Here is a 254,495-nt window from a genome sequence, read left to right as displayed (position 1 = left end):
AACGTAAAACGGAATTCTATTATACTAGTTCTTCAAACTATGAGATGAAACATTTATAAAAAAATGTTGTAGGATATAGAATATGACATTAAACATTTATTATTTCATTACAATTTCAGTCTTTTTGAGCTTTTCAATGTTAAAAAATAAAAAAAAAATTTATTTTTGGAGCATATATTTTAAATTTTAAGAGCATATTTTGAGTTTTTTACGGCATATTTAAAGCGCTTAAAACACTTTTTTTAGAGCATGTTTTCGGTTTCCCTGCTTATTATGTATGTGGGCTCCTGGCCTACTTGAATTTCCAAAACAAAAGGTAGTCTAAAGTTTCTTCCAGACATACCAGAAGCCCCTTTAAAAATTTCTAGAAAATTGGTTTTGCCGTTAAGCCGTCTATAAAGTCCAAACAAACATACATATAAACGCACACATCCCCACTGAAGTGGTGTAGGGCACAAAAAGAAATAAATTAAAGTTGTCAGAATGGCCTTTCAGATGGTATAAAATATTTTCTAAATAAAGTTGTTTTTTTTTTTCGCTGTTATAACGTCTCAAAAATGGCAAAAATGTTGTCTTTTCAATTTTTTAATACGTTAGCAAAGTACATATTGGTCGCTGGCTAATGTCGGCCTGTGTTATCTTAATAATTGAAACCCAGCTGAAGTATTTCCTTCTTTCAGCATATAAATATTCAGTAAAGTCGTAATATTTATGCCTGAATTTTATAAAATTTTCCTTTCCTAGAAATGGAGAATGATAAGTTGTTGTTTGATATGATTGTCTTTTGATGGAAATATTTTTTTTTCGATCTATATACATACATATGTATGTAGATGAATTTATATGCATTTACGAAGAAAATTGCAATTTATTTTTTTACTAGTGTTTTTATACATATTTTATATATTTACTACATAAAAAATACATAATGCATGCGTTTGCAGAAAATTACGAGGATAGTTATGAAAGAATAACATATATTAAAACCATGTCAGAATAACCTTAATTATGAATTTAATATTAAACGTTTTACAGTAATTTAAAACTATTTTCAATATTGAACAAGTAAGATTGTTTGGCTTATATAGTACCTTATGTGGGTAGTAGAGTCAATTGTGAACCGGTCCTCATAATATTTGGTAGAAAGATTTTTGATCGTGGGAAACTTACTTATATCAAATTTCAGCGCTAGACTCGTATTTTAAACACAGTAACGGGAATTAAAGTAATTTTTGAGGGGAAAATATATGAGGGTCGGCTCATTTACGTAGCGATCTTCATAAAATTTGGAACAGAGAATTAGCTTTTTTAAAACATATCCGAAGATATCCGAAAACTTGGACCAATATTGTCTTTTTTCAATACCAAACAAACCTTTCCTATAAGAAATATTTAAACGTCTGAGAATTTCATAAGGACCCAGAATATATACTTTTGTTGGTCAGTGGTCAAAATTTCGATTGGTTACAATTGGGATGACAAATTCAATATACTTCCCATCTTTTTTCGTGGTGGATATGAAACTAATGTCGATTTAATTATAACTTTCCTAGTAAAGCTTCACATTAAATATTAAACAAAAATGTTATTCAAATTTTTGCGAGAAAAACCTTAATTATAAAGTTTATTATAAACGTTTTACAAAAAATTTTTTCTTTATTTTTTAATGTTGAAGTCTTATGTCGATTATAGCTTTCCTAGCTACTCTGTTGGAAATTTTACATGAAATTATAAAAAAAAAATTATAACGAAATTTTCATCCAATAATATTGTTGAAGTAGTATTCTTCTGTTTGTATTATTGAAATGCGTGTAAAATGTTTCTAACACAATTTCTAACAACATTTTTTCAATTTTATAAAATAATATAGTTCACGTGAAATTTTAAATAAAAGTTTATTAAAATGTTTTTAATTATTAGACCGTGTGATATATCATAATTTAGATACATTTTAATTTGTCATACAGAATATAAACCTTTAGTTTACTTTCCATATACGCAGAGAAAATATATGGTTCGACTTCGTTTCTACAACTATTGTATGTTCACTGTAACAATATATTGTTAACAAAAACATATAATTGTCATTTTAATTAGATTTAAACAATATTTTTTTTTTTTTTGCTGTAAACATATTCATATTCATGGCAATTATAAATTTAACTACGATTCACTGAAATATAATTATTTGTTCAACAACTAAACTTACAAACAACCATTATATAATATGTTGTTATATGACTTTGTATGTATTTTGTTTAACGCGACAATAAAATTAGTTCAAATAATTCACATTTGGTTTATAGAATTACATATACATATGTATAAGTACATATGTAATTATGTAGTTTTTATTTTTGATACAATACATTTTTCACAAATTATATTGAGGTCAGGATTTTCAATCGCAGGGAGGGAACTGAGGACCGTTCGCAAAAAAATATTTTTTGTTCTTCTTATTTTCAGTACATTAATACAAATAGATTGAAAAGTATTTATACATGAATTTCCTTAACTTTCCTCGGGACACTCTAATGTACAAAACTATTTCATTATAATGAATTCTATAATTGTAATAATTTGTAAATAATTTAATAAATATAAAAAACTTTTTTAACTAATACCTTTGAACAAGTTATTTTCAGTGTATATTTTAAATAAATGTTTGGAATTTTTATGGAAGTTAAACAAAATTACAACAAAAACAACAACCAAAAACCTTATTTTGCCGATAATGTCAATATTGACAACAACTGCCTTTAAAACAAAAGTAACTTCGAAATGCCTCCTGGTAGGGTTTTAAACAAAAATTAAAAATATAACATTGTATAAACATACATACAACAAAGACCAAAAATCCACCATATTGTGTGGGTGTAATTCATATGTATTTGACAGTTTGATAATTCCAAAGGAAAGTCGATTTATGCAAAATTAATATATATTTTTGGTCTAAAGGGGAAAATTTCAAATAAAGTAGAAAATATATGATTTCTAAAGGCGACAAAACTTTTTTAAAAAAATATGAAAGTTAAATGAGAGAAAGGTTATATTTTTAACCCTGATTAATTAAAACTATTTTTAAATGTAAAAGTTTTTATCCTTAATTCTAAAGGAGATTCTAAATTTATTTAAATTAACTTATGTTTCAAAAGGAATGAAAAGAAAAGTTGTTTTTAACATGTAATATATCTTTAAATATTATCCCAACAATAACTTGTATTGAAAATATAATTTAACTTTCTAAACTTGTTTCGTTTTTAATGTTAATTTTAGCAAATAAAAGAAATATGAAAAATGATTCCATCCTCATGAAAAACAATGTCTTTTGTTCATTGCTATAATAAATTTGTTCAATTATTTGCATTTCTATAGAATACATTTGTATTTACACATTTTATTTATGTGTTTGCTTTTTAGTTATCACTTTTATTTATTTAAAAAAAAAATAAAAATTTCTTAATATAAAAACATTCTTCCTACACACCATGAAATTGTAGCTAATTCTAACTTCTTGACGCAATTTGATTTTTTAACAAAATAGTAAATTAAGCTATTTTAAAAAGTAATCGTCGTTTTTCACAAATAGTAGGGTTGTTATTCAAATAAAAAATTTTCGATTAATCGAGAATTTTTTTTTTTTTTTGTTTTTCTTCAAACGAATTAAAAATTTCCAATTTAGAATAAAAAATTACTCGAATAATTTTTGTCGAATAATCGAATAAAATTTCAAGTTACTTTTTAATTTATTATAATATTGAACAAAGAAATACACCAATACTTAATCATTAGATCTGTTATAATTGAAACAAATCTTCTACTACTTTTTGCAATTTATAAATATTTAAAATGTTAAAAGTAAAATGCTTTCTGTTTTAAAAGTGATTCTTTGGATCTTTTAAATGCTTGCAATAAGTGAAACAAATAGTTCCTTGAAAACCTGTTTATGTAGAATTTAGTTGGTATACTTGTCATTTTTGAAGTTGTTTGGCAAGTTTTATTTATATTTTATTAAATTATTCGAATGAAAAATTGTATTCGTTATTCGTTCGAATAATCGAATAATTTTTAAAAATTTATTGGTCTACTCGAATAAAAAAATATTGTAAGTTTTTATTCGAATACCTAAAACCCTAATAAATTGTAAATATAAGTATAATTTTATAGAATATATTTTCTAGAATTTAATGGGAAATAATTTATTAGAAATAAAATAATTAAAATATTAAAATCATATATATTTTGTTTTTACTAAATATTTCATTTGCAAAACTATTTCGTTGTTAATTGTTCCATTATCAAACATTTAAATCGATTACAGTTAATCCACTCTTTGTTGTCATGTAGCGAAGAACAACATTTGGCAAATCTTAAAGATTTAGATAAAGTCTTTTGTTTCTAAAGATATAATCTGCATTATAAGACAAACTGTCACTTTAATGCAAAATAAGTAGAGATAGAGAGATTTTCCAAACTAAATTGAAACAAAAATAAAGATATAAAAATACAATGAAACAAAGAAAACTAAATTTGTTTAATAAAGTACTTGATTCCAAAGCGTTGACAAAAAAATAAAACAATAACAACACCAAAGGTTAAAAGAATATATGGTAGCATAAGGGACAAAAACTTTTTTTGATTTTTCGACTTGATGTCAATTTAGCTTAACTTTCTATCTACATGTTGTTATATATATATATTTTTTTAGTAATATTACAAAACTACTGTCAAAAAGAATTGTATAAACTTATGTTTATTTCAACAGTGTGACCAAAAATTAAAAATACAAAAATAAAAATTTTATTTCTGCCTTAGAAAAAATGTTTTTTACTTCAAATTGAAAAATTGTATTCGTTCTTTATGTAATAAAAAAACAGTAAGAATAATAATTTGTCACACTGTTCGTATAGTACAATGATCCATATAGCTTTTGTGCGCTTATTAAACAAACAGGCAACTAACAAATCCCTAGAATTAATCTACATAACGGACTAAAATCTAAAGAGGCGTAAGTTTCTTTTAACGACAACCAAACAATTTTATTGCCGCCATAGCAAAAAATATACACAAATAAATGTCAACAATTTATTAAAAAATTATGTTTTTGTGATTTCCTTAAAATTTACCCAAAACATAATAATTAACAAATGTCTTTAATTGGTGGGTTTTGCTTAAATTTGTTTGCCAAAATGTTGTCTCCTGGAAGTGTTTAAAAATTACAGCCTTAGAGATTAGGTGGTTATTTTATTACACAAATCATATAAGTTTCCATAGAAATGTATATCTTTTACAATACGAGCTTGTTCAAAATTGTTGACTGTGGTCTTTGTACAACCTTCTGATTGAGCGTTTCGTTTTAAAATAAACGCTTATCTTTTGTTGACAAAAACTAATCAATTCTCTTCTAACACCTACATGTTTATGAACATAGCTCTGAATCCAGACGTATTACACTAAGGGCATAATGGAATCAAATGAATTGTTATTTTTGCAACCACCATTAATAGAAATATATTAGTTTATACATTCACTTAGTAACACTTCAAAATAATGGTCAAAGATCCAACACACTATACATGTATGTAGGTCTATTCTGGGTTCTTCTAAGACTTAAATAAATTCTAGACATGTCCGTCTGCTGAAAATCTTAAAGAAAGTTGACTTTTTCTGAAAATATTTGCTATTGGTCTATATTTCAATCTGCTTGTTCTAAAAGTGGGTAGTCCTTAAACTCAGCAATGCAAGGTTCTTGCAGAATGTACATTAGAGTGTCCCGAGGAACAGCTTTTTAAGAATTTCATGTAGGAATACACTTACTTCGGGCTTTACATGGTTAATTTCTGAATCTTCTCGTGATTTGAGTAACTTTTTACAAAGGAAGAAGTACCATAATGTTTCTTTTTATGGGTTCTTACCTAATTCCAACTCTACATACTTAATATCTTTAGGTTCAATATTAAAAAAAAATTCAAAGAGTACTTTCAAAATTTGATGTCCCCTTTTTAATACAATAAAAGTAGTTTTGTGGACCAGAAATTTTCCCGCAATAAACTTAAAATTACCGAATTTTTGACACCCAATTCGAAAAGATTACTGAAAAAATTTTTGGATCATATTATACTGAGGTCAAGATTTTCATTTGCTGGTAGGGAACTGAGGATCTTTTCAAAAACAAATATTTTTTAATTTTTTCGTGATTAGTACATTAAAACGCATTGTTTTAGAGGTATTCCTCCTAAAAGTGGTCCACAGAACACCCTAATATGCATACATATATGTATGTGTTTAGTGTTTAGTATATGTAAATTTATTTGTGCATTCAAATTTTATTTATGAAGCGAGCAAATATTTGTTTTTGTCAAGCGTGTATAATTTATGCACATAGAAAACAGCTGAGAATTATTTCTAGTTTTAATGAAAAATTTTTATGTCAAATTATATGACATTTATTACAATATGTGTTTGAGCTCAGAATTACTTTCCATAAACAAATGACTTGATTCAACATAAACGTTTAATTGTAAAAATACTCATAAATGGTACCATTTGAAGTTATTAAAATACCTTTCACAGCAAAAACTTTCTTCTTATTGAAAACTACATGCCTTTGCATTACTATAATTACATTTCTAAATCTTTATTTGACGCTCAACAAAATAGCTTAACAGTGGCGTTTTTATTTTTGATACTTATACAGATTTTTTCAAATATTAGCTAAAGTTACTTAACTCTCTGAATCAGGACTCAATCTCCTTCATAGGTCATAATTTGAAATGAAATTTGGAACAAATACTTGACATAATTCACAAGATTAGGAAATTATCATATAATTATATAAATATTTGACGTATTAATAAAATAAACTACCTTATAAGATTCGTCATAGCCGAATATAACACTATAACTTGTTTTTGATTTAATTTTGTATAAACATAATTAAAAAGTTTTGGAAACACTTGTTTATAAATGTAGTTGTGATATTGATTTATATAATTGAAAGTTAAAAAAAAGGAGTTGATTGAAAAACAATATGCATATAAACTTAATTGTTGTTACATCTTTAGTTGAAATACTTTTTCGTTTAAAATGTATTTAAGTTCGGTGTAATAATATTTTTATTATAAAAATACTTTGATTTAAAAATCAATATTTTTAAAATAAAATCCACTTTTTAATATGTATTAATCAATATGTATTTGTTATAATTTCCTTTTACTTATACAAAAATATATAATAATATGTAAATCAAAAGTCACCTCTAAGTTGTCAAGTCAAATATAATTTAGACTTTTTAAATGAAAACTTGTTTGTTGCTTGACATGAATGTAAATAAGATTTGTTTTATGAATTGTGTAATCACACCACAAAAACAATAGAAATTGTTTAGCTTCATGTCCTTGTGTTTAAATTAAATTCCTCATGGATTTTTTGAAACAATACTTATTGTTCTTGTTATCATTTCTCTTTCAAATAAATAAAAATTTTCTTCTAAATACAAAATATTAAATGAAGTCAAATAAACGTGTCCAAATAATATTTTCTCGTTAGAAACAAAGTTTTGCTTAAAATATAAACCGCAAATCTTTAACAATCAACAACAATAATCGGAAGACGAAAACAAATAAATGAATAAATATTTGTTTATAAAGTCCTTTATTAAAATCATTTTACATTTTATTTTGAACTATTTGGGTAAAAGTTAAAACAATTTTTTATTTTATTGCGCATGATATGCGAATACTACATACATACATATTGTTATGAATTAATACTTACATATTTCCTTTTCAACACTTTCTTTCAGTGCATCAAGGTAGCAAGGAAATTTATTCCACTACTACAAATTTGTATTTAACTGGTAAGTAATTTATGCAAATCTTATATATCTTGCGAAAGAAGCCAAAAAAACTTCTGTATGCTGTTAAAATTATTGTTCTAAATTCTGTGCTTTTTGAAGTACTTTTGGACATAAAATAACCAATAGAATAAATAGTCTAGTCTATAGTCTAGTCTATAGTCTAGTCTACAGTCTAGTCTATAGTCTAGTCTATAGTCTAGTCTACAGTCTAGTCTATAGTCTAGTCTATAGTCTAGTCTACAGTCTAGTCTATAGTTTAGTCTATAGTCTAGTCTATAGTCTAGTCTACAGTCTAGTCTATAGTCTAGTCTATAGTCTAGTCTATAGACTAGTCTGTAGTCTAGTCTTGTCCTATCTCGCGTGATAGGAAATCGACATTTTGAGCAACATTGGACTAGACTATAGACTAGACTATAGTCTAGTCTAAATTGTGATGTGTGATTAATATACATATGTATTTATATAGAAATCGCATTTTTTATGGTTCTATTTTAGATTTTGCTATAGTTTATAAAATAAATATTACAATATTTTTAGAATAATGTTTTATAATTTGTTCTAGTTTCCAGAATGTATTTTATATTTAAAAAGAGACAAAACTACATAAATATTTATTCAGAATTTCTAAGATTATTACTAAGAATAACACCACAATTGTTTGCTTTGATAGAAAAAGTCTTCATTTTAAACGAAAAACGGTTGTTTCGGGTAAAATAAACATTTTAAGTAATGAACTGAAATAAAGTAAATGGTAATAACATTTTACAAACTGTAAATAAAAATATTGACTGAATGTGATGTGGATAGAAAAAGCTTTTAAAATTAAATTTGTTTAAATTGAAGTATTCTCTTTTTAATATTTTGAATTTTGCTATTTCATGTTGAGGGATGTATTTTACTTTGCAAACCTTAAAGCGGAATGGATGAATGAATGACCGACCGTACGATACCCTACACCAGTGAGCTTGTTCAAAATGTAGAGTATTTATTAGTTAACAAAGCATTTAAATTGCTATTTTTACCTTAATTCCGAAATATTTTAACAATTTGTTGATAAAAAGATTGATGAATACTAGGGTGACCCCAGAATAGAAGTTGTTTACGTTTTCTTCAGAAATAAAACCTAAGAAAACTTTTCTTAAAATATGTCTGCTGATGTCAATATTTGGTAATAAAAGAATACTTTTTTCTTTGGACATAGCTCACCAAATATTTACCATTATGGGACACCCTATTTAAAAAAAGAAACAAGTGTGAAATGAAGAGAAGTAAGTGAAACTACTAACGAAACAAAATTCTTAAAATATAAAAAGAAGCATGTACAAAAGGTCATACCACAAAATAAAAATACAATTTATCTTGCTTTCGAAATATCAGTATTAATGAATTTTTAAATTCTATTTAGCTGCGTTACAAAAGTTTAGCGTATGTATGTACGTATCAACGATTTTTGTTTCTGAATTATAGCATTGTGTCAAATGGTTTCTAATATACATCACCCTTAAGGGTATGATTTAAAACGAATTTCTGCTAAAACTTATTACTGTTCTGTAACAATTCACTTAATAATAATGAGGAACGTTTAGCGTTATTATGATTAGAAAAATTCTCGAACGGCCAAAGGAAGGTTGAGAATGCCTTAATTTATGCAGTGTAGGGCAAGCAACTGACAACAATGTCATTGACAATTTTCCGCGTAAAAAATTATAAACATCAAAAATAAAATATAAATTAATTGTTTTGCTACATATGTAGTAAATAAAATGTTGAGTGATTTAAAGTTTAAAGTATTGCTGAAAAGCAAATCGGTTTTAATTTCATTTACAAATGCTAAACAACTTTTTTGGCAAGAACCTACAAATCTTTTTAATGTATTAATGTTTCTGAATTTTGTTTGCAAGAAAATAATTGTTTAAAATACTTATCTAAAGACATTAAAATATTTATGAATATTAGAATGCACCGAATAACAGCCTTTTTAAAAATTTCATGTAGGAATACTACTCAAACGATACTTTTGAATGTACTAAACACGAGAAAAATAATATAAATAAATATTTTTTTGAAATGATCTTCAGTTCCTTACCAGCGATTGAAAATCCTCACCCCAGTGTAATTTTTGAAAAGTAAAATATTTTAGATTTTTTCGAAATGGGTCTTAAAATCTCCGTAATTTTCTGCTGATAACGGTAAAAGTATTTTTAAATTCTTTGTAGAATATTTTTGGTCCACAATATGATTTTTACAGGGTTGAAGAATATTATTTTCGCTTTTTATCAAAATATGTTTTAAAATTGTGGTATTTTTTTATTTTATCGTATTTAGTACATTGAAACTCATCAATTTAGAGGTATTCCTCCTAAAAAGAAGTCCGCAGGAAACCCTAATGTATATCCAGAGACTGTATATAATAGTCTCTATGTTAAATTAGTTGTTCAGGAGAATTTATTTCATCATGATTTTTTTTTCTAATATAATTTTCTAGGAATATATTTTAAATGCTTTTATAATTAGAATTTAAAACTTAGTTTAATTTGCAAATTTATAACAAATATAGTATATTTTTTCTACAAGAGTTTTTCATAGAAATATAAAAAATTTATTTTGATTTAATAAGTATAATATAATTTTTCATCTATGTCATTTACACCCATTATCTCAGTATCTGGTTATATTTTATCATAAGGTTAAATTGACAGTTTTTATACAAAAATTAGTTTAAACGGCACAGTATCTACCGGTTAAATTTAAATAAACCAAATAAATTTAAAAAGACGAGAGTATTATGTTTTGATCTAAAATCAATGAAATTAAACTATTAGATCCGTAGTGGTCAATGTATATTTCAGATCAGATTTAAAAGTATATTTTTTTATTTTTTTAATAGTGATGCATACACATATTTAAATAAACTTATAATGTATAAAAGCAAACTATAACACTTTGATGTTGATGTTTTGATAGGTATTACATATTACATAACAACATTCGTTGCGAAATGTTGCTTATATCTCTGTTGTTTATGAACATAGCATAATCGTGATAGCTATATACACATAATGATTCAAAATATCTTAAAACCGAATGGAAATATTGTACCCTTTTATATTATTATCTTTGATCTAAAAATGTTTTTAGTTTTAACAATTAAACATTCTTAGTCTTCTTAAATCATTATTTTTCGCTTAAAAGACGTGCATATTTTATCTAATAATAATTTTCTTCTATGCATCAATTTTTTGTTGCACACAAATTTTACCTTTGCTGCATACTTTACCTCATCATAAAGGTCTTTTAAAATTCTTTCATCAAAATCACTTACTACAATTGTGAAAAGTCAAAGTTTTAAAGAACACATACACACACGAAAGGGTATTCTTATCAGTGATGACATTTTCATACAAAGGCATTTTTATAGTCAGTAAAGGATTTGCAATGGAATGACATCAACTTGTTGTTGTAGAGTTGCGAAAATAACTAGGAACAAAAGCATAATATTCCCTACGGCTATCATATTTTCTTAACATTATTTCTTACACAAAATGGTCGTTCATTTTGTGATAAATTTATCAAGATGTATATTGATATTTAAGGCCTTTAGTTGGCAATAAGTAAAGGTAGGATTTTATAATGCATATAACTCGTTAAGCAATTATAACCGTACTTTAGTTAAAGGATATTGTTAAAGCATAAGGATACATATAATAAGGAGAAACAATGTATCAGCATTATGAAATCTATTAGCCCTAATAGAACTTTGATCTTAAGACTATTATTATACTTAATGAAACAATATTGATAAAAACTGCTACAATAAAAACGATATTCCGTACTATATGATTATATATAAGTTATTATTTTCTTAAATTATTAGCAATTTATTTTATACAAATATAAAGGTCATTTATGCAGAATTTCATCGTGGTCTTAGTGTTTGTAAGTGAATTGTGTTCATCATGTTATTTTCTTACTACAACATTGAACATATTTCAGACTTTAAGGCCCAATTTGGTGTATGTGATGTAGGTTGTTGTATGTTGGCTAGGAGAAATAATAGACCGATTATAAGTATTTTCAATACATGAGTATTTGCAAATTTTCAGTAAATTATTTTGAAACGTGTGCTTAAATCGACTAAGAAAGTAATTGAGATCCGATTGGTATATAGGACCAATATATTTGGGTCTTATTATTATCAACACCAACTCATAACCAGTGGTGTCAATGTAAATATGTATATAGATTTGTAACAAAAACTGTAATAGATTTGTAACAAAAACTGTAATTGCTGTAATTCATTTGCCAAAGAGGTTTTTGCACCAACTAAAACTTAGTTATAATGAATAATCTTTGTTATTACCCTAATGTACATATGTATTTCAATTAAGCAAAACTTTCAAAGTACAACATTTTTAAAAAATTTTTATTAATTTTTAAAAACGGTCTTATTTTATCAAACTAATTTACTATTTCGTGTACCATGCACACATGAGTATCCATTACAAACATCAGCGTATAAGTTTGATGATATATAGCTGATTACACATACATGTAATCCACAGACATGTTTGTTTTAAACGTATTGTATTGCAGCGAACATGTTCGATAATGCCAATTACATATGTTCCACATTTGTATTGGAACAACAAGTTGCTTTGAGGGTTTGTATTTATATTTTTCTACAACTTTTATAAAAATTACGATAAGGAAGAATACAAACAATAAGAACAGGTGGATTTGTAAATAAACTTATACTTTAAATTAAATTTACTTCAAAATATTCACCTCTCTATTTATTAATGTAAATTATGTTTATAAATTTTTAAAGCATATATTTAAGAAATTTAATTAAAAAAAAACAAATAAAAGTTTTTATATTCTTTTAAATCGATTCTAATAAACATTCATAAAAATATATTTCGAAATTAATTTTCAAGGGAAAATTTTATTTTTTAAATTTATCCCGATGAATGTAATTTTTATTATAGTTAAGAAAAAAAGTTTTCCAGATTAATATGTTGCGTTCGCTTGTTAACGACAGGTATCACAAAGGGACCAATAGGAATCAAAGTGCAGCCTTTGTTAACGACTGAAAACAAAAACAATGTTTGTCAAATATTAAATTAATGTATATTATTATTAAGGGCTTGTTTAATGTAAATTTCACGCTTACATTTTCAAGTATAACAACTTTGTAAAATTTATACAATACGTATGAGTACTTTATAAATATTTTACACAAATATTGCTCATACGACTTGTGCAAAAATATTTTAAAATTATGGAGAATTGTATAAAAGTAAATTCATATACAATCCACCTATATATTTTTAATCAATTGTTTTAAATGGAATTGTTAAATATTTAAATTTCATTGTTTTCTTAAAACAATAGTTTTATGCATATGTTTTCCCTGCCATAGAAACTAAATAGTTATATAATATTATTAACGCTGTTGTAAAAATATACTATTTCGTATTAAATAGTTTTTCTATGTGCATAATTAAGTAGTTTGTTATATTTTTTAATTACCAATTTTCGCCACTATTATTAGATAAAAATAGGGTCGCTTTAAAATTTTTAAAACCTTAACCGATCCTACTTCTTTGAATTGACAAAATTATAAGTTCAGATTTTAAAGGCAAATAAAAACTATGTTCTTTAAGTTTTTTTTTAATAAAATAAATAATTTGATTCAAAAATAGTGGGATGCAGTTTGCCAGTTTTAAAGAATAATTTATAATAAACTAAATTAGTTTGCAGTGTCCTTTACAACATACAAAAACATCATCAAACAATGAAAATGCGAGGGGATTTAAATTAAAATAATCTACTCATATTCATATAAATTTCAAAATTTTTTCGAAGTGGGTTATGTTTAAAAATTGGAATTAAAATGCAAATTTTGGATTTATTATTTTAAAACAAAACAAACTTTTTCAAATTCGAAACTAAATAAATTTTCTTTTCAATAAAAACATTATTTTATAAAACAAAATGTTCAAATACTTCAAGCATCATTTAAAAGTACTTTATATACTGTTCTCTTATTACATTTGTAATAACAATTTATATTTCCTTTACAGGTTTCAATTCAATTTTAAATTGTATACTGTTTGTTTTCTCATTACCATTTTTCCAAATGTTAAAATTAGTTATTTAATTATGAAAATTATTTAGAATATGAATTTTCTGCGAAAATTGAATCGAATGAATGTTAATGTGCATAACATTATTTTTTAATTAATACTGAACAATTTGTGTGCAATAGTTTCTTTTTCTATAAAATACACATTCAATTGTATCTATGTATGTATAAGTCAAGTCACATACATATGTACATATTTTTATATTATATTAATATCAATATTTTCTCACTACTTGATGCCGCAAGGCCCATAACTTCATCCATAAGTATTATTATCTAAGTGAACGTGTAGGAACAACTGTTTAAGTTCATGACAATTTTATATGTTGATCACACAATATACTTATGAAGTTATATTTCTTTGCCATAATGGATTACATGCATATATTTAGAAAATTGCAAAAAAAAAATATTTTATCTTTTCATTTTCTGTGATGCTATTTGTATTTTGTAGTAATTCTTTAATTATTTGTTTAATAAAACTTAGTGCATCCTGAATAAAACTATGTATTTTTCTCTTTCACCATTGATACTGATAAAATATTAAATAAAAATGTATTTACTCAGTTATGTATTTGAGTAATAAAATTACAGTACAAATACATTCTAATCACAATAAGTTTATTAACACATACACGTTTATTATTACTAGTTTTTATACACTCGCATAGACAATTAAAAAACCGCCACAACAGTTATTTCTCGTTATGAAAATGTGCGGAAACAGCATGTCATCAACGCTCCTTCCATACCAACAAAAAATATATGTATATATAAAATTTACATATAAATAACTATGTACTCGTTTATTGTGTAAAAGTAATGGTATTCAATAATTTGAGTTTTTGTATTATTCGGCAAATAATTACTTGAGCTTAGGTTAGGTTGATTTTAAACAAAACCCTTATGTTTTATTTACTGGATGTATTTTCGGCCGATATTCAGATACTCAATTTCCTAGTCTTCATTCCTTAGTATTTTGCTATTAGTGTATGTGAGAGCTGTTATATTCGGAATAATGCCACTCTCAATATATTTGGAAATAATTTTGGTGAAATGGTAAAGAAAGTCCTCCAAAGTTTTATCGTTCTGTCTACTTAAGGGATGTTATATTTATAATAATATCACTCCCAAGATAATAATTTCGGTGAAATTGCAAAGAAAGTGGTCCAGAATTTCACCTCTGAATCCGAACGTCAAGTTTTTCATGGTTTTCTCTCCAATATTTTTAATTCTGTATAAAAATACTTATATTATATATACCTTTGTGAATTAGTAAAAAGTTTCTAGATCTTCAAAATAGAATCAGAGACCCGCTTACCCCAACACATTATATGTAGTAATGGTGGTATCATTATTTCTAAGACTGCTGTTCAAAAAGTTTTTCCGAATAAACAATTGTAAAATGTTATAAAAATCGTCAACTGCAACATATGATATACTACATCAATTTTACTTTTAAATATTTTGTTCGCATAATTAATAGAAATTATAAATTTATTTATAGCTTGAATACTCTAGTAAATATTCATTTGTTTCACACACATACATATATACATATTTTTAAATGTAAATTACCCATTATACATACATATGAACATTCGTGTTAAATTGCTATTTATTTTATGTTTCTGTTAACATGCTTTATGAGATTTACAAAAATACATAAATATGCTTACGAACTGCTACACCTATTCGAGAATTTAATCTGATTTAGTTTTCAGACGTAAAAAACATAATGGCAATATTGACGGCATAATTGAGAATTGATATGAAAGATTCATGATTTAACTTCGATATGGCTTCTACTTCAATGTAATACATGTTTAAAACTAATATAACAAAGGTTTTCAATTTTTTTCTTTAAAATTTGTTTGTCATGTTCACACATAAATAGAAAGCAATATTTAAATTAAATAAAACATGTTATAAACTTCGTCATTATTAAATCTTGTTCTTAAAGTATTTAAATGACTACAAAAAAATATTAACAATAACGACTTTTTAACACTTTTGGCACTTGGATTAAAAACGGATTGATACAAATTGTTCAGTGATTTGACAGCGAACGGAGAGAATATTATATGTAATTTGACAATATTTTTTTGGAGTCGATTAAACTAACTGTGTACATTTTCATTTCTGTATATCTTTCCCATTGCAATCCCGGGGAAAAGAAGTGATATTAATGAATAATGATATTTTGATATTTATTATGAAACATTTTCTGTTTTTGACATGGAAATTTCCCTTTACGCCTATTGAAACAAGTAAGGTATGAGGCGACACTAAAAGCCGAACAGGTCATAATTTTTCTCGAACTGACCAAAAGCGGTTATAGGATACGTCATCAATATATATATACTGGACACTTTAAAATTCTAAAAAATCAACGCATACCAGATAAAAAAATTGTGGGAACTTTTATGCAGTGACTCCAAATAAGAGGACAAAGTTGGATTCAGAAATTTCAAACTTAAAGACTAGTTATATAATGGAGAGTATACATGTATATTTTGAAAAATTGCAATCGTTTTCACTTTTTCGAAGAAATTTTTATAAATTAATAAGTTAAAAAAATATTGCAAAATTATTATGTAGCAAATTTTAATTTAAACTTACAATAGTTCTATTCTAAGAACTATGTATGTATTAGATGATGGTGGTTTAGAAAACATATTTTATAAAATGTTTTATTTTAACATGTTGTACGTGTTTTTCCTAATTTAATTAGTCTTAGGGGATTCCACATGCTTTCATAATAATATAAAAACATATTTTTTTGTAATCTTTAACTATAAAAATTTTGTACTTAAGCTCGTAATTATGTGTATAATGTTATTAGTTTTTTATTACTAACATTCATCAACGTTCTACATAATTTTGTTGTACGCAAAAAGTTTTTATCTCCTACATTACAAAGTTTATTTTACACATATTATTGTTATATTCTAAGATTATCTACAGTTCTCCTTCTTCTTAAGTATGAGCGAAATAAAACTGAAAGCGATGAATGTCACACATTTTTAATTTAATCAGATTAACAGGAAGTTTTTAAGAATTAAAAAAGTAAAACAAATTATGAGTAATTGAAAGCCAGACACAAATTTTTTAATCTATCGGTCAAAAACTGCCGCAGTTAGGGAGGGAGTCAAAGTGGGACATTTTAGGCATACAGAGTTTTTTTTAATGAGTGAGTGTTACTTTTACCTAAATATTAAATAACTTTAAAAATAGGAAACAATGTAAAAAGTCAATGTAAAATTTAAATAGTTTATTACTTTTAAATATTTTATTTTTTAGTGCATAACACAGAGTTCTACTTTAATAACATTCACTGAAAAATTTCATAAAAAATGAAATTTGATATCTAATATTTCTTATTATTTATAAAAATCATAAAAATTTCGTATATTTATTAAAGTAAATGTAATAAAAATCCCAGTTTAATTTTAGAAAACTATAAAAATTTTATGTACACATTTATGTTTGTATATCTATAATTTTTATCCGCACTATTTACTCGTACAATCTACAATAATGCAAGAAGAAAAATTTTTGTATTTAAGCAATAAAATATTTGAAATTTTCAATAAACAGTGAAGTAACGTAATGTCATAGATCGTTCACTGAAATCCATTCAGATCGAAATTAAAATTAGTTTTGTACCTTTCTATGTACAACTTAAACAACACAGCTAAACATCGATTGCAGACCAAAAATACTCTTGCATAAATTTTAACTATTTTTTCTGCGATAAGCTCAAAATTAAGAAATCACCCATATATATACTGAGATCAAAATTTTCAATCTATGTTAGGGAACTGAGGACGTAACATAGTTTTACATGTCACTGTAAATATATGTTTTCTTATTTCCTCATCATTTTTATTTAGTCTAGTGTTTAATCAAACTATTACTTACTGGCCCCAGAAAAAGTGTAAAACATTTTCAAACAACAACTAAAACAATAAAAAAAAACTTCGAAAGAAACGTGTTATTTATATCACACCCAATACTGCCACATTCCGCAGATATCACTAGTTGGCGCTCGTACAACTAAGGAATGTCTACAGTCATTAAAAAGACATAATTTAAATCCATAAGTTCGACAAATTTTGGTAACGAGTATTGAAGGTAATGTAGTTATTTCACACATTACTTGGTAATGATAAACCATCTCAGATAGAGAATAGTCTAGTAAACATAAACAATAACTAAGGCCAGCGATTTATGTTCGCTGTTCTGTTTAAAGACCGTCCTTATCTGAATGTGAATTTATCTGTCGTTCTGAAATGTATTAGTATTTAATAATATTTATTGTCTTTATGGTTTCTCTTTTATGATGGCCCTTTTAGTATTTGTTTAAAGGATCCCCGCAGTTCGGCGCGAGTGTCACAAAATAGTGGTTTTCCACAATATTTAGGTCTAAAAACTTCCATAATATTTAGGTCTAAAAACTTTACAATAGAATCATAAAGTATGTTAAATAACATATCTTTAGCGAACAGCAAAAAGTATTTCCGATATATAATGATTGTTTTGTTTAATGATTTTTTTTAAACTTTTGAAATAATCGAAAAATACATAGAAGTTAACTAAGTAGTTGATATTTTGTAAAATATTATCTAGATGGCATGGATTTTCAGACTCCTTATAAAACTTCTGGGATGTGTATAAATGCTTTTAAGTGTATATGTAATCGTAGCTATGAACAGGATAATAAAACTTGTTTATTGTTAATATATCAACAGCAGCAACAACAACAATGTAAATAAGTATATTTTTTAATAATGATTGTAGACAAAAATTTTTTTTTTTGTTTTCATTTTCCTCTTGTCCTTTTTTTAAGATTCATTATTAACTTTTATTGTTTATATGTATGTGTGCATGTATGTACACTAGGGTAACCCGTCGCCCAATTTTTTGTAGGCCTCTCGAACAATACGTATTGTTGTACTAAATACGAAAAATCTTTTCGAAATGTGTCTGAAAAATAATATTAAAAAATCTTAAATGGATGAAACCAATTGTAAAATAAATGTTTGTATATAAGCCACAAATTACTACAATACGACACCTATTCCTATAAAATGCAAAAATATAAAGTCTTTCCAACTCAAAAAAATTTTAAAAATATTTTTTTCATATTCAGCTCTAAATTACATAATTTTTAAGACCCATTTCGAAAAGATTGCAGATTTTTTTCAATATTATACCGAGATTAAGATTTTCAATCAGTCGGGAGTATTTTTTTATTTTTCTACATAAATATGGATCCATTAAGTGGTAAATCTACATGAGATTCTTAAAAAAGACGGTTGCTCAGGACACTCTAATGCACATATGTATGTATTTATGCTTATAAGTATGTATAGCATGTTTATGTAAGATTGTGTATTTTTTTAATTTCAAACTAGTCTCATTTTTATTATGACTGCGTCATAGATTTTGATCGTTTCCTTTTCATTTTCTTTATACGATTATTCTTCATCATTGCTTTGGAGAAAATACAAAATATATTTCATAATAAATCATAAAAATAAGGAACATTGTTTTTTAATAAACATGAAATGAATTTATATCTGAGAATCAAAGCAAAATATACAGATTTATTTAAAATTTTCATTGAATTATGGGTTGTCCTCCGATAGGTTAGTGCTCTAGTTTGGTATACCGGCAGTTTGGTATACCGATATATAAAAAATTGGATTAAAAACTAAAAACTATGACTCAAACTCAAAATTATTTACGATTCGGTGTAGCAGAATGTAACATTCTTACTTATTTGTATTAATTTCAGTTTTTTAGACGTGAAGATGTTCACTCTTTGAATATTTTAGAAAAATTATAATCAATAACTCTACACAATTGGTACTTCAAACGAAGGGTATTTTAAGGAAATCTTCATTAGAAAGATCAGCACATTTCTACATTTGCTGTACCACAGAATAAGTGTATCAATCCGAATCATTTTCTGAGTGGATTTATCCAAGTCCGTCTGACATTGTTGAACCTTGTAATCAAACTACAGGTGAGAATGTTGAAGATAATTTGGTACATATGTATATCACTTTTGACCCAATGACGAAATATCTGTTATTATTATGAAAAGTATACCAAAATCTCTAAAAACTTTATGCACTAACTAACAAAAATACTTTCACCAAAATTTTTGTTTTAAAACTTTTAAAACTATTTTAGTTTTTGGTATTATCAATAATTTTATTACAAGTCTTTATTTTTATAAAATAATATATGTGTTTTAATGTTAATCTCAAGATTAATATCGTAAAAAAACCGAAACTATTCCAAAACTAGCAGAAATATTTTTTTTCTTTTACTGATAATAAAGTAAATACCGGCAATTTACTTAATTCCATTAATTTCCTTTCTTACATTTTATATCCTATTCAAAGGATAATAGTATTTGTGAAAGTATGTAGAGTATTGTTTGTATCCGGTCAATCTCCGACTGATGACTTTTAAAAACAATACTCTGTGTAAATATTTATTTATTTATCCTTTTCTCAATCTCTGCGTATAATTTGTTATTTTTTTTCAGTGAGTGTTTGTCCTTTCTTTTAGTGACACTGGTCATTGAGCAACTAAATAACAATGACTGAAATGTTTTCATCATATAAAATAAACGGCAAAGCAAAGATGTTGCTGTTATGTAATTGAGTGCGTGTGTTGCTGTTTGTATAAAAAACATAGAGGATGGACAACACGTAATGTTATATAATAAATCCATTGATCTTTCTGAAGAACAAAACAACTATAAGAAAATCATAAAAACAAAAACAAAAAAAGCTCTTAATTTATTTAATTTTACGGATGTGACTGGATAATGTCATAAACATTGAATATTTTTTTTTCTAAACTTGTAGGCAATTCCTAGAAGAGAAAGTGAGAATAATTTATCGAAATCTGTTGTGAAAAATCAAATTCATGCGAATAAATTATTTGTAAAATTTCTAATACTTATAGTATGGTTTCTTACCTTCGCTTCGTTTAGTTTCTTCTGTTAAAACTTACCAACGTGACCCATTTTGTTAATGTTGTGAGTAAAACAAGGTTTTATTTGCGTCCAACATGCACATTATTTCTATGTATAGATATATTTGTGTCTGTTAAGGATACTTAAACAATAATGTAAGTAAATACACGGAAAGAAAATAATAGATTGATACTCATAAATCTATGTCATATAGAATTAAACGTTATATACATAAAGTGAATTTTATCGTGATTTTATGGTTAATGGGTTCCGACCGGTTAGAATCTATTCCTATTCGAGGCAAACGATTGTATGTCGGCTAGGTGAAATGGACATGGACATTTTCTCTGCGTGTAAGTGCTATATGGCAGTGGTAAAACGTAATATATATTTGACATGGTAGATTTTCACGTTCTAATTTAAAAAGATTTTGGTATAAATAGTTCTATTTGTTTATTGTGTATCCATGTCGAGTTTAAGTTTGTAAATAAGTTTATTAAGTTCAAACACAATAGTGCTAAATACTAAAACAAACATTTTTAAGAAGGTTACCTAAGAAAACGCTTAATACAGTTTTTTAAGAGTTACATATTTTTACTTTTTTATTATATCTTCTTATTATGTAATAGATAATTGTGAATTGGTTTTAATTGAATATTTTTAACATAATTTATCTCAACTACAATATCGTAAACCACTAGATTTCTCCATACAAAATGTATAAAAATTCAGTGTCGACAGCGGTTGTGGTTCCAATTGTAGTCAAGCTCTTATTAGTGAACCTAAATCGTTTAGACAACGTTTATTCATGTCATTTAAGGAAATGTTAAAAAATAAATAATATAAAAAGTATTTCATATATTAGGAACAAGTTTGGATCCATTCCCCAAGACTATTTACATATGTATATGTATGTATGTATGTATGTATGTATGTATGTATGTATGTATGTATGTATGTATGTATGTATGTATGTATGTATGTATGTATTTATTTTATTGTAGTATGTATTAATACTAATTCCAACAATAAGTATTGTATTTTTGTATTGTATTTTTAGTAAACATTAAAGCACGTTCAAGTGTATGTGTTTTGAGAGTTTCCAATTAAATAATTTCCTATATATTGAATTTCGAACTCTTTCAACAGTTATGATATCAGCTTTAAAAAGTAAATGCTTTCTGATAGTTTTATGAAGAAATTCGATTTAAAAAGGATACCCTAATGTTAATATTAATTTGTGCTGACAAGTAATTGTATCCTTTTGTCATATATATAAAATTATATAAAGCTACTATGGAATTGAAGAAATTTCATAATAAATAAAATTACATTAAAGCCATAAAACACAATAACAATGAAACCTTATATTTAAAATTTATAAACCCTTAGCTCTTTAAAAGAAAAAGAAAATAGTTTGATAACGTTGTTTATAAAACGTTTCCATTCAACGTATATATTAAGATAGTAATCTGAGAAAATGTAACAGCTAAAGTCCTCAAATTTTGTCACTTTAGTATCAATATGAATATAAACAACAAAAATAGCTGAACAAACAATAGAGGCTACACGCAGAGAAAAAATATAGTTGTGGTATAATATTGTAACAAAAAACATATGATAGTTGCCCTAACCATGCCGAACCATGTTTTTTCTCTGCGTGTAGTTATTTACCCTTAAAAATTAAATATGAACAATTATTTAGCTAGTTTATACATATTGTGCAAATCACAAACGAAATGACAACCTTTACATATGGGGAATTACGTGCCAAGTGACCTAACTTGAAAAATCAATGCTTTTCGATTTGGATGAAATTTGCAAAAAGGTTAGTACTAGGGGATAGTTGTCAGAGCTGGTCAAGTTGGACATTTTGGTCATACAAGGTTTTATTCAAATGATTGTAACTTTCACCAATTAGTCCTAACAAAAATTGTTCATGAGTTCAGATAGCTATTTCTTCATTCCCTCTAAGAAAAATGTTTTTATTAAAAAAAATATTTTTTTTCAAAATAGGCTCTTTTTTTGCTTAAAAGAAAACTTTTACGATTTCGTTGAAGGGCTTTATAGTGCCATAATGGAAAGCGAGTGAGATATCTATCAAAAAATATATTTTTTAACTGAAGAACATTTTTTTTCAATTGTGTCTGACCAAGTATCTAATAGTACTAACCTTAGTACAAATTTTGCAAAAATTGATTTTTGAGTTGGGTCACTTAACATGAAATTGTATGTATATACCAATCCATTGAAAGTGAAGGGTATAATACTAGAATGTGATAATTAATGATATATTTTTTATTTTATTGATTTCTAAAAGAGGATTTTTTGGTATGTATATATAACACATACATATGTACATATCGTCACCTAAAATAACAAAGGGTATAACATTGGAAATCGATATATGTTGTAGCTGATTCTTAGAACTCTATTGTCAAAATCACCGCCTTTCTATTAACAAAAAGTTCAAAAGGACTAAACATAAATTAGCCATATTAATTAGTCTTCTTCTTTAATTCGACATTGAATATTATTTTATTCTAAACGGTTCTTTAGTAAGGTTTCAAATATTGTCCTCTTAGTTTTAGACTTACTCCGAAACTGTATCAGCTTAGTTTGTTGGTAGCCATAGTATGTTGAATCTTATGTACCGAATTTATCGCATTATATTACCTAAGTTCAATGGTCATTAGTATTAAAGAAATTCATGAGACCATTTGCTGTTTGTGTATCCTTGTCGAGGCTAGCATTCCCAATTTTGGTAAAGCAGGTGACCTTTTTCTGGCAAGATTGCTGGTCAATGACGCTGTGTGCATCTTCAGGTATCACAGCTTTCGAGTCGAAATAAGACCGTCCTTTGTTCTTGACAAGATTAGCCATGGAGTTCTGATGAATACCTATTTAAGGTAAATACTTCTTTCTCTAAGAGATATGTCTTTTTTCTAAAGAGATACTCTTCTTAAGAAATGTTACGACCTTTTTTATTTCAAGTGAAATGATACGTTTTTATAATAAAAATTTTTAAATTGTTTCTAAATTATCATATAAGTGTCGGTGTACAATGCGGGGAGAATGAGACTAAATATCATGATTGATTATTTTGTTTTCTTTTTCTCATACACCAAATCAAAAGTTTATCAAAAAAAGTTTCGACTTAGTAATCAGACTTAGAAAAGTGGTTATTGGTAATGCATTTGTAAATCCGATTAAAATGTGTGTTTCTTGAATTATTATTTTAAATAACTCTTAAATTGCAAATGAGCGGTCAAATTTCGATACATTGTTTATGTAACACATACATACATACTATATGTACATATAAAACATAACTCAACAATTTGTTTAATTTGACACAAATCTTCTTAGAATTTTTGCAAAGCACACAAACATCTTTAAAATATTTGTACATATATTTTACATAAATATGAAACAATTTCTATTTATTTTGTCAAAGTATGACGTATGAGAAATAAATAAATATTTTTATGGTAGACATATTATTTAAGCATTTTATTTATGTTCAACATGTCCAACTCATCCGACACCATGACGTATGAGTTATAAATAAATAAATATTTACAACAATCATATTACTAAAATATAACTAGATTTTGTGTTCTTTTAAATTTGTTAGATTATATCTTGAGCCTATATTTTCTACAAGTAATAGAATTTGCCAAAAAAAAAACTTTGTTTACAAAAGTTGTTAATATTTTATTTCCTTTTGTTTTATTGTTTCTTGTTATTCTTCACAATAAAATTCACACCTATTTTTGGTTTTATTACATTTATTTGCTTATGTGTATTTTTTTTATTTCTTTGTATTTGCAAATAATCTACAGTGGGTTGTTTGTGTAAAAATGCATATTATTTATAAAAATAAATCATTTTATAATTATTTTGAAATGCAACAATATTTTATTAACTGTAATATTGTTGCTGTAATTAGGTACATTTCTTTTCTGCATGTAGTTTAAAATGTAAGTCAGTTGCACTTACCAACTGTGTTACATTTTAAATGTTGCGATGTTTGCCGATGTAGACAAAAACAAAAAAATTTAAGAACTATATTATTAACATATTCTGAAATTATTATGTTATTCTAATTCTGATATCAAGGAATTAAGCCAACGGTTATTTATATCATTTATTTATCATTCCATAAATAACGTACTTAAACTTCTTAAACTTCTTTATATAAAAATTATATTAGAATGAAAGAACGCAGACATAGTATTAACAAAAATTGATTTGACTAAAGTGTTTATCTTTCCTGTTAATAAAAAGAAATTGAAACAAATGAGGTCAAAATTTTTAAGTTTTTTGTGTTCTTTCTGGAATTTCTGAAAATTATTTATATTAATAGTTAAAACACGTTAAAAAAAACTTTCTAGTCCAATACTAGGCAACTTTGTTTTTTTTTGTCTATATGAATTTTAAAATATTATTAATTTTTCATTTTTAATTTGATTATGTTTATTGGGTAAACTTCTTCGTAAATTGTATTAACAACTAACATGCTTCCATAACTTGATAATAAGTAAATAACATACTAGTGGAATAGTCGTCTATTGAAAACACCAACATAACGAAGACATATATATGTATATCTAAGAATGTGGAATAAAAAAATAACAACAAAATATTATTATACTTTCATATTCAGGTTTTGGAAAATATTTTATTCAATGTAACTACCCAACAAAAAATAACTTTCCAGCAAAAACTCGGTAAGTCCCTGGTTCGTATTCTCACTGGCTCTTTTTTATTATTAAAAACAAAACAACTTACTCAACAACTTTTTTGTAAGCCAAATTACAAATACTTTTTTAACTCCCTATATGTAAGAGAGCATAGAAGTTTTTGCCTACAATGACATTACCGTGGTAAAATAATAAGTTGAAATGCTAATGAAGAAGTGGTAATAAAAGGTTTTATTAGTATTTTAACTCATTACTATTCACTGTTTGTGTTTCCTGAGTTACAAGCGAAATGAAGTAGAATTTATTCCATGGTAGTACTGAAAACACCTGAAGAAGTGATTTAAACACATAAGAGGGATATCCTTTTTATTTAATTCCACAGAAGATTAAAAATTCACTAAGTTTTACTTTCTTTTAAAAGTACTTCGATTTTTTGCTGGGTAGCAGTATAAAGAAATCATGAAGTTTTTTTATCAATATAAAATACGATTAAAGAAATGTACATGAAAAAAAGTTACAAGTATCAAGGGCATTGTATTTCTATCTAGAGAAATGTATATTTATGAATGAAGTATATATGAAATATTTATGAATTTACAAAAAAAAGGTATAAATGTTTTTTTACTACTTTAAGTTACGTAATATGTTTGCGTTTATTTACCCAACCATTTAAAATATAAGGTAGACCTGACCTTTTTTTTATTATTGGATAGTTAAAAGTAACAGGTGCAAAATTTTTTACCACTTGGTAAAGGAAACATAATATTGATTTCATGATTTTAAATGATGTGGTTTTGTTTGCTAATTTTTGCAACTACGCAACAACATTTTAAAAATAAATATATGATTCGCCTACGATTTTACGGAATTTATTAATTTTACAAAACATATACATTAATCTAAAAAACGTCAATGAAATAACACGAAATTTATTCAGGAATATCCTTATCTACATATATATATGTATATAAAATTCTTACGTCATTGACTGATTAATCCGCCTAAACGGTGGAAATTTAAAAATGACCCCATAAGGGAGTAAGCAAGTAAATAACTTATCGAATAATAAGAATTTGAATTGAGTACTTTTTGGATATTTGTACCTCTATGAATTGAAAATTGTTCTCTATTAACTTTACATATGAATACTTAACGGTAAATTTTATTTTATCCAAACTTATAGAAAAAAAATTCTAATAAAATTTAAGAATTTAGTTAATTTAGCATCACTAAATATGCTAGTTGAGTGCTAGTACAAAAAAATGTTTCGTTTCTTATACTCTTTATACCCTTAACCTTCGTTAGTTTTCCGAACCTGTGAAGTATATATATTCTGGATACTTATGTATTTATAGCTGAGTCGATTAAGCTATTTCCGTCTGTCCGTTTATCTATCCGTCTGCCTGTTGAAATTCCCCAGGGAGCCTGTTACCTTTGTGAAATCTCCACCTTGCAATCCCGGCGTAAAGAGGTGCTACGAATACCTTTAGTCTGCCGGGACTATAAACTGATGATGTAAAATGTTTTCTCGACTTCACCTTAGAATGATTTGGCAAGGGGTCTAACCAAAGCACCAGGAAATCTGATACTACGGGTGGCCAGTTGTCCGCAGGATTTGTCCTGGCTAGTCAGTTGGTTGAGGTTCTTTGGGATCCACGTAGTGGCTGTGGTTTAATACCGAAATCGCGGGGAGGGAATGTTAGTTTAATACCTGAAATATATGGAGCCCGGAGTTAATGCGAATCTATATAAAGACAATTTTTGATACTTTTTCTTCCTTCAAAATAGTTATCCGTTAGAGAAATTTTTGAATCTAATTGAAGTGTAGAATAAGCGTCATTATTAATAATGATAAAATCAGCATATTTTAAATTTCAATGATGTGAAAATAAGATTCAAAGTAGCCGTACATAACTCTAGTATTGAATCATAAAATAAAAACACTTAAATATTTCATTTCCATATAAAAATTGTGTCTGTAAATAGCTTGGAGAACTTGATGTACCAGTCTAACAATCCTTATCAACATTAGAGTCAAATGAAAATACTAATAAATCAAAAAATGTTGCAACCGTTTTGTTGAAGCACAATTTTGTATTAGTACTTAGTGAACAGTAGTAGAAACTCTGCCTAATACATTGTTAATGTTTGTAGGCGTGTATAGAATTACCCGGCGGTTTTAAGTGCCTTTATTATTTTATTGGATGTTTATGTTTTCTCTCGTGTAAATTAATGTATTTTCGATGAATTACTTTTGCCAAACTTAAAAAAAAGTTTATAGAAGCATAGTCTTTAACCATTTAATGCATTTGTTTAAGCGTATTTTTAGTTTCTAAAAATGCAGGGCAGCTTGTATAATTTTACTGATATCATATATTTATTCCTTTTTTATGCACTCATTATTATAAACTTTGTTTTTTAATGTTTTTACTTACCAGCAACATTTTTGGAGAGGTGTTTATTAATGTTTTCTTTCCACTTTCTGAACTATAAACTTCCTACTCAATAACATACATACATCAATATATATACCAATACTTATATATAGTATATATGAATACATAAATATATTTATTATGTAGTATTTATGATTTATAGATCGATAGATGGTTTGTAAGTGTAAATTGTTATTTTCATTTTATTATTTATTTCTTTGAACCACTTATCAAAGTGAAACACAATAAATAGGGGGAAAAAGTAACCATGAAAGGCTTTTATTTTTTAATGGCAATTGCATTTTGTTAATAGCCTAGAATACAAAAATAACAAGAATAAATAAAATATATTTTATACAAACAAAAAGACAAAATAATGTAAAATAAAAGAGAAAAAACTCTTTACTCGTAAATAAGAAAAGTAAAAACATATATTTTTACGCATCATTTGTTTTGTTGTTCTTTTAAAATAATGACACATTATTAAGCTTTAATTTTCTAAAAATGGGCTAAAATTTATTTACCTTTTTTGTTGTTTTCTTTCCTCCTCGTTTCTCAAGAAAACAAATTTCATTAAATTGAATTGGTATTTATTTATTATATTCTGCGATGAAAAGTATATTCTTGTGGTGGAAACTCACACAAGCATAGTTAGATATACATACATATATTTTTTAAGGTATTACGATCATTAAGCTTTATTTATTATATTTTTATGTTGAAAGTCTTGAAGTAATATTTTTAAAAATATACTTTATACATTAGATTTATGTTAGTATAAATCCTTTAACAAATCTTTTTATTTTTCATATGAAGTTATAAATAATTTGTTCAATCATATGGTTAATTTATTTAAAATTAAACCAGATGGGTGGGAATTGAGAAAGAACCTGCCACTGGGTTTTTGAAGAATGTTACAATATTTAATATAACAAATAATTAGACCATGCCAAATCTTATATACCCACCATCAAACTGTATGTAGTAATTGAAATGCTCTCTTATAAATATTAATTTTATATTATTATAAGATTTTGGCTTGTAGGAAACAGAATTTTGTCTCTTTATATCGAATTTCAGTTCTAAACTCGTATGGGGCTATACGAAAACGTGGACTGATGTTGCCCATTTTCAATACCAAATAAACCTAACATATAAGGACCCAGAATACTATAATATTAAAATCTAATCAGAAAAACAAAGAGGTTGTATAATTTTTATTTGGGCAATAGGTGCACGTTTTCTCACGTTTTTTCTTCTTATCAAATTGCTTTTTATTATAAATTAATTTTATAATAAATTAATTTTTTATAAATTAATTTTTAATTTATAAAACATGTTTCTGGTTTGAATTGTAAAATTTAAATTAATAAGTTTTTTAGTAGCATCAACTAGAAAAGGCTTAAGAATGTAAAACACGATGTTGGTGTTGAAAAATTGTTTATTATTTGCAAATATTAAAATTTCTGAATAAAAGGAAGTCATACGAAGTAATTATATATGCTTGCAAATTTTTTGGAAATCCATTAAAAATTCAAAAGGTAATACTATTTTAGTTACCATACACATACCATATTCATATACCAATCGGTTCAGAATAGCTTTCAAAGTCGATTGAGCTATGTCCGTCTGTCTGTGTGTCCATGTAAACATTTTATAGTTTTATAAAATTTTGATTATAGTATTCATTTGACCAAAGGATGTTTCAATAACTAGTAAAATATATTACTACGTGACAGCAAACTAAATGGAATAGATAAATACAAGGATGAAACTTGATAGTATTTTTAATTACAAATTTTCAACACTTTTGAATTTGACAAATTAAATTAAATATATTTTATTAAACACATACATACACATGTACATATTTAACCCTTCAATACTTACTAATCAATTTCAATGTCGTCAGCTATTTTGCAAAATACTATTTGTTTTTATTGAAATTTAATATGAAATTTGACATTAAACAATAACGTAATGAAAGGCAATATGTAATCAATCGTTTTAAAAGGTGTAATATTTATTTGCGTCTAATTTTAGAATACATATGAAAACAGAAAATGAAATGGATTAAAAATAATTTATAAAAGTTTTGACACATGATATTATTTCACGAAAAAAATACATGCAGATTACAACCTTATTAATAAGAGAGGAACAGTTTATTTAATTTATTTATCCTTTACAATACAAATTGTAATGTAACTTTATTTAGGGATGACGATAACCCGTTGTATAAAAGCATATACATATACATGTTCTGTTCAAAATATGCAACAATATGTGTTTAAATGTAAAGTATCATTTCCCGACTATACATTCTTACATTTATTTATTGAAATCATTTTAAGATAATGAGCTCATGTCTATCAACATCGAACGATAATAGTTCTAATTTATGTTGGTTGGTCTACTGAACATAAATTATATTTAATGTGAATAAATACATACTTATTGATTACGAAAACATTATTAGTCTTGTAGACTATTTTAAACAAAACAAGTATGAAAGTCGGACATGGCCGACCATATGATACCCTACACCAGTCAGTATGTTAAAAATGTGTAGTATTTTGTTTTTTCTTAATTCCGTTTAATTTATTTTTTTTTCGCAATTTCGTCACACTTTTACTTCTTTTTGGCCGAAAAACATATCTTCTACAGGATATGGGAGTGAGATTATATATGGACCTATCCTTGTAAATTTTGGTTAAGAAATTTACGTCCACTTCAAGGTTATTTATGTACAATTTAATCGTGTTATTAGTGTTTATAAGTGAATTTTTACCTTCAAAAGATTTTCTTAATGCGAGTTTTTATGAATCAAATGAGACCCGATCATTACAAAAATCGGCAGTCATTTAAACTTCTTTAAAACTAAGTTTTACCGATTTTTTACAAAATAGAACATATTAAATTATGAGCCTAAAAACCCTATTCAGAGGGTACGGTTGTATGGGGGCTAGACAGGGGGCAGTTGGACAGTTTTCAATATATTCCGAGCCGATTTCTTTTCTTCAGGGTGGGTGTAGGATCAATATCAGCACAAACACATAATACCCTTCCCATTATAGTGGTGTAGGGTATAATTATCTAAGAAGTAAGAAATTATTGTCGGTAGACCGAATCTGATTTACATTCTATAATAAAGCACTTAAATTAATTTGTATATTAATTCTGACAAATTTAAGCAATTTTTTTATTGTAAAGCTAAATAAAACAACAAGTATATATCTGTACGTGTCACCCAAATATTATAAACACGATTATGAGGTTAAATACTCTATCGGGTTGTATGGGGATATGGGAAATAATAGACCGATGTTAAACTTTTTCAATAGAATTCGTCCTTGATTATATAGAACTTCATGTACCAAATTTCATTATCTTCAAAATTGCGACCTGTAGTTTGTTTACAGAGTTAGGCGAAAGAACAAAAGGACATTTTGTATAAATTGTTTACATTGTCAACAATCTAATAAGATTCGTTTGATATTGAAAGTGAGAAAAATCGATCCAAATTTGACACAAGTCCCCACTTACTTTAGTGTTAATAATTTGATTAAAGATTCCATAATTGTGATGAAATTTGCCATAATCAAAATCTCTCTATCAAAATTCAAAAGGATGAGGCCATAATTAAAACTACCCCCTAAGTAAATTGTACAAAAATGATTTGCTGTAATAATTTAAGAACTAACGAAATTTCTATAGAGTTTGTTAACCCATAGAAAGTTATTGTCAAAAAACTCCCTATTAATCATTTGACAATGTTTTGATGGTGTATGTGTTAGATTTTTCATTCACTTTTACTTTTCTGCAATATTTTTTTACTAGCTTTTTTTCTAGTATTTAAAACTAATAACTGTTCAAGAGAAAATATTTTTCACTTTAAAAAAATTACCGGTAATTTGTAAGTACATATTAAAAGTGTAATGGATAAATAAGGGAAAAACTATCACATGCTTTTAACTGGAAATGTAGTAAAGGAAAAATAAAGGATAAAATATTTTCATAGAAAAAAAAGTTAACTTTAATTTGCTTTAATTCTTTATTCCTGGAAAAAGTAACCCATTCTGTAAGAATTATGAAGATGAATCAAACGATTTATTCATAATATTTATATCTTTAACGAATTCTATTTCATTTACTTTTGCAAAGTATGTTGTTCTTTAAACAAATAATATTCCAAAGTAAAACTCAATTTTAAAGTGTGTGTGTGTGTGTGTTGTTGTTGTTGTATCTGTGTACATTTATTGATTCTTAAAACAAATTTAATTTATATTCTAAAATATTTGTTATTGTTATATGTTTATTTATTATTTAATATCATTTAAATAAAAACTATTTTAAAGTAATTAAAATAAATACAAATTCGTATTATAAAATAATGTTAAGTTAGTAAAACATTCTATTTTGTTTGTTTTAGCTGAAATAATAATTATGTATAGTTTAAAACTTAATAATGTTTACATTAAATGTCATATGAATATTTATGGTTTATTAACACCATTTGTCTGAATGTCATTTATTTTTGTTATTATTTATTTTTAATATTGGCTTTAAATAAAAAAAATTAAGTTAATTTATTGGTTTGTGTAAAACAAAACAAAAAAATGCAAAATACTATGAAAACAATAAAGTCAAGCTAACTGTGTTTTATAAAATTTAACAAAAATTATAGTAAAAATATTAAAACTTAATTTGCTTCTAAAAAAAACATTTACGTTTGCCAAACATATTGAAAACAATTACATAGAAAGAAAACACTTTAAAAAATATAAAACTTTATCATTTCTACAAAATAAAATTAAAAAAATAAACAAATACAAAAATGGAAAATATAAATATAAAATAACAGTTACAATAACAACTGTGTATCGGTCTATGTGTATATGAATATATGTATTATGTATGTTCTTCATTACATACATATGTATTACTAAGATACAACTTAATGAAATAAACTCAACTAAAATTCTAATCATAAAAAATAAAAAATATTCTTTATATTAAACAAAATAAAAATAGTAATAAAATAAAATAAAAATATATATGTGTCTCTTTATGCTCATGTGTACAAAATAAAATTGCTGTCCGGTGCGAAAGGCAGAAAGGGACAAGAAAATTAACATTTCTCTTCCAAACCCCTACACTTTTTTCTCATCTGTATTCTAAAAGTTGTTTTTCTATTATTATTTTTTTTTTTTTTGCTTATTTGATGGTGACGACGATGATGATGAGAATAGTCGTTTCTATGGAGTCTTGTTTATGAATAGAAAGTCAAGACACTGGTCTGGTTACCACGCACAAATAAAAAGGGAGGCATATCACGACTTAAACTTTCCAACCAGGCCATGTACAAAGGTGCCGTCACAATATTCTTGCGTGGCATGGGCAAAGTCATTACAACCAAATCCGATTTAGTAGATTGCTCTCGCAAATATTCACGTAAACGTAAATAACGATTTGTTTTGTCCTGTACAGCCATCAGGTCATCTTCACTTATAAGAACTTTAGACAGGAATATTAGAAAGAAAGAAAGTTAAAACCAAATCTAATGTATTTTTTAGCTTTCTCTTACCCTCGTCTTCCTGTAATTGTGTTGTATTAGCAGTTGTGCTGGTTTCCTTCTCATTAACCACAAAATCTTTAATTAATTCATTAAAGAACTGTGTTGACGTTTCCTGTGGTTTCTTCGTTATGTCCGGTATCAACTGCAAATCGGAATAATCAATACGGAATTTCGATAATAAACTTGCCATGGAACGCTGTTCAAATTCCAATTCGGCTTTTTTATTAGCCAACGCATAAACTCTAAAAAAAATCAAAGAAATCGCACAAACGAAAAGATGCCACTAATATTTATTTTAATAAAATTTAATAAAGATAAAAAAGAAGAATGTTGAACTAATTAAAACTAATTAAATAATAATATAAACTTAAATGACTTTGAAACAACCGAAAATGCAGGCAGTTATAACATTTCACGTAACACGTCAACACCTTAACTTATCTTTGTGATACATTACTCTTAAATATTTTTAAATATTTTATTTAAGATTTAAACTTCTCTACAATTTGATTCAATACTTCAAAAATAACAAAAAATCTTTTACTGTATTTTCAGGTTAACTAAAACATCTGGATAAATTTGGAAATCTATCATGACTTCAAATTATTATTAATAATTACATTAAGATTTCGATTTCTAATAATAATGCAACAGTTCGCTGATAACAAATCATAACATTCGTCATTTTAATGTTTTAAAAAAGAAATCCATACTTTACCTAAGTTTACATGATTGCCATGTACGTCTAGTGCTGATAATGTAAGGCAAAAGCAGTGTTAAGCCACCATCATCATACAACCACCAAACGTCGATAACGGCATGACTGCGTTTGCGAGTAAATTGTGTCAATTGATTTAAAACGTCCTTAGATAATTCCACACCACCAGGTCCTTTATATAAAGCAGCTGGGTCATCATGTTTATTTTTAGATTTCCGCAATGAATTTGTCTGAAAGAAATAAGATATTTATGTTATTACACACAAGAAATACTTAATGCTTTAGATAAGGGATAACTTATAACAAAAATAACACATTTTAGGTGTTAGAATACTAAACATATTTTCCTTATCTCTATAGATCTGACAATGGACTGGACTAATAAATAGACTAGAATATACTATAGACATATATAGATATAGTGCATAGACCAATAGACTAGACTACAAAATTTTGTATAAACCAAAAGACTAGACTTTAGACTAGAATATAGACTAGACTATAGACTAGAATATAGACTATACTATAGACTAGACTATAGACTAGACTATAGACTATAGACTAGACTATAGACTAGACTATAGACTATAGACTAGACTATAGACTAGACTATAGACTAGACTATAGACTAGACTATAGACTAGACTATAGACTAGACTATAGACTAGACTATAGACTAGACTATAGACTAGACTATAGACTAGACTATAGACTAGACTATATAGTGATTTTGATTATGATAATTATATTGAAATTTAAGTTATATAACAAATCTAAATTACCAATAATTGTGGTGATTTGGGATCAGCTGGATCTGGTAATCCGGATACTTCCTTGGTTTGAGTGCCAGTCATAAAGGATAAGTCGCTAGTACTAGAAGCTAAAATGTAGAAAAATTACACAAAATACATTTTAATTGATATAAAAATTAAGTAATTCAAATATTAATACATATAACAAATTAATTTTTATTTAATTTGTTTAAAGATACATGCAAATTCCACATCATTATTAAGTCACCTAGACGCATAAGTAGTTTTACACACCACTTTTAGATAAATATTAATCATACGCAGTGCTACACATCAATTAATAATTGTTCACTTTTAAGAACTTTTTACGACAAACTTTTACATGAAGAGATTTTCTTTTATAATAATTTATATTTATGAATATTAAGATCTAAATATGTTTTTGTAAACAAACCAAAATATATCTGTTTTACATGTCAGTTTTAAGATGATAAATTATTATTAAAACATTATTGCAAACATTCATGTTGATATAAATTAAATGTTTTAAATTCTAGCCAACAAAATACAATACACAGCCATACATACACACATGCGTATGAATGTATGTATAATATAGAACAAAGTATCAATTTACATTTCAATCATCAACATCATTAGTAATCATCCATCCAGAAACCATCCAATCGATGGGTGGATACATCAATTCATGAATTTATTCGCTAACGTTTATTATCAATTCGTTTGTTAAAAACGGTTTGTAAGAAAACATTTTTTCTTGGCTAAACCAAAATTCTTCTATGACTTTAAATATCTTAGGGTTTCTATGTAGTAAATGCCAATTTGTGTTAAACATCTTATAAAGGTTTTGAAATCGTTTTATTTGCAGACAATGTTTTCATTTAAATAAACACATTTAACTCGTTCACATACATTTATACAGTAATGTGTAAAAGTTTTCGCATTTATGAAAACTGTAGCAGAATATTACGAACTTTTCTTCTTGCATTTAAAGGCAAAAGTACATAAGTTGCTTTTTGTACTTTCTAGGAAATCTTTTTAATACAAAACTATAGTGAAATACTTTTAAAAATTTCGATATAGAGTTTGGTACAGAGATTTCAAAAATGATATTTACATATCTTGAGATATGTACAAATTTTTTTCTACAGATTTCAACATATACACTATCATTTTCTTTTTTTACCCTCACCTTCTTGAGAATAGTTCCTGGTTTCCGATAATTAAATATCGAGATTATTGAACTACAATAAAACTAAATTAAATAAATTTTGAGTTTTGGTCTGCTTATAGAAAAACCTTGATTTCATCTTCATCTTAAATTGTATCGATTAAATTCGTATCCTGGGAGATACATTTACAATAAAAGAGATGAGTTTATGTGTTATACATATTATTGTCCATAACTTTATACAGTTATATTTTTTACTTTTTTTTGCAATAAGAAGGTTATAAATCAAAAAATACGTTTTTTCTATTTACATTAATTTGTATGTAAAACTGCACATTTTGAAGATATTACACTTTTTGCACAAATGAATATACTTATGTATTGTGTATACATGTAAATTTGTATGAATGTAAGTATTTCAATTTGTGTCTGTGAATAGAAAATATGTAAATTTATTTATCTAGTATTAGTATCTGATGCCCATACAAAATGTATATATGTGCTTTCAACGTATTATATTCATTTCCCCTAACCCAACCCAACATTTTGGCATCATTAAGTCCCTTCTTTGCTGGTTAATAATAAATGAAAGACCAGGACGTTTTGTATTGTCTGTAAGTAATGATGAAGTAAAAAGGAATAAGATCGTGTCAGAAGTTGGTTGGGTTTGTATGATAAGACCGCATAAGAATCTGATTGTATGTTTAACATACGTTTATACATGTATTTATTTATTTGATTATTTGATTAGTATAAACACATGCATATATACAATGTGTATGTGTGTGGGAGAATGATTTTGAATTAAATTGCTTATGGTGACACATTCTTGGGAATAATCAAATCAATCATTTTATTTGAAAAATTGTTCATATAAGAAATAAAGAGAGAAAAGAAGTGAATGTAGGTTTCGAAATCATCGATTTCATAATATTTAATATATAATTTCATTTTATATTAAGTACACTCTTTAAAGTTTATAGTACCATTCAAAAAAGTTTTATTAAATTCCGTATTTTTTCCATTTGCTTCAAATTGATTGTTAACAAGGGATTTTGATGGGTAACAATATCAGCAACTAATAAACTTTCAAAAAAGAACTGAATAAAAAAGTACGATGTTCTTTTATGTGATTTTTATTCAGTGCCTTTTAAATGACTTCAATAGATATTATTTTAAGGTTGTAGTTAGTTAGTTAATTAGTTTGAAAGGTTGTATATACATCAAATCCGCAGAAATACACCTAGGCCTCTATCGACCCTGTTGTGCACTCCTTAACCATTGAAAATCGAACCCATCATTTCCGGTATAACTGAAGGAAGTTTTTTTAAAGACCCTCAAAAAAACTAACCAAAAAGGTAAGAGGTTAAAATGCTAACATTTATTGGGTGTTAGTAAGTAGTTTTGAGAAAAACTATTGTCTACAAGGATACATCCACAGAGTCTATTTTTAAGTAAAAACATAAAGTATTATTTGTAAGTCAGTACCGGACTCATACTTGGTAAACATCTTAGAATTCGAGAAACTTAAGTAAATCAAAATCTCTTATCAGATATGTATATGTATGTATATAAATATATAATACAATAGAAGGAATGTATGTGATTTTTATTTTAAGTGTAATTTTAGAGTCCCTTAAGAATAAAAGTTACTTTTAAATATAATCCTATTTACTTTATATCCATTTTGTCGTTCTGTACTATACACACATATAATTAGGAAATATTATATTGTATTTAGTAATACATATTTGTATATTTTTATTACGTTATATAAGAATATGTCAGAAATAATTTAAATATAATATTTAAATGTTAACATTTACAATAGGGTGTTATTTTTTTATACAAAGAAAATATGTATACAACTACTTTTTAACTATTAATAATTTTTATTTCTCAAAATAAGTCGAATTATAGTAATTATAGTTTAGAAACCAATATAAATTGTAAAGAAACTTAAATTTTTTGGTATTCATATATTTTTCTTTCAAATCTCCCTAATTTTCATACATTCCTTTTTTTTTTTGATATTTAATAAATTCTATGTTTTTATTTTTGTTTATTCATTTATTTATTTATTTTATTTTCCTTAGTCAGATAAATAAATAATGATTGATTTCCCTTTTTCATTGTTAATGGTCTTATAAGTACTAACAAGGATCAACTTCTTTTGTGCAAAAAATTCAGCTTTTCGTTTATAAAAATAATAATAAAGGTAGCGATATCATTGCCCACACATCCACATGTTAAGCAAATAAATAAACGATTTTTATACTCTTAAATACTTAGGTTTTCTACAGAAATTACTTTAATGTCATTTAATAAACATGATAGATTTCATATAAAAAAGTAAAACAATGTTGACGGATACGTTTATTGGTAAAAAAACATATTTTTACAAAGAGGTTTCATATGAGGACTAACTCGCTTGTGATGATTTTTGTTTTCATAGATAAATGTAACATAATTTCAATTCGGAAGTATTAGGGCTAGGTTAGGCGATTCTGAAGCTATTAGGCATAGTTAACCAACAAAACATTATAATATCACAAAATCTAAAAATATGCTTTTATGAGTTAAATATGCGAAAATATGCGCTAACAAATTGATGGCAGAATACTTTAATTAGACTGACACGTGTAAATATCTTATCCATGAGTCACACGGCGAATCATAAAAAACATGTATTTGCATATTTTGGTTCCCCTGCTTATTTTAAAATTATGTTAGATAGTGCCATAAGTCCTAAAACTTTATCTTAAAATACATGTGTCTACCATATTTTATTTTACATTGATGGACTTATGCCCTTTTTTAAATTAGAGTTTCAATTATCAAGTGATATATTAATCAAATAATAAACTCTATACAATAGGGCTGAAATTTGAATAATATGTATTACAACACGAAAATTTAATTGTAAAAAATATACATATGTTTATATGTTCAATCAGAACTTGTTGAATATTGTATATTACAACATTCACATTCAAATGTTATTTTAAAAGTTTATATTTTAAATAAATTGCATAAAATAGTTTTTGTACACTTTCGATTAACGAATGATCATCCAACATTTTAAATTACGTTTTCTATAGAAAATTGCTTCGATAAAATCAAAATTTTTATACATGAAATAAAAACAGGGTTTGACAAGAAAAACAATAAAATAGTCACTAATCTCAAATATTAAAATAGCATTAGTTGAGCCTGCATTTAAGAGTTGAAGGTATTTATTCGTATGACATTTCAATCAATTATGTATTAATACATGTTACTATGATATGTAGGGTTGAAACAAAACTGAAATACACTTCACCAAATACAAACATTATATTCGTTTTAAAAAGATTCCAGATTTGTTCGTCAAATCGCGAATTCGTTAAACTGGGTAACCACTGTATTATATTCGTGTTTTACAAACGGAATAAAAAACTTATTTATATCCTTATTAAACGTCAATATAAAAAAAGGTAAGCAAAACTTTATCGCATATTTTATAGATGTTTAAAGTTTGTAGACTATTCATTTTAAAATTTACAACTTTTTAAAATATTAGGTCTGTTTCCGAAAAGGTCAAGGTAGCAAACATTTTAATATGACATTTTTTCTATAAGGATTTTTGTTCACGAACTCTACCTTTAATATATAAAATTTTCATATCACTGTTACAAACATATGAAATCAGTGGGTAATAAAAAATAATTAATTGAAATTTCTGGATGCGCTACGGAGCTTAATCCTCTGAATAAACTTTTAATTTATTTATTTACAATTTCCATTTATAGAGAAAACAAAAAATATTAAAAAAAATCATGAAAAACTTACCTTTTGTTAATTTAATATTACTCTCAGTGTTTGTTATTTCAGCAGCATCTTTTGGTTTTTTATATAGATTTCATTACATTTGGTTGGATTTGTTGTATAAAGTACAAATTGATGAAGTGCGGCAGGCAATACACATGGCAAGTGTAATATTAAACATTTTTTTCAACAAAATAATATTGTGCCATTAAATAAAATAATATAAAAAAATATATTTACAGGTGCAGAATCACAATTGTTGTAGTTGTATAAATAAAAGAAACATGCAAAATATAAAATAAAATAAAAAATTAGCAATTAATTAAAAAAATAATGGTTAAACGATATTTTTAATAATTGTAACATAATTTTTTAATCAAACATGCTTTACAAACACTTTAACCTTGGTATTCAAAATGCTAAGAAACGTTTATTTTTGGTTTATTTAACTCTTTTTCATACAGGTAGAATCCATATCAAAAAGGGCAGAAAACATCTAATTTCGGATTTACCATCTACGATTTTAATAAAATTTCTCACACATATTAAGGTTTGAAAGTGTTCCTCAAATCAATAATTTGTTGATCAGAATCACGTTCCAGCGCTTTGAGAATTTAAAAATATCTTAAAATTGTCTGAAAGTATATAAATATAATTGAATTTTTGATTTCGTTTTAAAGTCAAAGATATTGTCTTGAAAATCGTGCAAACAAAATATTTTACTTCCAAAAGGTTAAGGGTCAATTTTCATAGTGTATTGTTCAATTACAAATATATCAGGCAGCCCCGTATTAAAAATTATAATTATACATTTAATTTTTCATACGATTTTATATATAAAAAACTTGCTTTAAATTACGTTTTGGTTAATAACTCCTGAACTATGCAAGTCTCCATCGAAGAGTATCTACTTGAATTTTGAAGAGAGTTTAGGTGTGTATTTATATTGTACCTATTTTACATAACCCAAACACTATTTTATCTTTAACCTTCTAGAAGTAAAGTATTATAGACAATATCTTTGAATTTAAAATGAGTTTATCTCTGAGATATGGGCAATATGTGTACGAACTTTTAGTAAATTTTCACTAATTTTTTTTTTCAATTTTCTCATTGGAGTGAGTTTCCAATGTAATGATATGTGGAACATTTTATAAATATTATATGTGTGGTAAGTTTCATTGAAATCGGAAATAGTAAATCCGACTGCTGCCCGCTTTTACATGGATTCTCCCTACAACATTTTATAAACCATCAATAAATATATCAAACATTTATGATAACAAGGATAATTAAACTAGATATATTTTTGTTTTTAAACGTCTTGTATAAACGAGCAGACTTGTAATTAATAATGTGAAATCACTTCTAGAATTTTGAAACATTAATAATTACAAATCTTTTATAAAGAAATTTTAACTGATTCTTTATTAAATTCAAAAAATTATCCTACAAAAACTTATAAACATATGTACTTAAAATGTTACATAATGTTTTAAATTATTTATAAAAAAAAATACATAAATAAAATTAATTAATCATTAAAATCTTTAAAGTTGTTTTAAGACACTTTAAGTTAATATTTAATAGAAATAAAACTTTATAAATGTCTGTTTGTGTGTAAGTATATGTATTTGTCCTTTCACTTGATATTGACCAACATTTTTAGGTTAAAAAATCCCTTTATAAATTAATTTATATATGAATTTTGTCGACCGAAGTGTATGTTTGTTTTGTAATGTTAGAACAAATGTAATTCAAGTACAAAGTACAATACTTGTACGATATGTCTACAAAAATATTTGAACACCCAGTTTGTTTGTCTGTTAATCTGTCATTGTAGTTGTATGTCTGTTTGTTTTCTTGTACAAATATTTATTGTTATTGCCGCTTAAGGCTTGGATAAGAAATATCATATTTTTTAGAAATATTTGTAGATTTTTACAATTTATTTACCTTGTGATACATTACGACTCAATGAATCCATACTGCCACTTAAACCATTTTGTGCACTACGATCTACAGCATTAAGATCGGCTGAACTTTCGTTAGGTTGCAAGGTGCGTGGCACATCAAAAATGTTTCTTTGTGCACTGCTTTCGTCTCCCAAAATTTGCGAACAATCCAAACCTTCAGGCACACGTAATATGGCAACGGATAAGTACATGTCCAATGCCTGTAAAATTTATTAAGTTTTGTTTCAAATTTCAAACTCATATACAAATTAACAAATTCTTAAAATTTTATTTTATTGATTTTGGTGTAAACATGTTATAAAAGTGAATATATTTCATTTAGCAAAAGAAATATTTTGAAAGAAATGATATATTTTGATAAAAAAACCATTTTATAGTACAAAATCAAATTTTGAATGAAAGATTGATATTTAAGTGAAAAATTAAAGATCTAATCATGATTTAGAAATATATATAAATCTATTACTTATACCATGGTTAGGAAAAAATGGAGTTCAATTTAAATTGAAAATTATATTAACACTAGTTCTATTTAGAAACAATATCTAATTTCTAGGGAAAAAATTGTCAATACATATATTAAAATACCAGTTATAATTCCAGAGAAGTAATTATATTTAAGCAATGATTTTGCAACATTTACTCTTTACATCACCAATTTTCTCTAAGAAAAGTCAAATTCATATAATTTAAGCTAAAAATTTTTCATTATAAGTATTCTACTTTAATTCCACATAAATTCCAACACAAGTAGAATTGTTTGTACTTGGGGAAGTATTTAATAGATCAAACAACAATCAAAACATTTTATAGGTTAAGGAAATTCCAAGTAAATTTAAATCTATCATAAGAGACATAATAATTATATCTAATATTTGTAGTTGCCCCCATCTAAATTTTCATACTCATCTTACTCACCTTGTGCATGATATTGAAATATTGATTTAAATCCTTATGTTCACATGTCTGCCAATCTGCTTTGTAGCCCATTAATAAAATGTTTGGTTTCAGTTTGCCAATGCCAGCAGCCTAAATGTGTAACAAAACCATAAAAGAAAAGTTAAAGGAAAAAAGTCATTAATCAAAACAGAAATTATACAAAGAACAATAAAAAGTTGAAAAATATAAATAAGAAAAATTTAGTGTAATGACCTCTGACAAGGACTTTTTGGGAACTAAAGCCCGTGGCAAAGCGTTGAAATAACACTTCATTTTTCATTTTCACTATATCGCCAGTAACACACACACACACACACTTAAATACTCAAGAGAGTGTTTTTCATTTAAACACTCTATTATTATTTAAATCTTAACTCAAGTCTTATACTTATATACACTAACCTGCATTAGGGCTCTTGAGCCAGATTCGAAATCTTCACCATCCACCAGGGAATAGAAACCTTTAACACGATGGCGACGGAACCAAGTGGTGGCACGTTCTTGCAAATAATTACGATAACGTTGTGAACTTGAACCACGCAAGACGTGACCGCATACCATCAATGATAAATTCTTGGTAAGCATGTAGGCAAAGTCAACAAGTACGGGTCGCGTGTTTGGCAAACCGGATAAGACCAATATTTGCGGACGATAGTTTTTAACATGCTCCTCAACATTATTCAATTGTTGCACAGATAACAAGGCGTTCTTGTACGTTTGTGCCTGTGTAGTGGAGCCCCAATTGACGTCTGGCTTCCGATAGGCAACAATTAAGTACAATGCCAACACAACGGAAAATGTAATCAAAGCTGTTGCCCATGATATCAAGAACATAACAGCTACACATAGTATAGAGCCCAAGAGACTCAGCCACATATTGTAATACTGTACCGAAAACAAAAAACAAAAACAATAAGTAGGAAAAATATTAACAAAACATCCTGAAATGTTGAAAACAAACCATTTCCTAAAAATATTAACATAAGAGATGATTTCAGTTTTGTTCCCACAAAATAACAATTCCATTTAAAAGAATTGAATTGAGTTTTTTTTTGTTAAAATTTTTGTGAAAAAGATCTCAAAATACAAGTTAAATATAAAACTTGTCTCCTTTTCTCATTCTCGAATTAACTGAATTTTAAATTAAGTTTGCAAATCCTATATGTTCGGAAATTGTTAAAATTTATAACTTTCGTTTAAATCTTTTTAAAATAAAACTTTGTAAATGGTGTACGGACTAAATAAACCAATTCAAGTTAGGTAGTATGCATTATATTACAATGATTACCACAATTTCCAGCATATACATACTAAGGTGTTTATATTTGTGTGTAAGTTTACCAAAATACTTACTTTAAATGTTGGACGCCAACCGACGGGTTTAGCTAAACTGGCATGGAATGTACTAAAGTTGATCAACATATAAGCTGCCAAGAAGAAATTTGATATAAGTGGAGCAATGAGATTTAGTTCACCAATTAGGATGAAACTATAAAAGCCAATACAAATTTAACAGTCATCAGAAATCCAACACGAGCCATAATTATACACACATACACATATAAATATGAATATAGAGGAAAGCAAAAACGAAAAATTACAAATTATAATAATTAAATATAAATTAAAGATTAATTATAATAATATACTTTGAAAAGCACTTTTGTCACTTGGGATGTGGATACTTACGCTACAGCAATTATAAATGTCAAAACGTAACCACGAACTGGCTCATTATTTTTGCCAAAACCTTTGGCGAACCATACAATTTTTGGATAAAGTTCATCTTTGCATAAAGCCTACGAGCAAGGAAAATACATTTTTATACAAATGTTTGAGTTGAAAATAAATTGTTTTGTGTTACAATCAAGATAAAGTTGTAATTGAATTATTACAGTTTTGGGAATAATAAATGATTTTTTACCTGGAAAACTTTTGGTGCTGACACTAAACTGGCAAGGGCTGAGGATAAAGTGGCTGCAAAACAACCAGCATAGATTAGAGGACCGAAACCCGATACTAATTCAATTACTTGGAATGAATTTTGTAGACCATACTCGCAAACAACTGAAAAATAAAAAAAGAAAAATTATGAGAAAATACAACGCAATATAATAAATAATTTTTAAAAAGGATATTTTTAGAAAAAAAAATTTAGAAACATGATTGTTAACACAATTTGTTCGTGCTTTGAATTTTAATAAATTCATTAAAGTTGTCAAAATAAAATAAATTAAATTGATTTGAAATTGCCTTGAAAGGCTTTATTGAAGAATTTTGTTATTGCAATAATGTTGTTTTTTATACCCTACACTACTACAAAGAGGAGGGGATTTTGCGTTTGTGCAAAAAATTGGCCATATACGTTTCTTAGAATCACTTTCTGAGTCAAGCTTTTTCGCACGCTACAATTCGCAATTTTTTATATTGTGTGATAAAATTTAGCACATACTCTTCTTTTGGCACAAGGAAGTGAAGTAGATGTAAATTATCCTCTATCAAATATCTATCTATTATCCTCTACCAAAATTTATAAGAATAGGAGCATATTTACCCCTACTCCCCTATTAGCCCCCTTTTAGAAAATCTCTTTTTTTGTCAACAATAAGTAAAAATACTATGAAATTATGTTAAAAAACATATTAAATGCTTTATTATTTAAAAATAATCCACATTCTTAACATACCGACTAGTGTAAGGTATCATATGGTCGACCATGTCCGGCTATACATTCATATTTGTTTTTCATACACATGAATTTTTTAGAAAAATCTATAAATTAACTTCTATGGCTAAAAGTCTTACTTGCAACAATTATTTGCACGTAGACTTTCCTTTGACTTTAAACTTTCATTTGAAAAACTTTTTTTCCTTCAAATCCTGTAATATCCTTTAATCCAACACTTTTAATAGTATCAAATATTAAAAGAAATCAACTTAAGTGAAAACTTTCAAATGTTTAAAGTCCTTTCAGTACAAAATTATTTGTATTAACAACAATCCCTAAATAAATAACACAAAACTTTGCTTTAAATAAACGCTGAAAATCTTATCTTTTTCATTCAATATTTAAAATTCTATGGTACAAAATAATAAAGTAAAAAAACTAAATTAATAAATATTAAGTTAAACAAAACACGTTTATATACTTAAAACATGACTAACAGCAATTTTGCAAAAAAGAAATAAACATAAAAAACAACGAACCTTTATGCCAAACATAAATTTAAAAAATGAACAAAACCTGACAGTAAATCTTTTTTCAAATTTACAAAATTCCTAAGAATCCAATTTTTTGAAAAGGACTACTGGTCATCATCTACCATACACTCACAGAAAAAGTGAAAATATGTGACGGTTGTGTGTATAAAATACTTACTTCCGGTACAATTCAAAAAGGCAAATGAGCCATTAACCATGTCAGCAACATCGCCAGTAGCATCACGAGCTACGGTAGCACCAGCTATTACAACCATAATCAAATATGTGATTGTTGTTATTAAAATGGCCAATAAAGTACCTTTTGGTATGGATTTTTGTGGATCCTTTTGTTAAAGGTATAAAAGTAGAAAAAAATGGTAAACAATAAAAATAAAAAAAAATGTTTCATAAAGAACAAAAAAAAGAGGAATTTTGGGACTAAGAAGAATTAAATAATAATAATGGTAATATGTATTTTATTTACCTTTAGATCACCGGAAATGTTAGCACCAGCTAAAATACCAGTTGCTGCGGGAAAGAATATGGCAAAAACGGAAAAGAAATCATGACGTACACCCTTTTCCATGCGATAATCCGCAAAAAAGTTATCCTTTAATAAGGTCACTACAAGTAATTAAAAGCAAAACAAAAATCATTAAATAAAGTGACAAAATTACAGCGTTAATAGGAAAAAACCTACTATTGTAACCCAGGAAACCTTGGGCACGCTCTTCATCACTTTTAGGACCAATAATACTGCCAATTACAAAATCTGCTATGGCTATTAACAATATAATCAATAGACCAATTTGTGCCTAAAACATATAAAAACATTAACACACAGGTAATCACTAATTGCAAATTAATTTATTCGTTCGTTGTCGTTACCACAACAATGTCAACTGTTACTTACTTTGGCTTCCCATTCCATGCCGACGACAACAATCACCAGCAGAATTAATATTGTAATGCTGCCAATAATACGTACATCCTGTATGCTGCCGTCAATTATGCTGAGACCCATGGAATTTAATAAATCTAACATTGATTCACAAAAACCCACCACATACATCGCACATGCCACGGCATTCGCAAGTGAGAATATTAAACCAATCGATCCACCAAACTCCGGACCCAACGAACGTGATATCATGTAGTATGTGCCACCTAGAGCATAAAAAGAAAATCACATTCAATAAATATTTTTAACATGTGTGGTCCAAAGATTTTATTGTTTGCTTATATTCCTTTTAATTGGGTGTTGAAAGTAAGTAATGTCTGCCAATGTTAGTATTTAATAAACTATTTGCAACATATTCTTTTACATTTTTTTCTTCTTGTGAATTGAATTTGAAATGGTTCACAAGATTTATTACTTTTTTGCCAGCATCATCATTTTCACGTTTACTTTGGCACCGTCATCATTTGCACTGTCGCTTAGATGACGGGGCAAGGATTTTCTTTTGCTTTTCAAAGTTGTTCAAGTATTTGTATTTTATATTTCATTGTGTTTTGTTTGGTCCTTTAGTCTAACAAAATTAAAAGGAAAATCAATCCAAGGTCATTTTTAGATGCTAAACTAAGGTAATTCATTTTAAATTTGGAAAAAAATGTTACATGATTGAGTATTTTGTGTAGAGTTTATGAAAAAATCGAAAAGCCAATAAAGAACTTTACAAAATTTTTAAAAATTATATTTAAAAATAAAACAAACTTAAATTTGAAATTAAACATGAAATAAATGTTGTTTTAAATTTTATGTACCCTAATATTTCAGTGCATTTAACTTTCAATAGTCTTTCATGTATGTATGTATATATATGCATGTATGTATGTATGTGGCACTGTGTTCTAAAAAACTAAAAATTAAAAGTAATTTCAAAGAAGCTGTGATTTTAAGAAGAATCTAAAAACGTATTGTTAAACAATTTATTGTTTTATGATTTTCTTAGAATTGACCTTAAACCTCTGACCTTTTGTGTTATTATATTCCATTAAAAGTTTTTTTTAATGTTGATGCATTAAAACGCCCTTTTATGTTTCAAATTAAATATGTATTTTGACCTTTTAATATTGTCTTGTTATTAAAAAACGGTTCTGTCGCAGTTTTATTATAATGACGCCCAATTTGGTGTGAAAGCTACAAGAATCTGTCATGTAAGTGTGAGAAAATTTTATGAATCAATGGATTTCTCTAAATAATTGGCTGTGGTATTGACCAATAAACATATTTTTTTAAAGATTATGAAATTAATTATCTTATTAAAGACATTATGCAAAATAGATTATTAAAGTTAAACCCGTTATAAGTATGAAAAAACATCAAATTAAGCAAAAAAAAAAGCGAAAAAAAGTAGTATTTTGTGGAAGTACTGAAAAAGAAGTGCAAAAATCATAATTTTAAAAACAGGCTTGTCATAGGTAGGAAGTGCTTGTTATTTGATTTCAAATTCACTACTTCTCAAGTCATTCTGAAGATGTAATTTATTTGAAAGTCAAATCATATTATAATAATTAACATTTTGCTTGTGGTATTAAACAAAGATAAAAATAACGACTTTAAGTTGCAACAAGCATTTTGTTGCATCACTACTTCAAACATCCTTTACAACTTCAAATGTTGTCTTCCAACACAAAGCAAAATAAATTTTTAAAGGCAATTTGTTAATAAGTGTGTAGAAATATGTTCAAGTAATTATCATATAAATACAATAAATTCCCTCAAGAAAAAATAAGTTAAAAAAGAAAGAAATCAAAATATTCAACACCCAACAGTGCTTAAGTAAACTGTAAATATATTCAGAGTAAAAACAAAGAGAATTAGAAATAAAATACATATAATTACCCTCGTCTGATATATAAATTGAAATTAAAAGTTAAAATGTTTTTGTACTTACCGCCCTTGATGACACCGTTAGTACTAATCGCCGACATTGACAATGCTGTAATACTGGTGACAATTGTTGTGGTTAAAATTAAAATGAAACCCTCCATGATGCCAGCCTGTCCGACTACCCAACTCAGACGTAAAAACAACATGACACCCCAAATGTTTAGCAGACATCTCACTAAAACACCTTTGATCCAACCAAACTTTAACATCCCATTCATGGCCCCTCCGCCAGCCTCTGGATCCTGATTACGATTCAAGCTGTGAGTATTCTGCAGGGAAATGAAACAAAACCAAGAAAATATGAAAAAAGGAAAGTTGTAATATGATAAAGAAAAGCAAATCTTATAAATTTTATGGTTTCTACAAAATGAAAAATAAAACATACATACATACAACTTCCGTACTTTTATATTCAAATTGCATTACATTTTTATGATTGTAATGTTACAGATTTACTAATAAAATTGCTAAAATATTACGCACATACTATACATATGTAAACCACACATGTCTACATGAATTGAAAACATTTCAGAAAATCAAGAAAATGTGTATGAATTTCACACAAAAATGTTAAAAATAAAAAAATAGCAAGTAACATTTGTCAAAAGAAAAACAAAGAATTCTTCTTATTCATACAAAAACTGAATTTTAAAAAAAATATTTATGAAAGTTTATGATATACGACTGTATATAGTAATTTTATAGCTGGCAAAAAAAAAATCATAATGAAAATGTTGAAATAAAAATAAACATGTGACTACGCAAGTTTTTCAAGCATTTCTGTATTTTATCTCTAAAAATAGAACTTAAAAGGTAAAAATTAAATAAAAATAAGGAAACAATTGAACAACTAAATTGCCATAATTTATAATATTTTCAAATCAAAGAAACTTTTCTTTGTCTATTAAATGTTTTAAAATATGTATTTTCAGTTTCAGGAAATGAAATTTAAATAATTGTTTTTAAATTCAGCCCTAAGCGAACATATTTCAAAGCAATGAAAATTTAAAAAGTTGTTTAAGAAAATATTTTGTTTATATATTTTTTGAAAATGGTTAAAAGTTTGTTTGAAAATAGCAATATATATTCAGGAATATAATTCATTTAAATAAATTTTAATATAAACTTGATATTTGCATTTCCTTTAGAAATGTTAACAGAAATTCCAAGGTATTTTAAATTAGCATTAATTTTTAATTAATTTTATAAAGGATTTATCGGGAAAAAATGTGTAAAAAATGATATAAATTTTACAATGTACTTGATTATAAATTATAAACATTTTACGTAATAGATTATATCTTCCTCAACCCAATGCAAATCGTAAAACTGTAAAAAATAGAAAATTTTTTAGAATTATAAATTCAAAAGTACATCTTATAAATATATCAAAATAAATAATCGGATTTTAAAACGAAATATTTAAAAGATTTATTGTCAATAATTTGATTTTGTCATAAAAGCTTTGTGAACAATACAGACCAAAAAATGTTTAATCACTTTTTTAATGTTAGTGAATTTGGAATCAAATCAAAAGAACATCCAATCTATGACAAGCCTGTGTTAAAGTTATTACTTCTTCGGGTCTTTTCAGTACTTCTATAAAGTATAGGGTAGAAGGGGGATTATGCGCCATAGGGGCACATCTGCCAAACCCGAATAATTAGAAAATCGAGATATCGATTCCCTGAAATTTAAAAGATTAATTTTACATATGGTAGCGGACAAATCTGCCCCATCTCCTTGACGAATTTTGCTTCAGTGCGGAAAATTTTAAAAATTATGTATATTAAGATGACATAGGAAAATAAACGAATAAAGAAAAGATTTGAAAATATTTTTTTTATTCGAGAACGCTACAAAAAAGTGGCTTATGGTAACTCTTCTACCCTATTCTACTTCTCTCTCGTTTCTTTCTTTTAATTTTTGACATTATAGTAATATTCTATTCTCAATTTTCGACTTTTTTCAAATTTTGTTGAATGTAACAATCGACTAGCAGATTAACAAAAACTGATATGTGCTTTACGAACACAAACGTATTCACTACATTGGCATTAATAATAAAAAGATTTTGTAAATTGAAAAATACTAATTATAAAATATGCTTGAGAAAATAAGAAACCCTAGGCAACTACCACATATTTAAGTAATTTACCTTTTAGTAACATTTTTCTAATTAGTTTTATTTTTTTCCATTATTTAAAAAGAAATTTTCTTTAAAACTATTTTTCCGAAATGAATATTATTTACTCTTATTCGTAAGTGTTTTCTTCTAAGAATCTACATACTAAATGCGTATTCAGGCAAAAAAAGGAGCTTTAAAACCTTAGAAGCATTTTAACAAGTTTTCCTTTATTTTTCTAATAATGTTTGGGTTGCAGTAATATAAAACAATAGAAAACGTACATAGAAACCTGTTTAAAAGTAGAAAATTCACTCGTGTAGAAGAAAAATAATTACAGAACCCACAGGCATTATTTATTATTTACTTATATTTATTCGTACTAAATGAAATTTCTAAACCGAATAAAAGATATCCTACACTCAGTAGGATGTTATAACAGAAGGTTTTAAAAAAGTTTAACAATTTTCAATTGAAACACAAATACTCTAACATTACAAACAAACATACTGTGTACAAAAATAAATGTAAACCGCAGATACTCACTCACGTATCCCTGCAAATATATGTAAGTATGTATATGTAAATATAAAATCACACCTTTTATAAACATTTTCAAATTATACAAAAATCATGCCAAACAAGCCCATGCAACCACAACCGAACAAAACGGAAACGCACAGGATTTAAACCTATAACAATATATAATCTAAAGTGAGAGCAATAAACCGAGCATCTGGTACTTGTATTCTGTAAAAATAAATGTTTCATAAGACAAATATTTATGATTATTTGTCATAAGAAAAATTGAAAAATGTTTATGAAAAAGAAACGACGATTATGAACGGAAACACAATGAAAACCTTGTTATTGTTTTCATTTTAATCAAAAAACTTTTGAAAAAGGAAAATAACGTAGAAATGTTGTTAAAGTAATATTAAAAATTCAACTCAAATGATTTCACTTGATGTCGTTGGTGTTATTTTTATTTGTATTATTATTTCATTTCGCTTAAGTTACGTTTTTTTGTTTTGAAATTCAATTTACAATTGCTATAATCATGTGATAAAAGGGTAAATTTTTATAAATCAAATTATTTTCTAGGTTCTTTTTGATAACATTAAAAACTTTCCTGTGGCTAAAATGAAAAAGGTACATATCTCAAGATATGTTAAAACCTGTTTTCGCGTTTTTAAAATATTATATTATGGTAATTATACCCTACACCACTTTAGTGGAGAGGGTATATTGGGTTTGTGCTGATGTTTGTAACGCACAATAATATTGGTCCTATGCCCACCTTAAAGTATACCAATCGGCTCAGAATCATTTTCTGAGTTGATTTAGCTATGTCCGTCCGTCTGTCCGTCCGTCTGTCCGTCTGTCCGTCCGTCCATGTAAACCTTGTAATCAAACTACAGGTCGCAATTTTGAAGATAATTCAATGAAATTTGGTACATTATCTTATATTGTCCCAGGGACAAAGCCTATTGAAAGTGGTTAAGATCGGTCCATTATTTCACCTAGCCCCCATACAACTGAACCCCCCAATAGGGCTTGTAATCCTTTTAATCAAACTACAGGTCGCAATTTTGGAGATAATTCAATGAAATTTGGCACATGATCTTTTATGGTACCGTAGACGAAGCTTATTGAAAATGGTTACCATCGGTCCATTATTTCACCTAGCCCCCATACAACTGAACCCGCCGAATAGGGCTTTTAAGTTCATAATTATGTTTAATATACTCATATCACGACAAAAAGCTGCAATAACCAAGTTGTATACAAGATTTGATGACCCCCACGAATTCCATAATAATAGGTTCTTATATGACCCTAGCCCCTATGAAAAGCCCCCATCAAAATTTCACTTAAATGTCCACAATTTTATTCAACAATAAACGGCTTAAGTATGTATATCTAAGGCAAGGCACAATACAACTTAAATGCTTTATTATGGCAACTAAATCTCATTATATTTTTGTCAAAGGTGTAGGGTATTATATGGTCGGCCTCGCCCGACTATAATTTCTTACTTGTTTTTCATTTATATTGGATCAGAACATTTTTATGTTGGATTTTAAAATTTTAAAACGTTCTCCAGAAAAGAAAAAGAAAACAACTTAAGTACTTTTACCTTCTCACCACAGGTTTTATTTACAAATGTCCAAATAATCCGAATAGTTGTGACAAGTACACAACATCACATTTATATTTACATGTATACTCATAAAATGAGACTAACTCACTCTGTATGAAAAGCAAAATAATATTTTTGTTGTCCTAATCAAATGGTAAATTTTTATTAGGATTACCAAAACATTTGGAAAATAATATTTTACTTATAATCGTCTACCTTTTTTGGTAAACGGTACAGATGACATAACAAGTTATCATTTCTGAAAAGCACTAATTTTGGTGAAACAGTCTAATGTACATACGTACGTAACCACATTTTGAAATACGCAATCTGCACATATACAAGATTTACTTATAAACACATATACATATGGGGGATTCCATGACTCCATATCGGGACGAAAATGTTAGTAAACCACTTCATTTTATTTCAATAAATTTTATACAAATGCAAATTACTTGCGGATCTCTCAAAAATATTAAAAACACCAAAGTCGGTTGCAAATTTAGTCATTTATGAAAAAGTGAATATTTTTTTTAAATGTATTTTTTCTTGACAATATATATAAAATTTGTAAGTAAAATTCTTTTTCGCATAAACATTATTTTTTTCATAGACCGGATCTTAGCCATTTTTTTTTTTGAGAATTTTGTCTCTATACTAGTACAGTTAGGCTAATTATTTTCTGAACCTTATCTTGTTGAGCTGTATTCCGAGGGCTACTTGTATGAACAGGAGAATACTTGTGCAAAGGTGCAGATCTCTATCTCCTTCCGTCCTTATCGCATTTTGAATAGGTAATATATCTCTCATATTATTTAATGGTAGGTATAAGAAAGTGCAGCTCAATTCTATTTTGTATATTTTCGACATTTAATTTTGTTTTAGCTAAAATGTTAATAACCAAATAATAATTATATTCTGCAATTTAAAAAAAAATCTATTAATAAAAATTAATGTGTGTTTGTATGTTTGTATATTTGAAGTTTATAGAATACTAAACGGATGAAAAAATTTCTTGAAGTGTATTCCTCTATGTCTGGAAGGCGGAATAACAGCAAGGGGCGTGGCACTTCCCATATAAATTATATATAAAAATTAGTTTATCTTAGAAACTGTTACAGCAGTAATCTTAAAATTTTGCTCGAAGAAGTATAACATATATGTAAATATTAACAAAAATTGATAATAAATGGGAGCTCTACCAATGAGGGCAATGAAACATCGTAAATGAATTTAATACAAAAATTCGTTTGCCTGGGAAACATGTAAACATTTTTTAGAATAAAGGGCAGACTTTTATTATGGGGGGTTTCTGAAGCCACTTATGAATAAAGTAGAAAAAAATTCATATATCTGAGAAATTATTGTGAATATATGAAGTCAATACAAAATTTCGTTCATGGCTTTTTATCAATAATGCTTTTAGGTTAGCAAATCATCTGAGTATATCTAGTCAGTAATATTTTGTGAATACATAAATACATGTGTTAGTACATATGTACATATAAAAAAATCTAATAACATACTGTGTCGCAAAAAACTGGAAACATGAAAATTTTTTTAGAGGAAAATCTATTTTCTGTCAAACTTTATAGTAGATCTTTATATATTTTTTTTATATTTATGTTATTAACGATATTTTGAAATTAAGATTTTCGATACAGTTGCGGGGTTCACATATTCCATAAATCACTGGTACAACCAACTTTAGTGGAAAAATTTAATTTAATTTTCAGAAAAACTATTTAAAAATTTTCGAAAGAAATAAAAAGCAACTATTATGTTACATTCCTTATACATTATTCATTATTTCATCCAAAACCTATTTCGGTTAAATTTTAAGAATAGTTTCCCAAGTCAAAAAAACTATAATACCTGAGCAACGAAAAAAAGTATATGTACATAAAAGAGCTTTCATTTTAAGTGTTGTTCCACCACACAGTTTGGCTGAAAATGAAATTTCATATGCAAAGATTTTCTCGTTTTTATTTTTTTGCCAGCTCTACATATAGTTCAATGTGGTAGTCATTAAAAATTGTGTTATTTTTTACATTTTATATATAATACGTACATATGTATACATACTTTTTTAATTTAAAGTACTATTCAATTTACATTTTAACTAGATGTACCCAGTGTGCTTTGCTACTCTAATAGCAATATAAATAAAAAACCTACTTAACATTTTTGAAAATTCTAACTATAATAGATTTTACATATATTCATATAATGTGAAAAATGTGAATAATCTAATAGTTTCCTAGATATACGAAATTCTGTATTTAATTCATATGGTAGATGACAATTTCCCCATTGAAAGTCCGCCCATTTTTCTTTACATGAATGTCAAAATTTTGAGGACTCTCAGATATGTATAGTGATTTAATATTTTCTTAATATGTAAGGTGCTACGCCCACTATAGCTATTCCTCCCATTTTGTCCACAAATATTCTTATATATGTCAAAGTAGTTCGTAAAAAAATTTAGGGCTCTAGCTGTTGAAGTTTCTGAGATATGCAACCTTTAAGACTAACTTTGTAATTTGGCGCGGCATTACAACAGGTAGCCTATAGTTTCTTCCAGACATACAGGAAGACGCTGTAGACATTTTAGGAAAATCGCTCCAGCCGTTTAGCAGGCTATAAAGTCCAAACAAACAAACATACAAACACACATTCATTTTTATATATAGATAAAGTATTGTATTTAATTATGAAATAAAAATAAAAACGTAAACCATATATGTAAACAAATTGAAATGTAATAAAAAATCTATTCTTATTGTAATAAATTTAATTGACGCTGCACTCTTCGGGCGAATAAACTGTGTTCATTCAATTAAGTCAATCAATTGTAAAATGTTATATGTATGTATGTATGTGAATGTTTTTAATTTTATTTATTTATGTTGAAATTCAAGCTTGTATAGGGTATTTCAATAAACTGTTTTATAAGTGTTTTTTAATTCTTCAAGAATTGGAAAATATTAATTTTTAAGATTTTAAATTTTAAGGGTCTAACTGCGTCCTTTTATCACGAACAATCTGTTATAAATCAGAAAAGTATTAAATAAATCAAATTGTTTTTAATTACAATGAACTTTTGGAGTAAGTAGTTATTAGTACCTTTTGAAAATGTGATTTAGAATTGTACATTGCCACCGATATACATATTTAAGCAATTGATTAATGAAAAACTAATTTTCTGAAATAGGTAAAATAAACTTTGTAAGAAGGCTTAGGTTGAACAATACCCGATCAGTGCAAAATTCGGAAGGAGGCTACGGTTGTATTGGTAAATATTAGATCGATTTGATCCTAAATCAATAGGGTTCGTCCTACCAAATATAATTGAATTATCTTGAAAATTTCGACTTGTTTTTTTATTACGGGGTTTACCCGGACGCAAATAACAAATTGTGTATGAAAAATTGTTTAATAAACCTGTGGTAAAGTAAAATTACTTATCATTTTCATTACATAAAAGTAATGATTGGAAATTCTATAAAAAATAATTTTAACATTGAAACAGATAATGAATATAATTATAATTTATTTCATAAAATTATGTAGTTGTATTCACATTAAAATGATTACTAAATCTAAAATACAAAAGGCCGTAACATCACTTTTAAATATTTTACAGGAGAGACAAAAAACTAAATGAACTTAAAACTATTATTGCTATAAAAACGATATTTTTTACAAGATTTATATTCCAACATCAATAAACATTTTTAATTTAATTTTGAATTTCATGTCAATAAAATCGGAGTTTGATATCCACATCATCATTTTCAATCAAAAAGTCAACTTTAACTTTTTTGGCTATTAGTCCTTTTTGCATTAAAGGTGACGAAATATTGGGTTAAAAATGCTGAGTAAAATTAACAAATTTCTTAGTAATAACAGCCGTTACAAGAGAACAGAATTTAAATTTTTTGAACTTCTTATGTTATTATTAAAACAAATATTATGTTTTTTTTTTTCTAAATTTAAAACTTACTGTCTGTTCCTGTAAATGCGAACGAACATTTCTTTTTCATTTTATATTAAAAACAATAACTAACAATTTTTCATTGTTTTCAATATAAAACTAGAAATTACTTGTTCGTTCGCATTTAGAGAAATAGGCCCTTATTATGATATCTATTTATTTTTATTCAACAAAATCATTTGTTTTAATAGCAAAATTTGATTAATTAATGAAAATTACTTTTAGAAGCACAAAATTGTAATAATAAAATTTTTATTTATTACCAAAAGTGACCTTGTGGTTGGATTACATTTTAAAAAGGGAAATAAAATTCCTTCCAAGAAAACAACATGAAAAAAACACACAAACGAAATTTTTCAAGTCAAATGTCAACAAATATTGTCTAATTAAGTTGATGTCTTTTGCCATGAGTTTAAAGGTTGTCAGCTTGCAAATGTTGCCATTTAGCAATCTTTGCAATCTGTCACATTTGTCCCCGGAATTTTGTAATTTTTTACTTAAACGAATGACCTTAAAACTGTGTCCTTTTTTATACCAAAATAATAAAAATATTACAGAAAAAAAGCTGAACAAAGGAAAATAAATTGTGTTTTATTAAATGCAAACCCATTTTTTTAAAGTCACAAATTTATTTCTAGAATTTTATTATTGTTATTTATTGATCGAAATTGTACCTAGTTTGAGTAATTATCCACGATGACATACATTTTTTGTAATTTTTTTCATAACTGTTGTTGCTGTTGAGTTCAATTAGTTTTATGATCAACCAGACCACAAGTGAAGAGTTTACAAATTAAGACTATTAATTAATTGATTAATATTTGTCTTTTTTTCTTTTGAGCGTACTTTTTTTTACAGGCCAACAACCACTTTTAATCATTTAATCATTAAAACAGCAGCATTTAAACGTCGAGTGTTTCTTTTTTATTATTATCGACTGTGGGGCCAGGTCATGAACTAATGAGCCAAACATCATTTGTGGCTAAATGAAAATTTATTAAGGGGCAGACAGATAGACAGATACATTGACAATAGGACAAAAACTTAAACATGATACAACCATTAAGAAAATTAATATCACAAGTAACGATTGTGATTTGAAAATTAGTAAAAATTTGTTTGCACATTTTTTTAAAAATAGAGTAATTTAAAGTCTTGAAAATCGTTAAAAAATAGAGTTTAGAATTTGATTGTAGATACATTTCAAATATAATATTTAAACTGAGTAATATTTTAGCATCTTCTTTAAACAAAAATCAACTAAACTTATTACACCATCCTCGTTAGTATAAGTAAATGAATTAAATATTAATAAATATCGCTTTAAAATCACAAGTTCAACGTTCAATTTATAGTTTTTAATTTATAGTAACACGGTGTAACAAAATTACAAAAAGTGAATATATTTTCTACGTGACCTAGTGCAGTTTGTAGGTTTAGCGAAGTAGTTTACAAGACCATATTTAGAACTTTACAATTTGAAAATCGGGAGGTTTACTCAAAAAATTATTTTTAATTAAAGTTCAAAACAAGTAAGAATGTGGAGTAGTTCATGGCCGACCATACAAACCCTACACAAGTGTGAATGTTAAAATTGTGATTATATTTAAGAATAAAATATTTAATTTAGACTTATATAACACAAAGTCTTGATGATTTTTATAATTAGGGCTCAAAAGCCCTAAATATGGTAGGGTGAACTAATCAAGTAGATCTACAAACCGCAGTTGATAACATGTTTTTCTGTAACACTGTGTAATTCGTTGACTTTAAATTGTATTTTCTCTTACCTTTCCAGTTAAAGTGGCATTATGAAGTTCATCCAAAGTGGGACGGTAGGCAGCTTGTATAGACATTATATTACGATAATTATCCAAACGTGGTAAAGCTTCTCTGGTAAAATGTCTGAAATAACAAGAAAATTAACATAAATTAATTGAAGAAACTACACACTTTTCTGTTTTTAATTGAACACAAACTCACCGAAAACTTTTACCATATTTCGTATCATATTCATTCTCCAACAGTTCACGATCTTCGTTGGAGTCATCAGAGTCTTCTTCATTTTGTGGTTCAACTTGAAAACGTGTTGTCTGCAGGTCTTTGAAACGCGAAGGTTTATCCTTGTCACGAAAACTGCTTTTGATAGATTGCCTACAAAATGGAAACAACAAACAGAATTAAATTATGAAAATATTTCATTTTGTTTAAAGCCTAGAGATAAACAAGAAACAGAAAACAAGAAAGTGTCCTAACATCCTTTCCGAACAAGATTTCAAACTTTGCGTATCAAAAGCAAACGGATGAAACAACATTCCGCCACAAACAAAAAAAGGAAAAAGAAAATGTGCGATTATTAAAAAATATATATATTTTTTTTAAGAGGCAAACAGAGCAACTGTTTTATTTGTTGTATTAATTAGAGAAAATGTGTGAAAAAAACAGGTTTTGTTTTACTTAATATTAAATTTTTTTCTTTTACTTTGTTGCTGTTAAACATAAACACATCCCTTAATTTTTAATCCAAAGTTTATTTTTTTCACCCACTTTCATTTAACATTCTGTAATGCTAAATAAAATTTAATTATATTGAATAAAAACCATCTCAAACTCTTTAGGGAAAAGAAAAGCGAAAACGAAAGCTGATGTATTCTTTGGAGGTATTTCATATTTTAAGACATGTTTTAAAATTTGTATATGAAATTTTCATGATTTCATTGAAAAGCAAAGTGATAAAGATAACTAATAGCAGTATAGCTCTCTTAAGTACATGTCGCCAAATATCGGAATCCATTAAACCAAGAATATAGGTCAAAAACAAGGATTTACATTTTCGGAACAGATAAATTTAAGACAAATAGATACATAAGACCTATTCAACCTAATCGCATATAAAAGGATAAAATAAACTATGAAGTAATCAATCCAGTCCAGACTATAGAATAGTCTGCACTACAGAATAGTCTATACTATAGAATTAGATAGTAGTCAATAGTATCAACTATAAAGTAATCAATAGTCCTATAGATTAGTCTATAGTGTGGACTAAAGAATAGTCCATAGTATGGAGAAGTCATTAGTATCAACTATAGAGTAATCAGTAGTCTGGATATAAAATAGTCTATAATGTGTACTACAGAATAGTCAATAGTCTGGACTACAGTTTTGACGCGTCAAAAGTTGAAATAGTGTATTTTCATTTAACAAGTTACACACTGTAGTTTGTAACGCGTCTGCTGCGAAAAGTTGAGCAACTTTCAACTTTTGACCGATCTGCAGCTGATCAGGGTTGTATTTTGTTTCGTGTAGAATAAAATAATAGGAATATACTAATAGGAAATAAATTTCAGCAACAATAAAGGAAAAATATTTCAAATTTTAAATTTTATTTTTTTCTAACAGTAATAGTGTTAAAAATGATATCAAAATGACGCGTGTTGTGTAAGCGCGAAAAGTTTGAAAAGCGTAAAACGCGTGAAATGAAATACTCCACTTAATTCTCTTTTTATTTCCACATAAAAATGACTTTAAGATTGGCAATCATTTATTACCGAATAAAAAAATTTGTACAAATTAATTTTTACTTTACAAAGGCAGATTAAGAAGTTAAGAATAATACCAAAAAAGGCACGAAAAAAAGGGTTAAATTTAAACAAATTATGACAACAATAAAATAACAAATGAAATATGAAGGTAACTTTTATACACTTAAAATATTATGATGGTCAAGAAAAGTTTTATATATTTTCAATTGAAACAAAAGAAAAACTAATTATAAAAATTACAATTGAAAGTATTCGAAAATTCTTCAAAAAATTTCTGAGTGTATTTAAGAAAAGGAAAAAAATATTTTTTTTAATATTAATATTTAAATGTAAATTTAATGTGCTTAATGATGTTTAAACACAAATAAATTTATAAATTTATTGAAACAAAGAATAATAAACAATAAATTTTAGAAGTAAAGATAAAATGTACAGTTTTGACATTTATATCTTTTTTTTTTTTTTGTTCACTCTTTATACCCGGAAACGCCTACTGCTTTGCTGCTACGACAGGATACATAAAGTGAAATTAAACATTTTGATTTAAAAGCACAAATAAAACGTAGTTACAACAACATAATTTATGGTTGCTGTTCTCTTAAATTAAAGGGAGTAAATACACTTTACTTTTATGGCGAAATTAAATTACCATGTCAAACGTGCCTGCCGCTAATTTCATAATAATTTTGTTTACTATACTTTTTCGAAAATTTAAAATAAATCATCGTCAATAGATAAGTTAATAGGAATTTGAAATTTATCAAGTTTGTTTTTTAATCCGTTCATAATCTTCTCAAGGGAATTTAAAATAAAGTGATGATTAAATTACAATAATAATGCGTGTAATTTATGTAAATAATTGATTTTGACATGTATGCTGTTTAACCCATATCGGGTTGGCAAATATAGAAATATGTTTACAAGTGGGCACATTTCAAATAAGAATCATGTTGCCTTTAGGAATAAATATAAGCCCTGAAACAAATGGAGAGATAATCGTTTAAAGTCCCTTCAAGGGTTAAATAAATACATATATTATTATTATATTAAAGCGTATAAGGTACTCATTATTTATATTTAAATAGATATGTACTATGTCATATTTGTTTAACATAAATATTAATTTATTAATAAATACGCCAATCAGTGTTATTAAAATGGATTTAATTTCAATAATTGTTTCTAATTCAAAGTCAAATTATTTATAATTAGTTAAAATTAAATTTATATAATATATAGGATTTTTTTTAAAGAATTTCAAAATTTTGTTTATGATTATTATTAAAAAATATGTTATACGCATTTAGGGAGTTTTAGGCAAAGATAATATCTCAAAAGTTTTGATAAGCTTGTTAAAATAATAGGTTTATTTTAATAGCAAACTTTTAAACATTAAAGAATATTTTTGAACTGTAATTTTAGTAAATCACGTCATCACGCACCACCCCTCTGCTATTCCACCATTTTATTACTTAAATGTTCACATTGATGTCAAAGTTGTACTTGCAAATTGAGAATTTACAAAACATTTTTGGTTTATTTATAATTTTAGAAGGTTTTTTGCTTGTCGTGAAAAATTTCTTCAATGTAACTTAGGGCTTTTTGGATTTCATATAACGATATGGGTTACTTTTGTCAAGTGACCCAAATTAAAAAAAAAATCGATTTTGATTAAATTTGCATAAATGCTAGTACTATTGGATAGTAGGTTAGACACAAATTTTTTTATCGGTCAAGAACTATCGGACTTAGAGGGGGTCAAATTTGGACATTTTGGTAATTTTTGGTTTCTCGGGTCATTTTGGTTTCTCGGGACATTTTGGTGCAAATAAACATGTTTGGTTACTACAATCTAAAAATGTATTAACCGCAGCACCTATACTGGCTTTTTCACCGTATAAATGTCGTGGATTAAATAATATTAAATTATAGATTTCATTTTTGATATCTTAGTGCTACAAATTTTCATCAAACAAAAGACTTGCATAAACACCATTTAATATTCAAGAATTTTATCTTAAACTTATAAACATTAATTTTCATACCAATTCTAAACTGTTTAAATAGATATATTTAAATTAAATTGAAAAAAGAAATCATAAACAAGCGTGACAATGAACTTAAATTTTTTAAATTAAATTCAATTTCAATGTACTCTTGACAAAGAAAAAAACTTAATAAAAACATTAAAGATTTTTAACACACTTATTAATGCAAATTGACATTTTTAGTCCTTTTTTATTTATTCTTTTAACAGAATTAACTTTTATAATGAAGAAAAGCCACTTGAGCCGAAAAGATGAAACAATGAACTTTGGAAATACAAAATAAGATATAAGTAAATAGATTTTACCAATTAACTGAAACACATGTATGTGTCCTAATGTTTAATAGTATTCAAGTGTGGTACGAATTGAAATCTTAAAGGATTTATTTTCTTCTTTATCTTTGTATTAAAACTTATTTATATTAGATTCGAAAAAAAAACTTTTTGTTTATTTTTAAGAAAAATATTTATTTATATTGCTTGTAGCGATTTATTATAGTATGTATTAATATGTTTATTTAGGTTATTTTATTCTTTGGCAATTTAAATTTTTATTTATGGTGCCTTTTCTTGTAGATTTTATGCATTAAAAGGTCATGAACACATTGCAGAATAATAAAGGGGTACAAATATTTTCGCAGCATGTGAACTAATATTTAAATTACATATTTTACAAAATCAATGTGTCAAAGATTGCCAGCCGTTGATAAAACAAAATATTTTTTTTATTTATAACACATGAAATATATACATATGAAAGAAGCAAATAAAACATTAAATAAATTTCTATAAGCAGGTTTGTGAAGTTGAATACACCAGACATAATATGTTTTTATTAACATAAAACTTATAATACAACAAATTATATTTATATACATACGTATGTATTCTGCACATAGATTTATTTTAACAATGTTCAATTAAGTATTAAGAAAAATGTTAACTTCATTTTAGTTGTATAAGTGCCAACTAACAGAAACGTCATTTAGATGATTGTAATTTTTTTATAAAATATACTTTTTAAGTTTTTTTCATTAACTAACATGTGTTAAACATTGCAGGCTTCATTTTCATGTTTTAATCAAAGTAAAAACAAGTGCTGTACATATCAACAGACATTGTCATTACTGTGACGGCACGTGCAGACAATTGCAAAAAGATTTTCCCCCGAGATATTTTTACAAATTTATTAATATGTAATAAAAATGAAATATCTTTAAGAGATTAATTTAACTGGCCAACTTTTTGGCTTTTTTCGCTATAACAAACAAAAGTAGACTAAAAGATTTTTATTTTATTTACTTAAGGATTTTAAATATTTATGTGTTTGAATTAAAAATAAATAAAACAAATGTGTTACATAACATAGAAATATGTATGTAAAAAATAAATATGAAATTGTTAATAATAAGTACACCTCATTATATTTTCTTTTTTGTACAACGTAACGTATGAATAACAATGAATTGTATATTGTTACTCATACCACCTGTAGTACTATAGATTTCTTTGAATTAAGGTGAATTTGGTTATTTATTTTGATATACCATTATGTTGGGATATTTAAAATCTGTTATGTATCTTTAGAGTTAAAAAAAAAACTCGTGCTACAGGAATTTTAAATAATATGAGATAAATAAAGATAGGATTGGTAATGAACAATGCTAATTTTTGTTATGGAAATACATACTAAAATGAAAAATTAAATTTCTTTGTAAATAATTGTTATTGTATACAACAAAACAATTAAATAATTTCCTTAAAAATCCTATTTTTCTTTGAAAAAATTCCATATTAGATAAACATGACTATTAAAAATTATGTAAAACAGCACCAAATATATGTATATATATTTTGCTCAAGTATTTCGTTTCAACAACATTTTCCGGTAAGTTATAAATAAAAAGCGCAAAATAAATATTAAAAAGTCACAAAAAAAAAAACAAAAAACAGAAGTCATAATTTTAAATACAGATTTGAGGGGTCAATAAAACACAACATCTTATTTACATTTATCTGTTGAATAAGACCCACTTTATGGCTGAATTTCTTCTATTTTTATTGAAATTTTTTTAAATCATTAAAATTAAATATCTCATTTTATGTTTGTTAAATCCAACATTTGCAGTTAAATTGAAGTTGGACAATAATGACAATAACAGTCTGTAAAAAAATCAAATTAAATTGTTTTTTGTTTTCTCTAAGATTAGATTTTGTTGATTTAAAGCACACGACTCGTAGCACAATCATACAATATTATATATTAGGTACTTATTAGGCTTTCAACAATAAATAATTTAACAATCCAAGTTTTTTTATAGACGAATGAACAAAACAACAAATTCAAAGGAATAAAAGTCAAAATTATAATAAAAATCCAAAAAGCAATGATTGGGCAACAACAATAATAATAATAACGAATAAACATAAAAATATTTGTTTCTTTTTGTTTTGTCCTCAAAATATAAAAAGAAATCCCTATGAAATGTACAAAAGTACTTACAGCTTACTAACGTACATAATAAAATTAAATGTATAAAATAGACTAAAATTGTTATATTAAAAGTCATACCCACAAACCAACGTAAAAATTATCCAACACATCTATTTAAACATAAATAATTTTATACGCTAGAGAAATGTTAATAGGAAAAGGAAACCTTTAAAGGTTTCTTAAACATAAATAATAAAATACTCTTCCACATTCATACATTTCTGTGGCAATAAGTAATGAAAGCCTAACTCAACAATTAAAGTGTAAGTTAGATAGATAGATAGATAGATAGATAGATAGATAGATAGATAGATAGATAGATAGATAGATAGATAGATAGATAGATAGATAGATAGATAGATAGATAGATAGATAGATAGATAGATAGATAGATAGATAGATAGATAGATAGATAGATAGATAGATAGATAGATAGATAGATAGATAGATAGATAGATAGATAGATAGACAGATAGAATTACAAGTAATTTTATTTGGTTAATGAAAAACCGTACAATTACAGTTTAAGCAAAATTATTATTGCTTCAATATAATCATCATATCATAATGTTATGGCAATAGTAATAAGAAATCCTGCAATTAAAATTTAAAATAATTGTAAATTTACTTTTAAAGTAATAAAATGTAAATGCCTGTGGCAGAACTGCCTAAGTCAATTCTTATTTAAAAGAACTTATGCGGTTATAGCTTGTAAACAGAGATTTATTTAACGTTATTAATGCGTGACTAAAAATAGTAAATCTTTCCCTTTCCTCCTTTTAACTCTCACTCTTCCTTTCATACACTAACATAGTACCTAATTTAAATGTGTAAAAACAGGGACCTACAGTAAAAAGTATGTGTTAGTCAAATGTTAAGTGAAAACACAACAAAAAGATGTTATAATTACAAAAATTAACTTTTGCCTAAAAACAAAAAAAAAAGAAACAAAATATGTTTCGTAAAGTTTTAAAGATTTTGGAATAAAAACAACGATATCATCATTATTATAATTGTAAGACTTGACTGTAACTAAACCACAAACTTTCACAAATATATTTGTATAACAGTAATGTGCCATTCATTATTATATTTATACTAGGATGTGAAGCAATAAAAATTCTGTCTGTGCAGAAATTGAGGTATTGAGAAATTGAAGTATTTTATTTAAGTCTCATGTAATAGTAAGTAAAATTTGTCGAAGTCAAACTTTGAACTGAAGTTTTACCCATGACTGCATATGTATATTAGTAGAGACTTCCACATAAAAAGATAAATAAATTTATTACACTCAAAAAATTAGACACAGATTTTAACAAGTTAATCCCATTACTTAGGAAAAAAGAACAAATTTTTTAGTGCATTTCAAACTAATTTTAATTATATTTTGCTCTCAACCAAAAATTAATCAAAAAGTATATTTTGTGATCGTGTATTACATTAGTATGTACTATTATTTATTTTTTTGTTAATTTATTTACTTATTTCTTATTTTTATTGTTTAATTTCATTACTTATTAAATTTTGAATAATTTTATTCCAAGAATGCTTTGTTATAAACACACAAATTGTTCCATGACAACAAAATTAAATAAATTTTTTTTTAAGTTTTTAAACAAAATTATTTATTTAATACTAAACTTTTTTCTTTATTAACAACATTATCTGTATCATATAATCTTTTCATTATTAATTAAGTTCAAATTGGAAATAGTATTTAAAAAATGTTATTAAGAATTTTTAAATATTTAGTTGTGCCTTTTATGAAGTAATAAACTCAATTGACTAACAATAAGAAAATATTTGAAATAATTTTTCAAAAATATTTAATAGAAACTTTCGCCATTTTAAAAACATTACCACGGGCTCATGCCGATTAGGCAAAAATACATTAATAGAGGTATATTAGACAGTGAATTTGAAAAGTAGTATTAAAAAGTTTGCAATTGAATTATATAAAGACTTTAACGCTTTGCGTTGCAGGACATTGCAGTATTGTGGCAGTGTTGCCATACAAAAGCTCTAATTGAAAACAAACTTTTGTGAAGGGTTTAAAAGATTCGGTACAAACACTGCTAAAATACTACTTTATGGATTCTGATGTTTCCAAATCAACTTCAATTTTGACCACTTTTGGTGATAATTTTTTTAAATTTTATGTCGTACATAAAATGCAAATAAACAAAACAAAATAAAAGTTTAGTCCTTTATTTATTATTATTTTTTCTTTTTTGTTGATAAATTTTCAAATTATGCAAAATTGACTATTAAAATTATGGACGTTTTTTTATCATTTATTATAGAACTTTTTCGTCCACAAAAGTAAAAACAAAACGAACGTGCACAAAATAATGACAAAACTTTTCTTATTTGCTTAATGTTTAAAAAAAATTCCTAAAATAGACCTGATACAAATGATTTCATTAAAAGAAAACAGATCTACTACTGTCAGGTTACTGCCAACAATAAAATTTTTACTTTGCTTTAAAAGAAACATTAATTTTAAAGCTCTCAACGAGTGTACGTGCACTGTGAGAAAAACATAAATAATAAATGTAAAAAAAAACATTCTAAAAAATAAATTTTCCTTATAACGGTTTATCATCGCATGATTGCAATTGGGTGCACTGACCACTGAGGACAACGAATGTGTGTTGGAGTACAATTGCAGACTAAACTGTAGACAAGACTATAGAATAGACTATTCTATAGACTAGACTATAGACTAGACTATAAACTAGACTATAGACTAGACTATAGACTAGACTATAGACTAGACTATAGACTAGACTATAGACTAGACTATAGACTAGACTATAGACTAGACTATAGACTAGACTATAGACTAGACTATAGACTAGACTATAGACTAGACTATAGACTAGACTATAGACTAGACTATAGACTAGACTATAGACTAGACTATAGACTAGACTATAGACTAGACTATAGTTTAGTCTGCAATACGTTTTTTCGTGTTCATGATGTTCATGAATAAATTTTGCAGCGGATCACTTAAGGTTTCGTTTTTCATTGTAGTTTTATATGTATTTAGAATAAAAACAAAAGAAAAATGTTGTATAATTTTACTTTTAGCATAAAAAACAGCTTAATCAAAGTGAAAACTAAAATGAAATTTTTTCGCGTTTTAAATTCTATACTACATAAATTAAAAAAAGTCCCAAGAATACTGCACCCCCGAGCATTGCTTTCAATAGAAATGAGAAACATAATGAAATTAAATTACTGCAGGTGAAAAAACGAAAAGATACATGGAAATAAATGACCTTGAGGTTCATGGCCTTAAAAAATAAGTCTTTATTATAATAATATTCATAACCATATTTATGTATTTTTAATAAAAAAAAAATTATTTTCAACAAAAATTGCAATAAGTATATTTTAGTTTGGATTTTTTTTTTTACAAATTTCTCTAGGCTTAATTATTTAAGGATGAATTAAATTATTTCCATAAAACCAAATTAATTTCGAATGATTAAGTTTAGATTAATTGAAGCATGCATTTTACTTTACAATTTTATTAAACCTTTTTCACATATAACAAAAACTTCAACGTTATCAGATCATTTATAAAAGTTTTTTTTTTTCATAATTGCTTTTATAAAAACAGATTTATACCCTACAACACTATAAAAATATGTTACGGTTAAGAACGATTTCTTGTGCCGATTTTGCTAATTTATTATATTCATAATATAAAAAAGAAAATTTGGCAATAAACAAACTAATGCTTTCAAAAGGAAAATGTCTAATAGAACATATTTCAACATACAGACGGTCAGATGGACTTGGAGCAGATAAATTGAAGATAAATCGACTCCGCTTTCTATAAGGACTTGGGATATTATATTATAGAAATTACAAACGGAATGACAAACATATACATATTCATATTTATTACATATTTTCATTAAGGTTAAGGATATAAAAATATAACAACATCTGTGTGCTAGAGATTCTAAAACGAATTTCATAATTATGAATGTTTTAGATGCAAAGAAATTTAAATAAAGTTTAACCTTTGACCTCTATACATTTATTATATTTTCTTTCGTTTAAATTGTAGAAGTTTAGGTATTGAAAAGGCAAAATACATGACATAAACTCAAGGTTAACACATGTAAATTTTACTTTAGTACAATTGTAAACAATTTTAGTAGAGTTTAAAGTTTGAACAGAATATTATGTATAATCTCCTCTTCCACAATTATATATTCGTCTAAATGTAACATTTATTAAATGTTGGTACAGACAAGTACACGTCAAGTAAATATTTGCATATTATTATTATTATTATTATTATTATTATTATTATTATTATTATTTTTTTTTGTAAGATTGAGTACAGATTTATAAAAGTCCATTTCATTGGTGGTAAAATGATATGGGCTTGTAAAGAAAACACTTTACAGTAAAATTAAACATTTATGCAGACACAATACAAAATTTAATATTTTAAAAATGTTGAAATATATTTTCACATTTTACCATATTTAAGCGACCTTCAATATGCAAAATACTAAAGATTAACGTTATCGTTTATACGTAGTTTACATTTTTATCAGTCTCCGTTAAAATGTTCGTATTTAAAAAAAATGATAAATAAGCAGCAGACAGTCTAAAAAATAAAGAAAGTTGTATCATAAATACAATAATGTTCGCATCATTTCTTTCAATTTCAATAACGCAATTTAAACCGATGTTTTTGTGTGTAACAAACATCCTTCATTCGATTCGATGACATCGCGAACGTCTAAGTAAAAGTTAATTTATTACAGATTTTATAAAATTTTAAAATTTATATGCAACTCGGTTGTTGGTTAATGTTAAATCATCACATCAAATACATACTGTTAAATTATCAATCAAAATACAAAATATTTAAAGAAAATTTAAAACGAGAAATCAGATCGATTTAATTCATACATATATATAAAATTATACATATATACAAAAAGAGGATAAAAAAAGTGAACCGAGCTTATTGTAATACTCTAATGACCTTTATTTGCCTTTTAAACGGGGGATGGCAAATATTATAAAAACAAATTGTGTCATGGATACAAACAGGATTTAAGTTGTTCCTTTTTTTCTCTTGTTGTACTTTTTGAGTTTTAATGTTTTTTTTTTTACACTGGGGATACACACAAAGAAAAGTTTGTGTTATTTTAAACCGAAAATTGTTAAAAATATTTTTCCAATAAAAAGAAAATATATTCTTTTAAACGATTTTCTATTCTAAAAACTCACAACAAAGCTTTTAGAATCAGATAAATTATTTAAAAGTTCTCAGCAATTTTTTTCTTATTTTCAGTGTACGTTTTCTTCGTAAAATAAGATTCTATCAGGGATACGGAAATCTTTTAACATTAGGTCTATTGTGAAAACAAAAGATTACATACATACATATGTATTTATAAATACATCTAGTAGATAAATCCTTAAGACTTAACTCTTTGGATATTGAGCAAACAGAGGGAAAAACTAAGCGGAAGTTGTTTCTATTTTGTTTTAAAAGTACATAATTTGTGTTACATTTATTACACCCTTTACCTATAGTGGGGAAGATATATGTTTGCGCTGATGTTTGTCTTTGAATTTGAAATGACACTACATCCTAACTTTAACTTTATAACTTCACTAGTGTACCCTGGTTGCTTCGCTAACCAATAAAACTAAATACAAAATTTTTTTATTACATTTATAGTTAAGTACTACAGTAGCAAAGTACTCTCTTAAAAATTTTATTCAGAGTTTTTTCAATAATGTTTTATAGAATATACAAAAAGTACCATTTAATGAAACAAAAGTACTCAAAATATTTTTATTTAGTCATGTTAAATTTTATCATGTTCATTTTAAAGATGAAGTGTCAAAAATTTCCCTGTTTATACCCACCGTAAAAAGAAGATCAAGATATATTTATTCTTCATTTTATCCGTCTGTCCGTCTGTTGAAATCACGATAAGGACCACAAGGAAGGAGCTAGACAGTTGAAATTCACCATTGCTAAGGTTTGTTTGGTATTGAAAATGTGTTCATGTTTTCAGATAGCCCCATACAAGTGAACCTCCAAAAAACAGCTTTAAAATTCGACATAAATAAGTTTCATATGAGTTAAAAATATTCAATAAATTTTTTTGAGGATCGGTCTATATTGATCCTACCCCACATATAAGGTCTCCTTCAGAAAATTAATTTAAAACAATGGTCTAAAAATTCGAGTTTCTTAGAAGCCAAAACCTCTCCACCAATTTTATTGAGGATTGGATCATAAATGACGCTACCTCCCACATAAGTTCCCCCCTCTAAAAAAGACTATAACGCTAATTACTGACTTATTACTTGATAGGTCAATAATTGACTGTTTCCTTATATAGGGAACTCTAAAGAAAAATTTGATGAGGATTCAGGAAATTACTAGTACTAGTACAGTCATTCCGAATTTAATGACTATTGATCTATAACTGATTTCAGCCTCTATAATAGATACCCCTCAGCAAGCTAAGGTTTTCTAAAAATTGGTTTTCTTTATTTTAATCAATATCACCATTGTTACTCAATTTTACACCTTTAAAGTACTACATTACAACAAGTACCAGTCACCCATCTGTTCAATTTAATAGTAGATACAGGTACATCTAAAGTTTTGTTCGCATTCCTGTTTTTTCCCCAAATGTACCAATTTCCAAAAATCCCTCTTTAGTGGATCAATAAAACCAAAAGCACAGCTACTATTAAAATTTCATGATTCTCGGTTTAGCCGTTAGGGATTTGCTATGTCTGGTTTATAAATGTCTTTTGTGGCCAAAAGTTTCGTCATTAATGTTTTCATTTGAAATTTTGTATGGTTTTCAGAAAATTCAAATTATGGTTACAATTAAGTTTGAAACAAATGTTTTAGATCGTTTGTTTTAACATATTAATATTTTTGTACTTTTTGTTTTTTAATTGTAATTTATTAAATCTTTTTTATAATTTATTTTAATTAGTATTAATACACAAATTTTTGTAAACTATTAAATATTTATACTTCTTACTTGAACACTAGAATAGAAAAGTTCAATTCATACTAGATTATTTTCAAGTGTATTTTCGCTGCTACTTAGTATAATTTATTATAAATATTTGAAAATATAAGTACATTACTTTGATTTGATGGTATGTCTGACAAATTATTATGACTACAATGTTTGATAAAGTGAATGGTTTTTCATGTCTTGTCTGCTTTCGTTTAATTAAAGGCTAAAAAATGACGTTTGGACAGATAGAAAGATATATGTATACATATATAAATATTTAATGCAAGACTAGTTTAAAAAATTATTCTGAAAATAATTCTTTATGATGAATAAGCGATACAAATCAATTTCGACAACATGACACTCTTTTTTCAATGTTAAAACAATTAAAAAAAAATACCACATATTGGATTACATAACAGAAAGAAATAAATCTTTAAATTTCTTTTTAAAAAATATTTTTACTTTTAACTTTAGCATAACAAGGCAAAAGGAATGTATGAACAATTAATGAAAACAAAAAATCACTTTAAACTTTAAAGCATATTTGGAACATACATACGAATATGTATCCGACGCGTGTTGGTACATTTAAGGACAATATTTAATTGGTCGTTGCCTTTGAGCAAATACATTAAACTTTTAAAAGTTTTAAACTTAAATTTTTTATTAATTTTCAATTAACATACTGCCATTTACACGAACGGTTTAATTACAACTAAAAGCTGAAACAGTTTTACAAACAGTTTTACAATGTTCATTAGGAACGTTATTTACTCATGTCCAAATTTATGAGGAAAGAGTTACTTAAAAGACCAATTTATTATTAAAACTGTTATTGGCAGGTTTAACTTAAATTATGAACTTGTATTATACTTAATTTTACGTTTACAATACACCTTATTGGGAAGGGTCATATTCTAGTCTATAGTCTAGTCTATAGTCTAGTCTATAGTCTAGTCTATAGTCTAGTCTATAGTCTAGTCTATAGTCTATAGTCTAGTCTATAGTCTAGTCTATAGTCTAGTGTATAGTCTAGTCTATAGTCTAGCCTATAGTCTAGCCTATAGTCTAGTCTATAGTCTAGTCTATAGTCTAGTCTATAGTCTAGTCTATAGTCTAGTCTATAGTCTAGTCTATAGTCTAGTCTATAGTCTAGTCTATAGTCTAGTCTATAGTCTAGTCTATAGTCTAGTCTATAGTCTAGTCTATAGTCTAGTCTATAGTCTAGTCTATAGTCTAGTCTATAGTCTAGTCTATAGTCTAGTCTATAGTCTAGTCTATAGTCTAGTCTATAGTCTAGTCTATAGTCTAGTCTATAGTCTAGTCTATAGTCTAGTCTATAGTCTAGTCTATAGTCTAGTCTATAGTCTAGTCTATAGTCTAGTCTATAGTCTAGTCTATAGTCTAGTCTATAGTCTAGTCTATAGTCTAGTCTATAGTCTAGTCTATAGTCTAGTCTATAGTCTAGTCTATAGTCTAGTCTATAGTCTAGTCTATAGTCTAGTCTATAGTCTAGTCTATAGTCTAGTCTATAGTCTAGTCTATAGTCTAGTCTATAGTCTAGTCTATAGTCTAGTCTATAGTCTAGTCTATAGTCTAGTCTATAGTCTAGTCTATAGTCTAGTCTATAGTCTAGTCTATATTCTAGTCTATAGTCTAGTCTATAGTCTAGTCTATAGTCTAGTCTACAGTCTAGTCTATAGTCTAGTCTATAGTCTAGTCTATAGTCTAGTCTATAGTCTAGTCTATAGTCTAGTCTATAGTCTAGTCTATAGTCTAGTCTATAGTCTAGTCTATAGTCTAGTCTATAGTCTAGTCTATAGTCTAGTCTATAGTCTAGTCTATAGTCTAGTCTATAGTCTAGTCTATAGTCTAGTCTATAGTCTAGTCTATAGTCTAGTCTATAGTCTAGTCTATAGTCTAGTCTATAGTCTAGTCTATAGTCTAGTCTATAGTCTAGTCTATAGTCTAGTCTATAGTCTAGTCTATAGTCTAGTCTATAGTCTAGTCTATAGTCTAGTCTATAGTCTAGTCTATAGTCTAGTCTATAGTCTAGTCTATAGTCTAGTCTATAGTCTAGTCTATAGTCTAGTCTATAGTCTAGTCTATAGTCTAGTCTATAGTCTAGTCTATAGTCTAGTCTATAGTCTAGTCTATAGTCTAGTCTATAGTCTAGTCTATAGTCTAGTCTATAGTCTAGTCTATAGTCTAGTCTATAGTCTAGTCTATAGTCTAGTCTATAGTCTAGTCTATAGTCTAGTCTATAGTCTAGTCTATAGTCTAGTCTATAGTCTAGTCTATAGTCTAGTCTATAGTCTAGTCTATAGTCTAGTCTATAGTCTAGTCTATAGTCTAGTCTATAGTCTAGTCTATAGTCTAGTCTATAGTCTAGTCTATAGTCTAGTCTATAGTCTAGTCTATAGTCTAGTCTATAGTCTAGTCTATAGTCTAGTCTATAGTCTAGTCTATAGTCTAGTCTATAGTCTAGTCTATAGTCTAGTCTATAGTCTAGTCTATAGTCTAGTCTATAGTCTAGTCTATAGTCTAGTCTATAGTCTAGTCTATAGTCTAGTCTATAGTCTAGTCTATAGTCTAGTCTATAGTCTAGTCTATAGTCTAGTCTATAGTCTAGTCTATAGTCTAGTCTATAGTCTAGTCTATAGTCTAGTCTATAGTCTAGTCTATAGTCTAGTCTATAGTCTAGTCTATAGTCTAGTCTATAGTCTAGTCTATAGTCTAGTCTATAGTCTAGTCTATAGTCTAGTCTATAGTCTAGTCTATAGTCTAGTCTATAGTCTAGTCTATAGTCTAGTCTATAGTCTAGTCTATAGTCTAGTCTATAGTCTAGTCTATAGTCTAGTCTATAGTCTAGTCTATAGTCTAGTCTATAGTCTAGTCTATAGTCTAGTCTATAGTCTAGTCTATAGTCTAGTCTATAGTCTAGTCTATAGTCTAGTCTATAGTCTAGTCTATAGTCTAGTCTATAGTCTAGTCTATAGTCTAGTCTATAGTCTAGTCTATAGTCTAGTCTATAGTCTAGTCTATAGTCTAGTCTATAGTCTAGTCTATAGTCTAGTCTATAGTCTAGTCTATAGTCTAGTCTATAGTCTAGTCTATAGTCTAGTCTATAGTCTAGTCTATAGTCTAGTCTATAGTCTAGTCTATAGTCTAGTCTATAGTCTAGTCTATAGTCTAGTCTATAGTCTAGTCTATAGTCTAGTCTATAGTCGTCTATAGAGTCTATAGTCTAGTCTATAGTCTAGTCTATAGTCTAGTCTATAGTCTAGTCTATAGTCTAGTCTATAGTCTAGTCTATAGTCTAGTCTATAGTCTAGTCTATAGTCTAGTCTATAGTCTAGTCTATAGTCTAGTCTATAGTCTAGTCTATAGTCTAGTCTATAGTCTAGTCTATAGTCTAGTCTATAGTCTAGTCTAGTCTATAGTCTAGTCTAGTCTATAGTCTACTAATCTAGTCTATAGTCTAATCTAGTCTATAGTCTAATCTAGTCTATAGTCTAGTCTATAGTCTAGTCTATAGTCTAGTCTATAGTCTAGTCTATAGTCTAGTCTATAGTCTAGTCTATAGTCTAGTCTATAGTCTAGTCTATAGTCTAGTCTATAGTCTAGTCTATAGTCTAGTCTATAGTCTAGTCTATAGTCTAGTCTATAGTCTAGTCTATAGTCTAGTCTATAGTCTAGTCTATAGTCTAGTCTATGTCTAATCTATAGTCTAGTCTATAGTCTAGTCTATAGTCTAACCTATAGTCTAGTCTATAGTCTAGTCTATAGTCTAGTCTATAGTCTAGTCTATAGTCTAGTATATAGTCTAGTCTATAGTCTAGTCTATAGTCTAGTCTATAGTCTAGTCTATAGTCTAGTCTATATAGTCTAGTCTATAGTCTAGTCTATAGTCTAGTCTATAGTCTAGTCTATAGTCTAGTCTATAGTCTAGTCTATAGTCTAGTCTATAGTCTAGTCTATAGTCTGGTCTATAGTCTAGTCTATAGTCTAGTCTATAGTCTAGTCTATAGTCTAGTCTATAGTCTAGTCTATAGTCTAGTCTATAGTCTAGTCTATAGTCTAGTCTATAGTCTAGTCTATAGTCTAGTCTATAGTCTAGTCTATAGTCTAGTCTATAGTCTAGTCTATAGTCTAGTCTATAGTCTAGTCTATAGTCTAGTCTATATAGTCTAGTCTATAGTCTAGTCTATAGTCTAGTCTATAGTCAAGTCTATAGTCTAGTCTATAGTCTAGTCTATAGTCTAGTCTATAGTCAAGTCTATAGTCAAGTCTATAGTCTAGTCTATAGTCTAGTCTATAGTCTAGTCTATAGTCTAGTCTATAGTCTAGTCTATAGTCTAGTCTATAGTCTAGTCTATAGTCTAGTCTATAGTCAAGTCTATAGTCTAGTCTATAGTCTAGTCTATAGTCTAGTCTATAGTCTAGTCTATAGTCTAGTCTACAGTGCAATCATTTCCAACTATTGATTAAATTTTACATTTTCAAACGGGTTCTAGCCAAATCGGTAAATGGTGAAAAAAATTTAAACACTGTATTTGAATTTATTAAACATTAAAGAATCCTCATGACCTTGATATTATTTCAACAACTTCAATAACAATTACGAAAATAATTGCACTTGTTTGTCAAATTTAAACTGCATACCTCATGCCTTACAATAACTCACACACTAACATAGCAATTTAATAGGAAAACTTGAAAGAATAACTAACGGTAATAAATGTGAGTAAATTTGTTTTCATAAACAATATGAATTAGCCCCATAATTGTAATTAGCACTTTTTTCGTTGTTGCTAAAACCAATGTTTGAACATTTACAAACTAGTAGTTTTACTAAACTAAACCTATTTGCAGAATTATTAGTAATAGAAACAAATAATGTAAAGACATTTGGAGAACTTACCTTTGTGTTCGATGCTGTTGTTGTGCTTTTAGCATTTGTGAAGCATCCTCGTTAAATTGATCATCTTCAATGGGTTCACCATCAATTCCCGTTAAACGACGATAGATTTCATGAGGCACATCATCTGTTGTTGCTGCACCTCCGCCACCACCAGCAGTAGCAGCAGCATTTGTTGAGGCTGCTTTGTCATTGTTGTTTTTGTGGTTGACGGGATTTACTTGAAAACGATTTGGTGGTCTATCGACCGACCCCATCTCAAAAGACGAATAATCTGACATAATGTTCTTTGTTGTTCTTGCTCCAAGTCGAAAATTCTGTTTGGATGATGATGTGTGTGTATGTGTGTTATTGGTGTTTTTCTTTTGGTGTAGAGTTCTGTTCAATTTAGTACAAAGGTTGCTTTAGCTGTTGAAGTTTTCTAGCTCCCTTGAGACATTCAATCCAAAATAATAGAAGTAAAAAGTTGAAAATCTTTTAGTGTCTTTTGTTATGGACAAAGTCTGAGCGGTTTTGGTTGGGTGGTTGTTGGGTTAAAATTAAGATGACAATGACAGTGTTTTGTCAACAATGTCAGGTCGTCACACAGATACACAAGAAGACCAATAGCACTATGTTTGTTGTTAAGATGCGTAGGAATCTCTCGTTTTTTGTTGTTGTTGTTTAATTGATACTTATTATTGTAAATGACTTCTCAAAGATTCTTTTTTTGTGTTTTGAGTTTTTCTTTTGGATTTTTTTTTTTTTGTTTGTTTAAATTCGATTCATCTAGTGTGAAGAAGGTTCTTTCTTGGTTAAAAATATTGGTAAATAATACTAAAATAAATAAGCTGTCAATGTTATTATTGTTATTGTTGTTCTTGTTACATTTTGTGACAGCATTGATTTTTGTTGGTTTTTTCTTCTTTCTTTTCTGTATTTTTGCTTTAATTTTTTTACCAGCTTAAATAAACGTTAATGTTTATAAGCACATGTTATGTTGTCATTGTTATTGTTATTATTGTAAATTGTTATTGTTTTTAATATTGACATTCATTTGAATGGGTGGTTGGTTTATTTATTTATTGACCTCTACAAAGGTTGTGGTTCCGCGTACAAAATATTACACACTTTTTTGTTTAGTTCATTTTAAGTCTGCAATGAAAAAATGTATATTAAATATAAAAAATATAATATTTTATTAAAAATTAAATTAATTACTTCAAATAAATACTAATAAATATAAACAATACGTATTATTACTTGCGGCTGATATTGCGTTATCGATTTAATTTATGTTTGTATAATTAAGAATGAATGTATGGAAGTAGATTATTCGTGTTAAAATTAAAGTCTAAAACCTAAGGGGTAAGGATGGAATGTTCATATTATTTATTTAGTTATTGGTATTATATATGAGCAATTTTATTTTAAATAGTATCTAAGCTGTTTGAATAATAAATTCATTTTTGAACAAAGTCAAATGTATTGTAAGGAGATAAGCTGGTTTCTAAGCGTATTTCGCCATTAGCTGAAAGAAGGACATCCGAAAAACATTCTCAAAAATTAAAGCACAAAATATTAACAATACTTCTTTTTTACATTCTAGATATTGTTTCAATATTTAGGTAACAGAAGAAATTTAAAATAAATATTATAAAATTTTGTTTATTTATTAAAATTGATTATCCTGAATAGGACTTATTTATCCTTTATGTTTTATTTTACTTTGAGAAAATAGAAAATACTTTTATGGGATTATAAATTTGTATTAAATTTATGTTTCATTTATTTTTTCCACTTATCAGAACCAAAAACGCAATTGATTGAAAAAAAATTATTAACTCTACACTTAGTTTAAAAAGTGTTTATACAAAATTGAAAATTTATAACCGTCCAATTTTATATTCATTACATAAAGTCTTAGAAAGTAATTATGTGTTTGCGACATGTATGTATGTCAAAAAATATGGACAAAATTGGATACATGTTAAGATTTTAAATAATAATAATAATCCTTGTAAATAATGGTGTATAAACTTTTCGAAGCGACTGTAGCTATTGATTTCTACAGATTGACCCAAAAGTTTTAAATTCTTAAGCACGTTTGGCAATATTTCTTTTTATGTTTTCATTATAAACATCTATTTATAACAAAACGAAGTAAAGTTAACAAAACTACATAAACAAATATACATATTTTCGGATTTTCGCTCAACAAAAAAGTATATAATCGATTTAAAATTTAATAAAATATCAAATATAAAAATACCTAAAAAGTTAAGTACTTACATTTAAAAGATTAAAGATTAGTTTTTAATTAAACATTTAAAGATTTCCACTTAAGAAATGTGTGAAAAATAAATATTATAGATAAATCCAATAAAAGAATAAATACATATGAATGTGCATAAGTATGTATGTAAAGTATCATTGTGTATTTTAAGTAGTTTAATTTATTCAAAGTAGTTTGATTTATTTTATAATATAGTCAATAGTCTAGTCTATAATATAGTTAATAGTCTTGTCTATAATCTAGCTAAAAGTCTAGTCTATAATCTAGTTAATAGTCTAGTCTATAGTCTAGTCTATAGTCTAGTCTATAGTCTAGTCTATAGTCTAGTCTATAGTCTAGTCTATAGTCTAGTCTATAGTCTAGTCTATAGTCTAGTCTATAGTCTAGTCTATAGTCTAGTCTATAGTCTAGTCTATAGTCTAGTCTATAGTCTAGTCTATAGTCTAGTCTATAGTCTAGTCTATAGTCTAGTCTTTAGTCTAGTTCATAGTCTAGTTCATAGTCTAGTCTATAGTCTAGTATATAGTCTAAGTTAAACAAAGTTTTCAAGTTTAAATCTAATTTAAGTTTTCAAACAGTTTTACAAAATTTACATAAATTAAAATTTCCATTTAAAATATATTTTACACCTTTACTTTTAGCTAATTTCCGCTAGGTATTTTTTTGACAAAAAAAATACTTACAATTGATAATCACTATTGTCAATTTTCTACCTTAATTAAAATATTTTTTTATTTTAGGCTCAAATACAAAAACAAGCGCTCATAAATTTTATAAATTTATATTTCCTTTTTTTTTCATTATTTTTTCTTTTGTGATTTTGAGCGGAAACAAATATTATGCAGATGTTTTATATAAAACAACAATTTCAATAGAAACAAAAATGTTTTACATCAATCTTGGTTGCCTTTATGTGTTACTAAAATGTAGGTTAGTCATAATTATAGAAGTATACACCTATAAAAAACTTAACGGCTTTATCAATACTAAGAATTTTAAAAACAAATGAAAAAAGATTTTTTTGTGGAATAAACTAAAATTTTTAAAAATTAATTAATTTAAGATTTAAATTTATGTTTTATATTAATAACCGTTTATAGGGTATGTTGTGTTTTTCTAGTTTTAAGTTAAGCTAAGTAGACATTTAGTGAGAGAGAGATAGAGAGGGGGCGAAAATATATTTCAAAAGCAATTATATGCTAATAAGGCAGATACTTTTTAGCATTTTATAGTCCGTCCTTGTGATTTATAAAATTATTCATTTATTTGTTTGTTTTGTAGACTTATTAAGAGCAACTATTTATGAATTGTAATGAAAAAGTAAGTTTATTAAAAAACAAAAGCTAATAATAAAATTCTAAACAATTGAAAACAGTTTAACATTAAATAGTTTCACTGGTAACAGTGCATAACAAAAGTAGAGGAAAATGATAAAATTCCAGGGTTGGCAGCCAAATAAATACGAAATTGACAATAAATAGTTGTTGTCAATTTTTTTCGGAAAGATGCCGTCATTCACAAAGCTTTTCACTTAATGCCGCTCAGTAAAAAGTTATTACATTATACTAATACATTCCATTTTATTTAATTGCAATAATCTCTAAATATTGATTTTGTTTAAACAAATATTCATTTACATTGAATTTGGGAATTGCAAAAAAAATGTAATAATCCCAGAGCAACTGTTTTTTATTTAAGGTTTAATCTGTTTATTTGTTAAACAACCTTTCGTTTAAAAAATATAATATTATAAGATTATTTATATTTGTGTTACTTTTGTAACAATCCAAGTATACCCAGCAGTTCGATAAAGAGGACATGTATCAGACAATGACAGTCGTTTCTACTAACGTCTAACCAAGTTACCTGGAGTGTAAACGATTAAAGCGATAGTCCCGTAGTTGCCATTTGGTATACTAAACTTTTCGCCTGCGACTACTTTAGACTTTCGTTTAGAAAAAGTACATCTGTACCATCAAATTAATACTTAGCAGGTTAAACGTTAATGGAAATAAATTAAATTTCTGGATGTTGAGACTCTTTGTCGAACTGCTGGGTATATATATATTTTTTTAAATTTCATTCATTGTGAAAAAAAAATATTTCTTTTCCTCATTTTCTCTTTAACATTCGACTGACTTGTCATGTGTTTTTATACTTAATTTCATTCATCCATTTATTTGTTTGCTCGTTCAAACATTTCACTCATTCATATATTTGTACTCTACAAACTCAGCCACACATACACGTAAACACTCATACAATTGTAAATAAAAATCATTCAATAAAATTTCTTTTACTACTCACTCATACATTTTTATTAAATTGCAGAGTTGGGAATGGGAAAGTAATTAACGAATATTTAGTTTAGTTTTACAAAAAATTAAACCTTTAGATTAAACGTTTGAGTCTTAGATTTTTTCTATCACATCTGGGATTTGAAATTTGTTATTTTTTAAGAATTTTTAACAGCGGCTAGACAAATAAAAAATGTTGTTTGCTTTCCCGCAAATTTGTGTTTAAACCACAGCTACTATGTGCACTCAGAAGTGACCTCTCCAATTATCGGTACAAGACAAAGTCCAAAACTCATGCCTGCGGGCTACCGATTACTATGGTAGCAGATTGTGAGGTTCTACAATGTCAAATCATTTCGAAAAAATGACGAGGATTTGATTATTACCAGTTTATAGTCCCTGCAGTCTAGGCACTAGTAACACCTCTTTTCCTAGGGGTCATATGTTAAGCTTTTATTTTTTTAATGCTGGACTCAAGAAGGGCCCAATCTCTTTTGGGATATATAATTTGGTCTGTATATTTTAAAATTGATTGACCTGAGTACACCAACGAATTGGTAAACAAAAGTAGTCTCTATCAAAATTTAAGCTATTGCGACCCAAAGTTCATCAAGCTATTAGGTTATTTATAACCTAAACAACTGTGATAGGATGGGTGTATAAGTTTATGCTAATGTTTGTAAAACATAGAAATGTAGATTCTACTACGACATTAAATTAAACTAATCGGATCAAATTCATTTGGAAAAATATAAAAAAACCTGAAACCTATTCTGATAGTGTCTTTCAATCTATTGCGGGTAGAGTTTAAAACTTTGAGATATTATTGTTACTTTATATTTTTTAACTAAATAATAATTTGTTTATCAATTAACAATATCCATGTCTGAATAAATTCTAAGACATAAAGAAGGAAAGAAAAATAAACGAATAATAAAACGTCACATTATAGTGATTGTGACGTTAGTTGGCGTTTATGCATTCAACATGTGTGCGTGTATAAACACACATACAAAATATTAATTTTCTTTCATATTTCCGTTTCCTAAAAATTTCCTTAATACTGCAAATACTTATATACAAATAACATACATGTAATACAAATACCAACATACTATATTGAACAGTGGGTTCAGTGAGAAGTTAAATTGTAATTAATCCAAAAAAATGCTTATATTTCTTATAAAAATAAAACTTTTTAAGCCTAAATTTTAAGAAAAAAATGTATGCTTTTTTGACTATCTCAGTAACATTTCAGACAATATTTAAGAATTTAGTTTTATATGTTAAAATGCCCAACGTGCATTGTTACCACAAGCTGTGCACCATAGTGGCAACAGAACTTTAAAATTTTCAATTCCAAAATTTCCCAAGAATAATTCACATATAAGTTTTTCTAAGTAAAATATGCAATAAGAATTATTAATATTTACAATGAAAAACATACAATTCACAATAATTGCTTTGCAACTCAAAGCGACATACTTTGACAAGTAATTTCTTTTTCTCTTTTAAAGCAATTAATTAAAAATAAAAAAATAAATGATTCAATTCCTTATCTTTACTTGCCGGTAAGTACATTTTTATTACACTTTACTTTTTTGTTTGCAATAGAAAATTATTTACGCCTTGTAAATTTCAAAAATTTACTTTTTTTCTATTTAATAACAAAAAATTCTGTACAATCTGTTAAAAGGAAATTTTGTTTAAGGCACGTACGTATTTGGTGAAAATGAAAAGAAACTGGTGTTAATTTAAAACAGGTGAAGGAGAAAAATTTTTTCTATTAAAAATATTTCACAAAAATGATTAAAGCAATAAAAACTGATGAAATAACAAAGAAATAGTATTTACATATTTACTTTCTTATTTATCCGTAAATACACAAATATGCCATTTTTAATGCTTTTCAGTTTCAATTTATTGATGCGTATAAAAATAGTTTAATATTTACTGTTTTATTTTTACTGTTATAATATAATTTAATTTAAACAAACTTTTTTTAATTTTATATAGTTAAATTTAACTTATTTTCAAACTTTGGAAAAAGTAAACAAAAAAATTTCTATCGCAACTTTAATTTACTCTTAAGTTCAAAGTTGTTTGAGGCAATAGAAAATTAATTAATTTTTTTATAACATTTACTTATTGCCTTATATATGCATATGTATATGAAATTAGTGTAATAAGTTATTCGTCTTAACTAAATTTGATATGAATTAAAAAATGACTGAAAGAAGGCTTAAATGACATGAAAAATTTTTTCACTATCATGAATTATTTTGTCGGCCCATCGACTGTATACTATTTAAGATGTTTATTTCGGACTAAAACGCAGTAAATAAATGTTTTTTATTTAAAATAGATGTATGTTATATGCGTTTGTAAAATTTTTATTTAAGAAATTCATAGAATTTATCCGAGCGTGATAAATGCTATTGACCAAAGGATTTTAATTGATACTCTGTTAATGGATTCAAAAACATGATTGCTACAAGTGGATTTTTCACACATTGACAATGTGATATTATAAGCGGATTTACAATCGAACAATATCATAAGTTAAAACGTACTAATGTTGTACAATATAGACACATAATAGAAGTGTCTGAGATTACAAAGAATGACTAGAAATGTAGAAAATAAACGTGATTTTCTAAACATAACAATAAAGAAATTTTATTTAATAATAAACTAAGTACTGAATAGATGACCATAAGATAAATCAAGAAGAATACTAAATAAATATCTGTTATATATTCAATAATTTCAAAAGTAAAATTTTATATAAGGTTATTTTTATACCCACCATCAAAAAAGATGTGATTATATTGATTTGTCATTCCGTTTATAACACTTCGACATATTGATTATAGACTCACAAAAGTATATATATTAAGGGTCCTTATTAAATTTAAAAGAAAAGAGCTAGAGGTTTACACAAGAGAGATTTTGCACAAACATACGCTATAGGTAAGGTTTGTTTGGTATTGAATATCGGTTCAAGTTTTCAAATAGCCCCCATACAAGTAGCCCCCCGAAATATAGAATCGGTCCATAATTGAACCTATTCCCATATATGGTCACTTTTAGAAATTTAATTTAACCCTTAAAATTGCAAATATAGTTATGAAATTCGATACACAGAAGTAAGTTTCTAACAAGTCAAAATCTTATAATAATATCAACCTAATGTTTATAGGAGAACATTCCATTTACTGCATACGGTTTGATGGTGGGTATATAACATTCTCCATAGTCGAATATAAAACTCTTACTCGTTTTATTTCTTTATTTAACCCCCATACAACCATACCCCCCAAATAGGGCTTATGAGCCCATATATTCAAAGACAATTTGATGATGATTTCATTATTTCTCATTGCACCATACAAAAATAATCCTAATTTTTAACATACACACTGGTATAGAATACCATATGATCGGCCTTGACCGACTATATATTCTCACATATTTTCCATTAGAAAAGATAAACAAACAAAAAGAGTTTTTTTTTAATAAAACGTGTCATGACAGAAGGTCTTAACGGATTTCAATGTTACAATGAACAGGATTGTTCTTCAAATTCTACGTATTTATTATTACTTATTTTTTTTCTTAAATACAATTCAAAAGATATTAACTTAAATGGTTTTGCGGTTTAATCTAAAAAATCGACTTAAACTTTAAAAATAGCATTTTTTACTTTTTCTCAATATTTTCTGTTAGCACTACCAAATTAACGAAATAAACAAACATAATAAAGAAAAAAAGCATCTGTCGGTGTATTTTTTTAGCACAAAACATCATCATCATCAATTTCGAAGAATTTTTAGCAAAAAAAAAGAAAAAAAAAACTAATAAATAATAAACAATCAAAAAATGTCAAATCATTTTAAACTAAAAAGTCTACTCAAACACAATGGCTTGAAAGTGTTAAAATAAGTGTAAAAAAATCTAATTCCAGCTTAAAATAGATTTTAATGTTTAAACGATTTTTTGATAGTTTATTTATTGGTGAATCATTTTGAAATAATATTTGTGGAGGAAAGTGAATCAGAACTCTCAACCCTTAAATTGATAGAACTCTAGACTCTACCAAATAAGAGCGGTTTTTTTGAGTTGGCAATCAAATGCCAATTAATAATCAGATTAGTTAATCTGAAAATAAATTGATTCTGATGTTAATCCCATTTGATGTTTTTGAGTACAAGATTAAACTCTGCAGTGATGCCATACAAAACTGAAAACGTCACTGTTTGTTATCAAAACAATGCATATTTTATAAAAAAGAAGAAAAACGTAATATGAAAATTAATGAAAACATAAATTAAAAACATATTTTCAAATAATTTATACTAATCGATTAATCAAACATTTTAATGTTTATTTTAATAAAAATTGTATTAACTTTTTTGACATCAGCTGTTTACATTTTTGCACTACTTCCTCAAGTTAAAACTACATTGGGCGCTTTAACCGGCAAACAAAATTAGCTGACAACTTTCGAGGATTAATTTTAATTTAATCCTTCATGAACATTATTTTACTACAAAATCGTATTAAAATATTAAACATTCTCTATGAAAATGGTGGATCTGTGTTAGTGTAATTGGCAATACAGGGCAATTGGTCAAGCTAGTTAAAAAATTTAGTAGTAAATTAGTATTCCTAACCATGCGATTTAAGGGACTGATTTCTTTTTTATGGATCTGAGGAGGAAATAAGTGATATTTTAAATATCATTTATATTTGTCCATTTAGTTAAAAGATATTGGAATTTTTTTATCATAACCAATTTAAACTAAATGAACGATATTTTATCATCGTGTCCCAGCATGATTTCAGTATGAGAACAAAATTTGAAGAGTCACAATTAGTCGTACGACAAATATACGACAAATTTTGAAATTATGGAAATTAATACAAGTTTACTTAATTACATTAAATTCTACACTAAATGACTAGAAAGTATAGCTGTATAAGATGAAATGATGAACCAAACAAAAAATACTACTTATCTTAATTAAATAAATAAATAAATAATTGCCTCAAACTTTAAATCATCATTAGCATTACTAACATCATTATTATCGTCGTCATTGCAATCATCATTAGAAATCAACTTCAACGTTAAACAGAAGAAAAAAATTATAATCAAAATAAATTTGCGTACATTTCATTAATTCACCAACAAAAGAAAATGACAAGAAGCGAAAAAAAATAAATACTAAATACAATAATCACAAGAAAAAAATATATACCATTAATAAAAAACATGTGCACAAACATAAAAACGTAAGTAAGCAGAATGAATAGTTAGTTAGAATAGGTATTAGTAGATACATACATAGGTACAATAATAATTTCTACAAACTAAATTGATTATTGTTGTTATTGTCTGCTAGAAGAACTGACTTTTATAAATAATGATGATGAAAGTATGAAAAAGGAAAAAAAGTCAAGAGAAGAATAAAAACAGAAATATTCCCACCATTATTTAATTAATTATCACAATTATTCAACGTTTAGCACGCTTTTATGCTAAAAAAATAAATAAATGAATACAACAACAATACAATAACAACAAACATCAACAGAAGCGAACTTTAAATTAAAATGTTTCTAATAATAGCAATAAATCTGATTAAGTGCTGCTATTTAAAAGTCACAACTGAACTAAATAATAATACTGCTACAGTAGTAGTCGTATGTATGAATGTATGTACGTAACTGTGAATATATAGGATTTGATTTAATTCATTATCATGTTGTTTTATTTTTAAATCGAGAATAAATCTATAAGTTGTTATCTTTTTAAACAAGTATTTTTAATTGTAACAATGTTTCCTTGTTTTCACTTTAATGTTTAAGTTACATGATTCCATCTGGTCCAAGGGATTTGTATTGGCTATATTTCGAAAACACCAAAGTTCCCTACCTTCTATAAGGATTTTTTCTGCCAAGCTCCTGGGTCTATTGGTACCATGAGTACGCTGTATTTTGCTTGTCGAGATTTCGGAAGGTGGGTGTGGAAAAATATATTTTAAAGATTTCTTCACCAACATTAAAATAAGCAATTTAAAGATATTTAAACTTAAAATAATGAAATTTATCTAATCGCGAAATTAACGGGATTGCAATGTTTTAAAGTCAGTCCCATTTGGCATCTTTAATATGGGCTCTATATTTACTTCAGTCGCCCCTATCCACTGAAACTTAACTAAGTCGACTTGTGTTGAATGTGTATTTGGAAACAGTGTACATTATTTATAAATACACTTGTATTTTTAGTAAAATACAATCAAAGTATTTCTATGGAAATCTTGCGGCATAATTTTCATTCATTAAACTTTTTTTAACTTCTTTTATAATTTCACCCACAAAAAAACTTAATATTGTGTTATTAATTCCAGAAATGTATAAACACTTTTTTATATCTGTCATAAATCTGGAGATTTATGAAAAATATTTAATGTCTCTATAATGGCCAATAATTGAAAAGTTATGTATTCTTTTCAGATGGTATAACATTTCGTTGTTTTTTTTTATTTTATTTTTTCTTGCTGAGAGTTTTTTTATTTCAATTGACTTAATGTGGTTCCTTTGTGACATCGTGCCTTTTTAACCTTCTTAAACAGTGGTTCTTCGATTTTTAATTTATTTTTGTAAAAAATAACAATAAAAATAAACAACAAGAAGAAATGTGTTAGGCAAATTATTCTTTTGTATTTTTGTGGCAATTTTTGGAAATAACAGAATGTTTATTAATTTAAATAAAACAAAACAGAGTTTTAAAGGAACGTATTGCACATAATTTGTACTACATACACATATACATATATGTATATAAATCTAATTTGTATGCTAACTGCTTGATAACATGAAAGAGTTTAAGGGGAATTATTTTGATAAAGTTAAAACTCAAACCTATTTTTAAATAATATGTAAAATGTTTAAGGCATTTCAGGTTACAATTGTGTAAACAATTGTAAATATTATGTAAAATTCTTTGATATTCGATTTTTCTTGGCATTTTTTTGTATTATTAAAAATTTTATATAGGATTTTGTTGTTTAAAATTCTGCTACAACATTTGTCAAACATACTTATAAAATGTATTTGTTGTATTAAACGATTCTGACTGCCAGTACGGCAGTCAGTTAGTCAACCAATAACTTGTTTTATGTTCTTGAAACTCATATTTATTTTTTTATGTATTTTGAGGTCTACACCGAAAAACAACAACAAAAATAATAATAATGAAAAAAAAAACAACACACAAAGCAATAATTTACAAGTAAATCGAAAAATATCAAAATTTTATAAAGTATTTTGTTTAGAGGCAACAGCGTTACAAAAAAATTAAAATAAATTTTATATTTTTTTTATTTTAGTTGAAAATTTACTACCATACGGCGCATTAAGTTAATACTCGCACGATAAAAATGCCAGCAACGGCACAACGGACCCAATAGCAACAGCTTGATGAACTGAACTTATGATCAGAGCGCAGCAGTGTAAAGCAAAAGTGTTGAGTAAAATTAACAAAACCAAAATTCTTGATGTTAGGTTTGAGATGAGGATTGGAGCCTCGAATTAAGTTTCGTGTTTGGATATTACATTTATATCAATCAATAAGAGTGCGAAGTTGTTAACATGAACATTTGTCTTGAAGGCCTTTTTAAGGGTGAACTTCTTTGACGACTCATCGCAGCCCCTTTGTGCTTTTTACACGCAGTTATTTGTGCTGGTCCATATACAGGCACTTTGCTCAATTATATGAGCTATCTAATATATACACATAGTGAGTAATGACTGATAGGCATTCTTATTATCGAAGGACTTACGTCAAGGACCTTGACCTCTTAAGTCGCCAACCACACTACTGATATGGCTTTGTTTGTTTCGGCAATTGTACCTACGGACGTAATTGGTAGTTCGAAAGACAGATCTATATATTTAATTAGCCAGACTTATTTCAGTAGGCACAAGGACCTGCTGTGATAAGATGAGAATTTTTTTGAGTTAACTACAAAACATCTCACTCAGTTTCGCCAAGCATACATCCACCTAATATGCCACTTCTAACCGTCAACCTATCCGATAACACCTCAAATATATTTAAATCAGAATCCTCTCATCCATGGGATATATCGCACACCAACTCATACCCAATCTTTGCATTATCAGCATAAATCCAACACTTCATATCCATCTTGCTTGTGATTTTTAACGGTAACAGAAACTTATCTACAAAATTTAAATTTCACCGTGTAACAATTTTTAAACCAACCGTCCCATTAATTTGGGTTTAATCCACAGCCACTACGTGTATCCCGAAGGAAGATCAACCAACTGACCAACCAAAACAAAGCTTCAAACTCCTGCTTTGTCTTGCCAAGGAAAGGCCGAGAATATATTTGATCATCATCCTTTTATAGTCCAGTAAACTAGAGGTACTGTAGCACTTCTTTACTCCAAGATGGAATCTATCATCATGAAAGCATGCCCCGAAAAACGAGTATTCAAAAATGAAAAAATAATAAAACTTAAAAACCTATCTTTAAGTTTCGTGCAAAACATTTGCTGTTCACTGTCCTAGTACTATACATACAAACAAATCGTCGTATTGTATCACATCGCATTACAACTGCATTTAACCAAAAGTCATAAAGTTGAAAATGAAACCGTCATAAATATTATATACACTTTTTGCGGCAAATTTATGAATGTTAAAAAAAGTCTCCAGTGAACGGAGAAGTAGGTAGAAAGAAACGTTTTATAAGTAAAGTAAAAATATACATACATATGTCTTGTATTTGTAGTAAAAACAAGTAAAAATGGATAGTCGGACATAGCCAGCCATATGATATCCTACATAAGGGTTTTTTATTGCTGTTTTTGCCTTAATTTAATAAATTTCTAAACATGGATCTATCCTCAGAAAACTATGTGCCATATTTCACCAACTTGTCGCATAATACCCCACTATTGTGATGTAGGGTATAAAAACTGTGTATAAGTAATAACAAGTAAAAAAAAATAAACGTTGAAAGTTTGAAATTTCATTCATTCACTTTCATTTATTCCTTTGGTACGGTTCATTCGTTTAAGCAGTTAAAGGTTTTAATGGGTTTACGTTGTCGTTAAAGCCAAATTACACCTTAGAAATTTGATAGGCGACGGTTTAGAATTATGCTGCTGAAGAGAAGAAACATTTGTTAAATGTCGCATTTATTCAATAACTCAAACATGCCAAAAATACTAAATGAATTTTATCGTTCTTCTTGGCAGTATTGCCGGCATAACTTATGTTTGTACGTTATTGAACTTTGCACCTCGGGCTTCTTATTTGGGAGTAAAGACACTCATACGTAATTTATTTATTTACTCGTTTAATACTTATGTATTTTGTTTTGTGTCATTATCAATTCTATTTAAAAATTCGTATTAAGTTTTTACGTTTATTTTTGTTTCACCGAGTTTTTGTTGTGCCACAAAATACCGGTTTAATACAAATTAATTTCAAATAAATGCTTGGGTTTTAATATCTGGAAAGAATCAACATTATACCATATACATATACTTTTCTGTTACCTGTCGAGACTTTAAGATTTTAAAACTTTTATTTCAGCAGCAGGTTTTATATGGCAATTACGTTTTTTTTTCGAGGAATTAACAACAAATTATTCGTTTTGCTGAGTTTTTAACATTTTGTATGTAATTTTTTTTCTTTTGTATTTTATTGTCTCTCATTAAATATTTACATACTTTGTTGACATCATGTAAACATTGTATGTTAACAATTTATTAAAAATTTAGTTTTTTAATCCTAAATAAAGCGAATAAATACTTAGTATTTGTAAGCTTTCCTTGCTTTTCTGGAAACGTACCAGAAAATATAAATGTTTTAAAGAAATATTTATTTTTACATTTGAGTAAAAACCATATTATATAGAATGATAATATATCTTCCTAATGGCACTTTTGTAACCAACAATTTTTCTGGTAATAATTAAGGGCGGGGTTTTCAGATAAATATAATCTTCATTCCTTAGTTAAAACTAGTTTAATATATGTTTCGTGTTTTTCAGTTATAAGTAAACTAAATAACTGAGTGTTATTGGCCAATTAAACTCAAGTTATAGGTGAGAAAATACAATTAACAAAAACAACAAAACAATGACTTCGGAAGAACAAAAACTTAATATTTTATGTAAATTGCAATTTTCTGCTTTGTTTTTGTTTTGTTTCGAGCTTAATCTAACAGCAAGTTAAGCCTAGTTTAACTGAGGAGTAAGAAACCCGCCCTGAATGATTTATTTAGTCTTTATCATATTTTATTGGTTATATGGGAGTAAGGGTAAATATGGGACTATACTTATAAATATTTATAGAGGAATTTAAGTCTATATTAAAGTTATTAATGCTGAATTTAAGAAAGTGATTCTGAGCTGTTTAAGGGCCAATCTTTAGTTGAAGGCTTAGATATTAAATTAAAATTAATCTTCGAAAGTTATTTTGAATACTCAATCAGCTAGTTTTGTTTGCTAGTTTAAGCGCCCAATGAAGGTTATTTAAACTTGAGCAAGAAATGTAAAAATTAATACAATTTTTATTAAAATAAACATCAAATGTTGATCTATCGATTAATATAAATTATGGGGACTTCACAATATATTTTCTTGTTTTAAATTTAAGTTTTCATTAATTTTCATATTACACAATTGTCTTCTTCTTTTTTTATAAAACATGCATTGTTTTGATAACAAAGAGTGACGTTTTCTCCTGTTTTGTATGACATCACTGCAAAGTTTAATCTTGTACTCAAAAACATCAAGGAGGATTAACATAAGAATCAATTTATTTTAAGATTAACTAATCTAATTATTAATTGGCATTTAATTTGCCAACTCAAAAACCCGCTCTTAATGATCTAGAAACAATATTTTTGGGTGTTACAAACACCAGCACGAACGCAGAATGCCCTCTCCACTATAGTGTCGTAGGGTATAAATAGAGCAAATACTAAAAATAGCAAAATCAACTAGTCTAGTTCATGAGTTTTTAAATATTTTTTTGAACGTTTAAATACATATTAATACTTCAATTACTATGTACGTTATAAATGCAAGTCTTACCTTATTAAAGCCAAACATATATTTTTAATAATTGCAATAATCCGATCCGATATTAGAGTTTTAATTTAAATAAAAAAATTTAAAAAAAGTTGTTACAAACCTGAAAAAAAGAAAAAGATACATTACAAAAAGAAATTATTAAAATTAATTAAAAAAAATATAATTGATTGAAATGGAACATAATTATCGTCTAATTTTCATAGATTTTTTGAATTTTCTATCTTTACGAATCAGCTGTTTATCTTGGCATATAAAATATCACAACTTTTAGGCATTAGTTTCAAAATTTTCGAATCGAAATTAAAAGAGTTTTCAATTTTATATTAAAAATTTCGCCGCTATTATAAGTTTTTTTAACAAAAAACCCTGTATACCCAACAAATAAATGAATATTTCAATTTGGTTTTAATTAAAATCTTTATTTATAGTTGCAACACGCAATAAAACGTCTTTGTCTACTAAGACTCTAAGTAACTTTTTTAAGCTAATGAAATAAAATCAAGTAGAAGATTAACAAAAACAAAATGACCATAAAAAATTAAAACTGTGTAGTTAATTAAAATATTTATTAGAAAGGTGTTGCGGTTTTCAACTGCCACAACACAAAAAAAAAGAAGAAAATATTCACTGAATTAATTTGGAAAAAGTAATTGCATGTTTAAGAGAAATGTAAATGAACAAAAATTTTTCTTTAATTTTTTTTTTCCGAAATGAAAATAAACACACGCCTAGTAAATCTTCGTTTAAAGCAATTAAAAAGTACTTAAATATACATACATATATATTATGTAGAGAGAGAATGCCTTACTGGCTGGCTTGCCACTGTCTTGGCAAATGATTATTATTATTATAATTTTCAACACTAATTATGTGTGAGTATAAAATTTTACAATGAATTTAAATTACATTAATTATATATTTGTTTTTTTTTTTTTTCATAAAGAGCGTAGGAGCTCTGGTATAACAGCATACACTATAGGTTGTCAGTAATCAGCTCTGTCAGATTCAGACATTTATGAAACATTTTTATTTTTACCAAGTAATAAGCGGAGAAGACGACATTATGTCTGCAACATTTAACAAGAATATTTCCGTAAACGTTTGTTACAATTATCGGCTTGTATGAATGTAATTATAATAGGGTAGTTCAGAAGAGTTGATATTTAGTTTTTTAAAGATTAATCAAATTATAAAAAATGTCATTGTATTGTTAAATATCCTTGTAAAATGATCTTCAAAAAATTGGAAGGAGGGATACATATTTATATAAAAATTATTATGATAAATTTCATCGCGATACTAATGGTTATAAGTAAATTAAGATATTTTTATAGGGGCGATTGTAGGCTGGCTAGGGTTGGCACTAAGTTGTGTCAATTTTTGGAAAGATAGTAGTATATTTGACGTAGTTAAGAGCTTTAAACCTCAAATCGGAAGGTCTGGTTGTGATTCAAATGGTTCAAATTCCAGAAAATAACGACCTGTAGTTTACTCAAAAGGTATTCGTCCCTCAGTCAGCCATACAGACAGAGGGACGAACATGTCTTAGTCGACTCAGAAAGTGATTATAAACCGATTGGTACATCTTAGAGTATATTACACTTTCCACTATAGTGGTGTGCATAAGTTCCTGTTGCACGGTGTTCGTTTATGTCAGGATTTGTTGGGTTGTTTCGGAAATTTTGTTCGTTATTCCTAATGTTTATTATAAACCACAAAAGTCTGGCCATTAATGTAAGTAGTAATAATTAAATATTTCTAAAAAGTATCCCAGATAAATAAACTTCCCTAATGTAAAACACGAATGGTGATCAAGTGTGTAGTGAAAATTAATGTAAAAATTATGGAAAATGTGTAAAGAAAACGAGTGAAAATAAATTTATAATTTAAATGAAATTGTTACGTTTTGAAATTGTAAAAGGTTGGGAAATATTTTAACAAATATGTTAAAAAAATCTTGACACGAGTACTTTCATTACCTTAATTACCTTAGTGTGGAATTTGATAAGTACTTTTTTGGAGTACCAAATTCCATATAAGATTTTTAGTACTTTAAATTAAAAAAATTGTATGAAATTGCATTAAAAAGTACTGTGAATTAGAACGAATTATTAAAAATTATTTTTTTAGGAATTATCATTTTAAGGAAGTGAAAAGATTAAATATTAAATTAAATAATTAAAATTTCCTTTAACAATACCATTAAAAATTTAATTTACAAAAAAAATCATTTCCGTTTTTACAGTAAAGTACTTTTTAAATTCTTCCTATGTGCACTAGACTCAACGCAAAAAAAAAAGAAACGCCTTAGAAAGAAATAAGAATCCAATTATAATTTAAAAAGCGGGAAAAGAAATTTCAAAACATATACAATAAATCAATATTGTTTGCTCTAAGACTTGTTATAGGTAAAAAATTAATAAAAATAAATTCTTTTTACTTAGTGCGCTTTAGTATCGAATTACAATTCAATTTCCCATATTTTAACAATATCTTCAACTTATCTCCTTTTAATAAGATATTTTCACACTACAAAGTTCGTAAAGAAGAAAACAGGAAAAATATTTAACTAGAGTATTTCAGGAGCCATCAATAATCAATATAAATCTCAATATTTTATGCAAAAAAAAAAAAAATACATTTACATAGTGTTTATAAGCACGAAAATTTAAGTCACTATCTTACTTATGCACATGTATATATGTAAGTGTATGTTCTACAGTTGGTTAAAAAACATATCATACATTCTTTAAGCATACACATAATTTTAAAATATTTAATTGAGGGTCATTCCAAACAGTAAAATGAAAAATTTTAATTCTCTCGATCGATTGAGAAGTTTATCCATCTGGATTGACTTCAAAAATATCAGGCTTTTCCAATACAGTTAAATGAATTGATTTGAAGAGAATTAGTAATTTTATCTATTTAGTATCTAAAATTTTTCCTCACACTGTAAATTTACATTTGCATACACTAAAAATTTCCCTAAATACGATATTTAACGTATAACGCTTATTAAGACAAAAAAAAAACAACAACGTATACGAAAAACACATTTTAAACACGTGCTTACTTCCTGTACGAATGGGCCTCTAAAGGAGAAATGACACAAGACAAGTAGTCGAAAATGATAAACACCACCAACAACAACATCACATCGCATCAATTTTATTAGACGCCTTCTTCTTATCTTTTGCTATATGATGATTTTTCTTTGACTTTATTACATGCACGAGAATCTTGTACGATGATGTTTTCCTTTGTTTTTGTTTTCAGTTGATTTAAATTGACTTGACTTGTCGGGTCGGTCTTACGTTGGCATGGACTGGTTTGATGTCATATTATTTAACTGACTGACTTAATGGCTGCCAAAGCAGACTAAAAAGTAAACGCAAAATAATTTATTTTAAACGCCTACAAACGATTTCTTTTTAAATCATGCAACATTCTGAAGAAATTAGGAAGATGAACAAAATATGCAAACAAACAAACAAAAAGTTTGAAACAGAAAATAAATTTCATATTGGACCATCAGCAACAAAGTTTTGATGTTCCTGATGTATGTACTTAACATTTGCACGATATGCCCTTCATGGGTTAAATTACAACGAAAGAAGTACTTAAATAACAACACACAGAGGGGCTTTATTCAAAGCATTTCCGAGAATTTTTAATAGGCATGGAAAATTTATATAGACTAGACTATAGACCACACTATAGACTGGAATATAGACTAGACTATAGACTGGGCAATAGATTAGAGAATAGACTAGACTATAGACTAGACTATAGACTAGAATATAGACTAGAATATAGACTAGAATAAAGATTAGAATATAGACTAGACTATGGACTAGACTATGGACTAGAATATAGACTAGACTATAGACTATAGATTATACTATAGACTAGACTATAGACTAGACTATAGACTAGACTATATACTAGACTATAGACTAGACTATATACTAGACTATAGACTAGACTATATACTAGACTATAGACAAAACTAAAGATTAGACTATGTACTATAATAGGCTATAGACTGGACTATAGATTAGACTATAGACTAGACTATGGACTGGACTTTGGACTGGACTATAGACTAGACCATAGACTGGGCAATATATTAGAGAATAGACCAGACTATAGACTAGAATATAGAGTAGACTATAGACTGGACTATAGACTAGAATATAGACTAGACAACTCCTCAACTACTCCCTTGCTAAAATTATGATTGTATATGATCCGCAACATGGTCTAATGAAATGCAGACATGGATCATGTTTATTTTTCTGATAATTAAATAATCCATAGCCTCCATTTATAGGACTACTAAACGAATCATGTGCCCATTGTGCAAGTATTTTATTAGCAATTTTTGTTTTTTTTTAAATTTATTCATTTCTCTTGTACGAAAAAGGTGGAGGTGCAAAAAACAACTATGGTTGTAATCAAAATACTCGTAGAAGAAAAATAAAAAGAAATTAAGAAAATTCTTTAGCAGTACGAGTGTAAACTACATTATTAAGTGTAGAAATAAAAACGAAACAACGAAAACAAATGCCTTTTAAATGAGGGTTAGATTTTTTTCTTGTTCTTCTTCGTTAGACGATTCCTTAAATAGCTACTTGTGCAAATGACTTGAATCTATTTATTTTTTGTTACTTTTTCTTTGTTTTTTGTCACTACTTATTTAAAATTCGCGGTAGCAACTAGTCGAAGGCAATTGTCATAAATCTTTATTTAGTTTATGGTGTAAATGATGTTGTATAGAAGCAAAGAACAGAAACAATTTTGTCTAAAAAAATTATATTTTTTATTTATTTTTTTGTTATATTTTGCTTATATTGGCAACATTGATTTTAAGTTGAAATAGAAAAATTAGTTTTACCTTCAAATGAGATATTTGTTAATAGAACTTTACATTAAAAATGTGATTTTAAATTTCTTAATATGCATTACGATCATAACTTCATTGGTCACGACGACATAATGCACAAATTTTTAAAATTTTCAATAGAATTTATCCTTGGGTCAGTCCAAGATTTGTTTATGATACGTAATCTTAGCGGACAGACAGACATACTCACGAGCACAACTAAGCAATATGAATGTTTTAGGGTTACCAATCCCAAAATACCGATACAAAATTATCGGAATTTTTTCTGATTGTATTCGAATAAAATAAGGACATTCATTTAATTCCAAAATCGCAAAATATTCCACGATCTCGAGATTTTAAATTTCAAAATTCCGAATTTTCTGATTTGTAAATTTCAGTTCCGATTGGCATCCCTACACGCAGAGAAAAACGATTTTAAAATATCATATTATGATTGAATACAGTTAAAACATCTTATCATAATATATTTTATTTACCATAATATTTTTTGTTATTCGTGACTATATTATGCTCCAATGATCCAAAATAGTTATATGGAAGTTTGAATGGTTGTAAAAAACATAATATGTTTTCATTGTTACCATTATTTAGTTATTGAAAAAATAATTATGTTTAAGTGAATCATACTCAAATTTATAATTGCCTTGAAAATGAAAATAATTGCAGTAACAACACAATTGTTTAAAACGAATGAAAATAACAATTATATGTTCTTGATAACAATATATTGTTACAGTAAACATAGTTTAGTTATAGTAACCATGTCGAACCATGTTTTTTCTCTGCATGTAGTATGTACATACATAACACTATGATGTAATGTTTCTACAAACAATATCATTTCCCCAACAAAGTAAAAAAAAATCACCAAAAACTAAATAATATTTAAATTATGTAATTTTTATAGTTTATAAAAAAATGTTTTATTGCTGCTTTAAAAAACGAAATTGTTGACTTTATGACAGCACTTAGATACACATAATTTAATTTAATATTTTCATAAAATACCATCATTTATTGTGGTGACATAATTTCCTTAAAGGTCCTCCCAACAACTTGAACTTACATAAATATGTATATAAAAAAATATTCTTCATTTTTTTTTATTTTGTCTCCATTAAAAAGTCATTAATTTAAAAATTCAGTGATGAAATTTAGTTTGAAATAAAACCCAGAAATGTCACCTTAAACATTACAATATTTTCAACAAAATAAAGATTTAAAGATTTTAAAATGTTTTAGATTAAATCTTACAGTTTACTTTAGACGAGGGTAACAAACGTTATTTTTAAATCAACAGTCTGCATAAGTGCAAATTTTAGAGCAATAACCTTAGAAGGTATGTTTTCTTGATCTGATGGGGATTCAATTATTTAAATTCAAATAGACGAGGTATTCGTGTGTAAAGTTGAATATAACATTCATTTATATCTACATATATAAATGTATATTTCCCAAGTTTTCCCATTGTCAAGCACTTAACAAATAATATAAACCAAAAAAAAAAAAAAAAAATGGAATAGAAAGAGAAATTGTGACACGTACCAACCAACCAACCATCTTGTAGTACATGTAAAAATTGACTAGAAAAGTACATATTCGTAGCATGTAGATTTGTATTCTTTTATTTTTCTATTTTTGTGTGTTCTTTGTCTGCATATTTAAATAGTTTCAAACACTTTGAGGTGTAAACTTTGGTATGCAGATGTTTAAATTCAAACTATTACAACTTACTAACATGCATAAGTTGGTATTTATTATGTATTTAAAATTTTTAATAGATATGGATTTATGATCAAATGATGGGGAAGTTAATAATCTGTGAAAAATAATTAAGGGTTAAATTTTATTTCAATACAAAACGAAGAAAAATTTAATTAATAAGATTTATTCTTCAATTGGTTGTTTCTAACAATCATGTTTTATTAAATATGATTAAGTTTACTTATAATTATATGCTGCAGCATTGAATGAAGACTTATGTGGGCTTTACCCTATAAGACTTTACGTATATAAATTCTGAATTTTTAAAAAGAGAATAAAAATCTTATAATTTATATTTTTTGCATTTACACTTATTATTTGAATCACTGTAAAATTTTTCGTATTCTCTCTCATGTGTAATGGTTTTATTACATATTGCGTTTTCTTCTACACAAAATTTTGACAGTTCATATAAATTGTGGTATAATGTAAAAGTGGCTTTAATAAGCAAATATGCTGGTATCTTAGCAAATTAAAGGGCTACATTGAACTTTGAGTTATAATTTCAAGACAATAATTATAAAACATTTTTTTCATAAATAAATATATACTTGGCATGTCAGCTAGTATGACTAAACAATTAAAATTTAATTAATTAAAAAATTTTAAAATTAACAAATTTTCTAAATTGTCAAAAGTTTATTGAACAAATTTTGTTTTGTAAATTCAGTACTAGAAGCCTTTGATAATTTTTGAATTTTTTATGAAGATGTTAATGGAAGAAATTCGAAATAAATTAACAAATATTTAAACAATGAAAAGGTGAAATTAACAAATAAAACATTAAATGTTTTTAAAAAGGAATTGTAGGTTTTTTGTCATTTTTGTTATTTGTCAAATATTTTTATTATTTGCTAATTTTTTGCAATTCTAAAAATTATATAATTCTAAAATTGTGTAATTGCTTTTACATTTATAATTAAGTATTATAAACGTAAAATCGCTTAAATGTTATTGATAATGAATTTATATGGAAAACGTGCAGGTTTTTAGAATTCAAAAATAAAATTTTATGTTTTTTTGGGTCAAGTTTATAAACTAGTTTTTTTATTATTAAATTTTTTATTTTGCTTATAATTTTTTATTTTTAACTGTCAGTTATATAATTTACGCATAAAATTGCATTTCTAGTGGAAAAAGATATTTAATTCGATAAAAAACAATTATTGCGCAGTTTTATAACTTTGGCATTAAATTAAAATGTCACAAAAATAGTTTGTTGTGGTAAAACTATTTTAGTGCTTTTTCTACTTCCCCGTGAAAATACTTAATAACAAAATTTTAAATCTAATTTAAATTTGTGTATTTAAAATATTATATTTTCAAAGTCAGCCTGTATTTGTTTTTGACAAACAAATTTTCTATCTCTTTATATTTTTTTCTATGGCTTTATTGTTTGCATAATTGTTTACTGTTTAACAATAAATTATTAATTTTATTTATTCCCACTAAAATGTTGGTAAAATTAAAACAGATATTAAATAATTCTTAGAATTAACGAAAATGCTCAAAAATTTTAAAATAGGCATTTCCTTGTTTACTTATTTACTATGAAGCAATTATGGTTTATTTCCAAGTAATATTCTGCTGAAATATTTTAAATGCCAATTGAAAGGGTTTAATTTGAAATTAAAGCGTAATTAATTATAAGTATTTCAAAAAGAAAAAAAATTTATTTTATTTGTACATAATGAACAAAGATTCTGTATTAGTTTGATCTCATTTAAAATATGACCGTCTAAGACAGTATCTTGTTTTTTTTGCCCGTTAAGCAACGTTCACATCTATCAAATATTTGATGAAATTGACTTGCCCTCAACTAGAACTGCGTTATTATTTGTTTCGACATTATTGGCAATTACAAAAACCATATAAAATAAAAAAAAACATTTACTAATAAGTGAGAATGTATAGTCGGGCGTAGCCGACCATATGATACCCTATACTAGTTAGGATGTTAAAAATATAAATTATTTTTTAATAAAGCATTTAATTTTTTTTACCCTAATTCCGAAAAAAGATATTTTCTTAATGAGGAATTTACTTCTACTTTAAAGTTATTTATGTAGAATTAAATCGTGATATTTGTGTTTATAAGTGAGTTTTGACCTGCAAGTCTTCTTCAGAAGCGATCTTTTAATGGGCGCTAGGGTCAAATGATGGCCGATCATTACAAAAACTAAGACCTATATTAAATAAGTTTTGTCGATTTTTATTGAGATTTAACATAATTATAACATTGTTTAATTATGAGCGAAGTAATAGATAGATTCCAACCATTTTCAATGGCGTTAGGGCAAAAGAAGACTTTCTGCTAAATTTCATCCAACGACATGTACCAGCGCACAAGCTTTACATGGGCACACAGACAGACAGACGAAAGGACTGACGGACATAGCTAAAGAAAGTTATTCTGAACCAATTGGATTACTTTAAGTGGGTGTAGTAAGTCATTACTAGACACCTTCTTAGTAATGCAGATCGCCAATTAAAAAGTAAGTTGTTGAGTGAGAACCTTTCATTACAATGTTTTTGTCAGGTACTTATTTAACTCCTATTTAACGTGCTGAATCTTTATTAAATCTATTATATTGCCCATAAACATACATTAATCAATGAACGACTGGTCACTCTAAATTTAGCTATCTCCCTATATATAGCAATCAATTTCCCAATATGTGCATTTATTTAATAGATAAGTTTGGTTTTATTTTTATTAATTTCTTACCAGCTACTTGAGTTTTATACATTAAATCAAATACTTAACAATGAGATAATAATATAAATTATATTTATATATATACGAATTTTCACATAATAGAATTTTTCATATAAATTACAATAAATTGAATTATTTGTTAATGAAAGAGAAAACAACAAATTATCTATAAGATTAAATAAAACAAAATAAAATTTAACCATAAATTATAACCTCTAAACCAAAAAGCAATTAAATGGCAGCAGTTCATTATAGTAATGGAAAAAAATAAGTAAAATTCTGAATTTATAATAAAATTTCAAAATGAATTGAGGCGATAAATATTCACGACTATTCTGTTCAAATTATTTATGACTTTCTCTATTGAAAAACTAACATAAATGCCGTAAATCATTATATTGCAGATGTAAAAAATGTTGCAATGTTATTTGTTAATAAATTGATTTTTTTTAAACAATATGCTTCAATACTTTTAAAAAGTTTTAACAGAAATACTTCAGTTCATTTATAGCTTTAAACTATTTTAAAATAGTTTAAGCTATAATTATGAAAAAACTATATATATTAAGAACATAATAAAAAACTGTTATTGTTATTTACATTTTTTCGTTAATTGACACACAAAATAAAACTATGAAAATTGTATTTTTTAATATTTACAATAAATAAATTTTGTAATTACTGCATATTTGTTTTAACAAATATTTACAATATTATGGAAATTTTACTATTATTATAAAATATTTGTTATAAACTTTTACAAAACGTGACTTTAGCTTAATAATCATTTATTTGTATTGTAATTAACTAAAAACAAAAAAATGCCAAAAAAAACGTTATAAATGTATGAAATTTAAAACTTTATATTGTAAAAAATATATACTTTGAACAAAAAAAAATTAATATGAATATTAAATTTAACTTTTTTAGGTACAAATGCATTAAGTCCATATTTTTTTAATTTGATATATTTAGGTATAACTTGATATATTTGGGTGTTAAGATGGTCCCCGAATATAACCTTTACCAATCTTTGATCCACTCTTTCTGAGTCGATCTGTTTAACTATTGTTCTGTGTAGTCATGTCAGAGAACCGGAAATCTCCAGAACAAAATCTTATTTTAAAAAGTAAGTGGTTAAATTGCTAAAATTTACTTAGACAATAGCATTTTAAGTCACTATTTTAACATCACACATTGAAGGCAAGTGCTTACCACGTTCGCTTACAAATAGGGAGTTAGGTAAGTACTTAGTTCTATCTCCTACAAATAAGGAGTTAAATAAATAGTTTTGTTTCTGAGAAAACAATGCCTACGAGGTCCACTAGGCTAAAAAGTAAAAAATGAGATGCTAACTATCTTGCGGCTAACTTTCTTGTATGTAAATTCCCATAAGCTCGTTAGTTAGTCAGTTTTGTATTATGAATAAGGCCATAAGTATTTACATAATGTATTATTTGTAAGTAATTACTAGACTCCTTCTAAGTAATGCAGAGATAATGTAGTAATTAAAAAGTAAGTTATTGAGTAAGTAGAATTATTTTCCATGTTTTTGTTTTGTAAGTACAATATGTCCACTGGTCAAATAAAAATCTCTCTCAGTGTATATACTTGTACTCGTATGTCATGTATTACATTTCAGCTTTTTTAAACAATTTTTATTATTTAATCTTTTCAAAGTAGTTCGAATGAATACTTAACGAAAAGAAAAAAAATAATCTACACGAGAAATATTTGCAAGTTAAAATTTTGATTACATATGACTAGTAGTAGACTTACTAGATAAGTGAAAAATAAAACTGAAAAACCAAAAAAATACAATAAAATATAAATAATAAAATAGAATATGTAGAATAATAAAACAAAGGTAATTTAAAAAAGACAAAAATTTAAGTGTTCTTCACATTGAAATCAGTCTGTGTCTGGGTTATTCTTCAATTCTATTTTTTTTTTTTTTTGCCTAATATACTTTTATTAAGCGTATTTTAAGCATGATTATGGCAAAAGTATATACTTATTAAGCTAGAAATAAAGAAAGGACAAAAAAACTAAAACAATGAAATGATATGCAATGCAAGTTTAACAAAAAACAGGTAAAAACTGCATTATGATAACATTAGAAAAGCAAAAATGTTTTAATAACAAACTACTTATAGTTTTATTTAGTTTAAGAAAATTTAAAAATATTGTTTAATTTTTTTTGTCAGCTAAGGTAAACTGCATACTTATAATAAGTTATACTGATGATTTCTATATATGTGTTATTTTAAATATGATCATTTTGTGGTTTCTATGGTTTAGTCAAAACATTTGCCCGGATATGGCTCAATTTCAAAACCTCAATATTTTCTTTTACAGCTAAAAAGAGAAAATATGTCAATAATATTTAAAACCACAAAAAAAAATAACAATTACAAAATGTGATACTGATTTATATAAGAAACAATTTAAGTTGTTAAGTAAAACTACAATTTGTATTAGTTAAGCTGTAGTAATTAAACTTTGTTTAATTTTTTTTACTAAATATATATATGCCTTTAGATCAACATTTAAGATGCAATTTGTAGGTTTCTTTAAATATTTTTAGAGCAATAATGATTGATTAATTACACACTCAATAGACAGCTTTAGATATTCTAAATATATATAAGTTTTTATTTAATTTCAAAAAAATACCAAATAAAGTATTGAACAATTTGTTATTATTTTCTATTTTTGTTTTTCTTCACATCAATCACACTTTATACGCTTCTAATTTCTGACAAAAAAAAACATATTTATATCGTATGATAAGATTTTACTATATAGAAAAATAAACATTTTATATTTCCAATACTTCAAACTATAGATATCAGTTATCGCAGACATCTCATCAGCTGTTGGAATTGTCAAATCATAGTAAGAACAAATAAAATATTGGCCTAATTAGTTTAACGTGTTAAAAGTGTGAACGTATCTATTGTTTATTTTCCTAATGGAAGTATTTCAAGTTTTAATTACAAATCATATCTTGATTACACAAGAACATAAATATCAAATGTATTAAACAAATTTATTGTTATTTTCAATAATGATTATTGAAAAATTATTATTAAAGTTATAAAATAATTATAGTCAAGTGTTGAAATAAATTAAAAAAAATACGAATGAAAAAATTTATATGAATTTATATGAATGGTGCTAAATTCGGCTATGAAGAAGTTTATATACTCTTCACATATAAAAAAATGCACAGACCTACAAAATTTTTAGAATGTCGAGATATCGGGTCCTGAAATTTGAGAAAACGCAATGTATGAGACGTTATAACAGTTCCAAGAGAACTTTAATTGTTAATTATGAAGTGGTATATAAAAGTCCATTCTATTAGCTTTAACATAAAGTATTAACATATGTCATGGCTTCTTTTTTCTTCGAGATATCTTCACCCAATGTTTGAAAGCTCATGGGTTTTGGTATATTCACAGTTTCGTGAATCGTTCTCAGAAGATAACTTCAAATAATATATATTTTTTAAAGGTGCAAACTTACTTAACTTACTTTTCTATTACTAATGCATACCGTCTGCATTACTTAGCAGGAGTGTAGTAATGACTTATAAATAATATAAGTACTTACATTTTGATGGTTGTTTTTTACAAAAATGAAAATAACTAATTTTTTTGTCGAAACTTTTAACTGGAGGTGTAGTGAACTCTTTATTTGCAGTTGAAGGTCTAAGTACTTATTTACCTCCCTACTTGTAAGCGACACGTTGTAAGTATTTTCCTGTAATGTCATCACTGTGTATAACTTATGCTGGAGTGCATGGTACTGGTAGCACATTGTTTTCCTGGGATTGCAAAACACCAAGATGGGGTCTTTCATCAAGGTAACATACCCCGGGAGGAAGCTATTGTACGCAATTTTTAAGAACCATTTTGAAATATTACAGACGAAAACATATTGTTCTGAGATCAAAATTTTCAATCGCAGTTTAAAAGCAAAAGTAAATTTTAAGGCTGAATTGTCCCATACTTCATAGAATAAGCTTTCGTATAGACCCCAGCAAAAACTCGGTAATGGGTTGTACTTCTATAACCACTTACTTTTCAATGACTACTACTTACCCTCTGCATTACTTAGAAGTACTCTAGTAATGACTTACATATAATGTGTTACAGAAGTACTTTATTTTCGGGTGATTTCCGAAATTCTATACTAATTCATAATAAAATAATTTTGAATGATTGAATTTTTGTTAGTTACCTTTTCCAAATTGATTTCAAATATTTTTCGCTATGTTCGACTGTTTGTTCAAAAAAAATTTCTATAAATAACATTTTAATATGTTGGGTTAATTTTGTTTTGGTTAGCAAAAAAGCTCTTTAAAAATTTCATACTATTCGCGTAATGGGAACAAGTTAAAATGTTTAAAGATAATATTGTATTTGCATCTGGATTCCTATTGTCATTAATTATTATTTGCTGTATTGTGATATGTATTGAACGTGTAGCATGTAATATTGATGAATCCTGTTCCATATCACAGAAAACCACAATTTTCTGAAATCCAAAATTAGTAGCAATATTTATAATGGATCACGTGATAAATATTGAACATGTAACATGTTTTGTGATATCAATCACGATACCTTTGTAAAATTTCGAAAAATAAATAAAATAGAACAAATAACAATGAAATATTGTTTTAAAAGTTTTTAAAAATTATAAAAGATAATTATTTATTTTCTAAATTTATGTTAATTCGGGATCCTTGTGCATTTCTTTAATCAGAAACAGAAAATATTTTTGTTTCCACACTATTACATTTAAAATCAAAACTTGATTTCATTTAATGAAACTTCAATATAAAAAATCAAAGAAAAAAAATTAATTTTCAATTTAAATTTTATTTTATTTCTGTATTTAATCATACCACTAGTGGTTTGTGCTGACGTTTGACTCACAAAAATATTTGTCCAATACCCACCTTAAAGTATACTAATCGGCTTAGAATCATGTTCCTTTTCGATGTCCGTCAGTGTGGTTGGCTTTCCATGTAAACCTTGTGTACTATTTTTAAGATAATTTGATGAAATTTGCCACATTGGCAAGATCGAAGCCTATTGAAAATAATTAAAATAGGTCCTTTATTTCATCTATTAAAATTATGACAAAATTCAACGTTAGTGCTTCATTAAAAAATAACTCATATTAGGATATGATATGGTCGGCTATCCCGGCTATACTTTCCTCAGCCATAAATAGAATTTATAAATTCTAATCGTTTAGAAAATTTTAAAAAAATTGTAAAATACTATACGACTTTAAATGTTTACACTTTATACTTTTCCATTTTGCTTATTAGAATAGTGTGTAAGGGCTTTAAACAGTCATAAACATAAACACAGCGTCCAATATAAAAAAATAAAGATAATTAATATGGTAACATTTTCAACCATAATATACTAACATAACTCCGAATTTTCGAATTTAGTTTAGATTTTATGAACATTAAAGTACATGGTCTTTAGATTTCTTTATTGTCCCAAATTCCACCCGAATCGGGCTACGGGAACTGGTCGAAAATTCAGTTTCAAAAACCATCTAACAAACAAACAATGAAAGTTAAATAAAGTCTTGTAAAAAACATTTTACTTACTACCTATTTGTCAAATTTGACTGTATCATCCATATTGTCACCTAAAACGCAAACGGCCTTATCTAACATTTTTTAAATTTTACAGGAGAAGCACAAAACTATTTACATTAAAAAGTTTGTTTCTATCAACGCGATTTATTTGTAGTAAATAAACAAATTGTTCAATACTGAAACGTATCAGTTGTTATAATAGTTGACAATGGCGTATATAAAATGGATATATTGGCCCTTTTGTTTTTTGTCAATTAAATCGCTAATTTTGGTCGGAGGAGCCCAATTCTTTTGTATGGACATTTGTTGTGAACATTAGAATCAACAATAAAATCGATTTTGTATGTTTGGTTAGTTAGGGCCGTTTGCGTTTCAAGTAACGATATGAGGTTCCCAAGTTATTACAAAATTGTGAACTTATAATTATATTCGACATAAAAAATGTGTTTCAAGATCATAATCTCTTCTAAATTCTGTAGAGCTCCGTCCATAATTGAACCAAGTTCCCATTATAAGCCCCATGACGAATATCACACCAGTGTCCACATTAATATTGATATAAGTATAATAATCAAATTAGGCATAAAGAATAAGTCCACGTATAAAGACATCTTCCAAAAACTTCACGTACATGTACATATATTGAAACATTTTGTACAAAATTAGTCGATAACAATTTTAAGTGAAAATATATAAATAACAAAACAAAAAGTGGGTTTGGGTGAATATCCACTGCTGCCACCCGGCAGTTGTCCGGCAGAAAAAGAACATATTAATTTTCCTTCAGTTGTTTTAAGTACACATAGGCAATGTCAATTTAAGCAACTGCACTGCTTGAAAGGCTGTGACATTCGTTGTTCCAAAACATTTGTATACATAAAGGCCTGACCTCTCGAGATGTTTCTGATGGGAAATGCATTGTTTGCAAACTTTTGTTCAAATTCTTTTGGTGTTCCACAAAGTAGTTTTGTTTATTTGTTTTTTATTTTGATAATGGCGGCTTTAATATTAGTGTTGCATTGATGTGTATAAGTAAACTGAGTAACCGGTGTTACAAAGTAAATAGCAGTGATGACAACTTGTTCATGAAAAATCGCTTAAATCCCTTATAAATCTCTAATTTATTTTTGTTTAAAAAACCAAAAAATATTATACTTCTTTTTCTAAAACAAAAAAATTAAAACATGAAATACATACACACATATGTATGTATAATCACCATTGGATATTAAAGTATTTATATAAAATACATTTATACAAATATACATACATTTTTAAAAGCTTTATATTGTGTATAGGCTTCTATAGTTGAAACAAAAAGTCGACTTGTAATATTTTTTGTGTTTTATGAAAAGTCCACTTTTCGAGCTTATTTAATTTTTTCCCCGACTTTTCGCCTTTTTTCCGACATTTATTTGCAAAATCAAATATTCGACTTTTTTCTTACAAGATAGTCGACTTATCGACTTTGTTAGGACAAAAAAGTCGACTTTGACTTTTCGAGTTTTTCCGACAAAAAGTCGATTCTTCGATTATTTTAAAGACAATTTTTAGAATCCTTATTGTGTATGTTGTGGCTTTTGAATTCTAAAAAAATCTTTTCGTTATCTATGTCACTTCAGAACATAAAAATTTTCTTCGAAAGTTCCAAACCTTGTTTTAAAATCAGAATTGAGGTGAAAAGGGTAACAAAACATTTTTAAATGCTTGTGAAATCTTGATTTCATGTGAATTTGAAGTCAGAACACACACAAATACTAATTTACATAGTTATAAAATATGGATTTTTATGACAATTATCAGCGATTTTCAAACCGCTAATATTCATTGTAACTTTTTATTTTATATAACGTAGACATTATTGAATACTTAGTATTCATTAATTTTACAAAACTACCGATTACATTTAAATATATAAAGTTCAACAGAAAACGCGCAAGTGAAAAATTATAAAATTTAAGTTTATTAAAAACAAAGAAATTAAAAGGAAGTGAGATTATTTGAAAATAATAATAAAACTGAAAACTACTTTGTGGATTAACTGGTGAAAAAACTATAGTAAGTATGAACTATTTGTATATATGGGGAATTCTCTTTTTGTTTTAGATTTTAAGAAATCAACTTTGTGCATTAAATATTTCTTTCGTTTAATATTTTGAAACTTATGTGATGACGAATTTTTATACACAAGACTTGAAGGAATAAGGCCATAAAATTTTGTGGTCAATAGTAGTTCCATGTTATAGAAATGAACACTTAAAGTTAAAATTTCTCAAAAAACTGATTGAAACCAAGTAGTTCTTTTTACAACTTTTTGATATTATGAGGGCGGCTTACAAATGAGCTGTTGAAGGTAGTATACACTTGTCGAATGACTATGGTCTATATTTAATGGTTGTGCCATTTAGAAGTAAAGAATTACGTGGCCACAAAGTTTTGAAACCAAATTTATACAATTTTACAAAATTTGCAGTTTTTTGGATAGAATATTTGCGGCTCTTCGGTTATGCAAAATTTTGAAGTGAGAAAAAGTAGCCATTGTAATTACGCGTCGTTTGATGTATGTCTCCAAAATGTGCTCTGGAAGATGTCACTATGGGAGAAGCTTAAATATTGAAAAAGTAAACGTGGAAGTTTCGATAAATGAGCTTTTTCGTGAAGCACACTAGCAGCGTAATTTCAATATACCCAAAATATCGCGTGAGCGAAATACTTTTAAATTTTACATGTTGAAATCTTAAAGCCGCGATAAAATATTATCATGCATCGAATATATGTATAAATAAATTAAAATCGCCATAATTTTTAATCTATCAAACATAAATGCATAATTTTGTTAGTTAATGATTAGAAATTAATGGATCAATTCCTTACGTTTGTAATATAACGACATATCCTTCTCTTGAAATCATGGTGCAGTTAAAAAGTTGAAGTTGTTGTTATTTGTTTATTTTTGCATTATGGTCCAATTTTCAATACGATTTGAGAACGCTAATGTTTGAATGTTTATTATCAGTACAAAAATTAATATAAATTGTATACTAATTTGTAGTAGCTTATTGTTCCTTCCAGATATGTATAAAGGAACACACACTAAAAATTTGTAGAAATCGATTCTGTTGAGGCTAATAAGGTATTCAGTTATAAACAAACAATAAAACAAATAAAGAAGCATTTATCCATTTATATATACATATAGATTCAACGAGTGAGTAAATTGTCCGTGTAATCATGCTCAGTAAAAGGCAATATAAGAGGAATATAAAAAAAATAAAGGAAAACATATTAAATGTAAATCAAACATCCACTCAGCCGGAACATAATGCCACGTCGACTGCAACCATTTCCAAAAATACATTTGTATTGCCTCAAAGAGAAAACATAGTAACTACACAAAATGTTGACGAACTTAGAGAAACCGAAATAGGTCCATTACATTCACACGAAACATTATCTGAAAAATTACGAAAGTGGTTTCTTGAACACAAACCAACAACAGAGTGTACTACTGATTTGCTTAAAATTTTGAAATCAGAAAATTTAAAAGTACCGACGTCTGTACAGGGTCTTGTTGGCAAATATACCCTATGTAATGAACGAACAACTACTCCCGGAAAATATGTGCATATCGGTTTAATAAATCAGCTGTGCAAAATTACATGTTTATTAGAAGAACTACAATTCGAAGAAGTCTCTGTGGACATTGGAATAGACGGTTTACCCATTTTTAAAAGCTCCGCCGTTGGTCTGTGGCCTATATTAGCCCGATTTGTTAATATTCCACAGTGTGGTGTTTTCATGATAGGATGTTATGTAGGCAAGCAAAAACCAGCAGATGTAAATAATTATTTACATGATTTTGCTGCGGAGTTAATGGAATTGAAAAATAATGGTTTTGATTGCAATGGAAAACGAATAAACATTAAAATAAGAGCCTTTGTATGTGATGCCCCAGCAAAGGCATTTGTATGTGGGATCAAAGGACATATGTCTCTTAACGGATGCTCTTGGTGCAGACAAATTGGTGTTCGAATAGATAATGTTAACACATTCTCAACATATATTGGAGAAAAAAGAACTAATGAAGATTTTCAACAGAGAACATTTAAAGATTTTCATAAGCCGATGTATTTGGAACTGCAAATGAAATTAGAAGTTGTCGGTATTAAAATGATGACTCAATTCCCCTTAGACGCAATGCATCTGATTGATCTTGGTATAACAAAAAAGATTTTGAGTGCTATAATAAACAAAAAGACCATAAATCAGGTAAACCAGTCATCAATACAGCAAATATCAGAAAAACTGATGTCATTAAGTAAGCACATACCTCGTGAGTTCTCCAGAAAACCTAGAGCTCTATCAGAAATTGGAAGGTGGAAAGCCACAGAATTTAGGCAATTCATACTGTATACAGGCATTGTTGTTTTAAAAGATTCCATTCCAAATGAGATTTATGACCATTTTCTATTAATGAGCAGTGCATATAGGATTTTAATCGGTTCTTCTAGCAGTTCTGACATTGAAAAAGCAGATAATATGATAAAGGAATTTGTTGAAACATTTCCGGTTCTCTATGGGAGAGCAAGTGTGACTTATAATGTCCACAATCTACTCCATTTGGTAGATTGTGTAAAAGAATTTGGCAATCTGGATTCATTTTCAGCATACGGGTTTGAAAACTATATGCAAAAAATTAAAAGAAGTATAAAAATGCCAAAACACTTAGCACAGCAAATTCACAACATATTTTTTGAAGAAACAATTATTCTGCCAACACCATTTGAGGGTTCAAAAATAAAAAATGGTACTATTAAATCACTTGTTAACTCCAAAGGTTATTTTTCTTGTAGTTCGCCAGACAATGTTTGTTTAATGGTCAACAAAAAATTTGTGAAAATAACTTCTATTTTAAACAAAGAACAATTTATTGCCAAAACTTTTTTAAATCCACAGAATTTCTTCAATTCTCCCCTGAATTCTATGGATCTCAACATTGCTTTTGCAAAAAATGAATTTTCTACAAGAACAACATTTTACATAAAAGACATTTTTGCAAAAGTTGTCGAGCTTCCGTACATTAACGGGTGCGTATTAATTCCAGAACCACACGATTGCATCAAATAACTTCACCAAAATGTCGCAACCAAAAAAACAAAAGCTTGACAGCACGTTGATGGCCATATTAACAAAAATAGAATCTATTCAAGAAGATGTTAAAGAAATTAAAAGTAAGTATAAGAATTTTTTGTATACTATCTATAATTTTTAAACAAATCTACTTTATTTTTGGAAATATTAACGTTTTTTTATTTATTTAGGTCATATACTTCAAAACAATAACAATGATTCTACGCAGCAAAATCTCCTTTTAGGTAAATTAAATATTATTTTTATATTTTTAAATTTAATTTGATAAATTTCTACAATTTTCCTTTTTTAGACAAACTGTCAAATCAAAATATTAATGTGAGTAACATTTTGGCAGAACAAACAGTTGCACTTAAGTCTACTATTACATCACTTTGGCAAAACCCAAAACATCTTCAGCGTTTTCCAGTAGGCTCCGAAGATGAATTGAAGGAGTGGGAAAATGCCATTGACAATGATAACAAATGTGGAATGGTAATTTTTATTCATTGTTAAAAATTTATACAATAAAATAATGAAGATATATTTATTTAGATTCATGCAGTTAAATGTTTGCTGGGAAAAGGAGGTATAAGAAAAAATTTAAAATTAATTTTAAGCCCACACTTAATCCTCAGTTATAATCTTCACGGAACTCACAACAAGAAGAGACTGTATAGTTACAACAAAGTAATGGATGTTCTCTTGCGTAAGTATGAGCAATTACCCTACTCATAATAATCCATAACTAATTAATAACCCCTATTCTGCATATCGATTACTTTTTCGCATTCAATTCGCAAAAAGATTTTCCAAAATAGAAGCTATATTATTTCGCTTCAATCATTTACTATTGTGTGTATTCTGTATTATGATCGTAGTTAAGTTTTATTTATTTGTTTTTTATTGGTGAAGCGTCGAATCAAAATGCATAATATTAAAATTGCCAAAAAAATTTATTCGAATCGAAATTCAGTAGACAAGAAAATTTTCGTACATATTTCGAATTATATTATTATAGTTATTATATATTCTATATAGTTTTATAAAATAAGTGAATTTTTGCGAAATAATTGTTTAAATTACTAAAAAAGTCTGTAAAATTTTAATAATATTTTCTTAATCTTAGTTACAAATTTCAATTTCAATTTAGATTTTTCTTTATTAAAATTAATCAATGCAGAATTTGATTCATAAATGATTTCATTATATTCACCCGTATATTGTAAAATTATTTACATCACCATAATTTCTAAAAATATTTGTTCCTTAAATACAAATTTATTATATTTCAATTTTTATTATTTTATTTTTTAGGTTCTACTGTGAATCCAAATGACTCTCATTCGTTTGAGAGTGACATGCGAAAAGCCATCAAAGACATTAAAAACCGTTACTTCAAAGATCAGTGCGTTAAAAAAAAGGAACAAAATACTGCCAAAGATATCCCAACAAATTAATAAATTTATATTTAAATTCATTTATAATTAATGTTTATCAGATATTTTGTGTAGCACATTTTTATTTCATACACTTTTTTGAAACTGAACTATTTTTTTTAATAATTTCATTTGTGTTCGTTCAATTAAAAAATTTAGACTGAACCAAACCAAGGATATTTTTTAAGAATGTATTTAATTTAATACGCTTATGTGTATATATAAGCATATATTTAATATAAAAATGAATGAATAATTAGTTTTTATTATCCCATGTAACAGTAATTTTCACACATGTACAGGAATCTGTGGACCATTAGTACTAACTATGTTTACTCAGTTTTTCATAATCAGCTCTTATGTCCCTGTAAAAGGACCTTAAAGTTTGAAGGACATACGATTTTGTACATTAGACCGACTCACAAAAAAGGGAGCTTGAGTTATGCAACACATATAAATATTTAAAATATTCGTTTGAAATTGTAAGTCCTTTAAACTTTGAAGTCCTTTTATAAGGACATAAGAGCTGATTATAAAAATCAGAGTATGCAGAATGGACTCTAGTTTCACATGCTATCAACTTTTCTATGTGTGAAAGCTTTTTTTCAAAATTGTTACGGGGTGTTATATATGTAAAATTGTATTTATTTTTCGTTAAGTTTTTCAGCATATTTTTTTCTGTCTACATTACAAATGAAATAAAATTAGTTAATGTTTTTATGAAAAAATTGTCAATTCAGTAATCAAGCAATTGTTGTAAGTATTAATTTTGTGACATTTATGTATGTATTGCCTTCTTAGACTCCTTATTTTTCATGACATCCTGAAGTCCTTATTTGTAATGACTTCCCGAAGTGCCTTTTTATAATGACTTCTTGAAGTCCTTATTTTTAATGATTTCTTGAAGTCATTATTTGTAATGACTTCCTAAAGTCCCTATTTATAATGACTTCTTCAAGTCCTTATTTATAATGACTTCTTGAAGTCCCCATTTATAATGACTTCTTGAAGTTCCTATTTATAATGACTTCTTGAAGTCCCCATTTGTAATGACTTCTATAAGTCCCTATTTGTAATGACTTCTATAAGTCCCTATTTGTAAGCGAGCGTGGTAAGTACTTCTTTAACTCCCTATTTGTAAGCGAGCGTAGAAGTACTTGCCTCCAATGACATCACCGTGTTAAAATAATGACTCTAAATGCTAATGAAGAAGTAGTGCAAATAGGTTTTTTTAGCTTTTTAACTCATTACTTTTCAATGTAAGTTTTTCCTGGGGACGATATTCGATATCAAATTCCATCATCTCAAAAAAGGAAAATTACGATAAATTTTACTCGATCACAATCACTAAAAGTTGTTTGGCTAATTTATCTAATATACTACTAACAAAGTTTCAGTTTCGACAAAGTTTCATTTGAACAAAAAACCTTTATTGATTATATTTAGAAATTGATGTAAGTCTTTTTTTAGTTTTTTTCCAAAAGGCTTAACAAATTGATTAAAAATTTTTTAATTAGTAAAATTAAGAAAAAAATATATATATTATTTAATAGCTTTAAAAATAACAATTGAATGCACTATTTGTTAAATAAATTTTCAAAGGAAAGTTTTATTTTTTTCGAGTTTAATGAATCATAAATATTTAAATGGATATTTTTTCTTCACACATCTCTTTTTCAATTAACACTTTAGTCATTTACATAAAAATAAATTGAAAATTATTAATGAAACAAACATTTACACAATTGAAAAAAAATATTTATGAATAGTAGTATTTTTCCTATTGTCGAAATAAATTAATAACAAATTTTGTTTACAAGTCGAAATTGTGACCAATTAAACGGTAGGTAACTACTAGAATAATAATGATAAAAATATTTTTTTTATAGAAATTAGATTTAACAACTATTTCTTTAGAATTTGTTGTTTGTAAACAATTATCTATTAAATAAAAATAAACATAATAATTAGTAATAGTTTTATTCAATCAAAGTTGGGCTAATATGAATCATTTAACAAAACAATTATAAATATTTACCACCAAATCTTATCATAATGAGTTTTATAGTCAATATATCACAATAAAAAAAGTCACCCTACAATGGTTTTGTACATGACTTGGATAGAAGACAAGTGTTTGATATAGAGAGTTCCTACTTTTAAATCATCTAAAATTATTATTGCAGAAGTAATAAATTCGTATTCAAGAGAATATTCTTTTGACGTAAATATGATTTTAATGGAAATATTTGCTTAAAATCTCAAGTATTTATTTGCTCAGAATTATTTTATTTGCTGCGACTTTACAATAATAATACATATTTATTTTTTCTTTCAAGTTAATTAATCATAACTAACATTTCAAAGAAACATTTACACAAATTAACTATATAAACTACTTTGTTGTGTAAAATAATACACCGAAACAAATACCATTACTAAGGAAAAAAGCACAAACAAAAATTATATTAAAAATGTATTAAAAAAAATGTCAATTATATGAAAAAAAACAAGTTCATATAATATTAAAATAATATAAAATTTAATTTTAATATAACAATTTTACTTTTAATTATGTCATCCTTCAGGCATTTTCCAACTTTTTTTAAGGAAGGACGTTCACCTTGATCAAACAATTGTTAACGTTTTTATAAACAAACAAAGTCAAACAAAAGTTTTAACTTTTCTAATGAAATGAACAACATTGAATCTAAATTTAACATCAGAATTTCTCCATAACATCATGTCTTTAGTTAAGACTAGACTAGTCTAGTCATAGGCCGTTTAGTCTAACCATAGTATAACAAAATTCATGTCAGATATATTTACTAAATTGTTTCCAGTTTTTGTTCATTTTGTTTATTGCAGCGGCAGTCATTCGTGAAACCAGTATCTAATTAACAATTAATTCAGTAATAAATTAATTAACGGCTTAATACATTAAAAAAAATCCATACAATTTATATTATTTAACAGTTGAAATTAAATATTGATATTGACAGACAAGCGCTGACTTAAATCATGGGAATGATTTTTTGTTAATTTGTTATTGAAATAAATTCTCTATAAATTTAAAACCATAAAAATAAACAAAAACATAATAAGTTTGTGAACTTGAATTTGAAAATATCTTAAAAAGCTTATAATGGAAAACTACATTGAGAAAATACTTTGAAATCAATGCAAAATTTGTTTTTAAAACATTTCCATTTTGAAAATACGAAAACAATTTATATCTATGGAAAATTAACTTAAGTTATATATTTGTTTTTGAGTTCAGGGGTTTGATTCCCATATAGGAAGCGTACAATATGCCCTACAGATAATTAGGGGCATTTCATCGGTTTTTATGTTTGTATATTAGGGTGGACCGTTTGTATGGATGTTTCCAACGAAAAATAAAAACTTGATTCATTTTAAGATACCTAACATATCGCAAAAATGTTGTTTATGTCAAAGGATAAAATTATGCTATTTTACGGGTTTTCCTATTTTTTCATATTTTACGCAAAGCAAGTTATTCATGCCTAATGCATACGAAAAATTTGGAATATTGTACGAATGCTTCGTTATTTCGTATTATACACGAAATTTTCGTAAATATATTATTCGTAAATATATTAAATTGTGATAGGTCTTCGAAAGGCGATTTGAAATTGTCAACACTGATTTATTTAATTTCTTTGTAAGAAATATGGAAAACTCGAAAAACCTTATAAAGGACCTTTATATTCTTTGATACAGCTGACTAAATATTGATGTCAGGACAAAAATGAACTACAATTGTTTTTTTTTTTTTCTATATATACATATGTGAATATTTAGTAAGAGAATTTATTTTCTTCAATACAACTTTTGCATCATAGAGAAAATGAAACATATTTTTTAATAAATCAAATATTTATAAATATTAAGCAGATTTTTTATATTTCAAATTGTTCTTATTGAAAATACATATATTTTAAAATATTATGATTTTAATTTGAAAAAAAAAAATAAATAAATAAAAAACATCCACAAACATTTATACTTTTTTATTGTTTTCATATTTGCAATTAAAATTTATATTGAAAATGTTTAAATATTTGATTAAAATTTAAAAGAACAATATACTAAAGTCCATTAGTGCTGGTAAACATGATTGTGTTAATACACTGAACACAATCCTGCATAACTTTACAAAAAAAATCTAAATTTTTCATATTATTTACGAAAATGTTGTGTATAACACGAAATATTTTTTAATCAAAACCACAATTTCGTGATGTAAGACCACAAAGCTATTCGTACTATTTACATTTAACTTATATATTAGGCATGTATTATTTTAAGTGTAGCACTCCTTAATAATTAGGAAGTGTGAAATTTAAAATTTATAATTTTCTAAATATAAATATTTTATATTTGTATGAATATGATTTTCAGTTTAATCATATTCATACAAATATAAAGATTTTACTTTAAAACAAAATGCTATTTTCTTATCCATTACTGTATGTATAAACTATTAAATAGCTACATGCCGGTTTTTTATAGATTATTTTATATCTATGTATGTACGTACGTTTGTAGGTGTGTATGTATAAAAAAAGAAACAATCTCTTACCTCAAATATTGACACTAAAAAGTTAGTTGCGGCGTTAAATATCCAACAAATTCCTTAACAACAATAACAACAACTGCAATAACTCCAACAACAACTAAACCAACAAAAAACCGTGAAAGAGCAACAAGAAACATGAAAAGAACAGCGGTTATCCAAATAAACACGCGTACGCATTCACTCACTATAAATATTTTGTAACTCTCCCAAGAATCGGTAGATATACAAAGAAAGAGTTCTGAAAAATTTAACACGTCTACAGAAAACATGCAAACAAAAACAAAACTGTTTAAAACTTATTATACAAAAATTGTTGAATTCAATTTTAATTATTTATTCTTTCTTGCTTTTAACTTTATTGACTTAAAGAATTAAAATGATTTACTTTACAAATCAACGCGTCAACAATTGAGCAAATGAAAACGTGAAAATTTTATATTGAATTTTTAACAAAAACAAAGCGATTTTAATATAATTCTTTAATTCATTCATAATGCCATGAAATTACAAAAGAATTTAAACAAAAGTTTAAATAATTTATGCTTCAAAAAACATAAATAATTAGAAATTTGTAATAGAAACTCTTTAAATTAAAACTAAATGAATAATTTACATTTTTGGAAAATTGAGAAACAAAAATTATATTTATCAACACTGCCACAAAACAAGACAATACAATAACAATTGTTATAGGTAATAACACGTGAAAGAAATGAGGAATAAATTATGTATGTTTGTCTATATGTTTGTAGTTATTTATTTTAATAAGTTTTTTAAAATTTGTATTTCTTTGAAAATAATTCTCTCTTGGGGTTACTTGTTTCTGTCTTAAATTTTACAATCGCATTATAAATCTTTTAGCACTTGTATTTATTTATGGAAATTTTCTTTTGTTTATTTGTTTGATTAATAATACTTTTATTCTTTTTTATTTTTATTAAAAGGAATTTATTTATTTCTTATTGTATTACCACAAATTCGATTTGTTTATAGAAGTAATTTATAACTCGTTTATTTATTAAAAAAACACGTTGTTATTCCGCTTAGAATTATATTTTACCGTAACCGAACCGTACTCAATAAGAGTCCACACTAGACTGACTGATCGTGGCTGAATACAAAAAGTAATGAGTGAGGATCGGTCTACAGAATTGTTGCCTTTTCTTATTTTACATTTTTTCAATACAAATTACTTTTACTCATACAACAAAAATATTGTCAGCCAGCGATGATGACGATGTTGTTGTTGTTGATAATGAGTGTAGATGGCATAACAAAAAAAAAAATAAATAATAATAAAAAACAATAATAAAAAATTGAGCTCTTTCGCTAAAGTAAACTAAAAAGTACAACAAGTGAGCACAATTAATTACTACAACATTTTCAATAAATCTTTCTCTGCAACATGTATAAATCACTGAGAGTTATAGTGATCTCTCTTTCTTTGTTAAAACTTAACAACCACCATTAACAATAATCTCACTCTCTATTGTTCTTTAAATTAATAATCCTTTAAAAAAAACTAAAAATATCACTGATTAGCTGCTCTTTTCTACTCTAGTTCTCATTCTCTCTTATTATTATTTTCTTTAAATATCTCTTTGTTAAAGAGTATTTTATTTTTATTCAATCCTTTTTAAGTATAAACAACAAGTCAGGTTTTATTGGTATTACACTCGTTCAAAGTTTCTTTATATTTTTTTTTTATAAACATTATGCTTTTTTTTATTCTTTCAATTTATTTTTAGCATTTTATATGTCTATTTTCAAAGTTATATTTCTTTAGTTCATTTACTTTGCTTCTTTCAATTTTATATACTGCATTTACAGTGGCTGTTATAATAATCTGAACAGTGTTTAAGCAACCACCACCTGGTGTGTTTGACAATATTTATAAACTCAGTATATAAATAAACACGGTTACCAGATCTTAAAATGTTGTGAGAAAAATGTTCTAAAAATATCTAATAACCGTGTCTACTTAAAATTTTTGTTTTTCAACAACGTTTTAAAATAAAAATTGTTAATTTTCACAATTGTTAGATATTTTGTGAATATTTTTTCTGACAACGTTGTAAGTTCTGACAAGCGTTTATCAGTTTTAAAAATGCTTTTACACTTCAATGGGTTAACTAAATTGCAGAATATTCCACAAGTTGCAAAAACTGAAAATCGTTTAAAGGGCCCTTCAAACGATCACACTTTACGTATGGCAAGTCTAATGAAGAAGTAAAATGAAATTCCATCCGTATAACAAAAAAGAGAAAAAAGTCGTATGATTTATATTTTTTGTGTTTACACGATTGGTATAAAACAATAAAAAATTAAGATGGCATGTAACAGATGTTAATACTCCCCTGATCTTATGAGACCTGCTTGTTTTCTGAAACATTTCAAAAAATGAAGAGAGCTATACGACTGTCAAATGTTCCATCTGTATTCTCTCTCAATGTGTGATGGTTTCATTATATATTGCATTTATACGATCCCATCCGTACTCTTCCACACAAAATTTTGACAGATCATATTACTTGTGTGATCGTGTAAAGCCGGATTTACGATTTCATCTTGCGCCGCATATAAACATCTTCCCGGAAAATAGTTACAATTATTGGTTATAGATTTATCACCAAGTCAATAAGAAACAAATTTTCTATTGATGTATTTTCAATAAACCTTCAGATCACAAAATAAGAGAACATTTTCAGGAACTTTTAAGAGGTATAATGTTTATAGCAAAAGGTTAGATTCACACTTTATCCAACACTTTATATTCATAAATTTCACATAGCACTCATTTCAAAACCCATGATTTCCCAGCAAAAACATGGTAATGGCTTGTACTTACTCAAAACCTAATAATTGCCTCGTTGACTTTTTTCAGAAATAAAACTACTTAACTAATTATTTAAATGAGATCGTAGTAAACACCTTTTTGTAAGCGAGAGTGGTAAGTAATCGCCACAATATAATCTCTGTATTAAAATACTTTATAATATAACATTGTAGTACATAGATTTTACATAGTACATAGGTTAGATTTTAATCTGATCCTTACAATGTTTAATCCTTGTACTTTTTATGGTTCATACTGTTATGAACTGGTTCCTATCAAGTTTTTGTATACATAGAGTACACACATGACGACAAAAACAGCAGCATACACAAAAATTTGCAAAAAAAAAACCCAAACGCGAACATGTTTCTACAGTACTGAGCAGAACATAAGCAACAAATCTAGGAATAATTTGAATTTTAATTTATAAAGCACGAATATACGAATTTCGAATGAAATGTCACTTGCTAACATTTTGCACAATGCTGTATATTAGTATGTGTACATGGATGGCATTCAAGCCCAAACACAACAACAATAATTGTTTGTATACAAGTTCAATGCCGGGAAAATTTATTCCTTGTACGATTAAATGTTTGAACGGCAAACATACAAACCAAACATCTGTATGTACGTTGATATGTTTCTATGGATGTTCATACTCGTATAGGCAGTTAAAAAGATTCTTGTACTTGTAAATGTGTTGTTTTTGTTTTACATAAAAATAAAAATATCTATACGTTACCTAAAACGTAAACGGCTCTAACTAGCAAAAATGAAAAAACTAAATCGTCAATGAGCGATTAGCGATATTCTTAACAAAAAACAAACGTTTCCAAACGGGGATTCAAACGATTAATCGTCGATCGAAGTAATTGAAACTCAAAATTCCACTAAATAGTAATTTGATTCTGCTGTAAAATTGTTAAAATGTTTGTTAGGGTATTTTACATTTTAGAATGCGATATGTCTGTTTGCCTGTGTTTTTCTGAAAATCATGTAAAAAAGCTCATGCGATTGTACTATGCATAAAAGTTGAATATCGTTTGCATTTTTATCAGTTCTAATTTTTATATTCAATGTAAAACCGTTAGATTTTTCCAAACATACATATGCACATACATATCTATGTAGTTAGATGTGATATGTATACTACAGTATCTGTTTATATGTCTGTATTAGTGCAGAGAGATTCAGATACGCTGGAAATATGTATACAAGACCACAAACAACAAACGATTGAATGAATTTCTTAATTTGCAATTACATTTACATATTTGTATGTAATGTATATATGTACATACGTACTTACACTGTTAACGAATGCTCCTTATTACATAAAAGGAACTAAATGAAATTTTATTATTTTGGAAAAAAATTGTTCCGCAATATTAAATGTTTCTTTATAACGAATCTTAGTATAGACTTTTCAAATAAAATCTTTGTTTTAAAGTAGTTTTTCCAATTATCTCCCTCACTTAAGTAATCCTCCTTAAGATTAAATCCACAGTCTTTCAAAATCTATTTTCTCTGAATATACATATGTATGTGTTTGTTTTTATTTGTCGACAAACTGAAAATCAAGCGTGTGTTTAATCCGAATCATTATGTATATTTGAATTTCGATTTGTTGATGCTTCAGTTGTACATATTAATATATTTGTATATATGTATTACAGAATCACTATCATCAGCATCATTTTCATTAACGAGGCTGTTTATTATTTGCTGATGTATACGGATCTAGATAAAATACTATGTTACAACAATTGGCATATGGAAAGAAATCAATGAAACAAAAAATAACAACTTTTAAAAACAAAGATACCTCTTTAATATTCATGTTGCCATTATAATGACTTATTAAAACTCGTACTATAGCATATCAACATCATTGTCACATTAGAAGTGAGCAAATGTTTAGGACTTGTAAAATGCCTTTGCTGAACTCAGAATATTTGATTTTATTTTCGATTATTGAATAGCAAGTAACAACGTTATACTCCTCTCCAAAAGGGATCATCCTAATATATTTACTTAAATTCGTATGAAAGTAAACATTCGTTTTGTGTTTATTAAGGAAGTCTTTACTTTTAGTCGTAAAAATGTGGCTTCAATAAAAAAGAACTCACTTTAATTAATGTTTATTTGAATCAATTGTATAATAATACCATCAACAATATTGGAATTCATAATTTATACGAATGATTTTTAATATTTATACAATATATAATTGTATATATGTTTGTATGTATGGATTTAGGATCTCCTCTTTCATAGTTTTAACATAAATTGATATTGATTGATATTCTTATTTCCCTTTATGCTAGAAAGTAAAAGAATAAGTTTTTTCTTGTATTTTTTTGCATGGTCTAAAGCTTTTGAATAAGGACTTGAAATTTTGCACGGACATATTTGAAATCCATAAGAATATTTTTGGACAAAATGGGCGGAATGTCTATAGTGGGCATGGAACTCTTATCTGGAAAACTAGACTATAGACTAGACTATAGAATAGACTATAGACTAGACTATAGACTAAACTATAGACTATAGACTAGACTATAGACTAGACTATAGACTAGACTATAGACTAGACTATAGACTAGACTATAACTAGACTATAGACTAGACTATAGACTAGACTATAGACTAGACTATAGACTAGACTATAGACTAGACTATAGACTAGACTATAGACTAGACTATAGACTAGACTATAGACTAGACTATAGACTAGACTATAGACTAGACTATAGACTAGACTATAGACTAGACTATAGACTAGACTATAGACTAGACTATAGACTAGACTATAGACTAGACTATAGACTAGACTATAGACTAGACTATAGACTAGACTATAGACTAGACTATAGACTAGACTATAGACTAGACTATAGACTAGACTATAGACTAGACTATAGACTAGACTATAGACTAGACTATAGACTAGACTATAGACCAGACTACAGACTAGACTATAGACTAGACTATAGACTAGACTATAGACTAGACTATAGACTAGACTATAGACTAGACTATAGACTAGACTATAGACTAGACTATAGACTAGACTATAGACTAGACTATAGACTAGACTATATACTAGACTATAGACTAGACTATAGACTAGACTATAGACTAGACTATAGACTAGACTATAGACTAGACTATAGACTAGACTATAGACTAGACTTAGAGTTTTAGTGTTTCATTACTTTTTTTCTACTGCTGACAGTGTCAAACAAATAAACATTCACTCACCTAAAAATAATCCAGCAGATATTCGACAATCTATGACATTTATCAGTATAATAAGTAAGTGGCAAAAAAAAAAAGAAAACTATGTATGTAGCTACAACGATACTGACAAACATGTAGCAGCAAAAGAAAATCCCAAAATAACAACAGCAATCAGTCAATGAGTCTCTAAAACATTTAACTATTAGAAGTCTTAAATCAGCTTAACATTTACGTATTTCTCTTTTATTGATATTTGCCCATTATGTTAAAGTCAATGTAATTTAATTGTAAACAATTGTGTAACAATTTGAAATTTCAACTTAGATATATTTTGAGGATTTGTAAGTTTTTATCTGATTATTTAGTCTCGTGAAAAAATATCCTACAAATAGAAATTGTACAGCAATCAAAGATTATAATGACAAAGTCTAAATAAAACGGTTAAAATTTAAAACTTTTGAATAAAATCATTAGAGTACAATGAATAATTTAAATCCTTTAAATTTAGATTGACTTCGCTTTATGAATTCAATATAGAAAACATTTTATAGTTTAAATTATTTTAAGGAATAATATGAACATATATATTAGAAAACAAACATTTGGCTGAGATCTAAAAAAAATTGTTGTTGTACAAACAATTTATCCATTCATTGAATGGTTTAATTAGGATATGCATATGGGCAATTTCGTGTCAACATAAAAAATGGATTTGTATAAGATTTGTATCAAAGTTAGTACTATTAGATAGTAGGCCAGACACAAAATAAATAACCGCTGGAGCTTGATGGGGTCCATCATGGATATTTCTACATTTCATGGCCGAAAGAGCTGAAAATGTACATCTGGCATAGTACTAACCTTGGTGCAAATTTCTTTCAAATCGATTTTTTAAGTTGGGTCATTTGACATGAAATTGCCCATATGCTTTTCAAAATACATACATTTTTGATATTTGACCATAAAACCACTTTACTTATTTATACTCAGAAAAGGTTTAGCAACAAATGCTTATAATGTATTCATATAATAGAGAAAGTTCAACAAAATCCCAGAAAAATAAATATGTTTTTGTAACAGTTTGATGGTGTGGAGAAAGATTTAAATTAGCTGGAGGTTAAAAAGCCAGTCAGAAATCTAAAAAGATGCAAAAGTTTTAAATTAATTAAATTAATTTCTGCACTGCATCTCCGTCAATCAACTCGGAACATAATAGCGTAAGTTAATAATCGAGTAACCTTTATTTCAAATCATGTCGGAACACGTCTTAAATTTTTACAAATTTTATTCAAATCAAAATTATTGATTGGGTTGTTTTGTATGATTCATTAAAACCACATTGAAATTTCAATACAACAACAATATTTGCACCAAAAGCCTCCTTCACATTAACCACAGTTTTCTGATGATTAAACAGAAAATGGTAAATTAACCGCAATTGTTTTAATGGAGATGGCCAGATGAACAAACAAAAGAAAGAAATCTCTGATATGAATTATAGTCGAAATGCAAAACATTAAATTTAAATTTAATTAAGATAGGGAATATATACGTACATATGTAAATCAGTAATTTTCAACAGAAACTAGCCTTAATTTGTAATCATTACGAAATAGAACATGGACTTTGAAAGCTCTTTTTGACCATATAAAAGGATTTTTTGAAAAAATCAAATCAAGTGAGAAAATTTAGAAACTGTTATAAGAATGTAGTCAAATAGGGAACGAATCTCATGGAACATTCTATTCTGGGAATGTTCCAGAAACATTTTTAATTGTAAAGAGAAGAGTTAAAAGTAACAATAAACTTTGCAATAGAAATTTAGTGACAAGATTTTTATCTCAACACAATGAAATTCAAATATTTCATGAATAACATAATTTTATTTAAAAGAAATACCAAACCACAATCTAATAAATAATTCATGTCCTTGAAAAATACTCAAGTTTTTTGTAAGAAAGCTACTTACTGTTTCTCTTTTACTTTTTTAACCCATTAACACCGCTAAGACCGATATCTTAAATATATTTTATGTTAACATAAATCTTCCACAAAATTTGATAGTTATCAGTCCATATTTAACCCTTCTCCCATATAAAGCATCTTTCAGAAAATAAGTTTTTAAACAATTGCGTTTTACACATAATCAATTTAAAAATTGTACGGTTCCTATATAAAATACTTAAAAAACATCTCCTAAACTTCAAAATACGTATATGAGTTGCAGGCATTTAAGGGTTAAAAGGAAACTAAATTTTTGTGCAAAAAAATTTAAAAGAAATTTTAACTTAAAACTAAAGTAGTTTCTTCCATTGTAACACTTGATAGTAAAAACACATATTTAAATTTCTCAAACATCTGTTAAATCTAGTGTAAAAAGTAAGAAATAAAAAAATTTTCCTATTTGTAAATTTTCTGTCATTTGTTCTAAAAGTAGCAAAAACAAAGAGACAACAAATCGTATTCAAAATTAACAAATACAAAATCTTGTATAAATTTACATAGGTAAATTATAGAAGTAAAGCATTTATATATACAACACCAACACTTTACACTATCATTCCATGAGCACACTTGTCTAAATAAAATCATTCAAATGAATACAGAATTCAATGACTTGAGAAGTGTTTTCGTGAAATATAACTAACTGTATTTGGCTTTACTTGTAGACAAACGCCTACAATTGCCTTGGAAATGTGACTCATTACTTTATTTTATATTAAACCATTGACTTCTTTGTCGTTTAGAGATTTAAATAAAACACTATTTAAATAGAATTCCTTATTAATTAAATATGCAGGATTTAAGGTAAATATTCTAAATTAAAGAACGAAGTAATCACCCAGCAACCTAAAACATATTTCTAGAGAAATTTAAATTTTTTACAAAAAAAATATAAATTTTTGGAAAAGACCACAGGCAATAGAAAATTTATAGAATTAAAAAAATACTTTAAAAATGCAAATATAAAATTTTATTTTAATTATTTTTTATTACAAATTATATTCCAAGGGTATGCTCTCATTTGCCAAATAATTGACAAAGAAGTCGTCAATTGTAAATTTTTTTGAAACAAATACGCGTAATAATTGCGAACGTACCTTTAATGAATTTACCCAGCAGAGTCTGCAACGAAATATATAAGCTTATTTTAGTAAAAAAAATAAATTTAGTACAATGTGTATTAATTTGAAAGCTTTTTCGATCTCTGCGGGAATAGAACTCGTAACCTCCAAACTGATAGACGCTACCACTAAGGGCAAAAAAGGCAAAAAAGGTAGATCCAGAAAAGTAATGACTCTATAGCTACAATTAGACGGAAATAATAATTTAAGATTACGTTTTCGAAACAAAGTTTGTAGAACTATTTTCGGTCCAATTTTTACCAAACTTTTTTAACCATTTTCTTGTTCATCGAATATGAACATTGTACTTATTATGGAATCCCAATTTATTTATATTTAAAATAATCAATTACGTGATTAAAAAACTATATTTAAATCGGTGATCATGGAATTCTATTAAAATCTATTAATTTAAAACAGGAATTAATCTTAACTAAAATTGTTGAAATAATCTTTAAATCATGAGGATTTTTAAAAATATTTCAAAAATTCGAATTTTTAAGATCTTATTTTTAAATTCTAAGTCATGAGAATTTAAAATATAAATTCATAAAACTATAAATTAAGTCTAAATTGCGTACATTTTTCAATTACGAACTTAAACATTTTCGAAATTATTTTTCATTATTCACGGATTTAAAAGTATTTTTAAAGTTTAAATGTTATTCATTGATTCAAACTTTATAAATTATGTTTAAAAATTCAAATTTAATTATAATAAGACATACAAATTCTTGAAATTTTCTTTCTTTAATTAAAATTAAAAAAATACATGTGTATAGCAGATTTAATACTATAATTAAAACGTTAAGATTATTAACTTATCAGACATAAGAAAAGCCTTTCAGTTGACAGTGAGTTTTTTTTAAGTTTTTTTTCCTGACAGAAAACAAAAAAATCTCTTTAAAATTATTTAAATTGTGTATTCAGATGTAATTTTCTAAACTGTTTTTCTTTCATTTCAACAATTACTTAAAGCGAAAGAAAAAATAATATAAAAGCAAGTAACGATAAAACAAAATAAAAGATACAAAGAGTTAAGTAAATAATTTAACTTTGGAAGTTGGTAGTATGTTTATAAATAACGAGTATTAATAGTAAAGCGTTCATGTGAATGCGAATGGGAAAGTGTAAGTGTGCACGAGGCTAAGCTGAAAAGTTATTAAGAAGAAAGGAACACTTTTAAATAGTAGATGGAAAAATATTTTTTGCACATTTAATTTCGACAGAGTTTTTTATATTAAGAGGGCACTACGAAAATTTACTTCCAAAGCATCGTTTCAGAAGCATTGAATAGATATTGAAAATAGAACTTCCATTATATGACAAGCTACTAATAGATTCAGATCCTCCATGTAGTAAATGCTACTTCTTCGTTTTTTTTTTTTTGGAAAATATGAACATGGCCGGCTATACGAAAACCTACACCAGTTATGACATTATTTTTTATTACAAAAGCTTTTATGTTGAATGCTAAAGCGGAGTTTTTATATGGACTAGGACCAAATGAGACCTGATCATTAGGACAGTTGGCATTTTCATTTATGCTTAAGTATTATACATAATAAATGCTAGTATTTTTAACGTAATTTTGTCCTTTCATCAATCAATCGGTAAGTCTTACTCGTAGAGTATAATGATAGATAATAATTCGTACAAATAATTCTACTAAATTTTAAATATAATTATGAATTGAAAAATTATGTAAATGATTTTGTGGTTTTAAATAAGATTTAATTTTGAAAGGACTTTTCAATCGAACCTGATATACCTACATATTACTTATGACGGTTTTTTAAAACTTGCGGAGCGAGTAGACATAAAGTGTTTTTGTGCTTGAGGTTCAAGTATTTACATACACACCCAAAATTTCAAATACATTCGTTTACTAAAACACGACAAAATGTACAGAAAACAATGCTTTGACACATGTTGTTGACAAAATAAACATTAGCATCCGGCCGAAATCCGAATCCATAGAGCAAAAACATAACCGAATATAAAATTCGGTACTAATGTGTTATAAAGCGAAGCTTTTTTAATTACCTAGCCAAAGGCTATATTCGATTCCAATAACATTACTTAGTACTCAACTTTATAGCACATTTTTGAACTAAATAAAACAAATATATTACTTTAGGTATTTTCAGATTACAATTAAAAATTTTATAAAAAATATTACAAATATTATAGTGTAAACATAAAATGTATTTTTCGGATTGAGTTTTTGAAAACCTGAATTATTTTCATAATATTTTTAATCTGAAGTGTGTTAATACTCAGTATTGTAGTCTTAAAATACCTTTGTATATCTACAAAGTCCAAATTCTAAATTTGGACAAATTGAAATCGAGAGACCTTGCATATACGAAATTCTGATTGAACACTCTAAAAGTTTTGCACAGATTCATTACTTGCATAAGAGACTTATCTCTTATTATCTTATTATCTATTATATGCTACGGAAATCTGGCCACAGCATTACAGGATACCTGTACCGAATGCAATTGATTCATTTGAAGCGAGTATTGGCCGATAAGACAGTGTAAACTTAATCCGAAACTGAGTAGAATTATTCGGTCTACCTGTAATAAACATACAATACAGCAACAGCTATTACTACGTATAACAAAGGCATTATCAGCAAGCAACATCAGGCCCAAAAGGAAACAAGCATTAAAAAACAATGTCAAAAATGGTCTTGTTATATTTATTTTCTTTACTAAATTTAGGCCACAAAATAAATAATTTTGTATTTATGTAAGTATGTGTGTTTAAGTTTTAACATTGCAAAGCGTTTGGGAAAATTCATACAGAAAAATGTTTAACAACAACCGGCAAAAATATGTACCACCAGCAACAACAACGACAATTACTCAGTTGGAAAACAAATGCCTCCTCGACCGTGTGCCCACACTATTGGAAAAATTCAAAATTTTGTTTGTAACAAACATGTTCGCTTCGACCTATATTAAACATGTTTGCTTGGACATGACTGACAACAATAATTTAACCCTAGAGAGTGTATTGGGGTCATATTATTGTATTCATATATATTCCTATAGAAATGAGTAACAATTTTATATTGTATTACGTTTATAATAGTGGGGAGGTTATTACGCTTTTGTGCTGATGTTTGTTACACCTAAAATATTGGTCCTACACCAACCAATGGCCAGAAATTACTTTCTGAGTCGATTTAGCTAAGTCCGTCTTTGTGTCCATATAAACCTTGTGCGCACGCTACAGGTCGCAATTTTTAAAATAATTTGATGAAATTTGACACATACTCTTCTTTTGAACCGATATTCCCACACAAAGTCTCGTTCAGAAGATGACTTGATGGTCAAGATATCACGATATTCTGCACTGAAAATAATCCATGCTTAACTTTACGAAAAAAAAAAAAATCGTAACTACTTTTTTCGTAATATATAAGAAAATTTCGTGTATAATACGAAATATTTTTTAATCAACCCTTTTTCTAATTTTACGAAAGTACGAAAACCTGGCGTAATATCTTTTTTCTTATAAATTAAGAAACTTTGTTTTCTTTTACAAAAATAGTTTCTTTAAGGCATGTAATATTTAACGAAAGTAACGATTTTTTTCGTAACAAGATTATTTAGTAATATACAAGAATTATTTTTGATTTTACAAAAAAAATATTTTGTTACAATTTTTTTTTTTTTGTTATTTTCGTAATTTTAAGGGAGTTAAATTAAACGTAATTTTTAATTTACAGGAAGTTAGGCAGCTAATTTTTATGTTTTTTTTTTAACATAAAAAACATAAAAAAATTGTTTTTTTTTAATTCGCAATCTTTTCCTAAATTTACAATAATTGTTTTAAAAGAACTAAAATATTTGTTTTTTAAAAAAATCGTAAAATGAACAAATTTTTTTCTAAAATTATATAAAATTATTTTGCATTTTACAAAAATATTTCGTACAATTTCGTATATATTACGAAAGAATTTCGTGGTGCGAAACCACGAAGCATTTCGTACAATGTACAACATTTTTCGTGTATATAGGCATGGATTATTTTCAGTGTGCATAAATAACTTCAATGTAGACACTTTTAGAAAATTATTTTTTTCAAGAAATATTTCTGAATTAAGGTAAAAATAAAATTGTATTTATTATTCTTACTTGTTAAATTTACATTTCCGATTCATTCAATAATAAATTAAGGTTCTAAATAATTTTTAATTTGTCACAAACTTTATTTTAACACATTTTTTTGAAAACAAGTTGTCTGTCTTTCCTTTAATTTATTAAATCAATTAAAAATTAGTTCTAGAAGAAATTCATATTAAAAGGAGTTTTTAGAAAATGCCGACAAAGCATTTTTTAAATAAACTAATTTAATAATTAAATTATAGAATTAGATTTTTTGTAAATTTATTTAACTTAATTAAACTTGTAAATCATTGTGGTGTAAATTCTAAATAAAAACTTATAATTTTTTATTGTTAAAATAAAATATAATATGTTATCAATAAAATATAAACCAATTGAATAAAATTATTTGTTCTATTTTTAAACATTGAATCAAATGATTTTTATATGAAATTCTAGTTAATAAAACAAACGTTTCAAATTCTATCAATCCAACACCTCTTCGTAAAAGTAAACTAACAAATTGTATTTTATTTGAGTATACAATTGAACAGTAATTTCATAACAAAAGATCCCTTATTAAATCCCAGCAGTTTTACAAGTCATAAAAGTAACCCTTTTTAATAATTTCGAAGTTTTTGGTTTATTTGAATTTATTTGAAGCAATAATGAGTCATTTAACTACTTTATACATTACTGGTAATCTAGTTCGTATGCAATCGAGTCATACATATGTGTAAAAGCAATCGAAAAACGTTTGTTAAACATTTTCTGAAAAATTTTCCGACTACATTGTAAGATCTAACAACCTTGTGTACATAACATAATAAGCAAAATGGGAACATTCTCCCCAAACTATTGGGTTAAGATACATACATAACTGCAATTATAAATTAAAGCTTTCACATTAATTTCTGATTATTTTTTTGCTATAAATTAAAATTGACTAAAACCTTGTTATCAGTTTTAAGCAATAAAACACAAATATTCACACTTAAAGAAATTTCTGGAGAAATATAAAAATAAACATGATAGTGAAATACACCCAAAATTCCAATTAAAATTGTTCAGAAATTAAGCATTTAATATTTCAAATACAGCGAATTTAAAATTAATTTATTATTTATATTATTTTAATTGATTCCTTTTAAAACACTCAAACACACTCACAAAGATAAAATAAACCCTTTAAAATGAATGATTAATGAGGAAGTTAAAAAATGTTTATTTCACGAATAAATCATAATTTAATTGTTTTTATATCTGTGATAAATTTTCGCTATTAACTCTTTCTATTTATGATAATGATTTACATGTACAATATGATGCCTGTCATTTGTTAATTGTATTTATCAAATAACACAGGGCGACAAAAATTTAAATGACATACAACATTTTAAATATAACGTCTCAAAAATTGCATTTTTTTACATTTCAGGCACGATATCTCAAATCCTAGATATGATCGAAAGAATCTCAGATAAGGTTCGAAGATATAAAGCATTTATTTTAAAGTTAACAGAATAAACTTATCGCTGTTAAGTTGTCCTAGCGCTGTTAAAACGTCTCAAAATAGCGTTTTTTACATTTCAGGGCACGATATCTCAAATCTTAAATGTGATGAAGAGAATCTTAAATCAGATTCGAATTCAGCGCTCTGGGTTTGTCAGACTGTGTAATTAGCAAATGTTAAAATTTACATAGTGTTTTACTTGAATGTTAAAATTTACATAGTGTTTTCTTTACCGCTATTATTGTTTTAAAAATTAAATTTTTTAAATAATTGTTTAAAAGTAAAAAATTAAACAATTTTTAATAACAAGCTTTAATATTTCTATTAAGATGTATTTATAGAAATATAAGTATTTTTAAAATAACTTTAGAATTTTAAAAGAAAAAATAACAAAATTGAATTTAAAAGTTCAACCCAAGGTCACTACAATAAGTTACAAATATTTATCTTATTTTAATATTAAAAGAAACTTTATTTTTTAACTCTTTAGTATCACATGATATACGCGTAACAAATTGCAGTAATAATTGTTTAATAAAATTAGACATTTGACATTGTTTCTTACTTTTTTTCTATTTTTAATTAAATTCTTACATGATTTCAATATTGCATGTTAATTTATTTAACGGTTTTATGTCTTTTAATTAAAATTTATATTTTTATATTTTATAATAAAAAAAAACGAAAACGCTACAAAAACTATTTTTACTATCTTTCAATGTACTTACATACGTATGTATGTACGTACAGGCAAAATAATTTCATTATTTAACTTGCACTTTTGTTTTAGTGTGTCAATGAAATATTGGGTAGGAGATAAAATCTTTTCTATTGACATTCCTACATTTCTAAATCAAAAACAATTTGTTGTAATTTAAAAATACTGACTACAAGCCAAATATGACACTGGACAAATTTATATTTTAAAACAAGTATGAATGTATATTAAGGCATGGTGGACCAAAACACATCCTACACTTTTTAAATATAAAGCATTTAATTTATTTTATACCCTTTGTCATTCCGTTTATAATTTCTATAATATAATTTTCCGACCCTATAAAGTATATATGTTTATTCTGGATCCTTATAGATAGCTGAGCCATGTTTGTCTGTCTGTCTGTCTGTCTGTCTGTCCGTCTATCAGTTTTTAGAGCACCCCAGATATCGGCGAGATCCGAATCTTCAATTATTCTGTTAGACATGCTTTCGGGAAGATCGTAAAACCAGCAAAATCGGTCCATAAATAACGGAGAAATAAGCTAAAAAAGGTACTTTTTGAATATTCTATAATATTGAACCTAGAAATATGAAATTAAGTATATAGAGTCGGAATTAGGTGAGAAACCGGAAAAAGTGAACTTTTTTGTACTTTTTTTCAATGGGGATTTTTTGGTACTTTACGTTCTGCAAAAGGTACTTTTTGAATTTTCTATAATATTGAACCTAGAAATATGAAATTAAGTATATAGAGTCGTGAACCCATAAAGGGAAATTTTGGGTACTTTTCCGTTTTTCAAAAGAATAATTTTACAAAAAAAGACTTATTAGGGGGTTTGGGTAAATATGGGTCTATCCTTATAAATTTACGTCTACATTAAAGTTATTTATGCAGAATTTTAATGTTATTAGTGTTAATAAATGAATTTTGACCTTTATGTTATTTTCTGAAAGGGAGTTTTCACGGGTACTGGAATGAAATGTGACCCGACTATTACGAAAAGAAGACTATCATCAAATCGTCTTGAAAATTGTGATCTGTAGCATGTGCACAAGCTCCCAGACAGACTGTAGGATATAACACAATCGATTCAAAAAGTGATTCTGAGCCGATTCATATATATTTTTTAATGTTACAAACTCACTATATAGTTGGGTATAAATACACCTAGAAATGTCTCAAAAACATATTACTTAGTACATATTTTAGTACAAATTTTCTAGATTTTTGTTTTAGTTTGGATTTATATTAAAGCAAAATAGTTTGGTAATTTAAAAAAAATTTAGAATTGACTTTTTATAATAACCCAATAAATATTTTTTCTCAAAACAATTAGAAGAATAAAACAGAAGAAAAAACGTTGACAAAAACAATTATTTATTGGGCGAGGGTGATATTTAACATCAATTGTTCAAAGATTTCATTTGGGTTGACTGTTTGTCACTGTTGTGTGTGAACAAAATTTTATATAGAAATTTATGACAGTAGAGCTGCTGTTGTTGTCATTGTTGCTATTTCAATAAAATAATTTAATTAGTGGTTTACGTTGTAGAGTAAAATGAAACAAACAAAAAAAAAACACAAATATAAATTATAAAATATATGTATATGTAAGTAGATAAAGTCAAGTGGTGTTAATTAAAATTGAATTCCAAAATATTAAAAAAAAAACTATTATTTTGACTTACATAGATTGGTATTCGTGTGTTGGTATTTTTTATTGGCATAAATAATAAATGAATCATGGTTGAACTATTATATAATTAAGTAATTTTTGCAAACTAAAAACAAACATATAATTTCAATTTCTTTTAATTTTTCTTAGATATCAAAATAGCAAAAACATGTTTGTTTATAAAGTGCAATCAAATTATTTCTGATCCTTGGATAAAAGTATCTTTGTTAAAAAAAAATAATTGTTATAATGATATTTAAATGTATTGTTTCCAATAAAAATAAAAATAAAGAAATGTTTAGTAAACATTTGGATAAAAATCTTTAAGAGCGTTTTTCTGCAATAACCAGGACAAGACAAAGTTCAAAGCTCCGCTCAGTTGGCTACTGGTTCCAGTGGATTCAGATTATGTGATCTTCTGTTTCGACCACATGTCATATCATTTCAATAAAAGCCGAGTTTATATACTGGTTGTACTGTACCTCTTTTCCCCGTTATTACAATAACAACTCTTTCATTAAGGTAAGTAAGTTAAACCGATTTTATGTTCAGACCAAAAAATCTAATGTAGAGGAAAACAAGTGAGAATGTATAGTCGGGCGTAGCCGACCATATGATACCCTACAATGGGGATTATTTAAAAAAATAAAGCATTTGATTTGTTTTTTAACTTTATTTCGGAATATTTTTAGTTTTTTTTTGGCAAAAAAAAATTACAAAAGGGCTCAAAGGGGGGTTTGGGGGAGAAAATGGCCTTATCCTTATAAATGTTGGTAGGGGATGTTAAGTCTACTTCAAAGTTATTGTAAGTGAATTTTGATCATTTTGAGTCATTTTCAGAGGGGGAGTTTGTGTGGGGGCTAGGGTCAAATGAAGCCCGATCATTACAAAAATCGATAGTATCATTTAAAGTTCTATAGAACTAAGTTTTGTCGACTTTTGTTGACATAATAGAACATTTAACTTAATTACGAGCCCAAAGGCCCTATTTGGGGGATACGGTTGTATGGGGACCGATTTTAACCATTTTCAAGAGGCTTCGTCCTTGCGCACAATGTTTACATGGACATCCAGCCAGCTTAATCGACTCAGAAAATAATTCTAAGCCGATTGGTATACTTTAAGGTAGGTATAGGACGAATATTTTTGTATTTTACAAACATCTGCACAAACCCAATATACCCTCCCCACTAAAGTGGTGTAGGGTATAAATATTGATATTTGATATGAAAAATGTTAAAAAATAAAACCACATGCAATTTTTAAAGTCGAAAACTCAAACTTAAGTACGGAGTTTTAATGTTATTAAAACAGTTTTAAAACAAGCTAAATGACTAAAAATCAAGCAATGAATTGATTATTTTAAATTATCGCAAAATGTTAATAGTTCATTATGTCAAAAACATAACTAGCACGGTCCAACATAATTAAATCGAATTTCATTAGTCATTTTGTATTTGCGTATTGGAAAAAATACAACACAAAAAGAACAGAAAGTAAAATGGACAGAGAATATCTATTAATGTAGTGTTGTTATTTTATAAGTAATTTTTCTAAGTAATTAATTTAGCACTTAATTAAGTATTTAATAAATTGACTTAATATTTTAGCAACAATTTAAACATGGATAAACTAAAACTTATAATATCATATATAAGTTAAAAATAAATTTAAAAACTAATCATTTGGCATACAAATATGCAAAAAAGAAATTATCATTATTAAAATGTCTGTGTCAGTCTGTCTGCTAGTGATTTCACAAAAAATTATGTTGATAAATACTAACTACCAATGGATTGATACTAAAAAATATTTGTTTTGAACGTGAGATGGTTTTCCAATAAAGTTATTAATAATAACTAAAGCTAAATGAATTGTTGTTGTGTTTAGTTAAAAATTAGATAATACCATATTCAGTGGCAATAAAATGGAATTAATTAATTTAACCCTTTTTTGCGTGTCTCTTATTTTTTGTGGTATTTTTATGCAATTTTTATGTATTTTGCAAACACGCGTATTTTCGTGACGTGCATTATTTTGGGTATTTATTGGAAAACATTTTTTAGATTATTGAGTGGAATGTTTTTATACCCTACAACATTAAAAAAGATAATGTATCATGCGTTTATGCAAATATTCAGAATTGAATCGATTCATATCTAACTCTAGTTCCTTTGAAGTTCTTTTCAGAAATTGACTAAAGAATCAGTAAAAGATTAGTAATGAACAAGTCCTATATAAATCCGAATCAGTCTTAAAGTTTTAAAATGATTATCTATAATTGACCTCATATTAACTGATCAATTCTATTTGAATCGAAAATCGCTAATGTAGATCAAGCAAGCTCGAATATAATTTAATTTTCATAAAATACGTATTTCTAAATATAAATATAAATTAAATAAACTTGTATGTATTAATATATGTTTCCCTAACATTGTGTGTTTTCTAAGTTTATTCGTGAACTCTTTTAACTTAAAGTTGGCAAGTTTATTTTCATTTAAAATACTTCTAAAAAAAACCTTGAAAATGTCATTAAAACTTCCTAATAAATGTAATTTTTTTAATCATTAGATTGTAACTAAGAAACTTAAGAAAAGAAATTAAAAATAAAACTCATAAAAAACCCCACTCTGAACAAAAGTGACATAAATAAGAAAACAAACAAACAAAAAATAAGCAACAGGATAATCGTAGTGACAACAAATTTATTCTACTCCTTTTAACATTGCAAACAAAACGTTTACACAGCCTCAACACGATCCTGTTACAAATTATGTGAAATTCTAGGATGATTACCTACAAATAACCTTTACAAAGCCCCAACAAATACAATTGTCCTTGAATGTTGATTTAAGACACTTTTTAAAGTTTCGCTGGCATCGTTGGTTTACTTTTACAAGACTTCATTCTGTTGCACAGCATTACACATTTCATTATTGTTTCTAAACTGTTTGCAGACAATGTGTTTAGACTTCAAAACAATAAAAAATGAGTTTAATGAAAATATTTATTAAAGGTATTCATTTCATTAGGAAAAGTTTATAAATTTATTAAAGATTTTTCAAGAATTTGTTTTTATTTAATAAAGCTCATATTCATAAATTAAGCTCTTTTATAGTATTATTTATTGTTATTTTTATTATTTTACTTTTGTTAACTTTGAAGTAACTGCCGAAAAATAGCTTTATTGCGTGTATTGTTACATTCAGTATTATTAATAAAGGCAAAACATGTTGTGTAATTTACCACTTTCCTGATGTTTTACTTTTACAATACATTTAAGATAAGGTAGATTTACGTCAATATTGCAGCTACTTATGAGGAAGGAGTCCAATTTATAGAGGACTTTTGTTTTATACATATATCAGAATCAACAATAATGTAGATTTTTACAAACTGCCCAGCAAAAACTTACATTGAAAAGTAATGAGTTTAAAAGTCTAAAAAGAGTCTTTCACTAGCTAAAAAAGCAACGAAAAAGAAATTGCATTGTTTTTATTGCGCCTATAAACTAATTAATAGAAATAACCTAAATTTTAAATTTAATTAAAATCCATTTAAAATCTATATAAAAAACAATGTACAAGAATAGATAAATTTTCGTCACATACTTATTATTGCAGGAGTTGAATATATTATCCTTATAATAAAACCTCCACTTTAGAAAAAATGAATTAAATATTAAACAGCTTATTTTGCAATTTCATGCAAGAAAAAATTGTATAATAAACAAATTTTATTCTCAAATTAAAATTTTATTTCCACACCTTTATGTTTCACTAATGTGTGAAAAATTCTTTATATGTTTGTATGTATGTATTTTATTTTATGAAATAAAATTTTATTGAGAATAAAATATGATTACGACGCCTGTTATACTTTTTATACTAAAATTTAAAGGAACAGAATATACAATTAACAAAAAATTTTTGCTACTCACATAAATCATGCTCTTTTGTTTTTGTAGGTTGTAGTTGGGTTCTTTTATTTCGTTTGTTTAAACTCACTGGTTCTTTAAGCGTTGACTTTCCTTAAATTTTTCCACATGATGTGTAGCGATTTTATGTGGTAATGTGTTTACACGAAGTAAATTGCCATTTAAAGCACTGTTGTAGTCTCTTATCAGTGACTCTTCCTCCTCGGGCGGTTCCAAATATGCCTCAAGGCCACCAATCAACTAGTAGGTAAAACATGAAATATTTGAAACAAGTAAGTAAAGGTGGAAAAATAATATGATATTTTATAGAGTAAAAATGTCACAACTAAACAAAATTAAAAAACAAACAAAAACTTACCAAATTTTCATTACAGTTGAGAAAGCGTAAAGCAGAAGCATAATCAGACCATACACGTCGACGCCATTTATTATTGTATTTCTGTGCTAAAGGTATCATAACCAAGGAACTAAACAATTCATCGCCATAGCTGGCAGCTTGAAAATGATCCACAAACAAGGCGTATAAATTTTCAAATCTACACTTGCCTTTAAAACAAACAGAAAAAAGAAACAAGGATATTGTGTATATTTCACATGATTACATGTATGTATGTGTGTGTAACACTGTAAATTTGATTAATATTTACCTTGATAAACCTCATCAAATTGAAACATTATATTCTGAGATTGTGTATAAAATTCCATTAAGTGTTGGCGTAATAATTCGTGCATGTCCTTGTCCAAGAATTGTGAATCTGGACCCATGAATGCTATCATCAAGTACATTAATTTCTCTGTCGGTGTAGCAATCTGTAATTTATCATTTGACTTTTCCAATTGTGTAACAAAATTCAAAGTCATTTCCAATATTTCACGTTCTGTTTATGGTTTAATGAAAAAAGAATCATTAATATTTATATTTTGAAATAAAAAATTTACATTTGTTACCCGAGAATTCAAGAGTGCTTTTATGTTGTACGTTTTCCACATAATTTTGTAAAATTACTTTTAATTGAAAATAAGGCCAATCAGAAGGCAATAAGGGAATCTGGCTAAATGGCAGCATCAGTGTCAATTCGGTGGGTGACTAAAATAATTTATTTGTAAATAATATACTAAAGCAATTGTTGTTGTAATCTCTCCATACTTACCACCACAATGTAATGAGGATATACCAATTCTAAACAGGTTTTACGCCATTTGTTTAAAGTCTCTGCCTCAACTTGTATGTAGCGTGTATTAAATATGACTCTTTCGAAGAGTTCTTCAATTTCTGGTATTTGTTCAGCTGTTAAACAGCAAAGATAATTGTAAACAATTTGCAACATTTCGGAAGTATTGAAATACGTATGAAAACCTTCAAAGCATAATAATTTAAAAATGAGTTTCATTTCCATTTTCGCAAAGAAATTTGTTGCTAAATAACGATTGCAACGTGTCGTTAAAGAACGCAAAAAGTTTGTTAATGGCTCCAGTATGTCGGGTTTGAGTAAAATTTCAAAAAGATGTTTTTCATTTCGTTCTAAAAGTAATTCCATTAGACGCCAAAGTGCCGTTATCAAATATATTGGATAGGTTTGAGCTATAACCAACTGTGGACCATATGCGTTCATTATAACCGAACCCACATTTGGCAGAGGATTATGTACAGTACGCCTATCCACAGAATCGCGTAAGACTATTGAAGACGGACTGTAGATAGAGAAATATAATATTTAAAACTTGTATATATAAACTAATTTATGAAATATATATAGTATTTTAGATTTGATCGTAAAAATGGTTAGAAAATCGATTCCAATAATTTCATTTAAAACATCCTTTAAAATTTCTATTAATCGATTAAACTAGATAATTATAGAGTTAAGAAACAAACAAACATAGTAAAAACATGAACTGATATAATATTTTATTTGATTTTAATATAAATAACACAAAAAATCTTTAATATCTTATATTTATACTTCGTTATAACTAAATTTAATTGCAAATAGGTTTGTTCCGCAAAACCAATCAATCAAACCAATATCCCATTTGTGTGAATTACATCACTATTCAGAAGTAACAATTTCTTGTGTCCTTTTTTGCATTTGCAGATCAAGGGTTTGCACGAACACTTCTTGATTGTTTTAACAACGGCAAGGGGTTTCTCTAAATATCAAAATTATTATTAATTTGTTGCTACATACAGTTAAATAATCATTTTAAACAACACTTACTATTTTTAACTATTTTTCTTGGTGGCTGAAGTTTTGTAATAGATTTAATTATTTTAGAGAACATTTTGAACTTAGCTTCACAAATTCCAAATTAAGAATAATTTTAAAATTGTATTTTAAATTGTTATTTGCTCACAAATGTGTCAGTTTTACATTATCGTTTATGGAGGTTAACCATAGTTAATGTTTAATTATAAATATTATACTTATTATGGTTTCATTTTACGATAAGAATACTTGTACTTTAATTGTATATCAAAAAACTTTGATTCACTTAAAAATAGAACGAATCTTTTCTAGATTATTCCACATTTTTCCTAAACTAATGTTCAAAAAGGAGTCTTAACTAGATAAGTCTATAAGCTAGACTGTAATCTAAGCTATAGACATTACTACAGACTAGATTATAGACTAGACTATAGACTAGACTATAGACTAGACTATAGACTAGACTATAGACTAGACTATAGACTAGACTATAGACTAGACTATAGACTAGACTATAGACTAGACTATAGACTAGACTATAGAGTAGACTATAGACTAGACTATAGACTAGACTATAGACTAGACTATAGACTAAACTATAGACTAGACTATAGACTAGACTATAGAATAGACTATATTATTTCGGTTCATGGCAAAATCGATTCCAAAAGTTATTACATATTAATCGATTGGTATATAATAATGTGTATGTCAGAATCTTGTGCACAGTCTATTTTTTTAACCTTTAATTAGCTTAATTACTTACCAATAACTCATGTAAAGAAATCAATAAAATATGAATACAAACTTACCTTATATTTATTAAAAATTGAATAAAACTGTCTGATTTTATAAATTCATCTAGATACTTTTTTATAAAGTTGTGAAAACGCGCTGTATCTGTATGACGAACATACCATGTAACACAATTTAAACACGAACTCAACAAAGTCGCTTGTGAAAACTGCAAAATTTTTAAGTGAAAATTAGTATTTAATAAGTTGTACATTAATCGTAAAACCATTAATTATAAAGAATATGACGAATTAAAAAATCTTGAACAGAGTAATTAACATATCAAAAATTAACTAACTGCAAAAACAAAGGAATTATAACTCTTACCTCTTTCACACCATTACGCATGGCCTTATAAAACCAATTACAACAGCAATCATGCAATATATCACCCAACAGTGCTGTTACTTCTGAACCTACTGGACTACTGATACTGCTTATAGTTGTTAGTAGAGAAGCTGCGTGTTGTCGTATCAAAAATGGTCCGCCCTCTTCATAAATGACATGATTATAGTGCCAGTCTATCATATAGCGAAAGGCGGATAAAAATTTTCTGGGAAATAGCACAATATTCAATAATATTTTTTGTAAAAATTTAAAATTGCTAAATCATATTAGGGATTGGAAATTAATATAAAGGTATGAATAACAATGTGAAATTTACAGTTATAACGGTCTTTTAAACGATACGATACATAGTGCGGTTAAATTTATATTATTAATTAGAATATAAAATAGAAATGAAATTTTGGATTATTTTTACAATAATTGCAGTAATTGCAACTTTAGTAATTACAAATAATGCTGTGAGTGTTTGAAAAGATGATTTTGCATAAGAAATTTGACCTATGGAATAGCCCTGGCCATTCTCATGTTTGCTAACAGTGGTCCTCACAAATATATCATTGACATCTATTTTAAGAGAATTAAAAAGAAACAATTTTCTAAAAATTTTGGATGTTTATATTTAAATGATATTTGAGAATAAAAGTTTTCTCTAAACTCGAATAAAATTCTACAATAATTTAATTTTTAAACCAATTATATAATTTTGCAATTATTATCTATTTGCAGTTGGAAATACCGGAGCATCTTAAAAAACATGCTAGAAAATTACATAAACGTTGTCAAAATCAAACAGAAACACCAGATGGTAACGTAATAGTCTCATTCAGTTATAAAAAGGCCTGATTAAATCCATACATTCTCTCCTATTAATTTTTCAGATATCATAAGATCAAGTCTAAAGGGAGAGTTACCCAAAAATAAAAATTTTGAATGTTATGTACACTGCATATTCGATATTATAGGAATCGTAAGTTAAAAAAAAAACATAATGAATGAAAAAAATTATAATTATATTATTAATTAGATGGATGAAAACAATATAATACGTATAGAACTTTTAACACAAGTTCTACCGGAAGAATTACATCCAACATTAACAATGTTATCGGATAATTGTGGCACCAAAGGTAAATAGTGTTTGTATGTATTTCATATTTTCATCACTCTATATTTATATTTCATTACAGAGGGAAGTGACAAATGTAATATTGCCTACAATACTTTGCAGTGTTATATTGATAACAATCCTCTCATGGTAAAACAAGATTTGGAATTTCTTTTTGATTAAAAGATTACAATTTTAAGTGTATTTACCTGTAAAGTGTATTATTTTCCACTCTTAATAAAAATAAACATCTTAAAATACGCAATGATTCAATTTGAACTTTGATTAGTTTACCCTAAAAGAGAAATTAAAAAACTATATATTTTTCTTAATAAAGTATGTATTTTTACTTTACCTTTATATCCTCCCTATTAAAGAGATAATTTTCCAAAATATCTATTAGTTTAAAATTAATTAATTTCACTGCAATGCCTAAGTTACAAGACACTAAAATACGTAGCAATTTCAAACACAAGTACTGGGGATAGATATAAAAGGGTGGCGTTTCAAGTGTGGTGTCTTAAAAAAAATTAAGAAAAAGTAAATTGATGTATAATATTTAAGATAAACAAAAACCTTACCAACTTTTTCCAAACCAGGCAGGAAATTTTCAAATAAACAATGTATTAAACCATCATTATTAACTATCTGTAAGGCTACTTCTTTGCCAGAACGAGCCAAACGTATTAGAATTTTTAGGCAAGAAGAAACAGTGCTATTATCTGGCTTTACGCAGTTTAGTATGAAACTTAAAAATCACGCATTTTTAATAAATAATTAAATAGTTTTAAGTAAAATGTACTTACTAGATTCTTTGTAATATATTAGTTCTTAAAAGACAATCAATTAGATCGGTTTCAGCTAGTTGAAAATCACTCATAGAAGTTTTACTTTCTTCTTCGTTTTCTTCTATATTAGCCTTGATAGCGGCTCCCTTTAAAGTGACTTGTAATTGCTGCAAATGTTTTTGCAGATTATCAATTGAGTCGGGATCGTCTGAATCTGTGTTGGTATTTAAGACTTCTAGACAAGGTTGCCAATGGCAACCTGGATTTTCATAAGTAAAATCAAGTAGTGTCTTAAGGATAGAAAGTTACAACATAAAATAAATTGTTTAGGCCCATATTAATGATAAAACCTACCTCATCTGTTTCATTATAAAATAGATAAGCTAAAGCCTTTCCCACTACCTCTAACATAGCAGGCGTATTGTCATCAAAACCAAATCTTAATAAGAAGAAAATCTTTGTTATAGGTAAATCCAAGACCTGGTCGTAAAAGCCCTGTTGGTAAATATTCAAAATCCCAGCAATGGCATTAAATGCTGACACTCTTTGTTGCATAACATTCGAACGAGCCAAGCGGAATAATTCTTGTAAAGTATAACCAGGACGGTGTGGTTCATCACCATGCAAATACAGTTCACGATCATCGGTATCATTGTCTGGTTTTTGTTTGACATCTGCCAATGAATATGGCAGTAGCACACCCTTCCAGTCGAAACGTGCTTCAAATTTTTCTCCCGCTTTCAATTTGCTAGCCTGCATTGGTATATCACGCATCCATTCGAGTTTATCTTTTTCAACAACATCAAAATGTATCCATTGCTCGGCTGCAGAACGTTCTATCAATTCAACAGCGGGGTTTGAAGATGGTAAATCTTTTAAGGCATTATCTTCTGTTTTAATATTACTGCCAGATGTATCCATAACCTCTGGGTTATTTGAAATTAAGGAACTTTGTAGTTTTGCTTGAGTTTTTTCTTTTCTCTTATTAGCCAATAAGGCAACTAGAGCAGGATCTTTAAATTTGAAAAAAAGATCACTATTGCATTAGTTCTAAAATAGGGTGCTATATGTTTTACCTATAGATTCCAATAGTTTTTTGCGTTCTGCCAATATTTCTTCCTCCCTCAATTGGCACAGCATATTCAAGTTCTCTTTATGAACTTCCTCCGCTGTTTTGGCGTCTTCTACAATAACACTTTTCTCGCCATACATAGCGGTTAAATTAGCGTTTTTCTCATCAGCTACAGGTTCATCGCATTCCATTGTGTCAACTTGTTGTTTAGATTTTTGTTCCATAAGTTGAGCAAATAAGCTTTTATCTTTTGTGGGTCGATTTGCCTCAACTTTAAGGTTAATTTTGTGAATTTTAGGAAACGCTGCTGCTTCCTTTACTTCGTTAGCCATATATGGTTTAGGTTGTTGTACTTTATTTTCCACAATATCACCCATTATAATATCGGTTATTGTTTGGTTCTCATTTTGATCACCTACAATTTTGTGATGAATTTCATCATAGATGAGCTTTTCGTTTGCCGATTCCTCATTTTTAACAGGTGTAGGAGCCGGTGATTGTTTCTGTTCTCGCAATTGAGCAAATAAGGATTTCTTAGGTTCTGTAATTAATAAAAGTTAATGATTTGTAATAAATAATTCGCATATTTTTTACAATTAACTCACGTTTTTCAATTTTCACAATTTGTGCTGCCGGCTGTATCTTTGGATTTTTGGCCTTTTCCGATAGAAACTTTTGCTGCATACGCAAAATATCCTCCTCGGTTTCACCTGGTTTAGGTCTATTCATCATTTTGCACTTAAAATATTTTAAATTGCTTTGATTTTTCCAAAATAATTTATTTTTATGAAATAAACAAACATTTATTGTTTATGCACAACACCGGTTATATTCACAATATTTTTCACAGCTGTTTGTTAATTTTCATTCACAATAACCTTTACTGCATAAAAAGCGCGGGCTCTCTTCTACTGTTAATGACAGCAACCCAGCTAGCATTTAATCTTCCACGATATCGTATTCCAATTACGAAAGTTCAACGCAACGGGAGTAACTGTGTCACAGCCGCGACCCTTCTCTTTGAATCTTCTACGATGAGATAAACAGAATCTTTACACAATCGTCTTAATGAATCTTCTACGATGCGATAAACAGAATCTTTACAAAATTGTCTTAATGAATCTTCTACTATGCGAAAAAAAAGAATTATAGAAGAGTCTTTTAATGATTGTGAAGAAGATTTTAATTGATCCTAAAATGCCTAAAAATATGCTAAAAATAAAAAGAATTGATATTCGTTTTTACAGAACTATACTATAATGAAATCATTTTAAAAACCATGGTTCTAAAACTAAATAATACATTTTAAACTTAAACGTGAAATTTTATGAAAATTGTGTCAATTTTTATTAACATTTTTAGATTATCATTACTTCATATGTATGTATAATTCCTTTAAGTAGTGTTCTCATTTTTCCTGGGCAGCTAAACATTTTGTCAGAGCATTTTGTGCGATCAAAGTATCCTTGTGCGGTAAGACTGCAATTTGGAAGAACATTTCAATGCCTTCTTTAAACATGTCAATGGCTTGTTCCACCTTTTGTTCATGCATAGCCTGGGCTGCTTCACGATATAACTCTTCAATTTGTATCATTTTCGCCACACTCTCCTTAAGGGAAACATTTTTGCGACAACGTACACATCTCACGTCTTTGCTGAGATCTTTGGGAAATTGTAAGACATTGTTGCAGTTAGGCGAAACACACCTTGAAATTATAAACAAACAAATTTCAACCACTTTTATAATTGGAATTTTAGAAGACTTACCAAAATCTTACTTGCTTGTCCAACTTTTGTAACGTTGGCCAATTTTCTTGACACGCCATACAACTACAACTGAACAGGTAGCGTCCTCTAAGAGCACGCTGTCTTTCTTTTAAGTTCACTTTAGTGAAAACAGGACCATAATTTTCTGCTACGATTTCATTGGGACGATGAGGTTTTGTAGCTGCTAATATTAACTTTTTGCCCACAAAATATCTGGCCACTGAAGGCCAGCATTCATGGTTGAAATAAGCCGCGGTGCCGTAGAGACCGGCACCCACATATACCACCCGAGAACCATCGAACAAATGTTCATTCGTTGTATTTGTTTGATAAATTTCGTGAGCATTATACTGAAGAACTTCCAGCAAACCCAAAAGAGCTGTACCAACTTGTAATTCAACTGCTGTGGGATTTACTCCTTCCGTTTTACGCCTTCCAAAGTACTGAGCCTTCTGCAAACATCTCAATAGGAAGGCCGACATTAAAGAACGCTGCAACAAATCGTCAGCCTGTCTGGCGTCCTCATGAGTACATAAGTTCTGATACAACAAATTTGCCGTATTTAGAGCAGCTTCCAAATTCGCCGACTGGGTAAATACACGCAAAGCAATATAACATAGAATAGACATGCCAGAACCTAAAATAAAAGAAAAATTTTGTGATTATTAAAATACAAAAGGAGATCAGGTCTCACCAATAAACAAATCCATGTATTCGCATTCAAAACGATGATAGGTATCACAAGCTTCTCCCATACACTGAGCCGAACAAAATGCAATACCCGAACAGTTTAAGCAAGGTACCGGAGTAACCAATCTTATAAAAAGTGAAACTGTAAATTATATTCACTAAAGCAAAGTTGGAATACATACTTTTCAAAACAATGATGACAATTGCTGCCAAAAAATGTTGGTAAAAGACAAGCAGCAACTGGATTTTCACTCAACACTACATCACCAGTCTTAACGGCATCATTGGCTACCACAAAACGACCTTTATCTTTAGTTTCCACCAGTTTAACTAAATTGGAAGCACCTCTTAAACCCTCATTTTCACCATGAGTAACAGAGGGTGCTATTTTTGTGGATTTTTTCTTATTTACCTTAATTAAAGGCAACTCCTGACGACAGGCATCAATAAGAGTATTACCACCACCAGCAAATTTTTCAGCTATTTTAAGGGAAATCTCGGCCTTGGTCAATTCACCCATACCTTTATTTTTATGCAGTAAAAATTAAAATTAACTAATATTAAAATATATATATTTTTTGCAAAATGATAATTACAGGCATAGGCTTTAGCCATTTTGATATAGTAATCTATACTTTGTTTGCAATCCAAACCAAAAGATGCAGCCAATTTCAAATCGCTTAAGGCCTGTTCACCTTCCCCTAGAGCTAGTAATACTACAGCTCTGGATCTTAAAGCCAAAGCTAAACTCAAACCATCATCTATCTGCATATCAACTCCTACAAAAATATAGTAAATTAAAAAATAACAATTTAAGTCTCTTGCAAAAATTTCAAACCTTTAGCGGGAGCGCGCATAACCGCTAAATTAGCCAAGGCCAAGGCCTGTTGCAATTCTTCCTTTTTATTTGAACTGGTCCACATTAAATGATATTTATCGGCCTGCAAACGACGTTGCGATGAAAAAACCGCATCTTTTTCCTTAAATACCGGTTGAACATTTTCCAATACACCCAATACGGGATCACATATTTCACGATCACTGAATATTGACAGAATACGTGCCTCATTCGATTTCAATTTACCAAAATAATTTTTTAGCCATTTTTCACCGCATGATTCTTTCACTTCCAAATAGAACTCATTGAAGAAACCCTTTTTATCCGATTGTACAGTGCGGGCACTACAAATTTGCTGATAAGTATTATCGGCAATATCCATTTTTCAAAATTATTTCTTTTATAATTTTTTATTAAATAACCAAAAAATAATAATGAGATATTTCAGAGATTTCAGTGCATAGCCTCCCCGAAGCAAACACTGTCAGTAAAAGAATAGAAAATGTTGTATATTCTAAAAATAAATTTTGTGTATTGAATTTATATATAACATATTGCGTTCACTGTGAATGCCAGAATTTATTCAAATTCTAGCGGAGAAAACGTTATTTTTGAAAAACAAAAAATTTAATTATGTAAAAAATGTATCAGTAAAAAAATGTTGTTATGCTATTATAGGGTTTTAAACTATTTTTCATTTTCAAACTTCCAATTTACAAGACCCAATCGGATAATAAAAAAACTGATAGAAAAGGTTAGGAACATCCAAATTTTGAATTTTGAGAATATATCCTGATATAAAATGATATTATTGAACGAAAAACTCTTCCGATCGATTTTGGCAATACGAGGAATCATACAATTTCCATCCATTTCATTTTTCTTGTTTTAATTGAATGATTAATTAATAGTAAACATATATATGTCGTATTAAGAATATGAATATTAGCTACGTATTTAAAACCTTTCCAGCTGTGACATATCTCGAAAACCCATTGACCATGAATTATAAAAAAAAACTAAAAGATTTTAAGTTTTATTGAATTTAAAGAGAAAATTTATTTTCATTTTTTTTGTATTTTTTGTTTATATATAGTTTTGGATTTTAAATACATATTTTACGGATTAAATAAAGGCATTTTATTATAAATATTTTTCTGTTCATATTTTTGTAACTTTTTAAGTATTTATCAACAACAAAAAAGACACTGAAAGAAAAACATACAATTTTTTTAAGAGTAATTTTCTTTTACGAATTAAATGCTTTTATAAAAAGTAAAATATTTAGTTAAAAATTTTGCATTGTGATTTTTCACAATTTTAAGAGAAAAAAATATTTTTTTTTGTAATTTTATTATAATTTTGTTTTTTGTTATAAAAAATATTTGAAATTTTTCATATAAATATGTAATATATATTTTCGTAAGTATTAAGTATTCGCAACTGCATTTATGTAGATGACAATTTAAAATACTCATTTAATTTTAATTAATTTTTTATACATAATGTTTATTTACGTAATTAATAATGACGAGGCTAATAAAATAGTTGTATACATACACTAACTTTTTATTTGAAAATAATAATATCGTTGAGAATTTCTTGTTGTTTTTAATGTTAAGTTAACTTTAAGTTTGTGTGTTATAATTATTTTTTTGCATTTTTGTATTTTTTTTTATCAAAAATAATTTAAAAAAACTAAATTAACAAAGCTACAAAACCCTTTTTTTCAGCCTCATAAATATAGTAGTTTTTAGTATTGTTTCATTTTTTGTTTTTAAGAAAAAGACTAATTTTTCCAAGTTAAAAAAGATAAATAAAAAAAATTAACTTTTTTGTTTTTAATTTAAAAAAATTTGCTATTTATATTTATTTGTTGTTTTGTTTTTTCTTTCACATTAAGATAAATTAACTTTACAAGTATTTGGAATCTATACAAAAATTAAAGGATTACTTTATTTATAAATATAAAAACAAAGATTTGTAATTCAATTATCTTAAAAGAGGTCAAAGTTTAAAGCAGTTATTTATTTATTATAAATAAATTAAAAATAACTAATTTAATTTAAATACCATCAAAAAATCCTATAACTTTTATCTTTAGCATTTCAATAAATATATTTTTAGGTATGTATAGGTTGGTTTTTTTAAGGTTATTAATGTTCAATCTTTTATTTGTTGGTTTGTTTACTATTATTTTAAGTTAAACATGTAATATTAGCAATAGTATCACTTAGGAAAGTTTATTTTTCTGTTTTTTTTATTTTATTTTTGTTTAATAATTTCATTTAGCTTTTTCTTGGCATTAAATTAACTTTCTTTTTATCATTCTTCTCTTGCATTCTTTCAATTACTTGTTTTCTTTCTTTTGTATTCATAATAAAAAAAGCTTTTCTAACAAATACAATACAAATAAAAATATAGTATTAGAATTAGAATAAGAATAATTTAAACTAAATTAAGGCTATTTTTTAAATGTTAAGATTACAGTAAACGTAATATAATTTATATATGTAGTAAGGTTAGAGTTGTTGGGGATGGTGTTGGTGTGAAAGGTGACGGTCGAAGAGAGTTTAAAATATATGTTAGATCGATAATTGTTTGGGAAGAAGATGACGAAGAAAAGAGAGCAAGCACAGCTGCTGATTTATTTAGTTGGTTTGTTTGTTGTTTGTTCGGATGTAAATTTAATGTAGCAAGTCATATAAATAATGATTGTTTTATTGCAAACACATCATGTCATATTAACACCCAAACATCTGCTAGAGTATTCATAGACCACATAACTTATGGAAACGGCTGGTAGAACCTTTATGAAATTGGGTGTTATGCCACGATAAAGACCACAAATGCCCTCTGTCCTTAAAATTTTACGAAATACGCCAAACATGTTGTCATCATTGCCAGCACCAGCTTGTTTCAAGGGTATGCCGCCCATAGGTGATCCACTTTGTTTCGATTTAAGCACGACTATAGAAATGGAAATAAAATTCAAAGGTTAAATCTAATTCGAGATATTCAAATAAAAAATATTTCAATTTACCTTGAGCTTGTAGTCGTGTCCTCACTAGTGCCAAAGGATATGAACACACTTGACCCAACGTTGAGGATGCACTGCCACACGCTAGTAATACTAGAAAACTGGGTTGTTCTGTATTGTGACTACTTAAATAATTCTTCTTTAGAGTTTCGTAGACGGCCAAGTCAATGCCAGCGTATGGTATAATGCCCAACATATTTGGAATGTAACCGCGATAGAAACTGCGTAAACCCTCATGGATGTAAATCTTTTTCGCCGCATCCAAAATACCACTGTATTGGCCAGTTTTGCGCAATGCTAAACGTGTCTTTAATACTTCCATGGGGTAGATAGCGGTCTGGGAAATGCCACCGGCTGCAGCACCGGCCATAAAACGTTCACCAATTGTCATTTGACGTTTATCGTCGCCACGTATCAGTCGTTTAATTTTCTCATAGGCAGCAAATTTTATAGCCGATTCGGGGGCAATTTTTATAACATTAATACCATTACCACGCCACATACTACGTAAACCGCCCTCCTTAAGCATATACCTTAAACTATCTGAGATTCCTGTCTTGTGTGTTTGGACCTGGAAGCATAGAGGTGGAGAGAAAATTACATTAATCAATATAATTTAAGAATAAATATTAATAGCAAGATATTTACCTGCAAAAACACTTTTATTCTATCTAAGGGAGCTGTGCATGTACGTGATACAGCACCAGCAACACCACCAGCTGCCAAATGGCGCCACCACATGCCACTTTGTAATTCTGTTGCTGTAAAGTCATCAGGTACGTTCATATCCTCACCAATATCGAGGTACTAAAATTATACAGATAATTACAAATTATTAATTAGTTTAATTAAAAGTTATTAAATTTATTTCGTTTAACATAAAACTAATAATATTTATGATTTTTTTTACAGCATACATACAGGCTCATCCTCATCATGTAATATTTGTATAAGCATTTTGAATTGATTTTTATAATTCCAAATGTTTTTGTTTCGTTTTTATTACTTTTCTCCGACTTTCCAATTTATATTATTACTATTATTTTTATTATTGTTGCAAAATTACTATGTAGTTATTGCAATTCATTACATTTAACAAACTCAACTAATAAAAAAAAAACAAAATTAAAAAATCACGTAATAGACATTATAGTCGTTGATGATACACTGATTTAATCATTTATTATTATTATTATTTTATATAAACGAATCGAGCATCTACTAGATACTATAATAATAAACACAGCGCTCTTAAAATTTATGCCTTCGAATGCAAGTGAATTAAAAACAAAAACTAACAATCAAAAGGGGAAATAAATAAAAAAAACAGTTTTCTTTTTGTGAATTAAACAAAATAAAAAAGCTGACAGAATTATTTGCATAATAATACACCTTAAATTTAAGAGTAAACAAATGCAATGTTGTAGAGATTTCTAGTGAGAAAAGAGCACTTTTTCTACAATTCTAATGGTAAAATGAAATGTTTAAATATAGTATATTTACACGAGTTTTTTTAAGCAGACTATGTAACTGCATTTGTGTATATGTATGTATGTATGTGTGTATATTAATGTTAAATGACTGTAATTGAAAATTGCACCAACGTAAAATAGAAAATAAATTAAAGAGAGAAAATTGCATGGGAGAAAAAAATCAAAAAATGTTTGCATGTTAAACAAAGAGTTTGTAAAAAGTTATACATTTTTCAAAATCAAATTTATTGATTGTAGCTAGATCTTTAAAAAGACAACATTTTTAGATTCTGGTACATTCTCTATTCTTTTCAAAACCTTTGAATCTTTCAGTTAACAACTAAAAATATGAACTTTATAATGATTTTGATCAATTAATGTATTTCTTCAGTTCTTATTACAAACATCTGTCTTAAACCTGCTGTTAAAAATGAAAACTCTTATGCTATCTAAAACCTATTGCTGTCTTTAACAACTAAAAGATTGTCTTGTTAATATTTATCTTAACAACACTGTTATGTTAAAATAAAACAAAATCTAAAAATAAATATATTATACAAAACAAAAACAAACAATTTGCAGGTAGGAAGAAAATTAAAAGCTGGCAATATACGAAAAAAAAACGCAAAATATTTTTAAAAAGACAAACGCAAAGAAAATTATTTAATTTTTGATGTACATAATTACAAAACATACAAATAACATGCAGACAATTTTATATACATACATGTACATATGTATGGATGTACTGATGAAGTACATAAGCATTTCAATTTGCAGTGTCAATGTCATTTACGGCCAATATATAAGAATTAAATAAGAATAATTTAAATTATTTTAAATAAAAACAAAAGAAACGAATGAAAAAAAAAACACATTCGTTTAAATTTTCCGCATTTGTTAGCATCTATCACTAAATATTGTAAAGAAATAGAGAGGGTGAGAGAAAATTTTACTAAGAAAATACTACGTAATTAAATTATATGTATGTATTTGCCACATACATACATATGTATATGTATTTTAATATAAAAAAAATAAAATTGGCAAATGAATGATGGCAAAAGAAAAAACATACCTTTGGCTAATATACCAAACTACCGAATTTAAAAAAATATATATAACAGGAAATTGATAATATTGTAGATAAAAACCCAAGTTTTAAAATTGAATTATAATTCAAAATCCCCAGAATACTTATAAACCTTCAACAAAAATATTTTATTATAAAAATAAAAATTTTATAAATTTCTGTTGAAATTTTTAAAAACATGTTTAAATTCTCAAACAGAAATTACGCTCCAAACATACAAATTTTTGGAAAAATAAATAAATGAATGATTGTAAGTAAACCTTGTAAATATTGTTTAAGTTGTTTTAAAGTTCGAAAACCTGTAGCCCCAGACATCATTTTTAAAATGTCACCATGATATACGAACACACACATAAATATTGTATATGTATATGTTTAAATTAAAATAGAGAGAGCGGCGAGAGGAAAAGGAAAATAGTGTGTGTGTGTGCTTTTTTATTATCTTTATAGAACCATGAACATTTTATTTATATATTTTTTTCCTCATCATTTCTATAAAGCGTAAATTTATACAAGTTGAAACTAGAATTGCTGATGCAATAATTTTAAGTAGTTGCTAAGAAAGATTTGTTTACTTATTTGTTAATGGGAAATGTCAATATATTTGAAAATTTACCAAAAAGTTATTAATTATTAATGTTTTTTTTTTTAAAACAATTTAATTTTTATAAAATATTTTAATAATATTTTAATATAAACAAATCCAGATAATTTTAAACAAATTATTTTGTAAAAATTTAGTTTATTATGTTTTCTATTTGCTTAATATTCGTTTACAAATAAAAAATTAAATCACGAGATTTTTTTTTAACTCATTTAATTAACACTTTAATATCAAAACGGCAAATTCAAAAAACTAAACAATTTCTTTATTATAAACAATAAACAAATCTAAAATCTAAAGTATTTTTCCAAAAAAACATATTTTGCTAAAATATAATTTTATTAAATAAAAATTAATGATAATTGAAAAAGTCATCAAGCGAAATATAATTAATGTAGTAAGGAAAATTCCTATATAGCTGTTAAAATTTGTTTAAATTATTAAAAAACAAACATTTAACAAAAAATATGTATAAATTTGTTTACACAACAATTTTTTTTCAATTTAAAATGAAAAGAGTGAACATTTTATGAATGAATTTATTCATAAAGAGAAATCCGCTTATTGAGTTGTAAAAACTATCTGAGAAAAGCTTTAAAAAACCGGTTAAATAACAAATACTTTTGGCCAAAAGCAAGATATGCCAAGTAAAGGCCGTTTTAGTTAATGGCCCCAATTTTATTTATGTAACATGTACATATTTATCAATAAAATAAATGCAACAAAAAACAAAAAAATCAGTAACCTATTCACTGACAACAAAAAGTGTGAAAAATATTTATGGGAATTTATTTAAATAAACAACTTGATTTGACTGACGTAGGTAGTTTTTTGTTAATTTAATTGTTGTTTACTGTCTACGAGTCACAAGAGAAGATAATTTTTAATAAAAAAATAAAATAACATAATAAAAAATATTTGTATTTGTATACATTTCATTGACGTAATATAAGTTGTGCCCCCACCAAAATACGAAATACACATTTGCAACGTAAAAGTGAAAAATAATTCAATTTAAACAATTGTTTCCACATCATTATTTTTTTGTTTAGAATTACGGTGTATAGAGGCAGACAGACAAGCCCCCTCTTATTCATTCATTCGTTTTAATATGGAAGTACTTAAATAAATGAATATTAATACATTTTTGAATTTTGTGCATGAATCATATTTTTAAAAATAAATCTAAAACTTGAAAAAACGTTAACAACTTTGATGGCATTTAAAAAAAAAAACAAACTAAACGACCAACCTCAATAAATAAAACGTGTATAAATGCGAATTTTAAAATAGTTTCTACTTCTTTGAGCATGTTTAGATCTGTTGACAAACACACTTGGCAACAAGCGTACTAACAAAGTTTTATTAAAATTAGCTTTAGCAAATGTTAAATTCCTAATGAAAACTTTTTGAAATATGTTGGCGAAAACATATAAATTTAAATGGTTGAAACGCATATAAAAAGTATGCCGACAAAAAAGCAAAAAAAAAAAAAAAAATAAAGTGAAACCTTTATAATATGAACGTTTAAGTAGCTGTTTAGCTTTGTTTTAAAATTTTCGATAAGATTTTTTTTCGAATTTTACAAGTTGAAATAATATACATTTTACACCAACAATATGATCGAAAAATGTTTAAATTTTTTTGGTTTTCCCCCAAAAATTAAAAACTTCTTTTAACTATTTTTTGCTAAAACCCAATAAAAATATTTTATAACCATTATATTGTACAATTAAACTGTAACAGTTAATTATACAAAAACCTCATAACCAAGTTACTGATAAAACTCAATATGTACACTTGTTGCTTTAAGTTCAACAAGTATGTTGTTTATAATTCCAATCACATTTATAGGGGAATCACTGTCAATTTAAAGAAAAATATTTACGCTGTTGCTAAGCAAAGTTTAGAGTTATTTTTTATTTGTGTGAACTCATATACTAACACATAAAATGAAGGCGTTTTTTGAGATACAAATGCGTATGAAATACAAATGAAAGAATAAAAAATTAAAGAGCACTAACAATAGCAGCAGATTCATTGATCTTTCATCAACCAGAGCACTAAAAGGAAATGTCTAGAACTTAAGAGAACTAAGAATTATAAATTGCAAAAATTGATAACATAATATTTGAAACTGGAAATAAAACCTCTAATATTCTAAGAAATCCCAATTACCAGTAATAAAATCTGAATCATTTACATTTAACGCTAAACTGTTTTAAAATTAAGTTTGAATTATTCATATTAAGGTTTATATTTTATATACAAAAGGGGAAATACCAAACGAAAACAAGTTTTATTTTATTATTTTTTTTTTTAAAGAGAGCCTTGAGTATGCTTATTGCTATTTTTTTTTTTAAATAAACTTAATTAAAAATTTACTAAACAATTAATTGTAATTAGCATTTTTACATACCATACTCATCATATCACGGAATATGATGGTAAAATCTTCCAATACATCGCCACTCACAGCCATTTGATGAATATTATAATATTCATGTGACATATTGTTGTGTAGACTATTACTTCGCAACATTATGTCATAAATGTGTATTAAAATTTGTATTTGTTAAAAATTATAACAAAAATGTTTGAGTATTTTTCTTTGTTTGTCTTTGTTTAAATTATTTTGTATTTTATTTTATTTAAATTAGTTTTAAAGTCACTATAGACTAGTTAGTTGTAGCAATTATTTTGTAAATTTCAAAAAAATTACAATAATTATTTTAAAATCACAGTTCGTTTTATTAAAAAAAGTCTTTTTGTTTTAATGTTTAAATTTATATTTAAACTGTATATTTGGTTTTTTTCTATTAAACTTTCACTTGTTTTCTTTTTAAAATAAACAAATATTTTTTTGAGTTGAAAAACAAATGCAGTTTTTCCACTTTAATTATATGTATTTCATTAAACAAGACACTTTTGATTTGTGCTATTTATATTAATTAAATCACTTTTATATTTTTGTATGACGATTTATTAATTAATGCAAAAATAACTACATTTCATTGTAGTTTTGAGTGAGAAATAAAGAATTTTCTTTTGGAAATAAAAATTCAAACAAGTTAAACTGAATCTTTTTTCACAAAAGTTTTCCCAAAAAAACAAGAGTATTTTTTGCTTTGACTTCCGCTTTTTTTAAGCCGAGAAGACACGTCCAATACACAAGCCAGTTGCTGTGAGACTGATTTCTAGTGACTCTGTTTTGTATTGTAATATTTAAAAATTATTGTGTTTTTCGAATAGTAGGTAAGATTGTTGTTGCTTTTTGGCACAAAGTACAATTACCTACTAGCAACTGGTGGCCAACATTGAAATGAAAATCAACCATACACTCTCACTCGCTCAAACAAATACATACACATTTATTCTTAGACGTTGGTTCTCTTCGTTTGTTAGTCGTTTGTGATAACAATATCTTCGTATTTTTTCGCTAATGTGAATATTGTTTTTATTCGATTAAGCTTTTTTTTTAATAATTTTGTTTAAATGTTCAAAGTTCTTTGAAATTATTTTCTTATCAATTTTATTGAATTTGAAATATTGAAGATTAAAATTCTATATACATTCATATATTCCTTTACAATGTATACATATTTTTAAAAAAAAAGATACACCTTATGATACTGTAATGGTCGAAATGTGATATGGTCGAAAACCATAAAATTTCTGGCAATTCCCAAAGCCTAATCTAAAAATTAGCAAGGAATAGTTTAAATAATTCGATATAATATTACGAAATTATTTTGAAAAAAATAAAGCTTCCCAGCAAAATTTTAGAACTTTTTCTAAAAACTACTAGTTCTAGAACGATTGAAAACAGAACCACTTCAGATTCTTAAACAACAGTCTTGGAACTAGTAGTGTCGCCATTACTTCTGGAACCCCTACATTAGAATATTGTTGTGGTTCTTAAATACTTCTAAATAGTTTTCAAGGAACTAGTTCTTCGAAACTAGTTATACATTGCTACTACATTAGTTCAATGGAACGCATACTAGTTCCGAAACAACTTCTTGGAATCAATTGGAAAAATTGAGGTTGTTAAATTCAAACAAAAATCACTGATTAAAGAACTAGTGTCGATTCCATAACGCTTCCTCAGAACCAGTTCCGAAGTTGACAATTTCGAACAAAAATAATTGGTCTCAACGCCAAACTAGAATGAGTTTCAGGCTAAAATCATGTGTTATAGAACTAGTTATAAAACTAATACAATTTTTCCTGGGTTCTAATATTTTTTTATTATTTTTGTAATTATGTTTAAATAAATTTTTAAAAATTATGACATAAAATATAGTTTTTGTTATATTTTATTCCAGCATCTTTTTTTTCAATTTCGAATTAATTATTTTAAGAATATTAAAATGTTGATGGACTTAAAGTAATTTAAGATTTTAATAAAATCAAAATCTTCGACTTGTCTCAAAACAAGCAGAATTTAAAACAGATCTATTTAATTAAGAGGCTTATCATAATATTCCGCTACTAACCAAAAATGTACAAAAATTTCCATATACACATTTATTTCTTATTATCATCTGCTGACTAGACTTATCGCTTAGGAGGGTTGTCTTGCATCAGCAGGTAAATTAAATTTAAATACAACTTTAAATCTGCGGATTAGAAACAAAGGATGCTTATTGATTGCAGGCATAACAGCTGTCATTATTTTCTAACAAAAATATTGACCTTTAAAATTTACAGATTATAAACAAGGGATCTTAACGACAATTTCTTTTATATATTCAATTTAATTTCTATTCTTTTAGATTTACCTAAATATGTAAAATATAAATTAGCTTTTTAAATCCGCATTCATATCCCTAGCCTATTCAATAGATGGATCAAATTTAAAAATTAGAATGATTAAAAATAGACAAAAAAACAATCGTAATATTTACTAAATAAAAAGTGAACTTTAATCAGCAACTAAACTATTTTCTAATTAAAGTGTATTTTTGTGTAAAGTGTAACAAAAAATAAAAAACAAATATATATAAACAAATAAATAAAATTAACACATCTTGAAACAAAATAAACAATCTAGAAATAAACTTTTTCTAAATATTATAAATATTTTTTATAAAATAAAAAAACTATTCATATTTTTCTACTACGCAATAACAAAAAAAAACTCGTGTATTTTTTTTTTTTTTTTGCAAAACTTATCGTAATGAGATTTATGGACTATACACTGCCTCATTTAGAAAACTCATTATTGATAATATGAATGAATGTCTGGTTTAAAGTTATTGCTAATTGTTGTCAAAGAATTAATGCGAAAGCTTTTTTAACTATTTCACTAGATTAGATTTTTTTAGACAAAGAACTTTAAAATGAAATAAAATATATATATTTCCGAAAAAATGGCGTATTTGTGGCAAATGATGTTATATTTATATATTTACTTTAAATTTCGGGTCTACAAATGATTTGTCCAGCTGTTTTCCATTAAATACATATGTACTACTATGTACATACTATAGGTTTTTATTTTACTTTATTTTGACTTATTTACTTTACAACGTGTTATAACCGTCAAATATTTTTTCTAAAAAATAATTACTAAAATCTTATATCCTTCATTATGTTTCTAAAACTGTTTATAATAAATAAGCGGGTGGGTATTTTTCTATTTTTAATAAGGGATGTTTTTATTTTTATGCCTATGTTTATAAGGACATGTTTGAAAACACGTAAACAAAGATTTGACTATTAAAGGAAATTATAGAATTAAATAAATTTAAGATACTCTTAGAGCGGGTTTTCGAGTTTGTCAATCAAATGCCAATTTATATTTAAGAATAGTTAATCTAAAAATAAATTAATTCGGAATCCCCTTTTGAAGGCTTTGAAGTTTTTGAGTACAAGATTAAACTTCGCAGTGTTGCCATACAAAACAACAGAAAATGTCACTGTTTGTTATCAATACAATGCATGTTTTATAAAAAAAGAAGAAGACAATTATAAATGTAATATGAAAATTAATGAAAAAATAAATGTAAAATAGAATATATATTATGAAGTCCCCATAATTTATACTAATCGATAAATCAAACATTTTAATGTTTATTTTCAAAAATTTTGTTATTTTTTGGGCATCAGCTGTTTACACTTTTGCATTTTTTGCTCAAGTTTAAACCACCTCCATTGGGCGCTTAAACTGGCGAATAAAATTAACTGATTGAATATTCAAAATCAACTTTCGAGAATTTATTTAAATTTAATTCCTTATCCTTTACCTAAATATTGGCCCTTAATTATAAAACTTATTTTTTATTAAAGCGAGCAATGCAAAAATCCAATATAATTCTTTAAAAAACAAAGAAAGACATTTTTTTTTATTTCAATTTATTAAAAAAGAAATTTGATTAAAATAAAATTGCCAAATAAAAAAACATCAATATTGCAAGTGTATAGGTGGCTTTATTATCAAAGCCACATATACATTGCATTGCGACTGACTAACTTAGCAACCAATTAATTAAAAAATATTGTTTGATTAAAATTTAAAAATAGAAAATACAAAAATATATTTTGATACATATTTATTTCGCTTTAGAAACAATTTCTGCCCCCTTTTTGTATTTTCTACTTAACAAAATAACTAGACGTACGAGTTCTAAGAAGATTTCGACACGCCCATATATTTTACCATTAAAATCAAATGTTAACAACAATATCATTGAGAATAAAACTTTGACTAGATGACAATATATTTTTACTGTATATCCGCCAAATAAATTTCGCTTAATTTCTAGATTAATGGCTTTAAGTTAAAATAAATTGTTCATTTAAATCAGTTGTTCCCAAAGTACAAATGCAAAAATACTGACCCACAATTATATTTCGTTTACATTTATTTGCACATTTAGCTTTAATGACGTTAAATTATTTATTTAAATAATTTACAGTTAAGAGTTCGAATCACATGTTTTAATTTGTTTTTTATTCAATCGTAAAATTTTGCACGAAAATTTTTTGGCACTTTTTTTCAACAAATAAATAAATAATACAAGACTTGTGACTAATTAAGATCTTAAGGTGTGTGTTGTATGTATATACAAACACTAAATTTTGCTGACAGTCCCACTCATTTGATCCCAAAAGAATTTTTATTAAAAATTGTTGTGGGAATAGAAAAAAAATTTTGGCTGCCATTTAGATTATACCTATTTTAAAGTGCTACATTAAAGATAAAATTATTGAGAGCATTCAAGCTAAAAAGCAGTATTTACAAATTTGACCTTGACAAGTTTGGCATAATGTTTACAAAAAAAACATTAGAAACTTAAATAAGTCGTCTACCTAACCACTAAAGCAAATTACCATTTATTTTTAACTATAAAAGCTTCTCAGCAAAAAGTTTTATAACCAGATAAAGGGTTTAAAAGCTAAAATTTATGTACTTTACACAATAGCCTTTTAAGTCATTAGGCGAGTTCTTACAACAATCTCTTACAAGTAATTAGAAAATAACTTATCTGGTATGTTAATAGGTAATTAAGTTATACTTAAATGTTATTGTCTTTGCTTTGCTGGGTTAAATCTTAAAATTATTTCGAACATAGAAAAACAAATGTTATTCCCTGTTAAATTTAAAACAAATTTCATAATCAATCGGTTGTTTTGTTTTCTCTTTATTTTTTATTTAATTAGACTAGTCGGTTGATGTAATGATTGTTAGTATTTGTATATGTGTGTACGTATGTAAATATTGCATATTATCAATTGTTAAATAGAAATCGCAACACACGCCATTTAAAAATCAATAGATTGGCACTAAAATATAGGTGCTAATTTATAGTTCCCATTTTACAATATTATTTAATTCTATTCTAAAGTTTACTATCAGTATTCTTATATATTTGATTTGATGAACATTGTGAAGTAATAAATACGGTGTTAGACTTTTTCATTCCAAATCGCATAAACATAAATTAAGAATATTTTAAATTAATAAAGAAAAAGAAAAACGAGTAATACAAATTAGCATTTTTAATGTAGTCTTTTACGTATATTAGTAATTAAGTTTTGATTTTATTAGTTGCCAAAACACGTAATGGGTATATTGACGTAAGAAATCATGTTTTTGTTGCTAAGACAATGTAAAAAAATCAAACTGAAATCAAATTTGTGTTGTATGAAATACTACCAGTAATTAAAAAATTATGTATATTAGATGGATGGATAAAAATCAAAGTTAGTAAGTAGAACTTATTTTTTAATTATTTAATGTTTTTAACTATTGGCAAACTTCCTCAAGTCTCAAATAAATTAAGACTGTAAAACTTTCACATAAAAAAATCAAAACTTCTAGTGCTTTATTGTAATTGGAGAGTACTTGTAAGAACTTTTGCAGGAACCAATTCCATAGCACTAGTTTTACATTGATTAATACTAGCAAATTTCTTCAAAATTTCAAACAAATATAGCTTAAATGAACTAGTTCCAGAACTGTTTTAAAGTTCGAAAGGTGATAAATTCCTATCGACTCGACATAATTCTAAAAAGGGCGCAACTCTTTTCGAAATACTCTATGAATGAGAGTACGAAGTAGCCACTTCATGCTATACAAAATACAGCAACAAGTATGTATTTACGCCAAGAGAAATGTAGACGACCTTAAGACATTAATAGAAACAAAGTATAAATTAGTTTGACTATAGATCAGTAGTAGTATATTTTACTTTTTTCTTATGAAAAAACAACACTACGTAAAAACCTCAAGTTAACAACAGTATAATTTTTATTCACAAACAAACAGTCACTCATAATGACTACACGCGCCTTTTAAAATAAAATTACCTCTACTAAGAAAACTTAAACACACACCATCATTATAAAAACAATTTACTCACACGTTTACATATTGATAAAAGGGGGCTCGTTTTATATTTTAAGTTGTGTGATTGGTCAAATACGATGTGAATTGAACTTAGAAAAAGCTTTTTTTTATTTTTTATGTACTTTTTTTTTAATACACAAAGTAAAATAAATATTGCACTAAAATAAAAATTATGTATACACGTGTGTATGTATAATGAAAAACAATTTCAGTTTGTTTGTCTTTTTAGTCTGGGTCTCTTTATAAAAAAAGTATTTAATTAAACTGTTTACTTGTCACGATAAACAGCAAAACTCAATTAAATAAATATGAAATTTTATAGGTAAATATAAAACACATTTTGTAAGTACAGACACCGAACAATATTTAAAAATAGTTTTATCATAATTTAAGCAAACAAAAAAGTGACAGAACGTGAGTAAATATGCAGGAAACAAGATAAAAAAAGGCCTAACAATAATGGTTACTGTGACCAATAATGATCTAAATTTTAAACTTAAATTTCTTAAGCTGAAATTGTGCTTTTTAGACAATATTCACAAACATATGTTGTTTTGAAAGCTACAACAGATAATTTCTAGTTTAATCTGCCTAATTTAATATTTATAACAGTATTTATTTCAAATAATTGCAATCTTTTTTAGAATATTCCCTCCATAAGCAGCTAGAAGGTGATAACAACACATTTTTTGTTTTATAAATATGTATTAGCACACACACCCCATAGAATTTCTTTATCAAGGTCATTGGGAGTGTATATTTTTGACATTTTGTCGTCATTTATTTTAATACAAATAATAATGGAATATTTTTTATTTTAATATATTTTTATTGTTTTTTTATTTTATTCTGTAATAATAAATCAAAAGCACATGATCAACAATATGATGAAATGAAATAAAATGAGAACAATATGTGTATTAGGAAAAAGTAAACAAAATACCACCTACACACAAACAAGTGTCAATATTTATAACTGCAGAAGAGAAACTAAGTATTTCATGGCTAAATGATTAGTTCTAAAGTTCAAGAAAATAGATAAACATACAATTTCACATGACAAAATAATGAATGAATTTGTTTTTTCATTCACCAGCTAATATTTTCTAACTGCAGGTTAATATTTAAGTTATATTATTAAAAAGTTCAAGAGAAAGTGTTGATATTTTATTTACAAAGTTATTTCTATTAATTTCTTTTTTTAAAATAATCGTTTTATGAACAATATCTAAATTTTGTTTTATCTATTTCCTTTTTTAGTCAAGAGATAATAAAAACGTTCAAACTTCAACATACGTTTAACGTCTTTGGTATGTTATACTTTAACCTCTTATTCATAGACAAGATTTTATTATGAAAATTTCTTTAATAAACCATTCTAGAATAATTGAAAAACTACAAATCATTTAAAACCACTCGGTAAACATTTTTTTCAAAAATCACAATTTATCTTTTAGTAAAAGTAAAATTATGTATTCGTTAATTGAAATTTCAGAAAAAAGAATTTGATCCAAAATATTTTTGAGATTCTAATTCCTATTTTGAAATCCGTTTTTCAATATTTTATAGAGTTCATGAAATAAATAATCAAGATTTTTGCGACATTTTTGTGAACCGATCGTTAAAAATATATACCAAAATAAAAAATATATCAAATATGTTTTGAAGACTAATTTTGGCTTATGGCAAAACAACGTTAAATAGTATAGGCCGACCATATAGTACCCTATACCTTTATACCAATAAATTGTGATTAAGTTTTCGTAATAAAGCATATAAGTTGAATTGTACCTTGCCTCAGATATAATTAAGCCATTTAAGTTTAATAAAACTGTGGATATTTAAGTTAAATTTTAAAGGGGTCTTTTTATAGAGCTAGGGTCAAATGAGGCCCTATAATTAAAAAGTTCATGAGGGTCATAAAGGCCAGTATAGGACTTGGTTTTGCAGTTTTTTATCGAGATACGTGTATATTCAACATAATTATGAACTTTAAAGTCCTATTCGGCGGTCAGTTGTATGGGGCTTAGGTTAAATAATGAACTGATGTTGACCATTTTCAACAGGCTTTGTCTACGGTACCATAGAAGATCATCATTCAAATTTCATTGAATTATCTCCAAAATTGCGACCTGTAGTTTGATTACAAGGTTTACAAGCCCTAGGGCTAGGTAAAATAATGGACCGATCTTAACCATTTTCAATAGATTTCATCCCTGAGTCAATAGAAGATTATGTACCAAATTTCATTGAAATATCTTTAAAATTGTGACCTGTAGTTCGATTACAAGGTTTACATGGACGGACGGAGGGATGGACTCAGAAAATGATTCTAAGCCGATTTGGTGTACTTAAAGGTGGGTAATATTATTGTGCGTTACAAACATCAGCACAAACCTAATAAACCCTCCCCACTAAAGTGGCGTAGGGTATAATTAATTAAACATTTTGGTGTACAAAGTACAAATTTTATAATACCAATACACATAAAACTTTATAGAAATTTTTGTTTATAAAAAAATGTTTTTTAAGAATCTCAACCAGTATAATCCAGTTATGATCGCCATTCATTTTATATATTTAAAACTCCTTTAACTATATTCTCGTGTGTAACTGTAATTGAGCTATTTGAAATCGTGGATCGAGATTGTCGTATATTTGAGAATATTTGTGAAAAATTTAGTAATCTCGTTAAGGCCCATCCTATTTTTTAACTGGCAGACGGGCAGACATGATTGTATTAGTACCTATATACACACCTAGCAAGTTAAAAATTCGAATTTTAGCCAAAACTTCACACTAAACGTAAATTAATAATTTCTATTCTTTGAAACATTTTTTAGTACATAATTAGTTTTTTTATAAAATTGTGAATCCTAAAAATATACTACACATTTTAAAAACATTTAAAATAATTGTTTGAAAAAAATTAATTTTACCATTTCTTGAACTCCAACTATTGTATCTAGTAAAACCATTGTAATATTATATTCAATATTTTGTTTTTACAAACTGCGTTTAATATTAACAAGAACTAAACTATGTGATATTCATCAACAGACTGAAGTCAAAAATTCAAATGATAAACATGAAAAATATTAGTGTGATTCCTAAATCATTAATAGACACCATCGCAAACAACAAATATATATATATACAAAAAACAGAATGTCAATAAACTTTATAAACCATAAAAATGCATTAAAATAAAACAAGACAAAGTTCATAAACTAAATATGGTCCCATGATATACAACAGTCTATACAATACATATAAAAATGTACCACAAAAAAAAAAAACGAATATGTGTTGAAATGAAAATATTTGAATTAATAAAGCTGTCATTCAACATTATACACAAAATTTAATATTAAATTAGTTATATTTGATTAAATTGTTTAATGAATACCTTTAAAAAACTTTCCTGACTTAATCATGAGTAGTTTTTAGCAAAATACTGTATTCATTTTTTTATACGAAAAGAATATTTAAAGAAAATATTGATATTTACAAATAAAAAAAAAAACTTCCAAGTAAATACACTCTAAGCTCATAAAGAACTAATAACATTGATGGAAATAAGTCATTATATAAGGCATATACATATAAATAAACAAAAAGATGTACTTACAGTAGAATGCCGCCAAAACTTAATTAAGTCGTGTATATCCGATGAAGGTGCCAATAACAGAAAATCACGCCATTCATTAAAACTAATATTTAAACTGCCATCTTGATCCATTCTGAATGAAGATAAAGAATATTAATAATATTTAAAGTTATTAATTTTAGTGATATAAACCTTGATAATAATATCTTAGCTTCTTCCATGTCAACTTCAATACCTAATTCCTTAAATGCCGTTATCAACTCTTCCAAATCGACTTTGCCTAAAATTTAAACATTTTTAAAAAGCTAATTATTTCCTTAATAATAATTATAAATACCATCTCGATTTTTGTCCAAATGAGAAAATTGCAAACGTAAGTTTTTCTCATGTTCTCGCACATAATGAACAAATTCAGCGAGTCCCACATCTCCACTTTGTGTTTGATCAGAGTGTTCCAAAAATTTCTGTAAAAAAAAAACAAATATATTGCGAGTTAGAATTATCAAACATTTAAAAGCAAAATTTATATGTATCTGAATCTGAATCAGGCCATTAGGTGTCGCCAATCTTATAAAAAAAAATTAAATTTTGACAAGTATTTTTTACGAAAAATTTTCAAATTTTGTAAACTGCATATAAAAATATTTTTTATTTATTCTATTATTTTGTTGAAATGAATCCAAATTTTCATGTAACGACACATTTACACAATGTCCTTTGTTATTTACAGTTGTGCTACTTGGCAAATAAAATGTATACAACAAAAAAAAGACGGAACGTTTAAAATGACGTGTAATGGTGATTAAGTCATTTGTACGTCTGGTAATGTCTGTAAAATTTTTCAAAAACCACAGCAAATAGAAATATTTGTTACACAAATCTTAGACGACAGACAAACGGACGGACGGACGGAGACTTGACAAAATAATTTTGATATTTATTTAACAGGTGTGGGTTGCAGAATTCTTCGTCTATTTCATTTCTGTCTTTCTTAAAACGTGTACATTGTTATGCACATTTTAAAATTATTTAATATTTAGTACTTACCTCAGCATAAACGCTCGACAGACCAAATTCCCGCAAGGCTTCTGAGAGATCGTGTATATCGATGCGACCATTACCGTCCCGATCAAGTTGATTGAAGAGATTTTCCAAGCGTTCCTCATCCTCATGTGGCAACTCGGATGGCAACTGGGCATGAGTGGCGGTTGCAGTGTTGACGTTAGTATTGGCACCGCCGCTAAGAAACTGTTGTAATGTAGAGGTGTTATGAGCATTAAGATGAGAAGTTGCACCACTCTGCTGCAACTGCTGATTTACAGATGAATGATTAAGAGACGAATTATGATGCGTATGATGATGTTGTTGATTGTAATGCTGGTGATCAGCTGTGTGTAGTACACTTTGTATGGGTATCAATTTGTGATGAGTTTGTGAACCAGCTGTAGCGGCTTGTGCTGAAGCATTTTTAGCAAAATTTGTTGTAGACGACAAAGGCTTTACAGGTGTTGTTGCGGATGATGGTGAAGATGAGTTTGATGTTGATGATGTTGTAGATGAGTCGGAAGTGGTGGACGACGTAGAACCTACACTATTATGAATGCTGCTTCTTGCTGCTGTAGTTAATGGTGTTGTCGTGGAATTCGTGGACGAATCCTTCAACTGTTCAATTTCATTAACATTTGCACTCTTGTTATTGTTGCTGTGCTCTTGCGTATTGACCATTCTAAAAATTATTTTTTTTTTTATTTATTTACTTCTACTAATTATGCTTCTTTTCAATGTATCTTCTTAATGTTTGTATGAAAGTACTTGTCAGAAATAAATTAAGGTAAAATAATAAAAATTACTTTATATGTTTGTGTATGTAGTAATTCTTTGGTGTCTGTCTGTATTTTGTTATCTTGCCGTATTTTGTGCTATTTTATTAATTTATTAAATACTCTTTTTTAATTTAACGCTCCCACTCTCTATGTATGCCTCTAGTTGGTATCTTTCTCTCCTCGGTTTTTTATATTGCTTTCTCAAATTCAACTAAAAACTTATGGACTCATTTTATTTGCAATCTAGTTCCATTTAATATTTATTTTTCAAACAATTGAGAATTTAACTAAATTATTACTCCGCGCCTTTTTCCGTTTCTTTTCTATTTTTTAATTGGATTCTTGAGTAGTTTTTCTCCCTTTTCTTTAATAAACTACCAACTTGTTGTTTATATTAAATACTTTTTGAAGACCCGTTGTTATATGTATAAAAGTGTTTAAAGATGCAAAATCTAAAAAAAATATATAAAAGTTTTATATTATTTAATTTAGAATTTTTGTTTAAAATAATACAAACAATATGTATTTTTACATATTGTTTATTATTCACTTAAATAAAAATCAAAGAAAATATATCTATTGTTAAAACATTTAAAAAGAATTTGTTAAACTTTTGCTCTTTATTATTCGCAGTTAAAATATACTGACTGAAAACTAAGCTATTTTTGGGGAATAAAATACATACACACAACTTTATAGTCCATAATGAATATCTACATATCTATGAGACGTTTTCGTCATCATTTGAAAATAAATACAGCATTATTTGGACGACAAAAAATGCAAAAAGAAAATAACAAAATAAAAAGAAAAACAGATGAATAATAATTTACTCGAAATCTCATAATAATTTTGGCAATTTAGAGATTCTCCTAAAGAAAAAATATGTTAAATCAAAAGCAAAGAAGCAAAGTCCAAAAGATATTATAAAAGAACGCATAAAATTAAACAAAACAAGTAACAAGTGCTATATTCGGCTATACCGAATCTTATTACTCTTCAAATAAAATAAAAAAATATATTTTTTTAAATTTCTTTTTTACTTTTCAAAGAATTCTATGTGAGATATGAGTAAGATCATCAGCATTCGAAATACTTTTATTTATGGTCCATTTTCGCCGATTTTAAATAGCAAATCCTCAAAATGTGTTTTAATTAACATGGACGAAGCAAATTACCCCAAGAAAATTAGGCAAAAAATGACTGAAATTGGAGGTCAAATGTTAAAAGGTTTGTTTTTTAAGAATATATTGCTTAATATGTGTTTCGTTAAAAAACATTTTTGCGTATCATTAGTTGTTTTCGAGCAATAGTATAGTACATAATTTTTTCATTACACTTATATTTTCATGTTTTAAAATTGTTTATAAAAATTTAATATATAACCCATAGTGTAAGTCTAACCTTATAGTGTCACAGATCATATTTATTATTAGAATTAAATTGTGGTCACAAAAGAGTAAGAACACTATTAAACAGTAAAAACAATGATTTCAATGAAATTTATTGAAAATATTTTTCTGATTTGTAGAATATGCACTGTGACCCCATCGGATAGACAGACATTGCACTATAGGTAGAAAATGCGACATAATCAGTATCGGATTTAAAAATATTAAGATTTGGAAATACCTATCTCCAGTAAAATTTGTTCAATGTAAATTAGGGCTTTTTGGATGTCATATGACGAAATATTATTTTCATATCTCTTTACAAAAGACACCTAGTTCTGAAATGCCTTAAAGAACACTTTAAACTAACCGATCTCGCTTTTTTGTTGATATTTCTGGACAAAACAATATTGTTAACATAATAATTGCCTAATGAAAAATGTATTGCTTCAAATCATAAGTTGCACATATTAAATAAATGTGCAAAATCTATAAGTAGAACAATAGGTAGAACAATGACATCACAAATCTTTGACCGAACAAAATAGACAATAATTAGTGACGAAATCAAAATGTAAACAAATAAAAGTAAAAATGTTTAATAATTGATTTTCCACATGAAGGCTGCACACGCGCTTCCGCAAAACCTTGAAAACAACAAAAACAAATGCAAACTAGAGTGTATAGGAGAAAATGGGCGAAGTTTTCTGAAATTTTAAGCAAAAACACAACAAATACTGTCCGGTTGGTTAGAAGTACATAGAGTAAAGAAGTGACACAGAAAACAACCAAAACCAGCTGATGACTATATTAAAACAAATGGAAAAGTCTTAAAATCAAAAAGAAAAAATATATAATACATATACGTACTATATTATAAACATATGAATGTATGTATGTACGTGATATATTGTGGCAATGTCAGGGGAATTGAATTATAGGTCAACCAACGTAACAACCAACTAACAAAATTAAATTTATCCATATAACTACATACCTATGCAGGCATGTATTATTTTGATAAATATACTACTATAAAAATGTTGAACCTCTTTACTTCCTCCGTGATAACAAGACTCGTCACCGCAGTTATCATAAGTGGAGAATTTTCTTTCAAATTAACATGATATTTGATACTACCACCTCATCATTATCAGAATCCTCACCTCACTCGTCATTCTTTTATCACAATCAATTATAGAAACTCTGTATCCATCCACATATAATAGACGAACGAATTTTCTGTAAATTTCTTTACCTTTTCTTTTTTATTTTTTAATTCAATGTATTAAACACTCCCAAGAATCTTTTTTACGCTTTCCAAAGTCTGTGTGTATTATAATGCATTTAACTCTATTAATACTTTTTTTTTAAATTGAAAATACACAATTTCTTGCTGATATTCCGATTTTTTTTTTCTTTTTGCCAATTTGGCAAATTTATTTGTTTGGCCTTGCTATTCTCACAGAAAAAATTAAAAAATATATTTTTTGTTCTTTAATTTTTATCACTATTCGTATTTTTTCTATCGTAAAATGTGTTCTTGTTAAAAGTTTTTTTTTACTTTTATAAATGAAGTAAAAATTTCTTTTAAACACAATTTTTATATACTTTCTTTTTCAGTCCGATTTTTGCACAAAAAGATGAAAGAAAAATATATGTCTTCTCTCGAATATTTTTCAGCTTTCTACTGGACAGTGATGTCAATTCAGAGATTTTAATTTAAAAAAAAGCGATTTTTATATTAGTATATCGATACCAAAGTCAAATGTACTAAATTTGAAGATGATATTGAAATGAGAAAGTTAATAGGGTATTATAGTAAGTTCAAAATAACATTATTACCACAGCTGATCATTGATGATAACTTTTTATACATAGATTTATTAAATGTACATAAATCGTTAGTTATCGTCAGTTATAAATTCAATGTATCTTGAATGTTTATATAATGGTATTAAACTTTCCATACACAACTAATAAAATAAAATTAGTCCCAACATTAAAACTCTAACATATCAACATATATTTTAATTACTTATATAATTATTTTATATAAAAATCGATTTTCGACCATAGTCAAACAGCATTTTTCGGCGACTTTTAGCATTTAAGATATTGATTAAAACAAATTAACAACACCGTTGAAAGTGAAAGACCAATTTAACAAGGTTGCATTTATGAGTAGTTTGTATAACTTTAAGTGTTGATAAGTTAAAAAATAAACAATTCAACTCGCAAATAAACTAATATTTTAAGTGTAAATCAATTTAGCTAGAAAAATATATAAAACTAGTTCAAGTTATAAATTGCACATTTAACAATCTTTTTAGTCTAAAAATAATTTATAAAATATTACTGATAAAAGCTTATATTTTCAAACATATTTGACATTTATTTTATAAATACAATAAAAAAACGAAAACTATAAAACATATTAAAATATGAACGAAAAGTGCATTAACAACTGAAAATTGGCTATAAATAGTACAGATATTATAATGTAAACATAAAATGTATTTTTCTCATTTATTTTCTTAAAATCCGATAATATTTAATGATATTTTTAATTTGAATCGTGTTAATATTCAATATTGTATTCTAAACAAACGTTTAAAAATAAAATGTTACAAAAGCTGGTTTAGTGTTGGTAAACGTAAAGAATGTTATTGTGAATGTTAATAACATCAAGTATTACTGTGCATTGCTACTACAAAAACACATGCTGTTGACAGTCTGCTAATATTTGTAATTTTTTGGATCTGGATTCTAGATCTGTATTACAGGGTATACTTTGTGTCTGTATTTTTAGTTAAAATTTGTCTATATTAATTGTATGCAATGGAATATGAAAACGATGAAGATGAAGTTTTAGAAGAGGTATGTTGTAAATATTGTTAAAATAACGTAAAATTATTAATTTTATTTGTATACTTAGATACCGGTGTTCCTGTCAAAAAATCTTCAAGAAAATTTGTACCTATTTCAATATCCCACAAAAACACAAGTGTCGAATTTTGAGAGCGCTGCAGTTGTGAACTGCTGTGTTAAACCTTTAAATCATGAAGTAAAAGTTGACTTTGCTTTAGACACAGAATCCCCATTCTATGACCGTTTCAAAGGTGAACAACTAGCTTTAGCTGCCGATGGCAAATCACAAGCAAAGGGAGAAAGGCCGACTTTCAAAAGAGGTATTATGGATAAACAGGCTTTTGTCAGTTCCACTTCATTGGACGATGTCAGCAAATATATTGTGGGCATATACACGGATAAAGAAATTCACCTCTCTCCGCTGACTTCTATTCTACAGTTAAGACCCTCATTTTCCTATTTCGACAAAGAAGACAAACGCAACAAAGCAGAACAAAAGGCTCTTAACGAAGAGGATGACGATGAAGAACTGCAACAGGTCACAGTTAAATTTGCGCGAACAGGTGGGAAAAAAGTTAAGGAGCGTCAAGGATACGATACCTTTGTGAAGAAAAGTGTCGATGAACCTTGGTGTGAGACATATTGGCATTCACGTACATCTCCAACGGCAGAGTTGGAACGTCAAAAATTATTTGCTACTAACAGGCAAGGAAGTCACGCCTTGGCTTTGGACACCCCAAAATATGTTGAAAAACTTTTACCAGCCGAGGGCCAAGATCAAGGCATTGACGCAGTTTTGCCAGCTAGAGTCATTAGTAAGGCGAAATTAAAATCGATGAATTTAATGGAACAGCTCAAAGTTATTCTCAAAGATGCCAAAATGCTTTCCTTCGACGATATAATGTGCATTTTACAAGAAAGTATAGACCCCAAAATCACAGCGGAAAGGGTATTAAGAACTTTGCCACAGGTTGGCATTTTAATACATGGCAACTGGGTACCACAGTCTGAAATTCTTTATCCAAATGAAACACTATCCAATGCAAATGGTGTTAAGTCAGAACTTATGATAAGAGCCCGTGATTATGTGGTATGTTTTATAGTATAACCTTTAGTAAATATGTAATTTATAAAGTATTTTTTTATCTTTTAGTTGTTTCGCTTTTCCCGCACTAATAGTCTTTATCGTCGTCAGGTAATTTTTGCCACTCAGCTACCGCCTGAAGAGGCTTCTGAAGTTTTACAATCTGTTGCGAAATTAAATGCGGACAAAAAGTGGGAACTACTTTTGTCACCTGACACGCAGTTTGAACAACGTTATCCCGATTTAGTACAAAGGCAAGAAATGGTGTGGCGGGCCACTGAACAGACATATAATGAAATGGATTATGAAAAATCTCCTAAAAGGGCGAGAAAAAGATCTCAGCGAGATTCAAAAACATATTCCAGCACGTCTTTAATTAATTCGGATCCAACTACAAGTTCAACCACTACATCTATGTAAATTAGCCTTTTTTGTATTTTTACTACAAACTATAGATTATAAAGAGAATAAAATATAAAAAGAAAACTTGAAGAATACTCCATGAGACCAATTTAATTATTTTATTCTATGACGATTCCGACTTTTTTTGCATATTCTTAGTCAATATTATAGGAACTGTTGGTTTAAATAATTTTTAACAATTAAATTTAAACGAACAGTGTAGTACAGATTCTATTTTTAATATTGTTATTTATTTTTTATTAATTGCAAAATTTTATTTACAATTTCGTCCTGTAAACTATTTCTATTTTCCTTTGTAACAACAATGATTTGCGCTTTGGGATGATTTTTTAGTGTGTCTATCAGGGGCAAAGGTTGTCTTAATTCATATGGAACTGTTGCCAATATAAATGTCTTCATTATACAGTTTTGTACTGCCATTTCAAACTTTCTACTTTTTAACTCCATTTTTCCCACTTCATCAATAACTAGTAAATCTCTCTCGGTACTACTACATAGTAATGGTAAAGCAAGTTCTTCAAAATCTTTAACATATACTTGGTATTTGCCCACAAATGGTCCTATCTTTTTCGTATTGTCAGATCTAGAATATAATAAATCCGTAAGTATAAATGAAGAAAACCAACAATACATTCTACCTGGCTAGATGGCCCCTTTTTTCATTTAATGTAACGACATCGAATCCAATGCGTTCCCTGCTGTTTGGATTTCGCACTTCTTCCGTATAGAAACCATGACAAACGATTTTATGTTTATTACGTAGATCCTCACAAATTTTACGAACTAGGGTTGTCTTTCCAACTCCTGGTGGACCTGTTAGCAATATTAAACCGAAGCGTTCTGTCATGTTTACGAAATTAAAAAAAAGAAATTAACGTCTGAAATGAATCTATAAAATATGAAAACCGTATGTACAGTGTCGGACAAAACTAAAACATGAACATTCACTTGGAAGCACATCATGGAAAATATTCTGGAAATTATAAAACCAATGAATACTATAGGAGTAAATAAAATTTAAATAATGTTACTTTATACATGTCTATAGTAATTTTTAATGATTCTGATTGGCAATACAGGAAACATATTTTGGATGATTTTAATAAAAGTGAACTAGGATTTTCGTAAAAAAATATTATTTTCTAAAATTTTGGAAATTAGAAACAGTTAATTTTACTCCTCCACGTTCCCATGACGATTGGATTACAGATTCGGAACAACCCGATTCTCAATCGGCTAAAGTCAGAAATATTTCCCCAGAGAAGGACAAGCAGCCACAGCCAATCTGTTACAACAACAATACTAAGTAATATACACTGGCACTTCCCATCTAGCAACATTTTAAATTTGTATATTATTATTAATGCTACTTCTAAAATATTTATAAATATTGTCATTTGTAATACTCGGCAATTAATCCATTAATTCAAATTGAGGTCATCACATAGTGCCATGTTTCACACTGAGCAACCTTTGTTGCTCATATTTTAAAAAAAGGAAAATAAAGAAGGTAGTATGTACATATGTATTTCCCTTCTTTAAGTTGCGCATCTAAAGTTGCTCAGTGTGAGCCGACACATAAAAACTACACAAACAAAATCGACTCAAATGTGAATGAAATTACAAAGAAAAACAACAGTGTTGTATTATTACTGACATTCTCTTTCACACGTCAACAGTTTTTTACTCTCTCTGACAACTGGAATTTTTTTGTTGTAAGCAGTCTGTGTAGTGGTTTTGTGAAAAAGTAGAGAATTTTCAATTTTTGCAACATTTTCAAGTGAAAATATTATGTTTTACAGTTTTTAACAACTACCATTTCAAAAACATTTATAATTTTTTTGATATTATTTAAAAAAATACCTTCATTTGAGGTGTTTTATTTAGTAAATTTTAATGAAGCCATCTTCTAAATCAAGAACTACTGCTGCTGCATCATCTGCTGTCGCTAACACTACAACTTCTGCTGCTGCCGCTGCTACAACATCATCAAGTGGTGATTGTGAAACTGTTTCCAGGAGATATCAAGCACAAGTTTTAGGCATTACTATATTTGGTGTTGTTGGCTTTGTGGTTTTCATCAAATACGTTGTGACGAAATATTTTGCTGAATTGGAAGCCAGCCAGTTGCAGCAGCACTCGGAGTTTTAACGAAATTTCATAAGACAACGACCATTTTCTTCGCTGCTTAGTAAAACCGGAAATGGCCAGTCCAAGGACAAGGCGTGTACTGCAAGAGCTTAAGCCACAAGATGAAAATTCGGTATGAATTGTAATGAATAAAAATAATAATCACATATATAAATGATTATTCATCAATTTAAGTATTTAGGATACAAAGGTCATTTGCATCCTTTTCTTATTACAATTTTATTTTCCTCTGCTTCAGTTACATATTTATATGACTTTTATATATTTTTTTTTCTAGAAATGTTTTGAATGTGGTACCCATAATCCACAATGGGTTTCAGTAACATATGGCATATGGATTTGCTTGGAATGTTCGGGAAAACATAGAGGCCTAGGTGTCCATCTCTCATTTGTACGTTCCGTAACAATGGACAAGTGGAAAGACATTGAATTGGAAAAAATGAAAGTAGGTGGTAACCGTAATGCTCGTGAGTTTTTTGAAGACCAAGATGATTGGAACGATCGTGCTCCTATCACTCAAAAGTACAACTCAAAAGCAGCTGCTTTATATCGCGACAAGATATCCACTTTAGCCCAGGGCAAACCATGGGATATAACAGAAGCAAAGAAGCGCTTAGGTTCGACGGCGTCAACAACAACATCATATGGTAGTTCAAGTGGTAGTTATGCTACGTCTACCAACAACTCATCAATGGCACATTCCAGGAACAGTGGAAACTACCAACAGACTTCTGGCGGTGGCTACCAAAATGGTGGCAATGGTTCTAATAATGACCTTGGCTATCAACAATTCCAAACGCAAGAATTTAAAGATCAAAAAGAAGAATTCTTCTCACGCATTCAATCTGAAAATGCCTCAAGACCAGAGTAAGTTTGAACAGATTTTAAATAAATTAATGACAATTTATATGTTTTACTCGTTTATATTTTAGTCATTTACCGCCAAGCCAAGGAGGTAAATATAGTGGCTTCGGTTATTCTCGCGACCCACCGGCAAAAACCCAATCTCAAGAACTTATTGATACCACTTTATCGTCTCTAGCTTCGGTAAGTCTAAATTTACTGAATAAAAATCAAAAATGTATTGACGTTTTGTTTTTACAGGGATGGAGCTTACTCTCAGCCGGAGCTTCGAAGTTTGCTGTTATTGCAAAAGAAAAAGCTGTTAATACAGCTAATATAGCTTCATCAAAGGTTCGTTTAATTATTTATAATTGTACACATAAATATTTGTATCTTTATTTTAATGGTTGTTGGCAATAGATTGTACATACATGTAAATATTCAAACTTGCTTTATTCTCAATTTAAAATGACCTTGAAGTACAATTGTTTGAGTTTTTTTTATCGTTTATTAGTTTTGGTCCATATAACTAATATGGTTAATTAAAATAAACTTATTTAAACGCTTATTTTAATTTATCATAGATTTTATTTTATTTTTTTTCTTTTATTATTTATTATAGTATTATTATTTTTTTTAATTTTTATAATCGTAGATAAATGAAGGTGGTTTAATAGAAACCTTACAACATTCAGTCACTGAAGTGGCAACAAAGGTGGGTATTTTTTTTTGTAAATAAATTTTGATTGTAAATACACATTCACTCTTGCTTCATTAGAAATTATTATTGTTAATTAGAATGAGTTTATTTTGTAAGCCTTCAGCTTAATTATAATTGAATTTGGCTCTTTTTTTTTGGTGTAGGTTACTGACATTGGTAAACGTGGATGGAATAATTTAGCGGGCAGTAATTTTACATCACCAGGAGAACAAGGTGGTGGTGGTTATGGCGATTTTAATCAAGAAAATTCTTATCAACGTTCACACTCTGTAAGTGGAAATATTGCTTCAGGCATGGGAAATCAATCGAATGCCAGTGACAACGATTGGGGATGGCAAGATAGCCCACAAAAACAAATGCCCACATCTAAGTCGTACCACAATCAATTTAGCAGCAATTCTAACAGCGGTGCTGGTAGCCGCAATGCTGCTGCGACTTCATCATCTCTAAACAACGATGATGACGATTGGTCTGGTTTTGATAGTTACCAAGACTCCACAACTTCGTATCAAAATTCAACACCATTAACTTCGACAACAAATGCAGCAGCAACAACTACTAAAAATTTGAAATTGGCTTCTACTACACAAAAACTAAGTGAAGGTTTTGATAGTTTAGACGTGAAAAGTGCTAAAATTAAACCTGTAGCCAACAAAACAGCCGAAGATGATGCTTGGAATTTGCTTATGAATTGAAACTTGATTTATTTTTTTCATTGATTAAAATTTAAATTACCATTGATATGTATGTATTTATTATATGGATTTTTATTCTTGTCTATGTAATTCGCTGTTTTATTATTATTTTCGTTTATTTTCTGTTGTTTATTGTTCTATTTACTTTATATTAGATACTTTTCTTTAAAACTTTACTAGCAAATTTGCGAAAACAAAGGAATAAGAAAATATTGGTTGATTTAACAAATATGTGAATTTCAATTATATAAACGAATATATGTAATGATAATGAATATAAATAATGAAACAATTAAAATAATATTAAAAAGAAAAAATATATAGTATGCAATTCTATCGGACCATTGTTGTGATTATCTTTTTGCAAATAGGCGTATGTAGAGACCGATTTCTTTTTTAAATTTTCGTTTAGAATAGTAACAATATAACTCTTAACTGATCACAAGACACAGACGATTCTTGTATCAACCAATTGTACGTTCTTTTAATACGTTTCAAATAGAATATGGTTTGAAAATCAAATTTATTGCGTTGAATTCTATTGAGTAAAATAACATACTGACTAATTTAAGAACAACACAATAATTTCTTCTGGGATACAATCCAAGTTATTTCCTAATGAATAAAAAGTCCTGTCCTAATCATTCTATAAAAATAATTCAAAAAAATATGTTTATGTATTAATCGATATAATTTTATTATTGTAATACATATTGGATTAATTTATATAAAATTACAACAAAAAATTAATTAAAATAAAACGAAATTTTCTTCAACATACAAATTGAGAAACATAAGAACTATGTTATTTTTGTTAATAATTTATGTATGTATATAAAAGATTTTTAAGACATATTAGGTTTAGTTATTAGATTAAAAATACACGCATTTCTCGAAGACAAGATAAAGGGATAATATTTTTTGTTAATGCATATAAATTAAATGTACATAAGTTATAAAAATGCGACCAATACAAAGGCCTCTCGATCGATTAGAAAATAGTAGATACATATATAAAATATTTTAGGCACTTTGGCAATTATAAATAAATATTTGTATATAAATTAGACCTTTAAATTTGTGTAAAAAAGTAAATATAAAATAAGAGAACACCAGGTTTAGTATTAATGTGCGTCGAAAATTTAGTTAGTTTGAACAATTAAAATTAGTATTTTAAACCCATCCGCCAGTAAGTTTGTGGAACATTTCCTCATTTAATGTCTGGTTGTTTTCCTTAGAACGCATCGACATAAAAATGTAACCGCCAATGAATTCATGTACAACTTTGCAATCGGCAGACAGACAAGAGAAGACAACGTTTTCATCATTAAATTGAATCATCATGCACTTGATACCCCAATTTACATTCCAAGCCTTCATAGTATTGTATCTCCAAGTTTTTATGTGATCTCCTGTATTTAGATCCATACGCATAATACGATTATGGGCTACACCAAGTAGTTCTTCCTTTTTGTGACCATCGAACTTGATGACAAACAAAGATACACCAAAGTCAGGAAGCGACTGCCAAGCTTGAATATACTTCAATTTAGCATCCATTAGGGATAGCTTACTGACGTTGGCATGAGCTTCCAATATTTTGATGGCAGCTTTACTTGATAATTTTCTTAGCATTTTCGGAGAAAGATAATCGACGACTTCTATTGAACGAGGATCAACATTTACCGCCACTCCTTGAGCTGGTTTCTGCAAATTCAATAGGGTTTTTATGTTGGAAACTTCACTGTCATACGAACTATCAGCAAGGGAACGTCCTTTGGCAGCTAGCCGACATGCTGCCATCCATTTTGCATATTGATCTTCGGTTTCACATCTGATCCATACTTCTGTATTTGGACCGCTTTTACCCTCTGGAGGCACCTCCAAACGTATGGCAAACTTCTGTTGTGATAAATTGACATCCGGTGTCACTTCACAACCTCTTAAATTGATCGTTATTACCGGTGCTCCTCTGTGGGAATCTTCAGCGGACTTATACAGATGCAAATGCAGATCCCTGTAGGCAAAGAAATACCGTTTGTAACCTTTCATGGTGAACTTACGTGGTTTTAAAAATTTCAAATAATCTGAAAGTTCTGGAATCTTTGTGATATTACCATCACCATTTGATTTGGGTCCCTCCAAGGTAATTTGCAATTCGTTTAATGCTGAATCTATATCATCGTCAGTACCGTTGTCGTTAAATGAAGAGTCCAAGCTAGAATTTTGGTAAGGCTGGAACTCATTGAGTTGATTAATTTGAAATTGAAGAGCAGCAAACATTAGACTCTCCTCTTCGGTGCACTCGATTTCTTCATTTAAGATGGACCATTTAGATTGTTCGTACAATTGATTGATACGCACAAGATCGTATTTGGGGTTCAAGTCGAAGAATGTGTAATATTTAAAACGCAAACATAAGGTATCGTATTCTCTTATACCTTGTTCCATGATTGATAGAGAAGAATCCAGCCAACCCACATTCATGCGAGCCTTTTCAATTAGCGACTTTGGACGTACCAAACGGGATCTTACATCGGGACTAGGTGACCTTGGCGAAGCCGCCAAATTCTCTTGATAATCGCCTAAACTTGATGAAGAATCATAGGTAGCGTAACCATTGCTGCTGTTCTTCCAAGTACCTGTAGGTGATGCTATCGGAGTTCCGGGAGCAGTGCCTGGTTTTCTTGGAGTTGTGTTATAAGGGGATACTGGCGCACACAATAAATTGGAATTATGTGTTCTATCTAAGCTACCATTACTGCCTACTTTGTGAGCAGAATTAATTGGTATAAAAGAATTTGTATCTGGAGCAGGTTGTAAATAAACCATACCATTTGCCTCCGGAATAGCAGCTTTCTTCTGGGGAAATTTCCCATAGTTTTTCTTCAAATGTTCCTGCTCCAGTGGTTTGCACAACGACAACTCTTCAGGATGTCTAATGTCCAAATCTTTACATAAATTAACGACCGCAGCAAAAGTTTTTATCGAATAATCTACTCTGCAATCTATAAAACGCAAATCTGGCAATTGTACTCTTAACACTTTGTGCATGGGTGTGAAATGTAGTAAACAATCAGCTTGAACGCCCACTTGATCAAGAGTAGAACGCGTTCTTGTCAACCAAATGTTACGCTCTGGCCACCAAAGGGCATGATCTGACCAGTCTTTTGGGTTTTCCGGATCGACCAGCTGTAACATTATTCCACCAATATGCTGATCACCCTTCACCCTCAGCTGTTTCTCAACTTGGAGATCAGTTATAAAGATTCGCAAAATCCAAGTGTTCTCTCCGACGTGAATCATCTTTGATGCTTTTGATTTTGTGCCAACTTAATTCGTCGATGCAAATAATTGTAGAAATCAAACAATCTATTGGGATTACAAGAATATAAAGAAGAAACACATAATAGAATCACTTCAGTAAGTATATACAGATGTACATATTTATATATGTAGATAAATTTAAATCAAATTAAAATTTCTTTGTTACTTTTACTGGTCTTAGTCTCGAAAAAAAACACAATTCTTGTCTCATCGATGCTCTTTGATGACGTAAGTTTTTTTATGTTTTTGAGTTTGTTTTTTTAAGTTTATTTATTATTTTTATGTTTTTGCACACCTCCGCGAATTTTTATTCGAAAGTAAGAGTTTTTCGTCGTTCTCCCTAATGTTAATACAAAAATTCTAAAAATTTTCTCTAATTTCTATTTGTGTATGAAAAAATATTGTTGTGTTCAGCCAGAGCCCTGCGCTGACAAATATTAACGGCGGCGGCGACTGACACAAAAATGTCGGTGCCGGATTAAAATCGACTGTAACCCGGCTAAGTTTTCAACTACGTTTAGTTTTTAATTTTCAACGGAATCCGGCAGATCAGAAAGTGGAATTTTGGAGGCAAATATATTGTTTATAACAACAAAACAACAACACAAAAGTTGTGTGAGAAATTATGCAGGGATGAATAAAAAATTCTTAAAAATTAAAAACAAATCATTTCTCCAAGTTTTATGAGGATCAACCGATATTTAACTATATCCTCCATATAAAACATCTTGCAGAAAATCAGTTTCTAAAAAATTTTGCATTAAGAAAATGATGAATAACGTAAAAACAAAACAAATAAAATTGTTTATTTACTAGCTATACCCAGAGTGCTGTGCTACCCTAAAAGCAATATAAATAAGAAACTTAACGACTTTGATCATTCTAACTACAATGGTTTTCCAGATATACAATTTCATGTTTTGATTTTTCCTCCCCATTAACGAAATAAAAATTCTGTTCCAAAAAGTTGCAACATCGTATTGGGAGCCCGTTATTTTGTATTCATATGTATAAGTTAATAAACCAAAAACAATGTTTCATGAAAAAAGTACCAAAAATAAATAAACGTTCGTCATGTTATGAAGGATTCAAAAATATTTTTTTTGTGTTCTCTGGTTTAAAAGATACATGGGATGCGAAAGAAGTACCAAATTACAGTTTTTACCCGTTTATTCCCTAAAGGGGCCGAATTTGAAAAAATTGAAAAAATAAACGAAGATAAGCTTTTACTGTTTTTGTAACTTTTCTAGTTTAGGAGATTTGAGGTTACCGAAGTTACGTTTTTACCCTTTTTTAACCCCCAAAAAATTGGAATTTCCGAAATTCCCATCTTATTGGATACATTATACTTATTGGATACTCTTCAGCTTCAACCGTTTAGGCAGTAACGTTAGAATTTTATATACATACGTATGTATATAGATTTCGTGCTTTGAATTATATTGTAAAACAAGTAAGAAATATAATCGGGCCAGGCCGACCATATAATACCCTACACCTGTTAAAAAAAATGTGGTTTAGTTTGTATTATAAAGCATTTAAGTTGAGTTGTACCTTGCCTCAGATATACTTAAGCCATTTATTGTTGAATAAAATTGTGGACATTTAGTCGAATTTTTAAGGGGGCTTTTAATAGATGCTATGGTCAAATGAGACCCTATAATTAAAAAATTCATGAGGGTCATCAAGGCTAGTATATAACTTGGTTTTGCAGCTTTTTGTTGAGATAAGAGTATATTAAACATAATTATGAACTTAAAAGCCCTATTATTCCGGTTCAGTTGTATGGGGACTAGGTGAAATAATGGACCGATGTTAACCATTTTTAACAGGCTTCGTCTCCGGTAACAGAGAAGATCGTGTGCCAAAAATTGCCCTATTCGGGGGTTCAGTTGTATGGGGGCTAGGTGAGATAATGGACCGATGTTTACCATTTTCAAGTTTCCCAAAAAAGTTTACTAGTGTGAACCAGGTCTTGGTAAAGGGGGAAAAGAAGATAAAAGTGTTGCAAAACAGGCACGAAATGTAATATGAGGGGTTGATTTCGGCATTGATTTTGTCACAAGTTCGAAATTTTAGTAATTGCTTTATTTCTATTCTGCTCTCACAGCTTAAAGATCGGGTGTGTTTACAATCACTGATTTTTTCCAATTTTATTAGCTTATTAAAATTAAATTGTTTCTTTAATAAAAAATAAACTACTACAAAATGATTTAAAAAAGTTTAAGGTCAAAGAAATATGTAATTTAAAGTATTTTAGTAATGTTTCTTTTTTTATAAATTTATAAAATATCTACTTCAAAAATAGTGATTAAAAAATATTTAAAAAATAAGAATATTAATTCGTTTATAAAAATTAAAATCAATACATTAAGAATTATAAATATGGCAGCACTTACACTCATTAGCAGCCATGACTTAAAAGTCACAATGTAAACATTCTAGATTTTACGAAGGGCACTTAAAAGAAAATTGATAAAAAGGCATGTCTGAAACGTTACAATATAAAGCAAGGCTTAGTTTCTACGTTCCGTTCCGTGATGAATCCGTAGATTCGTTTCTAACTTGCCGTTAATTTTTTGTATGAAAAACACGAATCGGCTAGAAACTAACTGAACTTTTTAAATTTTTCAATTTCTGAAAATTTAATATAAATTTCGGCAATGCCGAATATAGAACTCCAGTCCTTGTTTTCTGAATGTCTGATAATTTTGTAACCTAACGATAAATTGACAGTTTACATACAAAAATAATTTCAATGTTAATATAACCGTAGGTTGAGATATTGATCCTTACTGCTTTATCATAACGATTTGTAGTATGAAAATGCTATGTAATCGATTAATTAAATAAAATGATCCGTAAAACATATTTCAAAAAAGGCATAATTTATAGGGATTTTTAATTCCGAAAAATTTATTAATTAGCACATTTGTATTAACTACATGCATACATACAAATGTATGATTGACAGGTATGAAGATTTCCACCACTACTTCTCTTTGTTTTAATTAAAAATATAGAGATCAATAATTATATTTCTCTTAACATTTCTTTAGTTGTTGATCGAATTCGAACGAGAGTGGTTGTAATTTTGAAAGTGGACGGGTAGTGTCGAGAACGCGAGTTGATAAAGTAAAAATATTTAATATTCTTCCGTTTTGCTGCTGCTATAATAAATAAATTGTAAACATCATTTGATGGTTTGTTCGTTTGTTTTGTGCAGGTTTCTCTTCTTCTAAAAATAGCAATTTAATACCATCATTGTTTGTGTATCGTGGAAACAAAAAAGTGAGGGAGAAACTTCGAGCTAAGCACGCATCATTTTCCTCTACTGCGTCATCATAGTGTAATTTTAATTAATTTAAATTCAAATCGAATGTAATACACCAAAACACCACCAATTGACTTGTGTGAATAACGATCCACTATTCATCAATCAATATCAGACTGGTGGCAGGCAGTTACTCAGTCAGTCAATCAGTTGTAGTGGTGGTGTTGACGACCGTATAAGAGTATACATAAATAAATACTGCAATACAAAATAATAAATAAATTAATAAAGGGCGATATTTAGATCGTGTCGAGTTATGGATTAATTGCTTTTGCGTAGTAGTTGTTATAATTTTGTTGTTTATTAGTTTTTACTAGCGCGATCGTACACGTCTTAATAGACGTCGTCGTTGCTGCCATACGTCATATAAAATACAGCAATAAATTGTGTGTGGCTGGTTATTGGCGCTGACGGTTGCTGGAATTTTGCGCATTTGGATCTCTTAAGCTGACAGCGTGTATGTACTACGTTCATGGAAACGAAATAACCTTGGCAGTATTTGTAAACGTTTGAACGAAAGGGAGCAGACAGAGCAACTCAAGCTAATAGCTTAATTTAAATATTCATTGAATAAACAAACCCCAACCCATTGGTATAAAAATTGTTTCAACATTTCCAGTGAAACCAGCAATATCTATTACATATTGCATCCGTATCAACAACAATCACGAACCATTGTTGAGTAAACTTCTCACTCTGGGCAATGATAAGAGCAGTAGTTGCTTGAATTGCGAAAACGTTCTCTGTGTAATTATTCAACCTTATATAGTGCTTGTAAGTAAAAATATTACGTCATCAAATTCATGAATTTCTAGAGAAACATCTGTGATTTTTTTCAGTTATCGCAAACAACGACAAATACTGTAGGTTATAGGTTCTGATAAAAGAAGAATATTTAGCAGCCATGATTCATGTTGGGGACAACACTTGGAATCTGCGGATTTTTATAACGGATCTGCAGGTGGAGAAGCACTTACGAGTAAAAGGTGATCAACACATTGGCGGTATTATGCTACAATTGGTTGACCCTGAAAATCCAAAAGATTGGTCTGATCATGCTTTGTGGTGGCCAGAAAAAAATATGTGGTTAACACGCACCCGTTCTACCTTAGATCAGGTGGGCGTTCAGGCGGATTGTTTACTACATTTTACGCCAATGCATAAAATATTACGTGTTCAATTGCCAGACTTGCGATACCTTGACTGCCGTGTTGATTTTTCTATAAAAACATTTGCTGCCGTTGTAAATTTATGCAAAGATTTGGATATTCGTCATCCCGAAGAGTTGTCGTTGTGTAAACCTCTGGAAGCGGATCATTTAAAGAAAAACTTTGGAAAGTTTCCTCAGAAGAAAATACCAATTGCCGAACCTAATGGAACAGTATATTTGCAACCAGCTCCCGACACCAATTCATTTATACCAATCAACTCTGCCTATCATGGCAGCAATGGAAGTTTGGATAGAACACAAAACGGCAACTTTCTGTGTGCACCAGTTTCACCCTATGGCACCACTCCAAGAAGAGCAGGTACTGCTCCTGGTACACCAATAAGTTCACCTACAGGTACATGGAAGCATAGCAGCAATGGATACATGACATATGATTCTGGATCTAGTCTAGGAGATTTTCAAGAGAATTTAGCTGCCTCTCCTCGTTCACCCAGTCCTGATGTTCGGTCGCGACTGGTACGACCAAAATCGTTGATTGAAAAGGCTCGAATGAATGTTGGCTGGCTCGATTCTTCTCTATCGATAATGGAACAAGGCATTAGGGAATACGACACCTTAAGCCTTCGATTCAAATACTACACATTCTTCGACTTGAACCCCAAATACGACCAGGTTCGCATTAATCAGTTATATGAGCAAGCAAAGTGGGCCATTTTGAATGAGGAATTAGATTGTACCGAAGAAGAAAGTCTAATGTTTGCAGCTTTGCAATTTCAGATTAATCAACAGAATGAAACATATCAAGGTACTGATTCAGGAATTGATTCCATGAATACGGCAAACGGCACTGATGATGACATCGATTCTGCTTTAAATGAGTTGCAAATATCATTAGAAGGGCCAAATGCCAATGTGGATGGCAACATAACAAAAATACCCGAATTATCTGATTATTTGCGTTTTCTAAAACCGCGCAAATTCACAATGAAAGGATACAAAAGATATTTCTTCACCTACCGTGACCTTCATCTACATTTGTATAAAAGTGCTGAAGAATCGCGACGTGCAGCTCCAGCTATAACCATTAATTTGCGGGGTTGTGAAGTTACACCTGACATTGTACTGTCGCAGGGAAAGTTTGCAATACGATTGGAAGTTCCGCCTGAAAGCAGTAATGGACCTAACAGTGAAGTTTGGATACGTTGCGAGAATGAGGAACAGTATGCAAAATGGATGGCTGCCTGTCGCCTAGCCTCAAAAGGACGTTCTCTAGCAGACAGTTCTTACGAAAGTGAAGTATCGAATATACAGACTTTGTTAAATTTGCAAAAACCTGCTCATGGTGTTGCTGTCAATGTTGATCCCCGATCTATTGAAACGGTTGACTATTTGCCACCAAGAATGCTGAGAAAATTGTCTAGTAAAGCTGCCCAGCGTATACTGGAAGCGCATGCCAATGTCCGTACACTTTCACTTATGGATGCAAAGTTAAAGTATATTCAAGCATGGCAGTCGTTGCCAAACTTTGGGGTCTCCTTGTTCGTTATTAAATTTGATGGACATAAAAAAGAAGAATTGTTAGGCGTTGCTTACAATCGCATTATGCGAATGGACTTGGGTTCTGGCGATCACATAAAAACTTGGCGCTACAACACAATGAAAGCATGGAATGTTAATTGGGGTATCAAATGCATGATGATTCAATTCCATGATGAAAACGTCGTTTTCTCCGTTCAGTCTGCCGACTGTAAAGTTGTTCACGAATTTATTGGTGGCTACATTTTTATGTCTATGCGTTCCAAAGAAAACAATCAAACCCTTAATGAAGAAATGTTCCATAAGCTTACCGGAGGTTGGGTTTAATTAATATAATACTTAAATACCAGTAACAAACCTGCAAGTGCCAAGCACAGAAAATGCATGCTCCCTAACTATATTAAAGTTTTTCGTTACATATATTTTCATATAATAATTTTTACCAAAAGTTATAGCATAGAACTTTAAAAATGTTGTAGGTATACTACTAAACTTACTAACAAGCTTACCAACCTAACATTCTTTCTAAAACAAATAGAGAAGAAATGAGTTTTGAGAATTGAAAAAGTATGTCAAACAAGAGACTAATATTTTATCATATAAAATATATCTGTGTGCATAACAAATCAAAATAACAATTTAACAATCCGACTTTGCCTTTTTAGTATTAAGTATTGTGAATTACTCTTCAAACTAACATGTCAAAGAAAATATAAAGCAAAAAGTGTATGTGTAGACGTTTTAATATATTGTTAAACAAATTTACTTTATTCTAATAAATTATTAAAAAATACCAAAAACAACTATGTATATTTGTTATTAATTTTGTCATTCTTAATTAAGGGATTAATTTTTTTTTAGATAATTTTAACTAATTTCAAAGATCATTTGAATCTCTGACATTAAGACAAAGGAGTAAGAGTGGGTAAAATATCGACTTTGTACTGTGAAATCATACAAACGGTAAATCTGATCAAAGCATTATTTTTATAAAACAAAACACGGATTTGGGTATCTCTAAAAACAGGTTTTAATTTTAGCATACAACAACAAATTGCTGTCTTAACAAGGTCTTTTTGTTTATTTTAATTAATTTTATAGTATTCATACATTTACATACATGTATGTTCTTTTGAGTAAAGAGTTTAGGAAGAAAAGGATATCTTTTCTGCTTAGTAGTGTGTATTAGAATATATATGGAATATGGAATAGTGCCATAGGTTAAATATTATTTTAATGAGTTTGTTTTGTAATATTTAGAGCTTTTTAATGTGTCATTTAGCAGAGGTTGACCACACTGCAGTATTATTAATTTTCGAAACACTTAGATCGGACGAAATATCGTGATTCTTGCAGATGTTGAGCGCTAAAATGCCAGCTTCGACATTTACCTGTGGTCATTCCCGTCTCTGTAACGTTTCCAGTTTCTTCTGTGGATTAAATCATAAACTTTATATGATCAGGAAAGGGTTCGTTTTCGGGAGTTATTCTACGCTTTGGAATACCATCATTCATTGCGGTTATGATTGTGTTTGTAAATACTTAGATCATATTGTCGATATGTGTATTTGTGAGTTCGCTTGTATTGACGTTTACTGTAGGAATATTTTTTTTAATAGAAGAAAATCATGTAATATTTTTATATGATGATCAGAGCTGAGAGCATTGATAACTTTTACTGCATTCTAAGGTAGATGGAATATATGTGTAGTCATGGGAAAAATTATTTGAAATTGGCCCATTTGAAGCATTGGGCTTGGGCACCCTTGATTTAGAACGTTCCGAGGATCAGACTTTTTATATATAGAAATACGACTCAACTGATGCGTATTACTGTATTGAGCCTTTTCACGACAATCAATAAATCAAGGAGTTTTTGTGACCCATTTCAAAAAGATCGTACTGAAATCAAGATATTCAGTCGCGTTAGTAGTCCACAAGACACCCTAATGTACATTACATTATTTCAGAAATTTTTCAAAAATGTTCACAAGTTTTCAGGGGTTCACATGTTTATATGTATGTTTACTGAGAGATTTTTAAATACAGAATTTCAAACAATTAAATATAAGATTTTTTATGAGATATAAAAACAAATATTTATGAACTAAACTGATATTTTGAAAAATTGTACCTTTCTCATTCTTTTAACTTTCCAGGAGACTTTAATTTTATGTAGATTGTATATTTTAAAATTTTAATAGACACATTCGACAACTTTTTAATTCCCTAAAAATAACTGTTCTTATCTATGATTACCAGACTGTTAAATTATTCTTCTTCCAACAAAAGTAAATCACTGAGAATTATTAACACAAGCAATCAGCTGTATAGTGTTGTCATTTCAATTTTGTTGTTGGAGAAAATTTTTATGTAAACAATAGTTTTTGATAGAATAGAACTATAATATTTATATTTAAATGAATACAAAACGTAAAATTTGGCGAAAGAATTTATACGAAAATGAGGATTATCCAGACAATTATACAGATCCAACATTTTTAAAAGATTTAAAGACCAATTTGCATGTACAGTTTTACACACTTAATGAAGTCATCCAAGGAGTTACAGTCCTCAATAATCAGATATCATGTATTACAGCATTTCTAATCATATTTTATGCAATGTACAGTGAAAAGGCATCACCCACGGATATACTATGGCCAAGTTTTCTTTTGACCATTGTCGGTTATATTTATTTTCGCCGAAAACATTTCAACCTAGCAATCGTTGTGGAGGATTCAAAAACATTGCTGGCGGTACTGCTGTTTGGTTATCTTTTTGCTCCTATATTACACACTCTTACAGATGCAGTGTCCACAGATACAATTTTTTCCATGACATTTATTGTGATGTTTTTGAATTTGATATTTTGCGATTATGGACTTTCAGTGGCAATGGTTTCTAAGACAATATCTTTGAATGCGGCTATATTTGGATCGATATGCCTAGCATCCCGTTTATCAACATCATATCATGCCTTCGTTTTATTGGTAGAGGCAGCAATATTTTTCGTCTTGTATCCTATAGTGACGAAGGAATATTGGCGTTATTATATGTTACTGCCTATTTTTGGGGGTTGCAGTTATTGCCTGTATTATATATCGGTCAATGTGTTATGGATTTATGTTTTCGTGACATTATTCATTAATATCCTGTGCCCATGCATTTTTGTTCTACAACAACGACATAAACATAATATCCATGGACCCTGGGATGAGGCAATCGTTGAAGAGACCACCGATGATAATATTGATATCAAATTATAGCACTTATTAAATCCTATATAATTTTTTATGTTATAAGTTAATAAAAATCTAAGAAATGCTCTATGTAAATATAATGTCCCTAATGAAAAAAATCAAAAATACATTCAAGGGTAGTACATAAACCGCCGAACAGAGTTGAATATACATACATGGAAAGTTCACATGTCCAAGGTCAGCAAAATTCTGTTTATTTCTCAAAATATTAATGTAGTAATGTAATGTAAAGTGGAAACACTTTTTCTTTGAACCTGAACAAGTTTATACATTGCTTTGAAAAGTTGAAATTAATTCTACTTTTAATCGACGAAATACTGTTAAAAGACAAATTATTCCATATTTACAAAATTATAATGGTGAATACCAATTTTTAAATTCCAATTTGTTTTATTATTTCATTTTGTTTTTTATTTTTTCTGCAAAAATGGAGTTCATATACAGAAATACATGGAGATGTATATTAAGAAAAATATAAGAGGAATAAAACAGGAATTCTTTAACATAGGAAAAAAAGTTATATATGAAATAGATATTAAAACAAAAAACAAAGATAAAGATACATATGTATATTATATTACAAATATATTATTGATACTTATATAAAAAATAATTTTAAACACACAGCATTGTATAAAATAAAATAGTGTGAAAATCACACTTGATCACTTTATATCAAATTAATAAACAAATGAAAAAAAATAATTTAAACTAGAAAATAACAGAAACTTTTTGTTATTGTTTTTATAGAATAATTATACTTATTTTAAATATAAAAACAATTTTGGTTTATAGTAACGTTATTATTTGTTTTTTTTTATTTTTGTTGGTTTTTGATTTTAACTATAATAACTAGAGTTAACATAACAATTTAGTTATTTTTGTTGTTGTTATTTAATTAATTTTAATAAAATTTATACTACACAAAATTTTAATATTTAATTTTACATAAACTTTATATTTTTGTTTTGGTAATAAAAAAATAAATAAAATTATAGTTTTATAATTTTATTGGTCAATTTGTGGAAATGAATTTCTACATGGAAATATGACAAGATATATGTATGTACTACGACGATTTATGTATCTAAATGTCAAAGATGATTGATGTCTCAACAGAATAACTACAATATATGTATATGTGTGTATATATATACAAATATTGTGGTTATTGTACAAACCAACAAAACTAAGGGAGGACTAAGGGATTCGATTACAGAGCCACTTCATCTCCTTGTCTCAGAGAGGCTTTGTTAAGCTCAATTTCTTCATGATTTTGTTGCTCGGCTTTAAGCTTTAAATCACGACGCCTTTGAGCTGTTACGGTGGTTGTTGGAATAGGTGGTGAGAATGACGATGACGATAGCTTTGGCGATGACACTGATTGCTGGTGGTTATTGGTTGAAGACGCTGGTTTTAATCTATTTTCGTAAATATCACGCGTCGTTGTCGGTGACAACAAGACTTTAGGAGGCAGCGTAAAGTAATCATCAATAATTATTTTATTTTCTTTGTCTGTGTCTGTGTCTTTATTCCTTTGTGATTTGTGTGTTTGTTTAACATTCTCACCACTTTGATCGTTGGATTTAGTTTTAAAAGCATCTTTATTGTTAACTTCTAGAGTAGATGATGACGACAATAATAATGCTGCTGATGATGATGATGGTGTCAATGTAGTTGTTGTGGTTGTTGTCGTTGGTAGTTGTTGCTGTTGTTGATTAATTTTATGGTTTGAATTATGATTGTGATGATTCTTATTTCTCATTCTTTCTTGTATTTGTTGATGATGTGTATTTTTTGCATTTATAGATGTTGTATGTAAGTTGTTGGTTTCCTGAGCCACTACTGGTATACTACCACGTGTTGCATGGAACGAATGTTGTCAGACTACTTCTCCGTTACTCTCTTTAACCGTTGATCCGCCACTGCCGACAGTACTACCAAGCGAACCACCACCTGCACCCGTTACAGGTTCTAATAATGAACCGGACTCAACATCATTGGCATTTCTAGTCGAATTGCGTTGACGACACATATAAGGTGAACTCGTAGGTGAGGGCAATTGATTCTGTTAACAAAATAAACATTAATTAAATAATGTACAAATAGAATTAAAATTCAAATTTACTACCTTGTTATTGTTTTGACAACACGTGGCTTTAACACACCCATTATCAGTTGAGGGTGGACAGTCTAATGCACAACAGTCTGAGCTGCTCATATTAAGACTGGATGTACCCTCTGATTCTATACACGCCCCATCCATATCAAATTCAGGTTGTATGGTTGTTGAATGTATGCCTTCATTGTGAAAGAATTCCTTAACTTTTTCAGCAATTTTCATGTATTCAGATAAATTGTGACATCTGCAAAAGTAACAAAATTTTTAAATATTTGTACGCATGTTAGATACATAAAAAATAATATTTATATGCATGGAACAGGTCAATCTATCTACAAATTTATATTACGTACAGTAAAGTTAAGTTTTACATAAGTTTTTTATAAAAATTTCACAAGAGTGTCTTTTTGTATTACTATGAAAAATAAATAAATAAATAAAAATTGAATAAACGAAGCAACATGTTGATTAGAATAGTTAAATATGTGTGTAATTGAAAGCGTAAAAACTTTTACGTAAATTGACACTCGTTTATAAAATCAAGAACATTGCTTACCCCTGACATGTTGCGTGTATTAAAACTATTGTAATATCAATTTCATTCTTAATTAGTTTGAAATCTATTGTTATTTACAAAAGAAAACGTATATTTGTGTCCACATGCATATTTTGTTTTTGACATAAAATATTACCTTATGTGAGCTGAAGCTATAATACGATCGCCAGCCAATTGCCAGACATGAAACTCATGAACTGCCAAAACACCATCAACTTTTTCCAACAAACGTTTTTGTATAGCATCAACCTTAAACAAACAAAAACATAAATATAAGAATTAATTCAAATGATGCCTAATTATTTGTATTTTCAAATTTCAAGAAGAAATTAATACAAAATTTCAAATTTGCTATTATTCTATACCCGACTTGTAAAATAGAACAAATAAAACCAAATGGAGAAAACTTACTTGTATATGTGTTGGCACAGTTTGTAATAAAATTAATGCGGATTCACGTAACAAAGGCCAAACTGAATGTAATATTAAACAAACTAAAACAATGGACAATGCAGGATCCATATAATAACGATATTTCCATTCGGTCAACCAAACAACCTAAAATGTATTAAAATAAATAGTTATATAAAATGAACAATATGTAGGATGATAATTAAAAAAAAAACTTACCAAAGCACTTATAACGACAATAATACTACCCAAAGCATCACTTAATACATGTAAAAATGCACCACGCATATTCATGGAACCGGGATCGTGACTGTGACCATGACTGGATTTTTTAATTGGTTTTTCCTTCTAAGCAAAATACATATCTTAATATAAATTTTAATTGATATACTAAAACCTTTTTTATTTTACCTCTTTTTCGAAAACGAAATCATCACCATTTTCACCTTCATCTACATTAGCTAATTCGGTAAGTCTGCTATGATTTCGTCTTAAGCCTCCACCATGTGAATGACCATGATGACCACCATGCTCTAAACGATCGAAATTATATATATATATAAATAGTTTTTTTTTAATATTACAATAACATAGGAATGGTTTATATTTTTCTCTGCCACTTACCATAAAGTAAACACAAGCCAATACCGTTTACAACTAAACCTAATACACCTACAGTAACCAACAATTCTGGTTCATGTATAGTCTCTTCTTCTATAAATCTGGGAAAACAAAATTATATTATAATAAATACAGGAGAATATCTACAACTCTTTCTGATTTTTCTTTAGAATTGACAAAAAATGTGATATTTATTAAAAATCATTGAATACCTTTTAACCGCCTCTATCGTAATACTAAAGCATAATGCAACCAAAAATACTGCGTTGACTAAAGCTCCCAATACTTCTGCACGTGCCCAACCAAATGTATTTTTTGACCATTTTTTTGGGGACATCTAAGAAAATAAATAATACAATTATCAAAAACTTAAATAAGATTAATTAAGTTGTCATACCTTAACTGATAAAAACGATATCACCAAAGCGGCTATATCGCCTAACATGTGAAAACTGTCAGCTACTAAAGCCATTGAATTTGTAACATATCCGACCACGATTTCGACAAAAAAGAAGAAACCTGTCAACATCATCATAGACAACAGCCGGCATTTTTTACCTGTGTATTTTGACATTTTTGAAAATCTGCAACAAAAATAGTGATAATAGGTATTAAAAAAAAATGTATTTATTTAATTTTACAAAATGCATGCTTATACTTTGAATTGTATTTTCATCAAAACAATCTAGTTAATTTAAGTTTTTTTTTACTTTTTTCTCAAATTAGAAATACTAATGCAGTGTTATATATTTGATTTGTAATTTATACGTTAAATGTTATTTTAATTAGAGCGTGACGTAATTAATTTTGTCTTTTTTATTTATAAAACATTTCAATATTATAAGAAAATAAAAAGAAATCACCATTTAAGAGTTTTTAATAGAACAATGAATCACATCATTTGCCGGAAATTTTCTTAAGTTTAACTTTGTAAAATATAAAGTAAAAAATAAGCAAACCATTAAAAAATTAATAATAATTCTCCGTGTAAAATCAAATTGCAATATACATACAGTGATGTTCCGAAAAATAGAGACACCTCCTCTTTCGAAGTTTCTTTTTACTTAAAATCCAATGAAGAATTGAGTTGGAAAAACCTAACTGAAATTTTGTATTGATTTGTTATGATTATATCATTATTTTTGCAATAATTTACGCGTTGCTATTCCTAATTTTAATGAAATTTTGAAAAATTGATACAAATTTTAAGTTTAAGGCTTATTATTACAATCCTAATATAATCTCATTAAAAAACTATAATTTTTAGTTCAAAAAGAAACAGAAGCAAATTTCGCAGGAGAGGCCACAGAGAAATTATAAAAATATGCCATGTTCAAGGTAAGGGCTATAGAAAAATTGTAAAAATAATTCTTTTTGGAGCAAGAAATATGGAGTCATGTAAAAAAATTCGCTTTTGAGGACACAATAGTAGGAATCTCTGCTAATTCCCATTCAGCATAGCATCATTAATTACAATTATGGGATACAGACAGTCTCAATCCGAAATAGAGACCATGTTTCAAACAAGAAAAAACAACCCCATACCATTACGTATCCGCCACCATGTTCAATGATCTTCATAGTACTTTGGCAACAAAACCCAGTATTGGAACATCTACGTATAGCTATACGGATCATATCAGAATAAAATAAATAGACTTTTTTACATCTGACCATAAAATATTTCGATTTCTGCTCAAGGGGAGATTTCAAATATTTTTGAAAAATTTTATTTTTTTCTTAATACTTTTCTATTAATTTATATTCATAACCGATCAATAAAACATTTAAGTTTGTTTTTCCAACTCTATTCTTTGTAGGAGAGATTTTAAGTGGAGAGAAACTTTGAACGTGATGGTGTCTCTATTTCATCGAACATCACTGTATATACATACATATAAGCAAATATCAAAGTTTTTTCATTCCTTTGAAATTGAACTAAATTATACATAACTTTGGTAAGAATAAAATGTCAAATACATTTTTACAGAACTATATACACAAGACTTCCAGTATAAAAATTGTAAAATTTTAAAACTCTAGGCGTTTATTTCTAAACATAATCGGCTTTGGAAGTCTACAATCTTCTTTCTTCTACCAGATATATTTACCTAAAAATTTGGCCATTTCCATGTTATTGTAAATGCTTCTCATTTTATTTTCTGAGACTATTGCAATTATTCTATTTCACTCATTTGTTTAATAAATGTTGTTATTATTTTAAAATTCTATTTTATTTTTGTAAACAAAAATGTAAATAAACAAAAACCGATTATTGCAAATGGATGCATTAAAAATTAAATCTAATAAGTATTATTTTTTGAAACTAGAACGTACTATATTAAATATAAATAAAATGTATTTCTACATTGCGTATGACACATTTTATTTATATAAATATATTAGTAAGTTGTCCAATCGTTATTGTTTTAACTTTTTGTATAAATTTTCTTTGTTTTATATTATTGTTCACCGAAATATTTGAATAAGATCATTTATTAAAGTAAATAACAAAGAACAAATAATTGTTTTATTTGTTAATAAACTTATAAACTATATTTAACCAAACGATTTTAAATAATTAATTAAAGTTAAGAACTTACAGAAAAAGTTTCATTAATAAGTAAAATATTTATGACGTTTTATTTCGAAAACAAAAAAAAAAAAAAAAAACAAAACAAAATAAATTGTATTAAACACTGCAGTTTAAAAATGCACACTAAATGATTTAACGAATAATATAATTGAAATGAAGCAATATTTATATCTGCACATCTACATTACACTACGACGAGAAGGAAATAAAAATACAATTTAAAAGGAATGAAATAAATACATAGAAACAAAGACATTTAATTATTTCTTTTACATATAATATTAAACAAAAAACTTTTGCTCGTAGTGCTGACAACCACATTTTTGTATTTTTTTTAAATTTTATGTGGTCTCACCTAAAAAACACATTAATTTACAATATGAAATACAGTAGCAAACAAAATTAAAATACAATTAGAAATTACAACTAAAATAAATCAGGAAGGTAAAAATATATCTATTATACTGAATCGGATTATAATCTCTAATGAGAATCGAACCCACTACCCGAAAGCTGATAGAACTAGTACCCATAAAAATCAAAACGTTAAAGGAAAAATGGCTGTCAAATTCTTTAGTTAAAAGATCTGTTTTATACCTTTATAACCGCTTTAATTTGATAACAGTTTAAGTCACAAAGTTACATTGAGTCACAAAACAAGTTATTGTTAATCGAAAAAAAAATATTTTATATTACAATAATTTCTTAAAAATAATTATTTTTAGAAAAAACAAGCAGTAGTAGGGCGTGGCCCACCCTACACCAGTTATGAATATTAAATGTGATTTATTTTTCACAATAAAGCATTTATCTTCAATATTACATTGTTCCGATACATTTAAACAAATTATGGATGAAAAACGCATTTTCTGATATAGGCTTTATATGGGAGCTAGGGGCAAATATGGCCCTATAACATTTTGTGAACATATTTATATTTACATAATATTTTATTGTGCTGAACTTCATCGCGATATTTGTTTTTATAAAAGTAATTTTGGACATTCAAGTAATTTTCTGAAGGGGACTTTAAATGGGAGCTAGGGTCAAATGGAGCCCGATCTTTATGAAATTTGCCAGTGTCATCAAGACTTCTATAAAACTTAGTTGTGACGCATTTTATTGATATTCCCTTATATTTAACATAATTATGAGCTCAGAAGTCCTTTTCGGGGGTTCTGTTCTATGGGGGCTAGATGAAATAATGGACCAATTTTAGCTATTTTCAATAGGCTTCGTCCATAGCCAAATAAAACGTCTGTGTTAAATTTCATACATACAATTATCTTGAAAATTACGACCTGTACCTTGCACAAAAGGTTTACATGGTCAGCCAGCCAGACGGACGGACATAGCTTAATCGACTCAGAAAACGATTCTAAGTCGATTGGTATACTTTAAGGTATAGGACGATTATTTTTTATGTTACAAACATCAGCACAAACCCAATATACCCTCCCCGCTAAAGTGGTGTAGAGTATAGTTATATATAATTTGATTAATAATAAGCGCCATAATTCTTGTTAAATTTCATTCTCTACAATTGTTTATTATATTTGCCCATAACTGTAAATTTGATATTGGTTTTGACGGTTGTTTCAATGGAGGTTTCTATGTTTATCTATGTTTATAAAGAAAACATATGTACGTATTATATTTAGTTACTAAGATACTGTTTGTAAATGATATTAATTACAATATTATATTAAAACTGCATTTCGAACGGACTGTTGTTTAAGGATCTCCTTAAAGCAAAAACAGGTTTAAATTATTCAATAATTTAAAATAGTTTTATCAATATTGACATTTAATTTATTTATATTTCGCATAAATAGCGACTGCGTTCTTCGAAAATTATTTAAGCCAAGTTTACCATATATATGTATGCAATCAAATTCTCTTCGGGTTTTAAGATATCGTGTTCTAAATTTTGAAAAAAGTCAGTTTTTGTTATAACAGCACAAACACATTTTATTTGTTATGTCTTTTGAAATGTTTTTTTATTCAATGGTGAAACATTATATTTCTAAATTATTAGTTTTTTATAGAAATGTATATTTTGCTGGCTTATATTATTTTAGCCACTTTTAAATAAGTTAAGAAATAAAAATAAAATAAATGTAAACTAAATAAAAATCTCATTCTCTTGTATTTTGTAAAAATTATTGATTGTGAGTTAAAAATAAAATTAATTAATTTAAATAATAAAATAAATTTTCAATAATTTCAGTTAACAAAGTCATCTGGCAGCATTTTTATTACTCATTCTACGATATCAAGAACCCCACCACTTCTTTACTAAATAATTGTTTTGTTATTATGTGTGCTTTTTGTTGTTGATTTTTTGTTTGATTTTTTTCTCTTTTTTTGCGCTTGTCACTAAATTATAATATACAATCAGAGTCAGTATATCACGTTTTGCTATTATTTATGCCGACAGCACTACACTATTCGTTTATTTTTTCTTTTTTTTTTTATTTTTGGACCCATTTATTGGCGGCAATTTGTAAGCTTTTCTCGATTGAATTTTTTTTATTCTTTTTGTTAATTGTATTTATTATTTATGTATGTACTTATATATATTTAAAATGCAAACAAAAAAGGTACTCGTAAAATGATAATTATTGCGAAAAAAAACGTTTTTACTTATTCGTTCGAACATTGCACTTATTAAAGGTTCATACATGAGGATATTAAGCTATCGTTGTTGATTTTAGGAAATACAATTTTTAATTCTTTTATTGAAAAGTAAATATTGTTTATGAAAAGTGTACTTTTGTAAACTTTTTTGCATAAGTATTTCGCATGAATTTTAAATAAATGTAGAAGATTTGCAACATTTTGAGAAAAGAGGGCAATAAGCCTGATAGTAGAAATCATATATATATAAATATGCTGCTTCTAAACATTAATTGTATTATATTAATAAATACATATGTAAATAATTACAAAGTTAATATTGCAAAATTTTTATGAATGAAAAAAGTTAGTTGTTTTTAGAAAACTACAATTTAATGTTCTCGTTATCAGAACACTAATAAAGACATAGTAATAGAGTCGAGTTTTAGTTGTACCCTAAAATATGTATGTATGTATATACATATGTGTTAACTTTGTATAATTCATTTACTATGGATCAAAATATCCAAAACATGTGATTTATTTTTGCGTTTAGTTTTGATTGTTAAATTTTGGCACGTAATTTTAACTTTTTATGTCCGCCTCATATTAAATCCTACAAAATAATCAAAGTTCAGAAAAGCCCAACTGTATATATGATTTTCTTTGCTGTTTTTCAATAATGTTACGTGGTTTCTCTTATATTTTTTAAACGCCAGCCGAAATATTTTAACCTGCCAAAAACACTTCCATAAATTAATGACAACAGCTTTTAAATTTATCAAAATAAACATATTTCTTTATCAGATATAATATTATATTGACAAATTAAAACCTAAAGTAATCAGAGTCTTATCTGTACTTTTGATGAAAAAAACTAGTTAGATACTAAAGAAATTTTGAATATTAATACATTAATATTTATTTTAAAGATCAAAAACTAATATTAATAATTATTAACAACCCAGGAAAAATTGTATTAGTTCTGCAACTAGTTCTAGAACACATGATTTCAGCCTGAACTCGTTCTAGTTTACCGTTGAGACCAATGATTTTTGTTCGAAATTATCATCTCCGACACTCGTTCTTTGGAACGCTTCTAGAACTAGTTCTTATATCAATGATTTTTGTTTGAATTTGTCAACGTCGGAACTAGTTCCAGGAAATCTTTAGAGAACGTATAAACAAATATTTCCTTTTTAGCGTTTTTGTTTGAAATTATTAAGATAAGAAAACTGTTGAGGAATTTTTACTATTATATCAATATTAATTACAAAACTTTCGTACATATATACATTTCTTATGTAAAATTTAATATAATTCTTCCGCACCTCTAATCCTTTTAAATATCTTTTGTATGGATATACGTTACAAGCAGCAAACTTTCTCTACTCTCGGTACCATTCAATTAGGGAGCTCTTTAATATCTTGTAGTTCAGTGGAATGCAAAAATATACATTTGAACGCGTTTTCTATTTCGATAAAAATAATTTTATACATTTTTAATTTTTTGACATTTTTTTCAATTGATTCCAAGAAGTTGTTTCGTAATTAGTATGCGTTCCATTGAACTAGTGCAGTCGTAATGTATAACTAGTTTCAAAGAATTAGTTTCTTGAAAACTATTTAGAAGTATTTAAGAACCACAACAATATTCTAAAGAACAAGTTCCAGAAGTAATGTCGACAGTACTAGTTCCAAGGCTGCTGTTTAAGAATCTAAAGTGGTTCTGTTTTCACTCGTTCTAGAACTAGTAGTTTTTAGAACAAGTTCTAAAATTTTTCCTGGGAAATATTTTTTATGTATTTCATTATATTAATCTCTAATTAATTGCTTCTTAAACGAGTACAAAAATTTTACAATCTTTTGATTATTTTTAATTTAATTTAGCTTTTAATTATGTTATCTAAATTGTTTTTGATAAAAGTATAAAAAATAATAATCTTAATATGAAACTAACACATTTTTTAAGGAGAGATTGTAAAGGTTATGTGCACATACCTTTAAAATCTCTACATGAATATTAGAAGTGATCATTAAATAAATCGATATTTAAATTCCTTTTAACATAATATCACATTGAAACCTGATAAACTGGCGCAAAATGTTTCAAATTATTTTAAAGAATGATTAAATTTATAACCGCTTATCCCTCACAGGCTTGGTTACAGAGTATTGTTAAATAAAATAAAATTTAATTAAAATATTTAAACATTCTCCATACTTGGGCGAAAGTAAAATTTACTTTGTTGCTTTTTATTTACTAACATTATATATTGATATTTTTAATGGGAACACAAAAGTGCGTGTCAAATACATGAACTGTGTAAAATCAAATTCAATATAAATAAAAATAAATAAATATATACAAACATATGTATTCTAATTTGTTTTGTTTCATTTTTCTGTCAATTTCCATTATAAAGTTTATAATTTTTTTTCTTGGCATACTTTTTGTTAGCTCAAGCAATTTTGTTGCTTTTGTTTTCTATTAAGAATGAACATATAAATCTGTATAAAATCATATTTGTATAACCCAGTTAAATTAAGAACAAATGTATGTATGTGATGCGTATTCGTGTGAATTATAACCTTGAATGGAGAATTATTACCAAGAATATAAATATTAACCGTCCAAACAGCCAAACAGCCCCATAGTTACCATATATACACACATTGTTTGGGAAGGAGAGACTGATAAGTAAAGTAAGTTTTAGGTTATTATTTGTTTGCCTGGGCTGTGAAACGCATTTTATTGTAGATTTTTTAGTTATTCTTGTTAGTTAGTAATTAAAATAAACTACATACAAACATATAATAATAATATTTAAAAATCTTCATACATACATTTTTTTAAGCTGATAAGTTAAATAATAGTAGATATTACCACACATGTATAGTGGCTTTCATTAATAAACGTCTTGTTTGATTTTTTTTTTCATAAAATCTAAATGTTATCTCATTAATAACGCGGTATTACTTTAACTAAATTTAATTTGACCCATTTTCCTCACAACAGCAATAAACAAATTTTATTGTGAAAAATTATTTATCCCAAAGCATAAAAAATATATTCTTTGAGAAGTTGTTGGAGTTTCTTTAAGAAATTTTAATTCCTTATGATGAACAATTTCAATTCAGAAATACCCTTTTAAAGGTCCTGACTTTACTTGACAATCAGTGCTGAAAAATTCATTAGAACAGCATTGCTTATATAGAACAAAGCTGCATTTCAATTTCGGATAGCTTTCTCACAAAGTATAATAGTAAAATTGTTTATGTTTAGGCAGAGTTTAGATATAGTGCGATTATACATTGGCATTTCAAATAAAAAGTAATACCGATTATTATTGGCAATCACTGTACTCACATGTATGTACATTAGGGTAATAACTTTTATACAATTTTTGGAAATCGGCCCTAGAGAAAAAGTATTTAACTTTTTCCCGAGAGTTAGAAATGGTTCCGCGGTAAATGCCTTAAAGTTTTCTATAGGGTTCTATAAATCGATTTTCGAATAATCGAACAATCGACTTTTTGTCGAAAAAAGTCGAAGCGACTATTTTCTTACAAAAATGTCGATAACTCGACTATCGTCTATAAATGTCGAAAAAAGTCGAAAACTCGAAAATAGTAGAAAAAATTAAAAAAATAGTCAAATTTAAAAAAAAGTGGAAAAATAGTCAACAACTGTAAAATAGTTGGAAAAATTCGAAAAAAGTAAAAAAAATAGTCAAAAATAGTCAAAAAGTAGAAAAAAGTTGGAAAAGGTCGAAAAGTTGGAAAAAGTCGACTATTTATAAAATACTAAAAGTCGACTTTTAACTAAATGAAAAAAGTCGAAAAGTCGCAAAATCGAGTTTGCATAAAAAGCAAAATGTCGAAAAGTCGACTTTTAATTAAATGCAAAATAAAAGTCGAAAATAGTCAAAAAGTAGAAAAAAGTCGGAAAAGGTCGAATAGTCGAAAAAAGTCGACTATTTATAAAATACTAAAAGTCGACTTTTAACTAAATGCAAAAAGTCGACTTTTCGTTTCAACTATAGGACCCTACTTTTTTATATTTAGTCTAACAAAAATTTAAAATTTTTAATACAAAACTAGATATTTTCGATATATGTACATAAATAGGTGTCATTGTTGACCACAACATCTATGTAGAGATAAGTTAAGGATTGGTGCAGCGGTTACCCTGCTTTCGAAAAATGTATATAATAAAATTAAAATTTCATGAAAATTAGTTTGAGAATGGTTTTAAAAAATCAATTGTCGCGGAAAGTTTATGCATCAAAATGATCTGATACTGGTTTTCCTTAACAAAACATTACTGGCTACTACGTAGTGATAGGGACTAATTTTTGTTATAACCCTAACGTTCATGTCTATACGTTTTATTTATCATGTTCAAATATGATAAGTAGAATTATTTTTATCATACAATAACTAAAATTGCTAAATATTTTGTTACAAATTATCGTGGTTTCACTTTTTAATAACTTTACGTAAAGATTTTTTATCTTTTTGTTTTATAAATATGTATGTACTTGTAAATGCTAAGTACTAAAGTCTACGAATTTGTTAATTATATTGTAGATACAATAAATAAAACCTTCTTTTAGAAATGAAAAAGCCACGTGTCACCAAATGTTCATTTTTTTGCTATGCTAGTAGTTTTTCTTTTTTTTATGTGAAAACTTAAGTTTGAAATTAATGTAACAATCATCTCCGATAGGTAAGTTGTAACAAACTAAAGATACAAATACAATTTCAAGGAACTAACTAAGCATTTATTTACAAATTAGGATTCCGTTGATATATACAAAAAATACTTGATATTCTTCCATAAAAAGTTGAGGTCACATTATTCTTCCTAAAATTACCCTTAAATGTATCTTTCCTAGCATTCCACCATGCAAATATGAACAAACATTCGTATACATATTAAGTTTAAGGTTATTCATAGTGCTTCAATCATTATAAAAGTTAAAAATATAATTATTATTTAAAACATAAAAAAATCAAACAATATTAAAAATAGACAAGTAGTGATTTCCAATCAAATACAACAAAATGACATGAAGGTTAAACACGTGCACAGAATAGCACGAGGTTTGATTTTATAATTTTAATATTATTTTTTTTTCTCTCTCTCTTTTTTTGTAATATTTATAATAGGAATAGAAATTATATTATTTTACAATCTAAATCAATTTACATACATACATATGTATGCATGTAGTTAAGTATCAATACAAAATATTTACATATTGTCTGAACATTGTCTTGACAAATTGATGTCTATGAATTACAACACATTAATGTGTGTTTTAAAGCTTAGAATAATAAATTGTATTTAGTTTTAATATTATTTAAAATTTTATTCTGTTGCTAACTAAAATTTAATAATTTCAATTGTAATGCTTTAAAAATTTCGAATATTTTCGGGAAACTTAATTAACAAGTGAGATTATTGAACACAAATTTTGAGAAACATTGTTTAATAAAGTTTTTCGGTAGTTATTTGGAGCTAGTTAAAAATAATCTCAAAAATATCAAATAAATAAAAACATAAACTTTCTTTCTATAGAAAAGAACTTCTCATGAAAAGAAATTATTGTTCAATTCACAATCGTTGTTGCATTGTTGTACCTTAGTATTAAATTTTATTTGAAACTTTTTATGACTTACAACGCTACAATGATACGACATTGATTGTGAATTGAACACATTTTACATGTTTAATTTTATAAAAGGTTTATAAAACAAAATGTCCATACAAAAATCTAATTTTTAATAAAATTATTGTTTGCAAATAAGGCGCTTAGTCACTACTTTTTGATATTTGTTGATTTTTCCTCCAAAAAAAAAGAAATTTTTTTAACTAGATTTTTCAAAAAAATTTTCTAAAATTTCTATTCCGAAATCATCACTTTGTTATTAAAAAAAAGATTTTTCAGAAAACATCAAATTTTTTACAGATATTAACTTTTAGTAAATTAAAAAAAATATGCAAAAATTAAAATATACAATTCCCATGTAAAAATAACTAACATTGTATTAATTTTATTTATTTAAGTTGAAGCGAACTCTATTAGTTTATATTCGTGTTTATAGAAAAATATCAAAACTTTTCTATCAAAATTATTTGTTACTTTTAGAATGTTTAAAAATATTCTGTATATTTGTTGTTGTTGTTGTTGTTGTAACAGCTTAAACTATACAATTTTAATCCGGGGGTTCTGTGGTTAGGTCCAAGCCAAGAAATTGGGCTACTTCAATGGGGTTAGTCCATAAATCCATTGGGCTAAGTGAAGTAGGGTGGGCTGGACAGTTGAATATGTGGTGGGTATCATGGGGACCCTGTCCACAAGATGGGCATATATTGGGGACGGCACGGTCTATGCGGGACCAGTAGGCGTTGAGCCTGTTGCTCCATCCCGATCTCAGTTGTGCCAGAGCAACTCTTGTTTTCCGCGGCAGGTTCTTCTCTATTTCTGCTATGGGCGGTGGGCGACCTCCAAGAACGACATTCATGCGGTAACCTGAAACCGCGGTATTGATGGCGTCTCTATGAATGTCGTTCAAAGCTGCTGTATACGAAGTCCGATCTAAGGGATTCTGAACATAACTACGTATGCTCTCTTCGTATACACGAAGGTCCTTCCTGACATGCCTCGGGGGAGCATCCAACTGTGTGATGTTAAAGTTGGGATGACTCCTCCGGTGACATCCCAGGAGGAACTGTTTAGTCAGCATGACATTATGTTCCTTGACTGGGAGAACCTTCGTTTCCTCATGTAGATGATGTTCTGAGGTTATTTGCATGCAGCCCGTTACAGTCCTTAGGGCGGCATTTTGGCAGCTTTGAATATTTCTCCACTGGGTATCACTCAGCGATGGAGACCACACTGGAGCAGCATAATTGACCACTGACCGGCCAATTGTTTTATAAGTAGCCAACAAGGTTTCTTTGTCCATTCCCCAGGTGCTGCCGGCTAGCGCTTTGAGGACCTTGTTTCTACTTCGCAATTTGTGCGTAATTGCAGTGGCATGAGCTGAGGAAGTAAACAGGCTGTCAAAGGTGACCCCCAAAATCTTTGGATGGTTCACAGTCGGAATTTGGTTTCCATCGACTACGACGCCTAAGTTCAAGTTTACCTCCTTCGTCCAGGTGGTGAAAAGTGTAGCTGAAGATTTCGCTGGTGATAATTTCAGGTTACGTCCAGTGAAGAACTGTATATTTGTTAGTCTGCTTTGCTTTGTTTGATTAAATAAATTATCACATTATTAATAATTAGTATCAGATATTTACTATACATATTATATCCCAATTAATCAAAAATATCTTATAATATCAATAAAGTCGTTATATATTATGAAGATGAAGTTATAATGTTGAAATGCAAAGCAGACTAACATGAAACAATATCGGTTTGTAGTTTAAATTTAATCTACTCCTTGTTTAAAACCTAATTTTATTAATTACATCTATTACAACATTATAAATGTTGCTATAAATCAATATAATCATTTCAAGCAATATTAAAGCGAAAATAAAAAACTTTAAAACATTTATTTTTATTTGCATATTTAAAAGGTGTGTTATAATAATTTTTTTAACTTCTATTTTATAAAGACAATATTGTAATGTACGAAAATTAATATTAAGTAACAATGTTCGAATGTGATGATATGTTAATAATATTAATAATGAAAATAAAAACAAAAGTTGATGACATTACTGCAGAGGTGTACAGCGTACAGTGTACAGCGTTAAATTATTCAAATCACGCAGTTTGGGCTTAAATATTTTTTTGAAAATATAAAAAAATGAGCTTTTTGTGAGTACATAGTTATTGATTCTCTCTTAATAAATTGTAAAATATTTCAGTTTTTAATTCGTTAAAAAAAATTATAACAATTACACTACTTAACAAATAAATGATTTTTGTTTGCTGAATGAAACATAAAATTATTACATACAAAACATACATACATACATACATACATACATACATACATACATACATGCATACATTCATACATACATATATACATTAAAGCTAATCAAAGCAATGCAAAGTCCCAAAACATATGTGCAGTGTCGGACAAAACTAAATCCCGAACTTTTACTTGTTAGAAGAAAGCTCTGTAAAATTCAAAAATTGGTTATTTGAAACATAATTTTATTTAAAATTAAAATACATTATTTTTAATCAAATAATATAAATTGCAGCGCGAAAATTTCCTCAATTTGCATTTTCCTCAATTTGCTCTTAAAATGTCTTAAAGGGAATGCATTTACTTATTTAAATGTAATTTTTGTTAAGTTTCTAAAAATTAGCTAAATTGTAATAAATATATTCAAAGTTATGTGCTTTTGATTTAGGCTAATTTATATTATTTGATCGAAAACAATTAATTTTCATTTTAAAGAAGATTTTGCTTCATTGTTTTTTATAATTTCTGGACTATATTTTACATAAACTAATCATTTTAATTACAAAATGAACATATTTTTTTAATTTTACTCGAGTTTGTCTTAATAGCAATAATAATATTGAAAATTATTATTACTGGCGAATAAAGCGCTCTAACTATAGTATGCAAACAATTTATTATGGATATTTCAAGAAATCTACAACACTTGATTCTCAGTAAAGCAGATAACTCATCATTCTATTAAGAATGATTCATTTGTAAAGTACAGAAAGATATTGTTTTTCTTTTTGATTTTATTTAGTTATTTTATGTTGTTTCAATAAATAGCACAGGTAAAAAAATACTTGTTTTAACACCAGCGATACCACAAATGTAGATGACGATGCTAGTATTATTTTGAGATACTATGACGATAACTTGCTTGTTTTTTTAGAATACCTACTTATGTTTTTTTGTATACAAACATGAACATGTGTTCAAACCCCCGTTATTTAAATTGTTTCAACCGGCATTTTTGTTGATGAGATTATATTTTGAGATTGCAATAATTACAACAAAAAATAACAAATATGTTAAAAATATATTAAAACTTCTGCTGAAATGTAAATAATGACAAGAATGACCTAATAAAAAATATTAACATGTTGAGATTAATCCTTTAACATCATTTTATCAAAAACTAATGATTATTTCATTTTATCTATAATATTCGAATTTTGTAAACATTAAGTGTGCATCTGGGTGGCTTTATAGTTCTTAAGTACGTGTCATTTTCTTTAATATGCCAAATGTGTGATAAAGGTGTCCTGATGTTATTAGGACACCTTTCATGTTCTGATAAACATGAAAGGTGCCAAAATTTTCTTAATTTTTAGCTTATAGGAAGTCGTTTTGAGGACCAGAATAAATCTAACAAAAATTTTAGTTATTTTTCTAAAGATAAGCGAATTTATGAGAACCATTTAGAAAAAGTTGCAGACAATATTTTTGAACATATTGAGATACAAAAATACTTTAAATCGGTGATCCTTTTATTAATTGTACATATTTTAGAATTTTTTATGTTTTAGAAGTTTTGTAGAAATTGTATTTAAACAATTGAAATTTAAGAAATACCCATAAAAACTAATAATAATTGGTTTAGATGATAATCTTATTTTAATTCTACTTGAGATAATTATTCCAAGTAGAATAATGCGTTCGATAAAATATACCTATTAGTTTTAAGTTAAGAACCTGTAGCTATCAATGTATTTTCTGATTAGAATTAGATTTATTAAAATACTATTATAAAACAACTAGATTTTTTAACTTACCTTATATAAAACTCCTTAAATGCGATTTTTTATTAACATAAACGTCTCGAGGTATATAAACAGCCTGTTCTTAAAGGGAACAGTTGTTAAATTGTACAGCAACAGCAGCAACAATAAATAAACTAATAATGTTAAATGCAAAACTGTATATGAAGAGAAAAGCAAGAACATTTTTAACTTTAATTACACTTGCATTAACGACATCAGAAATTTTCATGATGATTATGTTGAAGTTGGTCACAAATAATTCAATTCCATTCTTCCACTTCTTTAAACAATTAATAAAGAGAGTGGAAACATGAAAGTGATAAGGAAAATATAAAAAAGTTTTAAAGAACAGAAAATAAAAGGGGGTAGTGAGAAAAGTGATTAAAAATTGATTTAATGTAATTATAAATAGACAAGAACATTGGACACAAGGATAACTATTTTCATACGTTTGCATGTAAATATGATATGTTTGGCCTTGAAAACGTTAAAAGTTTATTATTTATTTATGTAAAAGGTTAAAATAGATTTGGATGCTGGATTAATTTTTTACCATTCTTTCATTATTGTTTATTTATTTAATGAATTACATAAGGAAATTTACTTGACAGATTCGAATTAGAAATAAGAAAACATACTGTTTACTTTAGCAGCCGTTTTTTATTTTAAATAAAACAAATTACAAAAAATCGGTTGGTTAAGGACGACATCAACAATAAAGAACTATTGGAATGTTATAACGGATATATATGAAGACGAGTACATGCATATATTAAGAAATTCATAGATGATTGAATAAATATTAAAAAAAAAACACGACAAATCAGCTGAATGAAAGAGTGTATATAAATTTGTCATGTACTTAAAGTTATGTATTTTTTACGTATTTTTTAGTCACTAAAAGAGAGGAGGTTGGTGGTGGAACTTTTTGGAGAGTGTTTATGTATGCTCCCATTTTTATTTCCATGCAGTTCACAGAAGATGTCCCAATCTAGATATTTATCATATTTTTAAGAGTAGATCTGGTTACAAATTTTGTACTCTACATAACAATGCCAAACTAATGTTTACTTTGAATTCTAATTAAACTGCAGACTAATAATTTGGTACTTGTTTTATTGCGAGGTGGGGATTGAAAAAAAAAAATACCTAATGCAGGACGCACTTGGCACTTCATAGGTATTATTGAAGGAAGTGTAGTCGGGGGTTAAGAATATTCTTCAATTCGATAAATGTATTGTTATTTGCAATCAGGTCCGGTCAGCAGAAACATTTAATAATACAGATAGATTTGCATTTATTTTGTTAATGAAATAATGGTTACGCGTGCAAAGTTTCATTAAAAAAATTCCCCACAAATTAAGAAACAATTGTATTACAGCAAAAAAATGTACATTTACATTTGCATTATTTAAAATTTTATGTAAAAAAATATACACATTTGTATATATTCTGTGTAGAATAAATCGTACAAAGAAAGGTGTTTAACCTCCATTATTTCTTTTATTTTTCGTTTCGTATTTTCTCTTATTTACAACTTTTATAAAAGTATTGATTCTTGAAAAACTTGCATTTTTTAATGTTTTTTAAACTTTACACAGATTTTTTAATCAATCACTTTTTTCTATTAATTTATTCAACAATTTTATCGGAAAAAATCCATTTAATAATTGGATATTCAAAAGCACTATTAGCACCACAGTTACAAAAATGCTCTTTTTATATTTTGCGACTCTCTTAAAACACAATGTATAATTATTTACCGTTTAGTTAGATTTTATTTTAATAAATTTTTACGGGTGACGTTAATTTTGATTATTTTAAAATATTTTTATTTTATTTTTACAAAATATAATATCACTTTAATTATTTATACTTCTGATACGTGTGTGTTTAGCTCAAAGAGCCGTCGTTTTTCGAATGCACTAAAATTTTATCTGCTGCCTAGATTAAACCTACGACGGTGAAATTTCTTGCGGCGACTTTTTCAAGTCAGCGGCGGCTAATATCAGATCTTAGCCGACCAAAATATACTTGAGCAAAAAAATGTTTATTAGTAAAATTTTAAGAACTAATTTAACTACAAAGGGAATAAGCAAAAATATCAAAGATTGTAAATGCAAGCTTAATTCGAAAATTGTTTGCCGAAAGCGTATTTTAAAATTCTTGGGCGGATAGAAAAAGATGTTTTAGTCGCACTGACACGTCCAAGGAGAATTCATATAAGGTGGTGGCACAAGGCGAATTCATACAAGGTGGTGTTATTAAATCAGCTGATAATATTATTCTTAATTCGACTGGTTTACGTAGCTGTCAAAGTTTGTTATTGTTTACATTTTTATATTTGAACATTTCCGTTAAACGGTGAAAATTTCGTTTATATTTTGAATTATTCAAGTAAAATATATAAAAATTTACATTGTATAGATAAATAATATGATTTACTGAAATATATGTCTTCCGGAACACTTTATATAATGAAACACATATGAAGAATTAAGCCGGAGAGCGGCAGCTTGTTTTTACGTTATGACTTAATTTTAAAATCTATTTAATGTTAACAAATTAAACAAAATTGTTTTATATATTCACTGTGTAGATAAAGAGATAAACTAAAAAAATCTGTTTCGGAACACTTTCTATAACAAAACCCATATGAGGTATTTATCCGGCCGTCTGCTGCTGCTTTATAGAAAAATGTTGAAAATTACTCCGCCGGTGTAGAATTATCCAATTGTAACAAAGATACATTCATTTTTAATATAATTTATTCATGAATATGTTCCTCAAAAAAACTTTTTTTTTGAAAATTTTGCAAATTAATCTGCCGAAATAGAATTTTTTGTTTGAAACAAACATTCAATTCAGAATATATTTTTATCACAAATTTTTACATCTTTAAATATATTATTTAATAAAATACAAATATTTTACAAAAAAAAAAAAAAATCATAAAATTAATTCGCGTTCTTATGTTTTTTGACATCTACGTAAACCAAAAGCAAAAAAAATACATGTAAAATGTTGTTGTTGCAGAACTGCCACCACCTTGAATGAATTCGCCTTGTTAGTGCATACAAAGCTTAGAAAGAATTAATTCATTTATATTTTAAATTCGGTTTTAAAATTTTGAATGTTCCATCCTTTAATATTATTCTTTGAATTTAACTTCCAAAAGAGAATTCATTCTTTATAGAAAGGAATTCATTCGTATTAATTATCATTATTATTTGTTTAATTCCTTCTATTATGAATTGAACAAAAGAAAAAAATATTTCATTTAATTTTCTGCTTTTGAAATTTAAAACAAAATTCAATTTATTTCAAATTGAATGGTTGAAAAAAAATTTAAATTTAATTTGTAATATATTGTATTTGTATATATTGAATATGTTCGTAATAACCGAGAACAAGGTTTGACTGTAGTTCCATTTCATTAGTTCCACAACAAATTTTTTTTGCTAAAATTTGACGACAGTTTCACATGCAATGCTTCTTCTATGTTAAAATTTGCGCGGAATTTTTCACAAACAAAATACATAATTTATTCATCACATACATCTATAATTATGTTAATATTTTTATAAAAATTAGATATATTAAACTTTGCTAGTGATTTACTGTTATTTTTTTATTTATAATTAAGCTATGGAAGATCCAGTTTTTAAACAAAAGTATCAAAAATACAAACTGCGGGTGAAATTATGGGAAAAAGACTTTAAAAAGAAACATGGCAGGATACCTTCAAAAGTAAATTACGAAAAATAACTCTGTATGAATATTAATTTAAACATTTTATTTCAGTACGATATACGAGAAGCTTCTCAGGAGATAAGAGACTCCTACAAAATGTATTACAAATTGAAGACATCGTTTTTGGAAGATACTCTTAATGATGTTTTGTCTGATGATGGTTTCGATGTTTTAGAAATGTCTCAAAGGGATGGTGATATGGATGTTAGTCTAACGGAAAGCATTACCGATGGACCACAATTACCCTTAGACATATCAAAATTGGTAGAACAGCAAAAGGAGGAAAGTGATTGCAAGGAGCATTGTAATGGTTTCTCAAATATACAAGAATTACCAAGTGGTTATGCTCTGACAAACTTAGCAAATAGAAATGAAAATCACGTTTTAAAGGAGTTCGAGCCAGTTGAAGTACTACCGTTAAACGATAAAGCCTGGGGTCCAAATGTTGCCATGAAACCTGAAATTAAAGAAAAAAAAGAACTGCCGCGCAAGAGTCTAAAGCCAAACTTTAAAGAGAAATTATTTCAAAATACCTCTTTTTCCAAAAGAAATCCTCGCAAATCATTATCAAAATCTGCGCTAGATAGTTCATTACGTGGAAGTCAGACTAATTTAAGTGACACTCTGAATACGAGTAACAAAGAAGTGCTTCCAGATTTAGAAACGATATTGCTACAGAAAGCCAAGGAGCAGCAAGCAGCAGCCATAATTGCAGCAAATCCCCTTTTAGCTGCTGAAAAAACTAAAGAAAACATAAAAACCCATGTAGATGAAGGATGGCTAGAACGGAATGCTGTTCAGAATGGCATCAAAACGAAAGCAAACGTAATGAAAAAAGTGCAAAAAGTGGAGGAGAATAATAATCACTGCTCTCTAACTCCCAATAAAAAGTCTATCTACGGTTTATCAAATATTGATGTTTCTAAATTTCAAACGACTTCTACAGACGCAACAACTGTGCAAACTCCAACAGAAACGAATGAAACAACGCCAAATAATTTAAACTCAAACATGGAAAGTGAAACTACAGACACACCATACTTTCAAGAAATGCCACTTGACCAAACCAAAAAGACTCAAGCGGAAAAAAACAAATCTCATGATTCTGATTCTGTAGTAGATGATAGCGAAGAAGAGAAAGAACCTCAGGAATATCGACATATAGTTAAAAGAAGGAGAATTATAGCATCAACATCGCCCAAGGCTGCTGAGAAAATAAACAATAATCATACAGAAAAACCGGACATGCAACAAGATGTGGAAAGTTCAGTTCCAGCTGATGTTGATTTGGAAAAAGATTTCTCGCCAGATAGTGAAAAAGATGATGAAGATTATGTTCAAGAAAAGCCTAAAGCCAGAAGGAAGAAAGCTGTAGCAAAAAGGAAAACATCGGCTAAACCGAAAGCCTCACCAAAGAGCAAAAAAACTAAAGAAAAATCTCCAAAAGAGAAAAAGCCTAAGGCAGCTACAAGAACCTCCAAAAAGAAAGGAATTAACATTGAGGAGTTGCCGAATGAAGAGGAATTGGAAACGCAACCACTTAATCCCGAAGACCTTAAATATACTTTAGCATTAGAAAGAGGAGACATAACCTCTGTACCCCGCATTAAACAGACTGATTTAGATAAGGCCGACAATTTAGCTCAACAGTATATAAACACCATGGCGCCAATGCCGGGTACAACTCCATCCTCAAAACCAATACCGGTAACAGCTGCTGAGGAAAAGAGAGCTGCTGCCAGACGTAAGTTGGAAGAAAAGGTTGCCAGTGGAAAATTGAATGAAAATTTCGTTACCATTAATATACAAAAGAAGACTTTTGTGCGAGGTAAAAAATCTGTCAATTATTCGAAATATAAAAAGAAATTATGGAAACACAAAAAACACATTGCTGCTCTGTCGGGTCCAAATATGGATATGGGTGGTTGTGATGGCGGCACTTTAAAGTGTTTTAACTGTGGTCAAGCTGGTCATTTTGCTCAGAATTGCAAAGTAAAAGGGGATTCTCTCTTACCATTAACGGCTCAACTAGAAGAAGATCCCTCTCCATTTCCAACCCTAGAAGAGGCTGAACGTATGGCAAGCCAATCGGCAGTAGCAGTACATAGTCGAAATATATCTAAATTGCCCCAAGCTGCAAATGCAGCCATTTACAATCAAATGGAACAAAGCGACAGTGATGATAACGAGAGTGATGAAGTAATATTCAAAGTTTCAATTCTATATGATTTTTTTTTTTAATTTTCTATTTTATATGTTATTAGGTAAAGGTGTGCGTTAACAACAGCGATGACGAAGGCAGTAGTGACAACGAAGATCAGCAGAAAGGCGACGATGAAATACTAATGGAAACTGACGATGAATTGGAAGACTTTGATGTCGATTTGGCAACTTCGGAAAGCCAAAAGACAATATCCCCTATAAAGAAATATGTCGGTTCTAAAATACCTGATGAATTCCTCAAGGCAGCTGGCATTGATCCAACCAATCCAAATTCAAGCAACTCTACCCAATTTGGTGGTGTTGGTCCTCTGTATGACCTCAATGCTGATGGTAGTGTTAAAGAACTAACTGACGAAGTGTTAGAGGCCCTTAAAATGTTTGGTCATACCAGCTTTCGTAAGGGCCAAGATCGTGCAGTTATGCGTATATTATCAGGAATGTCAACTTTGGTGACTTTATCGACTGGCAGTGGAAAATCTCTTTGTTATCAGCTGCCAGCTTATCTGTATTCCAAGCATAAAAAATCTATAACTTTGGTCATATCACCATTGGTTTCCTTGATGGAAGATCAAGTAACAGGGGTACCCCACTTTCTGCGTGCACATTGCTTGCACACCAATCAGACACCTCAGCAAAAGGTTAAAATTTTGAAAATGATTGCCGATGGTGAAATTGATGTTCTGCTCGTGTCACCGGAAGCTGTAGTGGCAGGAGAACGTTCAACAGGATTCGGTTCCATATTGAGACAACTACCGCCCATTGCATTTGCCTGTATAGACGAAGCTCATTGTGTCTCACAATGGAGTCACAATTTTCGTCCCAGCTATTTAATGATTTGCAAAGTGCTCAAGCAAAATTTGGGTGTAAAATGTGTGTTGGGTTTAACTGCCACCGCTACGCTTCCCACACGTATGAGTATCATAAATCATTTAGGTATCACCGATGGTGAAAGGGGTATAATCAGTGATATACCCTTGCCAGATAATTTAATATTATCCGTGTCGAAGGATGAAAACCGTGATTCGTCTTTGTTGCAGCTGTTATTGAGCAAGCGTTTCGAAGCATGTCAATCCATTATAATCTATTGTACCCGGCGCGATGAATGCGAACGTATAGCAGGATATTTGCGTACTTGCTTGCAGGATCGAAAAGTACCCGAACCAGAAAATGGCAAAAAGAAACGCAAACGAGTCAATTGGCACGCCGAGCCATATCACGCTGGCATGCCGGCTTCACGAAGACGCACCATTCAAAATGCCTTCATGAGCAACGAACTGCGTATTGTCGTTGCTACTATAGCCTTTGGTATGGGTATCAACAAGCCCGACATTCGTGCTGTCATACATTACAATATGCCTCGAAACTTTGAAAGCTATGTACAAGAAGTGGGTCGTGCTGGTCGCGATAATAAAATCTCACATTGTCATCTCTTTTTAGACGCCAATGGCGGTGATCAAAACGAGTTAAAGAGACATATATATGCCAATTCTTTAGATCGCCATGTTATTCGCAAGTTATTACAGCGTATATTTGTGCCTTGTTCCTGTGATAAAAATCTAAAAGAGTAAGTAAATGTTGTATAGAATAGAGTATTAGCTAAGATCGTTTTATCATACTAGCGGTGTCCTTAAATCTTCTTCTACTGGAGAAGATCAAAATGCGTCCAACCAAGTAGAAGTGGATGCCTCAGATTTTGGCGAAGAAGGAAAATCCAAAGCTAGAAAACATATATGCCCCGGTCATGAAATTGGTTTTTCTATTGAAAAAACAGTGGAGGCTTTAGATATACCTGAAGAAAACATATCGACACTTTTGTGCTACATGGAATTAGACAACCGATGGTGCATAAACGTTTTAAGTAATGCCTATATAAAAGCTAAAGTTATATCGTATGGTGGACCAAAGTATCTTAAGTAAGTGGTAGATAAATTATTAAACTGCAAAACAAAAATAAACTTTTACTGTTCTTAAAGACACGCGGCCAAAGAATGTCCACCATTGGCCATGGCTATTGCAATGGAAATAAAGAATGGTTCGTTCAAGGAAGACGCTAATATTATCGAATTTTCAGTAGTTGATGTTGCTGCCGCTATTGGATGGAACAGTGGTGTCGTTAAATATCAATTAAAAAACCTGGAATGGGTGCAAGGTAATTTGAGATTAATCATTAAAATCGATTTTTAATACTTTTATTTGTGTTAGTTAATGGTTACTCTAAACGCTCACCAATAACTGTCAGTTTCTATGATTTGGGCTTCCGTATAAAGGCTCCAGGTGATTTTACCGCCGAGGAAATTGATGATGCCCTAGATACACTCTATAACCGTTCAGTTAAACAGGAACAAACTCAGCTAATACAAGTAATTTGTCTTAAAAATTAACAATAAATAATTTATATATAAATAATTATGTATTGTTTTTACCTCTAGCTACAATATGTTTTTCAAGGTTTATCCTCTGTGGCGTACAATTCTTATGGTCCCTGCTGTAATGAAACATTTTCTCATGATCGTTCTGATCAGTTAAAAGGCATAATTCGTGATTATTTCCGTAATGATTATCCGAAAAACTTGAAATTGGAAATCGATGTACGTATATTATCTGTAAACATATACATATTTTGAATATTTTCATAATTGATTATTTTTTAGCCCTCAAATATTTCCGATGGAGAATTAGAATCTGACGTTATAGCCCTTATAAATATGTATCCAGAAAATAACTTTAGTGGCCGTAACATTGCTAGAATCTTTCATGGCATTTCAAGTCCTAATTATCCAGCCGTGATGTGGTATCGCTGCAAATTCTGGCGTGTTCATTCGAAAACCGATTTCAATCGTATTGTACAATTAGCCAATAATGTCATTGTTAGAAGACGTACTTAAAATTCATTTGAATTGTGTTTGTATGTACTGTGTTATAGTGTTTCGTTTAAATTTTATGTGAAATAATGTTTACAATATTTAAATACATATATAAAAATGCATATTAAGAAAACGAAAATTTATTTAAATAAAAAATTTGTTTACTAATAAAAACGTTTACGGTTTCTTAACAAGAATTAAATTAACATTTTTCGATTATTTGCGAAAATATTTATTTTTATAACAAATTTTTGTTTTAGCAAGATTTTTATTATTAGAAAAAATATTTATTTTATTTTGAGTTTGCAATTGTTTGTGTCAACAAAAACTAAAGACAACTTATTAAATAAATACATTCGCTTTAAAAAACAATATAAAAAACATGTACCGAAAACAGGAACCCTAGATAATTGTGGCGGTAATGGCATGATTTATTAAAAAATATTTAAAACTGAATAAAAGAAATACTTTATAAATTATTATAACTGCAGTAATGTTCAAATGTTAGAATTTTACAAAATAAAAAAAGGCAAAGACATCGCAAATGAAATATACAAATCAGAACAAAGAAATTTATTTAAATATGTTTTTTTGTATGCATGAATTTGGAACACTCTCTACATGAGTATTAAAGCTACATCTTGAGGTTTCATGCTTGGACACCGCCAATTATACAAATAGTATTGTAAGTTGCCATCGCCAGGACCAAACTTCAAAGGTCTCAAAAACGTATTGTTCTCCATTAAATCTAGAGCATTATATACATCCATTTGTATATTTTTAGCTGATATAAGGGCATCGTTCACCAACTCCAACCAAGGAGTTTTAGTAGAAACATTGTAGAATGAATAAGCGGCTTTTAGCGTCTTGTGCACCGGGTGATGCATCACCGACGATGGCAAACAGTAAAAACTAGTCATGTCCGTAATGTTGCCTTGTTCATCTTCGACAATGAAACAATCGATAATGCCCTCTTTGGGCGTGAACCAATGGCGAAATTCTTCTTTACTAAACACCGGACACATATTAAATTTTTTCATATACTCATCCATGAGCTTATGCGCTTTGTCCATATCTTTGGCCTCAATGCGACGATAACCCTTAGTTTTTGGTTGGTCTGGTAATTTGTACAATTTTATTGTACGTTGCATGGTCATGTTACGAGCCAGGTGAGAGAATTTGACCTTAAAAACAATAAGAAAGATAAATGCAACATAGAAATAAATGGCAACAAATTAAACACCCACCTCTATAAGTTTCTTAGGATTTAAAGAACGATGCCAATAACGACATGTTGCTACTGGTTTTGGTAAAACAACACCAGCTGTGTAGGCTGCTTGAAAGATGCCCGTCAAATTTACACGTCTTGTTATTTCGCGAATCAAAACAGGAGCAACACGTTTGCTGCGCAATTTCTTATGAACACATAAGAAATTGATTTCTACAACTTTTAACACTTTGTCATAAGCTCTTAAATTGCTGGGTATGGCCGAAATGAAACCAACCAGTCGTCCTGACTTTACAACACGTACCCCCAAATGCCAGTCTCTCTTCCATCCCGGGGATTGTAGAGACCATTTTAAAAATTCTGGTTGATAGTCAAAGCGAAACATGGCATCATCATCTTCCACGTAGTTTTCATTTAATAGCGTATATAGTTCCGTTAGATCACTACTATTGTTCAAGTCCAACGTATCCCATTTAAATCCCTCTGGCAGAGCATAAGGATCCGGTCTTATTTCAGAGATATCCTTATCGGGTTCAATACATTCATTTGTAGTAATTTCTTCGTTTAGTTTAGGCACAGGTTGAGTTGACCAGAAGGCAAACTGTTTTGTTTGGCGGTTGCCAGACACAGCTTCAGATACCGCTTGCAAAATATCTTGTCTATTAAGGATATCTACAAAATCGAAGAAAAGAAGGAGTTAAGAGAAGTTTTAAAGAACTGTTTGATAAATTTTGGATGCATCTAAATGTTTAACAGGCAAAATACATAAAAATCATTTTATTCGCCAGAGACGTAGTATTCGTTATAACGTACAACTATTTTACACACATAATTTCAAAATTTAAGATTAAAAATCTTTTGACAATATTTATAAGATTAAGGAACAAATCTAAGACACCTAACCAAATTTTATTATATTTTTATGTTTTATTTAAACCAGACTTTGACTTAGGTAAGGCTTTCGCACATAGAAGTCTTAGGATACCATTTTATAGGTATGTAGAAAACATAACTTTGAAGTAACATAACTCTGAAGCGAAAAGATTAGAATTAGAGCTATGAAAGGAACTCTATGTATGAAACACTCAAAAAATAGTCAAATCTAGCCTTGTTTATACAGGTTTTACAAAAATCAATTATTGCTATTAAAAAACAAAAATATTCAAGGGAACAATTTTTGTTTTTATTGTAACTTTACGTATTTCATATAAATATAAGTTTTACCCTTATTTTTTTGTAAATATTTATTGAGTTAAACAAGGGTGAGTAACCTCATGACAAAACCGAATATTTGATGAAAAACAAATACGTATGTACATACATACATATGTACCAGCAAACCCAACCCTTAGAGAAAAAACATTTTCTTAAAAAACACGCAAAGTGTACGTGAGAATAAGGTAATTTAAAAAAAATAATTATGATAAAATTCAACTTATTGCGGTAATTTACTAAAAATCTCACTCCACTATAGTTGCAACCACGCCCTAATTTATGGATTTTTTTTGTAAAATTATAATAATAAAACTTTAAATTAAATCTTACTCGTATCGGCTCCTAAATTAACAATAGCCGGTAGCTTTTTATTGGTGGCCGCATCAGTCGTTGCCTTTGTTTCTTCCACTTGTTTATTTGCATCATCATCGACCTTTTCGTTTTGTGAAGTCTTGCTAATTTCATCCAAAGTTGTTGCGGTTGTTTTATCTTCTCCTGCCTTTTCGTTGCTCTCGTTTGGCATTTTGGTTGTTTTATTCTGTTTAGGCATAACGTTTAATTTAATTTTAATTGAAATTAAAAATTTGTAGCTTCTTTTCTAACAAAAATTCAACAATTTTTCTTTTTTGGTTACTATCACACCGCGTAAACCGGTCAATAGAGACCAGAGGCAAATAAAATTGAACGGCGTTAATGTCTGCCGGTGGCTGCATATAATATAAATTTTAAATTGAAAATTTTCAACAATTACATATACAATATGAGTATTATTATCACATAATAAGTAGTAGTAAATTTAATATAGACTTAAGTAAAAACTTTTCGTTTGTTACTATTTAAATTTCAAAGGCGGCTGGTAATCTGACGTGATATAAATTGATCAATTTGGATAACTATATTTGATAAGAATTTCGGATTTCAGACAATTTGGGTTTTTTGTGGTATATGCTGCCTGTTCAATACATATTACAATACAGCAAATATCACAGATATAACATAAATATTGAACGTGTAACACTATGCTGGGGAAATATAAGCCAAATCGGTTCAAATCGGTTGCGGCTGGTTGCGTTGAAATTCTGGTATGTCGTGCCGACGTGAACCAAAAACATATGTTTTTCTTAACAAAAAATTAACTAAGCGAGTTGCCACTTTTAACAGTCATATTTAAAAGAGCTACCACATCATATCGTGTTCATGTATTAAAATTGGTAAAAACAAAAAAAAAATACATACATATATGTAGTTCATTAACCATCCATCAATAATAATTTGCTAATTTAATCAATTATAATAATTCCTTAGAATAAAAACAAAGAATTTCAACTAAAGCCATTGCTTAAAATAACTCAAAGTAAATAAACAAATTTTAAAATGTGGTAGTTTTTTATGAAAACTCTGGTGAGGAAATTAAATTATTAGTGGCAACGCTGTTATTATCATGGAAAAGATAAACAAGTGTATAAAAAGATTAGAGTAATATTATACTTTAAAAATAAATTACCTCTGAATAGTAACCTCTTTAACATTCCACTTGATCGTAAACATTATTTTTGTTGCTTACTTTTCCAATACGAAGTAAGTAAAAATTTAAAAAAAATTTATTAAATTTGCTTAAGCCAATTTAAGTGCAATAATTCGAGAAAGACTTTGTACTTTGATCAACAAAAGTGCATAATGATATTTTTTTTGCTTGTGTATATAACTATGTACATATATTGTTCGCTTTCAGACAAAGATTTTAAAATGTCCCTATCCCGGCCAGTTTACTCACTACTAGGTGTATATTTGGAGCAATTGTTTAATCACCCGGTTCGAACAAAATCTATAACGGCGTAAGTACATTTATTTATACATACTGCTCATTTGCATTAAAAGCGTCTTAACTGCAAAATTAATATTTTAGAGAAATATTTAAGCATGTAACACCATTTATTGTTCTTTTTTAGTTCCGCCCTAGCAGCTTCAGCCAATTATACCTCACAGCGTATGTCCGGCCAAAAAAATGTTAATCAAAAGAGTGTCATAGCGTATGCTCTATTTGGGTTAGTAGTATAGTCAATAATAATTTGCGCACAGAAATTTGATATTTAACATTTTTTTTTTTTAGTTTGCTTTTTGGGGGAAGTGTGCCTCATTATTTCTACCAAACGATGGAAAAATTATTTCACCAAGATGTTAAATTCAGAAAATTTTTCCAGTTTATTTCTGAACGTTTGATATATGCACCATTTTATCAAGTTTTGTCGTTGTACTTTCTGTCAAGGTTTGAAGTAAGTTTAAAAAATACTTACAAGTTTATAGGTATTTAAAGCAAATTTTAATTAAATCACTTTTTTATATACATATATAGATGAATTCCCATCAAGTTGCAATGGCTAATTTGGAAAAACTTTATTGGCCCTTGTTAAAAGCAAATTGGCAATACCTGTCATTGGCTGTTTTTCTTAATATGTACTACATTCCTCCTATGGTAATAAAAGATAATTTTATCTTAACTCTTATCTACTAATCGCATTAATTTGATATTTTTTTATTTTAGTTTCGCACTATAACCATGAGTTTGGTTTCCTTTATTTGGGTTGTATATATTGCGCACAAACGTCGTCGTTTCCAAGAAAAGCAAGCCGGCGATAGTAAATCAAAATAAAAAGATCTTTTCGCTTTTCATTAGTTTTTAGAATATTGGTGAATGTTTTATACAGTACTTTTACAAACTGTTTTATTGAAATTTAATGGTTACAATACAATAATATGTTTAGTAAATATATATTTTTTAAGTATTACTCATTTACTGTAGGAGAAAGTTTAAGCGATCAGATGAAATTAATTTCACCAGATATTGTTTAAAATAAAAACTCAATTCTTGTTTAGATTTTTTTGTACATTACTGTAATATTAAATTCACCTCAGATAATATGTTGAATTTTTGTTGGAAACAAAATGGATGCCTTATTTTGGCAGCATTGCATTAATTTAGTACTAAAGCAACTAAAAAGTACTACCTAATTACAGAAAAAGTTAAATAAATTTAACTATAAATTTCACAATAATCAAAATATAAAACAACAATAAATAGTTTACTTTTTTAATTTGCTGATGATTTATTTTATGATAAATACGTATATGTATTAAATGCAAAGTGCCAATACTAAGTACAGTAGTAAAAATTCTACTACCTTTTTGTGTATAGCCTAAATACTAACGTAATTAGCGTTCATACAACCATGGTATGTGTTGTGCTGTGTTCGTGGTACGTATTGCTAGACGGAGATTTTTTTTATTTTGCTAAAATTATATAGCAAAATATATTAAAAATATCATAATCTAATCACAAAATATTCCAAAAAGTGCACAAAATATAAATTTATAAAAGTATACATAAAATATGTTGAAAATATTAGCGATAATTGAATTTGAAAAAAGGAAAAAAATGTATATATGCATTTTTTCTTCTCTCGACATAAAGTGAATGTGTGTGTATTGTATATAGTCGCAGTCGCCGCTACAGTCTTCTCTAATAAAAGCCAGCTATTAATCCATTAGAAATTTTTTGCGACGTTACCGTCGTCGGCTTGCAAAAAATGGGTTTTTGTTCACAATTTTACAAAAAGTGCAATGTTATTCTACTAAAGCAATTGGTATTTTTTAAGTATTTCTTTAAAGTTCTACTAATATAAAAAAATTATTTGCAAAATATTTTTTTGCATAAATTAGAATAAATATGGATGGTTTACTTCTTTGTTCAGGGAGGGGCGATTTTTTTTCTTCTAAGTTTAAATGTTGCAATCTCTGAAAAATCAATAATTCTGCAACGTTGTTGCTTAAGGCTGTTGTCTATGGAGTGCAAGGGGGAGTAATATATGTATATACATATAATTTTTTTTTGTTTTTCTCATGTTTAAAGTGGGCTTTTGTGTAAATGTTGGGGATCCTGTAAATAGTGTTTGTTTATGTGTGTGATATTGAATTGCCTCAGTAGTGGAATTTCATGTATTGTTTTTGTATTTGTAAAGCCGGCATTTTTATTTTGCACTTTTTCTTTTTTATTTTCTCTTTTAAAGTGTGGGTAGTAAGTACCTGAAAAATACGTAGTAAACATATATTAGTACATACATACATATGTATACATAGTTTAAAATACAATTTTTATATTAATTTTTAATTTAAAAATTGCAACTTTAATAAGTGTAAAACTAAAAAGAAATTTGATATCCGCTCAAATGTTTGTAAAATTATAAATTTTAAACGACAAATAGAACCATAAAAAGTTATTTTTCTACCATGATTATAACAGTACTTTTTGACAAATAACTGTATCGTTTCGGTACGGCTATAAACCTGCATGTTTTTTCGTAATAATTTTGATCAAATTACTAGACAAAAAAATAGACAAAATTTGGAAAATAAATTGAAATTTTAAAATTTTAGAAAAAAAGTACATCAAACATCCGATGATATACAAAAACGCTAAGTGATTTAATACTTTGATTAGCTTCTTAAATACATATGTACATTACATATGTATGCAATCATTTTTATATCTACATACTATTGAGATCAATATTTTATAAAAATTAATAAAACAAGTCCAAATTTCTATATAATATTACATTGGTATTTATTTATATTAATATTTTATCGACTAAATAACTAAAGTTTTTTTTTTTCTATTATTTTTCATAGCTTTTGTAACTAAATCTCCGTTTTGACATCACTTTTCATCATAAACTGAAATAATAATAAAAACACCATCGAAACGAATACAAAATCAAAACAAAACCAACAAAACTTAAAAACAACAACAAAACTGAGAATTTAATCAACTTTAGCTCAAAACCAAAAACTACCAAACCGGCGTTTTTAGGAAGAGGAACTATTGAGGAAGTGGCAACTTTACTGCTCCAATATTACAAAAAAAAACTTTTTTTATTTAAAATTTGCATAAAAATAACAACTCCTACAAAATTGTGAAAACTTATAATAAATTATAAAAAGCTGCTGGAAACAGTTTGCAACGGTTAAAAAAGCTTAAGCCAAGCTTAGCTTATTGAGCCTCCCAAAAAATAAGAAAAAACTTGAAGAAGAAAAAACACTTAGTGAAATTAGCAATAAAACTTCTAAAAAAATAAAATACTCAGAATTTCTAAGAAATTCAAATTAGAAACAAAAACAAAATAAATAAAAAACTAACTAAAAATTATAAAAACACATCTGTCCACAAAAATACTATTGTAAGTTAGCAAAACCAATTAACAAAGAAGATACAGCAAAGCTTGGCTCTTATTATTGTTATAATAACTTGCTAAATTAAGAACTATAACAATAAGATCGTCGTGGTCAACATCCATATTCAACCAATAAGGACTTTATCTTTTGTATTAACAACGGAGGAGTATTAACAACGTTTTTAGTTAAATCGCAAAAATCAGCAAGCAAACAGCAGCAGAAGCATTTCGTTATCAATAGAACGATAAGATACGTTACGATACGATAGTAGTAGTGAGATCAATTGGGAGAGAGAAACAAAACATACGTTAAAGCCTTAAACTATTGTGTATATCTGAAAAATAAGTCATACTTCATCATTTTTAATTTTCCTGGAGCTCGAATACAACATATACCTTTTATCCCCTACATAATTCCTCATTTTTATTTTTATTTTTTCGGAAAGCCCATTCTCTACACAAGCTTTAAATATTTGTTTTAATTTTTTTAACGCTTATTTTTAAAATACATATGTATATTTTTTTTAACACAACCACCACGCCCACAACAAACATCTAACAAAATACAACAACAATATAAATCCTCAACATTATTACGGCAACAACAAAAAACTACCAACAACTGAAAAGAAAGTTTTAAAGTACAAATAAAACGAAAAATATTAAAATTAATAAATAAATAAATAAAATAAAAAAAACGCAACATTACAAAAAAAAAGAACTTAAAAAAATACTGAATTTAATGATTAATTAAGATTTTTATAATTGTACAAAGTATTAAAAATTATAATAAACTCAAATATAGATACTAAAAGTAACTTAAGAAAAATCCAAAAAAAAAAGAAACAAAAAAAAATACTGAAAAAGAATATACTACAAATTCGGAAAAGTGAAGAAAACTATAAACTTCAAAGGAACTGTTTATGCCTAAAAGGCATAAAACGTGTCGTATCTTTAAATAAAATCTCTAAAAAGCAACAAAAAACAACAACAAACGGAAACAATAATTAAAAATATTTCATTAAAATAATAAATAACAAAAAAAAGTAAACAAGAAACCAATAAACAACATTAAAATAATCAAATTAATTTAAATTAATGCTAAAGTTAAGACATTTTTTCATTTCAATTCTTTAAATTATAAATATCAAAAAAGTTATTCCAAAATATTAATTACAACAAAATTTTTTTTTGAAAAAAAAAAAAAAAACAAATACAGCTTGTTTTCAACGATCTCTCAATAAAAAGGGATCCCTTTTTAAAAGGGATCTTTTTGATTTTATTTATAAAAAAAAAAAACAAACCAACAAAATAAATATTAAAAGACTTTCAATTAAACAAGAGATTTTGAAAATATTTCAACGTATACAAACAAACAAACACACACACACATATATTAATATATTAAAATCCTAAAAGTGAATGAATGCAAATAAAAAAGTCTTAGAAAATAATCTTAAAATTTCTTAAAAAAAGTTATTAAAAAAACATTAAAAAAAAACAAATTCAAAGAAAGATTTAAACATCTCTGTGATAATTATTGTAAATTTATAAACTTATTAATTAATGGAATCTTTAGAAATGCAAATTTAATACAAAAAAGAAAAAGAAACAAAACTTCTTATATAAATTAAAAAAAAGGAAAATATTTAACCATACGAAGCTAAAAATATAATAATAGAAAAAAAAAAAAAACAAAAGAACATAAGCCTAAAAAATTAACTTAGATTATTAAGAGAAAAACAGAAAATAATAATAATAAAAAAAAACAAAAATACAAGATAATGAAACATTGAAACAAATTCGTGATATCTTAAAGGACTTCGATACATATACTATAGTATATATTATATATTAAAATAATGAATAATTAATTAATTAATAAAAACAAAAAAATAAAACAAATAATATAAAAATAAAACAAAATATATTATAAACTATAAGTTTTAAGCTTATAAGTAATAAACTAAAAAAAAAACAAAAACAATTGGAAATTATTAAATACTAAACAAAAACATACAAGAAATCCCTTAGTCTAATTCAAGACTTAAATAATGTAATTTTAAAAATTAAATAAAAAAGAGAAAAAAAACAATATTATAATTATATTAACCTTCTTATATAATTATATTAAAATTAAAAACCCTCAAGTGTTTTTTAAACACAGACCACGCCAAAAATCTAAATTTAAAACAACAACAACAACAAAAACAATAAACTTATGAAAATTTTAAAAAGAGTAATTCTACAATTCTCAAATTTTACTTCAAGTATTTAAAACAAAAAAGAACTTGCATCTGATCCCAAAGATTTATTTTTCCAAAACTGTGTTTTTAATTTCAAAAATAATATAATAATAATAATATTTATAAAAAAAATATATAACTCAACCTAATAAAACTAATTTATAATACCAAGCAATATTATTGAAAAACAAAAAGAAAATATAAAACTAGTTTAGAACACAAACAAACAAGTTCCAATTTAAAAGTAATTTTAAAAAGACTTATAAAAAACCGCCGTAAACGCGTTAAGAATTTCACGCATTTCTCAATCGCCATTTAACAAAAAAAATTCAATTTCGTCTCTAAACTTCTGTGGACATTTCATTTTGAATATTCTTAATAAAAGTGTAATTCAGTGCCTCTCATTATAAATAAAAACAAAAATATAAAAACAAATTTAAATACTAATAAAAAAAAGAGAAAACAGAATTAAAAAATAAAATAAATGAAACAATAAAAACAAACCCAGTGTATTTGTGTGTGCAATCATCCCTATCGACCCATTTTAAATCAAACAATTTAGCAGTTTTAATTTCAACAACAGCCGGTAATTTTTATTCTTCATCCTCCTCCTTACTTTTCTTCTATTATATTCCTATTGGGTTTGTTAGCTGATTTCTTGGTCAGTATGAACACTCAGTCGAAAGGATATCGCACAGGGGAAGGTAAGTTTTTAAATGAAATGTAATATGCAACATTTGCAATAGTCTAGTGAAAAAAATAAAATTCAAATACTAAACATTGGTTTGAATTGAATTGTAGTCTTTATTTAGTCTTTCTATCCAATGTCATTAAAATTTAATTTTAGCGACCTGTTTGGACTAAATGAGGATACGATAAAAATTTGTATTTTTTGATAGAGTTTGAGAAAATCATGGTTTCATAAATTGTTACATATAAAAATGTACAAAACGTACTATAGGTATAAACAACAAATCACAAGTTTGTCAACGTAACCAATGCTTTTATTTACTTTTTAATGACTTAAATAAATAAATATACATGTGTATACTTTTAAATTCCAATTCTCAATACGTTTGTTTTATAAAAAATATTACAAATTATTTACAAAATTTTAGGACGAAATTTTTGCAATCTGCTTTTCTATAAAAAACAATTAGTGCTCTTAAATCTAGTTGTGATTCTATTTAATCGTAGTGTAAAAACATTCGTGAGATTTTTAAAACTCGCTATTTTTTGTATTTTGATTTTGTGATTTTTATTAAAATCTTATGACATTTTCTGTAAATTTCGATAGAAATCTATGATAACTTACCCTGTGATGGATTTTTCAACATGAATGCCATGCGTAATTTGAATATTTCGAATAATTTCCCCCCAATCGGCACGTTTTCTTTGGAAGCTTTGGGTCCGCAAACTCCTCAATCTCAATCTCAACCCCAGCATCATCACCAGCAACAACAACAGCAGCAGCAGCAACATCATCATCATCAACAGCAGGGACCACCACCAATGACTCAACATCGTACCATTGGTATGTTCGATGCTAATGAGGTACCGGAAGTTATACAAAATCCGGCAACTATAGGGGTCTTTCAATCGAATAGTGTTTTGACCAATGGTAGTGGTAACAATTCCAACTCAATCTTTGGTTCTCAATCGAACTCATCTTCTTCGGCTGCCAACGATCCGAATCAGGCAACTCGTGAGACTGGTATAATCGAAAAACTATTGGTAATTAAAGTTCCAATCAACTACTTCTACTTTCTTAAGTTGATTCAATAACAATTTATATAAATTTAATTCTATTTAAGCATTCTTATGGATTCATTCAATGCTGTGAGCGTCAAGCTCGTTTGTTTTTCCATTTTTCTCAATTCAGTGGCAACATTGATCATTTAAAAATCGGTGATCCAGTTGAATTCGAAATGACATATGATCGTCGTACTGGAAAGCCAATTGCTAGTCAAGTTTCGAAAATTGCACCAGAAGTTGTAAGTCTTTTGTAGAAATATAGGAAATTTTAAAATTTAGTTGTGATTTATTTGTTTTAGGTTCTTTCTGAGGAGCGTGTTACTGGTACGGTTACAACTGAATTACGCGTTGATAGTTCCAATAATTTATTGTCATCAAGTGAAACTACTGGACGCATTAGTTACGAGAATCGTGGTGAATGTTTTTTCTTGCCCTATACCAAAGATGATGTTGAGGGCAATGTCAACTTGAGAGCCGGTGATAAAGTCAGCTTTCAGATTGCAACCAACCAAAGGTAATTGATCATTAACTCTTCAAAATGGATTTACTTTATTTTATTATTATCCATTTCCTTTTCTAATAATTATCATAATAATGAATCAGAGGAAACTTGGGAGCTTGCCATATTCGTTTGGAAAATCCAGCACAACCAGTTAAATACCGTGGTGTTGTTTGTTCAATGAAGGAATCATTTGGGTTCATTGAACGTGCTGATGTTGTTAAAGAAATTTTCTTTCACTTCTCCGAAGCGGAGGGCAATGTTGAATTACGTCCTGGTGATGATGTCGAATTCACTATTCAAACACGTAGTGTAAGTCCCAATTTTTGTATTATTTGTCTATTGTTGTCGTATAAAATTGAGAATATATGAATATTTTAAACTACAATTTTTTAGGGACGTGAGTTTGCATGCAACATTACTCGTTTGCCACCTGGTTCGGTAATATTTGAAGATGTGGATACCACTATTTACAAGGGACAAGTGTTGAAGCCCTTAGATCGTAATAATCCTGCTAGGCAAACGAATGATCCTTTGCCAGGCCGCATACGCTATAGAGCACCAGACTATTCAGAAGTTGAGGTACCATTTGGCGACAAAGACCAAGTAAGTTTTGTTAGAACAACATAAAACACTTCGCAACCGAGCATTCAATCGATATTCAAAAGCGTTTTATGAAAAACTTTTACTTTTATTAGAAGGGAGATTTTACATTGCGCCATGGAGATTGGGTTCAATTTTTATTGGCCACAGATCGACGCGATCAATTGCAACGTGCCACATCAATTTCTTTGCTTGATGAAACTTTTAAAGTATCGGGCGAAAAGCGTGAACAAGGTGTTATATCCTCTTTGAAAGAAGGTTTTGGTTTCATACGATGCGTTGAACGTAATGTTCGTATATTTTTCCACTACACCGAAATTTTGGACACGGTAAGTCTTAGCTAAAAAGGTTTAAATATTTCCTATGTCGGTATAAAATATCACTCTCACTCTCTTTCAGAGCCGTGAAATTGCTCTAAATGATGAGGTTGAATTTACTGTGGTTCAAGAGCAAGGTGTCCCATATAATACATCACGTTTGCATGGCATACGTATTAAGCATTTACCAACCGGTACTGTGCAATTTGAAACATTAATGGCCAGCAATATTGAGGGTAAGTGGATAAGTGTTAATATGTAAATGTTTACTCATATATTTTTGTTTTATGTTTTAAATAGGTTACATTACCCGTGAAGCTCCCAAGAGCCCAGTAAAATCTCAAGATCGCGTTGAGGGCGGTGTTATTACCTACGAGCATGGCGAACTTAAAAAGACTATTATGTATTTCCTTAAAGACTGCGAAAAACCACCAAGAATCGGAGATCGTGTGCGTTTTGATATTTATTTGGTATGTAAATCAAATAGGGAACTGACTAAAAAGTATTACACATATTTATGCAAATATTTATTTTAAAGGTAAAAAGAAATAAAGAATTGATTGCTGTAAATGTACAAAATTTGCATAATGCATTGCAACCAGGAATGCAAACATTGCATCAGGCGCAATTAACAACTCAACAGCAGCAGCAGCAACAGCCACAACTTCTTCAGCAACAACCTTTACAACAAATGGCAACTAATACAACGAATCCACAACAACCATTAACAACAGCAACATCACAACATCATCTTCATATCCACAATCCAAATAACGATCCAGCAATTATTCACACCAATGGCATTATTAATGCTGTAAGTGGAGTGGGAGTTGGAGTAGGCGGCATGATAATGCCCCAGAATGGCTACTTAACCATGGGAAATAATCAAATGATGACTCCAACAACACCAAAGATAGAAGATTTTAATAAATTGGAAAATAATAATTCAATGTCAAACTCTGAAACCGGTCAAGTTGTTTATCGCGGCTTCATCGCCGTAATCAAGGAGAATTTTGGTTTCATTGAAACCTTGTCGCATGATGAAGAAGTCTTCTTTCATTTCAGCAACTATGTCGGCAATCCCAATTGGTTGGAACTGGGCCAAGAGGTCGAATACACTTTGTCGCCCAACGGCAATACGTCTGTGTCGGGCAATTGCTTGCCAGCCGAAAATGTACGCACTTTAGCCAAGGGCTCTATACCACAGCCGGCTGTGTTAGAGGGAGTCCACAATGGGGTTGTAGCTCGTCCTTTACGCTGCATTAATCCCGACCAGCAAGAGTATGCTGGTCTCATTGAAGTCTTGGATGAGACTCGAAGCCAAGTGTTGTCACAACATGAATTCGGCATCACTAGTTTGGTTAACAAACGTGATTTGTTACAGAAGGGTGACTTGGTCAGTTTCAAAATCGATGAAACTGGTCGTGCAGCTGACATCACAGCCGTTCGTCAAAAGAAGCGTGCCACCGTTGATTCCATTAAAGGTCAATTTGGTTTTCTCAACTATGAAATTGAAGATGGTAAGAAACTTTTCTTCCACATGTCTGAAGTACAAGGTAATGCTGTATCTTTACATCCCGGTGACACTGTTGAGTTCTCTGTTGTTACAAACCAGGTAAGATTTAATATTATTTGTGTTGTTTTTATTTGTTATTTTTTTCTTTCTTTCTTGTTGTTTAGCGTAATGGCAAATCTTCGGCTTGCAATGTTTTAAAAATAAACGATCGTCCTGACCGTTTGATCTCTCGTCTAAAATTAACCGATGATACATTGCCACGTTTGATTGTTATTAGAGCTCCAAAAGGCCCACAGGGAAAAGGTTTCTCGCCTCAAGCAAGATTACAAAAAATTCCAGGTAAGATTCATAAAGAAGTACAAGTCATGAATGCAGAATTTTTCATATTTCATTATAAATTTATATTTGCAATTCATTAAAAATAGAATAATAATATTTAGAGAACACAAAATGCAAACGTTTCTATTGTTTTACAGGTATATTGGTTGAGTAAATGTCATCAAAGAACAAATAAAAGGCAAAGAAGGGAGGGATTTAATGACTGAAGAGTAGTTGCCGCAAACAATGAATGAATGAATTAAACTAGAGAGAGGGAGCCATTTGGAAGAAGTTAAACAATACCAACAACAACAAATAAAACATAAACTGCTATAATCTGATAAATAAAAAAGAATCACTGCTAAACATAATACAAGTATAAACAAAAATAAAATAAATCTATTTATATCCTATTCAACAGTTATTTATGCAATTAAAACCGAGGGAGAAACAAAAATTAAATTTTAATAATTGAAGATAAAGAATTATGTAGAAGAAACTCATACTCGTACACACACACACACTTACACACACAAAACACATTTCTTACATTAACTTTCCATATATGAAGTATAAAAAAAAGTAATAAAATGATGAACAAAAACAAAATATTGAACAGAATTGAGTATTTATTATTAATATGCATAAGAAAAATTACAATAAATAAAAAAATAAAAAAATATTATATACATTTAATGAAAAAACAAACAAACAAATAAACAGAAAACAATTACAATTTAAAAACGTAACGAAACATTATCTATATTCTAAACGATACAAATTAAAACAACAAAAAACATTAAAGAACAAAACTTATGAACATCGATATGATACCATACGATACAATTTTTATAATATATAGATGATTAAATATATTAACTCTTATTTTTTTCTTTTTTAATTTATTTCCGTTTTTTTCGTTACTTTTCCTTTAAAACTTAAAACAAAATAAAAAAAACTACACACAACAACTATACTATTAACTCAATAATATAAATACAGCAACAACAATACACATATAATAAAAGAAAAATGCAATGAAAGTACAGAAGATTGATGATTATGATGAGGGCGAAAGATGGCACAGAGTGGCACACTCATAACCTTCATTCTAAAATATTATGTTTTTTTTATTCTATGAAAACAAATCTTTTTAAAATACTAAAATAAACCAAAACAACTACTCTCTAACAGAAAACAAAAATACTAACAATATAAAAATAAAACAAAATGGCAGCATTAAAAACAAATAAAAAAGAACAATTGAAACTTACAAAAATACAAAAAAATTAACATTCGCAATATACAGACATAGATAACACATACTTAAATACATACATATAAAAATGAACATAAGATAGAAGAGTTATTATTAACATATTTATAATTTTAACTACTTACTTCAATGAACACAAAAAACCCAACAACAGCAAATAAAAGACAATTTTTTTTCATAATCTACATAAAAGAAAACATGAGAAAAAGAATATGATAAAACAAAGCAAACGTAATTAAAGGAACAACCAACCAATATTAAATAATAATACAATTACAGAAACACTACTTTAAAAAAAAGAACAAAACTTAAACACCAACCATCAGATGATTCAGTTATTTTTTATATCTTTATTTACTTTATTATATTATGATTCTTATGGTTTCAGGATTGAGTATAGAAAAACAGTTTAATACATTTTAAACATGTTTCTTAATACATTTGCAATTTGGAAAATACATTTTAAAATTTGTATACTGAAAACGGATTTTTTTTAATATTTTGCAACATTTTCTGAATTGAAAATATTTAGTACATATGCAGTAGCAACTGAACTACACTGCAATTCGATTCTAACCTAAACATTTTTATTTAAAAATAGAATAAAAAACAATTTTACACATTTTTAATTTTTCTTAACTTTAGTTTGATTTTTTTTGGGATCAGATTACAAGTTACATACATACTTCTTCTACTATAGCCATGTTTTAACTTACATATTTAATTAAATAAAACAACAATAATATTTATTAAAAGAAAAACGAAACGATATTAAGAAAAACAAAAAAATAATGAATCCAATTTTAAATTAAAACAAAAAAATACATCAAAAATGCAAAAGAATGAATTATAGTAATATAAAAACAACAATATATACATGCTTACAAAACAAATAAAAAAAAATATAAAGTATAAAAGAAAAGTGAATACAAACAAACATAAAAAATAATATAAACATTGCGATCTTATAAAATATAAGTATAAAAATATTAATAAATATAATTTCATTAACATAAACCAATATTAATTGTGTTTTTATTTTAAATAACATTAACAAACATTATATGAAAGTTTGCTTTTGTTCGAAGAGTGCACGCTGTGGCATCTGATGATTAGTTTGGGATGCTGATGCCAACGGATATTCATTTTATGCATATATGTGAGTACATTTAATTTTATTTATAATTTTTTAAATTAAAATAGAAATCATTAAATAAATTTAAATATACATCCCAATTCTGCATTTCGATTACATATACGCATTCAGCTACGCAATGATCAAAAAAAGGTATTCCGACTGAAAAAAACTGAATCGCTAGAAAAAGAAGAAGCAATTCCATTTTGTTTTAATGCTTTATGATTGTGTGTATTCTGCATTTCGATCGTAATTACGTTTTTGTAAGACCTGGTTTACACTAAGAAACTTTCGATTTTTGTGTGTGAGAGAAAGAGAAAGAAATATCAAACATCTCTTTCTCCCACACACAAAATCAAAAGTTTCCCAGTGTGAACCAGGTCTAAGTTGTTGTTCATGTGGCGGAGATTCAAATCGAAATGCAGAATACCAAAGTTGCCAAACGAAGAAAATTACGGTTCAAATTGAAATGCAGAATTGGGGCCATAAATACAAAATTTTTTGAAAAAATGCATCTGTCATATTTACGTTTTTTAATTGCACATTTTCGGTTATACATTTCAGAACGTACTGCTCATCAGATGCAGTGCAGTAATGCATTTCCACAAATATCCCTTATACATCCTTATCGTATTTGAAATTTGATCCGAGAAGAGAATAGCTCTTCATTACATCACCATTCCATCAATTTCCTGTGTCCATAAATGCAATAACTTAAAACTATGTATGTAAATACCCTATCGAGTCATTTTAGTTCGAGGTTGGTATGTTTGTTGAAATCTATTCTGAAGATCCTAATATTGAATAATTCTATCAGACATGATTGAGAGAGGGGCTTTGCCATACGCAACACCAACATGCTGGTACAATCAAGTGATTGTGCACTCATATTGCCAGGTTATCACACGTTTGTCCAGAGAAAACCTCACCAAACGACTTATACCTTCATATAGGAAGTTGGAGCATCCGGACTCAAAGGTATTAATGGTTTCCACCAGAAAAAAGTTTTAGAGATTTAATAGTATTTTATGGTCTCCACCTGTTAAAAACATAACCTCACTCTCAGGTAAAACGAAGGCACGCGTTTAATGAGGACAACGCATAACTTAGAACAGTTATACGAAGTAGTGCATTAAATTAGTGCGGGGTGAGGAGTAATTCTGTCGAAAGCCCAGCAACAAGCCTGACCGTCCTTAAGAAATAAAAACGATGACGCGAGAGTCGTTCCCCAACTCAGACCTGAATTACAACTGTTTTTGAAAAATGAATATTGCACAAGCATGATGGTATCATATATGGCTAGAACATAAAATCACAATCAAATACTATTCCAGCATGCAGGTGTTGTATATTTCGTACAATTTTGTATATATTACGTAACAATTTTGTGGTGCTAATCAACGAAGCCTGTCGTACAGGCTTCGTAAACATAATTTCTCTGCGTAAGTATTTAAATTCAAATACCTCGATACTTACAATATGAATACTTGTGATATCAGACATAATTCAAATAAAACAAAATATTTGATTCATTTTTATTGACTTTTTTTTGGTTTTTGTTCATGTTTTACTTATAAGAATAATTGCATCTGCTTATATAATTAAGTAATTTTAAAGTAGTTTAAATATTTGCTTTTAATCTTAAGCTTTCTTTCTTTCATTTGTGTTTTATTTAATACTAGGTTATAATTTATTTTTAATTATTTAGTGAGTTTAAATAGTGATTGTGACATACTAAAATATTTTATTATTATTCTTTTACTTTTTTCAACTTACTGATGAACTGTCGTCTATTTAATGAAATAATGATGGTTATGATATTGATGTTGTTAAGACAGATTATGATGAACTGACTGACAGAAAGACAGACAAACTGAGTTTGAGATTATAATACGAGTATGAAAATAAATATATTCTATATAATTTTTGTTTATAATAAATGTTGTATAGTGAATGTAACTATGTATGTATGCATGTACGCAAGAATTATGTAAGTATGTATGTAGATTCGAGTATTTATGAATATGTATGTATATATAATCATAAGTTTTTATAACTGTTTTTTTACGATAAATGATTTGTATGTATATTTTTATTATTATTTTGTATATATGAGACTTTAAAGGTTGATTCCTGAAAATAAATTTTGTTTATTGTTAGAGGATTTCGAATTTAACATTGAGCTGGAATATTAGGGACAAAACATGTGTAGAACGGTTTACAAACAGAGGTAGTAATTTTTGGATTCTTTTTGATCTAGCTCGCCAAAGGTAAAGTCTAGAATAAAAGTTTTATAAAATAAGGAATAAATATTTTGTAGTGTGGTCTAACTTACATACATAAGAAGAATATACATATGTATGTATGTACTTATATGGGGTTAATGAAATAATGGATGCGAACTTTTTGCAGTATAAGGATGTTTTTTGATTAGTCAATATAGTAAATATGTCAATATTTATTTATACTTGATTTGTTTACATGTATATGTATGTCTAATACACATACATGAAGTTATTATTATATTCTGTTTACTTTTCAACATGAAATAATAATAATATATTATAGATAGAATGTTAGAAGTTAATAGAACATAAATGCGGGATATAGTCTCGTATTTGCAAGAGTTAGTGGGTAATAGAAGAAACACGTTTTTTTATAATTTGTTTTTATTTTGTTTCCTTGTTTAAGTTATAATATAGTAGTACATTGTTTGTAGGTGTAGTAAATATGTCGGGATTGAGGACTAGATGGAAGTTAGGTTAGGTAAGGGAGAGTTTTTTTTGTTTAATAAAGTTTTATTAATGTATAAATATTTTTGTTGATAAATTATCTTATTACAAGTGTTTTATTTAATTATGAAGTTTTTGTTTTGTATTCAAAGTCTAAGATTAATACAATGTGGTTAAGTTTAGAGCTTGTTTTCGATAATACCTTAATAAAACCCTTATAAATTAGTATAAAATTAACTTTTATGTTTTACTTTTTTTTTGGGCCATTTGTAAAAAATGTTGATTTACTCAGACAACTATTTCTTAAAATAAAGTTCATATTTATTTTGCAAAAAACATCCGTTTATAGTATAAACTTTATACTGTTTCCTTTGAAATAAGAGCATAACTCAAAAGTATGTACATAATATACATATTTGAAATATTGTGTTTAATTTATCTACGATTATTCTGAAATTAAATTATTATATGAATAATCAAAACTTAAAGAAATTTGTAAAAATTTAATAACATCAATCGAATTAGTAACTACCCAGGAAAATTGTATTAGTTGTAGAACTAGTTCTAGAACACATGATTTTAGCCTGAACTCGTTCTACTTTGGCGTTGAGACCAATGATTTTTGTTCGAAATTTTCACCTTCGTAACTGGTTCTGAGGAAGCGTTATGGAGTCGACACTCGTTCTTTAGAACGCTTCTGGAACTAGTTCTTTAATCAATGATTTTTGTTTGAATTTGTCAACCTCGGAACTAATTCCAGGGAAGCTATAGAGAACATATAAACAAATATTTGTTTTTTAGCGTTTTTGTTTGAAATCATTAAGATTAGGAACAATTTTTAGAAACTGTTGAGTAATTTTTACTATTAAAATAATGTTATTTACAAAACTTACATTCATATACATTTCTTACGTAAGATTTAATATAATTCTTCCGCACCTCTAATCTTTTAAAATATTTTTTGTAAGGATATACGTTACAAGCATCAAACTTTCTCTTCTCTCGGTACCATTCAATTAGGGAGCTCTTTAATATCTTGTAGTTTAGTTGAATACAAAAATATACATTTGAACGCGTTTTCTATTTTAATTATTTGACATTTTTTCAATTGATTCCAAGAAGTTGTTTCGGAACTAGTATGCGTTCCATTGAACTAGTGCAGTAGTAATGTAAAACTAGTTTCAAAGAACTAGTTCCTTGAAAACTATTTAGAAATATTTAAGAACCACAACAATATTCTAAAGAATGGGTTCCAGAAGTAATGGCGACACTACTAGTTCCAAGGCTGTTGTTTAAGAATCTGAAGTGGTTCTGTTTTCACTCGTTCTAGAACTAGTAGTTTTTCGAACATGTTCTAAAATTTTTCCTGGGTAGAGAATTGAAAAATTATTTTTTTAACATATTAACAAAAATTTATTTAAATTGTTATTATCGTTGGCGATTTCGTTAGGAAACAGTATAAAATGGTAGAATATCCTTGTAAAATATATATGATATTTTCCTGATTACCAAACAATTTGCTTTATTTTTTACCATTTATTTAGAACGTTCTTTAAAAGGTAGATAAATGAAAACAATTACAAAATGTTGACACAGTAGATTTTTAATACAATTTCATAATTTTAATGCAATATCGCTGTTGGCGGATGTATCGTTTTAAATACGCAATGAAATTAATTTTAAAAGGATTGCTTTTGGTTACTTTAAATTTGTATAGAATCTGTTTTTAATTATTATATATTATGGTAAGTAATTTTTGTATTATTATTATTTTTAATAATTATTATTTTATGTTTTTAATTTATAATTTGTTTAAATTCCGGTGCTTAATAGAAAAATAAATAATACATGCATACTTATATGTATGTAATGTATATGTAATCGTAATAATTTTAATTAATTTTCAGCTGTATATTTTAAGTTTTGTACTTGTAATAAATATATTGAAATTAAAAAAAATTATATTGTTTTATTGCAAGCTACTTGTTCTAAAGAATTATTTTGTATATCGAAAGTAAGATTGCATTTCAATTTGGAATACAATCCAATATTTAGATTATATCGGTATCAATTTCTTTTCGAACAGATTTGAAGTTTTCAATATGTGAATCGGTATCAGATTTTGTGAAATACGTAACAAACTCCTACATATAACATTTTTATAATGTTGTTTATGTATTAGCAATAGATTACGTGTTTTTAAATTTTATTAAAAAAACGTAAGTCGAATATTTGATTTGTAATGATAATAATATGAATAAAGTAAAACCTTAGTACTGAATCATTAAACATCAATTATTATCCTGTTATAGGAATAAATACGAGTAAAATAGTTTATGTCCAAAAGTACTTTTAATTTTTCAATTTATAAATTTTTCCCTCATAACTTTCTAAAACTTTGCATACTTATTTCAAAATTAACTAAAACTTTCTTTATCAAAGAATAGAAGTTGCAACATATTGTACCGATTAGTATTTACATATGCACAGGTACTAATATGGCAATAAATTAAAATTTGAAAAAAGTACGGAATTGTGTTTGGTACCAAATAAAGCTTGCGCAAGTGAAAAAAAGAAATGAAAATAAAACAAAATACAAATCCTTTAGAATTTATCTAAAGACGTAAAAGTGAATTATAAATATAAATTCTTAAACACTATTTTTAGCAACAAATTCTCTTAGAATATCACAAGCCATTTCTATATTATTACGTGATATACCCAAGGCTGTAATGGCATTCTCTTTGGAATAGCCTTCGTTCATTAGACGTGCTATATATTCTAAATTGATATTCTCGTAGGGTACGCTACAATCGCCCTTTTGATTGATTGATACGTTTTCATAAAGTAAAGGCTGTTGTTGTTGTTGTTTTTGATGATGATGCTGCTGGTGCTGTTGTTGTTGAGTTTGTGGTTGGATTTGTATTTGAGATTTAGGGATTTCAATAAGTTTATCACTTTGGTTTTTAAGCTCATTACGCAACGATGTATTAGAGGAGTTGGTAGTGGTGGTGGTACACAATTGTGTATAATTTGATGTTGATGATCTAGCTTCCAAAGGTCGCGTATCAATGACGCCCATTATGGTTTCAGCAGGCCCAACAATATCATCGTCCATTAGAGTGATCGAAGTATTCGAAATAAGATTTGATGACGATGTTAAACGTTGACTTCTCAGCTCTTCTACCAAAGTATCAACATTGCTGGTTGTGTTGTGCGGTGGTATGGGAGGAGCTGTTGTCTTTGGTACACATATATCACCCAAAGTAGCGGCTATATTATCAACACTTTTGCTAGTTTGTGGAGGTAAACAAGGTGTCTTTTGTATGGCTCCACTTCCATTACTATGACCGTTAGAAGCAATAACATTTGAAGCCATTGACGATGAAGAATTCTCTGCACCGGGAGATGATTTCCTGGGTGGCAATGGGGGAGCCACCGATGCTACGGCGGCACTGTTAGCTTCTCTCTTTTGAGCCTCTTTGGCAATAATAGCTTGTGATTCTTGGAGATTTTGCAATATGGCGTATGATGAATTTGAATTGTCATTGTTGTCCGATTTGCCCGACATTTTACTAGCGTAACCGGGTATAACAGTGGCATTGGTACCCATTAACGGAGCACTCATGCGATTGGTAGACTTCTGTGAGGATTGCGGTGTTGTGGCTGTATTTGAAGTGGTTGATGGTGTAATTACCGCGGAAGCCGATGATGAAATGGTACTTGCACTGCTATTGCTGCCATTTACCACATTCATAGGAGGGGCTGATGGAGAATGAGTTCCGGTTATGGCACTGGCCGCTGTTATGTAATTTACTGATGTATTGGCTAGCGATAGAGATGGTATATGACCAGCATATAGATCGTTTTGTACTGCCATCAAACTGGGTGTAGTACTGCGCCTCGAAAACCTTGGTGAAGTATGTGGACTGTGTTTGTCCGAGGAATGTGTTGATGAGGTCATATTATTGCTTAAAGCATGTAATGAAGAGGTCGCAATATTAAAGTCACCAGTATCCTGTATTGATATAAGAATTCAAAGTGGAGTCGCAAATAAAATTTATTTTAAAGTGGATTTTGAAGCAATTTTTTTGTTTGCAACTTTTTCTTACAACATAAGTAAAGATGCAAGGAAATGAAATGATTGTAAATGAAACTAAAAAAGGTAAGAAAGTGTCAAGAAAATAATAAACAGTTTCTTTCGATGAAAATAAAACAATATTAATTTTTATAGAATTTCTAGAGTTTCGAAAAAATATGACTCCGAAACCGAAATATATTAACAATTACATTTTATCTGAATCGAAGTTCGGATTGTCACGCATTGCATTAAAAAGTATTGTTAGCAGTACATAGTTATATTTGCATAAAAACATATAATAGATTTTTTTCGACAAATACATATGTACAAAAATATTTTTAAATAAACTTTTATTTAAAATTATTATTTATTTTTTAAAAAATTGTATGTAAAAATATATTAAAGATTAACAAAAACAAATTTTTATATTGAAAGAAAAAAAAACTCTGATTTAAGTGCAAACTGTTTACAAACGTATAGACAAAAAAATAAGAAATGATTCTATGATTTGGCCGTGCTTAGGAAGAATGAGTTGACATCAGAAAAAAATTACAATTTATAAACCATAATAAAAAAAAACGCAACGAGAACATAAACATAAAAAAAGAAAAACAAACTAACGAATAATAAATATAATATTTATTTCTCATGCACAAAAAACGCTGATAAAATTTCAAATTAGAAAAATTATAAAAAAATAATATAAACAAGTATAAATTTTATTAAATATTTTTTTTATTTTTATTTAAGGAAAATATATGTATATTTTTGTATTTTTTTATAGTCAATTCATTTTATATAATTAAAATAAAATATAATTAAAGAAAAGAAATTAAAAGAGCAAAAAATAAACAAAACAAAAAAACTTTTAGTTGGTATAAATATTATTATATTTTATATAATTTTATTTAAAATAATTTTTCGTTTTTTTTCAAAGCCAATAAAATTAAATAACTAATAATTTACAAGACACAATGGTATTTAATAGTATTTGTTTTATTTTTTATAATTGTATATATATAAATATGGTGTTTGTTTGTTTATTAAAATTAGTTTTAACACACGTACATATACCTATTAAAGTTAAAATTTAAAAAAAAAGACTAATAGAAAGAAAAATGGTAGAAAAATTAAAAAAAAGTAAAATAAAATCTTTGCTTTTTTATAAAAAAATCTCTGTTAATTAAAGGTTAAACAAAAAAAAAAAAAAACTAAAACTAAATTATTTCAAGCAGCCTCAGTTTTAAATTAAATTAAAAAAAAAAAAAATAATTCACAAAACCCAAAAACTTAAATACAGATTTAGAAACTTTCGATTTTAATAATTCTGCAGGCTGCTTTAATATCTTTATTAATTAAATTAATTTTTATAAAAACAGTCTTATAAAATGTGTACTCGAGACTCTGGTATAAACAATTGAACTAAACAAAAAAAAAAATGTTTTAAAGAAATAATAAAAAAAATTCTTTTAGAGGATTAATATAAATTAATTTTTGAATTTTATTAAGGCATATGTTGTTATCTTTTTTTTTATTAATTATTTTTTTTTAACGAAAACTAATTTTTAGTTTTCTTATTAGTTTAATTTATCATGCATATCATTATAGTATTTTTGTTTGTTTTTTTTTCTTTCTTTCTTTTTTATTATATATACTAAACTAAGTATCGGTTTTTATTTTAAAATAAAATGAAATGATGAATGAACTTAATTTATAAAAAAAATGCTAATTTCTACAATCTTTGGGAGAAAATGCAAATAAACAAAATAAAAATTTTATTAATTATGCCACTATTGCATTGTGTCTACTATACTATACTATATATGTATGTGTTTTTAATTAAGTAAAATTTTTTATTATTAATTATTTGCAATTATATACTTCGTTACTTTTTAGTGTATAAACGTGTTTGTGTCTTTTTATGAATTTTATAGGAAAGTGAAAATAAATTTTAGATAATTTTAAAATAATCTGTAATCTAAAATATGGTAAAAATAACTTTAACAAGATTTTTTTAAAAATACAAAGATACTGAATATAATTTTCTTACTACCTTTGTTTATAGAAGCTTTAGTTGATAACTACTAATTTTAAGAGTAAAATAACATTCACGTTTGTTCACTTAGATAACGATATTTACGTTTTTATTGTAACTCAAGAAGTTTACATATTTATTCATTTCATAGATTTGTCTTTTTTAAGCCAGAAGAATGAATGAATTAAAATTTGTTAATTCTACTCGAAAATGTAAGAGTTATAATAAAATGGTTTATAACAAATTTGTTAAAGCGCTTTTGAAAATAAATCTTATTAAACAGGAATAATTAACAAAATTTCTTTTGAAAATGAAAAATTTCGTCTCAATATAAAAATATATTTTATAAGTAAAAGAAAAGTAAAGCCTTCAATAATTTAATTGTGTTTTAAACCATTTTAAACCGCATAACAGATGACAGTATTACGAATATTTGTATAAACCCCATATTAATAATCAAATTATAGCAAAGGTTTTAAAAACAAACATAATTTACAAACAAAACTTCTCAGGAAAAATTTTAGAACTTGTTCTAAAAACAACTAGTTCTAGAACGAGTGAAAAAAGAACCACTTCAGATTCTTAAACAACAGCCTTGGAACTAGTAGTGGCGCCATTACTTCTGGAACCCATTCTTTAGAATATTGTTGTGGTTCTTAAATACTTCTATATAGTTTTCAAGGAACTTGTTCTTTGAAACTAGTTATACATTGCTACTACACTAATTCAATAGAACGCATACTAGTTCCGAAACAAATTAAAAATTTATAAACTTATTTTTATCGAAATAGAAAAAGCGTTCAAATGTATATTTTTGCATTCAACTAAACTACAAGATATTAAAGAGATCCCTAATTGAATGGCACCGATAGAAGGAAAAGTTAGCTGCTTAAAAGATTAGAGGTGCGGAAGAATTATATTAAATTTTACGTAAGATATGTATATATAAGTTTTGTAAATAACATTGGTACAATAATAAAAATTCCTCAACAATTTCTCAAATTGCTGCTAATCTTAATAATTTCAAACAAAAACGCTAAAAGAGAAATATTTATTTATACGTTCTCTAAAGCTTCCCTGGAACTAGTTCCGAGGTTGACAAATTCAAACAAAAATCACTGATTAAAGAACTAGTTCCAGAAGCGTTCTAAAGAACGAGTGTCGACTCCATAACGCTTCCTCAGAACAAGTTCCGAAGGAGACAATTTCGAGTTTAGACTAAAATAATGTGTTCTAGAACTAGTTATAGAACTAATACAATTTTTCCTGGGTTGTTATATAAATCTATCATGATGAAATAGAAATATGATTAAGTATAAAACTTTTACTGCAATTTAATTAATATTTCTACTATTTTTTCGAGTATTTTTCTTTTGTAAACTTCTTAGAATTACAAAAAATATCAACAAATATATAACAAGTTTGTTGTTAATTAAAAAAGATTTTGGGTATTCTTTTCAACGAAATCTACTAAAATTAAACATAAATTCTAAATGAAATAACTATAAATTAAGTTAATTTTAGAATAAAACTAATTAAATGGTAAATTAAATACAATACTATAATAATAAACATCATATCAGTAATGCAAATAAAAAAAGAGTCGAGTTTTTTAAATAAAACAAAAAATTTTCAAAATAAATACTTTTTTTTCTTATCGAAATTTGTTTTTTTTATCAAAATGCTATTTACAAATGAAGCTTTTACAAAGGAAAATGAGTAGAAAATATATAAATTAAGAAACAATGTGTTTAAGCAAATAAAAAATAATAATTAAGGAAAAAAGCCTTTTTATACAAGAGTTTATAAATAAATATATAATTAAATTCTTGATTCTTGCTTTTTTTTTAAATCACTATAAAAATTTAAACAGCAAAATATACTACATGCTTGTGATAAATACAGGCTATTAACTTAAAAACAAACAAAACAAGTGACAACTCTTTTGGGGAGTTTTTTGAATTTTCTTTTTATATAATTGAGCATATTTTTTTTTGTTTTTAATAGAAAAATCAGATTATTTTTAGTTTTAGTTGATTTAAAAAGAGAAAAGGCGGCTTGTAATCTTCGAAGTGATATTTATCGATAAATATTTAAATATAAAAACGGAAATAGTAATAAGTAAGAACTTAAGCTAATAGATTTTAAACTATACCTCAGTGTCATCATCATCATTAGTTAGCTGATGGCGTCCATTAGTAGCATTACGATTGTGTTGTTTACGAGGATCAAAGGCATCTACGACAATTTGTTCGGTGCCTTTAATTTCAGCACGACAAAATGGACATCCCTAAAATTTAACAATTATATTTGTTTTTTTGTTTGTTCATGACAACTTATTATTGTTATTATCATTATTTACCTGTCCTTCTGAGTCTACTTGCCATGACGTTAAACATGGTGTACACAACAAGTGACCACATGGCTCTATACGTATGTCTTTGTCATTTTCGGCGCAAATTTTACACAATTGGAAGGTACTTCCTATAGTTAGGATATGAAGTTTTTATAAAACAGAAGAGAAATATAGAAAATATATTATAGAATTTTAAATTTAACTTAATTTTTTTTTTATAAAATACTAACCCATTTCACAGTAAAGTTCATATTGTTCTTGAGTCACAGTTATGTGATCTTCAGTGGGGCTTTGTACAGCCGAAGATAAATCAGGATTATACGCTTGACCATCAGGATATAAATAGAAACCCTCCCTATAAGAATGTATTAAATATTTATGATTTAACTTTACGACTCTAATAGAAAATAAAAATTTATATTTTAATGTAAGAATTAAATTTTCAAAGTAGTCAGTTATTAGAAAAGGTTTATGAAACTCTTCTAAGATTATGTGTAAAGTTGAACATTTTTTAATCAGAATCATCAAATACATAACAAATACATCAGTGTTGTACAAATACATTAACGTAAAATTTTTGACAATGAAAATATCTAAAAATTTCCTTTTATTTCCCAATAAAGAAAAATAGAATTTGTTTCAACCTTGTAACTAACCATAACTTCTGCATTTTGTAAAACAACTTCTGGGGAAATGTAAAATATGCTTTAAAAAATTCTAGAAACAACTGGGGTCTGCTTGAACAATATTACTGCTTATTTAGCAGTAAATTTCATGCACCTATCTCAAATTTCATAAATCATATATTATTATTATTATTATTATTATTATTATTCGAGAGATATTCCAAAGTTTTCCCTATATAATTGAGATAATGATTACAAGTCCTAACTGTGCCTCTATATCTTAAAAATGTTAAAGGAAAAAATAATTATATTCAGGTTTTTGGTTAAAACAGTACATAATACAATTGTTTTTATTATTAAAAAATGGATAAAACAAACAGTATTTGTCGTTACCCTTAAATCGTCAGATTTCGCAATCATCGTAACACCACAGAATTTATTCAACGTATACATATTAACAAAAATATGATTTATCATATTAAAATTCTTTAATCGTATCAAATATGTTTTAATTTAAGATCACTACAAATATTAGGTTCATTGACATTCATTGGAACGCTGTCATATGGATAAAAATGAAAAAGTTTATTACTTACCTATGTCCGTCTAATAATGCCTGGCATAATGACTTATTTTGCGGTATAGTTTGTAAAATTTCTCCATCCGCCGTAACGTAGCCGATTGCCCATTGGCCTAACCGTGTACACGATAATCTATTAATTTGTGAAAACAACAGATAATTTATTAAAATGTGTATGCAAATAAATACTCAGTGTATGTAAACAAACAAACGAAAACCCCATTTAAAAAACAAACTCAATCAATCCCAGCCATATATAGACTACGATAAACTGTCCGTCAAAAATTATTGTTACTGGCTGGCCGGCCGATTGGTTTGCATATGATTCATATGTTTGTTTGAATGTCTGTATGATTGACAAAATTAACATACTACGTACCTAAAAACATAACTTCCGGCTTTGTGTATATAACGCTGTAGTCTAGCTTTGACTTCATCATATGTTAAAAATGCCACATAGCCGGGATGGGTGACAGCCAAAATTTGCCAATTTCGTAAGAGTGTTGCCCAAGGTTGAAAGAGTCTTGTGAAGACATCAAATTCAAAATTCGATATATAATCATTACAAGTCAAATCGATGGTTGTCTTTAAAGCCATAGCCTCTAAACCAGATGATATGGGATGTACTTTATTCAATTCCTGACGAAAGATTTTCCAAGGCACCAGAGTACTAAATGCGCAAGCACACACAAACATTAAACACCAAATTAGTTATGTTAAAGAAAGATATTTTTAAAGCATACAACACCCACCTATTGCCAAAATTAGATTTCCAGAAATCTGCTGCATCCGCTTTTGTAATTCGAAACTGATCTCCGGCAAAGACACCATTTGGAAATATAGCCTTTAATTCGCTCAACATATGGGAGAAGACCAGACTTAGTTTGGTCAGATTACGACGGTAGTGGGAGTTTTCATCAAACATTTTCTCTTTACCTTCCTTGAATAGCTTTATGGCCTGTTTGCATTTTCGCATTAAATTATTGATAAAGACATTGAAATGTTCATTGTTGTGAAGAATATGCATTTGATCCTCATTTTTAGAGTATATCAAACGCAGTCTCTGATAGGTGTCCGGCAAAATGTCCAATATAAAGGGTGGGCTGTTTTTCAGATTCATCTTAGGTTGCTGGCACAATTTCACGACTTTATCCATTAATTTCCATGTTTTTTCGAGGGTCTTCTTGTCGGTGGACAGCCGTTGGGGCCCACATGCCTCCGAAAATGCACCATGCAGCTTGGAAAATATCGAACTTATGTTTTTCGATTGCTGTATGCGACTTGTACGGCTCGTCGCCATCTTTTACGTCCGTCCGTCTTGGTAGTCACCGTCGTCGATATCGTCGACGTCGTCTGCTACTTCGTTCCCAAAAACTTTTGCTGCAAGTGCAACTGAAAACCAATTCTAGTTGCAATTTTTCTCACTAAAAACTTTAAATTTCACTTGTTTCTTAGGGCACACACTCTCATAAAGATTTTCCGCAGAGTTTTCATTAGTTTTACAAATGTTTTAAATCGAAAAAATTAATTTTTTTGTCTGGATTTCTTATTTTTCAACACTCACTACATATATGTAGTCTTTGATAATTTTCAATGAAAATTCACAGTTGCAAAACATGGTACTTTTTATTAGACGTATAATTTAAGTAGTAATGTATTATATTTTAATTACACAATTAATTTACTCCTAACTTATAAAATTTAATTAAATATAAAAATCATTAAAATTTTTTAGAATATTTTAGTATTTTCATGTCCAGTTTATAAAATAAAAAATCTGCATTCATGAGAATATATAATTGATTTTACTACTAGTATTTACAGCTGTGGCCAAAAGAAAATTAACTTTGAAATCCGCGATAAAGTAGCTGTCTCTTTCTAAAATTAAATGAGTGAAAACACAATTGAAGCGAAACGAAAAAATAAATAGGTAGTTGTGGTTTGGAAAACTTTTAGATTTACATTAATTATATTATGTAAAATCATTAATTGAAATTGAAGCGAATGAAAATTCGATTTTTTACAACTTTTTGTTTCTTTTTGACTTAATTGTAATATATTTATTAGCTAAATTTAATTTTCGTTCACAGTTCACAAGAAAAAATTTATTTCACACTGAAATAAAAATTTATTTTAAAATTGATAAAATGCACTCTATTTTAAAAATAGATAAATTTTCTCTTCAAAAATAGATTATTGGGCCTTACACGTAAAAATAAAAAAAAATCTTCAAATTGATGAAATTAAAATTCAAGAATAATTGAAAACCCCATCAATGATCTTAGTAGGTAGTGATGATAAGTCGGCGATAACAGTTGTTTGATTTTATGTTTTATTTATTGAAGTAATATAAATCCTATAAGGCCAATCTTACGTATTACTAAGCCATAATGCCATAACTTAACATAAAATACAAAGGGGGTTATTATGTAAATCCCTTCCCCTCACTTCACTTTTTACATATAAATTGTTTTTTGTGTTTTCAAAAATTAGTATGAAAATATTTTCAACACAAGGTTAGGTGTTTTACTAAACAAGGGGGAAAGCGTTGCAATCCTGTTCTTGAATGTACGGACGATCGCAACTCCCACGTGTCATTTTATTTGGTATTATTTCGTTTGCTATTTTGAAAAAATTCACCACAAATCAATTAATTTCTTAATATTTTGTAAATTTATTGTATTTAATTTGTCAACTGGACCCAATAATGTCTTACTCAACTAAAAAAATGTTCAAGGCCATTGTAATTTGTCAAACCTAAAAAGTATGCTATGATTTTTAATTACATTCGAAAAGTATGCTACTGTTTTTCAAAAATATATACATATGTACAATGTACATACGTATCTATGTAAATATGTATGTATGTACATAACAGATAGTGGATAATTAATGTTAACAACATAATTGTCCACAAGTTCATTCGATAGTATCAAAGTAAATTTATAAAGTAGCATCACTTGAACAGCTGACTATTTTTTTAACTATAGTTTCTATAGAAAAATAAAATTAGTTGTCAAAGTTTGTTTTGAAAATTGTTAACATTGTTTATGTCGCCATTTTTAAATTGTGTTTTGCAATTTGTTAAAATTGTTAAAATTAAATCCTTAATATTTTCAACTTAAAAGTAATATTTTATATTTATGTTTTGTTCACTTTGTTGTTAAAGGAAATTTTCTTAAATTTTATTTTGACACATTCTTGGATTATTCCAAAAACAAAATATATGTGTTTGTTGTAGATGTTGTTGTACAACAAGAGATGTCGCTACTTTATTAATTTACTTTGGATAGTATCTTGTTGTATAGTAGTTTCGATTTAATTTTTACAGTGGGTCAAAGTTTAATATTTTTGTCGAACATATGTTTAATCTTATCTATATTTCTTATTACCAGGGCAAGGATTTTCATGCACCGATACTTTAAAGACCAATATTTTAACCGTTATAATTAGCAGCAAAAACTCAAAATACCTTCCGCACTTTTGTGGTTTTTAAAATTAAATAAAACTGTGTAAAATTTTATTTTATAAAACTTAGTATTTTGTTGTTAAATCGAAATTTGTTGATACTTATTTAAAAAGAGAAAACAAAACAATTTGTTTTAGAAAAATTAAAAAATATGCTATTAAAATGTTGGAAAAATGCAATTTAAAGAAAAATATGCAATTTATGCATTTATAACAAAATATGCAA

General features: G+C 27.6%; 19 protein-coding genes and 1 long non-coding RNA gene across 32 annotated transcripts; 10 read left to right on the top strand and 10 right to left on the bottom strand.

The window, feature by feature from the left end:
* Nucleotides 1–33,128: 33,128 nt before the first annotated feature.
* On the bottom strand, nt 33,129–120,550 carry LOC111677703 (bumetanide-sensitive sodium-(potassium)-chloride cotransporter). Of its 8 annotated transcripts, none has more exons than XM_046952793.1 (21): nt 120,417–120,540; nt 119,449–119,701; nt 77,531–78,661; nt 59,458–59,628; nt 59,265–59,379; nt 49,208–49,472; nt 47,224–47,477; nt 47,011–47,125; nt 46,795–46,934; nt 46,489–46,654; nt 45,034–45,176; nt 44,799–44,908; nt 44,463–44,598; nt 43,512–43,994; nt 43,089–43,199; nt 42,151–42,370; nt 40,219–40,266; nt 35,226–35,323; nt 34,444–34,673; nt 33,735–33,967; nt 33,129–33,664 (listed from the first exon to the last, which is right to left on the bottom strand). In XM_046952793.1, the coding sequence occupies exons 3-21, from the start codon at nt 77,806–77,808 to the stop codon at nt 33,420–33,422; spliced, it is 3,561 nt and encodes a 1,186-aa protein (XP_046808749.1). In that variant the 5' UTR covers nt 77,809–78,661; nt 119,449–119,701; nt 120,417–120,540; the 3' UTR covers nt 33,129–33,419. The 8 variants fall into 8 exon arrangements, with proteins under 8 accessions (XP_046808749.1, XP_046808750.1, XP_023294654.2 ...); XM_046952794.1 differs by having other exon boundaries at nt 119,449–119,683; nt 120,417–120,538; XM_023438886.2 differs by lacking the exon at nt 119,449–119,701 and having other exon boundaries at nt 77,531–78,343; nt 120,417–120,550.
* On the top strand, nt 110,196–114,929 carry LOC124420337. Its single transcript, XM_046952799.1, has 6 exons — nt 110,196–110,331; nt 113,378–113,504; nt 113,595–113,648; nt 113,717–113,898; nt 113,959–114,112; nt 114,721–114,929. The coding sequence occupies exons 2-6, from the start codon at nt 113,411–113,413 to the stop codon at nt 114,861–114,863; spliced, it is 627 nt and encodes a 208-aa protein (XP_046808755.1). The 5' UTR covers nt 110,196–110,331; nt 113,378–113,410; the 3' UTR covers nt 114,864–114,929.
* Nucleotides 120,551–140,604: 20,054 nt separating the features above from the next.
* LOC111677258 (RNA polymerase II-associated protein 1) lies at nt 140,605–147,778 on the bottom strand. The gene is made up of 14 exons (XM_023438355.2): nt 147,546–147,778; nt 146,945–147,481; nt 146,223–146,881; nt 145,887–146,158; nt 145,662–145,828; nt 145,436–145,599; nt 145,290–145,375; nt 143,955–144,180; nt 143,645–143,796; nt 141,777–142,317; nt 141,574–141,712; nt 141,273–141,503; nt 140,984–141,171; nt 140,605–140,865 (listed from the first exon to the last, which is right to left on the bottom strand). Exons 1-14 carry the CDS (start codon nt 147,670–147,672, stop codon nt 140,692–140,694), a joined length of 3,663 nt encoding a protein of 1,220 aa, XP_023294123.2. The 5' UTR covers nt 147,673–147,778; the 3' UTR covers nt 140,605–140,691.
* On the top strand, nt 144,311–145,324 carry LOC111677267 (general odorant-binding protein 69a). Its single transcript, XM_023438367.2, has 5 exons — nt 144,311–144,433; nt 144,702–144,780; nt 144,854–144,942; nt 145,000–145,102; nt 145,163–145,324. The coding sequence occupies exons 1-5, from the start codon at nt 144,368–144,370 to the stop codon at nt 145,261–145,263; spliced, it is 438 nt and encodes a 145-aa protein (XP_023294135.2). The 5' UTR covers nt 144,311–144,367; the 3' UTR covers nt 145,264–145,324.
* A 404-nt stretch (nt 147,779–148,182) lies between the features above and the next one.
* On the bottom strand, nt 148,183–150,735 carry LOC111677603 (SET and MYND domain-containing protein 4). Its single transcript, XM_023438763.2, has 6 exons — nt 150,236–150,735; nt 149,994–150,176; nt 149,580–149,919; nt 149,402–149,523; nt 148,708–149,344; nt 148,183–148,646 (listed from the first exon to the last, which is right to left on the bottom strand). The coding sequence occupies exons 1-6, from the start codon at nt 150,615–150,617 to the stop codon at nt 148,349–148,351; spliced, it is 1,962 nt and encodes a 653-aa protein (XP_023294531.2). The 5' UTR covers nt 150,618–150,735; the 3' UTR covers nt 148,183–148,348.
* Nucleotides 150,736–152,709: 1,974 nt separating this feature from the next.
* Nucleotides 152,710–173,786, bottom strand: LOC111677401 (calcium-binding mitochondrial carrier protein SCaMC-2). 3 transcript variants are annotated; one of them, XM_023438514.2, is made up of 8 exons: nt 173,384–173,786; nt 169,959–171,186; nt 169,249–169,375; nt 169,104–169,191; nt 168,933–169,044; nt 153,924–154,082; nt 153,279–153,846; nt 152,710–153,205 (listed from the first exon to the last, which is right to left on the bottom strand). In XM_023438514.2, exons 2-8 carry the CDS (start codon nt 170,634–170,636, stop codon nt 152,970–152,972), a joined length of 1,968 nt encoding a protein of 655 aa, XP_023294282.2. In that variant the 5' UTR covers nt 170,637–171,186; nt 173,384–173,786; the 3' UTR covers nt 152,710–152,969. The 3 variants fall into 3 exon arrangements, with proteins under 3 accessions (XP_023294282.2, XP_023294291.1, XP_023294300.1); XM_023438523.2 differs by lacking the exons at nt 168,933–169,044; nt 169,104–169,191; nt 169,249–169,375; nt 169,959–171,186; nt 173,384–173,786 and adding an exon at nt 158,864–159,097; XM_023438532.2 differs by lacking the exons at nt 168,933–169,044; nt 169,104–169,191; nt 169,249–169,375; nt 169,959–171,186; nt 173,384–173,786 and adding an exon at nt 154,197–154,344.
* A 1,058-nt stretch (nt 173,787–174,844) lies between these two features.
* LOC111677585 (DNA-directed RNA polymerase III subunit RPC5) lies at nt 174,845–176,572 on the top strand. Its single transcript, XM_023438740.2, has 3 exons — nt 174,845–175,005; nt 175,064–176,086; nt 176,150–176,572. The coding sequence occupies exons 1-3, from the start codon at nt 174,967–174,969 to the stop codon at nt 176,498–176,500; spliced, it is 1,413 nt and encodes a 470-aa protein (XP_023294508.2). The 5' UTR covers nt 174,845–174,966; the 3' UTR covers nt 176,501–176,572.
* Nucleotides 176,573–176,698: 126 nt separating this feature from the next.
* Nucleotides 176,699–177,412, bottom strand: LOC111677651 (nucleoside-triphosphatase THEP1). The gene is made up of 2 exons (XM_023438816.2): nt 177,142–177,412; nt 176,699–177,086 (listed from the first exon to the last, which is right to left on the bottom strand). The coding sequence occupies exons 1-2, from the start codon at nt 177,348–177,350 to the stop codon at nt 176,729–176,731; spliced, it is 567 nt and encodes a 188-aa protein (XP_023294584.1). The 5' UTR covers nt 177,351–177,412; the 3' UTR covers nt 176,699–176,728.
* Nucleotides 177,413–178,624: 1,212 nt separating this feature from the next.
* LOC111677356 (ADP-ribosylation factor GTPase-activating protein 1) lies at nt 178,625–181,249 on the top strand. 2 transcript variants are annotated; one of them, XM_023438462.2, is made up of 6 exons: nt 178,625–178,766; nt 178,932–179,521; nt 179,587–179,701; nt 179,759–179,848; nt 180,153–180,212; nt 180,362–181,249. In XM_023438462.2, exons 1-6 carry the CDS (start codon nt 178,707–178,709, stop codon nt 180,911–180,913), a joined length of 1,467 nt encoding a protein of 488 aa, XP_023294230.2. In that variant the 5' UTR covers nt 178,625–178,706; the 3' UTR covers nt 180,914–181,249. The 2 variants fall into 2 exon arrangements, with proteins under 2 accessions (XP_023294230.2, XP_023294236.2); XM_023438468.2 differs by lacking the exon at nt 180,153–180,212.
* Nucleotides 181,250–181,270: 21 nt separating this feature from the next.
* Nucleotides 181,271–184,678, bottom strand: LOC111677373 (unc-112-related protein-like). The gene is made up of 2 exons (XM_023438478.2): nt 184,407–184,678; nt 181,271–184,285 (listed from the first exon to the last, which is right to left on the bottom strand). Exon 2 carries the CDS (start codon nt 184,217–184,219, stop codon nt 182,087–182,089), a length of 2,133 nt encoding a protein of 710 aa, XP_023294246.2. The 5' UTR covers nt 184,220–184,285; nt 184,407–184,678; the 3' UTR covers nt 181,271–182,086.
* A 2,623-nt stretch (nt 184,679–187,301) lies between these two features.
* LOC111677247 (unc-112-related protein-like) lies at nt 187,302–190,690 on the top strand. Its single transcript, XM_046951874.1, has 2 exons — nt 187,302–188,348; nt 188,414–190,690. The coding sequence occupies exon 2, from the start codon at nt 188,479–188,481 to the stop codon at nt 190,606–190,608; it is 2,130 nt and encodes a 709-aa protein (XP_046807830.1). The 5' UTR covers nt 187,302–188,348; nt 188,414–188,478; the 3' UTR covers nt 190,609–190,690.
* Nucleotides 190,691–192,481: 1,791 nt separating this feature from the next.
* Nucleotides 192,482–194,473, top strand: LOC111677634 (phosphatidylinositol N-acetylglucosaminyltransferase subunit C). The gene has a single exon (XM_023438798.2). The coding sequence runs from the start codon at nt 192,702–192,704 to the stop codon at nt 193,548–193,550; it is 849 nt and encodes a 282-aa protein (XP_023294566.1). The 5' UTR covers nt 192,482–192,701; the 3' UTR covers nt 193,551–194,473.
* Nucleotides 194,474–195,295: 822 nt separating this feature from the next.
* Nucleotides 195,296–214,153, bottom strand: LOC111677716 (zinc transporter 1). Of its 3 annotated transcripts, XM_023438905.2 has the most exons (11): nt 213,979–214,153; nt 212,228–212,370; nt 197,652–197,838; nt 197,467–197,591; nt 197,258–197,355; nt 197,045–197,166; nt 196,853–196,981; nt 196,634–196,780; nt 196,359–196,471; nt 195,676–195,910; nt 195,296–195,612 (listed from the first exon to the last, which is right to left on the bottom strand). In XM_023438905.2, exons 3-11 carry the CDS (start codon nt 197,826–197,828, stop codon nt 195,427–195,429), a joined length of 1,332 nt encoding a protein of 443 aa, XP_023294673.1. In that variant the 5' UTR covers nt 197,829–197,838; nt 212,228–212,370; nt 213,979–214,153; the 3' UTR covers nt 195,296–195,426. The 3 variants fall into 3 exon arrangements, with proteins under 3 accessions (XP_023294673.1, XP_046807516.1, XP_046807515.1); XM_046951560.1 differs by lacking the exons at nt 212,228–212,370; nt 213,979–214,153 and adding an exon at nt 199,858–199,987 and having other exon boundaries at nt 196,853–196,978; XM_046951559.1 differs by lacking the exons at nt 212,228–212,370; nt 213,979–214,153 and adding an exon at nt 199,858–199,986.
* LOC124420291 lies at nt 208,451–212,444 on the bottom strand. The gene is made up of 3 exons (XM_046952595.1): nt 212,415–212,444; nt 208,942–209,726; nt 208,451–208,454 (listed from the first exon to the last, which is right to left on the bottom strand). The coding sequence occupies exons 1-3, from the start codon at nt 212,442–212,444 to the stop codon at nt 208,451–208,453; spliced, it is 819 nt and encodes a 272-aa protein (XP_046808551.1).
* A 1,559-nt stretch (nt 214,154–215,712) lies between the features above and the next one.
* LOC111677535 (ATP-dependent DNA helicase Q4) lies at nt 215,713–221,251 on the top strand. Its single transcript, XM_023438677.2, has 8 exons — nt 215,713–215,965; nt 216,020–218,167; nt 218,233–219,755; nt 219,811–220,104; nt 220,165–220,340; nt 220,394–220,551; nt 220,621–220,779; nt 220,843–221,251. Exons 1-8 carry the CDS (start codon nt 215,864–215,866, stop codon nt 221,074–221,076), a joined length of 4,794 nt encoding a protein of 1,597 aa, XP_023294445.2. The 5' UTR covers nt 215,713–215,863; the 3' UTR covers nt 221,077–221,251.
* Nucleotides 221,252–221,600: 349 nt separating this feature from the next.
* On the bottom strand, nt 221,601–224,213 carry LOC111677575 (glycylpeptide N-tetradecanoyltransferase). The gene is made up of 3 exons (XM_023438729.2): nt 223,829–224,213; nt 222,303–222,955; nt 221,601–222,239 (listed from the first exon to the last, which is right to left on the bottom strand). Exons 1-3 carry the CDS (start codon nt 224,046–224,048, stop codon nt 221,673–221,675), a joined length of 1,440 nt encoding a protein of 479 aa, XP_023294497.2. The 5' UTR covers nt 224,049–224,213; the 3' UTR covers nt 221,601–221,672.
* Nucleotides 224,214–224,915: 702 nt separating this feature from the next.
* LOC111677468 (peroxisomal membrane protein 2) lies at nt 224,916–226,268 on the top strand. The gene is made up of 6 exons (XM_023438592.2): nt 224,916–225,076; nt 225,231–225,333; nt 225,448–225,543; nt 225,609–225,771; nt 225,852–225,971; nt 226,041–226,268. Exons 2-6 carry the CDS (start codon nt 225,245–225,247, stop codon nt 226,146–226,148), a joined length of 576 nt encoding a protein of 191 aa, XP_023294360.1. The 5' UTR covers nt 224,916–225,076; nt 225,231–225,244; the 3' UTR covers nt 226,149–226,268.
* Nucleotides 226,269–226,978: 710 nt separating this feature from the next.
* Nucleotides 226,979–229,748, top strand: LOC111677479. The gene is made up of 2 exons (XR_006941081.1): nt 226,979–227,139; nt 228,185–229,748. It is a non-coding gene; the product is annotated as an uncharacterized LOC111677479 (long non-coding RNA).
* Nucleotides 229,749–230,127: 379 nt separating this feature from the next.
* On the top strand, nt 230,128–237,311 carry LOC111677514 (cold shock domain-containing protein E1). The gene is made up of 12 exons (XM_023438655.2): nt 230,128–231,676; nt 232,270–232,706; nt 232,787–232,966; nt 233,027–233,241; nt 233,331–233,538; nt 233,623–233,832; nt 233,925–234,158; nt 234,229–234,382; nt 234,447–234,616; nt 234,685–235,761; nt 235,827–236,001; nt 236,139–237,311. The coding sequence occupies exons 1-12, from the start codon at nt 231,640–231,642 to the stop codon at nt 236,153–236,155; spliced, it is 3,114 nt and encodes a 1,037-aa protein (XP_023294423.2). The 5' UTR covers nt 230,128–231,639; the 3' UTR covers nt 236,156–237,311.
* A 5,701-nt stretch (nt 237,312–243,012) lies between these two features.
* On the bottom strand, nt 243,013–252,394 carry LOC111677441 (E3 ubiquitin-protein ligase CBL-B-B). Its single transcript, XM_023438556.2, has 7 exons — nt 251,554–252,394; nt 251,181–251,471; nt 250,818–250,934; nt 249,826–249,950; nt 249,602–249,723; nt 249,395–249,529; nt 243,013–245,141 (listed from the first exon to the last, which is right to left on the bottom strand). The coding sequence occupies exons 1-7, from the start codon at nt 252,099–252,101 to the stop codon at nt 243,774–243,776; spliced, it is 2,706 nt and encodes a 901-aa protein (XP_023294324.2). The 5' UTR covers nt 252,102–252,394; the 3' UTR covers nt 243,013–243,773.
* Nucleotides 252,395–254,495: the final 2,101 nt, after the last annotated feature.

This window comes from Lucilia cuprina, chromosome 5 (genome assembly GCF_022045245.1).
Source record: "Lucilia cuprina isolate Lc7/37 chromosome 5, ASM2204524v1, whole genome shotgun sequence".
Taxonomy (NCBI): domain Eukaryota; kingdom Metazoa; phylum Arthropoda; class Insecta; order Diptera; family Calliphoridae; genus Lucilia; species Lucilia cuprina.
Note: the sequence above shows the minus strand (reverse complement) of the source record. Positions and strands in the feature narration are given on the sequence as shown.

Excerpts from the sequence above, each read along its gene's own strand:
- LOC111677468 (XM_023438592.2), top strand. The coding sequence starts at position 225,245 with ATGTCCCTATCCCGGCCAGTTTACTCACTACTAGGTGTATATTTGGAG. Across the intron at positions 225,544-225,608 it reads ATAGCGTATGCTCTATTTGG|TTTGCTTTTTGGGGGAAGTG; the intron begins GTTAGTAGTATA and ends TTTTTTTTTTAG. Across the intron at positions 225,772-225,851 it reads ACTTTCTGTCAAGGTTTGAA|ATGAATTCCCATCAAGTTGC; the intron begins GTAAGTTTAAAA and ends ATACATATATAG.
- LOC111677441 (XM_023438556.2), bottom strand. The coding sequence starts at position 252,101 with ATGGCGACGAGCCGTACAAGTCGCATACAGCAATCGAAAAACATAAGT. Across the intron at positions 249,724-249,825 it reads TGAACTTTACTGTGAAATGG|GAAGTACCTTCCAATTGTGT; the intron begins GTTAGTATTTTA and ends TCCTAACTATAG. Across the intron at positions 245,142-249,394 it reads ATGATGATGATGACACTGAG|GATACTGGTGACTTTAATAT; the intron begins GTATAGTTTAAA and ends ATATCAATACAG.
- LOC124420291 (XM_046952595.1), bottom strand. The coding sequence starts at position 212,444 with ATGAAAATTTCTGATGTCGTTAATGCAAGT. Across the intron at positions 209,727-212,414 it reads CTGATGTCGTTAATGCAAGT|CAAAGCAGACTAACAAATAT; the intron begins GTAATTAAAGTT and ends AATCAAACAAAG.
- LOC111677575 (XM_023438729.2), bottom strand. The coding sequence starts at position 224,048 with ATGCCTAAACAGAATAAAACAACCAAAATGCCAAACGAGAGCAACGAA. Across the intron at positions 222,956-223,828 it reads TAATTTAGGAGCCGATACGA|ATATCCTTAATAGACAAGAT; the intron begins GTAAGATTTAAT and ends TCGATTTTGTAG. Across the intron at positions 222,240-222,302 it reads ATCCTAAGAAACTTATAGAG|GTCAAATTCTCTCACCTGGC; the intron begins GTGGGTGTTTAA and ends ATTGTTTTTAAG.
- LOC111677651 (XM_023438816.2), bottom strand. The coding sequence starts at position 177,350 with ATGACAGAACGCTTCGGTTTAATATTGCTAACAGGTCCACCAGGAGTT. Across the intron at positions 177,087-177,141 it reads AAAAGGGGCCATCTAGCCAG|ATCTGACAATACGAAAAAGA; the intron begins GTAGAATGTATT and ends ATTATATTCTAG.
- LOC111677514 (XM_023438655.2), top strand. The coding sequence starts at position 231,640 with ATGAACACTCAGTCGAAAGGATATCGCACAGGGGAAG. Across the intron at positions 232,967-233,026 it reads CGAAAATTGCACCAGAAGTT|GTTCTTTCTGAGGAGCGTGT; the intron begins GTAAGTCTTTTG and ends TATTTGTTTTAG. Across the intron at positions 233,833-233,924 it reads CATTTGGCGACAAAGACCAA|AAGGGAGATTTTACATTGCG; the intron begins GTAAGTTTTGTT and ends TACTTTTATTAG.
- LOC111677373 (XM_023438478.2), bottom strand. The coding sequence starts at position 184,219 with ATGATTCACGTCGGAGAGAACACTTGGATTTTGCGAATCTTTATAACT.
- LOC111677703 (XM_023438886.2), bottom strand. The coding sequence starts at position 77,808 with ATGTCAGATTATTCGTCTTTTGAGATGGGGTCGGTCGATAGACCACCA. Across the intron at positions 46,935-47,010 it reads AGGTTTCCTGGGTTACAATA|TGACCTTATTAAAGGATAAC; the intron begins GTAGGTTTTTTC and ends AATTACTTGTAG. Across the intron at positions 46,655-46,794 it reads ACATTTCCGGTGATCTAAAG|GATCCACAAAAATCCATACC; the intron begins GTAAATAAAATA and ends CTTTAACAAAAG.
- LOC111677356 (XM_023438462.2), top strand. The coding sequence starts at position 178,707 with ATGGCCAGTCCAAGGACAAGGCGTGTACTGCAAGAGCTTAAGCCACAA. Across the intron at positions 179,702-179,758 it reads CTTTATCGTCTCTAGCTTCG|GGATGGAGCTTACTCTCAGC; the intron begins GTAAGTCTAAAT and ends TTGTTTTTACAG. Across the intron at positions 179,849-180,152 it reads CTAATATAGCTTCATCAAAG|ATAAATGAAGGTGGTTTAAT; the intron begins GTTCGTTTAATT and ends TTATAATCGTAG.
- LOC111677716 (XM_046951559.1), bottom strand. Across the intron at positions 197,167-197,257 it reads TGGCTTGTGTTTACTTTATG|AGCATGGTGGTCATCATGGT; the intron begins GTAAGTGGCAGA and ends TCGATCGTTTAG. Across the intron at positions 195,613-195,675 it reads GTTGTCAAAACAATAACAAG|AATCAATTGCCCTCACCTAC; the intron begins GTAGTAAATTTG and ends TTTTGTTAACAG.
- LOC111677603 (XM_023438763.2), bottom strand. The coding sequence starts at position 150,617 with ATGGATATTGCCGATAATACTTATCAGCAAATTTGTAGTGCCCGCACT. Across the intron at positions 149,920-149,993 it reads AATGGCTAAAGCCTATGCCT|GTATGGGTGAATTGACCAAG; the intron begins GTAATTATCATT and ends ATAAAAATAAAG. Across the intron at positions 149,345-149,401 it reads ATACATGGATTTGTTTATTG|GTTCTGGCATGTCTATTCTA; the intron begins GTGAGACCTGAT and ends CTTTTATTTTAG.
- LOC111677267 (XM_023438367.2), top strand. The coding sequence starts at position 144,368 with ATGAAATTTTGGATTATTTTTACAATAATTGCAGTAATTGCAACTTTA. Across the intron at positions 144,781-144,853 it reads TCAAACAGAAACACCAGATG|ATATCATAAGATCAAGTCTA; the intron begins GTAACGTAATAG and ends TTAATTTTTCAG. Across the intron at positions 144,943-144,999 it reads TATTCGATATTATAGGAATC|ATGGATGAAAACAATATAAT; the intron begins GTAAGTTAAAAA and ends ATTATTAATTAG.
- LOC111677401 (XM_023438514.2), bottom strand. The coding sequence starts at position 170,636 with ATGGTCAATACGCAAGAGCACAGCAACAATAACAAGAGTGCAAATGTT. Across the intron at positions 169,045-169,103 it reads GCTAAGATATTATTATCAAG|AATGGATCAAGATGGCAGTT; the intron begins GTTTATATCACT and ends ATCTTCATTCAG. Across the intron at positions 153,847-153,923 it reads GAATAAAAGTGTTTTTGCAG|GTCCAAACACACAAGACAGG; the intron begins GTAAATATCTTG and ends CTATGCTTCCAG.
- LOC111677634 (XM_023438798.2), top strand. The coding sequence starts at position 192,702 with ATGAATACAAAACGTAAAATTTGGCGAAAGAATTTATACGAAAATGAG.
- LOC111677247 (XM_046951874.1), top strand. The coding sequence starts at position 188,479 with ATGATTCATGTTGGGGACAACACTTGGAATCTGCGGATTTTTATAACG.
- LOC111677535 (XM_023438677.2), top strand. The coding sequence starts at position 215,864 with ATGGAAGATCCAGTTTTTAAACAAAAGTATCAAAAATACAAACTGCGG. Across the intron at positions 215,966-216,019 it reads ATGGCAGGATACCTTCAAAA|TACGATATACGAGAAGCTTC; the intron begins GTAAATTACGAA and ends ATTTTATTTCAG. Across the intron at positions 218,168-218,232 it reads ATGATAACGAGAGTGATGAA|GTAAAGGTGTGCGTTAACAA; the intron begins GTAATATTCAAA and ends ATATGTTATTAG.
- LOC111677258 (XM_023438355.2), bottom strand. The coding sequence starts at position 147,672 with ATGATGAATAGACCTAAACCAGGTGAAACCGAGGAGGATATTTTGCGT. Across the intron at positions 141,713-141,776 it reads ATCCTCATTACATTGTGGTG|TCACCCACCGAATTGACACT; the intron begins GTAAGTATGGAG and ends AAATTATTTTAG. Across the intron at positions 141,504-141,573 it reads AAGCACTCTTGAATTCTCGG|AACGTGAAATATTGGAAATG; the intron begins GTAACAAATGTA and ends AACCATAAACAG.
- LOC111677585 (XM_023438740.2), top strand. The coding sequence starts at position 174,967 with ATGGAATATGAAAACGATGAAGATGAAGTTTTAGAAGAG. Across the intron at positions 175,006-175,063 it reads AAGATGAAGTTTTAGAAGAG|ATACCGGTGTTCCTGTCAAA; the intron begins GTATGTTGTAAA and ends TTGTATACTTAG. Across the intron at positions 176,087-176,149 it reads TAAGAGCCCGTGATTATGTG|TTGTTTCGCTTTTCCCGCAC; the intron begins GTATGTTTTATA and ends TTTATCTTTTAG.
- LOC124420337 (XM_046952799.1), top strand. The coding sequence starts at position 113,411 with ATGTCGCAACCAAAAAAACAAAAGCTTGACAGCACGTTGATGGCCATA. Across the intron at positions 113,649-113,716 it reads GCAGCAAAATCTCCTTTTAG|ACAAACTGTCAAATCAAAAT; the intron begins GTAAATTAAATA and ends TTCCTTTTTTAG. Across the intron at positions 113,899-113,958 it reads ATGATAACAAATGTGGAATG|ATTCATGCAGTTAAATGTTT; the intron begins GTAATTTTTATT and ends ATATTTATTTAG.